Source organism: Mus caroli, unplaced genomic scaffold, assembly GCF_978045245.1.
Source record: "Mus caroli unplaced genomic scaffold, Mus_caroli_1 scaffold_9, whole genome shotgun sequence".
NCBI lineage: Eukaryota > Metazoa > Chordata > Mammalia > Rodentia > Muridae > Mus > Mus caroli.
The window spans coordinates 32,459,091-32,716,825 of NW_028227264.1; the positions used below are offsets into that span (position 1 = coordinate 32,459,091).

The 257,735-nt window shown below is 40.1% G+C and overlaps 4 protein-coding genes, 1 long non-coding RNA gene and 1 pseudogene across 9 annotated transcripts; 3 read left to right on the forward strand and 3 right to left on the reverse strand.

Annotated features, from left to right (window-relative positions):
- Nucleotides 1-6,001: 6,001 nt before the first annotated feature.
- LOC110303496 (cyclin-dependent kinase 4 pseudogene) lies at nucleotides 6,002-6,652 on the reverse strand (annotated as a pseudogene).
- Nucleotides 6,653-72,950: 66,298 nt separating this feature from the next.
- On the forward strand, nucleotides 72,951-75,642 carry Tspyl1 (TSPY like 1). Its single transcript, XM_021174067.3, has one exon. The coding sequence runs from the start codon at nucleotides 73,041-73,043 to the stop codon at nucleotides 74,178-74,180; it is 1,140 nt and encodes a 379-aa protein (XP_021029726.1). The 5' UTR covers nucleotides 72,951-73,040; the 3' UTR covers nucleotides 74,181-75,642.
- Nucleotides 75,643-78,469: 2,827 nt separating this feature from the next.
- LOC147002614 (uncharacterized) lies at nucleotides 78,470-87,115 on the reverse strand. The gene is made up of 3 exons (XR_015048390.1): nucleotides 87,062-87,115; nucleotides 80,437-80,528; nucleotides 78,470-79,325 (listed from the first exon to the last, which is right to left on the reverse strand). It is a non-coding gene; the product is annotated as an uncharacterized LOC147002614 (long non-coding RNA).
- Nucleotides 87,116-87,132: 17 nt separating this feature from the next.
- Tspyl4 (TSPY like 4) lies at nucleotides 87,133-91,050 on the forward strand. The gene has a single exon (XM_021173948.3). It carries the CDS (start codon nucleotides 87,235-87,237, stop codon nucleotides 88,459-88,461), a length of 1,227 nt encoding a protein of 408 aa, XP_021029607.1. The 5' UTR covers nucleotides 87,133-87,234; the 3' UTR covers nucleotides 88,462-91,050.
- A 2,529-nt stretch (nucleotides 91,051-93,579) lies between these two features.
- On the reverse strand, nucleotides 93,580-204,341 carry Nt5dc1 (5'-nucleotidase domain containing 1). Of its 5 annotated transcripts, none has more exons than XM_085842771.1 (12): nucleotides 204,154-204,341; nucleotides 198,766-198,857; nucleotides 194,826-194,897; nucleotides 190,968-191,104; nucleotides 187,041-187,120; nucleotides 185,700-185,781; nucleotides 113,994-114,168; nucleotides 112,210-112,307; nucleotides 104,320-104,438; nucleotides 103,179-103,331; nucleotides 99,930-100,098; nucleotides 93,580-94,959 (listed from the first exon to the last, which is right to left on the reverse strand). In XM_085842771.1, exons 1-12 carry the CDS (start codon nucleotides 204,244-204,246, stop codon nucleotides 94,829-94,831), a joined length of 1,401 nt encoding a protein of 466 aa, XP_085698897.1. In that variant the 5' UTR covers nucleotides 204,247-204,341; the 3' UTR covers nucleotides 93,580-94,828. The 5 variants fall into 5 exon arrangements, with proteins under 5 accessions (XP_085698897.1, XP_085698896.1, XP_085698899.1 ...); XM_085842770.1 differs by having other exon boundaries at nucleotides 185,700-185,784; XM_085842773.1 differs by lacking the exon at nucleotides 204,154-204,341 and adding an exon at nucleotides 203,910-204,124 and having other exon boundaries at nucleotides 185,700-185,784.
- Col10a1 (collagen type X alpha 1 chain) lies at nucleotides 178,626-184,064 on the forward strand. The gene is made up of 2 exons (XM_029482886.2): nucleotides 178,626-178,779; nucleotides 182,172-184,064. Exons 1-2 carry the CDS (start codon nucleotides 178,626-178,628, stop codon nucleotides 184,058-184,060), a joined length of 2,043 nt encoding a protein of 680 aa, XP_029338746.1. The 3' UTR covers nucleotides 184,061-184,064.
- Nucleotides 204,342-257,735: the final 53,394 nt, after the last annotated feature.

The following is a 257,735-nucleotide window of genomic DNA, read 5'->3' on the forward strand; positions in this document are numbered from 1 at the left end:
AAAGCGCTGGAAGAGGAAAGCCGAGAATTTAAAGAATCCCACTACCAACACTAGTGGCCAGCCCCCTCTCCAGGCTCCAAAATAGTTACACTCCCGACGCCTCCCTCCCTTCCCCCCTTTCCTGAATCAGTTTTACTCTCAAAGAAAAAGGGGAAAATCCACCTAATCCGAAGCAGTTGTCGCCTAGAATGGAGCTGCAAAATACAGGGAATCCTACCGCCAAGGATCCCTGTAAGATGAACTGATTTTAATCAGCAAAGATAAAGGATTGGGGGAAGATCCTTTAGAGTTTGCAGTTCACAAAGGAAACTTTATCTTATTTCCTGTGTGTGTGTGTGTGTGTGTGTGAGAGAGAGAGAGAGAGAGAGAGAGAGAGAGAGAGAGAGAGAGAGAGAGAGAGAGAGAGAGATGCACTCAACTTGTGTTTATTCTTTCAATGAAATGTAGCCATCCAGTACAAAACTCTAACCGGTCCAGGGTTGTATCTCCTTCCTCAGAGTTAAAGATAATTAACCTACTAGATTCTATGAAAAGGCAGCTTTTCGAGAGACACTTACCTGTTCGTCAGAATGGATGGTTTTACTCAACCCTGTTTGCTAACAAGTGCTCTGAGTTCTGACAGACTATGGAGACCCAAGGGCGCTTCCAGGCAACCACACTATTAGGAAAGGTTACAGATTTTGCAATCAAAAGTGGCTCCTCACCACAGATTTTAAAAAAGGGGGGGGGGGAGAAACGCTACTGTTAGGCTTTTAAATGCTAACTCAGATAAATTACTAATTTGCATTAACTTCCTGATATTTGGACAGGCCTGTGGTGAGAAAGTTCTAACCAGAGTAGTACTGGGAAGCAGTATTCAAATCCTTACTTTTCGGTTTACTGAGGGCCTTAGGAAGCTAAGCCACCTTCAGAGGCTGTGTCTCATCTATAGCATATAGTTACCATAATACTCCATGCAACAAAAGATACAAATGGCTAATCTTTATTAAAAGTTTACTGTATGCCAGGCACTGTGTTGAGGTATTTATTTTAGTAGAATGAATTGTATCAGTGCCTAGCTGCAGTATATAATTCTGAGTTAATTTCCACTTGTCTTCTCAAATCAGAAAGTGACTTTAGAGAAAGCAAGACGTTTACCTACTGAACTTCCCAATGAGTAATCTTGTAGTCATGGACTCTCCCAGCTAATATCTTAGAATCATAAAAGAGTTTTAATACAGTCTTTGGAATGGAACCCTACAGACTGGTGAGTCAGGTGGTTGATCATAATGTGCAGACAAGATTGAAGGTCTTTTTTTAAAGGTAGTAGTACCCACTGCCATGTGCTCACCAACCCCCATTTACCTTTGATTGATGTCACTGCTCTGGAAATCTAGCTGTAGCTGACACTGACTTGCAAAGAACCCCATGATATGATACCTCTCAACAGATTTACACATCTGCTTTCTGGACTCTATAGGCCATTTTTTAAAGATGTATGTGTATTTTTAATTACATGTACATGGATATCTTTCCACAGAAACCAGAAGGGGGACCTTAAATCACCTAGAATTGGATGGAGAGTGGGTGTGAGCTGCCCAACCAACATCGGTGCTAGGAGCCAAACTTGGGTCTTATCCAAGAGTGGTATGCCTTTTTGGCCATACTCTCCAGCCCCAACATGCCTATTCTTGACTCTGCAGGAGAATGCTTCAGTTTGTCTGAGTGCATATCCATCTCTGTTATCTTTTCCTTGCCCAGTGTCCTTCTTAAAATCCCTAGAACTGCAGCCAAAGTTTCATTTAAAAGTCACAGTGGAAAGCTGTGTACCTGCTTTGTTCAGAAGTATATCCTTGGAGCATTTTCTGTATTACAATTCACTAAAGCTTTGAGGTGTTTGTTTGTTGTTTCCATAGCAAATGTTTATCAGAGGCCTTCTTCAACCTACATTCACTACAATTTGTGTCCAACACTCCATCTTATTCTATTGAGTTCTGTTGTGTTAAATTTGGCTTAGTCTTTAAGCTTGTTGCATGTTCTGTATTACTAACATAATGGTTAATTCCACCACCCAATTGAATGGAAGATCTGTGTCCTTCATCATCATGTAAGTAGCTAATCATCTTCTGCTTCCAGCTGACACTGAATTTGGATGCTCCTGCTGAGGATTTTTTTTTCGGGCCCTGCCCCCCCTGCCCCACTCCTTCCCAGAGCAGAAGGTTTAAAATTCATTTATTTTATGTATGTGAGTACAATGTCACTCTCTTAAGACATACCAGAAGAAGACATCAGATCTCATTCTAGATGGTTGTGAGCCACCATGTGGTTGCTGGGAATTGAACTCAGGACCTCTGGAAGAACAGTCAGTGCTCTTAACTGCTGAGCCATCTCTCCAGCCCCTTGCTGGGGATTTTTGTCAGGGAGGACCCACATTATCTGTGCATGTTTACTTCTCTTGTCAAAAGACACCAAGCATGGGACATTGCATGGCTTCCTGATAGAGTTAGAAAATGACCCTCCCAGTTGAGAGATTCGCAAAAAGTAATCCAGTCCTCTCCCAGGCAGCTTCAAATTCATCATATAATTCCTCCATCAGAAGTCCACTCTGTTGATGTAGCAACATTGACAAAAAAGGAAGTGACTACTTAGTGAATTCTTGTTAATTCTACTAAATTGTTTCTTCCTTTTTTTAAGTGACCAGATGTGACTTTGGTAACAGATGTATTCGTCTTCGTCTTTCACTGCTTCTGTGAGGTTTCTGGTCTTGGGTTTAGAAACAAGCTTTTATTTACTTATTTTTGTTAATTTCACCTATGCATGTCCATCTTTAGCCTTTCTGCAATTCACTGCCCTTTTTGCTGGCTCAAACTAAATGTCCTTAGCATAAACTACTTGCTGAAGTGTAAATGCTTCCACAAGCCTTAGAGAAATAGGTAAGATTCTTACAAGCTCTTCATTACTCTCTGTTTGCAGTTAACTCCTGTCAGTGTGTGTGTGTGTGTGTGTGTGTGTGTGTGTGTGTTTAATCCATTCACTGTAGACAAGATACGAAAAGAGAATAGTTCTTCTCTTGATATCCATTTATATCAAGCAAAGGCACTCCTTTCTTGTTAGTGTTTGAATAAAATAATTTAAGATATATTCTTTCATTGTCCTTGTTTTATTCTTGTCTCTAGATGAATACATGCCTAACAAATATCTCATGAGCTACGGGTCCATGATTTCTACTCTTATCTTGAGTTTAATTCACTCAAGTAAATTAAAACCTGCTTTGAGGGTTTCACTGACCAATCTGGGTCAGAGCCTCTGCTTCAATTCTTGAACAGGTCTCCTCTTCAGGTCAAAATTACTCCATTTGTAATTGTAAATTGTGTTATCATAATAAATCTGTGTATTACCTCATTCTTGGGTCATTTGCAAGACAGCATCACTTTTGACTGTTGGAGCCATACTCACCTGTATGTCTATGAGTTTACCCTCTCTATTTCTAAGCATCTGGTCCCAGCCAGACAATCCTCCCTGTCCCCCTGACCCCGACCCCACACACACATACTGTGGCTTTTCCAGCCTTTTTCACTTGGACCTGACTTTGCCACTCCTGATCTGTTGTTCTCCTATCAGCCTGCTCTGAGGCTGCTAATTCAACCCACTCAAATTTTCCTGAGCTTTGTGTTCATTGTGACAAAACTGAGACAGCCACTTACATCCTCAATCATATCACTTCCACTCCATGCTGAGCCAACTTGGTACTTTGATGTACAGTTCTTCTCCCACTACACATTTCCCCAGGGTTCTGCTAAATACTTAAAGGTGTCAGGCAAGTCCATGCGTGTCTTACTTTGTCCTCACAAGCACAGGTGTCAACATTATGCCATCAAACTGGTGAATTATAACAGTAAGAAAATAGTAACCATGTATCTGTAATAGCCCTACCGTGCTAGGGGCTGTTGGACCAGAAACAGAAACAAGAAAGCAAAGAAACAGAGATTCAGAAAATGGAAGTGAATTTTCTGAAAATATAAAAAGCTTAAAACAACAATTGTTAGTGTATAGGCAATTCCACTGGCCCACTCTCAGCAACCTAACAATTGCTTACGTCACCACATGCCAATGCTAGATGCTCCAACTGCTCTATCCCTTTCTCAGGTCCTCCCTCCTCTCCCCTCTTCCAATAAACCTCTTACACCAGATCTGTTGAATGTCGTAATTTCTCAGGAGTACACCTTGGCATGGGCCCACCAAAGATACACCCACCCACCCATTCACCCATGCCACATTATATTTCATAACACCAGTGTTTCACTTTGCTGATTTCAAATCCAGCCTCTAACCATTAAGTCACTTGGCACCTAGCAACTTCTAATATGCATAAAACTCTGTCTGCAAGTTAGTGTTCAATTCAGGGGAAACTGATTCTCCAATCACTCACAATTAACTCTTCCAGTGGATGATTTTCTATCACCTGTGGTTTATTCTAAGCCACTGAACATGTTCCAACCTACAGTAAAAAAAAAAAAAAAAAAAATCCTCATTGATATTTGCTAAGAAAAGGAGCAAAACTAGGTGTATCATTTTCCTTGGAATTATTGGTACCAAAAGAACTAAAAATATTTCATCTTTTTCTTGAACATGGTTTTTGGGAACTATAAAGAGTTATGGACACCAGTAAGGAATTTAGAGAATGAATATTCATTGAAGCCAAGTTTTCTGTTAGCAATTATTTATAAGGCCACTTGGAAATTATTGAGTATCCATTATAACATCTACCGACTTCCTCAATGAAGTGCACTTAAGGAAGCCTTACTTTCAGAAGGCTCTCAGGACAGGTACATACTTGGCTGCTGACTGCCCAAAGTCCATGCACTGTTAGGGACTATTTACAAAAAACAGTCCAACTTCTGTCTTCATTACCTGATTCTATCACCTACTAAATTTACTATCAGGTTTGTATGAATTATCGTTTTGTTTCCATTCCATAATCAGGGAATGAAATGTGCTTCTGCCTCTGCCTCCCGAGTGCCGCGATTAATGGTTTGCACCACCACTGCATTTACTAAATAAGTACTAGAATGCTGAATGTGCAAGGCGAGAAGAGACTTATTTATTAGTAATTAAAGTACATGTGCCTCCAAGACAAAGTGACAAGACATCTAAACCTGCTCGTCAGGCTGCAAGTTCAACTGTAATATCCCAGGTGAACTGTACTTTATATCTCTTTGTGTTCTGAACTTGTTGCATTATTGAATTATAAACACCTTCATACTGGAGACTATTTTCCTTATTCTGTGCCATTTCCCATATTTCCTAACATGATGCCTGTTTATTAAGTTAGAATTTGTCAGTGCAATTAATCTAAGTCTCTTTACCTTAACATCAGGCAGACTTTTTGGACCTGGGCAAAAAGCAGCTACATTTGTTACCAAAATAGCACAAGAATGATCTCTAGGCCATGTACAAAAGTTCTTCTCTTCTGAAACCTCTTGAGAGAGACACACAGAGTTCAAATCACTCTCAGCTCTAGTGTCTTCCATATTCCTACTAGGATAACCCATTACATCATCCCATTGCTTTCCAAAATCAAAGCCACAAAATCCAAATTCTTCTGAACAAAAACATGGTCAGGCCTATCATAGCAATACCCCAGTCCCTGGTACCAAGTTTTGGATTTTATTTCTGTGAAAAGACACCATGACCAAAGCATATCCCTCTCCCTCCTTTGTCTTATTTTGTTTTCTTGTATATATATTTTAAAAAGCCAATATAAATCAGAGAGAAGAGAATACAAGATATGCCCATCACAATGTAAAGAAATGGAAGGGCAAAAGGGTTAGGTGGTTTGATATTTAAGGCTTAAACTATTCTCTGTTTTTAAAAAAAAAAAAACCAACAACAACAACAACAAAACCTGGGGGAGTCTCCACAGTCTCAGGAGAAGACAGAGACTGCCATTCAACTGCCATTTCGATGAGATTCTCTCCAGAAGATTCTGTCCAGAAGCAGGGAAAGACAGTCACTGTTTTTACTACAGAGAACCTTTTTCCTTGTGTAGATAAAAGTGCTGCAGGGCTTGGAAGGCAGAGACTCACTTATGTAGGATCAAAATCAGCCATTTCCAACAGCAGCTCATGGACAGCACCTTCTGGGGGCAAAGGCTCCTGGAGTACAGGTATTTCTCGAGGCCAGTCATTGTCTGGAGGCAATCCAAAGAAATCAAAGATTTTGCCCAACTGGTCAGCTTCAGAGTTTCCACAGAAGAAAGGCTTTTGATGAAACATCTCTGCAAAGATATAGTCAACACTCCACATGCCCATAGGTGTTGCATATATAGACTGAAAAGCAACTTCAGGAGCCTAGTACCAGAATGTAACAGCCACAGGTATGAGGGCCATCTGGTAGCTATGGATTCTGGTTAGGTCAAAGTCAGACAGCTTGACTGTCCCATTACTTGTCACTAGAATGTTCGCTGACTTCAGGTCTCAGTGAGCAATGCAATTTGCCTGAAGAAAATCTAGGCTGCTTAGAACCTGACACATCAGTTCTTTGATGGTTTCAACTGGCAAGCCTGGTGGGGCTGCTTTGTCCAGGTTTGTCCTTAGATCTTGGTCTTCGTGCTCAAACACTCTGGTGATCTTGATGTCTGGATCAATAGGGAGGTAGCACAGACATCAATCAGTCAGATACTATTGATCAAGCCAGCTCAGTCAGTCAACAGGTTCTCCAGGGCAGGAGAGAAGATTAAAAAGAAAAAAAGACAATTAGACAACACTGTGGCATGACACAGCCAGTTCTGAGGCTGAGGCAGGTTTATTTTTTTTTTCTAAATCTGCTTTTATATCATTTTAATTACATGTAAGTAATAAATCAGTTCTAGGTGAAGGAACAAGCAAGACAATAAATACAAATAGTCAAGGAACAAGCAAAGCAATAAACAAAGTCCTGTTTCTAAGGCTTATCAGAATGGGTCCTTCTGGGTTCTAGGCCAAATTCACATTCTTGCCTGAAGCCTACTTCTTTGTTCTAGCCTAAAATTAGATTCTGCTGCTGAACCCAGGTAGTGGGAGTGGGTTGATCTTTCTGAAGGACGAAGGAGAAAGAGGAGAAGGAACATTGCTCTTTGGTTGCCAGAGCAAACGGTGTGACAGTAAACAGGAAGGAATTAGTGAATTTCCTAAGTTCACGATGTTCAATTAGGTAGAATTAATTTTGAGTCTTGCTTTGGAAAGGCATTCCTTGTGGAGTCAAAACTAGTAATTAATGTGAGGTAGTAAAAAGAGAGGCATCTGCTGAAGCACTTGAATATGGCTGTTTGATGAAGAACCTGAAACCTCTAGCTAACTCTGCAATCAGAATCTGTCGAGCATAGACTGCAGAGGGGCTATCATCAATGAGTCTTTCATGCCCAGGGTTGTGGGAAGCCTGAACACTCTGTGTGGTTACTACAGCCAACTCTGGGCTTCATGGAAGGGAGAAGCTGGGTCAGGGTAACAATCCAAGGCTACAGAATTCAGTGACATCCTTGTTCTACAATCAACTCAGATGTCTTGAGTTAAGTCATTTCACCCACATGTAATTTGCAATTATTTTAGCGCTATGTTAAAATATTGCTTCAAACAAAAGCAGACACCTTTAAGTTTTCTGCCATACTTTTAGTTAATCTAGTATGTCCAAAATGCTATTTCAACATGTTTTTGAAAACTAAACTAGCTGTATATTCAAGCGTTTGACAGTCACAAGTCACTAGTGGATACTGGCTAGTGGTTGACATATTGGATTGTGCAGAGCCAGACAGATTTATATTCTCCACAGTATGAGAACAGGAGTGACATTTGTCTTTGATCCTTAGAACAACTGTTCCAAAGACTAACTAATCATCAAAACCACTATAGAAACTTTAAAATAATATTGTGAGCCCTCATTTCTTGTGTACTAGTTATGTCCTAGAAAAAAAAATCTCCCTAAGAAAATAGATGTCTAGCCTGCCCATGCCCTGGAGATGTTGCACTGGGAAGGCAGGCAAATTTCTGTGAACTTGAAGATAGCCTGGTCTACGTAGTGAGTTCTTAGCTAGAGCTATATAGAGAAACCCTGTCTCAAACAAACAAACAACAAAAACAAAACCAACCAAACAAACAAACAAACAAAAAAACTCTTTGCTGAGATGTCCACATGTTCAGGTCACTGGAGGTAGGAAGGGAAGAAGGAGTGTGGGTGAGTTCTGTGGTTGGTAACTTTTCCTTTCCAGGCTTCTGTGGTTAGCAACCTTTCCTTTTTAGGGCTCCGCAGATGGTTAGCAGGAGACAGTTCTGACTGTGTGACGGGAACTTTTGCTGCTGTGTCCATGATGTCATAGAATACCAGTCACTGAAGACAAACTTTTTCAAGTTAACCTTTTTGTTTTGTTTTGTTTTGTTTTGTTTGCTTGTTTTTTGACACAGGGTTTCTCTATGTAGCCTAGCTATCCTGGAACTCCAGTATGTAGACCAGGCTGGCCTTGAACTCAGAGATCTGCCTTCCTCTGCTTCCTAAGTGTTGGAATAAAAGTCATATGCCACGTGCCACCGTCACCCAGCTCAACTTAACAGAGTAACAGCTAACATGAAAGAAATTGAATTTCTCCTTACTGATTCATCTACCTTGTGACCCGAGGAGCTGCAGCTGGTGTTATGCATCTATTTTTGAACCTGTTTAATGATTGCATGTAGGTTGGCTGCCCTCTTTTTTTCCTATAGCTGATTCTCGCACACACCATTTTTAGTTTAACTGCCAACTCAGATTATGGGTTATCAAAGTGAGGAGTCTTAAATACATTTATTTTGTGGACATGAAGACATGTGTATATTATGTGTATTAAAAATCTCCTTTCTAGATTATAATAACCATTTAGATTTTTAACACAAAGGATAGCAGGAGCATATAAGAAAAGAGGTAAACTGAATTGAGTTGTTATAATGAGTTCTCTCCAAAATGATTCCAAAGGAAATGAGTCTCAAATGCAGTGAAGGGGATCTGTGACCTAAATGGATCAGAAAACTAAAAGGGCCAGTTAAGTGGGAATGAATATATAAGCAATTGGTAAACTAAGTCTACACTCAAGCAATTCTTGGAGTTCTCAGGTTAGAAAACTGTAGGCATTCTATGAGAGTAAGGGGAAGTACTTATTCTCACAAAATGTAGGTAGAAAATATACTTTGGTAATCTAGTGAGAAAGCAAATATGTAGCAAACCTGTGAAATTGCATGTAGCAATTCTACTCAATGGAATATGTGTACAATAAAACAAAAGTTTCAAACTATGTTGTACCAGCCATTCAAGTTCCCACACAGCCCTCAATTGCTACAGACATGATCTTATCAAAAGAGAACAGTTACAAAACAAACCTAATACCCAGGTTCCTTCATGTCACAACGACGAGTGTCCATTGGTGGGAGCCTGCCTGAGTTACTTTTCTATTTCTGTGCTAAGCCACCATGACCAAGGCAATTTATAGAATAAAGAGTTTATCTGAGCTTACGGTTTCAAAGGATGAGTCAGTGACCATCATGGCAGACAGTATAGCAGTAGGCTGGCAGGTAAGGCACTGCAGCAGTTGCTCAGAGCTTATATCCTGATCCACAGCCACCAGGCAGAGAGAGAAAGTTAGTTGGGAATGGCATGAGCTTTTGAAACCTCAAAGCACCCCCAGCCCCACCCCCTGCCCCCATGACACATCTCCTTCAACAAGGCCACATCTAATCTTTTCCAAACACTTCCACCAACTGGGAACCAAGCATTCACATATGTGAGTCTATAGGGCCATTCTTATTCAAACCACCATAGAACCACTTAGGTTTATGTTCAAAATCTTTGTGTAGCATATTATAACTCTGGGCAAGGTATTCGGCCTCTTTCGTTTTAGCTTTCTGAAGATCCCATCTTTTGGGATTATGTGGATGACAGACACAGAAGGTAAGATACCAGGCACAACGCCAACAGACTAAATGCCCAACTGTAGCTGTTATAATTAGAATGAAGTTTATCTAAATACCTTAACAAGAGACATTTATAAAATTTTCTGAAAGTCAAGTGTATCCTCATGAAGATGTTTATTCCAGGGAATTTTCTGTGACACAAACAGATTTATTTGGAAGACTACAAAGGAAAAATCCCTGAATTTTCCACCCACTGTTACCTAACACTCCACCACCACCCTTAGTAGTCTTCTCATTTCTCCAGAGAAAAAGCAGAACACAAAGTTCCTTCTGAACCACAGTTAGAGATCAACATCAGTTCATTTGAGAAAAAAGAGTCCCATCATTATTTATATACAAAGACCTCCATATATGTACAGGACTACATACACATTTACATACAAAGCACAAGGACACACACATACAGATGTATTTGAAATATACATTAGTAACAACTTTAATGTTAGCATTTACATAACACAAATGAATGATGTAATGGAGAAACAAAATGAGAACCTTAAGACTCCTTCTTCCTGTTATGTTTAACTTCAATTCCTGATACACTTGTCGGACAAACATATTTCATACTGTATAGAATTCATATTCTCTCTCTCTCTCTCTCTCTCAGACACACACACACACACTTAGGAGGAGATTCAAAGTTAGGGGACATGAATGATGTGTACTCGTGATGTGGGCTAGCAAGCTGAGTCAGTTTGGTGAAGCCAGTTTTTGTCTGCCCAGCATTCATCCAGACTTCCCTAAGGGTAATTATTTCTCTGCCAGGCGTATTATTGGAGACACTGGAGTCCCAGGCCTGACTAATATTTTCTTCTTGGCCCTTTTACTTCTTTAGCACAAACATCTGAGGTTATGGTGGTTTTGAAAGAGCTTCTCAAAGCATCTTAAGCATTTTTGTTCTTTAAAAGAAATTATTTCTCAATTTCTTGATGTTCACTACCAAGCTCAGGGCTACTGCCCTCTGCCCTATTTATCGTTAAAGGTGAATTTTGAATCACTGTTTAAGCTTTGATAACTTCATGCAGAGCATGGAAATTGGGGCCAATAGCCCATACAAATTGAGAAACACATTGAGAGATTCTTCAGAGTTTTTATCGCTGCAGACAGCCTTGGGTTTGAGTGACACCTGTGCTCAGGAGATCATTTCGGATGAACTAGCCCTTTGTAGCAGGACAAATTAAAGCATGACAGGTTGTACTACATGTAGATAGATCATAGCTGACTAGCAGGAAGTATTATTTGGTAAGACCCCACATATTATGGGTCCTGACGACATGGATGTATAAACAAATAAAATCAGGAAATGTTTTATTTCCAGGTATAGGTATACCACTGTAATCTCAGGACTCAGAATACTGAGGCAGAGGAAATTGCAGGTCAAAGGAAGCCTAAGATATATAGTGAGAGCCTTGTCTCAGGAAGATGTGAGGGAGGAAAAGAGAATAAGAGAGGAGGGGAGGGGAGGAGAGGGAGAAAGAGAGAAAGAGGAAGAGAGGATAGGGATAAGGATGTGGAAAGGACACAGAGGCTGTGATGGTTTGGATAAAAATGGCCCCCATAGGCCCATAGTGACATTATTAGGAGGTATTCATTATAGGAGTAGGTATAGCCTTCTTGGAAGAATTGTGTCACTGTGGGTGGGCTTTGAGGTCTCAAATGATCAAGCCATGAGCAATGTGGCATTTACTTCTTGCCATCTGTGCATAATGTAGAACTATATCAATTCCTTCTCCCACACTGTCTGCCTAGATGCTGCCATGCTTCCCACCACGATGACAATGAACTAAATCTCTGAACCTGTAAGCCAGCTCCAATTACATGTTTCTCTGTTTTAGTTAGCGTTTCTATTGCTACAACAAAATCACCAAAAACCAAGTTAGGGAGGAAAGGGTTTATTTGGCTTATACTTCCAGATCATAGCCTATCACTATAGTAAATCAGGACAGGAACTCAAGCAGGGATGGAACCTGGGGAGGTAGGAGCTGAAGCAGAGGCCATGGAAAGATGCTATTTACTGGCTTGTTTCACGTGACTTGCTTAGCCTGCTTTCTATAGAACCTGGGACCATCAGTTTAGGGATAGGACTACCCACAATGGGCTGGGCCCACCCCTGTTGATAACTAATTGAGATAATGTCTTACAACCAGATCTCATAGAGGCATTTCCTCAACTGAGCCCCTTTCTCTTTGACTCTAGCTTGTGTCAAGTTGACACACAAAACCAGCCAGCACATTTTCTTTATAAGAGTCGTTGTGGGACTGGTGAGATGGCTTAGCAGGTAAGAGCAATGACTGCTCTTCCAAAGGTCCTGAGTTCAAATCCCAGCAACCACATGGTGACTCACAACCATCCATAATGAGATCTGACAACCTCTTCTGGTGTGTCTAAAGACAACAATAGTGTACTTACATATAATAATAAATAAATCTTAGGAAAAAAGGGTTTTTGTGATCATGGTGTCTCTTCACAGCAATAAAACCCTATGAAGGGAAAAGAGACAGAAAGGGAGAGGGGAGAGGAGAGAGGGAAGGGACCAGAGAGAGAGAGAGTAGTATTGAGCATGGAGATTTTATCTTTTTAAACGTGATCTATAGAGATTGAAATGAACCCTGAAGGCCAATAGAAACTTGGAATAATGAGATTATATGTATTGATAAATATCCGATGATGGGACTTAATGTTTCCATAACTACAGACTGCCAGTGTGAGCAGGAAACCTAGAAAAGTGTGATGTAATGCAACGATGACTCCCAGGTTCAAGCAGCATTGAGATTAACATTCCACAAGTCCTCTCCATTCACAGCTGATGAAAAAAGCATTGTGGTTACAAAATCAAGTTCCTAAATGCACACAAAACTGAGTGTCTAAACTTCTTTGTAAGGACTTTGGGCTTATTAAGAATAATCTAAACCAGGTGGTAGTGTCACATGTCTTTAATCCCAATAGTTAGGAGGCAGAAGCAGGTGGATCTCTGTGGTTCGAGGACATAGTGAGTTCTAGGACAAACAGACAGCTACATAGTGAGACCCTGTTTCAAAAACAAACAAATTTAAATTTAGCATCATTTTGACAACTCCATATATTTCTACAATATAGTGTTTGCACTACTACTCATTATCTCCACTTACCCGCCTCCCACTCCTGATGACTCTCCTTTCTTCCTGAATAACTCTCTTTCTACTTTCATACCTGTTTCATACTGAATTTAATTAGCGTTTCTTGTATAATCATGGATGGGGTCATTCTACTGGAATATGAGGTTACACCACTCTAGACGATGGAACCCCTTCCCCTGGCAGCCATTAGCTTCTGTAAGCTCCTGGAGAAAGGGTTTGGCTCCATAACCTCTCACTCCAGACCCATGATGGAATGCTAAAGAGCCCACATTTGATGGGTCTTATGTAGTTATCCAGAACTGCTAGAGTGTTCAAATTCAGAAACTAGTATTTCATAACACACACACACACACACACACACACACACACACACACACCATCCACTGGCTCTTAAATTCTCTCCAATGCCTTTTCTACAAGATTCCCTGGGCCTTGGGAGTGTGTTATAGATGCCCCATTTAGGACTGGGCACTCAATAGTCATTTATTCTCCCTCCACTTTCCACAAGGTGAGAGTCTCTGAATTAGTCATCACTGGTAGAGAAAGAGGCTCTCTGATCAGGGCTGAGAGCAGCGGCAGTCTACCAACATGGGTTACTTAGAAGGCAGTTTACCTATATGTCCATTTAGCAAAAGACCAGTAGATTTCTGCCCCTGGCTGACAGGCTTTTCTCCCTCTTGTATGTTTTCCTCCCTTGTTAAGCACTACTAAATATTTCGGAAAGCATGCTACCATTCTATGAGGTAAAAATAATGAAGTTTTTAATTAATTAGAAATTAACATAATGCAGCACAATGCCATTGTGATATATTTAGAGGCTAAAACACGTGACAGTCAGCTACAAAAATAGCCCTTAAGAATTTAAATGCGGCTGAAGAAATGGCTCAGAGGTTAAGAGCACTGGCTGAACTCTTCTAAGGGTTCTGAGTTCAATTCCCAGCAACCACATGGTGGCTCACAACCATTTGTAATGGGATCTGAAGCCACCTTCTAGTGTATCTGAAGAGAGTATACTTACATACATAAAATGAATAACTAAATCTTCTTAAAAAGAAATTAAAATGCAAGTTTACTGGATTGTTACCATGTTTCTTAAGTAAAGAAGGAGAGTTTGACAATCTGAGGATGGCACAGCAGGCTCATTTTCACTTCCATCACACTGCAAACAGACCCCTTCCTTCTCTGCTCTCAGGTATAGTAAGGGTTAATCTACTGCTGCCAGGATAGCTGGGTATGGGCCAGCATCATCATCATGACTTCCTGAAGGGCTCTGGGCTTCAGACAGAGAGAAGCATTTCACATTCCTGTTATAGGAAGTTCTTAGTGGTGCTGACCATGTGGAAGGAAGGAGGGACAAAAACAACAACAACAACAACAACAACAACAACAACAATAACAAAAAACCCCACAAGCCCTGATAAATCCAAGTGTCCTACTAACCACTATGTAGACACAGTATTGACTTAAACCCATGAAGGTAGCTGTTTATGGTTGGACATGAGTCTGCACATTCTACATAAAATAGCACAATTTAGAACAGAGACTAGAATGTTTTCTAAAGCAGGATTCAGCTTCCCACCACCACCAAAACAAACAAACAAACAAAACAACAACCCAGATGATATGCCAGGAAAATCTTTACATAATTAATCTATGTTGGTCATGTCTAAAGTCATGGGAAAGATTTAAGAGCTATTTTTAATAGTTTTGTGAGGTGGGTTTCACCATGTGCTCCTGGGTGCCCAGGAAATCACTCTGTCAACCAAGGTGGTTGGTTGTGTTGTTCTGCCTCCTGAGTGGCTCAAGCCACCATGACACACTTTTTGTTTGTTTTTGGAAGCAAAGTTGTAGTGTTTACATTAACAACCATATGTATGCAAAGCATAGCTTATTTGGAGAATAATTAATGAAGGTCTGAGATGTGGAGTCTTATCCTCTGCTGTTTAAGGAACTGTACTGAATGTCAGCCAGCTTTTGACTCCTAGGTTCTTAGTTCATTCCGTGAGTAGACACTAAATTGAACACAGGACCTCTGGAAGAGCAGTCAGTACTCTTAACTGCTGAGCCATCTCTCCAACCCAGGTTTTTGAATTATTAATAGGTGAATAATTCCCACTCATTGCCTTTTTTTTTTTTTTTTGAGAATAATTTGGTAGAATTTCATGAACCTGCAAAGTTAAATTTTGATTTTCATGTTGATTTATACAGAGTTTGCTCAAGTCAGCATTTATAATATAAAAAGAATGACTTTTCTCATGGTGCTTGTTAGGATTTTGTCTAGGCTCCACCCCACAGTTACCTGGCAACAGCCAAGTGTGCCTGACTCACTATAAAAGGAGCTTCTTGCTCCCCCCCCCTTTTTTTTTTTTTGGTTTTTCGAGACAGGGTTTCTCTGTGTAGCCTTGGCTGTCCTGGAACTCACTTTGTAGACCAGGCTGGCCTCAAACTCAGAAATCCGCCTGCCTCTGCCTCCCGAGTGCTGGGATTACAGGCGTGTGCCACCACGCCCGGCGCTTTTTTTTTTTTTTTTAACTCTTTCTTTTTTCATTTGTTTGTTTTGTCATTTGTTTGTTTTGTCCTATTTGTTCATTTTTAATTTTATTATTGCCTCCTCCTTCCTTTTTTTCTTGTTTTTGTTTTTTTTTTTTTTTCTTTTTTATTCCTTTTAGATGCCTGTTTGTTGTCTAATGAGAGAGAACAAGGATGCGGATTTGGGTGGATGAGAGACAGGTAGAATCCGGGAGGAGGTAGGGGAAAGGGGGAGAGGAAACCAAAACCAGAATATATTATTTGGCTGGGGGTACAAATATATTTTCAATTTAAAAAAAGAGTAATTAATTAACTCAGATTGAAAATTAATTTTCAATTTTTATAAAGTGATTTCTGTTTTAAGAGAATAGAATAGTAAGACGATTAGAAACTGATGCGGCACTAATATTCTTTTGTTTTTTTGTTGTTGTTTGTTTGTTTGTTTGTTGCTTTTTTTTTTTTTTTTTTGAGACAGGGTTTCTCTGTATAGCCCTGGGTGTCCTGGAACTCACTTTATAGACCAGGCTGGCATCAAACTCAGAAATCCACCTGCCTCTGCCTCCCAAGTGCTGGGATTAAAGGCGTTTAAAAATAAGATGTGGTGAAGAACTATGTAAAGGCCATTGCAATATGGTGTGCATTTTCTGAGGGGACCTGCATATGTCTTTGCATGTAAGCTCCTTATAAATAAGCACTGCTGTAGAGGAGGAATGTGTTTGTGGATGTACAGTCAGGAGTGGGAGAAGGGTGCCTCTGCAGGCCCATGCCAAGGCATCCCTTACCACTGAGGGACCAGCCACATGATGGTATAGTGTAGAATAGAGTTTATTCAGGTCATGGGGAGGAGAGTTGAGAGGATAGTAGAGACAGAGAAAAGCAGAGAGACAGAGAGAGAGAGTAGAGGTTGGTCATGAGCATGTGGAGAGAGCATGGAGGGGAATGGGAAGAGAGGTGCAGCAGGAGGAAGAGCAAGAAAGAGAGAGGGGGTTGAGAGAGGGGGTTGAGAGAGAGAGAGAGAGAGAGAGAGAGAGCAAGTAGAGGAGTAGAGGCTGGCCATGGGAATGGGGAGAAAGGGGGAGGGTGAGCAGAGAAAGAGCAAGAGAGCAAAAGAGGAGCAAGAGTGCAAAGAGGGGGCAAGCAGCCCCTTTTATAGTGGGTCAGGCCTACCTGTTGCCAGGTAACTGTGGGGTGGAGCTTAGACAGAATGCTAACACCCAGCACCCACAGAAAAGATGTATGGTCACTGTCTTAGTCAGGGTTTCTATTCCTGCACAAACATCATGACCAAGAAGCAAGTTGAAGAGGAAAAGGTTTATTCAGCTTACACTTCCACTTTGCTGTTGATCACCAAAAGAAGTCAGAACTGGAACTCAAGCAGGTCAGGAAGCAGGAGCTGATGCAGAGGCCATGGAGGGATGTTACTTACTGGCTTGCTTCCCCTGGCTTGCTCAGCTTGCTTTGTTATAGAACCCAAGACCACCAGCCCAGGGATGGCACCACCCACAAGGGGCCCTCCCACCCTTGATCACTAATTGAGAAAATGCTTTAGAGCTGAATCTCATGGAGACATTTCCTCAAGGGAAGCTCCTTTCTCTGTGACAACTTCAGCCTTTGTCAAGTTGACACACAAAACCCCTTGTCAACTTGGCACACAAAACATCACTATTAAGCCTCAACTCTTACTTTCTTATTCATCCCCAAGATCTTAATAACTTTAAGAGTCCCAGTCTTTACAAATTCTTACATACTAAAGTGGATGGGTTGGGGAGCAGGGTATAGGGGATTTTTGGAGAGGAAACTAGGAAAGGGGATAGCATTTGAAATGTAAATGAAGAAAACATCTAAGAAAAAAAAAGAAAAAAAATTCAACCCCTTTAAAATATCCTACCTCTTTTAAAATCCAAAATCTTTTTATAGTTTAAAATCTCCTGACTGTGGGCTCCACTAAGATACTTTCTTCCTTCAAGAGGGAAAAATAGCAGGGCACAGTCACAATTGAAAGCAAAATCAAACTCTAATCATCCAATGTCTGGGATCCACTCATGATCTTCTGGGCTCTTCTAAGGGCTTGGTCACTTCTCCATCCCTGCCCTTTGTAGCACACACCTGCCTTCTATGCTCCAGCGGCCTGTACTTTACTGCTACTGCTGTTCTTGGTGGTCATCTTATGGTACTGACATCTCCAAAACACTGCTGTCTTCTGCTGCAACTAGGCTTCACCTATAGCCTCTCATAGGCTCTCTTCATGGTGCCAATCCTCAACTCCTTTGCATGACCTCTTCAGTTCTGGGCCATCAATTGCAACTAAGGCTGTGCCTTCACCAATGGCCTTCCATGGCCTCTCACAGTGCCGAGCCTCAGCTTCTCTGCATGACCCCTTCATGTCTTCAAAACCAGGATGACCTGGGTAACTCTTACACATTACCAAGTCCAGCTGCAACTCAAGGGACAACCTTGGCTATCTCTGGTACAGCCTCTTTGTGCTCTCAGAAAATATTTCCCTGAAGATTTCACCTCAGTAATGCTGGTCTCTTCTTCATCACCACTAATTTCTTAGTTCCAGCTAACCAGCATCAATAGTCCCAGTAATGCAAAGGTTTCACTTTAGTATTTCTGGTATCTTGTTAATCACAGCTGATTCTTCAGCCCCAGCTAACCAAAGCCACAGAATCTTCAAAATCAAAATAGCAACATCCCTGATAAGAGTCTTCAATCTCCCCTCTGAAATTTTACAAGCCAGGCCTCCATCATTTGCACTGTTCTCAACATTATCTTCCAAGTTCCTACAGAACACCCCCACAGAGCTCTTAACATTCCAATGGCTCTTCTAGCTCAAAGTCCAAAGTCCTTCCACAGTTCTCCCTCCAAACATGGTCAGGTTGTCACAGGATTACCCCACTATGCTGGTACCAATTTCTGTATTGGTCTGGGTTCTCTAGAGTCACAGAGTTTATGGGTAGCCTCTATCTAGTAAGGGAATTTGTTGTTGACAGTCTGTTGTCCAACTTTCCAACAATGGTCAGCAGCAGCTATGAATGGAAGTCCAAGGATCTAGCAGTTGCTCAGTCCCACAAGGCAAGCAGGCAAAGAAGAGAGGTCTTCCTTCTTCCAATGTCCTTATGTAGGTCTCCAGAATAAGGTGTGACCCAGATTAAACTTGAATACCAACATGTATGGATCTGGGACTTGCTTTGTCCCAAGTGATTTTGAACTCAGAGATCTCCTTGCCTTAGTGTTCTGGTATTAAAAGCATGTACTACCTTGCCTGGGCCTAAGCTTTTCATAGCCACCATGCCTCAAGATCAGGATCACAGGTGAGCCTTCCAATTCTGGATTGTAATTCATTCCAGAGATAGTCAAGTTGACAACCAGGAACACCCACCACAGTCACAGTGCCTATAACATCAGTGCTCGGAAGTATGGGGTGGAGATAGGCAGGTGCTAGGGGCTCACAGGCCAACCAGTCTAGTTGATATGGTGAGCCCCAGGTTCAATAACACCTCTGCCCCCCCCCAAATAAAGGAAAGACTTGTAGTGATAGAGCTTAACCTCTAGTTTCCACATTCCCACACATAGGCAACTGTACCCTCTAATATGAGTGCATGCATGTATTTACATTATGTCTTACACACACACACACACAAATCTTTATATGATGCATAAAATCATGAAACATATTTAGTGTACAATTCATTCTGTGCTGTAGATGGACCTCAGTCAGGTCCTCCATCTGCAGGAAAACTCAGGGTTCTGGTTACAGGCAAGCAAGGAGTCGGCGTGGATGACAAACAGACACAAAGCCAGAGAGAGTGTGTATATGAATGAAATTTTTCCAAGCAAGCATCAGACTTTTAATACAGAAGAAAAACAAAGCTAGGCGAATACATTCGCCAAGGTACATTGACACAAAACAAAGAAAATGCATACATAAAAATCCAGGGGGAGCCAGGCAGTGTTTACAACTGAGAATAGGAACAACCGTTAATTAAGATCAGCTAAACACAGGAGCCAGGTGAGTGGTCTGAAGCAATGCTAGTCTATTTTTAAACCCACCACCAGAGGTCCTTTAGTAAATACCTGATTATGCTATTCCTCTGGGTGGTGCTGAACACATGTAGCCTTGGAACAGCGAATCAGTGCTCACTGGCCATCCAGTCTAGCCAATCAGTCATGTCATGTTCAGTGAGAGACTCTTCCTCCTAAGCATAGTGCTGATCATTCTACTGGTAAAATAATAATGGAAAAATATTTCATAGCTTTGTATGGCTGAATTTCATAGGAAAAGATTTCTTTCCCACTGTATTTACCACTTTACTTCACAAGCACAAATATCAGTTGTGAAAGACATCTAAAGACTTTTTTTTTCACTCTAAACTGAACCTCCACACACACAAGGTATAGAAAAGAAAGATACTGACAAAAAGAAAGAAGAGAAAGAAAGAAAGAAAAGGAAGGAAGAGGAAGAAAGAAAGACATAGAAAAAAGAAAGGTCAAGGATTTTTTTATGTGGGTGGATACATGTCCCCTAACAACTTGTAAATGTTCTAAGAATTAACATTATGTAAGGTTTTGGAAGCCTAGAGTGGCCACATCAGCTTCAGGGGAGGAGAAGTTCAGGACACGTGGCCACTGGAATATGGTGAGCAGATGAACAGGCCTGGGGTGGGGCAGCTGCCACCCTGGACTGCTCCAGCCTGTGAAAGACTAGAAGAGAAGCTGATGGATCTACTGAACAGGAGAGTGCTACTCAAATGGATATAGATGAGCAGGGCTTTTTATGAACGTGCAGGAGGCAAGCAGAGATTGAAGCAGGAGCACAGGTGTACTTGGTTTAGGTGTTTGAACCCCTGGAAGAGCTTCGCAGTTCCTGGGCAAGGAAGTCTGGACAAGCCCTCTGAGTTCCAGAGACCCCTGCCAACAGGAATCTGGAGAATCCTGACAAACCCACAGGTGGTTTCTTCGTTTGTATAAACATGTCATTGCCTGTACAGAGCTTTGCTAGAGAATGGAAAGCACTCTCTAGCATTATACTATATCTATCATAGCTTTGTTAATGGAATAAGCAATGTGGATTTTGCAAATTAGGGGACAAGAATTCTGCAGCTGGTTGGGTGTGGGTCAAATCGTGTAGCTTAACCTTCCTCCCTGAGTGTGGGTGCTCAGTCTGTGAACTGTCATGAATTTTGAGTACATAAGGCTCAAGTTAATGAAGGAAGGATGTACAGTAACTAATGATAAAGAGAGAGAGAGAGAACATGAACTGATCAGAACAGGAAAGAGAGATGAGAAAACAAAAAACTCTAGTTACAGCAAAGAATTTAACAAGTTTCTCTCTTGTGGGGCAAGTGAGGACAGGGTAGGAACCTGGAGCAAGAGTGGAGAAGTGTCCAAGCTCCGAAAATCTCACCTTGAGAGACGTGCAGGAGTAAGGATTGCTCTCTCATTGTTCTGGGCCTGCATGCATGGGCACATAGCCTTGTGACACACACAACCCCCTCCATCACCATTGAGGTAGTCACATAGCCTAGTGGCCAAATTACAGCATTAACTTCTTCTCTCCCTATAAGGACATATGCAGCAAACACCTGGAATTCCTCTCTATGTAAATGAAGCATTCCCACCACCTTCATGTCAACCAGTAATGTACACTTATCCTGAACCCCACCACCACCACCACCTATTCCCCAAGGTTTATATAGCCCTTTTTAACCCAAGAATGAAGATAGCTGTTTTACTGAAAACCTCTTGGAGAAGGCTATTTCTCCATTGCACTCAAGCTGGCCAAGTTCCTGCAAAGCCACCCTGCAGGGACAAACTCTGTTTCTGTATGTGTGCTATAGTGCTTTGACATTCCTAGGGCAGAAGCAGAGCCGCTGGCATTCTGACTATTGTCATTTTCTGTGTCAAGAATCAAAGTAACTGAAATTTATGTCTGTAGCTGCCAGCAGCTACATGAACTGAGTTCCTGAGAGGGATGCTGGGAGCGGTGACGAGAGAAGAACGAGATCAAGACAAGATACTGGATCAAGGGCCAAAGTTTACTTTTGAGTCTGAACTTAAATAGGGGAAAGCCCATCCCCCACCACACCAGGCTCTCGTTGGTCGCTTTGTCTTCACTCTGTCCAGGCTGTTGCTTAGTCAGGATCCCCTCAGGAAGACAGGTTCGGCTTCTCAGCAGGTTGTGGAGCCTTGGAGAAAACTGCAGAACAATAGACCTTATCTAAATTGGAAGACTCCACCCTAGGTGGGCTAGCTGGCAAAGGCAGAGCAGGTCTGAGCCAACCTGCTCAAGGCTGGGGGAGGGTACATATGTCCTACTTCAAAAAATACAATGTATTTAATTATACCAAATTTCATATTGCTTTCCCCTCCCCCAGACCTGAGAAGAGCATTATTACATGCAAAAAATGAAAAGCCTGGGTAAATCACAGCAAATCCTTAATTTATCCTTAATGTCCTTAAAGCCATCAAAAAAAAAATCTCATGGAGCATTTTTCATAAGTATTTAAAATCATTTTATTTACTATATCTAAAAGCATTTTTTCACCACAAGTTTTCCATATCGTTAGCATTTAGTTTATCTGAAGACTCTGTACTTAGCAGTAAGTACAGACTTTACATTTATATCTCTGCAGTCATCAGCTAAGGCACTGAGCAAATATTACTATCCGGGCCGCAGCGTTTTCATCCGCAGAATAGAGACATGTCGTACTCGCAGTTCATAGGGATGTTGCATTTAAAAAGATGGAAACACAGTTCTTGTCTGAGAGTCTCAGCGTTCTGCCGCCCTCAGTCTCCCTGTTTTCATGCTCTGTGTGCTTGATCATGAAGGATGATCTCACCTACACTGCTAACTTAATAACAATCACTGCTTAATACGACTGTTGAAAATAGGATATGCCAAGATTAGTATTTTTGTAAGAAAGAACATGAACGTAATCTAAAATAAGTCAGACATTTGAATATAGTGTACTTATATAGACTTAATTTGATTTATTTCTTTAAAATGTCAGAAAAGCACACACATATCTCAGGTGGTAATATAATAACACTAGTTTTAAAACAATGCTTATTTGTAGCACAACTTTTAGAAATTATGACTATTATATTTAGATAACTAAGACTTACTAAAATGAATTCCATCCTATTGTTTAATGGTGGTGGTTTGCATAGCATTTTCTCATTCCACTATAGACTGAGTGAGCAGAAGCCTGTTCAAGAGACATGTTTTCTGGTAACATACACACACACACACACACACACACACACATATATATATATTATAATATAAAATACATATTATATCATTTATATATACAAAATTATAAAAATATAACATATAATTATAAAGTATAATATATTACAAGATATATATTATATTATCATATATTATGTATAAGATATATATCCATATATTTGAACTTTCTAAAACAGAGTTTTATTTTACAGTATAATTAAGTATAAACATAACACAATTCTTCCCATATCCTAAAGCATTGATGTCTGATTCTATGTACACAATAAACACACTAAAATGGGAAGTGCAAGTCCAAAAGTGACACTTGTAACTAGTGATTTTTAAAGTTTACAGGAGGTGTTCATTTAGACTGGCCCTGTACTTAGTCCCAGCAGACCAGAATAAATAAAGTCAAATAACCACCCATGCTAAGTTGCTGAAGGATCACACTGGAAATTTAAGGAAGCAAGTAGATCCTTAAACAGATGGGGTTTACCCAAAACCAGATTCATAGCAACCAACCAGAAAGAGCTCAGTCTTCCTACTGGTATAGAGTAATGAGGTCCCCAGTGCTATGACCTTCATGACTTCAGGGAGCCTAATCCTCGCCTATTTGTTTCTTTTAAAATATAATTACAATGATTCATTGCTCCCACCTTACAAAAACCAAGCATTTAATCATGACCACTGAACAACATTCCATGTTAAAGAATGAGGTAGTACTCCTTTCTGGACTCACAAAAATACTGATTAAACTAAACTTGGTCAAAATAATGACTTCTGACAGTGCAAGCAAGCAGAAGCAAAGAATGCAATCACTTTCCCTAAGAGGGACATCTTCTTGTGATACCTGGGCAGTGTGTGCATGAAGGGAGCAAAGGGAATGACCTCAGAGAGAAAAATGAAGCCCAATTCTAGGGGTGCAGGAATGGTTGATTTTCTCTGCCAATTAATTAAATGGCAGGAAGGAAGTGTTACTAGAAATGTTGGGGTCTCCCAGGAGAGCCATTGTATGATACCTCAAACTCTGAGGTCCCTCATTAGAGTTCTTGGTCCCATTAATACAAGATTTTAAGAACAGACATAAACTGAAGCATGAGGGCAATTTATTAGAATTTAAAAGGAAAACCCCAAGATCGGCAAGCTATAAATGTCACAGCTGCCTGGAAGGGAGAGGGAGGAAGGGGAAGAGAAGGGACAAAAGCTCAGAGGAAAAGAGAATGCTACAGGAATGTCATCCCCCAGTGGCTCGAAGCCACTAAACAGAGAGGGGTTCGGAGTTCTAGAGAAAGAATAAGGATCCCGAACTCTAGCTAAACAATTTAAAGGCATACCTGCATTCTGTTCAGCTCCCAAAAGAAAAAGACAGAGGAGAGGGAAACATAACAATAACACCTCTGAAGGGTGGGTAGACAGAGCCGAACTCCAAGTTGGCTCTGAGGGGTTGCACTGGGAGGTGAGAGTTCTGAGACTGCAAAGTACCTACCTTCTAGGTGCTGCCTGAATGAAAAAGGGGGTGGGAGGTAGAATACAAAAGGAAGATATGTGAAGAACCAGCTGGTCTCCATCTTAGGCTAAAAAGCCACCTTATGGTAACAACAAACTAGGTTCATTCCTGTTCATGATTAAACCTCTGTTTCTTAAGCATTGGGCTATGCCTCACCTGTAACCCTAACTATAAATGGTTCTCTTCTGCCTGCTCTAGGAAGGGCAATCGTGTCAAAAAGTTAATAACTGTTTGCAATACTACCTTTGTTTCAAAAGGGTTGTTATGGCTACCATCTTACGACCCCCTGTTGCTGAGGCCTTGCGATCCTGTCTTTGGTTAAGGAGGTCATTATGACTAACTTGGTATGTTTACATTCTGCTCCTATAACCATATCTATTTTGCCCAACAAATCTCCTTGTCTTAGGAGAGTTCCCATTGCTGTGAAGAGATACCATGCCTGATCAAGGCAGCTCTTATAAGGACAGCATTTAGTCGGGGCTGGCTTACAGGTTCAGAGGTTCAGTCCATTATCATCATAGCCTGAAGCATGGCAGCATCCAGGCAGACTTGGGGCTGGAAGAGTTGAAAGTTCTGCATCTTGATTCAAAGGCAACCAGGAGAGACTGGCATCCTCAGGCAGCTAGGAGGGAGCTCTCTTCCGAAAAGGGTGGAGCACAGGAGGAGACCTCCACAGCCCACCCTCAGATGGTACACTTCTTACAACAAAGCCACACCTCCTAACAGTACCACTTCCTATAGACAATTTCCACACCCCCATTGGGAAAACCTCTATTCCTGAGCTATAAAAACTTTATCTTCCACACATGCTGACCTTGCAAACCCCACCTTATGGGGAGGCAGCCTGTGTACATGAATAAAACAGCTTTAATGGGTTGTTTAACTAATTTGGCCCTGATGATTTGTATTTCTCCTCTCATCTTTGGGATTAACATATAACTACTTCTAGTGTGGTGGAAGAGAAAGTTTATTTTAGATATGAGGGAGAGCATAGCCAGAAGCAGGGCCATCCCAGAGGCCAGAGTGAACATGAGCCTGGCTATGGGAGAAGAAGGGAGACAGGAAAGGGGAGATCAGGAGACCACGAGGCAAAGAGGTCAAAAAGTGAAAGGGTTAAAAGGGGTAAAGGAACCAGCATAGCAAAACTGGCTGAATTGCATAGGGAAGAGCCACTGGGGGAAGGGCTGCTCAGCCCCTCAGCTGGAATGTTCATGGTAGTGGGTGGGGTATTGCTGGCAAGGAGCACCCTGTACCACATAGGGACTGAGGGATTCTGGAAGAACCTGGGGGCCAGGGTTTGCTTTGATATGATAAATAGGCACCTCAGTCATTTGTTCCTGGTGCCTTAGTCAGGTCTCTGACATTACCATCATGGATTAACCCTAAGTGAAGAGACAAGGGCCTGTCTCCACCTAGAGGTAGCTGGCATTCTTAACAAATTGCCTTTAATTTACTGGAAAGTAGCGGTGAGAGATTTGTGTGTGTGTGTGTGTGTGTGTGTGTGTGTGTGTGTGTGTGTGTGTGAAACAGGGTTTCTCTGAATAGCTCTAGCTGTTCTGGAACTCCCTCTGTAGACCAGAGTGGTCTTGAACTCATAGAGATGCACAGGTCTCTGCCTCCCTGGTTCTGGGATTAAAGACGTTCTTTTCATCTGTTGATGAGACCACCTGCTACCTCCATGTCAAGGGAAGGTTGAAAAGCCTAGCTGCACATCCAGCAGACAACCAAGTGGTAGGATGAGAATACCACACCACTAAGATTGCCCTCAACAGTATTAGAATCTACTAGTGGTGGCAAATGTGCAAACAGATTACAAACATGATTACTAAATAAAAGAAGACACATAAATTTAAGGCAGCTGCAATACATTGTAAAGGGGAAGGAAGTATCTATAAATTGCATGATCTTACTTAAGAAGCAAAGAATAAAGTAATGTAGTCACAGTGATATGTGCAAATTTATAGAACGATATGTTTATAAACTAAAATAGCATGCATCTCTAAGAATACTGGTCTGGTCTCAGTGGGAGAGGATGCTCTTAGCCATGATTCAACTTAATGTGCCAGGGCCCATGGGGGCAGGGAAGAGAAGGCTGGAAAGAAAAGAGGGAAGAGGGCTGCAATCAGGATGTGAAGTGAATAAATAAATATATTAATGAAAGAAGAGAATACTTTTATAAATCGAATGAGAAAAGATACAGGGTTGAGAATGAAAAGAACATAGCTTAATTGGTTTTCTGCTTTAGTAGACACTGGAATTATTAAAGATTTTTAACATTCCGGGACCTCTCTCTCCTCATTTGTGAACTAGAGATTGTGTATATCATTAATCCAGATGCAACAGTTGCCAAAGGAAACAAACAAACAAACAAAATGATGATAACTAAAGGAAATCTCTGCAAAGCAAGGAGAAGCAAGAAGCAGCCTGCAAAGGTCTCCATGGCAACCCAGAACAGCCACTTTCTGATGTTTCCCTACTTCAAGCAGAAAGAGACCTGCAGACAGAACTGTGAATTTCTATCAACTTTTGGCAGGCATAGAGTTCTATTCCCTCCCCCCTGAGTCCACCCCTCTACTCGGTTTGGCAGCTCTTCCCTGATTGGTCTTGCCTTTCACTTTATTTGCAGTAACCACATTCATTGCGTAGCGTAGCACCACCATTTCCTCTGTATAGATTCAGAGTTTCCTTGGCTACTGAGCCAGGGCTGCTGCAGAGGCAATAGAGGCAGCAGAGGAAGAAGACTTCAAAGCCCACAGTTCAACCCCAGCAGCTCCCTGCTGCTGCTCTCCTTGGAGAAGCCTAAAGAGTCAGCACTCAGATGCCAGCTGGCTTGCTGATTAGAGGAGGAAGCCCAGTTGCCTTCAAGATTCACTAAGGACAGACATGACTGAGGCTCCCTCCACCTGAGCTGGCTGGAGCAGCCTCCAGGACTCACAAGCTGCTGTAAACTGAAGAACATGTTCCTGATTCCTCCAAGACTTCCACCTTGGTTGGGCTGAAGGGAATCCGAGCCTATGGCTGCTTTTAGCCTCTGACACCTACCACATCTGAGACTATTAGTTCAAGACCCATCAGCTTGTGCCCTGGTCATGACTCCATCCTTTGAGATCTACTGGACACAGGCGATCTACTATGCAAGCAGCTGTTCTTGTTACCACCCCAAAGTGCTCGAATAGCTTTTGCGCTGTATCCCTTCTCAGAGCAGATGTGGCAGCTCTCTCGCATCCTACTGTTGTTAAGAGTTCAAACTCGTTTTATCTGTGGGCAATGCATTTAAAGTTTCATCCAGAGGAAAGGAGGAAACCTGTCAGGGTTTCTACTCCTGCACAAAACATCATGACCAAGTAACAAATTGGGGAGGAAAAGGTTTATTCAGCTTACACTTCCACATTGCTGTTGATCACCAAAGGAAGTCAGAACTGGAACTCAAGCAGGGCAGGAAGCAGGAGCTGATGCAGAGGCCATGGAGGGATGTTACTTACTGGCTTGCTTCCCCTGGCTTGCTCAGCTTGCTTTGTTATAGAACCCAAGACCACCAGCGCAGGGATGGCACCACCCACAATGGGTCCTCCCACCCTTGATCACTAATTGAGAAAATGCTTTACAGCTGGATCTCATGGAGGCATTTCCTCAAGGGAGGCTCCTTTCTCTGTGATATCTCCATCTTTTGCCAAGTTGACACACAAAACCATTCAGTATATTTCCTGAGTTGGCACTTGCTGTCTGAATTCTCCCCTGTCTGAACTCTCCCATTCTTGGAGGAGGGTTAGAAACTGGTCAGCATCTCCACCAGCCACCTTACCTGGATTGAGAAACTCCAAAGCATGTTCCAAAGTCAAATTTAGACCAAAAAAGTCATAGCTGTTGGGACTGGTCTGCAGCTGGTCCGACCAACTACTGTTTGTATACTTGCAAAAACATTAACTCTAAATAGCTTGCTCAGCAAATGAATGGAATGCATTGAAATCTCAACCTTTGCAGGCAAGAAGTGGCCAACATAAAGGCCAGTAGTCTGAATGTCTAATTGTCTGCCGCACAGCCAATACTTAAAATGTTAAATTAACCAAGCTGTCAGGTTTTGTCTATCAGATTCATCTAACCCTTTACCAACCATCTCGGACTTCTTCAAACGTGTTGACAACTCTTTTCAGAGGGAAAACACTTCTACAAACAGCCGGATACAGAACATGCTTCTCATGGGTTCAGAAAACCTCAATGAATTGATTTCTACACTATTGTAATAAACAGGTTTCTCGGTGGCAAAAATGTATTGATTGCTTAATAAAGTTTCTCCTCATTATGATGATTTAAAATACACAATCCAAGCTGGAGAGATGGCTCAGTGGCTAAGAGCACTGACTGAAGGTCCTGAATTCAAGTCCGAACAACCACATGGTGGCTCACAACCATCCATAATGAGATCTGACACCCTCTTCTGGGGTGTCTGAAGACAGCTACAGTGTACTTACATATAATAATAATAAAAAATCTTTAAAAATAAGTAAATAAAATCCACAATCTAAAGCTGCAATTACACGCTTCTAATATTAAACTGTAGTTTAATTTGCATTTCCCTGATTATAGAAATAAAACAAGCACTTTCCTCATTTCTTTTTCAGTGAGTTGAGATAGCACTAGTACACATTGCATGCTTGTGACGTGTGTGTGTGTGTGTGTGTGTGTGTGTGTGTGCTTCCTTATGTCTCTTGTTTCTTGCCTATTTCTCACTGGGCTGTTTTGCATATTAATTAATTTGTGTACTAGATATAGTACCTATGTTATATGGTCTTTTATCTGATAGCTTAATTTATTTTGTTAATTGAAATTATTTTGATAAATAGAAGTTCTGAATTTTAACAACTGTGACTGCTAGTCATTGGCTCGGTTGCGTTCAGCTTAGTGTGGATATAATCTGTCTCTAAATCCATCTTCTTATGAATTTTTAATTGCATTGATCTTTTTCTCTATTCTCACACAAACACTACGGTATCTTCATGATTAAAGACACAGTGATTGACATCTAACATAGCACATTCTTTTTACTGTTCTCTTCCTATTAAAGGGTGTTGGGTCACGGGCTATCTCTGCTACCCCTTTGTGGGACTCCTGGGCCGAGGAGCCCGCCGGACTGGTGGGGAAATAATGGAGGTGGAAGACCCGAGTTTTGCCAGAGTTCCGGTGCTCTGGGCAGGCAGACTTGGGAGACTGTAGCAGAATCACCATGCTGCCCCAGGATGAGCATCGGGCCATGGGGTGGGTGGGGAACACGCAGTCTCTGGTCCAACTCGGGCACCACAGACCGCTGATTACTGCAGAAGGCGGGCTTTGGGGTCTCTGGGCCACATGGCCTCCAGATACGACTGGTTCTAGCTCTTGGGCATTGCAAGATGTCACTGGACCCTGTGGAAGAGCTGAGAACAGGTGGAGGCTCCAAGGGTGGCTCGGTCTGCCCCTGGGATGAAGGGGGAAGGGGCCAGGGGGAGAAAGGGCACTGGGTGGTTTCCACACAGGCGAGAGTCCTTGGTCTGGCCTGTTGGCTGGAAATGATGGGAGGCCTTTTCTCAGGAGGTTAGATAGGGCTCTTTAGGGGAAGGCCTATTCCATCATTTAAGCATAGCGGCGGGTCTTGGTAAGTAGAGAGGGTCCATGGTTTTAGAGCTTTAATGTAAAAAGGCAGAGAGAAAGAGATAAGGTAGGAAAAGAGAGGCTGGCCATGGCCACGAAGAGAGAAGGGGAAAAGGAAGGGAAGAAGGAGAGCTAGAGATAAGAATAAGAGAGGTAAGAGCTAAGATAGAGAGGAGAAGCCAAGCAGCCCCTTTAATAGTGGGCTGGGCTATCTTGCAGTTGCAGGGTAACTGTGAGGGTGGAGTCTAGCCAGAATGCCAGGAACTTGGGACATTGTCTGTGTGACTGATAGTCACAGGATTATGAAGTTGGGGCTCTGTGGCATCAGGTGCCTATGTCTGGGAATGTGGCTCGGCTCACTGTTCAGTCCCTTATAGAGTTTTCCACTGGGTCTCTGGAGTAAGCTTCGTTCAACCAAAACATAGGCTGCCTTTCAGGGTCCCACAAAAGGTCATATTGTTTATATCTGATTTACTAGCTTTTATTTACACATTTGCAATACTTTATAAGTACATCCTTTATCTCCTTCCCTCTCTTTACACATATACCCACGTAAACACACATACACACATATACACACAAACACACATGTATATAAGACAACTGCATTTGCATTTGATTTGAATTGTATTAATTCTTAAAGCTTACTTTCAGAAAAATAACATTTTTAAATTTTCAATTCTTTCAATATACAAACATAATACAGACTTTCATTTATTTGTGCTTTAAATATTTCTCCAACTGTTTTCTGTTTCTTTCACAGCTTGAATGCATATATTCCTCAGTTTTCAATCCTTTTTTGTCTACTGATTTTTTTTTCATTTTATTTTGTATCATCATAGAAATGAAGTTTTAAAATTCCATAGATAGTGGCCGAAGAGATGGCTTAGTGGTTCAGAGTGCTTGCTCGTCTTTCGAAGACCCAAGTTCAGTTCTCAGCAGCTACTTCAGTTGACTCACAACAGCCTGCAATTCCAGTTCTGGGGCATCTGATAACCATCCTGTCAAGGGCTTCTTCATACATGTGTCATACATTCATACGGAAATGCACACAAAGAAAATATAAGAAAAAAATCCACACATAGACATTAGAATCAAGTGAGTTAATAAGCAAGGTTATTGGAAATAGTCTTACTAAATCAATTCAAACACCTATGCATAGAACTGATATTTTCTATATGCATTGCCATATCTGGTTTATATTTGTCTCTTTTGCTTCTTTCTTTCTTTCTTCCTTCCTTCCTTCCTTCCTTCCTTCCTTCCTCCCTCACCCTGCCCCTCCCTCTTTTTCTTTCTTTCTTTCTTTCTTTCTTTCTTTCTTTCTTTCTTTCTTTCTTTCTTTCTTTCTTCCTTCCTTCCTTCCTTCCTTCCTTCCTTCCTTCCTTTCTTTCTTTCTTTCTTTCTTTCTTTCCTTACTACTCTAAGATATCAAAATAAGATACCCTAGAAGTATGTCTATAATGTTTCTCTTATTTCTGATTACAAAAACCTTTCACTATTCCTATTGCCTTATGTTGGTGTTTTGTACCTATCTTACATTAGATTAAAGAAGACGAGTCAGCCAGTGAGAATACTTGCTACCCAGCCTGATGAACTAAATTTCATCCCTGGAACACATATGATAAAAAGAGAAACTCCATTTCTGCAAATTGTCCTCTGAGCTCCCCATAAAACCATTAAATGTGCTAAATAATTAAATGCAAAAAATTAAAATGATGCTATGTTATATTCTTTGTCAAAATATAATATTTTAATCATATTGGAACATTCTGAACCAATTGCTTTTCTGCACTTAGTAACATAATAAGATGATTTTTTTTTCTCCTCCCCCTTCCCTTTCTGCCTCTTGCTCTGGCGCCCCTCTGGCTCTGGCCCAATGGTTGTGTGCCACCATGTGGTTGTTGTGATTTGAACTCATGACCTCTGGAAGGTCAATTGGTGCTCTTAACCACAGAGCCATCTCACCAGCCCCAATGTTTTTTCTTATTGTGTTAATGTGATAAGCAAATCAGCTTGCTTGTGGCATGCTATCATTTATGTGTATTGTTTGTCTTGACATTTGCTCATGATTTAAGCTGCCCAATGTGGTTTTCCCATACTTTACTGTTTATGTTTTGATATCCATGTTAGGCTGGCTATAAATAAGTTAGGGTGGACATTTTCCTAAATTATTCTTTTTCTAAAAACATATAAGATAAGGACATTTACAAAAATGGATAATGGTAAAAGAATATAAAACTAGATCAATGCTTTGATCCAGTGTCCAACATATGGTAATGTTTTTCCCAAAGCCAGGATTTATGGGCCCAGGAGTCAAGGGGTGAAAAGGGAAATTATTTCACTCACTGTCATTCTTAGTGGACCACTAGTAAAAATTTTTTGCTTCCTGTTCCCAGGACCTTAAGTTCTGCTGGTCTAGAAGTTTTGGTTCCAGAAGAGGCAGTGATCCTGCCAGGAGATACAATAAACATTTCACTGAACTAGAGATTCGGGACCCCCTTCTCAGAAATTCAGACTTCTACCCACCCCCACTTCTATTGGCTGTTAGCCAACTAGCTAAGGAAGGAATAACAATGATAGCAAGGAAAATGATTCAGACTAACAATGGGAAATTGAATTTCTTCTTCATAGTGGAGGTATGCAAGATTATATCTGGAGTACAGGAGATCTTTGTTGGTGATGCTTGGTCCACGGTATCTTCAGATTAAAGTCAATTGGAAAGTCAACCTAATCCAGGCAGGATGGCAAGGACACAGACTCTTCAGGCATGAAGGTATGGGTCACTTCTTAAAAAAATAACTAAGGTCAGCTGTGATGCTTGCTGAGGGTGAAGAAATAGAGTGGGTAGTAGAGGGTGGAAGTCATAAATACCAGCTAAGGCCACATGACCAGCTGTAGAAACAAGGATTATAATAATGTGTTTGTGTTCTTTTCTTGACTTCTTTATTATCAATTGAGATAATATCAGTGTTTATCATATTTAAGTTTTGAGATACTAAAATGCCCCTCAAAGTACACTGCCTCCTATTCTAAATTATATAATGTGCTTGTGGTTACACATGGAATATTTACATCATATTAGGTGTAATTATTACCTGGTTAAGGTTTTCATTTGGAAATTAGGCATGCCATAAGAAGATATGATTATGTGTGACCTTAACAGCACATAGGTTTGTGATGGCTGTTTTTAGTTGTCAACTTGACTACTTCTGGCACTAAATAAAAATACACTTGTCCAGGAAGATCTGTGAGAGGTTTTTTTTTTTTTTTTTTTTTTTTTTTTTTTTTTTTTTGTTCATTGGATTATCTGAGGTAAGAGGACCCATCTCAAATCTAGATCACTTGAGGTGGAAAGACCACCTTAAATCCAAATCTTTGGAAGTGGGAAGGTCCAGCCTATGTCTGGGCCACACCTTCTGCTGGCAGCCTATATAAAGGAAGGCAAGAAGGAAGCTTTTGCTTTTTGCCTGCCTGCCCTCACTCTGGTTGGCAAGTTCATTCCTTCACTGGTATTAGAACCTACTTCTTCAGGATTCTAGTATATACTAAAGGTCATCTGAGACATTGAGGCTCTCTGACTAAAGAAAAATTGGATGTTTGAACTTTCTGTTGGTAGTCATTGTTGAACTAACTGTGTGTGTGTGTGTGTGACCAATCAGAAACAGATATTAAACACTGTGAAGAAGGGAAAGAACCACAAGCCTACCAAAACTTGCTAAAAAGTCAAAATTAGGTCCACAGGTCTCTGCCTCTACAGTGATAAATATAGCCACTTAACTTGTTGAAGAGTACCATCTTTCTCTTCAGCAGGGCACTTGGTTTTTATTTAGGTAGGAGTTTTCTGTTCATTTTGGGGGCTTCTTTGCCCTCCAGTTTTGAGCCTATTGGCTGTCAGAAAGCTGTTTGGGGAAAGAAGTGACAACCTACCTCTAATTTAATTATTGAAATTTTTTGATTTACATTTTTATAGCCTTTGAAAAGGGGAGGAAAATACTTCTACCTTGGTAACACTGTGAACTATAATCTTGTTATGTTTCTGGCTTTATTAGGTTCTCTAGATTAGTTGGTGGATCTGTCCAGTTCAATCTCATATTCTCCTGGGTTAGCTGAATGGTGAACATAGTATCTCCACTCATAAATGAGTAAAGAATTTTTATTTGACTTGATTTCAAGAGATAGAAAACCTTTAAAATAAGCTTATCGAGCCGTATGCATGTGTGGTGATGCATGCCTTTGGAGGCAGAACAGATGGATGTCTGTGAGTTCCAGCAAGCCTGGCCTACAAATAGAGTTCAGAGCTACACAAAAAAAACCAAAACACAGAGCTGTCTTGAAAAACAAACACAAAAACAAAACAAGCAAAGAAACAAACAGAAAGTTTTCTGCAGAGTCACAGCACTCCCAGTTAACAACAAAGATCACAAATTGCCATGGTGTCCAGAGCTTTGTGACTTTAGGGTCTGCTCTAGCTGCTTTTAAGCATTTCTGCTGTTGAAAATTTTTATTGAAATAGTTTTATTCAATTTTATCACAAATTTCTCTTGTGTCTGGTAAAATTCTCTAGAGCTTTTGAACTGCCACGAATCATCTGAGTTCATTCCAGTTTTATTTCATATCTTCAATCCCTGTTCATCTAGATAGTCCTGTTTTTAAATCTAAACTCAGGATAAACAATTCTGGTATTGTGATGTCAGAATTAAATGACTTGTTTATTCTTGAAATAAACAAGTGTATCTGGGAGCAAGCTTTCTTTTCATATAGAATATAATATTTATTATAGAAGAGCACTAACTTCTAAAAACTGGTAGTACCCATACTGACTATACTTGCCAACTTTGAGTACTGGCCTCAGTTGTTTAGCACATATATTTACAAGAGTTTTGCTTTTGCTTCTTTTCCAACATGGAGTAGCACCATTGATGCTACAGAATGGTTGGTGTGTAGTGATATAAAAACCCAGACTGACAAATTAACTTTAATATTATATACTTTTGAGGGTGGGGGAGGTGGGGTGTCAGGGGTCAAACCCAGGCCTTTTTCATGCATGAGAAGTGCTCTGTCACTGAAAAGTCCCACTGCGGGGACTTTTCAGTTATTTTCATACAAAGCTCCGCTCTTGCTCTGCCTATTCCAGGGGTAGATGACTCTCACCATCCCCTCCTTGGCAGGCCATTTGCTGGGTGCAAGAGGAATTAAGCAAACTCCACTTCCTGCCAAGCAGTAGGCCCAGTTATCTTTTGAAACCAATAAAGTCCAAGTCATTTTAAACATGATAAGTGGCTTGTTGATTTGTTTCTAGAAGCATTCATAAAACAGACAAATTACAGTCCTTGCTGTTTTCCCAAGGCTTACTTGGATATATAAAAGAAGCCTGTTTTGGGGAGGGGGTTGTTTTGTTTTTTTGTGCATGTGGTTGGGGACAGTGGGGTGCTGTCTAACAGACCGGGATGGATGGTCAGCCAACAGGCTAAGTTTTAAGATCTTGGCTAGTTTTGCAGACCTCAGCATCAGCACTAGAAGTGCATCCAGGAGTCAGAACATCAGCTTACTCACTGTGTGTACATCCTCTTCAATCTAGAAAGGAAATGTCTGAGAAACTTAATTAAGGTTGAAGTGACTCAAAGCATTGTAGCACACATTAAATTTCTGCCTAGTCATTTTTTAAAGAGAAAAATATTCAATGGCTAATTATTTCAAAGTTCCAGCATTCTTATATAATCTGTAGCAAGAAAATTTACTAGGGAAATTATCTCATATCCCTCTAAGATCAGACTTTTCACTAGCTGAAATGACTGTACTCTGCATTTTTTTTTATGGCCATTGACAAATCTTGTTGAAAGAGATTATGCCTTTCTTAATAACCATAGAATAAATAGCAGAAATGGCCATTTGCTGCTTCCTGTTTGGTTTTTGGTTTTGTTGATGGACTGATGTTCCCTCCTGCGCCACCAAATGAGGATGTTTGTATTCTTGACCCTCTGTAGGGAAGCAGGAAAGACTCTGAACTCTAAAGACTTGCTGTGCTTTGATGTGCTCTAGCTTCCATGGCAAGAGTTCAATGTCCAGAGGAACAGATCTGAAATTACACCAAACGCAGCAAAAACGGGAGTGGAAACACAGATATTCAGCACTTGTTGTGTGCAAGCTTGTTTGATATATAAGAACAAATCCTGTACTCACATCCAAGACAGCCTCAACTTGCTCTTAAAATGAGAGAATTAAGTATGTTGCAACAGAATTTCGGAAACTAAATGGGAGGACCAAGGAGGTGGGCAGTGCTAATGTGCACATTGATAAGAAGCAGTGCATTTTGGAGTCAAGTTATTATGAGAACACTTTGAAGTCCGGTAATCCAGAGCATCCCCAGAATCCAGGGTTGCCTCTTCTAGCATGCCACTTACTCAGTCCTGACAATGCACCATCTTGCACCATCTTGTAAACCCAACTTTTCTTAAAGGTAGAAAGATTGTTTAGGGCTAAAGTTAGGGTCTCCCAGGTCACAGCTGGGGGCTCTGAAGTTTAATCTGATGGTGTCTTTAGCTTAACCTTCCTTTCCCTTATAGGTCGCATGGTGAGAGCAAAGAGAGAAGAATCCATTAAAAATGTTTTAAATTTTCTACGAGGACATACTCTGGTTAAACCTTGGCTTGCTGTTGTTTGTGCCTCAAGGATCAACAGCTTACTCTTTGTGATGTGCAATTTACTAAGTGATCGTGATAAACCAGACTACACTGGTGAAAGACAAAGCTTCAGGAGGAAGGTGAAGGATGAAGGATAGCTGCAGGGACCTGTCCACAACGTTTCTGTTCCTTGTTTGTCTGTTTCCCTAGTGTTTACTACATGTACCATAAAGTTCAATCACAGTTTTCTTTATGGACCCCACCAATCTTTCTTATGGTTGAAAGGCCTATGCAGGAGGTCACTTATATATAGATGACTTCTAGAATGAGCTTTGTGAACATCGTGAGAGTCTAACTGTACAACTAACCATCTTTTTGAATAGTCTACTTAGGGCTATGTTTTAGTTTGGATTCTTTCCTCTTTGGCTTCTTCAGCGCCCCCCCCCTCTCTCTCACACACACACACGCACACACACACTTTCCTCATTTAGACTCTGACACATTTTACTTTCCTTTCCATTAAGTCTTCACCTAAATTCATGCTCTAAAACTCAGTCCTGTTTCAGGGACTGCCTAATAGGCTTGTGTTTGACAAATGAAGAGAGAACCTTACAGTTTCTTGGCCAAATGAAAGAGGCACAGAGTCTGATTAAAGTGAGTCAGGACTTGGCTGCCTCAGCATTCACCCTGAGGACATAGGGTGCTAGGACACTAAATGACAGCCCAGGCAGGACACTGTAACACTCTTGGTACAAGCAGCCTGTAAGACACTTCGTGTGTGTGTATGTGTGTGTGTGTGTGTCCCAAAGGAGAAACTATGTGGTGGAAACACTTACGTCATATTTTCTTCTCTCTTTTCCACAGCCTCTTACTCCTCAGGCTTCCTGCCTTCCTCTTCTCAAATCTCTAGGGTGAGCCCTGTCTCCCAGTTACAACAGTGATAGCCCCAGAAAATGACTTAAATGTTTGCCTTAAATGATAAAAATATAAATATATAATGGACTGTATATTTAGGTAGTAGAGCTATGAAATAGAGTTGTTGTCCTTAAGTAGAAGACAATTCCACAACACAAAATCAGAGTGTGATGAAGAGAAGTGTGCAAGAGACCATCTTTACACATCCTAGTTGCTATGCAAAGTATTAAGTTTTGTGCAAAAAACCAAAAAACAAACAAACAAACAGCAGATTAAAAGTACAAGGATAGAAAGCGCATTGCTTTGTGTAGTTGTTCTAATCTAAAAGAGAGAGGGGCTATGTCTTTCATGGAAGCGTGCCCATGAGTGAAAGAGATGAGATCTTTCAGGTCACTGCTTGAAGAAGCGCTGAGTATGCAAGGCACAACTTGTGGTGAACATTATTTGAAATCATCTGGAACACACCCCATATTAGCAGTAAAACAATATTGGAAAGTGAGGCCTTGAAAACCTCAAAGCTCAAGCAACTTGAAGACTTACATAGACTTGTTCTTTGTAGAAAACTCACCTCTTTACAGGGAGGACTCTGGCGTCTGGGGGACTCCTCTGGTGCTACCAAACATAACCCTGGGCTAGTGGACACCTGGTCTTAGTCTCTCCCCTGGGCAGGTTTCTTCCTTTAAATTCTACTTCTAAAATCCCACACAGCCTTATAACAGGTGGTGTGCATCTCTATTTGCTCTCCAACTGTCATGCAAAGGAGTCAGAACTACTCTTCATTAGTGTCCTAAAGTACAAATATAAAAAGGGATCAGCTGGTAGGAGGCAGCGTGTACATCCATATACAACCAACGGAGGAGCCTGCACTATACACAATTTTGGCAAAATGAATGGACAGCAAGGGACTGCTAGAAGAGTAACTTAACATCTATAAGAAAAAGAGAAGGACAAGGCTATCAGTGAAATGGGACAAAGGGTTGAGTCTCAGCTTGTTTGCTTCAGACTTGTTGAATATGAATGAGAGGGGACAATGGGTGGTAGGGCCTACATGGTGTTGGCCTGCTACTGGCCTTTGCCCAAGCCAGGTTCTCTTTGTGTTTTATACACATCATTGCTCACACACAACCCTCAGGACCTCATACAGGCCAGACCTATGTAACCTCTTTCCACCCTGTTCTTCAAAGGCAGCTATGTTTACCCTGACTTTAGGGTAACAGCTCAGAAAATTCACAGATTCAATTTGAAAAGCTATAAAAGGGGGGTGGCATGGAGTGAGGGTTTCATGTGAGGCTATTTGACCTTGCTGTAACTGGTCTAAACTGCCAGCTTTCATTCACTATTACAACAGAAAAGGGAAAATAAGCAAAATGTCTTTGTCTCTAGATCCTGCAATTTGTTGCATATGTCTTGGCTTCGAGCCCAAAGTTAAAGAAAAATCTGTCTACTTGCCAATGGCAGGATGACAACATAATATATTAAAGTCACATCAAAGTGGTCACAGAGTTAGCAGGAAAGGGTGCCAGCAGACAGCTCTGAGACTTTGGTTTCCTGTATAGGTGGGAAGAAACTCCTTGAGTTCCTGGGAAGACAGACAGGAGGGTTCTTGAAGCTGCTGAATTGCTTCTCGAAAGTAGAGCCTTTTCTCTTTTGCTTCATGATTTGCTTCTGAGGATTATTAATTAGATATAGCTTTGCTGCGTAGGGCATGGAAACAACAAGGGACACAGAAAGGAGGAATAAGTCAACAAACCAACCACTAAAAATAGCTACTCATTTAAAATGCCCCTGTAAGTAAAATTGGGACATTAGACTGGAATGTGAGAGACAGAAAGACCAAAAACCCAGTAACAATGAAAAAGACATTATAAAAACATGCACTGACTGAGACAGGATGGTGTGCATCTCCCCTCATAGGAGTCCCACACAAAATTAACTACAACTCAGAACCAACTTACATCTCTCTTGAACTATGAATTATATCAACTGGTACACTGTGCTTTTTTTTTTATAAGTTTCTCATTATTTTTAAGTAGACTTAAATTATCTTCAGAATCTCTTAATTTGTTGGTGCTGTTCACTACACATGAAATGCTGTGGAATTCTATTATGTTAGAACCAAAATGAATGAAATACGTTATAGTAACATGAAGTTTTGAAAACATGATAAAAATAAGTACATTTTGTAAAACTTGCAGAAGTCAGTTCTTTCCTTCTGTTATGTGGGTCCTGGGGATTGAACTCAGGTGGTCATGATTAGCAGCAATCACCTTACCTACTGAGCCATCTCACTTGCCACTTGTTTCTTATTTTTTTTTAAAATTTATTTATTTATTTATTTTGTGAGTATGTATTGTGTGAATGCACGTGACACAGTACATGTGTGCAGGTCTGAGCACATTCTGTGGAAATTGGTTCTCATTATCTACAATGGATAAAGAGACTGAATTCAGATCAGGTTTGGTGGCAGGAGCCTTAACCTGCTGAGCTATATATATAACTCCCCATCTTTTTTTTTTTTTTTGGAGCACTCTCCCTGGCCTGAAACACACCAAGTAAGCCAGGCTGGACAGTGAACCCCAGGCTTCTGTCTGTTGCCACCTTTCCAGGAGTTTTCAGGTGTGTACACTATGCTTTGCCTGAATGTATATTTGTGCACCATGTTTGATGCCTGTGGAGGCCAAAATAATGCACCAGATCTCCAGGAGCCAGAGTTACAGATGATGTTGAGTTACCGTATAAGTGTGGGAAATCAAGCTTGGGTCCTCCAGAAGAGAAGCCAGTTATCATACCACTCATCAGTTTCTCCAGACCCATGTCTGGAATTTTTGTTTTAAAAATATGAATTCTAAAGATTAGACTCATTCCTCATCCTTGCACAACAAGCATTACTCTTATTATCTATACAGCTTGAATAAGAACATTTAAAAACAAGTCTATGCATAATTAAAGCATACAATAATAGTACTATAATTTCTTGGCTACATTTCTTTTTTTTTTAATTAGGTATTTCCTCAATTACATTTCCAATGCTATCCAAAAAGTCCCCAATACACCCCCCCCGTCACCTACCCACCCACTTCCACTTTTTGGCCCTGGCATTCCCCTGTACTGGGGCATATAAAGTTGGCAAGTCCAATGGGCCTCTCTTTCCAGTGATGGCTGACTAGGCCATCTTTTGATACAAATGCAGCTAGAGTCAAGAGCTCTGGGGTACTGGTTAGTTCATAATAATGTTCCACCTATGGGGTTGCAGTTCCCTTTAGCTCCTTGGGTACTTTCTCTAGCTCCTCCATTGGGGGCCCTGTGATCCGTCCAATAGCTGACTGTGAGCATCCACTTCTGTGTTTGCTAGGCCCCGGCATTGTCTCACAAGAGACAGCTATATCTGGGTCCTTTCAGCAAAATCTTGCTAGTGTATGCAATGGTGTCAGCGTTTGGAAGCTGATTATGGGATGGATCCCTGGATATGGCAGTCTTTAGATCCTTCACAGCTACGAACTTTATCTCTGTAACTCTTTCCATGGGTGTTTTGTTCCCAATTCCAAGAAGGGGCACAGTATCCACACTTTGGTCTTCATTCTTCTTGAGTTTCATGCGTTTAACAAATTGTATCTTATATCTTGGGTATCCTAAGTTTTTAGGCTAATATCCACTTATCAGTGAGTACATATTGTGTGAGTTCCTTTGTGAATATGTTACCTCACTCAGGATGATGCCCTCCAGATCCATCCATTTGCCTAGGAATTTCATAAATTCATTCCTTTTAATAGCTGAGAAGTACTCCATTGTGTAAATGTACCACATTTTCTGTATCCATTCCTCTGTTGAGGGGCATCTGGGTTCTTTCCAGCTTCTGGCTATTATAAATAAGGCTGCTATGAACATAGTGGAGCATGTGTCCTTCTTACCGGTTGGAACATCTTCTGGATATATGCCCAGGAGAGGTATTGCTGGATCCTCTGTAGTATTATGTCCAATTTTCTGAGGAACCGCCAAACTGATTTCCAGAGTGGTTGTACCAGCTTGCAATCCCACCAACAATGAAGGGGTGTTCCTCTTTCTCCACATCCTCGCCAGCATCTGCTGTCACCTGAATTTTTGATCTTAGCCATTCTGACTAGTGTGAGGTGGAATCTCAGGGTTGTTTTGAGTTACATTTCCCTGATGATTAAGGATGTTGAACATTTTTTCAGGTGCTTCTCTGCCATTCGGTATTCCTCAGGTGAGAATTCTTTGTTCAGTTCTGAGCCCCATTTTTAACGGGGTTATTTGATTTTCTGGAGTCCACCCTCTTGAGTCCTTTATATATATTGGATATTAGTCCCCTATCTGATTTAGGATAGGTAAAGATCCTTTCCCAGTCTGTTGGTGGTCTTTTTGTCTTATTGACGGTGTCTTTTGCCTTGCAGAAGCTTTGCAACTTTATGAGGTCCCATTTATCGATTCTCTATCTTACAGCACAAGCCTTTGCTGTTCTATTCAGGAATTTTTCCCCTGTACCCATATCTTCGAGGCTTTTCCCTACTTTCTCCTCTATAAGTTTCAGTGTCTCTGGTTTTATTTGGAGTTCCTTAATCCACTTAAATTTGACCTTAGTACAAGGAGATAGGAATGGATCAATTCGCATTCTTCTACATGATAACTGCCAGTTGTGCCAGCACCATTTGTTGAAAAGGCTGTCTTTTTTCCACTGGATGGTTTTTGCTCCCTTGTCAAAGATCAAGTGACCATAGGTATGTGGGTTGATCTCAGGGTCTTCAATTCTGTTCCATTGGTCTACTTTTCTGTCGTTATACCAGTACCATGCAGTTTTTATCACAATTGCTCTGTAGTACAGCTTTAGGTCAGGCATGGTGATTCCACCAGAGGTTCTTTTATCCTTGAGAAGAGTTTTTGCTATCCTAGGTTTTTTGTTGTTCCAGATGAATTTGCAGATTGCCCTTTCTAATTCGTTGAAGAATTGAGTTGGAATTTTGATGGGGATTGCATTGAATCTGTAGATTCCTTTTGGTAAGATAGCCATTTTTACAATGTTGATCCTGCCATTTCATGAGCATGGGAGGTCTTTCCATCTTCTGAGATCTTCTTTAATTTCTTTCTTCAGGGACTTGAAATTCTTGTCATACAGATCTTTCACTTCCTTAGTTAGAGTCACGCCAAGGTATTTTATATTGTTTGTGACTATTGAGAAGGGTGTTGTTTCCCTAATTTCCTTCTCTGCCTGTTTATCCTTTGTGTACAGAAAGGCCATTGACTTGCTTGAGTTAATTTTATATCCAGCTACTACACCGAAGCTATTTATCAGGCTTAGGAGTTCTCTGGTGGAATTTTTAGGGTCACTTATGTATACTATCATATCATCTGCAAAAAGTGATATTTTGACTTCTTCTTTTCAAATTTGTATCCCCTTGATCTCCTTTTGTTGTCTAATTGCTCTGCCTAGGACTTCAAGTACAATGTTGAATAGGTAGGGAGAAAGTGGACAGACTTGTCTAGTCCCTGATTTTAGTGGGATTGCTTCCAGCTTCTCACCATTTACTTTGATGTTGGCTACTGGTTTGCTGTATATTGCTTTTATCATGGTTAGGTATGGGCCTTGAATTCCTGATCTTTCCAAGACTTTTATCATCAATGGGTGTTGGATTTTGTCAAATGCTTTTTCAGCATCTAACGAGATGATCATGTGGTTTTTGTCTTTGAGTTTGTTTATATAATGGATTACATTGATGGATTTTCGTATATTGAACCATCCTTGCATCCCTGGGATGAAACCTACTTGGTCAGGATGGATGATTGTTTTGATGTGTTCTTGAATTCGGTTAGCGAGAACTTTATTGAGGATTTTTGCATCAATATTCATAAGGGAGATTGGTCTGAAGTTCTCTATCTTTGTTGGGTCTTTATGTAGTTTAGGTATCAGAGTAATTGTGGCTTCATAGAATGAGTTGGGTAGAGTACTTTCTGTTTCTATTTTGTGGAATAGTTTGTGAAGAATTGGGATTAGATCTTCTTTGAAGGTTTGATAGAACTCTGCACTAAACCCATCTGGTCCTGGGCTTTTTTTGGTTGGGAGACTATTAATGACTGCTTCTATTTCTTTAGGGGATATGGGACTGTTTAGATCATGATTTAACCTGATCTTGATTTAACTTTGGTACCTGGTATCTGTCTAGAAACTTGTCCATTTCATCCAGGTTCTCCAGTTTTGTTGAGTATAGCCTTTTGTAGAAGGATCTGATGGTGTTTTGGATTTCTTCAGGGTCTGTTGTTATGTCTCCCTTTTCATTTCTGATTTTGTTAATTAGAATACTTTCCCTATGCCCTCTAGTGAGTCTGGCTAAGGGTTTATCTATCTTGTTGATTTTCTCAAAGAACCAGCTCCTCGATTGGTTGATTCTTTGAACTGTTCTTCTTGTTTCCACTTGGTTGATTTCACCCCTGAGTTTGATTATTTCTTGCCGTCTACTCCTCTTGGGTGAATTTGCTTCCTTTCGTTCTAGAGCTTTTAGGTGTGTTGTCAAGCTGCTAATGTGTGCTCTCTCTAGTTTCTTTTTGGAGGCACTCAGAGCTATGAGTTTTCCTCTTAGAAATGCTTTCATTGTGTCCCATAAGTTTGGGTATGTTGTGGCTTCATTTTCATTAAACCCCAGAAAGTCCTTAATTTCTTTCTTTATTCCTTCCTTGACCAAGGTATCATTGAGAAGAGTGTTGTTTAGTTTCCACGTGTGTGTTGGCTTTCTATTATTTATTTTGTTATTGAAGATCAGTCTTAGTCCATGGTGATCTGATAGGATGCATGGGAAAATTTCAATATTTTTGTATATGTTGAGGCTTGTTTTGTGACCAATTATGTGGTCAATTTTGGAGAAGGTACCGTGAGGTGCTGAGAAGAAGGTATATCCTTTTGTTTTAGGATAAAATGTTCTGTAGATATCTGTCAGATCCATTTGTTTCATAACCTTTGTTAGTTTCACTGTGTCCCTGTTTAGTTTCTGCTTCCATGATCTGTCCATTGGTGAAAGTGGTGTGTTGAAGTCTCCCACTATTATTGTGTGACGTGCAATGTGTGCTTTGAGCTTTACTAAAGTATCTTTAATGAATGTGGCTGCCCTTGTATTTGGAGCATAGATATTCAGAATTGATAGTTCCTCTTGGAGGATTTTACCTTTGATGAGAATGAAGTGCCCTTCCTTGTCTTTTTTTGATGACTTTGGGTTGGAAGTCAATCTTATCAGATATTATAATGGCTACTCCAGCTTGTTTCTTCCTACCATTTGCTTGGAAAATTGTTTTCCAGCCTTTCATTCTGAGGTAGTGTCTATCTTTTTCTCTGAGATGAGTTTCCTGTAAGCAGCAAAATGTTGGGTCCTGTTTCTGTAGCCAGTCTGTTAGTCTATGTCTTTTTATTGGGGAGTTGAGTCCATTGATATTAAGAGATATTAGGGAGAAGTAATTGTTGCTTCCTTTTATTTTTGTTGTTAGAGTTGGTGTTCTGTTTTTGTGGCTGTCTTCTTTTAGGTTTGTTGAGGGATTACCTTCTTGCTTTTTCTAGGACGTGGTTTCCATCCTTGTATTGTTTTTTTTCTGTTATTATCCTTTGAAGGGCTGGATTCGTGGAAAGATAATGTGTGAATTTGGTTTTGTCGTGGAATATTTTGGTTTCTCCATCTATGGTAATTGAGAGTTTGGCTGGGTATAGTAGCCTGGGCTGGAAATTGTGTTCTCTTAGTTTCTGTATAACATCTGTACAGACCCTTCTGGCTTTCATAGTCTCTGGTGAAAAATCCGGTGTAATTCTGATAGGCTTGCCTTTATATGTTACTTGACCTTTTTCCCTTACTGCTTTTAGTATTCTATCTTTATTTAGTGCATTTGTTGTTCTGATTATTATGTGTCGGAAGGAATTTCTTTTCTGGTCCAGTCTATTTGGAGTTCTGTAAGCTTCTTGTATGTTCATGGGCATCTCTTTCTTTAGGTTTGGGAAGTTTTCTTCTATAATTTTGTTGAAGATGTTTGCTGGTCCTTTGAGTTGAAAAATCTTCATTCTCATCCACTCCTATTATCCGTAGGTTTGGTCTTCTCATTGTGTCCTGTATTTCCTGGATGTTTTGAGTTAGGATCTTATTGCCTTTTCCATTTTCCTTGATTGTTGTGCCGATGTTCTCTATGGAATCTTCTGCACCTGAGATTCTCTCTTCCATCTCTTGTATTCTGTTGCTGATGCTCGCATCTATGGTTCCAGGTTTCTTTCCTAGGGTTTCTATCTCCAGCGTTGCCTCAATTTGGGTTTTCTTCATTGTCTCTACTTCCCTTTTTAGGTCTTGGATGGTTTTATTCAATTCCATCACCTGTTTGGTCTGGTTTTCCTGCAATTCTTTAAGGGATTTTTGTGCTTCCTCTTTAATGTCTTCTACCTGTTTAGCAGTGTTCTCCTGTATTTCTTTAAGTGTGTTATTAAAGTCCTTCTTGATGTCCTCTACCATCATCATGAGATATGCTTTTAGATCCGGGTCTAGCTTCTCTGGTGTGTTGGGGTGCTCTGGACTGGGCGAAGTTGGAGTGCTGGGTTCTGATGATGGTGAGTGGTCTTGGTTTCTGTTAGTAAGATTATTACGTTTACCTTTCGCCATCTGGTAATCTCTGGGGTTAGTTGTTATCGTTGTCTCTGTTTAAAGATTGGAGCAGAAGCTGTGTTCCACTCACCAGAAGTCTTAAGATCCTGAGGCGGGTGTTGTGGGGAGCTGGCGAGTGTCAGCCGACCCTGTGCCCTAGCTACTCCTGTGCTGGTCCGACCAAGTGTGGCATAGCCGAGTTTTGTGGTAGGTTTAATTTTAGCTTTTTGAGGAAGTTCCACATTGATTTTCATAGTGGCAGCACTGCTTTGCCCTTCTCCCACCACTGAAGAATTGTTCCTCTTTACATTCACAGCCACATCTCCCCTCCACCCCACCCCCATCTTAATCATCTGACTCAAGTAAGATGAAGTACCATAGTAGCTACAATTTGAATTTCCCTATTGGCTCAGAATGTTGAACAATTTTTAAAAAAATGTTTCTTGGACATTTGTGTTCTATCTTTTGAGATTTCTCTCTTTAGTTCCATATCTATTTTTTAAAAATTGAGTTGTTTGTTTTTTTGATGTTTAGTTTTTTTTTAATTCTTTGTATATTTTAGATACTAACCCTGTGTTACATGTAGAGCTGGTAAAGAATGTTTTTTTGTTTTTTTGTTTTTTGTTTTTTGTTTTTTTTCATTTTGTAGGCTGTATCTTCACTCGAGTAATGGTGTCCTTTGCTGTACAAAAGCTTTTTAGTTTCTGGAAGTTCCACTTATTAGTTGATTTTTTTTAAAAGATTTATTTATTTATTATATGTAAGTACACTGTAGCTGTCTTCAGACACTCCAGAAGAAGAGGGCACCAGATCTCATTGCGGATGGTTGTGAGCCACCATATGGTTGCTGGGATTTGATCTCTGGACCTTCAGAAGAGCAGTCGGGTGCTCTTAACCACTGAGCCATCTCACCAGCCCTTATTAGTTGATCTTAATGCCTGTGCTATCAGGGTCCTATTCAGAAAGCCCACCTGAGACAATGAATCCAAGTGTGTACTCACTACTTTCTCCTCTAACAGATTCAGGGTATCAAATGTTATGTTGAGGTACTTGATCCAGGGAAGGTAGAGGAGGGAATATGGTGATGGATAAATAACACTAAAGTCATATGGGAATCTACTATTGTAGAAGTTTCTAAACACACACACACACACACACACACACACACACACAAATAGTTAAAATGTATTTACCCTACAATTGGGCAACCAATGTCCCACTAGACACCCCAGGCTAATGAATAAAAATCTTTGTGCTAGGTATGGGTTATCTCCTCTGGAGTCCTTTGTCAGTGAGGTCCCCTTACCCTCCAAATATTACAGGCTATTGTCAGTGCTCTTGGTTACTTGCCAGAACTTGATAATAATACCCTCTTGCTGAAGATACCACATATTTGAACCATAGAATAGGGAGAAATCAAGCTTGTTCTGACCTGGAAGCTTTCTCTCTACTGGCTAGCTTCCATAGTGCTGGAAGGTGCTCTGCATGGGACTAGAGGAGAAAAATAATCATCACTCTTGTAGCGTTCCAACTGTGAATCCTACAAGCTGCAATAATGGCTTTTCTGGCAAGAATAGCCACTGGTGCAATAATGGCGTGAGCATCATGGAAGTAACCACTTTTGGGTTGACCTAAACTATATGAATACCTATTATTGTAGAAATTGCCTAATTCATGGCATACACACACACACACACACACACACACACACACACACACACACACACACCACATACATGCACAAAGTGGACCATCATTAGTGGACCATGATCCTGTGGTTAGATAGGTTATAGGCCACAGAAGAGAACATACTATTACTATACAGCTAAATTGACATAGTATTAAAAACAACCAATGACTTGTTGCTATACCCACAGATTAATGCACCCTTCAACATTCATAAGAGAAGTTTCTGTTTTCAGTAGATGGTAATTAACTGAGAACCCCATAACTGTTCACCATTCAGAGATTGAGACTACAGAATGCTCAGCCCTAAATGAAATGTAGATAGCATGTTTTGTCCTCCTAAAACTTGGGAATCATTGCTGAAGAGACTATGAAAAGAAGGTAAGAGCCAGAGGTAGTGAATGGAAGCACTATTTTCTGGACACAGCTTGGTAGTTGTAGGTATGAACTCAGCAGTTGTGACAGCATGCACAAGAACTTTGGAAGCTCAAGCTAGATAAAATCCCAACCTGGAGAGAAGTCAGTTTTCTTTAAGAATATAATCCCTGGTCTGCCAACCACCCTCCCATGGAAAGTCACACATGCAAGAATATATGGGCAGTATAACTTGAACTTGATGGGTTAAAAATAAAATTCTAAAAAGACATAAAGTTGGATCAGCGGAGAAAGGAAGTAGATGTGAAAGGAGGCGAGAGAGATGCTAAAGTAATTAAAACACATTGTCTGAAATCCTCAAAGAACCAGTTAAAAATGAGATCAAGTATTTTCATTATATGGATTGCTCTTATTGGATTCTTTATTTTTCTAGATAATTGAGTATGAATTTTACTGCCAAATTAGAAAAAAAAAAGAGGCATCTAAATCAGTTACCCACACAATGGTGCAATGACCTAATATGATTGGCTATATCCCTTCAGGAACAGGATTTCCGACTGTATCAATGACATGTTCTTACTAGCAAGTGGGGAAAGAATTTACTGTGTTTAAAAGCTGGCTGGCACTTGACAAGTGATTTTCACTTTACAAGAGGAATGGAAAGAAAAATTTCCACTGACTTTTTAGAAAACACTAAGATATGGAGAGTGCATGCAAGTATTAAAACTATGAATCAGATATTCGAATTTCAGTAAGGTACTAGACTCCTATGAAACATTCTCTTAAGCACTACTGTGTTTTTCCTGGATGACTACCTTTCCTCAAGGATCCTTCCCTTCCTTCAGGAAAGGACTCACAACATCCAGAAAGCAGAAAGTGCCTTTCTCTCTCTCTCAACCCTCCAAAGCATACTGCACAAATTTTTAGAAGTTAGCTTTCCATAACTTCTTCCTGTAGTCCCAAATTTCTATTCCTTTAGGAAGATCATGGGCATCTCTAAATATGTGGATATAAGCCATTAGCATATAGTTCTAGTTACCAGCTACATATAGCAGAGCTGCCTTAAAGCCCCAGCTGTTGACCTCTGAAATCTCTAGAGCATGTTTTCAACAGGCATGCTCAGATGGCTGTGCAGAGACATTAAGGCAGGTTTGCTCCTATGATCCAATGGGTTCTTCTGACCAGAGACTGGCTTCTGGACTACTCAGTAACTTTACCAAACTCATAGAGACAAGCAGCATCTTCAAACACTTCACCACTCTTCTCTTTTTTTAAAGATTTATTTATTTATTATATATAAGTACACTGTAGCTGTCTTCAGACACACCAGAAGAGGGCATCAGATCTCACTACAGATGGTTGTGACCCACCATGTGATTGCTGGAATTTTGAACTCAGGACCTTCGAAAGAGCAGTCAGTGCTCTTAACCGCTAAGCCATCTCTCCAGCCCCCTTCACCACTCTTCCTTATTGCTGTCATTGTCTTCTTAGGCTATCACAGCAGTGGTGTCACTTCTTTTTGGTTGTATAGTTATATTCTTTGCAGACAGGACATATGATATAGGTAACAGAGAATTCAGACAGAGGCTCAAAGCTACAAAATGGTTGTGATGATTTGAATATGTTTGGCCTATTAGGAGGTATTTGTTGGAATAGGTGTAGCCTTATTGGAGGAAGTACTTCATTGTGGGGGTGGGCCACTATGAATTTAAGATTCTATGCTCAAGTTCTGCTCAGGGCAGAAGAGAACCTCCTCCTGGCTACTTGCCTAGGATACAGTCTCTTCCTGCCTGCCTGGGGAAGACAGTCTTCTGCCTTTGGATCAAGATGTAGAACTCTTGGTTCTTCCAGCACTATGTCTCCCTGGACACTGCCATACTTTTTGCCATGATGATAATGAATGGAACCCCTGAAACTGTAAGCTAGCCCCAGTTTAAATTTCATTTTTTAAAATAAGAGTTGCCTTTGTCATGGTGTCTCTTCACAACATTAAAACCCTAAACAATACAATGATCAAACCACTGATTTTAAGTCATGTATATAGCTTGTTGTCATTTTGCAGTGAGGTTTCTAGATAAGAGACCAGCCATCTCTATTTACTGTTTTTTTTTTAAGATTTATTTATTTCATATATGTGGTTACATTGTCACTGTCTTCAGACACAGCAGAAGACAGCATTGGATAATCATTACAGATAGTTGTGAGCCACCATGTGGTTGCTGGGAATTGAACTCAGGACCTCTGGAAGAGCAGTCAGTACTCTTAACTGCTGAGCTGTCTCTCCAGACCTCTATTTACACTTTAGGATCAGCTGACTACATCTTTGTAAAAAGATCTATGGACCCATCTATAAGCCTAAGTCAAAACAAACCATGTTTCATTTTCTGCTTTCCCTCTGGCTTCCAAGTATAACCTGAGCTCTTTTCAGAGTAAATTTCAAAAACTTATAAAGTGAAGTGAGTTATTGAGCTAGATAAGCTTTACATATAAATTTCTACCTATAAATTCTGCACTTTGCATGTAAATTCAGTTCAGTTGGGAGTTTTAGGGCACAATGTAGGGACTTTGGATTCACAAAATATAAGAGAGCAGCAGACACCTTCATATTTTTAAAGCACCTCCTACAATCCTTCATCAAAGTAACCATAGATCATGGCTTGGAAAGGCAGCAGTATGAGATGATGCTTTAGATCTTGCCAGGCAGTGGTGGCACACACCTTTAATCCCAGTACTTGAGAGGCAGAGGTGGGAGGATATCCGTGAGTTCAAGATCATCCTGGTCTACAGAAAGAGTTACAGGTCAGCTAGAACTACACAGAGAAAACATGTCTCAGAAAAACAAAAATCAAACAAACAAATAAACAAACAAATTGGGGTCTGGAAAACAATAACCTTTAGCCAGTTCCCAGCTGAATTCCTTCACAAGTATCTGCTCATTGATCTCAGCTTCATTTGTTCAATGTCAACATCCGATCTAGCTGCTTAGCACCAGGTTCTTTCCTAGAGGTACAACACTGAACAAAACTAATGGGGATGCTTGTCTTCAGGTAGTTAAATTCTACAACACAGACACAGACAAAATTTTAAAATGTATAATAAATAAGAAAAGGTATATCATAAGGTCATAGGCAGAGATCAGAGTATGAGGGACTTGACAGAATGAAGGGTGTTGGATGTGCCTCTTTTGCAGAAATGAGAAGATTCAACAAATTTTACATGTAGGTTGTTTGGAATGGTATTTAGCATTTAAAGCTCAGAGAACATTGTTACTTTTCCCACACTGTGTAGAGGAGGCTGCTGTAGCTACAAAAATGGGAGAATCAGCTCCAGTCACCCAAGAGTAAGGGGGTATGCCACATACAGGACTTTCATTACATCTCCATTTATTCACAGAAGAATTTCCATGTGAGCCCAGAAGGCAGATAGCACAGTGATCCCATCCCTTATCTCTGGGACGCATGTTCCTGTACCTGAATGTACCACACATCAGAAACAAAAACAAACATATTTTTAAAAAGATTTATTGCCTTCCAGTTGGCGCCAGCTCCGGGACTCCTTGGGCTCAAACTCTGAGGACAGTCCTAAGGCCCCCAGAGGACTTGCCACGTGATCTTAGGATAACTGGTTAGTGGAACACAACATTGGTTCCAATACAATTGTGACAGGCTTGTGACAGCAGGAACAAGGACACAGGAGCCCTGCCTGACTAACGGCTCAAGTTCCTCCTGATGATACTGGTATACCTTGATTTCAAACACACCAGACAGTCCCTGGTCCTCAGAGGAGACACCACTTCCAGGCTGTGTAACACGCCCAGGATCTTAGGATTCCAGGATCCCAGGATAACAGGAGATTGGTCACACCAGGATCTCAGGGTCTCACAGGAACCTTGACTGCCAAGAACTCTGACATACCCAGAATCTCAGGTTCACAGGAGCCTGGAATCACAGGATCACAGAGAAAGCTGGACTCTGAGGAGTCCTGAATCAACTGGGATTATAAGAAGGACAGGCTAGATCCAGATATATTGAGGGCAGCCAAGCACTTGAGATAATCAGGTGGAAAGAGGCAAGCATAAGAACAGAAGCAATAGAAACCAAGGTTATTTGGCATCATCAGAACCAAACTCTTCCACCATAGCAAGTCCTGGATACACCATCACACCAGAAAAGCAAGACATGTATCTAAAGTCACTTCGCATGATGATGATGGAGGAAAACACAGGTAAACAGCTTGAAGCCCTTAAAGAGGAAACACAAAAATCCCTTAGAGAGTTATAGGAAAACACTACCAAACAGGTGAAAGAATTGAACAAAACCATCCAGGATCTAAAAATGGAAGTAGAAACAATAAAAAAATCACAGAGGGAGACAACTATGGAGATAGAAATCCTAGGAAAGAAATCAGGAACCATAGATGTGAGCATCAGCAACAGAATATAAGAGATGGAAGAGAGAATCTCAGGTGCAAAAGATTCCATAGAAAACGTGGACACAACAATCAAAGAAAATGCAAAATGCAAAAAGATCCTAACTCAAAACATCCAGGAAATCCAGGACACAATGAGAAGACCAAACCTAAGGATAATAGGTATAGATGAGAATGAAGATTTTCAACTTAAAGGGCCAGTAAATATCTTCAACAAAATTATATAAAAACAAAAAACAAAAAACTTCCCTAACCTAAAGAAAGAGATGCCCGTGATCATACAAGAAGCCTACAGAACTCCAAATAGACTGGACCAAAAAAGAAATTCCTTCCAACACATAATAATCAGAACAACAAATGCACTAAATAATGATAGAATATTAAAAGCAGTAAGGGAAAAAGGTCAAGTAACATATAAAGGCAGACCTATTATAGTTACACCAGACTTCTCACCAAAGACTATGAAAGCCAGAAGATGCTGGATAAAAGACAAAAACCACATGATCATCTCATTAGATGCTAAGAAAGCATTTGACAAAATCCAACAGCCCTTCATGATAAAAGTCTTGGAAAGATCAGGAATTCAAGGCCCATACCTAAACATGATAAAAGCAATCTACAGCAAACCAGTAGCCAACATCAAACTAAATGGAGAGAAACTTGAAGCAATTCCACTAAAATCAGGGACTAGACAAGGCTGCCCACTTTCTCCCTACATATTCAATATATTACTTGAAGTCCTAGCCAGAGCAATTAGACAACAAAAGGAGATCAAGGGGATGCAAACTGGAAAGGAAAAAGTCAAAATATTACTATTTGCAAATGATATGATAGTGCATATAAGCGACCCTAAGAATTCCATCAGAGAACTCCTAAACCTGATAAACAGCTTCAGTTCAGTCACTGGATATAAAATTAACTCAAATAAATCAGTAGCCTTTCTCTACATAAAGGATAAACAGCCTGAGATAGAAATTAGCAAACAACACCCTTCACAATAGTCACAAATAACATAAAATACCTTGGTGTGACTCTAACTTAGGAAATGAAAGATCTGTATGATAAGAACTTCAGGTCTCTTTAAAAACAAATCGAAGAAGATCTCAGAAGATGAAAAGATTTCCCATGCTCATGGATTGGCAGGATTAATATAATAAAAATGGCTATCCTGCCGAAAGCAATCTACAGATTCAATGCAATCCCCATCAAAATTCCAACTCAATTTTTCACAGAGTTAGAAAGGGCAATTTGCAAATTCATCTGGAATAGCAAAAAACCTAGGATTGCAAAAACTATTCTCAACAATAAAAGAACCTCTGTTGGAATCACCATTCCTGATCTCAAGCTGTACTACAGGGCAATTGTGATAAAAACTGCATGGTACTGGTACAGCAACAGACAGGCAGGAGCCTGATATAGCTGTCTCCTGCGAGGCTATGCCAGTGCCTGGCAAATACAGAAGTGCATGCTCACAGTCATCCATTGGATGGAGCACAAGGTCCACAGTGAACGAGCCAGAGAAATCCCAGGGAGCTGAATGGGCTGAAGCCCCATAGAAGGAACATCAATATGAACTAACCAGTACCCTCAGAGCTCCTTAGAACTATACCACTAGTCAAAGAAAACACATGGTGGAACTTGTGGCTCTAGCTATATTTGTAGCAGAGGATGGCCTAGTCTGTCATCAATGACAGGAGAGTCCATTGGTCCTGTGAAGGCTATATGCCCCAGTATGGGGAATGCCAGAACTAGGAATGGGAGTGGGTGGGTTGGGGAGCAGGGGGAGGGGGAGAAGATAGGGGATTTTTGGAGGGGAAACTAGGAAAGGGGATAACATTTGAAATGTAAATAAAGACAATATCTAATAAAAAATTTAAAAAGATATATTTATTTATTATTTATATGTATATATGAGTACACTGTAGCTATACAGATGGTTGTGAGCCATCATGTGGTTGCTGGGAATTGAACTCAGGACCTCTGCTTTCCCTGGCCCTGCTAGCTCCAGCCCAAAGATTTATTTATTATTATATATAAGTACACTGTAGCTGTCTTTAGACATACCAGAAGAGGGCATCAGTTCTCAATATGGATGGTTGTGAGCCACTAAGTGGTTGTTGGAATATGAACTCAGGACCTTCAGAAGAGCAGTCAGAGCTCTTAACCACTGAGCCATCTCACCAACCCAGAAACAAATATTTTAAATAAATTATTACTTAACATTCCTGAGGGGATAGATCAGATAAAGCAATACACAAACTGATCTTGCCTGTAGTTTCAGTGTACTTTGTAATCATTTTTATATAATAGCCTTCATATAATAACTGGTCTCTATTTACATAATAGTAGATAAGCAATGGCCTAGAAAGTATGAAATAATTCTGTAAGTTTTATGCAGTTTGATAAAATATATAATCACTACATATGGTGTCTTAACTCTGTGTTCTTAGCTATTTGGGAAGTCGAGTGGGATGTTCATCTGAGCCCAGAAGTTTGAGGACAGCCTGGGAAGCACAGGAAGATACTGTCAGAAGTAATTGTTACATTTTCGCACAATGGCCTGATTGATTAGCTTGATTAGCCCAAGTGCTTGATTAGCCCAAGCAAGGCCCTAATAAGGGGACCACTCATATTTTTTCCTTAAGCAAAATAACACTATCTTATAAAAATTAAAAGCCAATCATCCTTAGGTCAGAGATGGATTTTAAAGTCTTTTAAGAGTATGATGGTGGTCTAGTTGGCCATCGTTGGGAAGGGAGGCCCCTTGGTCTTGCAGACTTTATATGCCCAAGTACAGGGGAACGCCAGGGCCAAGAAGTGGGAGTGGGTGGGTAGGGGAATAGGGCGGGGGGAGGGTACAGGGAACTTTCGGGATAGCATTTGAAATGTAAATAAAGAAAATATCTAATAAAAAAGAGTATGATGGATCTTATAAAACTTATCAAAAGTCAAGAGAGTAATAGCTGAAGAGAGTTCAGCCAAAGTCCTAAAGATGTCCACATTATTCTTCTAGACCTTTATCAGAATGGCTAATTGTTTGTGTTATAAGCAACCATAAGGTTAAAACACATATAATCTGACCAAGTTCAAATTTGTTCCCATGACCTCCTAGTTTACAAATCCCCAATTAATTAAGAGGAAAATTTGAGGATTAGGAATTAGGATTTAGCTCAGTGGGAGAATTCTTGGGCAAAGGGGCTTCGGAGGGCCGGGGGGTGGGAGAAAGACAAATAGGAAAGAAAACGGAAGAGAAATCAAAGCAATGCCAAGATTCTTAAACAAACAAACAAAACAAAACAGAGGACACCGCAAACAAGCAAGTTTGATGAGTTTTCTCTGTGATTCAGGAACTATTAGCATCATAACTAGGATGGTTCCTAGGTCCCTTGTTACGTTATAGTAGATGCAATAACTAATTGTAATAACGTGCATGATCATGAGCTGAAAGCAACAAATTAATCTTTTGATTATGTATAAACCAGGAAATGATGTTTCCAGGAAAAGATAGCCCATCAAAGATAGATTTTTTCCATGAAAAATGTAAACAAAGGATCTATATCAGATCCTGTTTAGTTTCTCCATCTCATCTTGAAGGGACTTACATTCAAAGCATTTAGAGCTGCTTAAATATATGGGGGCTTTATAATCATTCAATATATCTAATCAATAACATCATATACAAAATTCACCTTACATTTACCCAATTTTCTGTAAACCCAGTTAGAGTATACTTTAATGGCCTATGTCTGTTTGTTTTCATTTCCCTGAAGCTAGGTTGTAAAAGTCCTGGGTTGTGTATTAGGTTCTTATTGCTTCTCAGGTCTGTAGGATAGAAGTTATGAATCAAGGAGCTGGCAAGCTCATCCTTTCTAATGCCTCCAGGAATGATCCCTCAACTACTCCACGTTCTGGGAAGGCAAGGCTTCCCTGACCTCGGGCAGTGTAACTCAGAAATCTGCCTCCATATTCACATGGTTCTTGTAGAGACATAGATCATATAAATTATTATCTACTAGGGACTTCCCGAGTTTCAGTGTCATGTCATCTTAACTAGTTATATCTTTAACAACTCCACCTCCAAACACCTAAGGCACTAAATTTTAGTACTTCAAAAAATCTTTTTAAAAGAAAGATAGAAAAAACTTGTGATTGAATCTAGAACCATCCACAATACCTGCTTGATTTACATCATTCTTCTTTGAAAAGAGGTTAATACCTTGTAAAGTTTGTGTGTGTATGTGTGTGTACATGCCTATATGTGTGCAGTTGTGTGTATGTGTGAAGGGTAAAAATTGACAGAATATCTTGTATTGTTTTTTACCTTATTATTTAAGACAAAGTCTCTTACCAAACTTGGAACTTACCAACTAGTTACACTGGTTGCCCAACTAAGATTTCTTTTTAGATAAAACACTAAAGTGCTTATATAAAGTTTTAGTTTTTAGTGTTATTAATAAATTAGGAATAATACCTTTTTATTAGTAGTATAAAGTTTAGCTAGAGTGGGAATCTTGATCTCTGTTAATTTTACTCCAGCTTATCTTCTACTGAAAATAATTTTCTTACCCAACCCACATCCCTCCTTGCTTAATTAGGCCCAGTGTTTCTGCAGACATTTTACTGATGACAAGGCATACTGTGATACTTTCACATTTCTGAATGTGAAAGAACCTTGTTTGGAAACCCAGAAGCACACTTTGATTCTCCTTCCTTATTTTCTGTGTATTCTAGACACTGTTGTGTGCCCTACCCTTGTGGTCCCATTCTTATAAGAGATACAGAACTTAATCTATGTGACTATATGAGGATATAATTTTGGATGATTATAATGAAAGTATGAAGCCAGGCAATAGATTGGGAAGTGAAGGGATGGAGAAGACACGTTAAAGGGTATGTTGAGGAGACTGTGAACATGTGAGTTCTGAGGGAAGAACATTGCAAGCAGAGGAGATGCTTGTACACAGGTGCTGAGACACCAATACAGATGGTCAGAGCACGTGCTGCTCTGCAATATCTTTCTTTCAGTTTCTTGTGGAGACAGTGCAATATGATCTCTGCTGTTTTTATAGCTACATCTTATTCTGATATTCATGTTCAGTGTTATATTTATGAGTCTTCCATTGATAAGACATATAGGTTATTGCTAACCCTTTGTTGTTGCATGCAACAAGTAAAAGACAACGGAGACTCAGCACAGCCTGGTGAATTCAAGCAATCAGAACCAGAAACAACTCATTTTCTTTGTTCCTTGAATCTTGACCATCTCTGTCTCATTGATTATTGAAACCCTAGAGACAAAGTAGAAAATAGCAAGGTCAAAGTGGTGTTTTGCAATAACCATAACTTCTAACTTTATGTTTCAGGGCCTAGCCAAAATGAAATAAAAAGAAAACAAACAAAACTATTTCACTTCACAGAAATTCCTAATAAATAGCTGAGAATTCACCAACGTCTTTTCCTAATACCTTTTAGTTGTGTTTGTTCTTGAAAAACAACTTGTATGCATACAGCAGTTCTCCAATTTTCAATGGGAATCTGTATTTTCTTTTCCTCTGATTTCATATACACAACATCTACTATAGAGTAAAGGTTACATAGTCTTGCCTTTGGTAAAATATCCCCTGAGATATGGCACCAAAGCAAGAAGGGACATAGGTTACGTAGAAAAGTATTTTCAATAAAACATAAGCTGAAATAAAACTAACAAGCAGAGATCAAGATTCCCACTCAAATTAAACTATCCTTACAATTTTACTGTTAGTTTATTAACATGTTGCTATACATTTGCTTTAATGGTGTCAGCATGCATTGCTTTCTAGTTCATGTCCACATACAATGTACAGATAAATGTATATTTCTTTTCAGAGTAAGTTTTTATTAACTAACACCTTTAGCATCTTTTCTAAGAAAGTCTTGAAGCATAGAAACCCACCCCTGAAGATACAGAACAGGCAGGTAAGACAAAAAGTAATATTTTCTTTGGTTCATTCTGTGTCAAGTGCTAGAACAAGTCCATCATACACAAACATTCATTAGAATCAGTGAGTGAATGAGATGGATACAGATTCTGCAACCGCATTTATTTAGCAAACTTGGATTGACAGTCCACTGGTCAGTCAGCATGTTGGGGAGAGGAAGACAAAGCATGTAGATGATGACTTTAGCCCCCATTGTGTAGCAGAAACGATGGAGCCATTAGCAAAGCATAGAAGACCTGTAACATTTTGCTTTGTGCTATGGATTAGTCTGAATAGCTGTCCACATCCAAAGCCATAAACTGGGCAACTTAAAAATAGAATGTATTTTTTTTATAGTTCTGGGGTATTGAAAGCCCAATCAAGATGTCAGTAGTTTTGTTTCTACTGAATTTTCTTTCTTGCACATGGTCACTGTTAGGCTGAAGGTTTGGGGACAAAGACAAGATGATCTGGGTCAAGAGGTTCCCCACCCTTCTCTGTTGGCTAGAAGCCCACAATTGCAAAAGTCCATGCAGAACACTGGACAAAGCCAGTTCCTACTTCCAGATTTTAAAGTGACCCTTGAACCTAAGACCTACCTACAGAGCCCTAAACTCACCGAATAAGGCTATAACCCCAAAACCTCACCACCACATCACAATATGCTTTAAGAGGCCCCTAACCCAACCCAGCCTTGTGACTTCAGTGACCCTCCACCTCCTGTGAAGTCTGTGAACCTGCTTGAAAGCTACCCCAATAAATCTGCCTTTTTACTACAAATTTGACTCAATTTGATTTATTATGTCAGTGGAGAAGTCATTCAGTCACCTTTTTACCATTTTCATATGTGGCAAAGAGAGTGCTAGTATAGGGCATTAACTTCATTATGAGACCAGGACCTAATTAACCTAACTCTACTTCATTCCATAGATCTCACTCTTAAATATTGTCACAATGAAGATGATGGTATCAGCATATGAATTTTGAGTGATACCAATACATTCAATCACAAGAGGAAAGAATTGAATGCTCACAATCATAGAGAATGTTACAGAAGAGGTGAGATGAGTTTGATCTCAGAGTAAGCATGGGGGTGACTAGTGAAGAAATAAAGAGGACTTGATATGTAGAACTTGGTATGTAGAGAGTACAACACAAAAGCAATCACATAAGAAAAGATGACCATCGCAACTTATAAAAAGTAAAAAGTGTCACAGTATAGAAACTCCCATGATGTCCATAACCTTAAAGATATTCTCTCTCTCTCTTGCTATAGAGCAAATGAACTTACATAACTTATAAAACAGATATTCCTGTATGGTTTGTTTACAAATGATTACAGTGAAGGCCAAATTGTCAAGGTTTATGGAGATAGTCATCTAGGAAGCTAGACTGTGGGGAGGGTCAGGGTCACTCTAGAGTCTACTTGTTACCCAGGACACTTTCATGTATTTTTATTGGAAGTAGATTTTCTTTACATACCACATATTCTGATTACTGTTCCTCTCCCCAGATCCTCCCAGATATCCCCACCAACCCAAGTTATACCCTTTCCTTCTCCCTCTTATTAGAAAAACATCAGTTGTCTAAAAAGAAAAAAGAAAAAGAAAAAGAAAAAAGAAAAGAAAACCAAACTTGAATAGGACAAAACAAGCAAAACCTAACTGAAACAACAACAACAACAACAACAACAAAACAGCACAGAAACCATTAATAGATACAGACACACACAGTTGCACACAGAGAGCTCCCATAAAGACACAACATTGAAAAACAAAATATACTAGGAAGAGACCTGTAGGGTAAAAACAGAAAGAAAAAGAAAGAAAGAAAGAAAGAAAGAAAGAAAGAAAGAAAGAAAGGAAGGAAGGAAGGAAGGAAGGAAGGAAGGAAGGAAGGAAGGAAGGAAGAAAGAAAGAAAGGAAGGAAGGAAGGAAGGAAGGAAGAAAGAAGAAAGAGAGAAAGGAAGAAAGAAAGAGAGAGAGAGAGAGAGAGAGAGAGAGAGAGAGAGAGAGAGAGAGAGAGAGAGAGAGAACAAAGTATTACGCACACAAAATACTTCCAAACTCACCATTGAATTCATTTGTGTTGGCCACTACTACTGGGTATGAGGCCTGCCTGTCCTTAAGTGGTTTCAATAGCCAGTGAGACTGCAGTGAAGACAAGTGTTTTTCTTTGCAAGTGGTTATCGATTAGAGATAACCTCTGGGTGAAGGATGGGGCTTATGTGATGACACGGGAACACACCAAGTGTGAGATACCATGAGTGGGGTTTGTTCTCCCTACTTACTAGACAGTAAGTTACACAGTCTGGATTCATAGGAGAAAAGTCAAGGCTTCCAGAAAGGTCTAGTCATGTCCAAGGGGAGGAACAAGACTTTCCAGGTGAATCGTCAGGGTTATCTTTCACCTCTGAGAACAATGCTTGGGGAGTCGAGACTGCCCAGCTCCACATTTCCCCATCTTCTCTGTTGTCCTACTATGCACCCACTCCAAAGCCTTCCATATGAGTCTTCAGGAATTCACTACCACTCTGCTACCAAGAGTCCTCTGTCTCAGGACATGCCTTTATGCTTAATATCTGACTAGTATCCAATTAAAATCATATCTGGGATGATTTCACCTATAAAATTGTTGCCTATAAATCCTATCATTTAAACTGGAGGGAAAAATGGTTGTGGAATTGAATGAGAACTGTAATCATATGTTATCGTACATAAATGACTTCACTCGTGCCCAGCAGAATTTATCTTGGCTTCCTTCCATACTCCAAGGCTTCTCTGCTGCCTGCTGGCACCACGAACACTGCTGGGATTCATTCTTGAGCAGAATGTTTTTCCTGACTGAAATTTTATGCTAAAAGCAGTAAAGGAAACTTGTGTCCATTCATTTATTTTGGACTTAGATGCCCAGACTGGGAGGAAGGAAGAGAACAATAGTCCTTTACACTTGTATCAGCAAGCTGGTTAAGGGCTAAAATACCCTCCACTCGGCTTCATTGTCTGAGCTAGAATAGTTAGGAAAATAATTACGCAAAGCAGATCTTCAGCAGGAGGGTCAGTTGACAGTGTCATGGGGCACACGAAGGCACTGACAAATATGATGCATGATATTCCAAATTCTAAAAATTCTCAGCTGCTCATCATTGTTGGGTGCTATCAATAAAGGCAATAAAATTATATATTCAGAAGTTAAAGTAAATTGTACAGTTGGCACAGCCTTTTTTCTTTAATTTTAGCATTTATATGAATACCCAAATATGATGGGAAATGAGTATTACACTTCTAAGGATTATTTAATATTCCAAAAATAGTAACAGCCATGTAAACTGTGCAATTTGAAACACACTGTTCCAATATGACTCTCTTTTTCCTCCTATTGTGACTTTGGATAGCACAGTGCTACAGTACCTTCTAAAAATATATGCTTGATGCTTTGAGCTAAATACTAAGAGAAGAAAAGTCTCTTGTATAAGACCAGGAAGTCTGTCTTCTTTTGCTCTCTTCTATGACAGGTAACTTTTCCTAAATATTTGTACACCTTTGTCTGGAAAGTTTTATGCATAATTCCTAAATTAAAGATTACTTCAATGATAGTAAATTATTAGTGGATCATTAGTTCATTAAAATATGTAATATCCATTTAATATTGTAAATTATCTTCAGTCAAAATACCAGTTTTAGAAAACAGGGTAATGTTTTAGACTAAATTGATTTTATTTTCCCAAGTTTAATTCACACTATAGCATTAGCCATTTTGATATATATATATATATTTTTTTTTAATTTGGGGAACTAAAGAGATGGCTTAGCAGTTAAGAGAATTTCTTGTTCTTGTAAAGAACCTGGGTTCAGTTCTCAGTACCTTTATGGTGGCTCACAATCATTTATATCTCTAGTTCTAGGGGATCTAATGCTTCTAACATAGGCTCTGGGCATGCATGTCTCACACACACACATACACACACACACACACACACACACACAAACACACACACACACATATACATGCAGGCAGGTGAAACACTCACACACATAAAAGAAAATACATTTTTAAAGCTTTGGAATTTTTTATTTTAGTGCTTTGGTGTGTGAATGTGGCATGCATGTGCCACGGTCTGCATGTGAAGCTCATGAAGACAGCTTTGGCCTTGGTTTTCTCCATCCACCTCCACATAGATTTCAGGGACTCAACAAGTCACCAGGCTTGAGGGGCAACCCTCTAGGCTATCATACCACCTTTAACCATAGCAACTTTTAACAGTATACACTCCAAGATTATTTTGGCCCTCTAGCATAAGAAACAAAAAGGTGCTATAGTTTCTTTGAAATTTTGGAGTTGTTATTATTGGGCAATGTTGAATGCACAAGTAATTCCCTGCTCACTTTATCACTACCCAAACCCTCTCTTGATATCCATCACCATCTATAGCTTCATGTTTATCTTGACCTGACTTGTATTTCTTTTTTTTTTTTTTTAAAGATTTATTTATTTATTATATGTAAGTACACTGTAGCTGTCTTCAGACACTCCAGAAGAGGGAGTCAGATCTTGTTACGGATGGTTGTGAGCCACCATGTGGTTACTGGGATTTGAACTCCTGACCTTTGGAAGAGCAGTCGGGTGCTCTTACCCACTGAGCCATCTCACCAGCCCTGACTTGTATTTCTACCTGTATCTAACATGTATCTAATCATTCCATGCACATACATGTTTGGATTGTGCTTTCTACTAATGCTGCCTTACGGGATGGTTTGAGATAAAAGAAGCCACCCATATTCTTTACTAATGTGGACACATACTGTTTGTAATGGCTGAGTCAGATCAGACAATAGAACAGAGAGAAGCTCATCTGTAATGATTGCAGTAGGCTAAGGTTTCTAGAAATAGCTCTGTAGACCAGGCTGGCCTCAAACTCACAGAGATCCACTTGCCTCTGCCTCCCAAGTGCTGGGATTAAAAGCTTGAACCACCATCCCTGGCTGATAGGTTAGGGTTTCTGTTTATATCCTTCTCATAAAATTTCCAGTATGCATCAACAAGTACCTTTAAAACTTGATAGGTTAGGGTTTCTGTTCATATCCTTCTCATAAAATTTCCAGTATGCATCAACAAGTACCTTTAAAACTTGAGCACAGCCAGGCAGTGGTGGCACATGCCTTTAATCCGAGCAGAGGGAGGCAGAGGCAGGCGAATCTCTGAGTTCAAGGCCAGCCTGGTCTACAGAGTGAGTTACAGGACAACCAGGGTTGCACAGAGAAATCCTGTCTCGAAACCAACCAACCAACCAACCAACCAACCAACCAACCAACCAACCAACCAAAAAACTTGAGCACATATGGATGACACTGTATTCGGGAGGCAGAGGCAGGGGTATTTCTGAGTTCAGGCCAGCTTGGTCTACACATTGAGTTCCCAGACATCTAGAGAAACCATGTCTTGAAAAAAACAAAACATTATCAAACACATTTAACTATGCTTAGAACTCTGCTCATTTGCCAGCCCATTTCCATGTTTGGCAAGCATGGCATAAATTTCTTTTGCCTTTTTTATTCTTACTTTAGTCTCTATTAGAACCAATCAGAAGGGAAGGCTATGATACTGCTCCAGCTTGCTTTATAGTGTTAAAATTCCTGGGCCATAAGAATCAAGAACTTTCTGGTTATAATAGTCTTAAAGACTTAAGAAGTGAAATTCTATAAAAACCCAAAATCAAGATTTTTTTTTCTCTCAACCCTAGAAGCTTCTCAGGGTAAGGCCTGACTTACATTTCCAGTTGAACATACCTTTGGGCACTTTATGCTCACAATTTCTAAAGATATAATTATAGAGAATTGGCTCATTTTATTGTCAAAACCAGAAGAAGGAGTAACTTCTCTGTTCCTAAATACTCAGACCTCGCTTTCCTCAAGAGTTTGAACAGTCACAATGACATTAAAGAGGACTAATTTCTCTGTCTCTCTTACAAAAGAAGTTTTGCCCCTGGTATGACAGTAGGCATGCTCTTACACTTACTATGGTTCTCTCTGACTTCTACACTTATTATTTCCCATGTGCTGCCTACCTCATGAAAATTGATGCTATCCTGGGAAGAGTAAACCTCCAGACAATCTTCCTCACATTCAATCAGTTTCCAAACTGTGAAGGGTAATTCAAATAACAAATAAGTTGAGACAAGACAAAAATAATATAAATATCATGACTGATATATAAGCAATGCCCAGGGCTCATAAAGAGAGAATATAATTGGACCAGGTTTGTTTTTTTAAGTTGGGGTTCAATGAATGGATAGAGGGAGAAAGGACTATTTATTTTTCTCTGGACCATTAGGCAAATGCAGAGAAGTCAAAGGCTTTATGTGACAAATTTCATGAGACAAAAGTATTGTATGAATATTATAAACGTAAAAATTTATTAAATGTTCCACATATTTTGTTATCTGCAGTTGCTATAGAAGCCAACACAAATTTAGTAACTTAGAACAGCACAAATGTATCATTATACAGTTGTGAGAACAGAAGTCCAAAAGGGTTTCATGGGACTAAACTGCAGGCATTAATCATCAGGGCTTCAGTCTTTCCAGGGCCTCTAGAGATATAGCCATTCCTCTGATCTTTCCAGCTCCTGTAAGCTAATGGCATTCTTTGACTAATGGTGCCTTCCTTTCTCTTCAAAGGCAGCAATGGAAGGTTGAATTCTTCACCTATTGGGTCACTCTGATTGTGCACCTAAGTTCCATCTGCAACTTTAGTTCCCTGTGAAGGTGTCATATTTACACCCTACAAGGAGTAGGTTATAGATGTCTTTGGGAGTTGTGACAGGGACACTGTTACATTCTGTCTACTTTCCGTGGGATGTAATGACTACCTTCCAGATTAACCTCTGCATGTGCTGTGGGTCTGCTAAGGGCAGGGGCACCTTCTTTTAGGTTGTAGTTTGCAACACTTACACTCATCCAGGACTTGCTGAAAACTGCTGCTGCTTTTCAAATCTCCTGAGCGGAGAATGGAGGAGGAATTTGTTATTCAAGACTTTCTGGTTTGAGGATGCTGAGGTGCTGAGATTTGGACTCAGCCTCTGAGTTTAGGGCTTTCCTGACATAATTTCATATCTGTTTACAAATATACCTACCGCCTACTTTCTGTTCCAAGAGATCCTATGTCCTAAATCTTTACAAGTACTGTACAAAGGGGTTTTGGCTCCCTTTTGGTACTGTCATTAATATGCTTAAACCCCATGTAGGTTACTCAAGCTATTTATACTATCCTACTACTATAGGGACATTTCTATGTTAAAAGGAATCTGTTGACACCAATAAAAATGTAGTCCACAGATTATTTTTAACACCTACATCTTCTATAAAAAGTAGATCTTCTATATGCTAAATTTACATAACAAACAGAAATTTTATTGACTGTGGGAAAATTATTAGTTGGCTTATTTTAAAATATACTTTAGATAAAAGAAATACTATCAACTATATCCTCAAGGCAGTTTCTAGCTCATTTATTAAATCGACTAACACACTCCATAACATAGAGTTCTACTGGTATAAATTAAGATTTTTGACTGAATTTCAATTGCTTTAAATCACTGTTCAAACTAATACTGATGTTTTAATCGGTTATTTAATTTCCTACTGTCATTTGTTATAACCATATCCCCAAAGTTACCCTGATTGTTGCTGCTTAATTTTTTTTCTTTTTTTTTGATTTTTAATATTTTTATTACATATTTTCCTCAATTACATTTCCAATGCTATCCCAAAAGTCCCCCATAGAGCCCCCCACTTCCATACCCACCCATTCCCATTCTTTTGGCCCTGGCATTCCCCTATATTGGGGCATATAAAGTTTGCAAGTCCAATGGGCCTCTCTTTCCATTGATGGCCGACTAGGCCATCTTTCGATACATATGCAGCTAGAGACAAGAGCTCCGGGGTTCTGGTTAGTACATCATGTTGTTCCAACAATAGGGTTGCAGATCCCTTTAGCTCCTTGGGTACTTTCTCTAGCTTCTCCATTGGGAGCCCTGTGATACATCCAATAGCTGACTGTGAACATCCACTCCTGTGTTTGCTAGGCCCCGGCATCGTCTCACAAGAGACAGCTATATTTGGGTCCTTTCAGCAAAATCTTGCTAGTGTATGCAATGGTGTCAGCGTTTAGAAGCTGATTATGGGACGGATCCCTGGATACAGCAGTCTCTAAATGGTCCATCCTTTCATCACAGCTACGAACTTTGTCTCTGTAACTCCTTCCCTGGGTGTTTTGTTCCCAATTCTAAGAAGGTGCACAGTGTCCACACTTTGGTCTTCATTCTTCTTGAGTTTCATGCGTTTATCAAATTGTATCTTATATCTTGGGTATCCTAAGTTTTGGGCTAATATCCACTTATCAATGAATACATATTGTGTGAGTTCTTTTGTGATTGTGTTACTTCACTCAAGATGATGCCCTCCAGGTCCATCCATTTGGCTAGGAATTTCATAAATTCATTCTTTTTAATAGCGCTGCTTAATTTTTAAAAGAACATTTCACAGTTGTTATTCCAACTTTTAATGGTACAATCTTCCATATGGTGCTAAGTTTTATTTCCTGATCTGATTCTTGTAACTTCCATTTAACCCTCACCCCAAATACTCTAACACCCATAGGACTAACAAAGACACATATAATCATTACATTTAACCTACTATCATTTATTATACACATATAGCAGCACAGTGGAAGGTTCTTAACTGTCATATTCCATTTTATGGAAGCACTGAGCCTAAGGATCATCCTGTCTTTCCCTCTCAGGCTGGCTCAACTCCTGCCTGTGTTTTTGTCAGCCTAGAACTTGTCTGACATCCTTTTCTTGTAATACTCTTATTTTTCTTATTAGAATTTTTCTCAGAATTATCTCCTCTATGAATCCTGACTCAGTTCTATTATCAATTGCAATCATAGAAACTCCTCCTTTGCCTACCCAGAGTCCTTTGCTCTAGATCTCTTGGTGCATTTTTCATCTGATGTTTTGATTATTTCTCTATCTTTTCCACAGTGCCATACATCCTCGGTGAACACAGACCATGTTCAGAGTCTCTGAATTCTCAATATTCTGTGTGCAGTAAAAATATGTTTTAAGTTTATTGTGTCTGAAAAGAACAAGTGGCAAGTGCCTCTAGTCTTGGGTATTACAGATTACAAATAACAATAGCATGTAACCGGCATTCAAGTTCTCACAGCTGTTTACGTTAGCCTTCAGGATTATATTGGCTAGTTTTATGTCATGACACAAGGTAGAAGAGTCATTGGAGAGAATGGGGGCCTGAATTGAGGGGAAAAACAAAACAAACAAACAAACAAACAAACAAACAAACAAACACTCCAGAAGATAGGGTGGTAGGGAAGCCTGTAAGTCATTTTCTTAATTGGTGATGGATGGGGAGGGCCCAGCCAATTGTGGGTGGTACTGGTAGGCTGCTGTTCCTAGCTTCTATAAGCAAGCCATGAAGATCAAACCAGTAAGCAGCACCCCTCCATGGCCTCTGAATCAACTCCTGCCTCCAGGCTCCTGCCCTGTTTGAGTTCCTGCCCTGACTTCCTTCAGTGATGGACTATGATGTGGAAGTGTAAGCTAAGCAAATCCTTTCCTCACCAACTTGCTTTTGGTCATGGTGTTTTCATCTCAGCAACAGAAACTCTTAACTCTGACAAAGTAGAATCATTCATTCACTCAATGCAAACAACACTGCTTAGGAATCCTTTGGGTGCTATCATTCAAGATACAGATCCTGGAAAAAATGTCAGTAAAAAAAGGCAGCAGTCACTTTTAGGTTTCCATATGTTGATAAAGATTTCAAGATGTCAGAAAAGCAACATGGTATATGGCAGGAAGAACTCTGAAGTCAAGCAAATGGCGGAGATATCCATGCTTCACTACAGATTAGTTAGTATAACTTTACAGAGGTATCTTGATCTTCATAATACAGTGAATTTACTTCTATGTCATGGGCACATTTAGCACAGCACATGTTATTTGGCAAAAGTTCAATGTCTATGACCTGTTCCACTGATAATTGAAGGACCGAATAGTCTCTTTTGAAATCAGCCTTTACATTTTCAAAATAGACATGCATAGAATGTTACAGTATAATCTTAGAGCCAAATATTTCACAAGGCAAAGTTTCGTCTGAAAGATGAAGAATTATGACAACTAGGACATTAAATTAGATATCAAAACATTAGCTTTTCACATTGAATTAATTTTTACTTGAAAAATGAGTGACCTTGATGAACTTTCCTTTAAGACAAGTGGGCTCATTGTATTTATTTATTTATTCATTCATTCATTCATTCATCCATTCATTTATTGTGGTTTTAATCATGAAGGTCTGGTTGTTCTAAAAAGGGTCTTTGACTCTGAGTCTGTACTCATATATTTGAAAGCATTTTTGTAAGATTATAAACAAGGTCTGGAGTTTTAATGATTTGTGACTAACACAAATTCATGGGAAAAATCTTTAAAGGACTGGCTACAGATCTATGCCCCACACTTAGAAGATACCCAGAAATATTTTGCCTTGTATGAAATTTCTGAGCCTTATAAGTTTGAAATGTTTCAGATGAAGTGGCTAAATTTAGGTATTATACTAGCTAAATTTCTATGGTTCATATGAATGACACTAAAACACCTATATAACATACAAATATCTTTATATTATTTTACATTATTACTTTATGAAAATATAGTGGGCATTTGTCAATAGTAATTTATTTTTCTGACTTTTAAAATAATTTAATTTTCAAATTTTGCAAGTGAGACTTCTAGTACCTGCTGCATTTTATTTTGTTCTTTTCTCCAGAGGGTGATGGCTTAGTCAGTTTTGGTTTTATAGTGAAGGAGCAAAACATCTGGATCATCTATTTGATAAGGCAGTAAGTACTTCTAATGTTACTATTTCTTCTCAATGTACTTATATATTATATGTGTAATTACATATTAATATTATATTATATATAATATACAAACTATGTATATTATATATACATATAATTATACTATACATATATTTTTATATTTATATTATACATTATTATATAATATATATTACACACATATTTATACATTCTTTTAATAATGTGAGCTAAAGAATGGATTCTATTGTTTTTTCTGCATAAAGCATTTATAAGTGGTGTCTCTACGATCTCTTTGTAGGCCATTTTAGTTCCAGCATTCCTTCTTTCTCCTACCATAATGCTGTGTCTAGAAAATTTTCCAACTGAACTGTCTCACGTGGGATGTTGTGTGGTCTTCAGTTTAGCAGCCATTTCTCATATATTACCATTCAGCACATTAAATGAGTGAATGTGACTGATATAGTAGCCACATGGACATGGTAATTCCATTAGACAAGTGTAGAGTGCACAGTGCAGTATCTGGGCTACTGGGCAAACATGCTTCCTATGTCCCCAGGCTTCACCTCTTTCTCAAGCTGGTCAACTGTGGACAGCTTCTGGGGACGCTTGGCAGGAATCTGACATTGGGCCATGACAAGGAAGTAAGTTCAGGCTGGAATCTAATTTTAGGCTAGAACAAAGAAGTAGGCTTCAGGCAAGCATGTGAATTTGGCCTAGGACCCAGAAGTAGGCTCAGATATCTTGTTCATCCTGATAAGCCTTAGAAACAGGACTTTGTTTATTGCTTTGCTTGTTCCTTGACTATTTGTATTTATCGTCTTGCTTGTTCCTTCACCTAGAACTGACTTATTACTTACATGTAATTAAAATGATATAAAAGCAGATTTGGAAAAAATTAAACCTGCCTCAGCCTCAGAACTGGCTGGGGTCATGCTACAATGTTGTCTAATTGTCTTTTTTCTCTTTATCCTCTATCCTGCCCTGGAGAACCTGTTGACTGACTGAGCTGGCTTGGTCAGTCAGTCCTTATCCAAAGCAGGAACCAAGTCAAGCTCATTTCCTCCATAACACATACACTTAATATCCTTATCTGAATGAGTGCATTAATGCTCTACTTGAAATCATTAAAATAGTACACAAAAACTTAATTAAAATACATGTAAGCTTCAGCATAAAATGTAAATAGTATTACTATGTTCTGCTAATTGAAAGCTTGCAATGCTAACTACTTTATATATCATTTTATACTTTATACATCTTGTGTCATCTTCATATTAGAGTTCTAAAATATAAACGATAGTTTCCATTTTAAGTATTAACAATTATTTGAAATAGTGGGGCAGTGGTGGCACATGCCTTTAATCCCAGCACTCTGGAGGCAGAAGCACCAGATAGAGTTCCAGGACAGCCAAGGCTCCACATAGAAACCGTCTTGAAAAACAAAGACAAAAATCAAAACAAATCAAGTTAATTCATTGATTGGTTTTTGTGTGTGTGTGTGTTTGTGTGCCACGGGGGTCTTTGTGGTGAACAAAGGGAAACTTGCAGGAGTCATTTTTTCTTTCTTCCACATTGGTCCTGTCTTGGGGAATTAAACTTATCTTTAGGCTAGGCAGCAAGCACCTTTACCTGCCTAGAGAGGTGACTTGTCCAGGTCAAATAAACCAGAGCTAGAACTTGAATCAAGTCGAAGACAAGTGGAAACCTTGTCAGACTAAACAAAACCAAGTGGAAAACTTCTGTATGATAGTTAGTGGAAAATCATAATAAAATGAATTATGCTTAAGATGCATCGTCTAACAATCATAGTTTAGTCTCTGTAAAAGACTGTGGCTCAATTTCATTTACAAGAATCCATTCTGTCATGGGTGCAGCATCAGTTTCTAAAGGACAAGTTGCTCCCTCTAGTGACAGTCGTTGGAAATAACACGCCTAGCAAGTATTTAACAGTGGAACTTACTTTCTCTGTGTGGAAGAAACAGTGCAAGGGAGAGAGGAGACATTATTTACCCAGAACTTCACCAAAATTGGATTACAGTTTCAGAAGACCTGACACAGGCATCTGTGTCACTCTCCATTCGCAGTTACTTTTATGAGGTGTGTAATTTTCTAACCACGCCATTCTTTTTTTTTTTTTTTTTTTGGTTTTTTTTCGAGACAGGGTTTTTCTGTATAGTCCTGGCTGTCCAGGAACTCACTTTGTAGACCAGGCTGGCCTCGAACTCAGAAATCCGCCTGCCTCTGCCTCCCGAGTGCTGGGATTAAAGGCGTGCACCACCACGCCCGGCCACCACGCCATTCTTATTGGTGCGTTTACCACTGTGTGATAAGTGCCACGTCATATAGTTCTTATAATAACCTAAGTCGGTGACCCCTTTGCTATACTAAAATCGCCACCACTACAATAAGCTTTATAGTAAAATTGTTAAATTTTCTATTTATGTGTGTAGCTGGGTTATATTGTCTATGAACTTTATCGAAAAAAGTTAAATGCTGTTTTGGAAATATTTGTTATACAGAAGGTGACATTTTTCTGGTAAATTTGAATTTGAGGACTACGAATAACTACCTTCTTTATCTCAAAACAGAAAGGAAATGAATGTGTTCTTAAATATTAATTTATTTATGGATGAGGAAAGGAGGTGGGAGAAAATATGTATCAACTTGACATAGACTATGCATTTATGCCTATATCCTAAAGTGACATCACATCCCGTTCAGAGAACCCGGGAATCAACTGTCCAGGGCTCAAATCATCGCTCTGTCATTTTCTATGTTATTCTGGTAAGAGACCCAGTTTCTCCTTGTCTCAATAAAATGGGTATCTTAATACATCAGAGGATTGTTATGCGAACTATACGATGCCACCGTGCCAGACACACCAGTAAAAACAATCATTAATGATGACCACAAAATCTTTTCCAAAAAGAATAATTCCCAAAGCAAACCCACAGGTCTTTGTTCCCCAGTAACGTCAGAGCTTAGAATAGAACTGCGTTTTTATTATTATTTTGAGCCAACGTGTATGCAGCCCAGGTTAGCATCCAAGTTCACGATCCTCCTCAGCAACAGAGCACTGAGGCGACAGACAAGGGCCATCACACCAGGCTAGACTTCATATTTTTTCAGTTCTGTGGTGGTGGAACGTGGCATTCACCTTGGTTAAATACAAACATTTGGCTCCTAGCTTTGTCTAACACCAGGAGGTGTTTTTACCGTTCCACATAAGTGGAAAGGGGATGAACTTGTTTGCAGACAGACACACACACCGCTGCAGCCCGGATGCGGGCGAAGTGTCCAGAAGCCAGGTCCAGAAGCCCCGCCACTGCCTTCAGTCTCCTAGGATGACTGACATTGCTTTACGGAAACAAACGTGACAACCGCAACCCGCTACGTTTACAGAAGCCAAACAAATACGGAAGTCACGAGCTGAAGAACCAATCAGGTGCGCTTCAGATTCTCGCGAGACTTGCGGGCTGAGGCTCTGGCGTCACTGCGCGAGAGACAGCGAGGGGCGGAGCTGGGGTTGCGGTGGACAGTGAGGGTTGTTTGTAAGCGGAGGTCTGCGCGTCTAGACCCGACATGAGCAGCCCGGAGCGGGACGAGGGGACCCCTGTCCCCGACAGCCGCGGCCTCTGCGATGCTGACACTGTCTCGGGGACCCCAGACCGGCGACCGCTGCTCGGCGAGGAGAAGGCGGTGACAGGTGAGGGCCGCGCTGGGATCGTGGGGAGCCCAGCGCCCCGAGATGTCGAGGGCCTTGTCCCCCAGATGCGGGTGGCCGCAGCTAGGCAGGGAGAGACACCTCCTTCCGTTCGGGGCCCCGCGGCAGCGGCGTTCGTGACACCGAAATATGTGGAGAAGGCCCACGAAACTCGGGGAGCGGAGTCCCAGGCCCGTGACGTGAAGACGGAACGGGGCACGGTCGCGGCTGCAGCGGAAAAGTCAGAAGTGGCGACGCCAGGGATCGAGGAGGTGATGGAGGTGGAGCAGAAGCCCGCGGGCGAAGAAATGGAGATGCTGGAGGCGAGTGGAGGAGTGAGGGAGGAGCAGGAGGAGGCAGGGCCCTGGCACCTGGGCATAGATCTTCGCAGGAACCCGCTGGAGGCCATCCAGCTGGAACTGGACACTGTGAATGCTCAGGCCGACAGGGCCTTCCAACATCTGGAGCAGAAGTTTGGGCGAATGCGACGACACTATCTGGAACGGAGGAACTACATCATTCAGAATATCCCAGGCTTCTGGATGACTGCCTTCCGGAACCACCCTCAGTTGTCCGCCATGATTAGGGGTCGGGATGCAGAGATGTTAAGGTATGTAACCAGTCTGGAGGTGAAGGAACTGAGACACCCTAAGACTGGCTGCAAATTCAAGTTCTTTTTTCGAAGAAACCCCTACTTCAGAAACAAGCTGATTGTCAAGGAATATGAAGTGAGATCATCTGGTCGAGTGGTGTCTCTTTCCACTCCAATCATATGGCGGAGAGGGCATGAGCCCCAGTCCTTCATTCGCAGAAACCAAGATCTCATTTGCAGCTTCTTCACCTGGTTCTCGGACCACAGCCTTCCAGAATCTGACAGAATCGCTGAGATTATCAAAGAGGATCTGTGGCCAAACCCACTGCAATACTACCTGTGTCGTGAAGGAATCCGTAGACCCCGACGTCGCCCAATAAGGGAGCCAGTGGAGATTCCCAGGCCTTTTGGCTTCCAGTCAGGTTAATCTTTGCATTTGAAAATGCGGCTGGAACTGGTCCCTTCTCACCTGTGCTTGAGCAAATGCAACGGGTATGCAGTGTTTTGATTTCTCTCCTCCTGACTTTTCTGCATCTTCTATCTGGATAGTCTCCACCTCGAGATTAAGACTGGACATGCTTCTGCTTTCACATGGCCTTCATGCTGTTCTGAATTAGTATCTGCTGGTTCATGGCCCTGGCTTATACCCTTTCTAAGCTTAACAATGAAACTGTATGTTACACGGCCTTTACACTGTTTGGACCCTATTGTTTTCAGTCTTACCTGTTTACTGCCACCTAGATGTCTTGCTTTAACTGGGGGCCTTTCTATTTATCTGTTCATCATGTGGCAACGTGGACACAGTTTTTGGACAGTTGCTGAGCCTAAACACTGAAGGAGTGGGCCACCGTCTGTGTGATTTTTTTTTTTTGGCACCACTTTCTAGGTTATATCACACTCCATTGTGTTTGCCAGTGCTCCTTACCCGCACTCCCACCTTTCTCCTGCTATTTTAAAAAAAGTAGTTCAGAAACACCTGTAAGGCCAGGAGTTGTGATTCATTTATACTTAGCATTTCCTGAGAAGATACTCTATAAAAGAGGAAACAACTCTGCCTTGTCTCCTCTCTTACACACCCCCCAGCCTGGTTAGCAAGCTCTAAAAAGCTTCCAGGGAGACAGCTAGATGGAAACAGCTGAGCTCTTCCTAATATATGGAAGAACTAAAGAAGTTTTGATAGGTACTCTAAGCAGGAAAAGTGAGCTGAAAAGGCTTAGAATCAAAAGAAGTCAGATAAAAAAATGGGCTGAGAATGAAGACAGGACACAGCTTTCACATCTTGGTCAGTCAGTGGTGATGGGAAGAGAACTAATTTCTCAGGAAAAAATATTTTCTCTGAGTGTTGAATGTTGCCTAGATAGTGCTTCTTTAAAGAAGCAGTGCAAGTTTGAGTTATTTTCCTCTCTTTATATGTGATCTGATATAAGTGAAAGTATAATATTGTGCCCATATTTTACCAATATTTAGTAAAATGCTACTTGTTTCAACTTCCTGAAAAAATTTAAACACTTTTGTTTGCATTCATTTGAAACCATTTGGAATATTGTAAGACAACTCACTCTGTAGACCAGACTGGTCTTGAACTCAGAAATCCGCCTGCCTTTGCCTTCCAAGTGCTGGAATCAAAGGCGTGCGCCACCACTGCCTGGCTAACAATAGTCTTTATAATACTGAGACTGAATATTCGTAACAGTTTTCGATATTAATCCAAATTCTTAGAAACGGTTTGGATAATTTGGTCTTAATCAAATGTGTCAAATTACTGTTTTCCTGGAAAAGTAAATATGTGACTTGATTGTCTTGATATAGTTATAAAAGTACTTTGTCAGCTGTATATTTGTTGCCATTTTTATGCATGATGGTAAATAAAAGCATGGCATCCTGTTGGATGGCTTTTTTTTTTTTTTAAATCCCCACCTTGTCCATAAACCTACCTTAATGGGTTTGTATAATTGACAAGATTGTTGAATTATTCAATTCCTTAAACGTACACAATTGACATCCCAGAGGTACCAAGAGTAGTTGTTTCGCCTGCTTGAAGAGTGGTTGTTACTGTCATTGTTTTGTTGCTTTAGAAGGTCGACAGTTACAACTGCTTACTGAGATTGCAGATCTTCCCACACAACTTGTGCAGTACCACCATACCTTCACTTCTTCAGGTTCACAATTTCTGTCTCCACAGATGATATTTTTTCATGTGTTATTCAACTATACTTTTCATAAGCAGTCACTTATAAAGTATTTACCATGTAATACTATTTTTATACCTTTTCAGCTGAAAATATTTTCTTAACTTTATCATTAACTTCCATTTGTCGAATAATTCAAGGCCTATTAGGGTAACTTCTCTGCCTTGTATTATTTATGTTCCCCAGTGTGAGATAACCTTTTTAGGGACCCCTGTTGCTGGAAAACATAATTGCTCATTGTGGTGAATTACACAAGTTTTTATTAAGACGTTCTGCTAAGTCTTGAGAAGGAAAATGGATACATTCCATTCCTTTCAGTGATTAAAAAATCAGACCTGATATGCAAACAATACCATAATACAGTAAGTAGAGAAAGATATTTCACATTTTCACTTTTACTTCCTTCAGAGTTTAGAAACTTGGTGAAAATAGAGATAAGGGTATTTTAGTTCTTTAGTGCAGCTACTATATTTTGTACATAGTTGTCATCAAACTATAGAATGACAAAATGAACCACTTAGATGACAGAAGAAAATGCCCAGAAAGACTTGGAAGTAATGAGAAGAATTATCTTGGTATCTTGCCTTAAAAACCATGATGACAGTTCTTAAAGCATTAGTAAAATTGACATCAGAAGAATTTACAAAGCTATTTGATAAATAGTAAAATTCTCTTTTTAATAATTAGACAGGTTTTTTTTTTTTTAAATTGAAGACGAATTTATTTATGTGAATTCACTGTTGCTCTCCTCAGACACACCAAAAGAGGGCATCAGATCCCATTACAGATGGTTGTGATCCATCATGTGGTTGCTGGGAATTAAACTCAGGACCTCTAGAAGAAGAGTCTGGTGCTTTTAACCACTGAGCCATCTTATAGAGAACCTGAGTTCAATTCCCAACAACCACATGGTGGCTCACAAACATCTGTAATGGAATCCAACACCTCTTCTGGTGTGTCTGAAGACAGCAACAGCGTACTCATAAATAAAATAAATCTTAAAAAAACAGAACAAAACAAAACACTGAGATGCCAAATCTTTAAAAAAACAAAACAAAACAAATAAAAAAACCAAAGTTAAATGGTATTACTTTTTTCCCCATGAACTGCATGTGTTTTCGTGTAAATAAAGGGTTATCTGGCTAAAATGAAAATTAGTAAAGAATAGTGGTTTAAAAGAGGGTGAGATATATTTACTAACTTGAATACCTAAGATACAATGAGTTGTTAATAAAATGTACTGTGCAACTCAGTCTATTTCTGGATATATGTAGACTAGATTGAGTACTAGATGACACTTTGATTTATATTCTCTAAATTCTAAATAATTCTAAAGATTATTGTAGGTAGATTCATATATTTTCTAGAATAAAATGGCTCTGTATCATCTAGTTTAGATATTTGCAGTATATTCAGAAATTATTTCCAACATTGTAATAACTGAAAATTAACCCTGAAAATAGGATATTACACTCTAGGCATGTGCTGTATAATACAGTGGCATTGTATGTGTTACATGGGCTTTGTATTTTAACAATTGTTTAGCAACAACAAATCTGGGCTTGGCATTGCATCAAGTCATTTTCATGAGTGGTCACCACACAAAGGAACATACTTTGCTTTTGAAAAGTAGTGCAGTCTTACAATTTTAGCAATCTTAATTACGATTTTTGGATGTAATAAGGATTAAATGAGATGATACAGTATAGGCTGTCTATTGAGGAACTCACTCAGTGAAGGGAGGATCATTTGTTTGGTGTTTTCCCCCTTAAAACTCAATATTGCTCATCCCTAAAAAATATACAGGAACAAATTTAGAGGGAACCAAACTGTCAAAGAAGAAGCATAAAGATGGTGACAAATTCTCATTTTTTTTTTTTTTTACTATTGAGTCCTAGACTATAAAAGTCACAGTTGTTTAGCATCTGTTTTTTGTTTGCTTGTTTGTTTTTGTTTTATTCAGAGTTCAGGATCCAACCTAGGATCTTGTGCTTTCTAGGCAAGCGCTCTACCACTAAGCTAAGTCCCCAAGCCACTGTATGAGCATTTTATGAATAAATGAATAACTTGGGAGCAGTACTTTCTTCGTGGCTAAGTGCTGCTTTGATCCACTGGACTGCCTTCATCCATTATCCCTGACTTCGGAGACTCTGAAGACCTACAAGAAAAGTTTCCACCTACCCTAACATGCCATAGTCAGCTATAGTTGTCAACTTGACACAAACCTGGAGTGAGCTGGGAAGAAGGAACTTCACTTGAAAAATTGTTCAGATCACATTGCCTTGTGCCCATGTCTATGGGTCATTTTCAAAACTGATAATTGGCATGGTCCACTCTGGGCAGTGCCACTCTAGACAGGTGAGGCCTGGCCATATAAGAAAGATGGCTGAGCAAGCTAGAGGAGAGCAAGCCAATAAGTTGTATTCTTACATGGTTTCTGCTTCAGTTCCTGCCTCCGGGTTTCTGCCTTTGATGATGTACCTATAAGCTGAAATAAGCCTTTTCCTTACTGTCTTAGTTAGGGTTTCATTGCTGTGAAGAGACACCATAACTAATGCAACTCTTATAAAAGAAAACAGAGCTGGCTTACAATTTCAGAGGTTCAGTCCATTATCATTATGGCAGGAAGCACGGCATCCATATACAGGCAGATATAGTTCTGGAGGAGCCAAGAGCTCTACATCTTGATCTAAGGCAGCTAGGAGGGGGCTGTCTTCTGCACATGGCCAGGAAGAGACACTTGGCAGACTTGAGTAGACTTGGAGACTGGGCAGAGCTTGGTCATAGGCGGCCTCAAAGCCTGCCTACATAGTGACACACTTCCTCCAACAAGGCCACACCTCCTAATAGTGCCACTTCCCATGGCTAAGCATTGAAACACATGAATCTATGGGGGGTAGGGGGCAAACTTGTTCAAACTACCACACTTACCAAGTTGCTTTTGGTTATACCATGTGTTTATCACCGCAACAGGAAAGGAAACTAGAATGTTACACTATGAAGCCTGTATGTTTACCTTTCTAGCCCCCATTTTTATTTAAAGAAATTGCCTTGTAAATGCATGGGAGGACTTGGGTCAATTAAAAATGAAATGGATTACTTAGACAAGTTACTAATTTTTACGAATACTTAGATGACTTAGCAATCACATGATGGATCAGTTAGTTACTTGCTTCACATTGGACTTAAGTAGCTTTAAAAAGAATTATCATACAGAGTATTAACCAAAGTAATCTACTTCTTTGAGGGTCAATTTTGTTACCCATAATGTAGAGAACTCCATTGTAAGCTGACATTCCAAGATGCTTTGGCTGACACATCATGAGGTTGCTGAGATGGTAACAATAACACACATTCATGAGCTGCTGTTGTGTCTGACACTGCTAAAAGATTTCAAATATTAACAAGTTATAGTGGAGACCTTTGGCTGAGCATATCAACACTAGACTTGATGCAATATGTAACAAATAGTCCCACCCCTTCATCCTCTTAATGTTAATTTCTCATGTAATCTAAACATGCTTTGAGATTTAATATCTGGAATTTCACCCAAATTAATTAGACCCTAAGATGCAGGCAGGTTTACTGCTTTGAATTCAAGTAAGTGAATAACTGTTTCCTTCCATTTTGTCAAACTGACTCAGAGGTTTGGCCTTTTAGAACTTTTCAGTGAACATTACTCACCAGCAAAACAGAATAACATGGGTATATCTCAAAGACAGGTAAGGGGAGCTGGGCAGTGGTGGTGCATGCCTTTAATTCCAGCACTTGGAAGGCAGAGGCAGGCAGATCTCTGTGAGTTTGAAGCCAGCCTGAGCTACCCAGCGAGTTCTATGACAGCTGGGTCTACACAAACCGTGTTCCCCAACAAAAACCAAAAACCAAACAAAAAACACCACCACCACCACCACCACCAACAACAACAACAACAACAAAACAGGAACAAAAACATGAGGATGGTGTAAAGAGTTCTTGCAGAAGATCTGGGTTTCATTTCCAGCACCCACACAGCAGTTTACAACCTTCTCTAATTCAGGCCATCTGATGCTGTCGTATTATGTACATACGTGCAGGTGACATACTCATAAGATTAAAAACAAATCAATATTAAATAAAAAGATAAAAGAACCAGGCAATCATACCTGTTTAAGCCTTTAAAGTTTCATTGGTTAGTATCAGGCCAAAACTGATCTTACTGAAGAGTCCAACTTACAAAGGAAGAGATACACGGTCACCTGCTCACTGTCATGAGATCTGCTCCGGGTGCACTCTCTTGTAAATAGTATTGATAAACTCAAATGTACTTTCCATAGGGTACCGCTAGAACACGAACCTTCTTTTTCATTTCTGGAGGTGATAATATTCACAAGACCATTCCTGACAGCTTCAGCTCCAATGTATACCTCCCCATCACCCTAAGCAGTGAATTTTTAAAGGTAGCTAGCTCTCTAGTCTAGCACTATGAACACTATGGATCTTACTAGAAATGCTCACCTGGCAGCGGAGAGAGAAACACTGGAAGTAGGGTTCACCAACCATATTTACTCATGTTCTAGGGTTGGAGATGTTCAAACTTTTTGGCTTCTCTGAGTCGTATTAGACAAAAGAATCACTATTAGAAAGAATCTTTATGTGTTTCATTTGACAATTACCAAGTAACATATTTATGTTTATTGAAAACAGAATTGTATTTTACCAAAATATGTTTTTCCCAGAAATCTTGAAATCTGTTTTCAAACTATCAAACTGAAAAGCAAGGTTACATCCTTTTTTGTTCCCCTGTGTACAGAACTGCTCAGCCCGTGTGTTGAAATATATAAAGTTGTTTGTCTTAATCTGAGCTTGCCATAATGTCAGTTTCATTTGTATTTCTATTTGGATTGGAAACATTTTATTGATGAGTTAGTTTTCATCTTGAATATATGTTTAACCCACTTAAACGACAGGCTAAATATAAAAATACTAAATCTATAAGCCAGTTTTTATTGTTAAGTTCTGGCACAAATTTAGTTTTTAATTCCATAAACAACTTGATAACATGTCCTAAGCCATAAATATTTTCGACATTTGGTCTCAACTTAGTCATCTTACTTTAAAAAAGTAAATGATCTCTCCATAGTCAAAATTAATTCCCGAATTGTCAATATTAACACTTTAAAGGAATTCCGAAATTGTCTGTGATTAATTCCTTGACTCTTGCAAAATTCACAGATTGATGGCAATTTCCATGATATTACCGATTTTAAATGATTTCATGCAAACGTTTTTGTTGTTTTTGGCAATGATACTCCCTTAAACATTTGGGACAGTGGTTACATTGCCTTCTGTTACATTACAAACCCTTACCCACCTCCTTTGTCATCTGTCTCCAAGGTACCACCAGTCACTATATTAGATATGTTGACAATCAACAAAGAATCCTATTAGCTGGGGTGTTTTGTTGTTTTGTTTCTTTGTTTTTGAGACAGGGTTTCTCCATGTAGCCTTAACTGTCCTGGAGTTCACTCTGTGGACCAGGCTGGCCTGGAACTCAAAGTGATCCACCTGCCTCCACCTCCCAAGTGCTGGGGCTAAATGTGTCTATCAACACCACCGGGTGCCTAGGCTGATTTTTTACGGTTTGGTATAAATCTTTTGATCTAGTTGTCTCCTAATAGCAGTAAAGAAGCTGGGTTTGTTTGTTTGTTGGTTGATTTTTTTTGTTTGCTTGCTTTTTTCAGGAACACAATGGCATAAATACCCCAAAGAACATTGGTAAGTTGAGCTGTGTTTGTAGCATCAGTGTGGCATTGCATCATGAAAATGTAATATCTATTCTATTCCTCATAGTTCTTTCTACCCAGTTTCTTCAAATTGCCTTAGTATAGCCTGGTGAGATAAGACTGATTTTAGAAATACCCCTCTTAGAGGGAATGTCAAACCACATTCTATGCATTGTTTAATAAACTCACCACCAGTAAATGGCTTCTAATATTTTTGCCATTAAATATGTTAACACAAAACCAGATTTAGTAATAGAATCCATCTGAGCTGTAACTTAAATTTCTGTTGAAAAGACAAGTTTTTTTTTTTTTTTTCAATTCAGTTATTCCCTCCTTATGGCACAGGCCATGGAACACACTGGATTTGGCAGCTTGTTTTTTCATACAATGTTTGTCATTTCAAATTAAGTCTTTGAAATCTTGTTCAAATTCTCTGCAAATTAAGCAAGTACCTTATTTGCCTCAAAATCATCTGTTTAGTTCCTGTAACAATCTTCCTTCATCCATAATTTTTCTTTTGATATTGTAGGGGGATGGGCCTGGAGAGATGGCTCAACAGTTAAGAGCACTGGCTGCTTTTCCAGAAGTTCTGAGTTCAATTCCCAGCAAACACATGGAATCTCATGATATTATAGGGACCATGTTGGAATAGAAAAATAACTGACAAGGGATTATTTTTACTTATATTATGGAAAGTAATTAACAGGAAAATATTATGGTTTGGGCAGTTTCACATCTTACTTGTGGATGTGACTCAAAGCAGTAGGCTGATTTTAGAACATGACCATTAATGTGTGTAGTTCAGAGAGGTAGCAAGTACCTCCAATAAACATTTGAGAATATTTTCTTGTTTTCTAAACAGCATTAAATGCCTGTGCTTTGTAATAGTAGGCTGCAACATTACTGGAAATCACTATGTTTCACTCACCAAGTGACTGTGAACATACATACCACCTGATATTGCTACTTCAACTGTCTGCACTCAGTAGATAACATACGGGGTATGTGCACCACCATAAAACTGAAACCAATCACCAGGTGGTGGAGGCACACGCCTTTAATCCCAGCACTTGGGAGGCAGAGGCAGGCAGATTTCTGAGTTCAAGGCCAGTCTGGTCTACAAAGTGAGTTCCAGGATAGCCAGTCAAGTTTTTCCTTGATTTCTTTTAACATTACATAAAGTGAGTGCTTTTCTTTGTTTTTAATGAAAAATATTGCAGGAAACCATCATAACTAAACATGCCTATGAAAACATTTTCATTTTTTCATACTTATAGGCTAAGTAGGATAAAGACTATATAATTCAGCCCTCATGGTAGAGTACTGAATTTATGCTGAAAAAACTCTGCCACAGTTATTTCAGTGAACTTACAATCTAAAATTGCCAGAAATATTTTCTTCAGTATAGAGAAAACTATACATCAAATGCTGACACAGTTTTTAATATTACCTTAGAGGCTGCTTCCTCTCTCCTAGGGACCAGGAATGGATATACTTTATGTATACATTTTAAACAAACTAGATGGGCCCTGCTGGTACACCTTTAATCCCAGCATGCAGAAGGCAGAATTCAAGGACAGCCTGGTCTACAGAGTGAGTTCCAGGATAGCCAGGGCTCCATAGAGAAACCCTGTCTGGAAAAACAAAACAAAAACACAAAACACATAAACAAACCTACCAACCAAACAAAAAAACAACAAAACAATACCAACAAACAGAAAACCAAAATCAGTGTATGTATGCACTATTTCTTAGTTGTGAGACTAATTATGGCTATTACAGTAAGTGTGTGTGGGCATTTATAGGAGCCCAAGGGATGGTTGTCATTGGGACAGTTACTTCTATAAAATAATTGTCCAGCGCTAAGCCTTTACATTGATGAAACATTTTTAGACACAGCACTCACCACTGTTTCACAGTGAAGACATTGAGAAGGTAATTTTCTGTTTTGTCTGTCCTAACACCATCGGTGGTGAAACTGGTGAAACCCCACCAGTTTATACCATGAAAGCTATTGAGCCTACGTGCAAAACTTTCTCACTCTGACTCCTAGAATTTTAATTTTATAGTTGACTGATTTTTAGGTTTTAAAGGTTTTTTTTTTTTTTTTTTAGTTGGCTGGCCATGGTGAGCACTCTTGGGAGGCAGATCAAGAAGATCATGTTTATATTCAGCTACACAGCAAGTTTAAGACCAATCTAAAGAAAATGACACAGTGCCTGTTTCAAAGGAAAAATGTATGTGACTTATGTATTTCCCATGGACATGTATGAAAGCCATAAGTAAAATAAAAGTAGTTTTATTATTCCAATTAATTCCCAATTAGAATAACCATAATCGTAGTTAGAATGATAATTCTAAGTATGTTTCCTCAAACAGTATTGTTCTCTCTTTGTATCTTGAATAATTTTTGAAATATTTCCTTTCTTTCTTTCTTTCTTTCTTTCTTTCTTTCTTTCTTTCTTTCTTTCTTTCTTTCTTTCTTTCTTTCTTCTTTCTTTCTTTCTTTCTTTCTTTCTTTCTTTCTTTCTTTCTTTCTTTCTTTCTTTCTCTTTCTTCCTTCCTTTCTTTCTTTCTTTCTTTCTTTCTTTCTTTCTTTCTTTCTTTCTTCCTTCCTTCCTTCCTTCCTTCCTTCCTTCCTTCCTTCCTTCCTTTCTTTTTTATATTTGAGATAGGGCCTTACTGTGTTGCTCTGATGGGTTTAGAAATCACTATGTAGACTGGGCTGGTTTCAAACCTGTAGCAATCCTGCCTCCACCTCTGCCTCTCAAGTTCAGGTATGCATGACTATCCGATAATAAAAAAATGTTTTTTTTTTTTTAAAGAGTCTAAACGTTGTCATTCTTAAAAGATGTCCGAATGTTTGATGAAAGTATTGTTCTAAAATATCATGTTTCCCAAATTACTACACTCCTGCAAGGTTGATTCTGGCGCTCTCTTGCTCTAGCCAGATGTCAGCAGAAAGCATCCAGAGGTCACATAATACCCACTCTCCTACCTCACATAGTTTTTAAGAGTTTGGTGATTGAAATGTCAAGAGGCTGCATCTATCTAATTATGATACTGAGACTAATAACCAAATTCACAATATGCCCACACAATGACAACTACATTGTGAGTGCTAGTCTTATGACTAAAATAAAACTAAATGTGCCTTAGAATTGAGGAATATGGACTATGTAAATTGTTAAAATCTAATATATCCACAGAATTTTACTGTAACATTGCTCTTTGTTTTAGTAAACCCCACTAATGTCTCTAGTATCATACATGTGATTCAGGTGGTAACAATAACTCCATACATTGCTGATTCCATATGTATAACCATCTAACTATCGATGCATGCCACAGCATCTATATATTGAAAGAGATTTAAAATTATTCTTTCATTTATCTTTAAACTACAACAATGATCTTACATTGATGAAAAATTACACTTAAAAAAAAAAAAGACATGGGTGTGGAGGTGTACACCTTTAGCATTTTGGAGACAGAGGCAGGTAGATCTGAGCTTGAGGTCAGCTTGTTCTGCATCGTGAGTTCCAGGACAGCCAGAGCTACAAAGAGAGTTGTAGCCTCCCCACCTTTCTCCCCCAACTCCTTTCTGTCTCCCCTCTCTACCCCACCTCTACATTATAATATACTGAATTTCAAGAAAGAAAAATAGTCACAATATAAATTATTATATAATAAAATAAATGTAATGTAGGCAGAGGTGTTTCCAGCAGTAGAAAACAAATCTTTAAACACTGATATATACAAGAGAAAGAAGTCCACATGTGATTTTCTCATTTTTTATGAAGAGATGTAATAGCAAACTGTTTTCTTTCTCCTGCATTGCCCGGTATCTTGGTTCAGCATTTGATGATTCTCTGCATCTTGGTTTAGGCTAAATTCAAGAGTGTTTGCTACTCTTTCAACAGTGTGAAGAGTAAAGAAGTCGTGTAATGTTAAAGAATAACTCAAAAGTCACAGAGCTTATTATAGCAGTGTTTATGTGTTTACATAGGAAGTTAGCGATACATTTATTTAACCTCAGTAAGGCAAAAAGAATATTTGTTAAGAGAAAAAGGAAAGGGGGACAGAAAAAGAATTGGTATTTGTGTGTACATTTTAATTTTATTTAGATAATTAATCAATTGATTTTCCTTCTTTTTTTCTATCCTTTTTTGGGAGATAGGGCTAGGAAGAGGCCAGTCTGGAAAACTGTCTTTGAGTGAGAACACTCACCTTTGGCATAGAAAGAAAGAAAAAAATCAAGCTGCATGATATGCCATGTGTTGTTCTCATCACTTCAGTCTTAGGTGAACCAGGAGTCATTATTTCCTTCATTAGAGTTCTTAGGGTAATGTTTTTTGTTTTTGTTTTTTTCTTTAAACCCCTATTCAAAGACTCTTATTGTAGTGTAACGATATTCTGGGAGGAATCAATTTCCCAGGGCAAAGAACTCTAAAGCTTTGTTCTAATAGAAATTCAAACATTAAATATGCAAAATTTAAGTTTCTGTTTTTTTCAATCCCTAAGGATTAACATCCGCATTCTCAGACTTTAGCAAACTGAGAGACCGTGATGATTAAATACATAAATAGCTTTTATTTATTTAAATAAATGATTGAGTAAATAAATAAAACATTTTCTAAATTGACTTGAATGAATGACCCTTCTTTTTTTAAAGTAGATTATTTTAAAGACACAGTTGCTTAAGTGTCTGAAAAACCCTGATTGATTCTACCTTCACAAAGGCAAATATGGGCAAATGTTAGTTGGCTCCATACCCACAGGCATGAAGCAGAACCTAAGATCATAAACCAAGGCAAAGGAGGATCACTAATTCTCAAGGGCTAACTGTCTATATGGCATGCATTGTGGCCACCTGTAAATAAGGAGCAATTCACTGTTTAAAAGTGAAGATATATCCAATTGCTTTGTAGATGTCGGCCAATGTATACAAACATCAAAATCTCTGCAGAAACCGAAATTAACCTTAGGAATGTCTTGTTTGCTTGAAAATAAAAACAGCGACGACACTTTTTGCCCCCCAAATCTGATTCTGCGCAACTCCTCAGTAGCCGCTATGAATCGAATCTGTGTCCGAAATAAGGAAGGCCTGTGAACCGGTGAATTCGCTTCTCTATTTCTGGGAAGCATGAATAAAATCTGACTTTATTAGACAATAGGCTCTATTTTAAAATTTATTTTGAGACATGGTTTAGATACTGTCGAAATTAATTTAGAGACTTACGAATAGACGTAAAATATAATTCGACGTCCATTTATGTACTCAATTTCCCAGATGAGATTAAATTTACAGCATCATTTAAAAAGACAAAAAGAACACACTTGGTTGACAAAATTACCTGGATTGCCAGTTCTCGCGCTACGGTTAGTTGCAGCTGGTATCCTGACGTCACAGGTTGCCATGGTAGCACCAGCCCAGAAGGAAAAGGGGTGGAGCTAAGCACTCACTGCGGTTTTGCGCTGCTCTGCAGAGGACAAGGAAAGCTCCTCTGCAGGCCTGTCAGCTGCCAAAATGAACGGCGTGGAAGAGGCCAACGAGCTACCTCTCGCTAACACCACGACCCCCTCCCATGCCTCCGAAGATCTGGATCTGAAGCAGGACCAGGGGCTCCAAGAGGAAACCGACACAGTGCGGGAGATGGAGGCTGCAGGTGAGGCCGGTGCGGATGGAGGCGCGTCCCCGGATTCCGAGCACTGCGGCCCTGAGCTCTGCTTCCGAGTGGCTGAGAATAGTTGTGCTGCGGCAGCGAGAGGTCTGGAGGATGCTCAGTCTCCATCAAAGGGCGGGGACGCACGCTCAGCCCCTGTGGCAGCCGACGACAGCAGTAAAAATGGCTGTCAGCTTGAAGGGCCGCACAGCCCTGCTAAACCGAAAGCTCTGGAAGCCTGTGGGGCGGTGGGCCTGGGGTCTCAGCAGATGCCGGGGCCGGGGCCGAAGAAGACCAAGGAAATGACGACTACCAAGTGCGCCATCTCTGTGGCCACCGGCAAGGAGGGAGAAGCAGGAGCGGCAATGCAGGAAAAGAAGGGGGTACAGAAGGAAAAAAAGGTAGCTGGAGGAGGGAAAGAGGAGTCTCGTCCCAGAGCTCCGAAGATCAATTGCATGGACTCGCTGGAGGCCATCGATCAAGAGCTGTCAAATGTAAATGCGCAGGCTGACAGGGCCTTCCTCCAGCTGGAACGCAAATTTGGACGGATGAGAAGGCTCCACATGCAGCGCAGAAGTTTCATCATCCAAAACATCCCAGGTTTCTGGGTCACCGCTTTTCGGAACCACCCCCAGCTGTCACCAATGATAAGTGGCCAAGATGAAGACATGATGAGGTACATGATCAATTTAGAGGTGGAGGAGCTTAAGCAGCCAAGAGTAGGGTGCAAATTTAAGTTCATCTTCCAAAGCAACCCCTACTTTCGAAATGAGGGGCTGGTCAAAGAATATGAGCGCAGATCCTCAGGTCGAGTGGTGTCTCTCTCTACGCCAATCCGCTGGCACCGGGGTCAGGAACCCCAGGCCCACATCCACAGGAATAGGGAGGGGAACACGATTCCCAGTTTCTTCAACTGGTTCTCAGACCACAGTCTCCTAGAATTCGACAGAATAGCTGAAATTATCAAAGGGGAGCTGTGGTCCAATCCCCTACAATACTATCTGATGGGCGATGGGCCACGCCGTGGAGTTCGAGTCCCACCAAGGCAGCCAGTGGAGAGTCCCAGGTCCTTCAGGTTCCAGTCTGGCTAAGCTCTGCCCTCGTGAGAAGCTCTTGCAGAGGAGTCCTTACCACCTCCTCAGCTTGGCCAGCAGCATGCAGCCTTCTGTCTGCTTTCTCTTCCTGTTGGATTGTGTTCATTGGTTCTTCTAAGTCTCCAGTAGTTTCAAGATTGTGGCTTTCAAGTCTTTGCTCTTCTTTCTCTCTGGGCCATCACGATGTTCTGCATATACATATATATAATGGTGTTCCAAGTGCATGGCCTTCAAACTGCTTCTATGCCAAGTCACGTGCTGTAGTTTGTACTGCGTTCTTTGCATGGCTTGGTTCCTGTCTGTGACATGATCTTTTTTCATTTTTTTTTTTTTAAAGTGGTTCTCTGCCACAAGAAAGCTTGACACATTCTTACCAAGAACTAGCCAGGCTTCATACTTTCTGCTGTGTTCCCGATATCTATGTACTGTGAAGAACTGTGAGTTTCACCACTGCAAGATGGAACTGTACCCCAACCCAGCCATTAGCCCAAACAGGACATTCCAGGCGATTGCCAACTGATCCTAGCTGTCTTCCTGGGCCTTCGCTATTTACCCTGCTTGTTATTTCTACAACAAGCAGGTGGCTGTTGGGTATGAGTGAAGTAACAGGTGAGGAGTGTTTTCTGTCACCACATTGGTCTTGTACCGTTGGTTGCTGTGCATTGTGATCAGCTACTGGTGAGTATGGAAGCTTGTGCAATTGCCAACCAGTTCTCTCCTGGTTGAGCTTTGCACAGGCCCAAGTGGTTCCTTAGGAACTATCTAAGGACCCAAGTTCCTAGGCAGCACACAGGTACCCCCTGCTGTACCAGTTCCCTTGGCTCAGCTGCTAGGCAGGATCTGTAGTCACATGTAGCAGTGCCCAAAGCAAAGCTGAAGTGGCTCCCTTCCAGTGGTTAGTTCTTCTGAGCCCTAACCAACAAATTATTCCTTATCCAGGCACCTTTGATAGGTAACTACTCCTCTTCCTGTGTTCACACCTACTCTGGTTAAGTCAAAGTTGCCTAGGTTTGGGTAGTTAGAAATTGTGGCCCACAGGCCTTGCTATACCTTTTTCTCTTTGGCTCTTCTCTTTTCACCCCCGCCCCCTCTTTCTCTTTAAGGCAGTTACAGTCCAGAGACAGAAAAACAAAAGATATTTGCTCTCCCCTTGGTTGTGTGCAGGCTGGGAAAGGTACTGTAGACTCCAAAACTCTCACTGCCCTGACTATTCCACCCTTCTCATAGCAATGTCTGAAAATTTCAAGGGAGACCACCTTCACTATTCCCTCCATTCTACTAGGTGCTGTGTTTTTAAGCTCTAGTTTGGGAATCTGGGAGAAGAGAAAGAAGAGTCTCAATGACAGACCCTGTGCCTGCCCTGAGCAGTCTGTGAATGAATGCACCTAGCCCACATTTCTAAAGGACAGCAGTTCTTTTGTGGGCCTCAGCCTGTAGAAATGACCAGAGAGCAACAATGTGCGACATCTTTGTTGTTTGCCTGACCTTGACCCTTACCTGTCAGCTTTTGAATGTCCTTCCATGTTTCCATCCTAACAAAGAAGGAAACAGGCTGTAGAGTGCATTGTGGGAGGGAGACCCCAAGCCTCTTCTCAGGGATGTGGGGATGTGAGGGGTCTGGATTTGCAGGACATGCTCCATTGAATTTGCAACAGTGCTGTTGTGGCTTCTGCCACTGCAGCCCTCAGGCATTCCCTTTCTGATTGAAAGACTTTGTTGAAAGCTTCTCCAAAGCTCGTAGGTCTGGATACCTTCGGTGGAGGCTGAGAATTTTAAGAGGAGGACTAGAGGGAAGAGCCTGTTGCAGAGTGAGTTTTTCTAGGTCTGCTGTGATGATTGACATATGGAGGGAGCAGGGTTGGGGGCAGGGGTCCCTGAGGCACATTCCAGTGCAAGGAAGTGGGGGAAGGGGTCGATCAAGTGGGTTGTGATTTAAAAAGAGATGCTTGGAGGATATTCCTTAGTTTGTTCTAATTTTCAACTCCACCAGTAGATCTTAGTAAACAGATGTAAGCCTGGGTGAGCCTTGTCTGGGGGAGGTCAATGGTGTGCACTCCTCATTCCACTGTGCTTGATCCTATTACTCCCTGTCAGTTCACTGGCAGGATTGATGTTTACAAGCCTGCCTTTTACTTATCATTGAGAACAAGTGCAAACATTTGAATTTCTGTCAGTTGCAGTATGAAGACTCCTGTGAATATTCATTACTAGATTAACTTGTTCTGGTGTCTCTTCATGTATAGCTGTATTCTTAGAAGTTCAATCCGCACAATGTGATCTCTGAAGTCTGAAGATTTTTTGAAAACTGTTGCTGTGTCTTGTAAAAGTGGTTTCCAAAAGACAAATGTAACTGTCTTACTGATATTTCTTGCTGTAGTAATACTTGGCATTATGTTCTTAACCCGTGTGAGGACTAGAACTGCTATCAACTAAATGAGGATCTTAGTCCTTTGTCTTCTCCTGTGTGCTCAAAGGAAAGATAATGTTACTGTTATATTTCTCGTCTGCACCAAAAATAAATAAATAAATAAATAAATAAATAAATAAATAAATAAATAAAGGTGAATAAAAAGCTCTATGCTGTCTGGGTGAATGCACAGTTGGGCAATGATGAAGCATTTCACTTTTATTCACAGAACAACATGAACTGAGCAGACCAAAAATGATTCTTTTTTCCTTTTTAGCCAGCAGATGAGAGACTATCTGAACTGGTTTTGAGGCTGTACAGAGAATAACTAGGGGAGTTGGGTGTGGTGGTACAATCTGTGACTGCAGCTCTTGGGGGCCCGAGGGAGGAGGAGCTGGAGTTCAAAGCCAGCCTGGGCTCTAAAGCAATGCACAGGCAGCTGAGCTATATACAAGCCATACAATAAATATGTACATATATAGCATAAATCTTGTACTAAGACTGTATCAAAGGTAGGAAGGAAATTAGGATCTAAAATGGAGGAAGAAAAACAAATGCAAGGGAATGGAGCAGGCCCAGGGCTGTAGGAACGAACCAGCTGTTCTAACAAGTGACACCAGGGTCTAATTTCCAAAGATAAAGCAGAACAGAAGCCATGTTAACCTGCAGCAAGTGAGTGGCGCTGTCTCCTCAGAATGACAATACCTTTGTCAGATGACAGCTGAAAATAAAGGGAATGGTGGCACATTCCGACTACCTCTAGGACAGGAAAAAGGCAGAGATCACCAGAGATGGTCGCAAAAGAAAGCAGGGTTTCTCTCACATCTCTGAGACCAGAAGTAATTATAGTCAGCAAGACCTGCCTCAGACTACCCAGTTACTTAACAGAAATTTTTGACTTAACAGAAAATTTGGTACATTTGCTCAAGTTTTGCTTTGTTGACTAAAAATATTTGGTTCTTCATTTTCCTGAACACTATAGCATCCATACCTTAATACCGATAATGTATTAAGGTATGGGTGAGAAAACTCTTTCTTGAAACTCAAGTTGTGCAGTATTTTAGGTGTTTAGATATGATTTCAGTCACAGACTTGTATTTTGGGTATTCCTGTCAACTATTTGGTCTTTCAAGACAGGGTGTCACCAGGTGTGTAGCCCAGGCAGCTCTCCAACGCTTGATCCTCCTGCTTCTACACCAGTATTACAGGTATGTACAACTGACTACTCCTTTCAAAGCACCACACTATTGCAGGGACATAAAGCAGCACTCACAGATTCCACGATGTTTGTTTCAGAAGGCTATTTTAAGCCCCTTAAGAAAAAGACTTACACCAGTGGTGATACTGTTAGCATAACTGGAAACGATGATTCACAGGTATTTTTCCACTGACAACAGTATAAACAGTGATAAACATTGGTACAGGTCCTTAGGATATGACCCCTACACCCTCAACTAGTGCTCGTGTCATTAAGTTCTATGCTTTTTTAGTGCATGTAACAATGAAAGAAGGAACACGAGCTAGAAAGAAAGCTCAGTAGTTAGAAGCACTCGTTGCATTTGCAGAGGACTCCAGTTTGGTTCCAGGCAGCCATTTCTAGTGGCTCACAATCATTTATAATCCAACTTCACAGGCTGTCTTCTGGCCGACATGGGCAGTTACATGCATGCGTACAAACAGAGAAGCAGGCACACACATAAATAAAAATGATATAGTACAAAGAATAGACAGCTTTTCATTAATGTTGTTTTTAATCAGAAATGCTTTATTCATTTTATATAAGGATACCTGGTCCCTATAGATTCCTTGGAACTAGTCATAAGGAGTTGTGAGCTGCCCACGTCTTCTGCAAGAGCAGCAAGAACTCTTATTAAATGCTGAGCCATCTATCTTTCCAGTTCCATCTTTTTTATTTTTATGATGCTACTTTTTTAACATTTAATATTTTTTATTGTGTGTATTTGAAGACAAATGTGCCACAGCTTGTGTGTAGAGGTAAGAGACGACGTCTGTGGCATCAGTTTGTTCTTCCCACCTTACATGGGTTTCAGAGGTTAACCTCAGGTCACCAGTCTTGTGCAGCAAGCACTTTTATCCACAAAGCCATCTTGCCAGCCCCACGTTCACCTCTCCTACCTAGTTAGAAACACTGACAATTTTTATGAACCATGAGATAAAATTTAACCGTAGCTTAATATTAATACAGAAGCAGTCACTAGAGGCAGCAGTGACAAGTCAGCCGTGAGACATGGGGCAAGGCACTCTAAACTCCAGCTCTCTTTGTAAGATGGAAAAGACAAGGTTGGATGAGGCAGCATCGTGCCTCGTAGTCTTTAGATGGGAACTGGGGAAGGACTTTTTACTTTAAGTTACTTTCCCCCTGCTCTTTAGTGGGCAAAGGAAGTACAATTAACTTTTAAATTTGGGCTTCTAAATTCTTAAACCAACCATTTATAAGTGCATTCTTGGGTCTCTGTGGGTAAAGGCACTTGCCCCAAGTGTGACTGACCTAAGCTTAATCACTGGGACACATATAGTAGAGGAAAAGAATACAAACACACACACATAGAGGAACACAGGTACTCACACATAGGCACACACACAGAGATACACATACTTGTAGGCACACACACAGGTAGGCACAGGGACACATAAAAACACAGACAAATATAAATGAAAAAATATTCTTATTCAATAATACAAACATCTATAAGGAAAAATAGCTTTATTTTAAAGCAAAGTGAATTCTCTACTTAAAGCATACAATAGATAGATAAGAGTGTTTATTTGGCCCTAAGCTTGATTGCATGTGCTCATTATAATACTCTAATGACATTTTGGATATCAAATATATGTCTGTATATGTATTCTTATTGATCAACATCAAATATACTGATAGTAAAGAAATAAGTTCTGTTTCCTTTTTAATTACCCTGAGAAACACATCTTCATAGTACAGTTAGGATTTATCTGAATATTTGGAAATTTTAAGAAAATAATTTTTCAGTGCACACCTTAATATGCTAAATTCCAAGACAAAAATAATGATAATATTTTCTAATCCCATCCATTTATGTACAGTGAAGTTAACAGGCAAAAGAGGACCCAGGAACTTACAAAACATCAACTGAATCTGAATATCTTGTGTATACATGATCTGATGCACATGTTAACTTATCAAAACCACACAGAGCACAGCATATCCTAACCTGAAGTGTACCTAAACAACGGTGTCTTCCAGCTCCCTTTCCAAGGACAAAGCTGAATTTAATAGGTATAAATTTAACTTCCTCCTAATGTGAGAAATTAATACTAAGGAATGAAGTAATATTATCTTAACAAATCATGTCTCTTTATGTATTTTGGGGAAAAAAATAAATAGCAAAAAGCCTAATAGCCTGGAACAATAACCTAGTTTCACTAGACTTTGGTGTTATCAATTCAGATTACACTTTCAATTAAAAGTATGAATACTCAGAACAGGGTTTACCTACTAGGTCTCAAATCATAATAGAGCATCCGATTTATTGGAAGCTTGCTTAAAAGCCATTGCTGGCCCCACTCCCAAAGTTTCTGATTTCGTAGGTTTGGGAGGAAGCACTCAGATTTGCATTTTCAAGTTCTATGCTGCTGTGCTATTAGACTGTGGACAGGAGTGGAAACTGCTGGACCAGGTAGATGCATGTGTTTGTCTATTGCCTTGGGAGAATCCTCAAAATTGCCAGCATAGAAAATATCAGTCATGTTCTCTTTTAGTCTAGGGTACTAAAAATATTAATATAATAAGAACTGTTAAACATTAAAATGATTTATATAAAATTACTTATATTTTAAAAAGACAGACTGACAAGTATCCATTTGGTCAATTTTCATTGAAAAATTGTTCTTATAAAACATTTGCATTGTTGTGGAAAACTAACATTTTTTAAACAGTATGTCTACTGAACATAGGTTGGTTCATTTTTCAGTAGATATTATTTTGCTGTCTGTGTCTTGAGAACCCAAGGTATAATGGACCGAGGGATAGTAACCAGCCATTTTTGAATTGTTTGTAGAAAATCTTGTAAATTTGTAGTCCAGGGGTAAGTCTGTGAGGACAGGAAGGAAAAAAAATGATTTGTTTTATAAGCCCTCAAACTTCTTTCATAAATACAAATAGATTAAAATCCAGTGTTTGATAAGCTGAACAAGGACAGCAATAACAGTCACATTAAAGTTTGATGATGAAATGGCCATGAAGTTCCCACAACACACAAAGAACTAGAGATAACTAAAGCATGCTGGAAGTGGGAGGCATGGGGAAGAGCACACCACTGGTTATCCAGGACCAAACGGTCAGCCTTGAAAACATGTATATAACAAGTAGCATTATACAGATAGAATGGTTTGTATTTATGTATTTTGGGATACACACACACACACACACACACACACACACACACACACACACACATTATATATACATGTAATGGCAATTAATGAAAACAGAGGCCATGAATTTGAATGAGCAACGAGGGACGTTTGGGAGGGTTTAGAGGAAGGAAAAGGGGGAATTGGTGTAATTATAATGTTAAAAACAAAACAAAAGAATAAAATAATCCAGTGTTTCTATTTTTCAGAGTTTCATAATTGTGATACTTGTACTATAGATAGGTTGGCACCAAGGATGCAGAGTGTAAAGTATATAAAATTTGCAGTAAGTATGTATGCCAAGACACATTTAGACATACTACATGAAGTGCCCAGAACTCTGGCCTAAATTCTATTAGGTGCCACTGAGAAGCTTTGAGGCTCAAGCAGTTAACCATTACCAGAAACAACTGCTCCTGAGTAGAAAGAGGGAACATTGCTTTCCCAGTGTCAGAGAAAGCTAGGTTTACTGTGAAGAGGAAATCAGTTAGCATTAGGAAACATCATGCATCCTGGCCCCTGGGTATTTAGTTATGATCGACATAACTATGAAACATGCAACAGCAATGCTGCTTATGGTAACTGCAACAATTTCTTATTAAGAAATATGAGGGCCTGGTAAGTTGGCTCCACAGTTAAAAATCACTTGCTGTTCTTCCTGAGGCTCTAAATTTGGTTCCCAGCATCCACATCAAGTGGTCCATAACCACATATGACTCCAGATTCAGGGATCTGTTGACCTCTTCTTGCACCCTCCCCCCCCACCCCCCAATGCCTTACAAAGCAGGGGTGGTTAGAGAGATAGCTCAGTGGTTAAGAAAATGTACTGCTCTTACAGAGGGCCCAAGTTTGGTTCCTAGAACACACACACATCAAGTGGCTCACAAGTGCTTTTCATTGTAAGGGGGATCTGATACCTCTGTGGACACATGCATTCATGTGCACATACCAACAGAGACACATATATATACAGATATACATAATTTAATAATAAAAATACATTTAAAAAAGGAAAGAAACAGAAAAGAAAAGCAGGGAGCAGAAGAGATGGCTCAGTGCTTAAGAACACTTGCTGTTTCATCAAGAGAACCAGAGTTTGAATCCCAGCACAAATATTAGGTAGCTCACAAACTCCCATGCCTCCAGTCGAGGGAATCTGAAGCCCCTTTCTGGCCTCTACACACACACACACACACACACACACACACAGAGTCACACACAGTCACACACACACACAGAGTCACACACACAGTCACACAGACCTCACATATACATACATTAAAAAAAAGCAATCTGAAGCTGGAGAGATTGCTCAGTTGGTAAAGTACTTGTTACATCCAGCAGGACCTGCGTTGTATCCCAGAACCCACATTAAAGACCTGTGTGAAGTGGTGCACACTTGTAATCCCCTGTTGGGGAAGTGGACATAGGCAGCTCTCTAGTTTGCTGACCAGCTAGCTAGCCTACCTTACCTTGGTTACTTGGTAAGTTCCAGACCCATGAAAGATTCCATCTCAAGGGAAAGGTGGATGACTGCCTGAAGAAACACACACACACCACACAAGAGCACGCACATGCAAACTCAGAAAACAAAAATCACAAGCCTAGTGATTCATGAGATGATGAGTCATCAAGAAAAAGACAGTGCATCTCTGCAGTAGGGAAGTCACTGATGACAGTTAACTACTTCGAACAAGAGAAACAAGAACTCCCTCCTCCTAATTTCTACTGATTGTAGCAGTTTTCTCTTAAATTCTGTCATGAATACACTTTATCAGTCATATTACCCCAACTGTGGGACACTTACATGAAGTGTTCAAAACGGAATAGATTCCCACATGGTAAAAAGACACAGAGAAACAGAGTGACTCTTGGAACTTCAACTGCAGGATCTAAGTCACACAAGATTGTATCGTTCGTATGTGTAAAGCCGTGACCATCACACCTTTGCCTAGAGCTACCTTTCTTGTTCTGAAGTAAGCGACACAGCAGTGCCAACCACTGAGTCTGACTGATATAATCAAGCTACAGTTCTGTAGGAGAGGCAACATAGTCAAACAGTGTGATTATTGTGTTACAGTTTGAAGAGGCGACTCCAGCATCAGAACTAATACTCTCCACATTTCCCAGGGAGGGAAGGGTTTGCTTCAGTTTTGTTTGACCTGCTCATTAGCTCCTTTGAGCGAAGCTGGCCTCGTCATTTGCTCTCCTAGGGTTCAGGGAGAGAGCTTTGAGAATATGAGAGTGAGAGGCTGGAGGTGCCTCTTGATTATGAGCATTCACTGCTCTTCCAGAGCACCCTTGCTCAGTTCAAGCATCTACATTGGGTGGCTGTCACAGGTGCCTGCATGCATGTGACAGACACAAATACAATTAAATACATATTTACAAAATGAAGAAAAAGAAAGGTGCATGGATGTGACAACTGAGGGCTCATTTTCTAAATATTTTAGAAGTAGGTTTTAGAATGGAAACTCATTTTTCTTTGACTTTCTTACTATTCACAACCACACTTGATAATTTTTTATATCCATCTGGGTATCTTAGAACTATCCAGTGGCTTCGATTACTATATCACCTCAATAAAATTCTTAATTATTTTGAAAGAAACTGGTTTTGTTAACAGTTTTTCAGATTTTTTTTTCTTTTGGTAAGAAAGATTATTTTAAGGCTGTCTTTAGTTTTATGTGTAAGCATTGAACAACAACAAAAAGAAACACCTGAGAACAAAATACCATTTCAGAACAAGGTTATTTTAGAAGATCAAGCCTAACTTAGAGCCACCACCACCATCCTACTGATAATTCCGGTAGGTATCTTGCTTTTTTCTCTAGTATGCATTCTGTAAGGAAGAAAATGTACTCTGATACCATTGGCTCCAACCTAGGAATGTGAAGTTTAAACACATATCCAGGGTTCTGACTTGGAGGGGAACTAGATAAACACCAGGGTGACACTCAGGAACACAGGATTCCAAGGAAGATCAATGAATGAAGAGGGAAGCCACTTTCTGCCACTGATTTTCCTTCATGTGTGTGTGTTCAGGCTGAAGGCTAGGCTAGCTACTGGCAGCAGAAAACCCAGGGACTTTAGGCAATCTTCTAGGACAGCAGAGACAGAAACAGAAGTGATTAGCTAGGAACCCAGTGCAAAGGAAGGGCAGAAAACTGGTTTCTGCTCTTTTCTCCTCAAGTCCTTTGCCAAATTCAGAAGCAATCTGGACCCTAGGACTCCACACCGAAAGCACCTCTATATAGCAGGGTGGGCTTCTCAAATAAACGAGGACAGATTGTTTCCATCTGAAGAATGAAGGCATCCCAGTGAGTGTTTCAGACTTTAAGTTCCTATGTATGTTCCAGAGAACGTATCATTAAGTCACTTTCATGTTAATAACAAATGTTTACCAAAGCATCTGGTTTGTTCCACATGACTATAGTTACTCTTGGACCCCAATTACAAAAATCTCCATACTTTTATGCCTCCTTCAGCCTGCTTTCAGAGTCTCCTGTGGTTTTACCTGGTGGAGCTCCATTCTGCACCCACCTTCCTTTCTGTTGGCTCTCTCCCACAGTGTTGGGGAGTGAACCCAGGCTTTGCACATGCCAGGCAGGCCCTATGATATGGGGCTGCAACTGCTGGCCTCCTTTGAGCTCTTTCCCAGTACAGCAATTCACTTCCACTGTGTCTAATCAACTCATTACTACCTCCATTTTGATCTTGAAAGATTTAATTAAAAATTTCCATCATCTTAGTGTTTACATCTCTACAAAATGTCCCATGCCTTTGTTTTTTGTAGTTGGGTGTTTTGTTATTTTTGTGGTCTCCTAGACTCATATTCCTGGCAATTTTTCATTCTGGGTTGTACATTATATGAATTACTTTTAAGAAGTGTTTGTTTCCTGGAATAATATATTTCTCAAAAGAAAATGGACTTTCATTTTCATCAAGTATATGGAGGCTTTAGCCACTGTTGGGGGGAACTAATAATTTTTGCTATTCAGCTGTTTGAAGCCGAGTTTCAGCCCCTGTGAAAATGTGGACTCTGCCTTAACTCTCCCTTACAACAGAGACTTGAAGGAGCTCACCAGGCTCATGTTTTTCTGTTCCCATCCTAGAGGTTACATGAAGTTACTGAAAGGTTCACTCAAACCTCTGTGGGGAAAGCAGCCCCAAAGCCAGGTTCATCGTCCTGGTACTTCTTCCAACCTGTATCCTAATTCTTCAAATAGATTTTTAAAATGTCCAGCTTTTGTAGTTGACTCCAGAAAGGTGCATGTCTCGGGGTGGGATAGGATAGGAAGTGGGGGGTGGGGGAGATCCTGACCCAGGCTACGATATCTAGAAGCTCTTTCCCTTAAAGAGCAACTCATATATACCGAGCAAGATATATTTAGGAATACACACACACACACACACACACACACACGTAACAATCAGTGACGAGAGAGGTCATGAATTTGAATGAGAATAGGAGGGGTATATGAGAGGTGTTTAAAAGGAAGTGAAGAATGATGTAATTAAATCATAACCTCTAAAATAAAGGAAAAAATTAACTCAATGTCTTAAGAAGACGGCTCCTTTTGAAGACAACAGCTCTAATGGTTACTATTGTGGACAGGGAGAGGCGTCACAGCTATTTTCCCCTTACCTGCAATAGATTCAATGCTTGGAATTGCAATTGTACTGTAGGTGCTGATTCTCTTAGAGGACCATGTATAAACCAAGGAGTCTTCTGCCCTCCCCCGTCCAGAGACTGAGTCAATAAAGTATGAGCCCCATTTATTAGACAAGGAGTTTAGAGGCTTTACCTTTGGTGCCTGGAAGAGGAAGGAACAACTGTAATTAGAACGGTATCATAGTGAAATGTTCCTGCAAGTGTTTTCTACTCATTAAATAAACAGGAGGAAAAGCTACAGGGACCTATGGGCAGGGTTTGGAAACCTGTTACATGTTTGGAAAGAAAATAATATTTCCTTATTATGAGTGCACTTTAACGTGACCCAGGATTGGCTCCTTAAAAAGTCAGTTTTCATAATCTAAAAACTATATATTCTCTATGATTAAAATAATTCTAATTTACCTACTATCATCATCATTAGTCTTATTATATTGTAGGATAATTAAAAACCCACTCCATTGGAATTTTTTGTTAATTTTTGTCTTTTAGAAGAGTGTGAGAATATAAAAACTTATTTATTCTTTCAGTGTATCTGAAACATGAAGCCAATACATCAATAAAGGTTTAAAATGACTGGTTTCTATTTTGTTTATTTATTTAATTTATTGACAGCTATAGAGAAATGGCGTGAGGTCACTGCTCCTAGCTTGCTAGTTGCGCGGCAACATGGGATCTTTGTGACTCTCAGCATACTGAGACACCAAGAAGACATACTCTCTCAAGCAGAGAATCCTGGTCTTCTGCCATGTGAGCTGCATGTCTGAGGAAGTGGCCTTCATGATCCTTTTCTCATGAGAAAGTAACTTTGTTTTTAATTATAAGAAGGAACTAAGAGTTGGACTGCTGAAAGATTTCTCAGTGTGCAAAGAGGCTTGGGTCACCTTGAACCAAGATAAGCTATTGCTAGGGAAACAGCAGTTAGTAAGAATTAGAAGCTAGGGGAAATCTTTATTCTGCCTTCTGTATAAAAGATGCTGGAACTTTGAATAAACTGTGCATCATCTAGCTTTTGTGTTGCATCCATGTGTCCTGATTAATGCGACTCTCATTTGGGATCCCTCAACACATTGGATGTTGACAGACAGGGTCTCATTGTAAATCATTGACTGGTCTGGAACTTGCTATGTAGACAAGGCTGGCCTTGAACTTGTAGAGATCTGCCTGCCTCTGTCTCCCAAGTGCTGAGATGAAGTGCACCACCATACCTGGGTTACTGGTTGTTGTTTTTCCTATGAATATTTTCTAGGTCTTCATTGAGAGAACTGAAAAATAAGTATGTTCATTTCTAGGTCTAGCCACAAACTCTTCATTATTGATTTTCCAAAGGGTAGGTATACTCCAGGTACTTATTTACTTCTATGTGTGCATGTGTGTGCATATATGTGCATGCACAGGGCAGAGGTGGATAGTGAGTGTTTTTCTCTCTCAATCTTATGTTTTTGAGACAGGCTCTCCCATTGAACCTGGTGCTCACTGCTTTGGTTAAAGTGACAGGCCAGCAAGACCTTTCGCCCACCCCTATCTCTCGAAGCCATTACAAACATGTGTCATCAGGGAATGTTAAGAAAACGTGTGTTCTTGGGACTGAACTCAGGTCCTTATGATTTCAAGGCAAGCACTTTACTGACTGAGCCATCTCCCTAGCTGTATTCCTACTTTTTACTGTCCTTCAAGTTATAACTTGGGAAATCATTCCTTACAATGAGATCACTGTCTCAGCTACTTTTCTACTGCTGTGAAGAGACACCTTGATTATGATAACTTACAGAAGAGTGTATTGAGGGCTCATAGGGTCAGAGTCCAGGATCAACATCGTGGGGAATATGGCAGCAGGCAGGCAGGCATGGTGCTGCAGCACTAGCTAAGAGATTATATTCTTGCCTATAACTAAGATGTAGAGAGTAGTTATTTACTTAGTGAGAAGGTCACACTTCCTAATCCCTCCTAAACAGTTCCAACAACTGGAGATGGGTAATCAAATAGATGAGCCTATGGGGGCCATTCACATTCAAATCACCACAGTTACAACATTTTCAAACTTAATAACCATTACAGGCATGGCTTTATTTCCAGGTCTATAATGCCCCTTCAGAGTTCATTTTTAGGTGAAGGATGAGGAAGGGGACCATCATATTTCTCTCCTTTCATTCTTGACTAGAATGCTCTTCTATAGGCAGTTTTGAACTTTTTGAACTGAAAGACAGACTCTTTATATATTACATGCTTAACATTTGGAAAATCTGCATTTTTCTTAATCACAAGGGACTCCCCAGCTCTTAGTTTTCTCTAGAGAGTGTTTGCTTTCTGCTGGGATTAAAGACGTCTGAGTTCTGTCCCCTCCACAGGGAGGCAGCGACGGGTCTAAACTCTCAGCAGTGCTGCTCAAAGACACAGGATGGAGCTCTATATTGTTCCATCTGGACTTCATTAGTCGGAGTCTCAGGTTTATGGCAAAAGATATTGCTGAAACAAATACAATTGCTTCATTTACTTTTAAACCTAAGCTGAGAGATACATGACAGATAACATTTATTTATTTATTTATTTTTGGTATTTCCCCTTGATTTCACACATGTATATTATGGATTTGGATTATATTCATTTCCTTACCTTCTTGTTCCCCTCCTCTGAACTATTTCTTCTCGTGAGTCTCCCTTCTACTTTCATGTCCTTTCAAAAATGACCCACTGAGTTTAATTAGGGGTGTTTGTATGAACAAAGGTGTGGGCTTATTTATTGGATCATGGGCCACTTATTATTGGCTACATGATTGAAACAAATGACTACCCTTCCCTTGCAGTCATTAACTGCCATGCCAATAGCTCCCCAGTTAGAGGGGGAACCGCATACAGTTCTCGCCATCCATGACAGAATGATGATGACACATACCAGGCTCTTAAAACTAGGTTGACTAGAGTCATCTGCTTAGGTGGAAGTCATTAAATAATAGTAATCTGGACACAGAGTATAGAAACATGAAGGTATCCAGGCAGACCAGAATAATTTGCTAATTTGAGACAGGATCACATAAAGCCCAGACTGGTGTAAAACTTGCTCCTGAGATTCTGATCCTCTTGTTCTGTTTACCATGGAGGGACTACAGGCATCTAACACAATCCCCAGCTGATTCTAAAGTCAGGTAGCATAAGGAGACTTTAGCTTTCAAACACTGCCACCCCCCATATCTCCTGCCTCAAAAACGGCAGAAAGGATCCTTACCTCATATTTTCCTCTTTTCTCCAGAGGCTCTGCTTCCTCAGGCTTTTCCGTTTCTTGTCCCTGAAGCTCCTCAAGAATAAGGACTGTCTCCCAGTTAGTATAGTGATGGGCTGGGAAAATGTCTGAATGCATGCTGTCACCAAAGTAAACGACCTGTGATCAGACAGAATTCTGAATGAGGCATGGAGGTGAGAGTGGTGGCCACAGCACAGAAAACAGAAGGAAGGCCCTCCACAGGCAGCAGCCACCCCAAGGGTCTTAAAGTCCCACAAATAATTTCACACACATATTATTGGTCCTATATGATTCTCAGGTTTGTTGAAGAAGGCAGGAAGGTAGAATATGAGAAACAATTTTACTTGATATTCCTCATGAAGAAGTGAGCCTGTGTGTTTTCACATGTTAATAATACAATCTATTATAGGGATTACTTGTTACTAAGAACATGCATCCTAACCACTGTTTAAGAGTTTATACACTCTGTGGACTTGCCCCGGATCTGCTGAAACAGAACTCATGAATGTATGGTTCCGGCATGCACAATTTGGAAAGGCCCTCAGATATCCTGAGGCAAAGCCCTACTGATCCAGACCACACCCCTCCATTCACAGAAGAGGGCCTGAGATTAAGGGCTAAGAACCAAGGTCCTGGATCTACTGATCCCTTGAGTAGTTCTCAGGAGGCCAAGGAAGTAGGTACCAATGAACCATGGCCAGCTAGCTACCCAATGATTCTTCCTGATCACCAGGCTTATGGTATGCATCATGTAGAGTCAATGTCCAACAATGACAATGTGACCAAGGGATCAGAAACAAACAACTCTTTGAGGAAAAGCTGGTCAGTGTTGTTAGTCACCCCTCGTTTTATTTATAAAATATTCTTTGTTTGGTGTTATCAGAATGTCATTTCTCAGGCACTGCATGTATGAACTGTGTACTTTCTAGACCTGTGGCCTCTCTGGAATCCTTGTTTTTCCTGTCACAAATAAAGACTGAGTGCATCTAGTCAAAGAGGCAGAAGGAGAGATGTAGCAGGTGCTCAGAGGCAGAATACAACTGCTAACCATTTGCACCCATGACTCTGTTCACACCATTTGTATCCACACATGGACATAAAGAACTCTGCCTCAATCAGAAATTACCTTGGGTTCAGGCTTGCTGGTCATTTTCTTCAGAAGCTCATAAAGGTGGGCAGCATTCCCTTGGGAGTACCAGCCGGGTTTATCCAGAGATGGCAGCTCATCCTTCTCTTCATCATTCTCTGCAAGTATGGTTGACAACAATCTTTTAGATGGGCTGCACATTGGGCCATGAACCGTGTATAGAAGGAAAGCATATGGGAAGGACGTGCGCATTCAGTAAGCACCTGTTATAAGCATTGTGTGTGCTTACAGTTATTTATTAGATCTAGCTTTCATCCATCTGTCTATCTGTCTGTCTGTCTATCTATCTATCTATCTATCTATCTATCTATCTATCTGTCTATGCATGGGTGTGTGCACGCCGTGGCACATCTATCTATCTATCTATCTATCTATCTATCTATCTATCTATCTATCTATCTATCTGTCTGTCTATTTATGCATGGGTGTGTGCACGCCGTGGCACACAGAGACCAGTCTTAGGAGTTGGTTCTGTGGATTAAACAGATTGTTAGGTATTCTGTCTTGGTAGCAAGTGCCATTACTGCCTCTGCTTTATAAATGGTTTACTAAGTGAACACCATAACGTTTCTTGCCATGGGTAGAAAGCAAAATTTCAAACAAAATATCTATTAAATGCTAATTCATGTTGGGGTTGTAATAGAACAATTATCCTACTAATGGCTTTTCTTTCCCCAGGGTGACATGGTTATTGCCTTTTGAATCCTTAGCAACTGTGGTAATCAGTAAGAGACAGGAGACTTGCACAACGTTTGGGCTTATTGACTGTCTCTTTTTCTGGGGGAAGGGCTCCTTACTCCTCCCTGAGGACATACAGGTAATCAACCATTTAACAGCTGGAAGAGATTTTTTTCTTTAGTGGTTTAGCTGCCTACAAGTAATCCATGCTCCTGAATGTAACCCCATTTAACCTCACTTGCCCACTAAATCACTGGTGCAATTGTTTCTGTGTTTCTGCTGGTGTTCTGACTAGGGTAAGTAGATTTTTATTTGTGTGTTCTCAGGAAATGTACACAAAACAGGGGCTATGACAGGAAGATTTACTACTAAAGATAAACAACTTGCTAGTAAGGTGGAGCAAATTCAATAGAACAGAAACAGGAACAGAGGTGCTGTGGAGATGGCATAGTGGAAAAAGTAATTCCCGACAGACCTGCGTTTGGATCCCCAGAGCCCACATAAGGCTCATGGCAAGCACACACCTGTAACCCCAGTGTGCCTCAGGAATTGTAACTGGTACAATGAAAGATTCTGCCACATTCATTTAGTAATGTTTTACACGTTATTGGCACAGTGCTAAGGACAGCTTTCTATACATGGCTGCTACCCATGGGAGGCACACCTGAACAGGAGAGAAATCTCAGCAGCCAACTTCACTGTGATACTTTGGAGAGAACCAGAGCCCTTGAGAAGGAACAGATAGGTGCTACTACCTGTGAATGCCATGGGGCAAGGACAAGGGTCTCCAGACAGAGGAGGGGGATACTTTCCATCTACTTCATTGCCCCTTAAAGTGTCATCTTCTGAGCTTAAAAATGCAGAAGCTAAGGTTTTCCCAGGCTGGCTAAATCAGTCTCCATTTTAACAAAGTGATTCTGTATATACATTACAATCCCAGAAGCAACGACAGAGAGAGCAGCCAGGACAAAGACCTGGATGAGGAATAAAAGGTCATGTTTTCAGCAGAGATACTGTAACCAGTACACAATAGGGAAGAGAAGAGAACTTACCGGCTATAGGATGCTTATATGGAGTAAGAACTGACATGATTGTGTGGATGTGATTAAATATATACTATACCTGCCAATGAGTAACTGGAAAGATACTGAACTGCTTAAAAGCAAATAATGGATTGACGTCAGCGTGAATGGAGCACGAGGAGAGAGAAGAATTGGGGAGAGAGTCACAGAAGTGAGGGATTACATAAGGTCTGCAGAGCAGGCTGAAGATGTAAGGATTTCCAGCTCTGGCACCTTCATGGTTAAGTTGTCTCCTTATTCACACAAGCTTGGTGTGAATCAGCATGTTTGGTTGTCTTTGTTTTCTAGATGGAAGGAAAATAAATGTTTAAAACACCGAGTGCTATGCAGAGAAAAAAAATCTCCCGAGATTCATTCAGGAAAGGAGGCTAGGCTGGGGAAAGATGAGGCAAGGTGGGGCTGGGGTGGGGGCTGGGAAGGATGTTCACATGTTGACAACAGCTGAGGCCAATGGGGTGGGGAGTGAGTTGGCAGTGAAGTAGCCAGATAGTAGGTAGGTCCCTCTGAATCTTGTATCTTAATATTGGTAAGGGCTGAGTTCTCCCTTTGCATAGCATAGAAAGGAAGTGGGGGAGGGGTCAGACTCTGCCTATGTGATGCTTCTCTCACCCCACACTTTTCTTAGGGTCAGCAGGGGTCAGGCTGACCGAGTTACAGGGCCCTCATTGGCTGCAGCACCATCTGCTCTTCTCTAGTTACCATGGCAACAACTGATGTCAGGCACATGCCCTCATCAAGGACACACTGAACACAGAGATTGGCTCCTGAGATTTTCTATTCTAGCACGGTTACTATCTTAATTTTATTTCTCTGCCTTTGACTGTTTGGAACACAGACTGAATTTACTTCTGGCAGTTATAGCAGAGACCTGATTTGACAAGCATCCTACTTGTTAATATGGAGGATGGCTTGAGGATTACCAGGCTGATGTGGGCTGAAGCTCAGAGACCCAAGCATACTGCAGTGCTGCATCAAGTTACCTGAGAGAAGATGAGGGTAGAGGTAGGAAGACAGGGGTGAGCCTAAGGACAGATGTTAGACACAGAGGATGACTGGGTTTTCATCATTTCATTGAGATCTGTGGCTGGCAAAATTTCTAAGGGAGTTATGGATTGTGGTAAGGAGACAGCAGGCTAGGTGGCAAGGGCTGATGAGCTCCTAGGAGCACTCCAAGTTTTCAGACCTATCCCTGGGGTATGGAGAATATAGAAGACAAACTATGTCTCTGTGGGTCACAGAATGAGCAATTGGAACCTATCAATGTACAAGTGAGAGTAAAACCATCAATAGGAAGCAGAAAGCTGGGATCATTAGCAAGAAAAAGGCAATTGGGGGGGGGTAGGCACAGACTGATGATAGGCAGGCACACGCTGGTGAGCTGCATAGAACAGAGCTACAGGAAATATCCACAGGAAAAGGACAGGAGCCACAGGCTTTCCAGGAAGGACCATGTCACCCTCCGCTGACCACAGCTCTGGCTCTCTTGTCTTGCACTCCCAAAGTCATCTATTTGCATTCAGTCCAAAAATTACAGGGTTCTTTGTATTTCCCATTTAAACGTGGTTTAAATACCAGAAAAATCAAGGCACCAAAGAACCTTAGAAATTGAGTTAATCACACTCAGACTCTGAGGCTTTCTAAACATCTGTACCATGAGCATGAAGACACATATATTTGAGGTTTCTAGGCATCTTAAAGAAGTCACAACAGGGCAATGATCTACATCAATCTAGACTTTCATCTTTGAAATAACAGAGTTAAGATTTATAAGACGTTTTGGGATTCCAAAGCAGGGGTAATAGAGTAAAAATGGACAGATGGGCTGCATCATTCTACAGCACTGCCATCTGCACAGCAAAAGAGATAGTCGATGGAGTGTGAAGATGTCACATGAAGGGAGAATGTATCTGAGAGCCCCAAATAAGGGGCCAAGATCAAAATGTATAAATGTTGGGACACAGTGAGTGAGGAGAATTCTGAGTGTTCGTGTGAAAGCTCCAAAAAAAAAAAAAAAAAAAAAAAAGACAAGAGTCCTATGATGTCAGTTTCTTCCAAACATGGAATTCTCCTTGGAATGTGTTTTTGAGGTTCCCCCAGGTGTGGTAGATAGGAGTAAGTTTACTTCAGATTAATCATTATTGCTTGCTGCTGTTATTCAATTACATGTTTAAGCTATCCATTATATGCCTCTATGGAAAAACACAGAGGCATAAGTGTTTTTTGCCATGTGCGGCCTGTCCTTGTGATCATATGCAGCTTGAACGCATGAAAACTTTACTCATGTTATTCTTTGTAATCCCAATAGCTGTCGGAGGTTGGATATTACATGAGACTTTAGTCCACCTCATTTTTAGACTGTTCTCCCAGGTCCCACTGCCAAAGTGGTAAACACATAAGGAACTCAACTCAATAGAAAAGTAACAACATCCATGAGACAAAGAACTCAAGGGAGCAATTCTTTAAAGATATACAAATGCCCAGTGAATGTATGAAAAACTCCATCATCATTAATCAAGAGAGAAGGTAAATTAAAGGCTCAAGGATATATCACCTCACTCCTTTTAGAATGTTTTCTTATTTAAAAAAACCCAATCAACAGTACATAGTAAGGACATGAAGAAAAAAATTCTTGCATACTATTGAGTAAAATGAAATTAGTATAGTATAGAGATTCCTCCAAAAATTGAATAGGGCTGGGACAACCAGTGAGCTTAGCATGCATGAAGGCTGGTGTCTTACCCTTGGCACTGCAAACACAGAACTACCATAGAATCCAGCACTCATGCATCTGAGTACATCAACAGAATAGGGAGTCAGCATATAGAAGAGATATCCACACCCCCATGTTCATTGCAGCATTTTTCCAATGGTCAAGATACAAAGCCACACCACATCAATTAAGGAATTAAGGAAAACGTCTACGTATATAATTATCCTTTATCATTCACAGGAGGCTTGTTTCAGAGCCACCCCTAGGGTCCCTAGCACAAAACAGCATTGCATCTGCAAACTTATCAATCTACGCTCCTATCACCTTTCCAGTTACTTACATTATCTACTCTAATATAAAAGCTACAAGAAGAGTTGTTATAATGTGTTACTTAGGGAATGACAAGGAAAAAAAAACTACACACATGTTGTGTTCAGTGCCTGTGAAATTTCTTTGAATAGTTTAGTCCTGAGGTTGGTTGAATCTGCAGGTGTGGATAACCAATAAAATATACACAGTAAAGTATTGTTCAGCCTTAGGAAGAGAGTGCTAGTATTTGTAAGAGTATCAGTGAGCCTGGTGGATAAAGGTTCAGTGAGATAAACCAGACACAGACAGACAAGTACTATATGAACTCATTCACATGCAGAATGTAAAACATCTGATCTGTAGTCAGACTAAAGTCATGGGTCAGTGAGGCTGGGGGAGGGGGAGAGTGGAGAGATGTCAGCAAAGATGAACTGTAGGAGGGATGAGTGCAGGAGATCTACTACAGTTTCTGGAGACCAGACTTAGCAGGAACGGAATGTACACTGGATTTTAAGTGGGTTTACGTGGGATAATACATGTGTTAAACTGCTTGAGTTATCCGTTACACAGTGCACACATATGCTATAGTATCATGGTATACATCATAAATATATAATTTCAGCTGTAAATAAAACAACTACAGTTAGGGAAAGTATGATTTTTTAAAAAAGGTTTTCTAGGTCTATAAATATGATAATTTTAAAAAAGGTTATGTTTAGGCAGGAAGATCGTTATAAGGTTAGAGACTATCCTGGTCTTCTGTATGAGTTCAGGATCAACCAGAGTTACACAGTGAGTCTCTACTTTAAAAGACAAAATAAAACAATATATGGTATATTTATTTTTTATAATATATATGTATATATATGTAGAGAGAGTTATGGTTTATTTATTTATTTATGTAAGTGTATGTATGTGTACCACCTATATGTTGTACTCACAGAAGCTAGAAGAGGGTGCTTGATTCCTTGGAACTAGACTTAACAGCAGCTGGGAGCCTGGGAACTGAACCTAAGTCTTCATCAAAAGCAGCAAGTACTCTTAACCACTGAGCTATCTCTCTAGCTCCAATGTGTGTATATTTTAAGATCTGTAATTCTTTCATAACATATGTTTAATGAACTCTGAAGTTCTTTGATAACCATAACTGGAAGGACAGTTTGCATCACATTGTTTATCACACTACGCTGCAAATCCAATGTGGTAACATACATCTAGAAAAAACTCTGCAGAGAAGTACAAGGGGAACTTGTATAGCAATAGGCTTAGACAGTCCCATGTTTATCTCTGGATACTCAACAATTAAATAGAGCAATACCAAAAGCCTCTTGAAAGTTAGTATGGCACTGAATTTTGTGGTCTTGATCTTAAATGCTGCCAACAGTTCTCGTTGAAGGTTCAGTCATAGGTAGTCAATGCTACTGGGAAGGGAGGAGGCTTTTAGAGGTGGGGCTTGAAGGAATCAGGTCCTTGAAAGTTATATTAGGAAATTCCACTCCCCTTTTCCTGGCAGCCACTAAAGGAACAGATTTGTTCTGCCACATGCCATTTGTAGTGGTTTGGCTCTCATAGACTTATGTGTTTGAATGCTTGGTCCACAGGGAACGGCACTATTTGGAGGTGTGCGTTTGTTGGAGGAAGTGTGTCACTGTGAAGGTGGACTTTGAGGTCTCAGATACTTAAGCTAGGCCTAGTGTGGCATTTACTTCTGCTGCCTGTGGATCAAGATGTAGAACTCTCAGCTACTTCCCCAGCACCATGTCTGCCTGCATGCCAGCAAGCGTCCTGTAATGATGACAACAGACGGAACCTTGGAAATTGTAAACCAGCCCCAATTAAAACCAATTAAATGTTTTCCTAGAGCTGTGTCTCTAGTTGCATATGTGGCAGAGGATGGCCTAGTTGGCCATCAAGGGGAGGAGAGGCCCTTGTTCTTGCGAAGATCATACGCCCCAGTAAAGGGGAATGCCAGGGCCAGGAAGTGGGAGTGAGTGGGTTAGGGAGCAGGGTGGGGGTAGGGTATAGAGGGCTTTGGGTATTGCATTTGAAATGTAAATGAAGAAAATATCTAATTATAAAAAAAGAGTAGAGGGGAAAAAAGAAGATATGGCATGGTCATGGTATTTCTTCACAGCAAAAGAAACCCTAACTTAGACTTCCTTCCACAATGGTCTATTTTTTTCTTTTTCTTTTTTCTTTTTTTTCCATACCCTTTCATGCTGGTCTACTTGCCATAAGCCCAAAATAATATGGCCAAGTAACATGGGCTGCAATCTTTAAAACCACCAACAACAAAAAATGATATTTTCTCCTTTTAAGATTCTTCCCAGAGATGGAAATCTCTACAACATATCCTGCTGACTCAAGATCTAGTCACACACAGAGATGACAATTAAACTTTTTGACATTCACCTTGCTCCGTCTTGCCACTCATCTATCCTGATGGCCTGCCTCTTTCAAATGCTCTTCCAGGAAGCTCTAAGAGCACCTGTGAGGAGCAGCTTGCTTCTGATCATTCTTTCTCAACTGCAAAGGGCCTGGTCTTTTCCTGCAACCTCGTTTCTCCATCAGTCTCTTGACAAGTGTCACAATTCTTCCTGGTCTTCTTTGAATGCCTGGATTGTTGCAGAGGAAGCACATGTTGTGTGTGTGTGTGTGTGTGTGCATGTGCACATGGCATGTGCATGCATATGTATGTGTGTATGCACTCATGTTTGTATGTGAGCATGTACACATGTACCTGTGTTGTTTTGCTTTTCTGTTGTTTTGATCTTTGTGGATTCTGTAGAAACTTCTGCTCCCAAAATGGTTGACTCTGACTTATTCATTCCCTCAAGCACATACAGTGCATTACTTAGACCTTAATTATCAGGTGAGATCCATGCCCTTCATCATTGAAAACAGAGAGAGGCTGACACTTAAACAATATAACATGAGATACAGAGTAAAGTTTAAGGTAAACAAAGGTTTACATTTTCCTTCTCTTCTTAAGGGGAAGTGATGTCCCCATTACAAAGTGTTTTGCACTTGGGGTTAGTCAAAGATAGAAATAACAAAACACAACTATAGAAATAACTAAACACAACTTACCGAGCTTGTGGAAAGGCCTCTGGATTGGGAAATGTGAGAAGAATCCAGGCTTTAATGCGTTTGTAATCACAATGTCAAAAAGGTCTGCAAAATCCTTCCTAAAATGCAAAGTGAGTTTACCTTAAGGAATTAGAAAAGTTGCAGAACTTACTCCCTGCCTAAGCAGTGTATCAGGGTATAACCCTTCAACCCCAGATTAGCTTTCATGTGCTCTATGGTCATCTTACACACTTTAAATTGGAAGCTACACTAGAAAGAGAACGTGGATGGGTGCTAGCCAGGTTTTCTGAAAATATGAAAATTACTTAAAGCACAAATATAACAAAAGAAAATCAAGTGAAGAAAAAGGGAAAGGAGAGAGAAACAGAAACAGAGAGTGAAAGAGTAAGAGAGAAAGAGACAGACAAAGAGGGAGAGAGCGGGAGAGACAGGGAGGGGGAGAGCAGGAGGAGGGAGGGAGAGAGAGAGAAGAGAGAAGAGAGAAGAGAGAAGAGAGAAGAGAGAAGAGAGAAGAGAGAGAGAGAGAGAGAGAGAGAGAGAGAGAGAGAGAGAGAGAGAGGGAGAGAGAGAGAGAGAGAACACAGAAGCTGTACTGACCTAGACTCGGAACTCACTCTCTCCTGAAAACACCATGGTGAGCAAGAATCTCTAATAGCTGGAAATAGCCCATGGTTTCAAATTTGAGGGATTACATGTAAGTCTGAAGACTCAATAGATTTGATACTATACAGGTCCTACAGAGAGCAGCACTGTATTCATCCAAGTGACAATTGTCAGTGTTCAAAATATGAGGAAGGTACTTTATTTTGAAAATTAGTATAGTCCTGTAACTATTTTTAGATGACAATATCAGTGTGTACTATGTGCTAAGGACTATCTGATGAAAGTCTCCCTAGGCCTCATCATGACCCCAGAGGAACAGTGGTCCAGAATGTGTTAGTAAATGAAAAGCTCAAAGACTAGAACTCAAGAGTAGAAGCAGGATTTTGGTTATCCTGGTGGGAACTGAAAGCCCTGTATGTTCCGATGCAAAGTTCTACACCAGGAGTGCAAATGTCTCAGGAGAGGTGCTCTCCCCAGGTGGCTGGACACTGGACTGGCCTTCATTCACTTTAAGGATAACTGCCTATGTATATTTTAGAAAGCAGAAAATCCATTCCCAGGTAAGTATGCTACAGAACAAACTAAACCAGCACACATGCTAAAGAACATAGAGATCCTAGGGCTAAAGATTGTTAATGGAGGTAAGCTGAGGAGCTACAGCCAGGTGCACACTCAGGCAATTGTGTCTGCTGAGATTTGAAATTTTAGAAGAAATCTAAGAACCCTCTTTGGACTCCTGCTTTGACTATGGGCCTTCCCTGGTATTTCCAAGAATGACATAAGTTTAACAATCATTAAAGCTCACACTATTCTGCACACTATGTATAACTACCATGTACTCTGCACTATTTATTTAAACATTCCCTCATTGTCACAAGGAATTGTTGTCCTAGTTCTAAGAGAATGAAAGTAAGGCTTTAAAGAAGTTATAAACTATAGCCCAGGGCACACAGGAAGTTGTAAAGAAGGGCCTGAAGATGTCTATCTCCTTTCAAAATCTACTGCCTTGATTTTATATTAATCCCACCTCTGGGTTTGCTAAATGGCACAGGGCACACATTTGCATTGAAATGGATACAGGGCTGCACCCTACAATCTGTCAGGGACTATATTCTCCGTTAGTCCTCAGTGATTACCTAACACCGAACAGTGACATCCATGAAGAATGGCTCCTCACTTACCCAAGGATGTAACTGCCAAGAAGTTTACAGTAATCACTGTGAGAACTAGTTATCAACATAGTAATTTTCCCAGCATCCTTCAGCTGTCGAAGCCACTTTCTTACAGACTCAGGACAACGGTGCACATATTTGCCTAGATTTCTTTTTATTTCCGGGAAGAAGAATCCACAATTTTCTGAAAAATTAAAAACATAAAAAGGCAATATCTTTAATAAAAATGTTTTAAAACTGAGTTTAATCTCAGACAAGTACATGTCTTCAAAGCTAAACTTTGAAAGCAAAGCTTTCAAAGAAAAACAAAAGGCGTAAAGATTAGGTTCAAACAATCTAGCACGTCTTTAATCCCAGCACTCGGGAGGCAGAGGCAGGCGGATTTCTGAGTTCGAGGCCAGCCTGGTCTACAGAGTGAGTTCCAGGACAGCCAGGGCTACACAGAGAAACCCTGTCTCGAAAAAAAAAAAAAAAAAAAAAAGGCAGGGTCCTAGCTGTTATGGAACTCACTATATAAACCAGACTGGCTAGAACTGCTTGTCTCTCTGCCTTTCAGTGCTGGGATTAAAGGCATGAACCACCACACCTGGTCTAAACACTTTAAACATACTTTTAACATTTTTATAAACCTTATTTTGAAAACAGTATTTCTAGGACTACAGAGCTGTTCAGAGTAGTATTGTTCTCATGGAAGACGCGTGTTCCCCTTAGGCAGCTTGGAAACTGCCTGCAATTCCAGCCCAGAGGCCCAGCGTCGTCTGCTCTTAGCACTGTCACTAAGGGGCAGCTACCCCACACAGACACACTGCACACGCATAATGGAAAATAAATATAAGTCTCTAGCAAATATTATTTGTTGTTTACTTTTAAAATGTCATGACAATTGATCATACTTTTCACAAGAATTGATATGCTATTAAAATAATATAGTGTACTATCATCAGCATGTCAAAAACAGAGGAAACATTATTTGAAGTAAGCTGATTAATAAATACCTAACAAATACTTACTGACAACAGATAAGAATCAAACATTCAGATATGCAACAGTAGCCCATCTTTGTCATGAAGCAGCTAATCAGCCAACTGTGTCCTTCAGAGGCACAGTAGTGAACGTCAGATGAAATACAGACCTATATAGCTAGGTGACAGCTACTGAGAGGTGCCAGAGCAAAGCTACCAGAGAAGACGAAGGCACTCAGGGAGGGCTACTGGACCTGGCTCTCACAGCATCAGGCAACTGCAGATCTTGTTGAAAGGCTACCGGTTTTGCAGCACATTTTAGAAAGACTGTTCTCTAAGCACAGTGGTACTGATAATCACAGAAGGAACGCTAAATTCTTAGCTTCTTTAATGCCAGGAGAAGAACAGTGCAAAGACAAATTAAGAGGTTTTGTAGATACGGGCTATCCCTGAAACTCTGTCCAATGATGCACATGAAACAGCAGGGAAAAAAAAAGTTTCATTTTAAGACTATGAAGGCTGGGGCTAGAGAGATGGCTCAGTGGGGAAGAGCAGTGACTGCTCTTCGGAAGGTCCGGAGTTCAAATATCGGCAACCACATGGTGGCTCATAACGACCTGTGATGAGATCTGATGCCCTCTTCTGACGTGTCTGAAGGCAGCAACAGTGTACTTATTTATAATAATAAATAAATCTTTGAAAAAGACTATGAAGGCTACATTTTAAAGACTATCAGGGTAATATGTCAGAAGAGTCTCTATGTGACGCAAATAAAAACGAAGCCTGAAACAGTAGCAAATACTGCTTCCTGCCTGCCCATGTCCATTTGCTTCTTCTTCTTTGCTGGAGAATACTACAATACACGTCAAGTTTCATTCTCCTTTCAGGGACCTTGGATACCCAGTAGAATCCTGGTCTCTCTGTCCACACACTGATAATTTCCTCCATTTATCAGACAGATGCAGAGAACTACATGTGGCCCCTAAGGGCTGAAGAAAGCAGGGTATGAGACAGGGACCCTGGAAACCACTGAAAACAGGGTTAAGTTGCTCTGTTCAACTTTGCCATGACAACAAACTTTACTTATATTTGTAGCTGGTACCTTCCGCACAAAGAACAAATCAAGGGTTGAGAAGAGAAATATGAGGGACACCTGGACTCCTGATAACATCAGTGGGTCTCAGGACAATCCATTTAGTTAATAAACCTCTAGATGAAATTTTCTTGTGAAATAAATTCATTTTAGTAGTAGACTATACAGTAAGAATACCTATTATGAGCAGCATTAAGCATCTTGATACAGAAAACAATACACCACAAGAACATTGCAACCACACTAGAACACTGCACAAGACAGAATATGCTGTATTGAGAAACCAATTAGATATCGGAACATCAAGTGTGAAGGCAAAGGTTTTGTTTTGTTTTGTTTTGTTTTTTAGCATAGTTCTCTTTGTATTTGGTCCCTCAATGACATGTGTGCAGTCTTCTGGGTCACTAATATTTCAGAAGCTACTCAATGAACTTTAAAATTAAAATATATTTTCTGTTCTTCAATGAAGAGAAGATTCTGTAAATAATACAAGGTTGTTAAGAGAAAACGTCAAATGCAAATGGCCAAGAGCAAGTATTGGCCTCAAGTACTGAAGTAATTTCAGAGAAGCTTTTACATGCAAGAGTGGCATGAACTTTTGTAACAAATAAACGTTACAGCTGGAAAACAAAGATTTATTATGCATCATGCCAAAAACATTTACAATATTCTCTGTGTTCAGAAAATATTTTTCCTGGGCTATGTGTGCCTACTGCCCTCTAGCGATCAACACGCAGATTGCTACTAAAATTAGTGTTAACATTTACAAGGGATAGAAAAAGCATATACATTTAAATAGCACAATTTAAATTCATCATCTAGGGAAACTTTATTACTAACTTTTAGTAGGTCTAACCCAAGAAGGCAAGTTAATCAGGGAAGATCATCAGTATTGGAGTTACCCTTTCAAACGCCATTGAATGGGACAAACTAAAAAAAGAACACTGTTTAAACATGTGTCAATGGTAAATTCCAAGTTGTATGTGCAACAAAAGATCATGGACTGACACACCTTGCAACCTTAACTGGTGTGTGTGTGTGTGCACGCCTATGTGGATATGGAAGCCAGAAGATATATTTTTCAGCAACATTCACTGGCCTGGAGACTTATAAGTAGACTAAACTGGTGGCCAGTGAGTCCCTGGGACCCACTTGTCTCTACCTTTTCAGTACCACGGTGTGTAGGGTTTAAGCTGTGGGGTGTGGGGGCTGAACCCAGTTCATAATGTTTGCAAGACTAGGATTTACCAAGCTATCTTCCTAGACCCCTTAAACTACATTATTCAGATTTAAAATTTTTTTTTTTTTTTTTTTTTTTTGGTTTTTTCGAGACAGGGTTTCTCTGTGTAGCCCTGGCTGTCCTGGCACTCACTTTGCAGACCAGGCTGGCCTCGAACTCAGAAATCCGCCTGCCTCTGCCTCCCGAGTGCTGGGATTAAAGGCGTGCGCCACCACGCCCGGCCAGATTTAAAAATTTTTACACTAGTTTATTTTGTGTGTATGTGTGTGTGTGTGTGTGTGTCTTCACCCTTATCATGGCACACAAGTGGAGGTCAGAGGACCACACAGGGGAGCACTCTCCTTCTATAGCTGTGAGTCCCAGGGATGAACTCAGATTGTTAGCATCAGTGACAGAAGCCTGTATTTGCCTAACCCTCTCTACTGTCCTCCAAACATATTCTTACTAAAGGACAATTACAGAATTGTAAGTTTTCTGTTCGATTATTTCCCCCAAGAGACTAAACTTTGAAGGCATGAAACATATATATATATTTAGTATAGAAGAAAATACAAGAACATTATGTCTTTATATTCAAAGTAATAACATGACTTGTAGCATGCTGCCGAACTGTGCATAACAGACAATGTCTATATTTGCTATGTGCTGTCAATGTCATTTGTATCTAAACTTCTGGCCTGTACTCATCCTTATAAAATTACACTTAATATGACACCAACAGGCTAACAGTAACTGGATAAGACAGGAAATTCAGATCTGAGGTAGAAAACAACAATCTTGTTTGCTCTGACCTTGCAGAGAAATCTGTATTTTCACTTCCATGCTGAAGGAATTCTACTTTACTGCCATTTTATGGAATTCATTTCCCAGACTTCCCCACCACCCCTCTTAGCTGGTCTTTTCTGTGTGCAAATGGAATGAAAGGTAAAATTTCAAAAAGCTGACTTGAAAGAATAAAAGTTTAGCTCTCTTATGTTAAAAACCTGGTTGCTATAGCATTCTGGAAAAAACTGCCAGGGTGGAATGCTGGAACAGTCTGCTGTGGAGAAGTGGCCTGCTGGGATTGGAAGGGTTGGGAGACCTCTCGTGGTCAGAGAAAAGTGGTACAACTTAATACTGAAACTGCTTGGTCTGCTTTCTTGTTCATGTCATTAAACATGGCTCCTGTAGAGGTAAAACTTCAAAAAAAAAAAAAAAAAAAAAAAAAAAAGAAACTGCTTTAGCTCAAGAGACACGTGTGCCACATCAGTAATGCTAACAGCCCTGGTCAACAAACACCACTCAGCTATCACCATTGTTCCTGTGAAGGGGGAAGAGCTGGCAAAGCTGTGAAGGGGCCTGGGGATGCTGGGATGCCAACACCTCCACCACCAGTCTCCAACTAAGGTCTGTTGCTGCTGCCATTGCAGAACAAAACTGAGGACATTAAAGTTACCAACTCTACCAGTATGTTGGTAAAACGCTAAATACTTTACCTGTGGGTTGTTAAAATATATACGCTGTGGAGATGATCCAAGGAATTATTTTCTGGAAAAAAAACCCACTTGACTATGAAAGACAGAGATATTTACTGGAGAATGAAAGAGGCAAATTTCTTTTGTGTATTTTATATAGAGCAAAGGATATTATACAGTCTCTCTGTAGTTTGGGCTGCTCTAATGACTCATTGTTCAGTAAACACATATAGATGAATGAGAAAAATTAGTATGCTACATAAAATAAAAAAGGACCCCAAAAGTGAAGTAAACAATATAATGAAAAACATGAAATATACTTTTTTTGTTGTTTTGTTTTTTTGTTTTTTCAGGGTTTCTCTGTTGTAGCCCTGACTGTCATGGAACTCACTCTGTAGACCAAGCTGGCCTCAAACTCAGAAATCCGCCTGCCTCTGCCTCCCAAGTGCTGGGATTAAAGGTGTGCACCACTACTGCCCAGCCTGAAATATACTTTTAACAATACTTTATTTATATCTCTGTAATATAATTCACATACTTATGCCTCACCCTGAAGATCTGACACAGCTAGGCTGGGCCACAATATGGGTATGTTTTGAAGATCTTCAAGTATTTATAAGTTGACATTAGGTTAAGAAAAACTGCTCTAAATATTCACATTCAAAATTTTTTTCTGCAATTGAGGGCATCTTAGTTTTAAAGTATCTTTACTGGCTAAAGTATACCTCTGTTCACGATAAAGGAAACTTGCACATATTAACTGCTGTTTTGTCTTAGTTAGGGTTTTATTTCTGTGAACAGACACCATGACCAAGGCAAGTCTTATAAAAACAACATTTAATTGGGGCTGGCTTACAGGTTCAGAGGTTCAGTCCATTATCATCAAGGTAGGAGTATGGCAGCATCCAGGCAGGCATGGCACAGGCAGAGCTGAGAGTTCTAAGTCTTCATCCAAAGGCTGGGAGTGGAAGACTGACTTCCAGGCAACTAGGGTGAGGGTCTTAAGCCCACATCCACAGTGACACACCTACTCCAACCAGGTCACACCTCCAAATGGTGCCACTCCCTGGCCCAAGAATATACAAACTGTCACATGTTTATTATGCTTTGTATATTTCAGTGAATGTGCACACGCAGTACTATGCACAGTACTGTAGGAGAAAGGTAAACACTAGCCCAGCTTCAAACTCTGCAGTCTATAATGCTGACCTGCCTGCAAGATATGCTAGTGCAATGGTGGCACAAAAGTTATGGGAGTAGCCAACTACTATCTGACTGGACTTTACCTACTCCTCTTGAGCATCTTCAATGGCTTCTCAAATGTATTTTCTTATTAATAAGTTAACTGGTCTCAGTATTTATAACCTGATATAATGACATTGTTTTATGATAAACTGCTTTTCTACAGGTAGTATATATGCCTTCATGTATAGAAGGCATGTATACATGCCTTCATGTATAGAATGTCTTCATGTATAGAATATTGGGTACAATTGTCTCTGCCCTCACCTTTTTAATGCTGTATTCTATGGTTCAGAAGTAGTCATGTCACTCTGCCACTTTCTCAAACATCTATGGAATTTAGAAAAGATAATTCTAATTCTGCTTTTGCTGCTGCCTTTAGAATTCTGATACACTTTATTTTCTTCTGTTGGTGACATATTTACAGGTTCACTTAGTGTTTTTGGTAATAAAGGAATAGCAAGAGCTACAGTAAGACAATGTAAGCTCAGGAGTTAAGAAAAAAGAAAAACAAACAAACAACAAACACCCTTGGACCTGAACTCAGTGGGCAGTCCCATGGTCTCCAGAGGACTACTCACTCCACAGGCACCCCAGCATACCCAGGACCTTAGGATCACTGGTGACTGGAACACAACATCTGTTCCAACAGAACCAGGGTGCCTGGGAACAGCTGGAGCACAGACACAGGAACCCCACCTGATCAGTGGCTCGGGTTACTTCCAGTCAGCACTAGTCTACCTTGGTTTAGAACTCAGCGGATAGCCCCAAGGTCCCCAGAGGAGGTACCACTTCCAGGCATTCTAAAACGCCCAGGATCTTAGGATCCCAGGATCCCAGGAGCTTGGTCACACCAGGATCTCAGGGACTCAGAGGAAGCTTGACTGCCAAGAACGCTGACACATCCAGAATATTAGAATCACAGGATCCGAGAATCACAGAATCACAAAGAAAGCTGGACTCTGAGAAGTTCTGACTAAACTGGGATTACAGGAATGACACACTCAATCAGATATATAGAGGGCAGGGAGCACTTAAGATAATCAGATGGCGGGAGGCAAGCATAAAACCAAAAGCAACAGAAAGCAAGGTTACTTGGCATTATCAGAACCCAACTCTCCCTACATAGCAAGAATACACCATCACACCAGAAGCAAGATATGGATCTAAAGTCACTTCTCATGATGATGATGGAAGACTATAAGTAGGACATAAATAACTCCCTCAAAAAATACAGAAGAACACATCCAAACAGGTGAAAGAATTGAACAAAACCATCCAGGATGTAAAAATGGAAGTAGAAACAATAAAGAAATCACAAAGGGAGACAACTTTGAAAATAGAAAACCTAGGAAAGAAGTCAGGACTCATAGATGCAAGCATAACAAACAGAGCACAAGAGATAGAAGAGAGAATCTCGCAAACCAGTAGCCAACATCAAAGTAAATGGTGAGAAGCTTGAAGCAATCCCTCTAAAATCAGGGACTAGACAAGGCTGTCCACTTTCTCCATACCTATTCAACATTGTACTTGAAGTCTTAGCCAGAGCAATTCGACAACAAAAGGAGATCAAAGGGATACAAATTGGAAAAGATGAAGTCAAAATATCACTTTTTGCAGATGATATGATAGTATATATAAGTGACCCTAAAAATTCCACCAGAGAACTCCTAAGCCTGATAAACAGCTTCAGTGAAGTAGCTGGATATAAAATTAACTCAAACAAATCAATGGCCTTTCTCTACACAAAGAATAAACAGGCTGAGAAAGAAATTAGGGAAACAACACCCTTCTCAATAGTCACAAATAATATAAAATATCTTGGCGTGACTCTAACTAAGGAAGTGAAAGATCTGTATAATAAAAACTTCAAGTCTCTGAAGAAAGAAATTATAGAAGATCTCAGAAGATGGAAAGATCTCCCATGCTCATGGATTGGCAGGATCAACATTGTAAAAATGGCTATCTTGCCAGAAGCAAGCTACAGATTCAATGCAATCCCCATCAAAATTCCAACTCAATTCTTCAACGAATTAGAAAGTGCAATCTGCAAATTCATCTGGAATAACAAAAAACCTAGGATAGCAAAAACTCTTCTCAAGGATAAAAGAACCTCTGGTGGAATCACCATGCCGGACCTAAAGCTTTACTACAGAGCAATTGTGATAAAAACTGCATGGTACTGGTATAGTGACAGACAAATAGACCAATGGAATAGAATTGAAGACCCAGAAATGAACCCACACACTTACGGTCACTTGATCTTCGACAAGGGAGCTAAAACCATCCAGTGGAAGAAAGACAGCATTTTCAACAAATGGTGCTGGCACAACTGGTTGTTAACATGTAGAAGAATGCGAATCGATCCATTCCTATCTCCTTGTACTAAGGTCAAGTCTAAGTGGATCAAGGAACTTCATATAAAACCAGAGACACTGAAACTTATAGAGGAGAAAGTGGGGAAAAGCCTTGAAGATATGGGCACAGGGGAAAAATTCTTGAATAGAACAGTAATGGCTTGTGCTGTAAGATCGAGAATTGACAAGTGGGACCTCATGAAACTACAAAGCTTCTGCAAGGCTAAAGACACCATCAATAAGACAAAAAAACCACCAACAGATTGGGAAAGGATCTTCACCTATCCTAAATCAGATAAGGGACTAATATCCAATATATATAAAGAACTCAAGAAGGTGGACTCCAGAAAGTCAAATAACCCCATTAAAAAATGGGGCTCAGAACTGAACAAAGAATTCTCACCTGAGGAATACCGAATGGCAGAGAAGCACCTGAAAAAATGTTCAACATCCTTAATCATCAGGGAAATGCAACTCAAAACAACCCTGAGATTCCACCTCACACCAGTCAGAATGGCTAAGATCAAAAATTCAGGTGACAGCAGATGCTGGCGAGGATGTGGAGAAAGAGGAACACTCCTCCATTGTTGGTGGGATTGCAAGCTTGTACAACCACTCTGGAAATCAGTCTGGCGGTTCCTCAGAAAATTGGACATAGTACTACCGGAGGATCCAGCAATACCTCTCCTGGGCATATATCCAGAAGATGTCCCAACCGGTAAAAAGGACACATGCTCCACTATGTTCATAGCAGCCCTATTTATAATAGCCAGAAGCTGGAAAGAACCCAGATGTCCCTCAACAGAGGAATGGATACAGAAATTATGGTACATTTACACAATGGAGTACTACTCAGCTATTAAAAAGAATGAATTTATGAAATTCATAGCCAAATGGATGGACCTGGAGGGCATCATCTTGAGTGAAGTAACACAATCACAAAAGAACTCACACAATATGTATTCACTGATAAGTGGATATTAGCCCCAAACTTAGGATACCCAAGATATAAGATACAATTTACTAAACGCATGAAACTCAAGAAGAATGAAGACCAAAGTGTGGACACTGTGCCCCTTCTTAGAATTGGGAACAAAACACCCAGGGAAGGAGTTACAGAGACAAAGTTCGTAGCTGTGATGAAAGGATGGACCATTTAGAGACTGCCGTATCCAGGGATCCTTCCCATAAGCAGCTTCTAAACGCTGACACCATTGCATACACTAGCAAGATTTTGCTGAAAGGACCCAAATATAGCTGTCTCTTGTGAGACGATGCCGGGGCCTAGCAAACACAGGAGTGGATGTTCACAGTCAGCTATTGGATGTATCACAGGGCTCCTTATGCAGAAGCTAGAGAAAGTACCCAAGGAGCTAAAGGGATCTGCAACCCTATTGTCAGAACAACATGATGTACTAACCACAACCCCAGAGCTCTTGTCTCTAGCTGCATATGTATCGAAAGATGGCCTAGTCGGCCATCATTGGAAAGAGAGGGCCATTGGACTTGCAAACTTTATACGCCCCAATATAGGGGAATGCCAGGGCCAAAAGAATGGGAATGGGTGGGTAGGGAAGTGGGGGGCACTATGGGGGACTTTTGGGATAGCATTGGAAATGTAACTGAGGAAAATATGTAATAAAAATATTAAAAATTAAAAAAAAAGAGAGAATCTCAGGTGCAGAAGATACCATAGAAAACATTGACACAACAATCTTGACAATGTTTCTTGAAACAACAAGAAAATGTGGAATACAAAAAGATCCTAACCCAAAATATCCAGGAAATCTAGGGCACAATGAGAAGGATAATAGGTATAGATGAAAGGAATATTTCCAACTTAAAGGGTCAGTAAATATCTTCAACAAAATTATAGAAGAAATCTTCCCCAACCTAAAGAAATAGATGCCAATGAACATACAAGAAGCCTACAGAACTCAAAATAGTTTGGATCAGAAAAGAAATTCCTCCTGTCACATAATAATCAAAATAGCAAATGCACAAAACAAAGAAAGAATATTAAAAGCAGTAAGGGAAAAAGATCAAGTAACATATAAAGGCAGACTTATCAGAATTACACCTGGCTTCACCCCAGAGACTATGAAAGCCCGAAGATCCTGGGCAGAGGTCATATAGACCCCAAGAGAGCACAAATGCAAGCCCAGACTACTATACCCAGCAAAACTCTCAAGTACCATAGATGGAGAAACCAAGGTATTCTATGACAAAACCAAATTTACACATATCTTTCCACAAATTCAGTCCTTCAAAGGATAATAAAGGGAAAACTCCAACACAAGAAAGGAAAGTATGCTCTAGAAAAAGCAAGAAAGTAATGTTTCAACAAACCTAAAAGAAGATAGCCACATGAACACAATTCCAACTCTCACAACAAAATAACAGGAAACAACAAAGTATTTTCCTTAATATCTCTTAATATCAATGGACTCAATTCCGCAATAAAAAGACATAGACTAAGAGACTGATCACAAAAACAGGTCCCAACATTTTGCTGCATATAGGAAACCCACCTCAGTGACAAAGACAGACACTAACTCAGAGTAAAGGCAGGAAAACAATTTCCAAGCAAATGGTCCCAAGAAACAAGCTGGAGTAGCCATTCTAATATAAAATAAAATCGAATTTCAAACTAAAGTTATCAAAAAAGATAAGGAGGGGCACTTCATACTCATTAAAGGAAAAATCTATCAAGATGAACTCTCAATTCTGAATATATATGCTCCTAAAGCAAGAGCATCCACATTCATAAAAGAAACTTTACTAAAGCTTGAAGCACACAAAGCACTGCACACAATAATATTGGGAGACTTTAACACCATGCTCTCATCAATGCACAGATCCTGGAAACAGAAACTAAACAGAGACTGAATGAAACTAACAAGTTATAAAAGAAATGGATTTAAATGATATCTATAAAACATTTTATTCTAAAACAAAAGGATATATCTTTTTCTCAGCACCTCATGGTACCTTCTCCAAAATTGACCATATAAATGGTTACAAAACAGGCCTCAACAGATATAAAAATATTGAAATAATCCCATGCATCCTATCAGATCACCATTGACTAAGGCTGATCTTCAATAACAACATAAATGACAGAAAACCCACATACGTGTGGAAGCTGAACAACACTCTACTCAATGATAACCTGGTCAAGGATGAAATAAAGAAAGAAATTAGAGACTTTTTAGAGTTTAGTGAAAATGAAGCCACAACATATACAAGCTTATGGAACAAAATGAAAGCAGTCATAAGAGGAAAACTCATATCTTTGAGTGCCTCCAAATAGAATCTGGAGAGAGCATACACGAGTAGCTTGAAAACACACCTAAAAGCTCTAGAACAACAACAACAACAACAACAAACCCAAATACACCCAAGAGGAGAAGATGGCGGGAAATAATCAAAGTCAGGGTTGAAATCAACCAAATAGAAACAAAAAGAATTACACAAAGAATCAACTAAACCAAGAACTGGTTCAATCAACAAGATAGATAAACACTTAACCAGACTAACTAGAGGGCACAGGGACAGTATCCTAACTAAGAAAATCAGAAATGAAAAAGGAGACATAACAACAGAACCTGAGGAAATCCAAGGCATCATTAGATCCTACTACAAAAGCCTATACTCAACACAACTGGAAAACCTGGATGTAATGGACAATTTTCTAGATAGATACCAGGTACCAAAGTTAAATCAGGATCAGATTAATGATCTAAATAGTCCCATATCCCCTAGAGAAATAGAAAGAGTCATTAATAGTCTCCCAAACAAAAAAAAGCCCAGGACCTGATGGGTTTAGTGCAGAGTTCTATCAGACCTTCAAAGAAGACCTAATTCCAATACTCCTCAAACTATTCCACAGAATAGAAACAGAAGGTACTCTACCCAATTAATTCTATGAAACCACAATTACTGTGATACCTAAACCACACAAAGACCCAACAAAGAAAGACAACTACAGACCAATTTCCCTTGTGAATATTGATGTAAAAATACTTAATAAAATTCTGGCAAACCAAATCCAAGAACACATCAAAACAATCATCCATCATGATCAAGTAGGCTTCATCCTAGGGATGCAGGGATGGTTCAAGACATGAAAATCCATCAGTGTAATCCACTATATAAACAAACTCAAAGACAAAAACCACATTATCATCTCGTTAAATGCTGAGAAAGCATTTGACAAAATCCAACATCCATTCATTAAAAAAGTCTTCGAAAGATCAGGAATTCGAGGCCCATATCTAAACATAATAAAAGCAATATCCAGCAAACCAGTAGCCAACATCAAACTAAATGAAGAGAAACTTGAAGCAATCCCACGAAAATCAGGGACTAGACAAGACTGCCCACTCTCCCTACCTAATATAGTACTTGAAGTCCTAGCGAGAGCAATTAGACAACAAAAGGAGATCAAGGAGATGCAAATTGGAAAGGAAGAAGTCAAAATATCACTATTTGCAGATGATATGATAGTATACTTAAGTGACCCAAACGTTCCACCAGAGAACTCCTAAACTCGATAAACAACTTCAGTGAAGTAGCTGGATACAAAATTAGCTCAAACAAATCAGTGGCCTTTCTCTATACAAAGGATAAACAGGGGGAGAAAGAAATTAGAGAAACAACATCCTTCAAAATAGTCACAAATAATATAAAATACCTTGGTGTGACTCTAACTAAGGAAGTGAAATATCTGTATGGTAAGAACTTCAAGTCTCTGAAGAAAGAAATCGAAGTTTCTCAGAGGATGGAAAGATCATCCATGCTCATGGATTGGCAGAATTAATATAGTGAAAATGGCTATCTTGCCGAAAGCAATCTACAGATTCAATGCAATCCCCATCAAAATTCCAACTCAATTCTTCACTGAGTTAGAAAGGGCAATTTGCAAATTCATCTGGAATAACAAAAAACCTAGGATAGCAAAAACCATTCTGAACAATCAAAGAACCTCTGGTGGAATCACCATACCTAACCTCTAGCTATACTACAGAGCAATTGTGTTAAAACTTCATGGTATTGGTACAGCGACAGACAAGCAGATCAATGGAATAGAATCGAAGACCCAGAAATGAACCCACACACCTATGGTCACTTGATCTTTGACAAGGGAGCTAAAACCATCCAATGGAAAAAAGACAGCATTTTCAACAAATGGTGCTGGCTCAATTGGCAGTTAGCATGTAGAAGAATTCTAATCTTATCTCCTTGTACAAAGCTCAAGTCTAAGTGTATCAAGGAACTCCACATAAAACAAGAGACACTGAAACTTATAGAGGAGAAAGTGGGGAAGAGTCTAGAAGATATGGGCACAGGGGAAAAATTCCTGAACAGAATAGCACTGGCCTGTGCTGTAAGATCAAGAATGGACAAATGGGACATCATAAAATTGCAAAGCTTTTGTAAGGCAAAGGACACTATCAATAAGACAAACAGCAACCAACAGATTGGGAAAAGATCTTTACCAATCCTAAATCTGGTAAGGGGCTAATATCCAATATGTATAAAAAACTCAAGAAGTTGGACTCCAGAAAACCAATTAATCCTATTAAAAATGGGGTACAGAGCTAAATAAAAAAAAGAATTCTCAACTGAGGAATACTGAATGGCTGAGAAGCACCTTAAAAAATTTTCAACATCCTTAATCATCAGGGGAATGCAAATCAAAACAACCCTGAGATTCCACCTCACACCAGTTAGAATGACTAAGATTAAAAACTCAGTTGACAGCAGATGCTGGCGAGGATGTGGAGAAAGAGTATCACTCCTCTATTGCTGGTGGGATTACAAGGTGGTACAACCACTCTGGAGTCAGAAAATTTGACATAGTATTGCAGGAAGATCCAGCAATACCACTCCTGGGCATATACCCAGAAGATGCTCCAACTTGTAATAAGGACACATGCTCCACTATGTTCATAGCAGCCTTATTTATAATAGCAAGAAGCTGGAAAGAACCGAGATGTCCCTCAACAGAGGAATGGATACAGAAAATGTGGTACATTTACACAATGGAGTACTATGCAGCTATTAAAAACAATGAATTCATGAAATTCTTAGACAAATGGATGGATCTGGAAGATCTTATCCTAATCGAGGTAATCCAATCACAAAAGAACACACATGGTATGCACTTACTGATAAGTGGATATTAGCCCACAAGCTCAATTAGCCAAACACATGAAAGTCAAGAAGAAGGAAGACCAAAGTGTGGACACTTTGATCCTTCTAAGAAGGGGGAACAAAATACACATGGAAGGAGTTACAAAGTTCAGATCAGAGACTGAAGGACCATCTAGAGACTGCCCCACCTGGGGATTCATCCCATAAATAACCACCAAACCCAGATACTATTGCAGATGCCAACAAGAGCTTGCTGACAGGACCCTGATTTAGCTGTCTTCTGAGAGGCTCTGCCAGTGCCTGGCAAGTGGATGCTTACAGTCATCCATTAGATGGAGCACAGGATCCCCAATGAAGGAGCTAGAGAAAGTACCCAAGGAGCTGAAGGTGTTTGTCGCCCCCTAGGATGAACAACAATATGAACTAACCCTGGGACCAAACCACCAATCAAAGAAAACACATGGAGAGACTCATGGCTCTTGTTGCATTTGAAGCTGTGGATGGCCTAGTTGGTCATCAACGGGAGGAGAGGCCCTTGGTCCTGTGAAGGTTCTATGCACTAATGTAGGGGAATGCCTGGGCTAGGAAGTGGTAATATGTGGGTTGGGGAGAAGGGGGATGGGGGTGAGGATAGGGGATTTATGGAGGGAAAACTAGGAAAGGGGATAACATTTGAAATTAAATAAAGAAAATATCTAATAAAAATACAATAACAACAACAAAAAGAAAACCAAACAGCTGGCAATATATTTTCCCTTGTTAATGTCAGAGGAAGCAGAAAGCTATATACAGCCTATGTTGGGGTCATTAGAAGAATCTAGAAAACTTGAATGCTACGAATAAAGTCTATCCTGCTTAAACACCACCATAAATAGTACCTGTGTAAGAATTGGGATCTCCACACCATGCCCCCCCCCCCCCCCGAACAATGGTCTAAGGATGACTATAGATAAAAATTGGGTTAGGTTTTAGGGCTGGCTTCAGGAGCTCTATGGGTTTCATGTTAAACAGTTTTGTTTTCTATGTGCCAGACACATAAATTAGCCTGGAGGGTGCTGTTTTCAACAGAAGCTAGTCACTGAATGACTATCCTAGTTTGAAACCTACCAGGTCAGAAGAAAGGATCTGGAAGAAAACAGGTGAACTATACCAGAGTGCCTCCCAGCACAGTTAATTTGAAGGTGCTCATTCTATTCCCTAAAAAAAGTTCAAGTTGATTTCTTTGAGCTCCGAGGCACAAAGAAATCAGAAACACCACAGTCTAGATATTATAGTTCACTTAGTATACATTTTAAAGGAAATTTGCCTCTCACTGGGGACTCAAGTGCTCAGTTATTTAACCAGTGAATGTCCTGGAACAGTGTGGTCATTGTGGATTTTATAACCTGATTTTTCTTTTGTAGTCTGTGGCCTGCCAGGATGGCATAATAGTCTCTTAGTCTCCACATTCGGAGAACTGAAGCTCTCAGAGGACATACATAACAAAGATGGACACATGAGGGGCAACTAGTCTCCAGTCTCCACCGACCACATGTGAAGCACAGCATAGAGAACAGTGGGGCATGGGGTGAGCACTTCTCTCCTTTACAAACCCAGGAGTTTTCTTTGCCTTACCATTTACCACAGCTTGGAGTGTCTGTCAGGCTTCAGATAGAAACATTGGAACCTGGAGAGAAGGGCTCACAGGAGAACAGTGGCTGAGTAGGGCCAGCTTCCTAAGAACATCCTGCCCTAGGCAGGGCTTCTGGTTTCAGCCTTTCTTCCCATCCTAGTCCTTTCTTTGATTCCCTGGACCAATTCCTTTTCCTTTTTCCTGTCCTACACTGACTCCTTCCAATTTCCCATCCAACAATACTCCAGGGTTTCTTCATTTAGTTTCCTGTACAATTCATAAACTGAACAATAGATTTTCACCTCTCATTCATGATCCATGAACACATACACACAGCACACGTGCACAAGTGAGCATGCATGCACACACACACACACACACACACACACACACACACACACACACACTATATGGTGCAGAAATTTCAGTTTTAGGTAGAGACTAGAATAACAGGGACAGTTACAGAACTACATGCAAATGATGGTCATGAAGTAGCTCAATTATTCTACTGGTCTACTGGGTGGGTGGACTGCTGTACAGAAAAAATAATGTTGAGGAAATCCCATGTAGACACAAAAACAGGTAAAATTAGCCTGTGGTGTCAGATGGCTCTCCTGGGAAAATCTCTGGAAGGAGCATGAAGGGACTTCGGGGGACAATGAAGATACCACTGTTAACAACAGAGTTTAACAAGTGCAGTAAGAGAGAGCTGACTCAATAGTTTCATGGTCAGTAAAGTGATTTGAGCATAAGACCAAAACCAATAAACCACTCATGAAAGGTTCAAAAGCACAGAATCAATATAAAATAAGCCAAATGAAATAATCCATGTGGCTGGAGAGATGGCTTAGCGGTTAAGAGCACTGACTGCTCTTCCAGAGGTTCTGAGTTCAATTCCCAGCAACCACATGGTGGCTCACAACCACCTGTAATGGGATCCAATGCACTCTTCTGGTGTGTGTCTGAAGACAGCTACAGTGTACTCATATATAAAAAAAAAATAAATATTGAAAAACAAAGAAATAATCCATGCAAGACTGCTAATTTGTTCATATAGATCCATGAACATTCCTGTTTTCAAACCTGAGAAGTATTTTTGAATTTTATAATTTATGTCAGAAAGTTGTATATTAAACAATGACAACCATGCATGTGTTAAGAGAGCACAAGCACAAGTCATGCTCAGAGAAACAGGTTCCTTAGCACACAGGTTCCCTTTCCTGTGCCATGTTATCCGGGTAGTACCTGTACCACTACACTGCCCTCAGTCCTGGAGGATGTTCTCAATAAAGGGAGTAAATCACTGAGAACTGCCACCCTTCTTGGCTTCTTCCGCAGAGTTCCTGAAACTATTAATCTAATTTAACAGTCATGGAAACAGCTGTCATTGTTTTAAGAGTTCAATGTTTACCTTTCAAGTGTTTATGAATTCATAAACCACACTTCCCCTTTCCCAGACCATAATCTCAGAATTCCATTCTTAGCCTAATGGAAATATCACGAGGCTGGATTTTTGTCTGGCTCTGTAAATAACTATCAACCTGGATTTAAAGTGTCGTTGAACTTTGCAGGCATTGGATAACAGATATTTATCTGTAAAAGAAAACAGTTCTTTGTGTTTAGAATTAAAGAAATAACCTTTTGCCAATAATAATTTTCTAAAGGTTCATACTCTTGAAGGTAGAATTAAGAACATATGGGCTCTCACCCCTTCCCCCCAAAAGAGTGTGAGAACTAAGTTCAGCCAACCACTTTTCAAAAACGCATTCTTTCCCAATTTCACATAAATTCATACACAGACACATATTCTAACCATATTCCCTCATTATCATCTTACAAATTCCATTGCTTAGCCATGAGCTCAAGACTTTTTAGCTTCAAATGGAAATGGATCAAGTTTAAACCAAACTCTGTTCCTCTAAGTGATAAACACACACACACACACACACAGACACACAGACACACACACACACACACACATATATATGAATTAACAATAGGGTCTCAAAAAAACCTAACCAACTTTTTTTTCTAAGAAGATGACTGGCGTGTATAGACTATGCAAAGAACTAACATACAGGAACCTGCATTATGATGGAAGAGTCCTAAGTCGTCTAGGCCTGGGTTCTAGCAGGCGATTCATCAAAGGTGTCTACTTAAAATTAGGTAAAAGAAAAGAAAATTGAAAGTCAGTTCCTGCAACAGCTTAGCCATAGTTCAAGTGCTTGAGAACCACATGTGGTTAATGGCTACCACACTGGGCAGCACAGATATGCACCATTTCATCACAGTAGGAAGTTGTGTGGCTAGCCCTCCCCTGGGTGTAAGTTAACTCCAGTTTATGGTCCCTAAAATGACCAGTTGTGGCTGCATGCAATGACAGTGTGGTATTTGGATCAAAAAATAAATCAACATAATTTGGTTCAGAAATAGAGCATTTTTAAAAAATAGACGGGATAATTATAACCCTGAAACTATTCCAATGTTTCAAGACAGCTTTGTCTTCACACTGGCACCTCAGGCAGCCACGTTTACCTTCCCAATCTCAACTCTGCACCTTTTCTAGGAGCAGCCATACTACCTTCTCCACACCAAGTAGAGAAGATTGGATTAGATCAAGGCTGGCTTTCTTATCTGTATACAAGATAACTGCAGGTTTGGTCTTCTAGGGAAAGAGCTTGTTAGTTATATTCCAGCAGTGCTTCTCAATTGTGGGTGGCGTTTGTCTTTCCAGCCCCTACTCCTCAAGGTACATTAGGTAATACCTGGGGACAGTTTTGTTGGGTAAGGTTACTGCTACTGACATCTGGAAGCCAGAAGCCAACCTACTGCTAAATGTCCTACAATATACAGAACATTGCTTACAACAGAGCTAAGCCTACAAAATGTAGACCATTTCTTACAAAGGATTATCTAGTTCCAAATGTTATGTGGTAAGTTAGCCAGAGGAATGACTGCTAGAAAAATTTCACCTATTTTATGCAACTTTTATTCTTGTCCCATTATTCTCCAGTTGTTGGTTAACCGAAAACAAATCAAGAAGACTGTCTCCGTGCTTGACTTCAGGAGTTAGTCTGTCAGAAAACAAGAAACCACTGTGGTTAAACTATGTGGTTCTTAGTTGATGAGGCTCTCTGAGGGCTCTTATGTACTAGACAGACAGAAGCAAGAATGCTCTTTAAAATGATCTGCCTGAGTCTAGCAGGTCGTGAGCAACATGATAACTTCCTTCAGGTGTGGACAGCTCCAGTGAATGGTCTTGCAAAGGGGAGGGACCTATACCTGTGCATTCGCCATCAGTGACTGAGCATGCTTGCCAGCTGTCATTTTGTGGTTTGAGAATGAGTAGGCACACAAGGTAGCTGGAAAATCTGCCAGTGAACGAGTGAATCTTACTAAAGAGATGGATGTTATCCAGAAACTGTTGTTCACTACTTGGTGACCTCAATTTGGAGAGGAAGTCAGTGACCAAATCCCTGTTTATTGATGTAGTCACTGGCCACCCAGAAGTCAGACAGGAGAAAGGGACCCTTCTGTTTACTGGGATCTCTCTTGGAAGCTTTAGAAAAAGCTTGTTCACTCCTGGTACTAGTAAGCTAATAAAGGCCATTCTCTGAGCAAAGCTGTAACTGTCATTGCCTTGTACCAAAAAGTTCAGGGACTGAAAGGCAGCAGTATTATCTGGGGTGAATCTATTTGTAGAGCTTCTGATGCAGTTGACTAGGGAATGCAGAGAACTCAATGAAGCACAATGTCCAGCACACAACTGTACATCAGTGTCAGTAATGCTAGACAAAGGCTGACTTAGTACTTCTATGTATTCAACTCTGCTAACTGCTTTACATGTTGTCTCATGGGATCTTCATAACTACGAGATAAATACCATTATCAGGTTAGTTTTCAAGGTGGATTCAGAATAATTGTGTCAAGGGTCAATAAGAAGCAATTTTTATTTTTTTCCTAAATTTTTTATTACTTAAATGCATCTTATACATTAAACATATTAATAATATTGAGTATTTTGAGAATCAAATAATATATAAGAAATTTGTTCAACTTTTATATTCATATCCTTTCAATCCTAAAAATATTATAATGAACATTTAACCCTATCCATAACTGAGGATCCTATATCTAGTGTTGCATAGTAAATTGTTTCAAAAAACATAAAATATTCTTTGGGAATTGAGCATAGTAAAAGAGCATAAAATATTAAAAATGAATCAATAAGAAATATATTCAAAAGTCCTTATATGATACCACCTGACATAGTGAGAGAGTATTTAAAATGCATTGTATATCTGTGTATATTGTCTAACTATAAGTTTACTTTAAAAAAGATTATCAGTACTTATAGGAAAGAAATTATTTTATCAGTAAGTATATTTTAAAAATTTCAAAATAGCAAAAACTCTTTGAAGTTAAAAATTAAGAAAATGCTAATTCCAAGCACAGTGGGAAAAATTATCAATAATACTTCCATGATGTTTGTAGAACATGATTTTAATATTTTCAAACAGAATAATTAATTTGAGATGCATTTTGTTCTTATGTCTGTCTTTTCATTTCTGATTTTATTAATTTGGATACTGTCTTTGTGCCCTCTGGTTAGTTTGGCTAAGAGTTTATCTATCTTGTTGATTCTTCAAAGAACCAGCACCTGCTTTTGTTAATTCTTTGTTTAGATCTTTTTGTTTCTATTTGGTTGATTTCAGCCCTGAGTTTGATTATTTCCTGCCGTCTTCTCCTCTTGAGAGCTATCAGATGTGCTGTCAAGCTGCTAGTGTATGCTCTCTCCAGTTTTTTGTTTTGTTTTGTTTTGGTTTGGTTTGTTTTGTGAGGCACTCAGAGCTCTGAGCTCTGAGTTTTCCTCTTATCACTGCTTTCATTGGGTCTCATAAGTTTAGCTATGTTGTGCCCTCATTTTCATTAAATTCTAAAAAGTATTTAATTTTTTATTTCTTCTTGGACCAAGTTATCATTGAGCAGAGCGTTGTTCAGCTTCCGTGTCTATGTGTGCTTTCCGTTGTTTTTGTTGGTATTTAAGACCATCCTTAGTCCATGGTGATCTGAAAGGGTGTGCATGGGATTATTTCAGTCTTCTTGTATCTGTTGAGGCCTGTTTTGTGACTGATTATAAGATCAGTGTTGGAGAAGGTATCATGAGGTGCTGAGAAGAAGGTAGATTCTTTTCCTTTAAGATGAAATGTTCTATAAATATCTGTTAGATCCATTTGGTTCATAAATTCTGTTAGTTTCACTGTGTCTTTGTTTAGTTTCTGTTTCCATGATCTGTCTGTTGCTGAGAGTGGAGTGTTGAAGTCTCTCAATATTATTGTATGGGGTGCGATGTGTGCTTTGAGCTTTAGTAAAGTTTCTTTTATGAATGTGGGTGCCCTTGCATTTGGAGCATAGATGTTCAGAATTGAGAGTTCATCATGGTAGATTTTTCCTTTGGCCAGTATGAAGTGTTCTTCCTTATCTTTTTTGATAACTTTTGGTTGAAAGTTGACTTTATTCAATATTAGAATGGCTACTCTAGCTTGTTTCTTGGGATCATTTGTTTGGAAAATTGTTTTCCAATGTGATAAAGTGCCTGTCTTTGTCACTGAGGTGCATTTCCTGTATGCAGCAATATGTTGGGTCCTGTTTATGTAGCCAGTCTGTTAGTCTATGTCTTTTTATTGGGGAATTGAGTCCATTGATATTAAGAGATATTAAGGAAAAGTGATTGTTACTTACTGTTATTTTTGTTGTTAGAGTTGGGATTCTGTTCTTGTGGCTATCTTCTTTTAGGTTTGTTGAAAGATTATTTCTGTTTTCTAGGGTGTAGTTTCCCTCCTTGGGTTGGTGTTTTCCATCTATTATCCTTTGTAGGGCTGAATTTATGGGAAGACATTGTGTAAATTTGGTTTTGTCATGGAATGTTTTGTTTTCTCCATCTATGGTAGTTGAGAATTTTGCTGGGTATAGTAGCCTGGGTTAGTATTTGTGTTCTCTTAGGGTCGGTATGACTTCTGCCCATGATCTTCTATTTTTCATAGTCTCTGGCAAGAAGTCTGGTGTAATTCTGATAGGTTTGCCTTTATATGTTACTTGACCTTTTTCTCTTTTTGCTTTTAATATTCCTTCTTTGTTTAGTACATCTGGTGTTTTGATTATCATGTGACAGGAGGAATTTCTTTTCTGGTACAGTTTATTTTGAGTTCTGTAGGCTTCTAGTATGTTCATGGGCATTTCTTTCTTTAGGTTAGGGAAGTTTTCCTCTATAATTTTGTTGAAGATATTTACTGGCCCTTTAAGTTGGGAATCTTCACTCCTATACCTATTAATCTTAGGTTTCATCTTATCATTTTGTCCTGGATTTCCTGGATGTTTCCAGTTAGGAGCTATTTGCATTTTGCATTCTCTTTGACTGCTGTGTCAATGTTTTCTATGGTAATATTCTGCACCTAAGATTCTCTCTTCTATCTCTTGTATTATGTTGGTGATGCTTGCATCTATGTCTCCTGATTTATTTTCTAGGTTTTCTAACTCCAGGTTGTCTCCCTTTGTGATTTCTTTATTGTTTCTATTTCCATTTTTAGATCTTGAATGTTTTGTTCATTTCCTTCACCTGTTTGATTGTCTTTTCCTGTAATTCTTTAAGTTCTGTAGGCTTCTAGTATGTTCATGGGCATGCAAAATGTGTGGGAGAATTGGGTTCTGATGATGCCAAGTAATCTTGGTTTGTGTTGCTTATGTTCTTACACTTGCCTTCACCATCTGATTATCATGAGTGCTACCTGCCCTCGCTATATCTGACTGGAGACTGTCCTTTCTGTGATCCTGGTTGTGTCTGAACTCCTCAGAGTTCAGCTGTCTATGTGATCCTATGATTCTAGAATCCTGTGATCCTGAGATCCTGGGTGTGTCAGAGCTCCTGAGAGTCAAGCTGCCCCTGGGACCCTGAGATCCTGGTGTGACCAATCTCCTAAACTCCTAAGCTCCTGTGATCCTGTGATCTTGGGCGTGTTAGAATACCTGGGAGTGGAGCTTCCTCTGGGCGTTGTGGGACTGGCTGTAGAGTTCGTGTCCAAGGTCTTCTCAGGGCACCAGCCTAGACTGGAAGGAACTTGTACCACTGGTCAGGAGGAGTTCCTGGGTACCTGGGTCCCGCTGGTCCCAGTTACTCCCTCAGAAGCAATCTTTAAAAGTAGCATTATCTACCAATTTCATTTAATGACTTGGATTATATTTATTACTGTATTAGACTCTTTTATGTCCCTACTAGAGCCTCTACAGATATTAACCACTAAGCTGAAGATATCTGGCTGTTAGTTCTTAAGCCTTGAGTGGTAGAAAGTAAGACACATAACTTAAAGGCTCTTTCACAATAGCACAACCCTGCAGCTTTTCAAGTCAGACAAGATAATAAGAGATCTAGAAGGAAAGCAAGACCTTGTTTCAATTGCTTCACATGGCTTCAAGAATGGATTAATACCAACAAGTTGTCACTAATGTCTGATTCAGAAGTCGGGTGACATCTATACTGTATCAGTAGCCCAAAGCCCATGAAGTCTGTGTCTACTCCAGCCCCAGTAAGGAAGTAAGAGACAATGGAGGTGAGGATGACAGCCCTCCATGACAACAATCTGGAGAGGACAAGACAGGTGTCTTAGTCAGGGTTTCTATTCCTGCACAAACATGACCAAGAAGCAGTTGAAGAGGAAAGGGTTTATTCAGCTTACACTTCCACATTGCTGTTGATCACCAAAGGATGTAGGACTGGAACTCAAGCAGGTCAGGAAGCAGGAGCTGATGCAGAGGCCATGGAAGGATGTTATTTACTGGCTTGCTTCCCCTGGCTTGCTCAGCCTGCTCTCTTATAGAACTCAAGACTACTAGCCCAGGGATGGTACCACCCACAAGGGGACCTCCCGCCTTGATCACTAATTGAGAAAATGCCTTACAGCTGGATCTCTTGGAGGTTCCTGACATGAGGCTGCAGCCCTCCCCACAGATTTGTGGCCATCAGTCATGTAAGGGCAATGCCCCAAGCCCCTACACTGGTAGAGGCCATGACAGATCTCCATTAGCTGAGGTACCAAAAGGCCTGTAAGTTTAGGCAATAAATTCCCCTTCCCCGACAGTCCTTCCTTCAAAAGGTATTTAACCTCAAGGCCCGCCCAGAGAACTGGGGTATGGTTTTACTTATCCACTTTCCACCATGGCAATAAATGCCTTAAAACCATGGACTGTCTCTTTTCACTGGGATCCACAGTGAGTTGCCATAGGGAAGGCCTTCACCTATAGAGCCATATCTAATCTCCTGTACAAGGCCTCGCTGTGCCTCCACCCACGACCACCAAGCCAAGTCAGCTACCCTCCAATAAGCCAAGGACTATCCCCATGGGACCCAGCTGGAGCTCCCCTTTTTTCCCCTTGGCCCCAGGCCAGATCCAGCCAGTGGGCCCACACTCCATTCTCAGCTCTTCCTCGGCTCCCAGTGGCGCCTGGGCGTCCAAGAGCCCGAGAACCAGGCGCCCTGGCCTCTCTGCCAGCCCAGGGACCCCCCAAGCCAGCTCCAGCTGTCACTGGGACCTCAGACTGTGCTCCTCAACCCCCCCGGAGTGGTGTCCAGCGGCTTCCCATACCAGACACCTGCCCAGCGCAGGCGTGGGGTAAGTGCAGTCAAAACTCCCGCGTCCTGCCTCCCCTGGAGTCCTGTGGCGGAGTGGTCTCGAGACCCCATCTAACCCTAGACACACACACACACACACACACACACACACACACACACACACACAACTTGTAATGATGTGCAAAATTACTAAGACTACTGTAACTGAGAATATGCAAAGCTACAACTTCCAGGATTTGCAGAATCTGTTCTAATTTTATTAATGTTGTTCTAATCTGTCAAAGAAGGTTTGTGTTTTATTTATCTACCACAACTATATACATAGACACTGTACTTTAAAACTCACAAATTTATACTCCTCTGTCACTTCAAAGGTTTCCTTTGCTCCATATACTCAACAGACAATGCACTGGGCTCTCTGAGGTGTTGTGAACAAATGCGATGTTAATGAACTGTTTCCTTACCTTTCAGGAGCATAAACACATGCAGACTTGCCTTTCATGCCTGTCTGACTGACTGACTTACAGATCTCCTTCCCTATCCTACAGTCAGTCAGTCAGTCAGTCAGTCAGTCAGTCAGTCAGTCAGCCAGTCTGCCTGCCTATCTATCTATCTATCTATCTATCTATCTATCTATCTATCTATCTATCTATCTATCTATCTATCATCTACTTATCTATCTAAATCTACCCTTCTAATATCTATATTTATCTACATCTATCTTTCTATCATCCATCTATTTTTTTTTCCAAATAGAGAAACTGAGTTTCACTGTTTCTCAATTTGTCCACTTTTCCTTAAAGATCAATACTCTTTGGCACTGAAGAAAAGAAAAAAAGTTTACTACCTTCAACTGTTACGTTCGCTTTTCTTCTTAGCTTTACTGAGTTGTCTTCATGCTCAAGCCTATAGTCTGAGGATGTAGAATAGAGATGAAGGTTTAAAGTTACTGTGTACATATTGAACTCTCCAGGCGCAGTTTACAAAGCTGCCTGCTCACTGATCTGTAATGTCACTCTGGCCTATGCCTCTAGCCCGAACCTCACAGGTTACAGCAAGCTTTCTCTGGGCCCCTTGCCTACCACTCTGTCAAATTCTCCTTGTCTTAATCCCTGTAACTAACAGAGTTCCTCACCTTGAAGAACAGGCTCTGTAACTTGCCTTCTCTTCAGAAGCATCTGGCTCTTCATGTGTCTCCATGTTTTGGCATCAGCTTTAGTGCTATAGAGAAATCTGTTAAACCTTTGAGTAAAGGTGTGCTGAACACAGGTAATTATTTTGAAGAGAAGATAGCACTAAACACTAAGCTTTGTAGTCTATAAAAATGATACACCTGCTCATTTATGTCTTTTTACAGTTTCTCTCGATATTTTGTACTTTCCCACACCCATATATATGTGTGTGTGTGTGTGTATATATATATATATATATATTTAAATTAAATGTCCTTAACTACTTGATATTTTGTGATTCCACTACAAATGGTACTTAAATTTTAGCTTCTACTTCAGCTCAAATTATTTATCACAGCTTTTATTTCTATAAATTTTTGAATAAACTTTAGCCAATACATTTAGGGGTATTGGGAAGCATAGGCTTCCTAAATGTGTACTGTTTCAAAAGTAGATGAAACTGGTCATGAAAGGAGAACTCAGGAGCCTCAGTAGCTTAGGCTCTGGGTTCTTTATGAAAGGTATGTCTGGACAGAGCACTGTGGGAGCTGCATGGGAGCATGTTTCACACACACACACGGACATACACATCGGGACATACACACACATACAGAGACACATAGACACACACATACATACACACACACACACACACACACACACAGACATACACATTATATACAAGATGCACAGACACTTACAGATATACACAGGGACAAACAAACACATACAGAGACCCTCAGACACACACAGAGAGAAACACACACACAGACACTGAGACACACAGACACTGAGACACACACACACACACACTGAGACACAGAAACACACACAGACACACACACACAGACACACACAGACACCAACACACAGACACTGAGACACAGACACACACACTGACACACACACACAGACACACACACTGAGACAGACACACATATACTGAGACAGACACACAGACCCCCACACACAGACATACACATTATATACAGAGATGCACAGACATTTATGGATATACACAGGGACATACACATACAGAGACCCTCAGAGACACAGAGAGAGAAACACAGACATAGACACACACACACACACACACACATACACATTGAGACACAGGTACATACATACTGAGGACAGACACACATACTGAGACAGACACACATACTGAGACAGACACACAGACACATATACTGAGACAGATACACACACACATACTGAGACAGACAGACACACACACATACAGGCAGACAGACACAACACACACACACACACACACACCCCTAAAAAATTTCAAACATTCTGACAGTTTAAAGATGCATCAGAGACAGTTTATGAGGCTAACCATGGATGACTGTGTCAGGACACACGTATTAGTTCAGGACTTCTGGAGATGAAGGTGGGAGAATCATGAGATTTAGGACATTAGTGGCTGCAGAATAACATGAAGAAACCAAAAACGATAAAGAAGCTAATTAACTCACAAATATACTTTATCACTGCCTCACACGCGTAATTCCAGCATTCAGGCTGAGGCAGGAGGATTACTGTGATCTGGAGGTCAGTTTGGGTAGTGTGTTGGTAGTGTGTTAGTGTCAGGATGGTAACATGTCTCACAACATGAGCTATTTATTTATGTTCACAGTATTTTAAATTTAGCTGTGGAGTTCACATTTGAGCAGAAAATTCACATGATTAAAAAGGAAACACTTATGACCACTGTCCGACCCACTCAAGAATGAAACAGATGGAAGCCATTTAAAACATTTAGGGCAGTGAACTCACACTCCAAAACCAATAAAGTCTAGATGTTACAGTAGCGCCTGTCTTTGCATGCATTTTATAATATGCATGAATGAAATCACAATTAATTGAGAAAGTATGCCAGGAATGTGACATACAGTCAAGAAAACTAGCAAAGGAAGACAACTGAGCTTCGTTATCTGCACTAAAAACTGGTTGACATGGGAAGTGGCCTTTAACGAAGGACTTATCTTGTTATAGTCTTAAGCGCGAACTCAATTCTGTGAGATAGAGCTGAGTGTTTGTACCTGTGCTGGTTTGGGGTTGTTTTCTTTTTCTTTTTTTTTGGCAGCTTGACACAAGCCAAGGTCATGTCCAACCATGACAATGACTCTATCAGATTTGCCTGTAGGCAAGTCTAGTCTCTGAGGCATTTTCTTGATTAAGGATAGATGTGTGAGGGTCCAGCCTATCTTGTGCCATGTCACTACTAGGTAGGTGGTCCTGGGTGTACAAGAAGCAAGCAGATTGAGCAAATCATGGATGCTCCTCCGAGGGTGAGTCTCTGCCCTGATTTCCTTCCATGATAGACTATTAACTGTAAGCTAGAATAAATCCTTTTCTTCTTAAGTTTCTTTGTTCTTTTTTTGTTTGTTTGTTTGTTTGTTTTTCGAGATAGGGTTTCTCTGTGTAGCCCTGGCTGTCCTGGAACTCACTTTGTAGACCAGGCTAGCCTCGAACTCAGAAATCCACCTGCCTCTGCCTCCCGAGTGCTGGGATAAAGGCGTGCACCACCATGCCCGGCTCACATATTTTTTTTTAATCACAGCAATAGAGGGCAAACTAAGGCAATGTCCAAACCAGTTCCCACACTGTAACAGAAGCTGCACTAAAAATAGAAGTTTCACATTTTATAGTCTGCATGTATGTACACCAGTCTCATTTCAATGAAATAGAGACACATCAATCAAACACACATACACACACACACACACACACACACACACACACACATACACACAATTCTTATAAGCTTTCTAAAATTAAATATGGCAAACAAACAAAACCAAGATTGTACTGTTAACTCTCCACTGAGGTTGCCTCTGGAAGGGAAGTGATCTCTGTTAGTAATTGTGGCTTTCACAATATCCTTTTATTAAACAACAACAACAAAACTTTGTTTACAAAAATGTCAGTATCCTGAAGTAAAGCTGGAAAAAAGATTATATTTTTGAGTTAACCTAAAAGGATTAGCTGAAAGTAATCTGCATACTGTATAATGAGAGTGTAACTATTCTGGGGTTATTGTTTGTTATTAGAGAGACCTCCACCCCACCAAACTAGCAAATTTACTAAATTCATAGATCCTACCATTTTGTGAGCTGACAGCAAGAAGACAAGTGTATTAGGACCACAGAAGCACACTAGAAGAGAGCCAATGAGACCACGAAGCTCACTTTCCCAAATAATATAAGTGGCTGCAGGCCTCAGTATGATGAGGATATAGCTACTGGTTTGGAAATGGATTTAATGGGTAGAATTTGTACATTCTCTTTTTATACTCCTTTCTGTGCCCTCTTGTACATCTTCAAACCATTTCTCTCACAGTGTCTTTTAAAAAAAATATTTATTTATTTGTGTATGTGAGTACACTGTAGCTGTCTTCAGACACATCAGAAGAGGGCATCAGATCCCATTACAGATGATTGTGAGCCTCCATGTGGTTGCTGGGAAGTGAACTCAGGACCTCTGAAAGAGCAGCTGTTGTTCTTAACTGCTGAGCCATCTCTCCAGCCCTCACAGTGTCTTTTAAAAAACCTAATATACAGACTACATTACACATGAGGTAATTAGTAAATTACTGTTTTCAGGAATCATTCTGGTGTTTCCCAAATTGGGGCAAATCACAGGTGACAGATAAGTGTGCAGAATGGCAGGTGTGTGCAAGTATGCAGAATGGCAGGGGTGTGAGAGTGTGCAGAATGGCAGGGGTGTGTGAGTGTGCAGAATGGTAGGTATGTGAAATGGAGTGAACACATCATGTGCTCTCAAAAGCAGGAATTTCTAAGATGAGCTGGTAAAAGGCAGCATCTGATATTCCAACTCCCAAACTTTCCATGGAAGGAAAAACATGTGCTTCATTGTGTCAAAATCTTTTTTTTATTTTATTTTGAAAGAATTTATTTATTTATTTAATTAATATGAGTGCATTGTAGCTGTCTTCAGACACACCAGAAGAGGGCATCGGATCCCATTACAGATAATTGTAAGCCACCATGTGGTTATTGGGAATTGAACTCAGGACCTCTAGAAGAGCAGTCAGTGCTCTTAACTGCTGAGCCATCTCTCCAGCCCCTGTCAAAATCTTTTCAATTCATTCTCTTGGTCATACTATTTCTTCTTTCCCAGAAATCTATATACACATGTGGATTTTCTTAGACTGTAAGCCAATGCTGCCTCTTTCATACTTTAAGCTCCTGAAGGTTGGACTGCCATACCGATGATTTTCTCCATGACAGTACTAGGTATTAATATTTCAAAGATGTATCAGAATATATTACTGATAATCAAGATCATGATTAAATCCTACTTCTAAAGCAAGCATGATCACCTCACTTTCTCACACTTCCTTCTACAGTTGAGTGTGACTTTAGGAGTAGGACACTTGACTAGCATGCATAAGACACTGATTCAATTCTCAGAGCTGCAAACACACACAGGCAGGCAGGCAGGCAGAGAGACAGCCAGCCAGCCAGCCATAAATGGCATGTATTGTAAAGAGATAAAGTTTAGCTTTTCCTAGCCCAAATTCACTGTGGTACTAATGAATTTCTCCAGCATTTAGTATTTTTTGTCTCTCAGTATTACTTGGGATTTCTTTTTTGAAAATACCTACATAGTTGCAAGCACAGAAAACCAATACCTTTTATAGAAATAACTTAGTTCAAGTTTCAGATAGACTATCTAAAGACCTTTTGGACAGGAGGGTTATGATTAACATATGCATTAATGCTAAGTACACTGTAGAGATTGTAGTTTTGAAATTATTTACATTAACAAGTAGAAATTAGCTGTCATGCATATTAAACTCGAAAGAAGCCAATTTCAAACCTTGGACTACATGTCAAGCCTGGAGGAATCAGACTATCATATGACAGTTAGAAAGGCACCAAGAAACAGGCTGACTTTCATGGATCTGTTCCTCTAGGGTAGAACACTAAGTCCACTAGCCCAGAAGGCTTCAAGAACGGTGACCTACTCTTATGGGAAGGTTGAGTAATAAAAGTTTCTGTGGGAGACAGGTACGAATGCCACCTACTTCCTCAAACTCTTCATGATGAAGTAAGACCATTAGTAAGTCTGGGGAAGGGCAGCAAGTATTCACAGACATGAGAAAGAACAAAGGACAAACTCTGATTGGGTGGAAGATGAAAGTTCTTTCCTGGGTACAAAACAGCTATGGTCCAAACATTATATGTAAATACCAAGTCTAGGTCACCTGCTGCTAGGAGGGGTCAGGAAGCCTCTGCCTATGTCAGCTACAGGCAAAAGGCCAAATTTGACTTTTCACATGGAGGAAAACCAGGAATGCTGAAGCAAATGGCCTTCCCACTGAGGCCTAGCTAGCCCAGAACCATATCATGCCTCCATTGCTAAAAGAAGGGAGATACATGGCTGCAGTGTTGATGGGGTAAGAACACAAGTGCAGAGAGACATAACTGTGTTACTCTTGTGCTGATACAGCATACCGCTTGCTACTGAGAGCAGAGTAGCAATGCTGATGGACAGCTATCAAGCACATCAGCATAAGGACCACAGTGACAGCACTGCACCAAGGCAATCTGAGTCCCATGGTCCACTGAAGGGATGAAAACCCCATGCCAGTCTACTCCCAGTGAGACTGACTGAAACCTACATTTCACTCAGCAATGGCCTAACAAGGTACTGGCTCACTTAACAGTACAAAGTGTTCACTGTAGTGTCTAATGCCCACACAAGGGCTGGCACTCAACTACAAGTCTTATGAGTGATGCACTAAGCAAACAGCTTCCTCAAGCCTCTCACTGTGAAGGGATGATGCATGCCTTAGATGTATCAGGAAGAGACTTAAATGTAATGAGGATTAAAGTGTCAAAGGAGCTAGTAAAAAGTAGGAACATGAATGAGATGGTTTATTTTAGTGTAGAGACAGGAACTATTAAAAAATAAAGACAAATATCAGAGATGAGGACATTTCCTTTAATAGGCTCAACAGCCTCTGATGGAACTAAGGGTTTATCAGCTACTATAAAGAAGAATCAATTAAAATTTCCTGAACTAAAGCACAAAGTGAAGAAAATACCACAGGGAGAATGAAGAGGTCATTATGATGGTATAGGGCTGTCTTAGGGTTTTATTGCTGTGATGAGACACCATTATGAAGACACTGCTAATAAAGAAAAACATGTAATTGGGCCTGGCTTACAGTTTCAGAGGTTTGGTATATTATCATCATGGTGGAAAGCATAAATATTAAGGAAAATAATACAACCCATTAGTAATACTTTTCAATGCAATCTTTAACAAAAACACGACCATTTTATTTAAGCTTAAAACCACTTGTAGAGTACAAAAACTACGGAAAATAATTTGCAAAATTTTTGTGAATCACTGAAATTTGTGGAACATGTCCACAACTAGTAAGTTAGAAAATGCTTCACGTCCATTCTGCTGTACAGACAGGAACAACAACAACAAAAACCAGGAGCTCAGATGGGTGGACTGAGGTGACAGTGTGAGGGCAGGCGTCAGTATACCTTCTCAGTATTAGAATACTAGACGGAGAAGTTCCATGTTCACACAATCACTGTCCAAGACGTCTCCCTGCCCAGCTGCCAACTAGGGCCCCTGCTCTCACCATGAGAGAAAGCCATAAGCATGCAAGATTTTACACTTATTTTCTAACTTGCATATGTACTAGCAACAGTGGAGTGAAGTAGAACAGTATGTGGGATGTGAGAGAAAATTCAGCAAAATCAAATATGTCCAAAGTAACCTCTGCCTTTCCTGTTGGGACCACCTCCCTGGGCGATTCCAGGCTACTCTCTCCCACCAGGGACCTCACTTGGTGATGCCAGAGTGCTCTCCAACTCCCTGGATTATGCCAGGCTACTGTGCCACCCCAGGGCCTCCTCTAAAGTCTACTTCTGAATTATTATCATCACAACAGGAACTACTTTTATTCGCACTAACACACAGCATGACTTGTTTTACAAAGTACACTCAAGTTTCTGGTAACTAGATTACAAATGACCTTTTGGAACAGTGTTCAATTCCTGAGCTCAGAGTCTTTGCATAACACAAAGCTCTTCAGAGTTTGAGCAAAAGCCACATATTTATTTGATCTCATATTTGTCTTCTTAAAATAATCTTGGTAAGTAACTTCCAAATAAGCCCAGTGATTACAACTTTAAAATATGCAAAGCTGTAACAGTTGTAACAATTATATAACAGGTAATTTACATTTAAATTAACTTTCATTTAATAATCTCTTAAACTCCTACTGCGGGTCTAGGACTGTGCTGGAGGATAAAAGAAATCCCCCAATCTAAGGCTATTCCAGATTAACGAAAGGAGACAGATACACTGTCTACACTTAGAGACAATGGCTTGGAAACTTCCAAAGCTACATACGTGCTGCACACACATTTGAGAAGTCCTGAGAATGCCAAGGAAGACAAAGATAATAAGTGATATTAATGTACAGCAGAGTAAAAACCTAAACTACATAAATAAGTAGTCTGAGAAAAACAGATCATGGTTATAAAAATCACAGGCTTTGTCAATAAGCACACAGAACTAGAAGACAGTTTAAAACAGAAATATATTTTTTAAACAAACATTTATCAAGGTGTGTGTGTGTGTGTAATAACAATTAAAAAAAAAGAGGCCATGAATTTGAAAGAAGGCAAGGATGGTGCATGGGAGGGAGGGTAGAAGGGAGGAAAGAAAAGAAGGAAATGATTATTTTATAATTACAAAATATAAAAATAAGTTAAAAAATAAGTAATCTACATTATAATTTTTCACATTTCAGCTGAGTTAAATCTCATCTCCATTTAACACATCTTGGTAGTTCTATGAGGTAATTAATCAACAATGGGCTAGCAGGTGTAGTGACACCGTCCTTCAATCCTAGCACTTGGGTGGCAGAGGCAAGTAGATCTCTGGAGTTAGAGGCAGCCTGGTTTACATAGCTATTTTTACCAAAGCCAGAATAACATAATAAATCACTGTAAGCCCTTGAATGTAAGTATGGTTTATATTCAAAAGAAAGACAATGATAGAGAGTTGGGGACTAGGAAAAAAAAGGAGAGATTATTCTAAAATATTTGAATTTCATCACATGAAATTCTACAATTCAATGAAGCTGACTTTATGTATTTTTAATTTTAAAAAGTTTTCAATGTGTGTTTCATGGTGCTGTTATATATGGGTATTTTTATATTAGTATATGGTATACATTAAGCTAATTTCCCACATATCCTTGATATTCCTTTCTCTCTATTCCTCTTCTATTATCCCTTTGTATTTCTATCTTCCCATCATCCATTCATGCATGCCAAGAGCCAGCCTCAGCTTGGAGAGGGTCCTGAGGAAGGGGTGTTCAGGTGTAGAGGAAGAACAAGCTGCCAGCCTCTGTTCTGCTCCAGAGAGCTTTCTCTGAAGATTTCCAGACAGCTCATCCAGATAGTTCAGCTCTAGAAAACCAAGGCTCAGTCTTTTATTTAAATATCAATTCAGTCATTTACTCCAATTTCCTTTTTGATTATCTCATGAATAAGTATTCCAGGGACCCAATTCCTGAATCTTAAAAACAAAAACCAGCAAGCCCATTTTTTTTAAAACAGTGCAAATGAATTCAGAGATTTGCCTGCCTTTGTAAGCATGGAAAATAGGTTTAGTAGGGTGGGATCCAGTCCTGAAATTACCCGGGCCTATAGTCACTCAGTTCCAGGCTGACCTTGAACTCAGGAATATGCCAGCCTTTGTAAGCACAAACAATAAACTTAGCTGGGAATGATAGTATCTTTCTGACAAATTGGCTCAAAGGGAACAATAGGATGAGGATTAAAAGATATGGACAGAGAATGCTTAACAGGTAAAAGGTGTAGTGGGACAGAAGCCACAACTTGTAACACACAGTAAGATGGTAAGTGCCTGATGTGATAGATATTACATCACATGTGATAGACATGTAATATGAAGAATTTACTTTGATCTTTACACAGTATATGTGTCTCTAAGTGCTGTGTATACACATAAATATGTACAATTCTATGAGTCAATTAAAATGTCAATTATGTTACGCTTATTGCTTTTGGAGGACAGAAATATTCAAGCTAATTTTACAAATGCTTTGGACACCAAGTTTCTCATTTCTGATGTATGAAAGTCATGGGTCCCAGTAGCAGTTTGTCTTTATCAAGTAATGGTTAAATAAGAAAGCAGATCATTTACTAGCAACATGTTTCTTCTGGAGTAGAAGAGAAGTTGGTGTAGGTGATTGCAATGGAAGGAAGCAAGCATTGGTGCAGCTGAGCAGGACTATGAGGAAACAGCTGTCTGAACGTCTGCTCCTCTCAAGATGTTCCCTTTACAGTACTTGAGTATCTGTTTTGGAATCATTGTCTCCCAGTAACAAGAGTTCCATGTACCACCTGCAGTAGAGTAATCTGAATATGTTATAAGTATTGAGGCAAAAAGAGTTCTTGCATGTTTAGAATTGCTTCCTTCTGAGTATCAGGTTGTCATTGAGATGTATTTTTCTTAAAAAAAAAAAAGGTAGGATATGTCAAGAAAAGAGTGGAAATGAAAATCCAAAACTACCCATAGAAACATATACCTTATATTTTTCTGAACCTTCTTGTATCTTGCTGGGGACAGCATACAATGACAGGAACTGCCTGCAGTAGGCCAAGATGGAGACATCTCAGAAGCCCACGGGAGCTCCTTGTAGAAAAGGATGGTGTCTGGGACCCTGAGAAGCAGGAGACATATTTCTCAAGGGGACCCACCATCTGAAGTAAGGGACTGCCTGCAGTAGGCAGGGATGAAGACATCCCAGTAGTCCGTGGCAGCTAGCTCTTTGTAAAAAAATAGTTGTTCCCATTTCTCCTAACCTTAGCCCCAGACAACAGCTATATAGATTTCATTTGTGTGTGACTGCTTTTCAGTTGGCCTTGGTGCACATAATTATTCTATTCTATCTGACTTTCTTACTTCTTTCTCTTTCTGCTCTGGTGAATTCTGTGAAACTAGATGTTCCTTGATTCTTAATTAAAAAATTGAGTCACTGGCCACAGCACAGCACAGTCCTAATGGCCCAGGTGCATGCCATGTGCTCTCATCTTGGAAACAATGCAATAACTGCACAATGGTAGTTCCAGATTAATGCTTGATTTGCAAATAACGTTTGAAGAAATTATTAGAAAATAAAATAGAGCCAACATTGAGATACCAAGAAAGAAACATTGAAACTAATGAAGTTATGAAACGAGTTTTTCATATTTGAGAGTGGTTCCTGGATAAACAAGTATAGAATGTATAAAATCTTATATTAGTAAAACTAAGTCAAAACACTGGGACTTTTAGGAGAGTCATTGTGTGCAATGTGCATAAGCAGAAAGCTAGTGGAACTACTGAGTTAAGGCTTAACCTGATTCTGGCTACTGCCTGGCAGCTTTGCCCATGCCATTTGTCATTAGAGCATCACAAGAAAATGCAAGTAGCTGGCCTCAGAGTTCTGAGCTCTGAAGTATAAGTTTAAATAATGATAAGTTTGCAATTATTATTATTTTGGCTGTAGGCCTGGGAATAGCGAGAAGCTTGAAACTTTGGGGAACAATTATAATTCTTGATTCTTTGTGGGACCTGGTAATTCTTTTGAATTTGACTTGGCAATGATTGTACAATGTCTTTTTTTTTTTTTAACCTGCTTTTGGAGTAATAATAAAAGATGGGCAAGAAAAAGGCAAGTGAGCATAAGAAGAGCACGTGAAGAGTGAGAGAAGAGAGAATGTATGGAGATTGTGTGTGTGAGTGAAAGAAGAATGCATGTGGTGTCTGGGTGAGATGTATATGAAGTGTGTGTGTGTGTGAGTGAAAGAGGAACACACAGAGGTGTGTGTGAGGGTGAGAGTTCAAGAAAAGAAAAGTGCACAGGAGAATGCAGTGTGTGCAGCCTCAAGCTGCGAGCAAATGAGCGAGCGAGCGAGAGAGAGAGCAGAGAGTGAGAGAAAAGAGAAAAAAACCTTAAGCCTTGAAAAATTGCCTGTCAGCTGATACCCCAAAAGTTGTTTGTGTATATTTATTATGCCTTCCAGATATCCCTGCTTCCAGTTGAACTCTGTGTAGAGGCTGGACCCCGACAGTAACTGATGATGCATTTCGGTTCTGCACTATAATGCTCTTAGTAATCTAAAAGATGTGAGAGTCATGGATGAACCGCCTTTTGGACAGAGCTTCAGTGGCTGGATCAGGATAGCTGGCCTCTCCTAGCCCTGTATGATTTAGTTCCTGAGACTGATGTGACGTCTACCTTTCCATCTCTATAACTGCAACACTCTTTTTACACCAGATATTCTGTCTTCTTTATTGACTTGTTTATTTGGTTGAAAGAAAGAATTCCAAATTCTGGGAGGGTAGGAGATGCTCTCCCTTTGTGTGCTTTCTCCTTAGTCTCCTGAAAACGAATAACTTTTTTTAAAAAAAGCAAGTTCACACACACTTGATCCCCCCCTGGACCCCAATTCTTTCAAAAATGCATACTTTTGAATTTAAAAGCTATTTGGTTTTAATACTTCAATATTAGATTTTGGCAGACATCCCTCTCAACGGTTTCCACTCTTTGAACTTGTTGCCACACTTTTATTTTCCTACTGACTGAGCTTCCAAGCCAGCAGCAGCTGAGCAACGGGCTCCATGATACACGTTACTTTCACAAAGGATTGTTCTGACAGAGCTGGACATTTTAAAAACTGGTTGTTGGGTAACAGTTAGTTCAAAAGAAACTTGAATTTGTTCCTAAACAAATTATTCAAGAAAGCAGGTGAAGAGAATGGGGTGGGGTTGGGAGCTGAGAATAGGGGCAAGGCAAAAGCTATGGGGCCTATAGATTAGTCAAAGGTTAGTTAGCTTTGTTTTTGTCTTCCACAGTCTCCCAAACAAACTAGGTAACTGAGTGCAAGACTAGTCTACCTCGTCCCCACACACAGACCCCACAATTTCCCTGTTTAGTGGTAGGCAGGTGGTACTGTACCATGAGTATACCAGGGACAAAAAGAAACAAAGTAAAACCCAGAATGAGGTTTGTGACAAGGAAGACACAGCAGGCCTTCCTGCTGCAGAGGCAGTGGCTCAGCCCTGCTCTTGCTTTACATACAAACTATAGTCTGGGAAGGGTGCCAGGGTCTCTGCAGAGGTGTGCTGGGAGGGGCCCCTCACAGGGTACAGGGAAGACCGAAAGCCCAGCTTTACTGCATTTGATCTACACCGTCTTCTATTTATAGGTAGGTTTGATATCATTCTGAAATGAAATTCTTATTTAGGGTACAATGATTTTTAAAAGCAAACTGAGGAAGCAAAAGGTGATCTTTAGTGTCATCCCATCTGAGTTATCTCCTGTCTCTTTCACGATCATATCCATCTTTCTGGGCATTGCTAAATCCCAATTATCTTCATGAAGACCTGCTCCACCTATGATCAGTTAACACTGCAGTTTCCCATCTCTGGAGTACTCATACCTCGTTTAAAGCACACCCCTTTCTACTTTGTACTAAACACACCATACAATTCTATAATAAGTATACTATAGAGAATAAGGTAATCGCAAAAGGATGGATCATATAATATAGCACCAAATCTTAAAATATCAATGTTGTATTTTTAAAAACAAGCAAATAAAAACTAACCAACCAACCAACCAACCAACCAACCAAAAAACACCCTAGCCAGTTAAATGAGAAAGTTTTGACAGAACATCAGATAGAGTAAAAAGGAAAAAACAAACAAACAACCCCAAACAAGCAAACAAACAAACCAAAAAGCTACATGAATTGGAGAGCTAAACGAGAAAATACTCCATTATTTTCCTGAACAAGAAACGACAATGAGCAGGCTATCAATGATCCTATACTTTTCCAAATATAGAAACACTGATCTTCAAACCAGTTCAGGAACTTTAAGCAACTCTGAAATAAGTAGATTGGTTACTATGAATTATATTTCATTCCAGGAGGTAAAAGCTACTCTTGAACTTCATTGGAATGAATGAAATTTCTTTCTAGCACATTCTTATCCCTGAGACCTTTCAATTTCTTGTATGTGCTTCCAACACTTCTTTGTATATTTACCCATCCGTACTCCATTTTTATAAAAGAGCATCAGTGCATATATTTGTAAAACCCTAAGGCTTTAAAACTTACATATCCGGGAAATCCTTAAATTCTAGTACATATAGAAAAAGCTGCTTTTATATTGCATTTGAGAACCATAGATTCCCTTTGCATAGGCACAGGTGGTTTATTTACCTAGCACTTCCTAGAAGAGCATGTATCTTGCTTTAACGCAATGGACCCATGTAGTAATAAATAATAATTCATATATTATTCCTTTGATGAATTAGATTATTGATAGGCAAATAAATGCATGTGGGGTTTTTTATTGATTCAAAATTATTTTAAATGGTTTCTAATGCTACTTTATTTTTTTAGGAACATTTTGAGTTTCTAAAATTGGCTTTGGAATAGCGTTTATTTTTAGGAGATGCTTTTGCACAGGTGATCATTCAGCCTGGCCATTCAGAGGATCTTCTAAAAGCGCCTGGTGTTAGCGAGTGAGGAGAAGTACCCATGGGAAGCGCTAAAGGAGCTCATCATGCAGAGTAAGAGAGATATGCCTCTCACATTAGCCTAGGTTTGGAGCAGTTCAAAAAATTAAGGAAATTGTACAATATATGCTTGTCCTTTAAGCTCTAAAGCAGTGATTCTCAACCTGAGGGTCACAACACTTTTGGCAAACCTCTATCTCCAAAAATATTTATACTATAATTCATAACAGTAGCAACAAAAATAAATTGTGGTTGGGAGGGTCACCATAACATGAGGAAACATATATTAAAGAGTCACAACATTAGGAAGGTTGAGAACCACTGTTTTAAAGATAAAAAAATTCTGTGCACCCCCAAAAAGACTCTCCAGTGCCACATCACAGAGAGCTGCCAACACAGGGAATTTGTACATACCTGGTCAAGGATGAAACTAAAGTCTATTCTGTAAGCCCTACTCAGGGAGTAAAAGAAAAACAAATGAACAATATAGTTGCTAAAGATTGCTTTCAGGCTTGAAAAATTCTGACTGTTGTTTTGTGTTTATATTGCTTACTCAAGAAAAACCATTTTATTTTCTAAATCATTATTTCCTCATCTCCAATGTATTACCACTAAGCTAAGGAACACAATATGGTATCTCTGGTAAGAGAAGAATGTTTTAAGAAATATTCCTGAGGCATAAACAAGTCAAATGTGGCTTTATTTTTAGACTGATGGATAAAATAAAACTGAGCAAATAATGAATTATTTCTCAGGGAGAACCTCTCCCTTCCATAATTAAATCAACCTGTAAATTTACCAAACAAACACATGAATGGTCAACTTTCAAACCAGTTAACACTGCCTCACTCTGTTAGCATCTTTTAAGCAAATACAAAGTTCTGTGTATTTTTCTAATTAGCATTTTGCTAGGAGACTTAAGGTTACATGAGCACTCCAAACTACGAACAGGATCACCTGTAGCAGACAGACTAGGTGTTAGGTGAATCTGCTGTCAGAGTTCAAGGAAGGAAACAAGCCAAGGCCCTGTCTGCTCTGGAGAAGAAAGTGGGTCACTTGGGCAGTGCTAGGGATGGAATGGAAGGAGATCAAGGCTCAATGATCACACTTTAGTGTAGTCAAAAATATCACTTGTTTTTTTTCAATATTAAACTTGTTTACCACACATGTAATTTCAAAATCTTACGTATTTTCATTAAATATCAACACTATCAGCACATAGTCAAATATAACAGCTGAGCTTAGGAGATGAAGTAGCTAGTAAAGTGCTTACTACACAAGCGGGGATGTGAATTTTAATTCCCAAACCTACAGAAGGCCCCAGCGCAGTGCCACATCCCTGTGACTGGCTCCCCACCGAGCCCCGCTGAACCAGTGAACTCCCACACAGAGACCCTATCTCAAAATACATGGGAGAGAATAATTAAGGAACATATCTGAGGTTAACTTCTGACTCCTACACACGCATGTAGACAGGTATGCGAGCACACACACACACATGCACACACACACACAAACATAATGTGGATGTGGATGTAAACACACACGCAGATGTGTATTCACATCACATGGACATAAATATAAGAAAGATATTAAACAAAAATGCTAGCCTGGAAAAAGACACGACATATTATCATGCTGAATTGGAAGCTATGCTTTAATATCGCCTTGCTCTATTATTTCAAAGTAAGTCTAGAAATAACCCCTGTAGATATAAACATATTATGTCCAGTGATGCATCCTGTATTTCCAAAACTCTGTGTGTGTGTGTGTGTGTGTGTGTGTGTCACTTTTCATAAAAAGGTAGCTGAAAAATTCTGGTATATCTTATGGCCTAACCTCATTCCCAAATTTATTTTTCTAAATTATATTTCTGTGTTTATATCACCCACAAAATTCCACAGAGAAGACAGAGGAACAAGTCTCACTGTCAAGTCAAAAGGCTTCTCCATGGCACTTCCGAAGAGAATGCAGAAATGACAATCACTGGTAATATGGAAATCTTGACACCGAGTCACAGAAAACTGCTCTTGTTTGGGTGTTTCTGACACCTGGAGGGTAAATGGTGATTCTACATGGGGTAACCCAACAAGAACCTGAACAAAAGTGAGTCACTTCTTTAGATCTGACGATTTGCCTAGAGGAGACTTTTAAAAGATGATTAAAGTGAATAGTCTCATCTGACAACTGAAGTTAGGTCTGCAATAGGCCTACATTCACTCAAGCTGTTGGTGAAAATTTTACAGCTTAAGGTTATGGATACCCTGCAAGGACATGTTTTAAAATGCACTGGGGCTGGCGAGATGGCTCAGCTGGCAAGAGCACTGACTGCTCTTCCTAAGGTCCTGAGTAATTTGAACTCAGCAACCACATGGTGGCTCACAACCACCTGTAATGAGATCTAATGCCCTCTTCTGGTGTGTTTGAAGTCAGCTACAGTGTACTTATGTATAATAATAAATCTTTGGGCCGGAGCAAGCAGGGACTGAGCGAGCAGGGCCGACCGGAGCGAACGGGGGTTGACTGGAGCGAGCAGAGGTTCTAAAAATTCAATTCCCAACAACTACATGAAGGTGCATAACCATCTATACAGTTACAGTGTACTCATATACATAAAATAAATAAATAAATCTCTTATAAAATGTACTAACCTTTGTATATGATATATCTCATAAATGAAGCTGAAAGCATGCCAGGTCATAATTTGGATGAATTTTTAAGAAATGATTCTTAATTTTATAACTCTGCTACTCAAAACTACACACACATGTTTTTATGGATGTGTGCATGCACAAGCATGTAAGTTTATGTGTATACAAAGATGTTTGCAAGTGAAACATATATTGCTAGATGCTGTGCATAAAATTACTTCAAGTGATCAGCTTTCCTTTTCCAAAGTGATGCAGCTCAGCCCCCTAGTGGTAAAGCGCAAGGCAACACAAACGTTTGCTACTTTTCATTCCTTGATAAAGATGAGTAGTACAGAGTGGTACAATTGGCTTTAAACTACTATTTTTTCCCTTTGCTGAACTCACACAATACAACAACAATCCTGATGGATTTTCTTAGCAGACATTTTAAAAATCATGTTTAATATGAAGTACTAGGTTCAAACTAATTTTCCATTACACTTTAGTGAGCTGTGTGTTTATAAAGCAACTCACCAAAATTCCAATTACCTTGACAAGGAAGTAGATAGATTTGACACCAAACTTGCCAGCACAAGCTCTACGTCTGCAGGGAATACTGCCTACAGGGAATGGGGCTAGACATACAAAAGTCAGGGAACTAAATGGTGCCATGGAGATCTGGAAAACCCAGAAAGACTGGGAAATACGTCAGTAACCTGAGGAGGAGCGATCTAAGCCCTTCTTGCCTGTCATGCTATGTGTTTGCATGCCTATCTCCATGGTGTTCCTTTCAAGTCCATTATGTCCATGCAAGCCCTCTCTGGATTTCATACATGCAAATCAATACCTAAAGACCAACAGACACTTCCAACTCGGCACATTCAAAGATATAACTGATATCTCTGAAAGGTCTACTCATTGTTCTCATTCTCTACATTAGCAATCGTCAAATGATCCAACTGCAAATCTCCACGTCACTCCCTCAGTCTCCCCCATCAATCAGAACACAGTACAGTCTACTTTCCTTACTCTATTCTGGAAAGGCCTACCATCTCTCGCCTCTCCCTGACTCTGGAGTGTAGCTATAGAGTATCTTTCATGGGGCTAACTGCAATAGTGTTCTGACTGCCAACTCCCTGCATCAACTGAGTTTCAAACAGTAAACTTGGAAAGAAGGCTCAGAAACAGAGGTAAGAGCTCCTAGGAATGGGCTAAAGGAGAAGAAAGCAAGAAAGTATGTGGTGAAAGAACTTAAGCAAGGATGGGAAGGAAGAACTGTAGATGTATGACTTTTCGGAATCCCAACACTCGTGAAATGAACAAATTAGAAGTCAGGATACCAGAGGAAGAGGAAGTTCAAGGCTGACAGGAAGCAGAGAAGAAAGGGATTGGTGACAGGAGGATTCATAAAGTTAATTGTTTTTTTTTTTTAAATGTCAGCATAACCGAAGGAAATGGAGGAGCACAAGCCAATCTGTGCAGAACGGCTATAAAGGGAGGGAGGCCAGAAGGAAGAGAAGGAACTGTGGGACTGTAGGCATTCAAAGCTCAAATAAAGATCTAGTAAAGAAAAGACAAGAGACTGAAGAAGGTCTCAAGTGAGTTTCAGGGGGATGAACCTAGGCACAGGCACCAATCTAGCTGATGTTTCTTTCCTTCCCTGGATTTTGAAACAAAGAGGCAAAGAGATGCATATCAGGAAGTGGAGGACAGTGTAAAAGTGATGGAGGTTAAATGGTAAAGGAAACTGAACACTGGGGGGGGGGGGGGAGGATAGCTCAGCTGGGAGAGTGTTGCCAGGAAAGCAAGAGGACCGGTGTTCAAACCCGGAATGAACAAGCCAAGTATGGAGGTGCGCACTTACAATTCCAGTGCTGGGGAATCAGAGATACTGCTTGTCTCAACAACCAAGATGAATGACTCTTGACTAATGATGCCTGCCACTGACCTCTAGCCTCCAATCCTGTATACACACACACACACACACACACACACACACACACACAGCAAAAAAAATCAAGTAACCACTACTATCACCCAAACACCCAAACTAACAAATTACTATGTCCACATTTAATGTACTAAGACCCTACCTACTCAGGGGGCTGAGGAGATGGCTCACTGGATAGACTGTTTCCTCTGCAGGCCTGAGGAGGACCCACGTTCCAAACCCCATTATCCACATAAAAATACCATCGATGATGTTGCTGCACATGCATGCAAATCCAACATAGGAAGTGGAAAAAGGTGGATCAGCTAGCCAGCCAGCCTAGCAGAAATGTCAAGCATCCAGCTCAGTGAGAGACCCTATCTCAAGGCATTAAGTCAGGCACTGACAGAAGAAGACATCTTGCTGTGGCCTCCAATTGAACATGCATGCACACAGGTTTTCATGCGCATACACCGCCTCATTTACACAAAGATCTTAATTGTTATTAAATAAAGAAAACACAAGCAGCTCCTATAATTCTCAACCCTCTATCTTTACTGCCAATACTGAAGCTTCCATTACTTAACACCTGCATTTCTGGTGTCAACGGCAAAGTAAAATACGAAGGAAGACAGTATGTCTTTTGAAAGCAGACTCTGAAATACAAAGAGTTCTACCATCTCAAAAATTTCCATGTCTCTCCTTTGGAAGGAGAAGTGTACCAAAATCAAGCAGGTCACTGTAACCCTGCACCTTAGTCAAGGGAAGTGCCTTAGCAAAATAAAGTAGCTGTTTTTAATAAAGTTGGCACCAACTAGTCGCCTAATAACACGTCTTTATAAAGGTTTACAAGCCAAAATAAGCACTGTGGTGTTCCAGAAACAAAAGAATTTTTGATGATACAAAACTATCAGTTCATGAACCTCCTAACAATTGAGAAAAGAGTTGCTGTTCTTCACCCACTATGGAGAATTGTTTCATTGCTGCTTGTTTTTATATTTAAAGTGTATTTGTTGTGGGAATGCAAGTTGGTATTTTGATATGGATGAATTAAAATGAACGCATAACCTATAATATAATTGGGAAGTTAAGAACATAAAGTAAGTTTTCAATCATACTGCCTATAAACCTAACTCTAAAGTTAGTGAAAAATAATTGCATTTTTACATATTGCATGTTCTTCCTTTACAAAACAACATAGAATTTTAAAAGCATACAACAGATAACATACAGATTACTAACATTGAATAACATTATGTTAATGAACTTAAATAAGGAATGTATGTAAATGCCCAATGAACTTGAATAAATAATGAAATAAATGGAATAAAATTTTTGTCTACAAATGCTTTTAACCATATGATCACTTAATGCAGTGATTCTCAACCTCTTAATGCTGTGACCCTTTAATACAGTTCCTCATGTCACAGTGCCCCCAACCATAAATTTCTCTTTGCTACTTTATAACTGTAATTTTGCTACTGTTATGCACAGTAATGCAAATATTTGTGTTTTCTGATGATCTTATGCAACCTAGATGAAAAAGTCACTTGACCCCCCTATGGTCATGACCCACAGGTTAAGAACTTCAGACTAAGTGTGCATCAATCAAAACCAGTGTTAAAAAAAAAAGATTTACTTCCTCTGTAATTTATTTTGAAAAGAAATTACCTAAGAAAAGCATGGACTGCACTTGCATATCCATATGTGGTCCAGGATGAATGCCAAGCTCATGAGAAAGCCACAGAGTTTTTGAAGATGAGGCACAGGTGGAGGAATGGGCCATACAGGTGATGATGCAGACACCAAAACTGGGATGCCCATCTATGTTTGAGGCTAATAGGGGGCTAATAAGGGTGAAAATATTGTAATTAGGAACTGTAAATTTCAATCCCTGAGCAAATTCAGAAAGTTATATGAACGTGGAGATGTTAAGAATTCAACCTTAACACTTTCAGACACTAAAAAGTCTACAAATGCCATTTTATCATTCTCTCATTTATTAAGCCATAACACCACATAGTATGAAATATTTCTGATTATAAATCTACACACACACCTAAATCAATGTAGGTAATGTTCAAAATGAATATTGTAAATATTACACAGAAATTTAAGTATCATTCCCAAGCAGAACTTGCCAATGGCTAGACATACAATATACCGAGTCTCTCCAGATTCACAACAGATAATCTGTTAAAGATATAATGTCAGACAGCAACAAGAGCAAACAACATGAAATCAAAATACCCTTACCCGATACTGTTCTATTAATGCTTCAATCTGTGAAGACAAGGAAAGGACCTAAGAGCAACCCCTCTCCTTTTGGCCTCATCTTCCAGCCTTTTCCACTGCACACATCTCTTCTAGGATACCATCTTCCTCTCAACTCAGGGATTCCCTTAGTATGTTCTCCATATTGTAGCCAGGAGATTTAAAAAAAACAAAAACAAAAACAAAAAACAAAAAACAACCTAGACCCATTTAATTGGGTCACTCATGTGAATAACTCATTAAAGTTCAGCCTGATAGTGTTTTTAAAAAGAGCAGTCTCTTTACCAGGCCTCTTTACAGTCTCATTACAAAACTGTGCCTTGTAGCTTGTACTGTCTGGGTTTCAATGCACAAGACCCACAAGCTTTCTTTCCAAGTTCTCTACAACAGCTTAGAGACAATCACTGAGAAGAGCTATCAGAGGGAATAAAGGAATAACAATGTTCCAATTCCTTCAGCTATACCTGGGAGTGGAACAGGAAAGGGACAAGGGACACTAGGTAAAAGCCAGGAGTCTAAATCCTGAATCTCTGTGCAAGTCAAACACCATCGGAGTTTTCATCTTTATAAAAAAAAAAAAAGGCCTCTGTTTGACCCTTCGGTCTGATTGCAAGGCTCTTTCATGGATAATTTTACACGCAGACGTCACACCCGCAACTCTTCCTCAGTCTCTGTTCTGATTTGGCAAATCAACAGTTTCAACTTGTTCCTTTTCAATTCTGCTTCAGCACCAAGCAGTTAGACTCTTGTGGAAAATAACTCATTCTCCAAAGTCTAGAATCCTATGACAGCTGTCCTTTGGGTCACCTTGGTTAAAACCAGCAGCGATATGCTCCCCACTCTTCAGACACCATAGTGGTTTTGAAAGCTCCATCTCAGACTCCACTTATTTATCCTATTAAAGGAGCCTTGACAAGGTCAGTGTTCTGTTAACACTGGCATGGAAATAATTTAGAAGACTCTAATCCGAAAAATGCATAGTCAACCCAGTGTCTACTTGACTTCCTGTCCCACACAGTGGGAAGAAGCATAAGTTAGTGCATTAAAATAGCTGGAAAACTGCAATGATGAAAAGATACTTGCTCTATTAATTACAGAAAAGCTCTTCATTTAAAATCTAAAATTCTCTTGAATTCGCTAATAATATCATCTACACCTTCAACCAAATGTATAATTACCCTGAATGTCCTGCCAGGTAAAATATACTTCTGAGAACCTTCTTTACTTAACGTCCACAGTGTTTGTCTATGGATTACACACCTGCCTAAAGAAAGAAAAAAAATCTGAGAAACGTGAAAGGTGAGTTAAGAATCCAAAGGTCAAGTAAAGTCTGAGAAGTACAGCTGCTGCCTAGCCCTGAGATAGATGTTCAGTGTCTTCAGGAGCAGAAACTATGAATTGGCTACTTAAGTGGAAGCTGTAACCGAAACACCCGGCTCACATACTACGTGTTTACTGACTGTTTTACTGGATGTATTTCTTTGACTACAGTCTTATTTTTTTCCCGTCCTTTTGATTTACTTAGGTGAATAAATGTTAATGAAGCAAATCACTCAAGATATAGTTTTAAAACAGTCAGTGGTCTTAAGTAAATTTCATTCTTAAGCAAATATTAAACATCACTGTGCTCAACTCCTTTCCCACAGGTCAAAAAGGAAACCAAACCATCTTTTAAAAAATCAATTTAGGCTGGGCGTTGGTCGTGCACAAGGCCAGTCTGGTCTACATAGTGAGTTCTAGGGCAGCCAAGGCTACAAAAAGCCAATAAAATAAAATAAAGTAAAAATTAAAAAAATAAAGTACTTAAAATTGATTTAGTTACTGATCAGTTTAATACATGGACAACTTAATTTTCAGTTATTTCTTCCCTACCAAAAGTCAATGCACTGAAAACAGATGCATCATAAACTGTTGTATTAATACTTGTTAATATGGCCACACAGAGAGGAAAATGAAAGCAAGGATTCATAACAATAGTCCAAGACAATGCAAAATGGAGCTGGATTAGTGTGAAAATACATAGTAAACAGAATTATAGGAACACTGTCTATTATTGTATTCAAATGACATAAGAGAAGGTAATATTTGAATGTCATGTATGTTAAATGCCAATAAAAACATTATTTTCTTTACTTTTTTGGTTTATTTTCAAAGAATTTTTAAAAATATGTTTGTGGGCATAGATTATATTTGTACTTAATATAATATTTACATGATAAAGACTGGTATATGACAAAGAATATGAACCCCTCCCTTTGCCTGCCTCAATTCACCCAAGTGCCCTTCTAAAAGGAAGGGTTAAAAGAAGATGCTACAACTTAACATAGTCCTTAAATTTTAGTATGACAGCTTGTCCAGAAATGATGATGTGACAATCTCTTTTCTTAATGTAGCAACAGAGAAAGTTCTGCAATTTGAGGGTCATTTCTTTTTCCACCAACAATTTAATGTTACTAATTTTATTTTTAGAATTTCACAGTGAAGACTACTACACTCTGATTGGGTGATGCTGAAAAGCCAACTCCTTTATCATAGCCACACCTTCACATTGTGAACCAAATGTATTCAAATTGTGAACCCTAAATGTCCTGCCAGGTAAAATATATTTTTGAGAACCTTCTTTACTTAACGTCACCTTTCTGAACAAATGCATTTGGCAGCATTAGTGGTCAGCAGTTATTTGTCCTCTAGAATATAATATTTGCAGAGGATGAAATTTTAAATAATAAGAGGGATAGTTTTTATGTATTATAGTATTTATAATCTAGTGTAATGTTTCAAGCCTGTATATTGCATAATTTCCCTATTGTATTAAACTCAAAGGGCACTCACTGTATGTCCTCCTTGTCAATCAAACCTCTACTTGGCATATTCACTGACCCTAAAAAGATTTCAGCAGCACATCCTGGATGAGTTCTTTTCATCTGCACCTCTCCACTGGCAATGAACATATTTAAAAACAAATACAGTGATGGTAACAAGAAGTGGCATGCAGTACAGTCAAAAACCATTTTGAGGTTTCACACCCCTGTCACATGTTTTTAACTGAGACAAGGAGAAAGAGCTGTTAAGTTATCAATGGACGATGACACTGGATCACCATTCCTGGCATGCAGTCTTAAAAATACTTGCTCCAAGGTCTGGCTGTAGACTACAAATAAAATTCTAACAACCTAGTTAATACTTTATTGGAAGTCTAAGTTAATATAAATACACACAAATATTTGAGTTCTAAACTTGGTGTCTTATTTTGGTACTATAGAAAACCAGAACAAACAAGCTCAATAAACAAATCAATATATTTAGCAGCTTGGTATATATGAAGAAAAGTTGATGTCCTCCTTAAAGTTCACATGCTAATAGTACAAGAATCTACTTGTTTATGTATTTTATATTATGAAAAGGATTGAAGTTACATAAGGCCAAGTATTTATAGGAAAATGTCTGACTGAATTAATACACAAGTATTATGTATTACTGACATAACAAATGACCATATGCACCTAGCAATGAATGTAGAAAGTCATGATAAAACGTATCCTAATGATAATTAATAATAATAATGATAATAATAATAAAAATAATAAAGATTCCAATCTCTGTTTATATTTTTGATCAAACTGTAAAAAGACTTGAGACATCCCATACAGACTTCCATTTTTACAGGTTACAAGCAGTCAATTAACAATAGCAGGTTAAATTGTTAGAGAAAAAATGTCAACTGGCACCACTGGCTGCTGCAATTAATAACACTTAGGATTCACCTCTTTTATGATTATATAATGGCAAAATTTCTGTAATGAATTTTATTAAGTAACTGATTTTCTAAACTTATCCCTAAAGTGATCAGTTGTTTTATATTATATTATATTATAATATTATATTATATTATATATAATATTATATTATAATATTATATACCCAACACCAAAATATGCAGCTTCTCAAGATGCTGAATTGCCAGCAAGAAAAACTGATGATAGTTCAATTCAAGTTCTTTCAAGTCCATGATGGTGAGAAGGCAAAGGCATCGAGTAGAAAATGCAACTTGAACTCTTTACCTAGGCTAGGGATATACGATACGGGGCTGTCAGGAGATGCTGGGCAATGGTAGAGAGCATCAGTGTACGGTCAGGAGATCCAAAGGGGAACTACTATGCAACCTGTAAAAACTACCATTTTTGGTGACACTACACTGTCTAGGAGACTAGGAATACTAAATGCATTTGGATGCTGAAAGATGGCTCAGTGGGTAAAAATATTTCCCAGGAAAGCCTGGACTTGATGCTCCAAATCCACATGAAAATGCAAACTACAGTGGTGCACATTGGTCATCCAGGAACTTGAGGATTGCTGCTCTGAAAGCTTGCAGGCCAGCTTAGACAGAATCTACCTAAAAACAAGGTGGAAAGAAAGAAACAACTCAGGAAAGTAGTGTTCTAATGTTCACCCATGTGTCATGGTGTGCACGCATGCACACACACACACACACACACACACACACACACATGCACATGCACGCGCGCACACACACACACATAAATAATAATAATAATGATAATTATAATAATAATAATAATAATAATATTGTAAAGCATACTTGAGGCTTATTATCTTTTCAACTTTTGCTAAGTTTATTGGGTTGAGTTGTAATCCTTTTGTAAGTTGAAAAGCATCTATGTATTCAATAGAATATTCTTGACTTTCTTAAAAAGGAAGAAAAATCATCTTTGTTAACATAGTCAAACCTGAAGGACAGTATGTTGAGTAACATAAACCAAGGCACATAAAGATAGAGACTGCATAATGTCACTTAGAGACGGAATTTAAGGAAGTCAACCTCAAGATGTCAAACAAGAGAAAGAGACTGCAGTGGAGGTTTGTGCCTCCACTTCCATGTGCAAGGTCCTGGGTTCAGTCCTAGCACTGAAGAAAGAAAACACAAGAACAGGTCTTTGTCCATATGCTCTGCTCGTTAAACATTTTTTTTAAGCTAGAATTATACGGACCTATGGGGAAAGTCATTCATGTTTCAAAAAAATATTTAAAGGAACATTAAAGCCAGAGCTTAATTTGTATAAAGTTTGATTTTTAAAAAAATATCTGAATTACTGCCTGCCCTGGCTAGTTTTATGTCAACTTGATACAAGCTAGAGTCATTTGGGAAGAGGGACTCTGAATTGAGAAAATCCCTCCATCAGATTGGCTTATGGGCAAACCTGTAGTACATTTCTCTTAATTCATGATTGATGTGGGAGGCTTCAGCTCATTGTGGATGGTGTCACCTTTAAGGAGGTGATCCTGGGTTCAGTAAGAAAGACTGAGCAAGCCATGTGCCTCTGTGGCCTCTGCATTAGCTTCTGCCCTGATTTCTCTCAGTGACGAACTGTGATCTTCAACTGTAAGCTGAAATAAACCCTCTTCCTCAACCCCCACTAAAAAAAAAAAAAAAAAAGAACTATAGAGATGACTAAACAGCACTACGAGAAAGAGAAGTGGCTCCGTAGTAGAATGGGTGCTTGGAATACATGAGGCCCTGGCTTTGATATCTAGCAATAGCCTCCACTCCTATATATGGACACACATATATACTCCCTGGAAGTACATGGAAGGGCACTCACACATCATAATCTAAGAGACCCAAGCATCTGCAGATTTTGGCATGGGGGAAGTGGCTACTAAGAGAAGAGTATATATTTTAAAATACAGTGAAACATTTTAAAATATACTAACAAAGTCAACTTGATGTGTTCTCACCACATTCCCAGACATAACAGTAACTATATAATATATATATATATATATATACATATACATATATATATATATATATATATATATATATAGGTTTGATGTCTCAAATGTGCTAGATTTTTTAAAAAATCATACTGCAAGTATGATCAGGTGTAGGTATACTGATCGACTGACTAAATGCTCTAATGCATTTCAATAGAAGACTTTTTTTCCCAGGTGAAATAAAGTATAGGAAAGTTAAGAATCTGCCAGGCATGGTGGTACCTGTGGTTCATCTCAGCACTTGGGAGGCAGAGTCTAGAGGAGCTCTGAATTTGAGACCCGGGTAGTCTACAGAGTGAGTTCCAGGGCACCTACGGCTTCATAGAAAAACCCTGTCTCAAAAAACAAAACTAATCAACGAACCAAATAATTCCTCCAAGAAAGACAAAAATCATATCTGAGTCATAAAATGGGTGCTCTCAGGGGGTTCATGAATAATGTTAGAGCTGTTACATCAGTGTTGCCATCAAAAGCATTCCTACATACTGAGCACTCAAAGCGACAGCTTCACTACTTGATACACAAACAGCATTAACTGAAGATCTTTGGTTCTCAGGATTTGCACTTTAATATTTATTTTTTTCAGTGACTCTTAAGTTTTTCATTTTAAAAAGACTTTTTCTAAACCATCTACTGGATACTTACTTCTCAACTAATACCTTCTGCTTTTAAAGGTCATGCACTTCCCACAGATAAGGAGCTCTGAGGCCAGAAGTTTCAAATGCTGCTGGGAATCTTAGCTTACTGCACCAAGACACTGAATGGCTCAGTGCCCCAAGTAAATGAGATTAAGGTTAGATGAAAAAAAAAAGGGGGGGGTGGGGAGAGAGAATGAAATTTAGCCACAACTAAAAAGTTATTTGTTAATCTTTATTGGTAGCTAGGTTTCTGAGACATTTAAAGAAATTTCTTTAAGCACCAAAGACTTGGGTTTCATACTTCGTGTGCACACGTGTGTGTACATGCACATGTGGAAGCCAGAGGTCCACATTGCTTTTTTTTCCCTTTAATCACCTTCCACCTTAGTTCTTTGAGATACCATCTTTGACTGGCCAGCCAGATTAGTCAACATGGCAAAGGCTAGCAAAATGGCATCAGGTCCACGAAGACCACTGCAGGCTTTTACGTGAGTGCTGGGAGTCAGATTTCATCAGGTCTTGTCTGAGCCTCTGAGTTCCTTCCTTTCCTTGTCTTTATTCTTGTCTTGATTCTATTTTAGCTCCCAACTCCCAACAACCCTCTTACATCTAAGTCCCCATCATGATTAGCTGATCGTGAACTACCATCAGAAAATTGAACTCTGAGACTATAACCTAGTAGCTAACAGAGGAATCGGAGGGGCAGTCACTTGAACAGCTATAACTTATTTGTGAAAATGGCTCTCCAAGCTGTTGTTGACACTTATAATCCTACTATTTTAAGGTTGGACATCATTGAATAGACTCTAATACAAAACAGCACTGTGCAAATGACTCCACCTTTGAATGCCCACAAGTGTGAGAGAAACTGCCTACACCCAGTAAATACTGAAGTCTGGTCTAAATCTCTTAGTTTCTCTCTTGGAGCATCATGCCAGCATCACTCACTCCTCAGCTGAGAACTTGTGGAGAAGACTGTTCCATAAATGGTCAATCTTCCTTGAGTCACATTCAGCAGAGGATATGTGTGATGAGGAAGCATTATCTCATGGTCTGGAAAGTGGGTTCTCATGGGCAAGGTCTGTGCAGAGTCCATAGAGGTCCTATTGGGTGTGACCTCTGGGAGACTACTGTGGATAGCTGGAGGCATTCTGGAGCTATCTCAGGAGTTGAATGTAGCAGAAAGTCGAAGATCAACTGACAAACATTCGAGAAAACTGATCCTACCATTTATTCATATTTCACTTCACATTTCTAGGTATCTTATCAGTAAAAGTATGAGAAGGCATGATTAGGTCACACCCTGTCCACTTGTCTCAGTCTTGTTATCAAAGGTGGTGTGCTATTTCACCTTTCAAGGGATTAGAGATAATTGATAGAATGTCTAAAGAGCTCATCAGGGTAAAGTCACAATTATCTCTGTGGCAGAAGAATTTTATTTTCTTGGCTCTTTTCTCTAAGTAGGGATTACCTTTAAAATGTGAATTAAAGCAAGCAGGTGTTTATGGATTTTCCAGTGAGGAAACCAGATGCAACAAGACTAGGTGATCTCAGAGTTAACAATGGGGCAGAGACTGCAGGAAAGGTTTTCAGCTGAAGCAATGGTTGTTACCCTTCCTGATGCTAAGACCCTTTAACACAGTTTAAGTTGTGGTGACCCAAAAGCATAAAATTATTTTCATTGCTACTTCATGAGTGCAATTTTGTTACTGTCATGAATCACCATGTAAATATCTGATGTGCAGGAGGGTCTGAGACTCACAGGTGAAGAACCACTGGCCTTCAGTTGCTCACATTCAGGAATAGAGGTGTGTTACCCAGGCAACAAAGTTGTTTGGCCAATAGCCAAACAGAGAAGGTCCCAGCATTAATGAAGCAGAGATTTCTGAGAAGACTTTGCACTCAGGAGTAAGTTGAGGAATTACACCTGAGTGTCCAGGCAGTATTTCTTGGTGGTGTGTTGTCATGCAAAGCCTAGGGGTATCAGGGAACCAACAGATACTTTGTGACCTACCAGTCATGCATTTTGTCCCCTATAGTCTGTGACTACAGATTGGTTCTAAAGCATAACAAACACAGGGCACGGAGAGTCTATTAAGTGCCACCCCATGACCCTATAACAATGCAAGTTGGTAGACACTGTGTGAGGAGAGTCTGGGTGGCTGTGAAGCCACTGGGTAGCCTGAGGATTTGAGGTGAGGGGCCAGTAAGCTCTGTATTTTTAACTCAATCAAATCACCATGGAAAGAAACTGATGTCACTAAGTGGCAGGTACAAAACCATGAGGGGCTTACCACAAATAACGGAGCTATTTAAGTGTAACAGGAAATAAAATAAAACATAAAGCCTTTGTCCAAACTTCTAAGATGATGCTCAGTGCCTTTTGACCTGACCTGAAGTTCCAGGAGGTTTTCATAAACACCTGTCTTTATGTATGAGTGTCTCTTTCCAAGCCCTCAGCAGCTATCTAACCACAAAACCACATCGGACTATTTACACAAATAGATCATTCCAAGCTTCTGACTCCATCATAGCACCAACAAGTGTCCCTTCACATTTTTTTTTTTAAAGAGGAATGTGGCATAGCTTGGCGACAGTGAAAGCTGTCGGTCGCACAGGTCCCTAACTGAACTTCTGGGTGCATCTACCATTTCCACTGGGAAAAAAGATGATGTAAGAGGGAACAGAACACCAGCATCCTGTTGAGTAAGGGAGTGAGGCACAGGCTGTCACCAACACTGTTCCCTTCAGACACTAAACCCATACAAGAGAAACAGGCAAGCTAGTCTCTCCACCTAGTGAAGGGAAATACCTGTTCCCCATGACCTTCACTCCTCACGTCCTTCACAGCTTATAGTCTGTAAGGGAATCATAATGTTTGGAATCAAGATGTTATACGCCTTAAAAGAAAGCTCTGAACTTCAAAGGAACGTCCTAAATATGCATTACAGAGGAGCAAAAACATGTAAGCTCTCATCACTGAACAGGTGTTGCCATTTCTAAGCACAGGGAAACTGACCCAGAGACATGGCCCAAACCATATGCTCTGCTTGTGAGATGTATAAAGCTACATAGATCAAATTGTAGTTTTTAGCCCTAAGTGCTTCAAAACCCAAATAGTCAATAATAAATAGCACATTGGGTTTGTAAGGCCCTGAGTAAGCAGAAATAGCACTTGAGGGAATATGCATAATGGTGTACTATTGATGGAGGGGAACTTGATGCTGTCTGAGAAGGCTGTGTACCTGTGTTTACTTTCTGACACATGAATCCAAATTTTAAGAGTCTCTTCCAAAGATATCCAGACAAAACGTATTTACATACACAAACTTGTTCACTGTAGAAATAGTTGTTTTAACAAGAAAAATGTAAATGACAAGAGATAACAAGCTAGACAATGGTAAAAAGCACACTGGTACATCTACACAGTGGAGTACTATAAAACTGTAAAAAGAGTCAAGATCATCACTGTATGTAATGGGTTTCATGATAAACAATTACATAAAAGCATAAAGTATAAGAAAGAGAGGATAAAGGAATGAATTGTTTACCAGAGGATACATTTGTTTTGGAAAGGGCCTGGAGAGGGTTCAGCTGATAAAATTTCTGCCTCTCAAGCCTGAGGACCTGAGTTTGGGTTCCCCCACACCCTTATAAAAATTCAATTGGAAGAGACGTGTCTGTAAACTCTAGAGCCTGAGTGTGTGGGGGTGGTGGGGTGGGAGGTTGGACAGACATAGGCAGGTCATTTAGGCTTGATCACCAGGGAGCTGCAGGCTCAGTGGAAGACCTTTGCTCAAAAAATAAGATGGAGTAGCAGAAGAAGACACCTGATGTGTACTTCTGGCCTCTGCATGTACACTTGGGTGAGACACCACCACCACACACACACACACACACACACACACACACACACACACACAGAGAGAGAGAGAGAGAGAGAGAGAGCGCTACCTACAAAAGCAAAGTGAGAAACACTAAGTGGTTAGGTTGGCCACTGGGGTTAGAATGTGATATAGCAATCTTTGTTTTACAGATCTGGGCTGGGAAATTAGCAATAAGTGCCTGAGCTGAGCTCATTCTGGCTCCTGAAAGACAAGTCAGGGGGTCTGTGCGTCATCTGTCTTTACCTTGGTTGCTAGAAAATGGTGATGGTTGGCAGTGTTGGGGCTGACGTTAGAGTCAGCCAACACAGAACTGCTGCCCTCATGCTGGATTTTCACAGCATTCCACAAGCAATGGAGAGATTGTAGGAAAGTTCAAAGGAAAGGTAAAACAGGGCTAACCCAAAACAAACCTAACAGTGAACTGAGAGGGCAGACTGCTTGCTCTAAATGAACTACTGCAAGAGAAGTTTTAACATAGTCAGTTGGCTTTACAGTTCTTTTGGAAAATGTAAAAAGAGTTGAAAAATTAATCAGTTTATCAGCTTAACTGTTTTCAGTATCACAGTGTGAGTACTGGCACTCTCTTATGAGGAAGCTATCAGTATTGCAGATATAAATCAAATGAATCACTGCATGGCTGCAGAAGAGCTAGGGTGCTCAGGGTGTGATTAAAGAGTTAGAGATGCGGTGTGATTAAAGAGTTAGAGATGCGCGCTTGAGTTCATTCAACAAACATACCGAGGTCCTGATTGTGAATGGCATAAGTATTATAAAGTTATGATATTGCTCATATTAAGCTGACAGTGCATGTATGAAGCTTTTAGCTTTGTTCACTGAAAAAGCTGGAAATAACAAAATAATGACCAATCTAGGAAAAGTGGGCATCTATAGCACCCAGACATCTGTACCCAAACTTCTATTTCTAATTTCTACTTCTCAATAAGACGACAACTTTATACGAACTGTCCTATTCCAGATCTGGGTCAAGGAAAGCATAGAATGTTGGAAGGGAAAGAGTATGAAAGGGAACTGAGATGATGCCAAAGGGATTCGGAAGCCTATTTGAGGATGTTCTCATTGTTCAAAGACAGGAAAATCGTGAGCAATAATAAAACTGTCATGATTGCATGAAATGCATTTAAATCCCCGAGTTTATGATGAAGCTTGCATCCACACAGACACTGGCCAGGCCCTTAGCACTGGAGGATGCTAAGAAGAAAACCTGCTGCTGTACACACTGCTGAATGCACGCCCATTTTTCTTTCTCCTCTCTTTACAGACTGTATCCCAGGATAACCAAACGTTGGCCCAGGCATTTTTTTCCTTTCATACAAATATTTTAGCTGATTAAATAAAAGAAGAATGAAGAAAGTTACACACAGACCAGCATTTTACAACCTGTAATGAAATAATGAACCAGGGCAATCATCCGAGTATAATAACCCCAGAGACAAACAGCAACTGAAGGCCTCCCGACAGACACCACACCCTCTTTCCAGTTAGCTGAGTGTTCCTGACAGAGGAGTGTTTTGTTTGTATGTGAATGCACATATCTCAAATCTGTGTCACATCTACACTCTAGATCTAATGACCAACCAGCAAAGGCAGCACTATGGTAGGTGCACAAGGATAGATGACTCAGTATTTCAACAAATGAACTGCTGGTAGTGGGAAAGAAGAGATGGGGCTAAGCAAGCTATTAGTTGGTAGCAATTTATGAATACTACCTGATTGCCACTTAAAATTATATGAGATTATGTGATTTATACATGTCTATAATACACATGCATGCAATCTCTGCTTGTTTATATATGTGAGCGTGTGTGTGTGTGTGTGTGTGTGTGTATATATATACACACACACACATGCACACACACATATACATACACACACACACACACACACACACACACACACAATCAATGTCTCTACATGTATGCATTGTACCTAAGAGGTAAATAGGGAATTTTTAAAAAAGAATTTGTGCTATATACCTTTAAACCTGGTACTCAGGAGGCAAAGGCAGGTGGATCTCTGTGAGTTTGAGGTCAGTCTGATCTGCACAGCAAGTTCCAGGACAGCCAGCCAGAGCTACATGGAGAAACGTTGTCTTGAAAAACCAAAAAAGAAAAAAAAAAAAGAAAAAAAAAGAAAAAGAAAAAAATTGTTTTCTATAGTAATCTATTATGATACGAATAGATGTACTGGCACTATGCATATGATTTGTTTCAAAATCTGGAGAGATTGGGGGAGGTAGAAGGAATTTATGGCTGACTGTGAGTTAAAACTAGATGATGGGCACCTAAGTATTTACTGTAGCCATCTCCTGGTTATAGATAAGTTCAAATTTTTCTATAATAAAGTTTGAAGTATAAGCACAAATATAACAAAAAATAGGTAGCTAATATTAGAAAATTATTGAAAACACTATCAGACCACACTTTCCATCTCAGAGTCTATTATGGCCAATGCTAGGCTTTTGGCACCTTAATAAACTCCAAACACTAAGCAAACTGTGTCATATCCCGCAGGACTGCAGCAGTGGGCAGAGGCTGAGGACCACTGTGCAAACACCGAAAGGACAGGAAGGTGCATTATTCACAAGGTGTTTACCCAGTGTCTAAAATTTAAGAGGAATTCAAGAAATCTTTGGGAAATGAATGAATGAATGACCCAGGGTACGTAATGGCACCTAATTGCTACATGTGCAAAACCAGCAATTCATATTTGATATTGAAAGCTCATTGGGCTTACTGGCTTGAGAGGGATGGGCCTTCTGTTTCACGTAGAATAAGCTCCTTCATAAAGTCACAGACCAGTCAGTCTGAACAGCTCCAAGTAAACACCCAGAATAAAAATAGTTTTATACACACAATTAGGTGTGGGTGTGGCCAGCAAATACTCTGATTCTACAATCTGTTTTGGACAGGGCAGTGCTTCGTAGGTGACTAACAAAGCAAACGGTAAACAGAGCCTGTATGCTGAAGTAAGGAGTTATTTGCCAAAAGGGCTGAATATCCAGTCTGCCAGTAAGACACCATGCTTCCCAAAGCTCGAGAATATTGACTGAGATATGAACATATATTTAATCATATCCTCCAAAGAAGGCACACAACTCCTAAGCAGGGACCTCACTTTTCCTTTTCTCTAGAGTATGAAATGAACTCTGAGAATGGGGCAGTAAGGTATCTCAAAAAAACAAAAAAAACAGAGTGAATTAGAAATCTCCTAGTCCAAATGTTCTGTCCTGTTGATGCAAAGCCAGAAGGGTAGGAATTCTAAGGAGGAAGTTCTGAAGATAGGAGGAGTGGTTATAGCTGGAGAAACTGCACTGGGTCCCACTGCTGAGTCTACAGAACTGAGAACTAGTCCCCTGAGCATCCACAGGAATAACACCTAACTGGATAGCAGCACCAGTATCAAGTGTAGGCACAGGTGTGGATGTAGCTATATACTGAATTACTCAAGATGTATTTCTACAAAGCCTTCATTCTAGCACTGAGGAGCAGCCATGTTACCTCCTGCTTCAGAATGGTCTCCAAGGAGCCAGGTGTAAAAGAAGGCAGCTTCTCTCACCTTCTGTGGTTTCTCAGATGCAGTGCACTTTACAGTGCTATAAAAAATGATTTTCAAAATATGATTTATAAAAGATAAAATACAGACTAGACTATCAGCTCTCTGGTTCTCCTTATAGTCTAAACTGATATAAAAGTTATATTTAAAACCATGAAACTCAAGAAGAACGAAGACCAAAGTGTGGACACTGTGCCCCTTCTTGGAATTGGGAACAAAACACCCATGGAAAGAGTTACAGAGATAAAGTTTGGAGCTGTGAAGAAAGGATGGACCATCTAAAGACTGCCATATCCAGGGATCCATCCCATAATCAGCTTCCAAACGCTGACACCATTGCATACACTAGCAAGATTTTGCTGAAAGGACCCAGATATAGCTGTCTCTTGTGTGACAATGCCGGGGCCTAGCAAACACAGAAGTGGATGCTCACAGTCACCTATTGGATGGATCACAGGGCCCCCAATGGAGGAGCTAGAGAAAGTACCCAAGGAGCTAAAGGGAACTGCAACCCCATAGGTGGATCATTATTATGAACTAACCAGTACCCCAGAGCTCTTGACTCTAGCTGCATTTGTATCAAAAGATGGCCTAGTCGGCCATCACTGGAAAGAGAGGCCCATTGGACTTGCCAACTTTATATGCCCCAGTACAGGGGAATGCCAGGGCCAAGGGGTGGGGGTGGGTGGGTGGGGGACTGGAGGGGGAGTGTATTGGGGATTTTTTGGATAGCATTGGAAATGTAATTGAGGAAAATACCTAATTAAAAAAAATGCTTTTTCCGCAAAAAAAAAACCCAGGTATGATGGTACACTTCTGTAGTCTCAGTATTTGTGAGACTGAGGCAGGAGGACTGCTGTGAGTTGAGAGGCACTTGGACTACATGGAAGCATCAGGCTAGCTAGGTAGCGAGGGTTATATACTAAGACCTTGACAAGCAAAAGCAAAACTTCTTTTAAAAAGCTGTATATTATGTGTGTTCTTTTGTGATTGGGTTAACTCACTCAGGATGATATCCTCCAGATCCATTCATTTGTCTAAGAATTTCATAAATTCATTGTTTTTAATAGCTGAGTAGTACTCCATTATGTAAATGTACCACATTTTCTGTATCCATTCCTCTGTTGAGGGACATCTGGGTTCTTTCCAGCTTCTGTCTATTATAAATATCGCTGCTATGAACATAATGCACTTACTGATAAGTGGATAGTAGCCCAGAAACTAGGAATAATCAAGATACAATTTGCAAAACACATGAAACTCAATAAGAAGGAAGACCAAAGTGTGGATACCTCCATCCTTCTTAGAAGGGGGAACAAAATACACATGGAAGGAGTTACAAAGACAAAGTTCAGAACTGAGACTGAAGGAAGGACCATCCAGAGACTGCCCCACCTGGGGATCCATCACATAAACAACCACCAAACCCAGACACTATTGCAGATCCCAACAAGAGTTTGCTGACAGGACCCTGATATAGCTGTCTCTTGTGAGGCTATGCCAGTGCTTGGCAAATACAGAAGTGGATGTTCACAGTCATCTATTGGATGGAGCACAGGGTCCCCAATGAAGGAGCTAGAGAAAGTACCCAAGGAGCTGAAGGAGTCTGCAACCCTATAGGAGGAGCAACAATATGAACTAGCAGTACCCCCCAGAGCTCCCTGGGACTAGACCACCACTCAAAGAAAATACATGGTGGGACTCATGTCTCTAGCTACATATGTAGCAGAGGATGGTCTAGTTGGTCATCAATGGGAGGAGAGGCCCTTGGTCTTGCGAAGATTCTATGCCCCAGTATAGGGGAATGCCAGGGCCAGGAAGCAGGAGTGGGTGGGTTTGGGAGCAGGGGGAGGAGGAAGGGGATAGGGGATTTTCGGAAAGGAAACTAGGAAAGGGGATAGCATCTTAAATATAAATGAAGAAAATATCTAATAAAAAACTATTTAAAAAGCTGTATATTACACGTATCTGAACATTAAATAGAAACATACGTGATAATATAGTTTTAAAAGTATTTATTTATGTGTAAGTGTGCATTCTGGAGTGCATGTATGTGTGCCTCATGCACACAATGCCAAAAACAGTCAGAAAAAGGGGTCAGAACCCTGAGAACTGGCTGTGAGCCACCATGGACCCACTGAGAGTCAAACCTAGGTCTTCTGGAAGAGCAGCCAGAGTTCTTAACTGCTAAGCTATCTGTCCAGTATCATGGTAATGTAGATTGCTAAATATGGCAGTCAGCAAAACATTTAAAAGAAGGGAAAGGGCCGGGTGTGGTGGCGTATGCCTTTAATCCCAGCATTTGGGAGGCAGCCGGAGTTCAAGGCCAGCCTGGTCTACATAGTGAGTTCCAGGACAGCTGGGGCTTTACAGAGAAACCCTGTCTCGAAAAAGCAAAACAACAACAACAACAACAAAAAAACAAAAAACAACAACAAAAAAAAAAACAAAAGGGAAAGGAAGAATAAATTATGCATATATATTTCAACAAAGTGCTGTACAAGGCTCTGTTCAAACATACACAAGAAAAAACCTGTAACAGGGACAGGAAGATGAAAAAGACAAACTTTTTTGTCCTCTATTCAAGAGTCAATATTCTACTCTAATTCTAAATTGATTCAAAAAAAAAAAAAAAAAAAAGATGTATTTGTACTGTGCACTGAGTTTGCTCCAAGCACGGCCACCTGCACAGCTGATACGACTCAGATCCAGAAAGGTGGCATTGACAGGGATACAGAACTTGGTCTCTCGGGTCCTCGCTACTGCATTTCCTAGGATCCTAAAACACTGATGGTAGTTCTGTAAGGCTGTGAAAGAGAAAACCAACCACTTACACAGATGCAGACCATGTTTATTTCTTTGAGAAAAAAGCCTAATTGGGACGCTTCGAGATCCCTGTAGGAAATTGCACCATTAGTCAACTGGATTTTTAAAAGGCAAAGCCTGAGGACTTTTTTTCCCTTTGAAATGAATGTAGCAAACTTATGTAAGCATAGAATAGGATTATTAGGTTAACAGTCTTTTCAGTTATATGGGAAAATGAAAACTAGAGGAGAGTCTAAGGCCACTTGCTGATCTTTGTGCAGCTGTTAAGTAAAGAACTTAAATCCTCTAGGGATACTGAACAGCCAACTATCATAAGTCCAGGATGTCTTGCACTTGCTGTAAAGTTTTAAAATATTTAATATGACTATACCTGAAATATTTAATGCTATCTTTTTCATGCACCAGCTTCTAAGAGCTTTCCCTAAAATCCTGATATGCAAAAGAATATACCTACATTCCCCCCCTTTCCCCTGGAGCTTAAGTCTCCCAAATTAGCAAACACTTAGGTAAGTGATTTTTACAAAACTTTTTTCCCTAATAACTGAAGGATTAACATGATGATTTAAATCTATATTCACCCCAAAAGATGTCTCATATTTTTGTATATTACCAAATATTTTCAGTCAAATAACACAAGAATGTATTTTAAAAATAAAAAGGGCGAATCATCATTCCATCATGAACCAACATTGGAGTCAGAACTCCTAAAAGGAAAACAGAAAAAAAAAAATCCTGCACAGCCGAAGCTATTAATATATAATGGAGACAAAGAGTTTATTTTTCAATGAGAATAACAAGGAAAAAAGCCTGATTTTGTACGACTGCCCATTAGGACTTCCCACCATAATTAGTGCTTCTTGCCCCTGAGAGGAGGAGCTTAGGCTCAGGGTAACTTCATGCAATAAGGGAAAAAAACAGTATAAATACTTCAGGGCAGTCGTGGGGAAGGCATTATCCACTGCTCCTGGGCAGAGGAAGCCAGGAAAGCTGCCCCACACATCTCCCAGCACCAGGTAAGCCTCAACTGAGGGTCAATGGGAGACATTCCTGCCAGCAGGCTTGGAAACAGGCTTCATTTAGTCATTATATATCTTTGTGTATGTGTGCATGATTTTTAAAATTGGCTTTCTACCAAAAGGTACCCAGACAGGTTCATTTGTATTGATCTATTTAAGACATTCTTAACAAAAATGACTGTACAAACTTGCCTTAATGTAAATTTCAATTTATCCTGAAAGTTCTAGCTATTTCAAGTCATGTCAAAGACTCTGGATTATTTAATATAGTCATCTAGTAATGAGGCTATTTGGTGGGGGTCATTTTATTTTTAGAGCATTATTTCAAGGCAGTTTCCAAACACTAGTAAGACATATATATTCATGCAACAAAAACTTTCCTCCTATAATTTTATAGCATATATACTAAGTATAAAAGGCCAGTCATTTAAAAAACCATGAGATAACTACATAAATAATCAGTCTGTAGAACATCGCAGAAATGAAACAGATCAGTGATGGGCTATGTGTAATTATTCTCTTCTGTTTTTCAGAATCTATCTGAAAATATGCTACCACAAATACCCTTTCTGCTGCTAATGTTCTTGACCCTGGTTCATGGAATGTTTTATGCTGAACGGTACCAAACGCCCACAGGCATAAAGGGCCCACTTGCTAGCCCCAAGACACAATACTTCATCCCATATGCCATAAAGAGTAAAGGTAAGCTCAACTGTACATTTTGCTCTATTTCCCAGACAGCTGGCGTTTTTAATAATGTTAATAATGAGCCCCTTAACAAAATAATTTCCAGTCTGTTCTTATTTTACGTTTAAGTTTGATTGGCTTGAGCTAGTACAGCGGAATGATGCATGGAAATGACAGGTCAGTATAGGAACATAATACCCTGGAGAAGCTGGTATAAGAGACTTTTATGTATAGGGCCACATTTTTTCCCTCTCAAATGATGGTTTCATACAATTAATTAATCACCCAGACTCTAGATTATTAATTCAATAAAATTAAGTTAATTTAAACTAAAAACAATTGCATAGACTAGAAATTTTATGTATCTAATTACTTAAACATTTGCTTTAAAAACCCTAGTCTTTAGATATTAAAGAAAACTGGTATCAAATAAAAGCACCCCTCAATAAACCTGAAGGGCAAGGGAAGCAGCACTTCTCATAATTACTTACACATTCATATATAGTGCAGAGGGTCAATGCACAAACGTACCTGCTAAGAGCTAGCTGTGTGGGCTCAGAGTTCCAAGGGCTGCTGTGAAGTTTAAATGTGTTTACATTTGCAGAGTGTGTATGTCTACCTATTGCTGTATTCATGCATGGTTGCTTCCCCCGCTTCTCTCTCAGGGATAGCTTGAGACATTTTATCTTTCTCTGGAATTTATCGCTCACCTTTCTGGCTTTGTTACTATAAAGGATGTCATGAAGGAGACAGTATAGGTGCAATAACAAGAGACTGTCAAAGAGGGCAACAATCATGCCTTATCTTTGCTAATTCCATCTAAAACACCATGCATGATAACTACTGATAATATAAAATAAACCATCTTCAGATTTTCTTGTCCACAGTATTTTTCAATTTGGCCATACACTTTGTCCTGCATTGAGCGAAGGCTTCAAATGGCAGGGTTTTGGAAACAAGCATTTTGAAAAAAAAAAAAAAGCAAATGTTTAAGTATGCCTTTTTTAGAAGAAAATTTAGTGTTGCACAAAAGGCAGCTTAATATTTAAAAAGTATGGGAGATACTCTTGACTGCCTCATAATATAGATAAGCTGAAGGAAAGATGAAAGGTAGAAGGAATGAATAGAAGACACATTTAACCCACCTTAGAGCAGTGAGTGTGGGTGGAAATGCCAACAGGGAGCAATGGGTTCAGCACTCTGACCAAATCTAGACTTTTTTAGTACCTTACACATTTAGTATCACAAAAACTGTTGAGTTAAATAAAACCCAAGTGCACCACTGTTAGAAGGTTAAAAGTATTTCTGTCTTCCCACCCAAAACATAGTGCTTATCATCCTACTGTTCCTACAGAACAAATGGAAATATCTTCTTAACAGACACAAAGCCAAAAAACTCTATTTTAACTATTAAATCTACCTTGGTCTCATTCTCATAATGAACAGAAATTGCATGCACTGCTTCTCCACTGCCAGGCACCAGTGCCCTGAACAAACATACATGCTCACATTGAGGTGACAGTGGGAACCCAGAAAGTTCCTATGCAATCCCTGGGGAAATCTGCTCAGCACATGCTAACATACACACACACACACACACACACACACACACACAGAGAGAGAGAGAGAGAGAGAGAGAGAGAGAGAGAGAGAGAGAGAGAGAGAGAGAGAGAGAGATTGATTCAATTGTAGGGAAGCTACCTGGCCATGTGCACAGTTGGACATGTGAGAACCTTAAGAGAAGGTAGCTTCTAATCCTGAGGGTGGCTGCTGTCCCGGTCTTACTTTTCTAGACGACAAGCAACAAGCTGATGGCTCTCCCCACAAACACTCACAGAAGCCATTCTTACTTGAACTAGGAGGTTTAGGATCCCAAGGCAACAACAGTTCAGGCTACAGCTCACCCTGTCACGTGCTAGTGGTGCTAGCCTTTCCTGTAACATGTGTTTCCCCTTTGTTTTAACAAACAAACAAACAAAAATATCTTCACAATTACATGACAATTATTTTTGTATAACTATAATCCTTATAATTTGTTGCTGAAGCAAATTCTGCATTTGAAAACTATGCCATTTTACTCCAAGCCATTAAAAATCCCTTATTTACTGATCACTTTTAAGTGTGTCAATATTACACATACTTAGCATGAAAATTAATCTCAGGAGTCATCTTTGAGAATTTTAGTAACTATTGTTGTCTGACTACTCTTAAGTGCCAGCTATTTAACTTAATAGGAGAGAGTTAAAAAGAATAATGTTCTTGCATATCAACAGCTAACAGCTAAAGCAAATGATATTCTTAAAAGCATTATCAAAGATAATTTAGAATTGTTAATAACTATTCTTTAGTCTTCAGTTTGACGTTTTTTAAGTCATTAAAGTCTTAAGAGTTTATCATATTAAAAGAGTTTAGCTAAAAGTGATAGGTCTATTAAGTGTTCGGCTCAGTGGTAAAGTGCTCACGTAGCATTTATAAGGACCTGGTTTTGAGGTCTAGAACACACACACAAACACACACAAACGCATACACCATAAGATATAATAAATAAGCAGATCATAGTTATACATCATTTTTACAGTTTTGAGCTATCTACTGTCCCATCTGATAAATCAGCATGACTTTGTACTTTGTACTGCTTTCCAACAGTACAAAAATAATCTAAATGTTTCTGAAAACTTACTAAATCAGATAGTTTAAATAAAGATTGTATGAGAAAATGTTAAAAATCACCTGCAACTTTACTGTCAATGTTACTAGTTAAATGTGATTTCTATGAGAAATAAACAGTTTGTGTGGTGTTTACAATGACTACAGCCAATAGACAGAAACAAGCATCATCATCATCACAGTATATGGTAATGCCTAGTAGACTGTAGGCTACTTCCCACCACTGAGGTGCATTTTAAAGTAAGCATTGCATGTTACATCTGAGGCTTCTACGTCACATTCTGTGCTTTTCTCATCTCAGTGGTTAGTGTGTTCTGTCACAGGCACTCAATAAGGGGTACTACAGTTAGGTTAAGCACACCGGGACAGTGCTTTGGTTAAATGAATCCACAGCTTTATAAGATTAAGTACTTCCTGCGTTTTGATCATCAGTTTGAAACTATTCTATGTGCCTCATTAATGCATTATGTATAAAATCCTGTCTTCCTTTGACTCCGTAGTAAGTCAATAAAGGAGAACAAAAGCCCAAGTAAATATCAAGGGTGAACAATAACAAGTCTAAATCTAAGCTGTTCAATAGGTGAACAAATACACCCCCCAGAGCACCCCGCCCCACGCAGGACTGTTGTGTGAATGGAAGTTACCTGGAACACAGGGCACTACCACACTCTGTCCTCATCGTGCTTTGAGAATCCCTAGTTTAATGTTGCTGACGCTAGGTGGCATGGTGTGTCTTACAGGGATTCCAGTAAGAGGAGAACAAGGCATTCCTGGTCCACCAGGCCCAACCGGACCTCGAGGACACCCAGGTCCCTCAGGACCGCCAGGCAAGCCAGGCTATGGAAGTCCTGGACTCCAAGGAGAGCCAGGGTTGCCAGGACCACCAGGAATATCAGCCATGGGGAAGCCAGGCCTGCCAGGCCCGCCAGGCAAACCAGGGGAGAGAGGACCATATGGACACAAAGGAGATATTGGCCCAGCTGGCTTACCCGGACCTCGGGGCCCTCCAGGGCCCCCTGGAATTCCTGGCCCAGCTGGAATTTCTGTGCCAGGAAAACCTGGACAGCAGGGACTTACAGGTGCCCCAGGACCTAGGGGCTTTCCTGGAGAAAAGGGTGCACCAGGAGCCCCTGGTATGAATGGGCGGAAAGGGGAAACAGGATATGGCTCTCCTGGCCGTCCAGGTGAGAGGGGTCTTCCAGGCCCTCAAGGTCCCATAGGACCCCCTGGCCCCCCTGGAGTGGGAAGAAGAGGTGAAAACGGCTTTCCAGGACAGCCGGGCATCAAAGGTGACCGGGGTTTCCCAGGAGAAACGGGACCATCAGGTCCACCAGGTCCCCAAGGTCCTCCCGGGAAGCAAGGACGAGAAGGTATTGGGAAGCCAGGAGCCATTGGATCCCCTGGTCAGCCAGGTATCCCAGGAGAAAAAGGCCACCCAGGGGCTCCAGGAATAGCTGGGCCTCCAGGAGCTCCTGGCTTTGGAAAACAAGGCTTGCCAGGTTTGAGGGGACAAAGGGGACCTGCTGGTCTTCCTGGGGCTCCAGGTGCCAAAGGGGAACAAGGGCCAGCAGGTCATCCTGGAGAACCGGGTCTGCCTGGATCCCCTGGGAATATGGGACCCCAAGGACCTAAAGGAATCCCAGGGAACCATGGCATTCCAGGCGCTAAAGGTGAGATAGGTCTGGTTGGGCCTGCAGGCCCCCCCGGGGCTAGAGGAGCAAGGGGTCCACCTGGGTTAGATGGAAAAACAGGGTATCCTGGGGAGCCAGGTCTCAATGGTCCTAAGGGTAACCCAGGGTTACCAGGACAAAAAGGTGATCCTGGAGTGGGAGGAGCCCCTGGTCTTCGAGGTCCTGTTGGCCCTGTAGGAGCTAAAGGAGTGCCTGGACACAATGGTGAGGCAGGTCCAAGAGGTGAACCTGGAATACCAGGTACCAGGGGCCCCACTGGGCCACCAGGTGTCCCAGGAGTTCCTGGATCTAAGGGTGACCCTGGAAACCCAGGTGCTCCAGGCCCAGCTGGCATAGCAACTAAGGGCCTCAATGGGCCAACTGGTCCTCCAGGCCCTCCTGGTCCAAGAGGCCACAGTGGAGAACCTGGTATCCCAGGTCCCCCGGGTCCCCCAGGACCCCCCGGCCAAGCAGTCATGCCTGATGGCTTCATAAAGGCAGGCCAGAGGCCCAGGCTTTCTGGGATGCCGCTTGTCAGTGCTAACCATGGGGTAACAGGTATGCCCGTGTCTGCTTTTACTGTCATTCTCTCTAAAGCTTACCCAGCAGTAGGCGCCCCCATCCCATTTGATGAGATTCTGTACAATAGGCAGCAGCATTATGACCCAAGATCTGGAATCTTTACCTGTAAGATCCCAGGCATATACTATTTCTCCTACCACGTGCATGTGAAAGGGACTCACGTTTGGGTAGGCCTGTATAAGAACGGCACGCCTACAATGTATACGTATGATGAGTACAGCAAAGGCTACCTGGATCAGGCTTCAGGGAGTGCAATCATGGAGCTCACAGAAAATGACCAGGTATGGCTCCAATTGCCCAATGCAGAATCAAACGGCCTCTACTCCTCTGAGTACGTCCACTCATCCTTCTCAGGATTCCTAGTGGCTCCCATGTGAGCACTTCCTGTCAAGCTCATCCTGTTCTCCGCTTAGAAAGGCTTTCCACCCAATTCCATCGCGCCCTCCCTGGAGATGCATTTGGAGGTAGGCTAAAAGTAATGTGAACAACTTAAACTTTGTAAAGTGAACTCTGGGACCAAGTTTCCTCACTTCTAAAGTGAGCAGTAACAGTGGGTATGTGAGGATCCTCCGGAACACTCAGCAATCCTAAAGCTCTGGGCGCGGGGAGGGGGTGTGTGTTCTGTCATTCCATCAATATTTACATTTTTTTAACAGAAGCTTTAAAAAAAGCCTCACAAAAACAGAAATAAGACTCTAACTCACCATAAATCTAATTTCAAAAACTCAACATTCCCCTTTCAAAAAAGTCCATTTGTAATAATATGAAAACATCTAGGAAACATGCAGGAATTATCACGCAACTTTATATTCTTTAAATACTTGAATATTCAAATTTAAATGACACTGTATACCCTAGGATATTTCTGATGGTGCATCACTCAATGGCTCATACAACCCCTTTCATCAAGATAAATTCAAATGCACAGGTACACACATGGTTTTTTGAAGTGCGCATAAGAAACCAAAATACTGTATTAAAATTAATTTCAATTATAAGGTGCTTTGTCACAGCTGTTTCAAGCTTTTCTGCAATTGCAGAAAGTCCACATACCTGGTGTAACTTGGATACAAGTGTCTGACTTATGTCAGTAACACAGTGTGATTACTCTGATTTAATTCCTTGCATCTTTGTAAAATGATTTTATGGACTTATACAATATTAGAATAGACACTTTGTGTGCCTTCCAATTGAGTGAAAGTATAAACATTAAGAGTTTGAACTTCAGACTAGAAACAAAAAGACGTTATTTATTTATGCTCTGTACTGTATTTTTACATTATTGTTTAAAACTGGTAGGCTGTACCTCACTTATTAAAGCCCGGAGTATTTAATCTACTTGGTATTACAAAGCAATAAAATGACATGAATAGACTTTTATTCTGTGCTGAGTTCTTTCATAGCGACAACGGGCTGTTCACAGCTTTACAGCTTCGCACTGGCTGAAGCTAATAAGAAAAGCAGTGAAGCGGGGGTGACTCTACAGTTGTCATGGGCTTGTCTCTGTGTCATGGTGGGAAGGGCACATGCCAGGTTCTGCAAGGATGTAAAAAACAGCCTCTATGAGCCTGGACCAAAGCTGATGAGTAGACACAGGGAAATAAAAATATATAAATATCATTTCAAAACTCTGGTTTGTCTTAGAGGGAGGGAAGACGGTGTCACACAAATATCAAATTGGAACAAATATCCTGCAATTATTATTTATTGCCTCAGCACATTTTAGTCATAATATTTAAAATTATTTTGGTGGCTTGATTTACTGAAAAGGAGGGATGGGTTTTGTGTGTGTGTGTGTGTGTCAATCAAAAGGCAACATATTTCAAAACTTCAAATCCTGCTGACTAGCATCGATCAGCCCACTTGTTAATCAAGCCTGTCTGACTCAATCACTAGGGCAGCGTAAGTACCAGGTTAAATACCAAGTAAGAGACAAAAGAGGAAGACTCTACCTAATTCAGTAGACACGGGCAGTTAACAAACCTCTACCAGGAGGCCTCTCTTCATGTTACTCACCCTTAAAGGCTGACATTTTAAAATTGTGTTGTATACCAGCAACTACATCCTTCCAAAAATCAAATGTTTTTTGACCTCTGTTCTGCTAAAAAAAGAAATTTCCAAATGTAACAAGTGCAGTAATTCTGCTTCTAAACATAGTGGTAAGCTACAGCAAATCGTTACATGCATCTACTTTAAGGTAGGAATTCCGGTTTTAGAAAACATGACAGATTAATACAGAAATATTCCTCACAATTCACTGCTATAAGTCAACACACAGATAAACATCACTAAATATTCCCGCAGTTCACATAGCCCAACTAAGGGAAAATGAAAGCTAAAAAATATCTAACTATACAAGAAATTTACACAGTTGTATAGTTTCTGAAATAACAGCACACACTTCTTACGGCACGACGGTAATACAGGGCCCAAAGCAACTTAGTTCAGAATTCAGGGTCCACTTACCCTGCATTTCTACATAAAAATCAGTGTTACAGCAGTGCGATGACTGAACTGCTAAATCCAAAATGGAAATCATTTTATGAAACATTTTTTCCAAGCTAGCCAAAAAAAAAAAAAAAAAAAAGAAAGAAAATATTTATACCCAACTACACAACTCTACAGCTCTTTGCTTCATAGAAACATTAACAGTGTTTTTCTCTTTATAAAAAAAGAGCACTACACATTTATATATAATTATGCACATCACAAAATACAAAAGACTGATGATCTGGGCTGAAGTTCAGCAGTAGAGCCCTTGCCTGGAAGCTGAAGAACTTGGGCTTGATCCCCAGGCTTGGAGGGGAGAGGAAGACTTGATACTCCCCTAACCCTCATTCGTGTCAGATAAGGAACAGTCTCCATTTTATGCTAATAAAAACTACAATGCTGAGAATATACCTCAGTGGAGATATGCACAAATGCTCTAGGCCCCTGAGGAAAATCCCCAGCATCAAACTGGTTTGAATTTTACAATACATAAGACATATGAAATTCTTAATTAACTGTACTGCTTTTTTTTAATCTGCTAATGAAAGCAAGAAAATATTTGTTTAGAGCATATTTTGTTGCCTTTTTTCTAGAGTTTTATGCCCCCTACTGGAGAAGAGGGTGTTCTTTTCTTGACCAAACTTCTTTTTTTAAAAGGGTACCATTATTTAATTTTACAAAAATATTTTCGACCAGTTTCACCATGTTTTGCTTGCTTGGTCACCTCTGAAACCACCCAAAGAAAACAGAGTGAAATCACAACCCAAGAGTTACACATAATTAACTCTTCTTACTGATGACTAAATACAGGGGTTTTTGTTGTTGTTGTTGTTGTTAAAAAAAAAAAAAACCTGAGCGCCCACTCACCTCTGTTAAAGAGTCCACCACTCTGGCACACAGAAGAGCCCCTGGCAGGTCAAAGTAGTTATCATAGAAATAACACTTTCCTAAAACAAACAAACAAACAAACAAACAAACAAACAAACAAACAAAATCAGTGCCCCTTGCTTGTGGAAAACAGAGAAACTCATCTCAGCAGAGTCTGGATGCTCATTTAGTTATCTGCAAAGCCTCCACTTTATGCCATTCTGTGTGGGAGGCAGGGGAAGAGGTGCGAGTATATAGTGTGCATCTGCAAGTGGAGGCCAGATGACAACGGGTGCTGGCATCCAACATTCCTCAGGCACCATGAACCATTTGTTTTTAAGGACATGGGGTTTCCATGCGTTCCCACTTCCAAGCACGGGGATCACACGTGCATGTGGCACCACGCCAGGGTTTCTGAAGGTGATTTCTGGAGACTGAACTCAGATCCTCCCTAGCATTTTCAATTCAAATTGATATTGCTACAGTCTATCCTTTTTTTTTCATATTTTAAACATTTATTGTTTTTAATGGAGTGTGTTTGAGTACTGTCTCTGCATGTATGTATGCACCACATGAGTGTCTGGTACCTGTGGAGGGCAAAAGAGGGTGTAAGAGTCCCTGAACTAGAGTTATAGACAACTGTGACCTGAGACCTGAACCCAGGTCCTTGGCTAGAATGAGTGCTCTTAACCACTGAGCCATTTCCCCAGTCCCCATCCGCATCTTTTAAGAAAGTTCCAATTGCACTAAAAGAAAGCTGAAACATGACATCTGTAAGTTAAACATTTTATTAAAACACATTTCAGTGGCAAAATAGATCTCAGAAAAAGTATATTATCACTATAAAATGCAGTATGAAGAAGCCATAATATATTACTAGTCATCAAATTTCACAACAGTCAAATCTTACATTAGAGTCCCATGAAATGTTCTCCACAAACTGCCCTAATACCCGAGTTGATTAGCCCATGCAAACACTGCATTCAACTTTCATGCTATTTCAGACAGATCGGAAAACCTGAGAACATCCACGGTAATGACAGGGGAAAAAGTCATGCCACATGAGTAGACTGTATCAGAAAAACTCAAGAACATGGAACACGCCAGGGTCTCTCCTGAGAAGAGGTATAAGTTTATTCTGTGTGGCCTTGGAGTAAATCAAACCCAAGGCCTTCCTTGGCACATCTGGCACCTTAGGATTTCCATATCCCAGGCAATTCTTCTGATGGTCCACATTGCATCCCTGTGACCCAACATCTGACTGCAGCTGTGCTGCTGAGCAAAATCACACAACAGATACAACAGAGTCCAGTCACATGCTTTCCCCTAAAGGCCCTGGAACCGCATGGCCCAGATGGCCAACTCAACTAACTCACCTCAACCTCCCTGAAATCTCAGTGAAATTTAGAACCAATCGTTCCCTATTTCTATAAGACTATAAGACTATGTAAGCATCGTCTAACTGCATTGTGCAACCATTAGACCTTTTTTCTTCATACTTCTCTACACTTATAAAATTTTATTTGTGGGATGGGAGAAGGCTCAGTGGTTAAGAGCATGCACTATTCTTCAAGAACCTGAGTTTAGATCCCAGTCCTCATGACTCCAAACACCTGCAACCCAGTTCCCGGGTGTCGTGACATTCTCTTCTGGCCATTAAACTGAAAAAGTTTTAGTTTTAAAAGAGGCAGCGCTTTACTGTGTATCACAGTCTGATACCCATGTGGGGCACCAGAGAGAAGAACTGGTGAGGTTGTTGCAAAATCTCAAAATTGAGAATGGCAGGCATTCGAACTAGCTCCCACCAGGTTTCTGTCCTGGGCCACATGACCACAGCACCCCCCCCCCACCCCCCAACCCCCTCTACTAACAAGACCATGACAACAGGTCACATAGTACAGAACTTAGAGTTCTCTATGCTAATGAGGTATCTAGATGGCCCCCAAATGTTTAGCCAATGAGCTTCCCTTCCTGGGCATCCCTTCCTGCAAAAAAGTATTTATCAAGCAGTGGTGGCACATGCCTTTAATCCCAGCACTTGGGAGGCAGAGGCAGGCAGATTACTGAGTTCAAGGTCAGCCTGGTCTACAGAGTGAGTTCCAGGACAGCCAGGGCTACACAGAGAAACCCTGCTTGGGAAAAAAAAAAAAAAAAGGATTTATCTCTGGTTCACCCTGAGTAAGACATATATATCTGCCATGAATAAAAAAACAGTTTAGACAAGCAAAGACAGTCTCCTTCAAGAACTGCTGCAGGGGTTGGGGGAGCCCTTCCTTATACAGAATGGCATCCAAGTCTCCTTCCAAACTCCTCTTACTCACTTGGAGCCAAGCTGGCCATACCCCCCATTACACCCATGCCTCACAGTCCCCAGCAGTGTATATGCTCACAGGAATGTGAGAAACACAGCATGTGTCCCAGCCCCTCTCGTTTCTCACCCAGAGAAACATAAGTTGGGACCCCATCTTAGACTGCATTTCCCCTCCCCTGAGTGGCATGTTGGTAGCCACCCCTCCAGCCAAGTTAGAAATACAACCTAATGCCCCTGCCCCTGCAGTTCCCCTCCGCTGAGCGGCAGGCACATCCATGGTGTTCAGACACCCCAGTGGTGAGGCAGAAACACAGAATGACAATCCTAGGCTCTGCACACCTGGGTGACAATTCTGCCTAACAAACCAAATAATATTTGACTAATTCAAAATCACCAAGATGAGCATGGGGAAATGAAGCAGAAGGGGTTGTCAATTCAGAGAGAGAGCGTCCTTGGGTGGGCACACAGTGAGCAAATGAGCCTGTCATAACTGGGTACTTGCTGTTTCATAGCTGTGGAATCTTTTGCTTAAAAAAATATTCAAGATTTTGAATAGCTTCTGAAGCAAAACACTTAGTTATGTGCTTAGCTTTCCTTGGAAATGGGAAGAAATTACTTACCAAGGCTTTCTGCTCTTGGGAATTGAACATACAACTCCACACATAGGCATACTCTACTAGTGGGGCTTGTTCCCAGCCAAAGCCAACAATTCACTATCAGTCCTTGGGAAGGAAATTTGACTGAGATGTGCAAAAGCATCCAATACGGAACTGTAAGGCAAAATCTCATTTCCTCACCCACTGGTTTTGTCAAACCCATCCATACCGCCTAATACTTTCAACCCACCAGAAAGACTTAAACAAAAATCTCAAAAGAAGGCAAACCTAAGAGGCCACACAACAGTAACAAACAAATGTTAGCTATTCTCAGGTTATCACAGGTCTGAAAGGGAAAGGGTGAGCTTTAACACTCTAGAGTGGCAGGAAGAACAGAAGGTTACGGCAGAGAGAACAGAGAAACAGCCTAATTTTAATGAGGACTCCCTGTCCATAAAAAGATCTTAACCACTTCAAATTAATCCATGCATACCAACGTCAGTAAATAATTTCTAAAATATTGCTTGTTTAGCTTTGGTAAAGCTCTTCACAGACTTGAGAAGAACACGTGGAGTCATTTTAGAATAAAAATCAGAGGCAGGAGATAGGGCTGTATGAAAGGAATCTAAGGGGCAGGAGTACCAGGCAGTGGAGCTATGAAGACATGGGAGACAGGGAAACTGAGGACAGAGCATGTTACTAACTGCTGCATAAAGAACCCAGTCCAGCTAAGGGATGCACCATCTTCAGGATGGTCCTTTTACTTCAGAACCAACATGAGTAAAAGGAGATTCAAGGAAAGCTCCATCACACCAGTGGAAATGTGGCTTGAACTAATGCTGAACTAATGCCAAAAAGAAACCAGACACACCTGAAAAATAATATATCCTAGTGCTAGAAAGTTAAATCCATTCCTTTGGACATCTTGCTTGGCCAGAGGGGACAGAGGTGTTTCTTTGTGTCCTCATACTGCAGTAACAGGCTAAAAGTGAAGCAGCATGAGTGAGGGATGAGCCCTACCTGAGCAGCAAGGAATGTCGGACACACCAGGCTTGTCTGATGTACAGCGTTTGTCTGACACACAGTGCCTCCACTCCTTCTTGCCAAAGGCTTCAGTCAGTGCCTCGGGAGTCATCATCTTGGTGCCGTGGCTTGCCCTGTTGACGAGAGAAGACTGCAGAGTGCTACAGTTCTCTTGATTACATCTGTGATGACACTGAAACTACTGAACCTTAATCCCACTAGACTTAACATGTGATCCTCCTGCCTCAGCTTCCTGAGTGTTACCCATGGGCCACCATGTTCAACTATTGTTTTTGTTTTTATGTATCTGGTTTTCAGCTGGGTTGATCTCAACCAGTCTGGGATTCTATAAGCCCTTTACTGGTCATAGCATAAAAACCAACAGAATATACACTTAAGGCAGAAAACACTTGCCTAAGTAACACAAGTGAAAGTAGATCAGTTCAAAGCTCACTGTCCAGATGCTCTGGGATTTCTACCACAGTCCTGACTCTTCTACTTTTAGCCTATCCACTAGCAAATGAGGAGGAGATTCCCTATGCAAGGGTACTGCTGCAGAAGGTCCCGTCATTTTGTAGAGACACTCATCCAAAGATGAGACAAAGTCAGTGTGGCAGCATATGCTTTGAATCCAAGCTCCTCTAGAGGGTAAGGTCAGAGGCCCACAGCTTTAAAGCCCTTTTGGAAACCTTAAGAGAGACCTTGTCTCAGACATAAAAGGAAAAAGAAAGCATTGGAAATGTATACTAGTGGTAGGAAACTAGTCTAGGGTATGTATGGTCCTGGATTCTAACCCCAGTAACATGCACATGTGCGTGTACACACACACACACACACACACACACACACACACAGCAAAAGCAAAACACATATCCAACTGGAACAATCAGAAGACAACAAAGTAGACTGGGTGGAAAGGGTGACTTTGGTAGCAGGTTGGAATATGATGCACATCTGCTCCACAGGATGGTAAGCACCTAGCACCAAGGGCCAGTGGAAACAAGAGTGGACAATCTATACACACAAGGACACATACATAAGATCAACAAACACACTGGAATCACACTGGCAAGCAGCAGCCAGAGGAATGCACCAAACAGAACAGGATGCAGAAAGAGCTAGGTTCTATGCTCAGAATATTGCTTCTGCTTCACTAGGGCCATGTTAGGGGACTCTCCCTTTTCACCATGTGAAAGTTGATACTTTATATAGTTCTTTATGAGAACATATAGTGTATTTAATTTTGGTTGGAAAATAATATGGAGGGGAAAATGAATAAATGAAGCAGACCAAAGGAGGATGAAAACACAGAGTTCTCCTCTGTGTTTTTAGAGGCTGACACTTCAGAAGACTGGGTCAAGATGGAGGAAGTCTACAGGCAAACACAACCAGACAAATATCTACAGTATAGGATCAAAGACATCATCAAGGAGATAAAGTGTGCTAGAGAATCTTCAGGTTATTCAGAAGTTAAATTGGGAGAGACATAGACTGGGCAGACAGACAGATAGAAATGAACAACTAGAGAATGACTGAAGATTCCCAGAAAACGACCAACTTGACTACAGACTTAAAGGGCATGGGCACTGTATTTGCATACAGATAGACACATCCCCTAACTGGCTGAAAAAAAATTGGCAAATAAAAAACAAAATAATCAGAGATAAGACCACACATGTTTCTTTTAGACACACCTCAGGGGAGAGTCTGGGGGAAATATGAAAGCAACTTGACTATAAAATAAATGATCTTTCAAAAGTATACAAAAAGGGAGAAGTGCTTGCAGGGGCTCCATATTGAGTCTTCTCTGACACTGAACAAATGCATATCAACAACAACAGAGCACTGTATGGTGTTGGCATGACAACAATGTGAGTACCTGCTGGGGAATAGGTCCTCACTCCATGGTGCTCTCCCTAAGACTCAGTAGTGATGGCAGCTTCTAATTAGCTGCTTTTCATACCCTGATCAACCTGAGAGGTCTGCATGCACTCAGAGAAGAGGGAACCAGAGCATGGGGTTGATTTGGTCCATAAGGAACCCTGCATGATGGAAGCAAGTATGGCCTAAAGTGGTATACACAGACCACCAACCCCTACCCAGTACCCATCAGCATCTTCTTTAATCAAAGGATCCCTGATGGTATTCTAAGCACCCAGTGAAAACCAAAAGCATGATATCCATGATCTTTTAAAGATGTGGATCAAGCAGAACACTCCTATACTGTACATCGGAGTCAAACGTGTACAGCCATTCTGGAAATCAATTTGGTGGCTTTTCAGAAAATGGGAATAGATCTACCTCAGGAACAAGCTACACCACTCCTGGGCATATACCCAAAAGATGCTCCACCATCCCACAAGGAATCTTGTTCATTTATGTTCATAGTAGCCTCATTTGCAATAGCCAGAAACTGGAAACAACCTAGATGTTCCTCAACTGAAGAATGGATAAAGAAAATGTGGCTTATTTACACAATGGAATACTACTACTACTCAGCTATCAAAAAACAAGGACATAAGGAATTTTGCAGGTAACCCAAACTCCAAATACATGGATGGTATGTACTCACTTATAAGTGGATAATAGCCATTAAGTACAGGAAGACCATTTTATAATCCACAGACCCAAACAAGCCAAATAACAAGGAGGGGCTGAGGGAGAATGGTTGAATCTTTCTCAGAAGGCAAAATAAGTAGATATCAGAGATGGATGGAGGGAGGGAATTGAGTGGGAAAAAGGAGAGGGAGGGGAGGGCATCAGGTGTAGGGAGACTAGAGATGAGAGAAAGGAAATTGGCTGGGGGGGGGCATGTCTAGGATGTGCCAGAGACCTGGGAAAGAGGTGAGGGCAGAGAGGCCCCTGGGTGTCTTACATGGGAGGCTCTAGCTGAGAATCCTGTAAGTGTGGATGTGGATCCTAAAGTGGCCACTTCCTGTAGCCAGGCAGGGCTCCCAGTGGAAGGATAAGGACAGCAACTGATCCATAAAACCTTTGACCCAACATGTGTCCTGCCTATAAGATATGCAGTGGCAAAGATAGAGCAGAGATGGAGGGAATGGCTGCCCCCCAACCAATGACGGCCCCAAACTGAGACCCATCCCATGGGCAAGAACCAATCCCTGACAATATTAATGATAACTCTGGCAGGAGGCTAGCATAACTGTCTCTGAGAGGCTCCACCCAACAGATACAGAGACCCAGATCAAAACATTAGATGGAGCTCCAGGAATGAGTTACGGGAATGATTGAGGAACCAGAAGAGAATAGGGATTCCACAGAAAGACAAACAGAGTAAACTAACCTGAACGCTTGGGGGCTTCCAGAGTCTGAACCACCAACCAAAGAGCATATAAGGGCTATACCTACTATGTCTCCCAACATGTATGTAATAAATGTGCAGCTTGGTCTTCATGTGAGTCCTCCAACAACTGGAGTGGGGGATGTCCCTGACTCTGTTGCCTGCCCATAGATTCTGTTCCCCTAACCTGGTCACCTTGTCTGGCCACTGTAGGAGAGGATGTGCCTAGTCCTGCAGTGACTTGATGTGCCTGGGGTGGTGGTGGAATGGTGGTGGGGTGGTAATATGGGGGGAGGGTCCCTCTTATTAGAGGGAGGGGGAGTGGGGGTACTGGAATATAAGGTGAATAAATCAATTTTTTAAAAAAGGGTAGGCGATGACCAAAGCATGTTATTTTCTACTATATTTCCTGCAAATATTTCTAAGAAGTTAAAAGGAATATGGTGCTATTTGTCATATGATTGACTAAAATAATAACCCCATTTTGTAGCTTAAGGACTGTACACTAGTAATAAGGTATCTTGGAGACTCTGATCACAATAATATTGCATTACCTGAGCACAGTGCCATCAGCTGCAAGTTTAATGAAGGTCCCATCTTCCAGATCCAATGCCAAACCCTTGCAACTAAAATGGAAACATTTGATTATCAATCAGCTCATACACTGAATTCACCTCCGAGGAAAAAAAAATCTGCATTATTAAATGTTACAATGTTAAAGAGATTTTCTCACCTGAACAAAGGATATGTTAATCAATGAGGGTAAGCATCCAGGAACAGTAAGTCTCAAAAACAGGAAGTCTTTAGACTTTTGTAAAAAAATAAATAAAAAGACATAACTCAAAAGAAAAATAGTAAATGAAGATTATCCTGTATCTTGTTAAAATATATTAATGTTTTAATGTATTTTAATTAATAATGTAATGATTAATAATAATTAATTAATAATATAATAATTAATAATATTAATGTAATTCTATAATATTAATGTTATACATGGGCAGGTGAGATGGTTCAGTGAGTAAAAGTGATTGTTGAGCAAAGCTGACAACCAAAGCTCAGGCCCCAGATATATGGCAGAAGAGAAAACAGACTCCTAAAGTTGACCCCTGACCTTCACACGTGTACTGTAGCACATGTATGCCTGTACCTGCACACACACACACAAGCAAGCATGTGCATACATATGCACACACAAATCAAATTAAAACATATATTAACAGAAAGATGCTCATGAATATACACAATGCACAAGCTAACTCCTTTGCCAGGGTGTTTTCTTTTCTACATTGTTTCTAATGTACTTCCATATAGTTTTACTTTAACTTATCCTCTGGTCAAGGAGTACTATTGAAAACTAGTAAAAAAAAAAAGTCAAATACTAAGTTCTAGGTTCTTTATTATAAAAGACTTGTGGGATCTGGAGAAAACTGGATAGATTCACTATTGTGAATAATAACAGCAAAGCAGCACATGGCCGGCAAAGAGCAAGGTCAAATACACACGGAAGTGTACTTGGGGGTCATTACTTACTTTCCTTCACAATAAAATTTCTAGGAACAATAGTCTGACACGGTAAGAGCTTTGTGTTACCTCTTAGGACAGGAAGGATGTACCAAAAGACAAACAAATCCCAGAGGGATGCTCAATGCATGATCATTCTGCATGCATTTTTTATGATTATTAGTTATAACCTAACAAGTATTTTCTTATTTTTAATTAATTTGTGTGTTTTTATGTGTGTTCACATGTGTACACACATGTGTATGTGTGAGCCAGAAGCTGACATCAGGTACCCTCCCTACTTTTTTTTTTAGTTTTTTTTTTTTATTATTATTAGATATTTTCTTCATTTATATTTCAAATGCTATCCCGAAAGTCCCCTATACCCTCGCCCCTCCCCCTGCTCCCCAACCCACCCACTCCTGCTTCCTGGCCCTGGTATTCCTCTGTATTGGGGCATGCAATCTTTGCAAGACCAAGGGCCTCTCCTACCAATGATGGCAGACTAGGCCATCTTCTGCTACAAATGCAACTAGAGACTTGAGCTCTGTGGGTACTGGCTAGTTCATATTGTTGTTTCTACTATAGGGTTGCAGACCCCTTTAGCTCCTTGGGTACTTTCTCTAGTCCCTCCATTGGGGGCCCTGTGTTCCATCCAACAGATGACTGTGAGCATCTACTTCTGTATTTGCCAGGCACTGGTATAGCCTCGCCTTATTTTTTAACACAGCATCTCTCACTGAATCTGGAGCACACCAGTTGCCTAAGCTGACCAGACTTCAAGGCCCTGTGATCCTGCTGCCTCTGCCTCCCTAAGGCTGGGATGGGGGAGCAGTTACTGCACTCATGCACTCTCCATCCATCCTCCCCACTTTCTTACCTTTGAGAATTCTGTGCACATATTCAGTGTGCTTTAATCCCACTCTCCTGTCCATGCTCCAAGTCTTCCCATCTTCCCTACTACCTCTTCCTAGTTCTCTCCTTCTCTCTCTCTCTCTCTCTCTCTCTCTCTCTCTCTCTCTCTCTGTGTGTGTGTTAAAACCAGAGTCCACTTGGGCCACTGGTTTTACCAAGTAAAATGTGAAATTAGTTAAAAGACAAAGTAACTTTTATTCTGAAAGTTTTGTGCTTACTGTACTTTGAACATGTTTAGACTTTATTTAGTATGAAAACAAACTTTCAACTTGTGACCACTTGTACATGGGTAGCCTCTCAGAAGCCCCATCCTTGAAGAAAACTAATGTTTCCTCTTCTTAGAAGCCCTTGACTGTCAATAGCTCATCAGCTAAGGGTGGGTTTTGGGCCCATCTTCCTGCTCCAAGCTTGGGTTTTATCTGGCTGAGCTTACTTACCCAGGGCTGGTGCATGTTGTTGTTCCTCTGCTAGCTCCTATGTGCAACTACCCTGCTGCTTCCTGAGAATGGCCCCTTTGCTGTCACTCACCACCTTTACCTTTTATGATCTTTCCACTCTCTCTTTCTGCAATGATCCTTGGGCTTTGGGAGGCACTCAGCTCCTTTTGTTTCGATGGTCTCTGGAAGTCTGAACAAACCTCTTGCTTGGAGATTGCTAACTGAGCTATCTTTCCAACCTTAACTGAAGAGACAGGGACTTTCTATGCTGCTCAGCTAACGTGAACAGCATCCTTCAACCTCAGGCCTTGGGTAGATGGAATTACATTCATAGTTGCCTGTATGTGCTACCATACCTATCTAAACTGAACAATTTAAATTAACTTGCTTTTTGTCTGTTTATTTGTTTGTTTAAATGAGAGCGAAAGACCAAGAATGCCCTTTGTGAAATTGAAAATCATAAATCAGGGAGGAATTGAACAGTAAGAATCATAAATGAATATTTATTTAAATGCCGTAAAGTAGTCACTTATTTAAAAGGGATGATTGCTCTTCCAGGGTTCTTAACAACAAAACAAACCTGTCCACGAAGATGTAAATTACAGTTCTTAGTAACCTGTCAACCTTCTGACTACGACTGACTGAAACTATATAAAAATATCCTCCAATTGTTGTGCCGATGTTCTCTATGGAAAAGAACTCCCATGATATGTACTCACTGATAAGTGGATATTAGCCCAGAAACTTAGAATACCCAAGATACAAGATAAAATCTGCAAAACACATGAAATTCAAGAAGAACAAAGACCAAAATGAAGACACTTTGCCCCTTCTTAGAATTGGGAACGAAACACCCATGGAAGGAGTTACAGAGACAAAGTTTGGAGCTGAGACGAAAGGATGCCATCTAGAAACTGCCATATCTGGGGATCCATCCCATAATCAGCTTCCAAACACTGACACCATTGCATATACTAGCAAGATTTTGCTGAAAGGACTCAGATATAGCTATCTCTTGTGAGGCTATGCCGGGGCCTAGCAAACACAGAGGTGGATGCTCACAGTCAGCTATTGGATGGATCACAGGGCCCCCAATGGAGGAGCTAGAGAAAGTACCCAAGGAGCTAAAGGGGTCTGCAACCCTATAGGTGGAACAACAATATGAACTAACCAGTATCCCCCAGAGCTCATGTTTCTAGCTGCATATGTATCAGAAGATGGCCTAGTCAGCCAACATTGGAAAGAGAGCCCCCTTGGTCTTGCATACTTTATATGCCTCAGTACAGGAGAACACCAGGGCCAAGAAGCGGGAGTGGGTGGGTAGGGAAGTGGGGGGGGAGGGTATGGGGGACTTTTGGAATAGCATTGGAAATGCAAATAAAGAAAATACCTAATTAAAAAAAAATCTTCCAAGTAGTCACAAGCCGAAAGTTCAATTTCATATTAAATAAAGTCTAAACATGCTCAAAGTACAGTATTTCAATTCACTGAACACAAAACTTTTAGAATAGAGGTTATTTTGTTTTTGACTAACTTCACATTTCACTGTTCACATTCACAGAAGAGTATGAAGTAAGATTTTATCAGTAGCCATTAGGAGCCACAGGGGATGCAGATGAAAAAGGGGTTGGAGACTTACCAGAAATCCCAGTCCTCTGGAGTCAGAGTGAGCAGCCCCTCATCATATCCTTTCTCCTTGACTAAGAACTGAGCAAAGCTGTTATAAATGAGCTGCAAATAAAGGAAGCAAAAGAGAGATTAACCAGAAAGTTCACTGTTCATTCTTAATTTCATAGACCTAAAATCCTAACAGAATCACTAATGGAGTTAGGTGGGAGGAGAATATCCATAACTGAAGTTCTGCAGTTATCCCCCTTCCCAGGTGAATGGTCAGCCCAAAAATTGTCTCACCAGCACACAACTACACAACTAAGACAGGTATTAATTTTACACCCAGGTCCTTGTTACACCTTGGAAAGCCTTGTTAAGACCTGACTACAGCTACCAGAGGAGTGATAGTCAACCTGTGTGGGTCATGGCCCCTTTCGCAAACCTCTATTTCCAAATGTACTTACTTTACATTCATAACAGTAGCAAAAAGAAGCAGCAACAAAAATGATTTTATGGTTGGTAGTCACCACAACATAAGGAACTGTATTAAAGGTTGTAGCATTAGGAAGGTTGAGGACCACTGTACTAGGACTGTCACCAGGACAGTAAGCATTGCTGACCACTCTGCCGTTATATCTATCTATGGTCCGTCAGTGCTGGAAAGGCCCGGGCTGAGAGGAAACTCAGTGAGATACACCTGACCAGGCAGATGAGTTAGGAGGAAACATGAGGTGTCTATCAGACACAAGACATTTCTTATTCCTCTACACAAAGAGAACAATTAAGCACAAAGGAGGGACAGAGTCTTCGGATGCAAGCAGAGGATGAACCAAAGCTCTGACTATTGACAGACCTTACTTCTCCACAGTTTTTATTTTTTAATTAAAATACCCATTTTTTAATAAGTAGAGTGACAGTGGAGAGCTGACTTAGTGAGTAAAGTGGCTACAAGTATGAGAACTTGGGGTCAGATCCCCAGCACCCATGCAAACTCTGGGCTTGACACCCATCTGTAACCCTAGCACTGAGAATCAGAGAAAGAGTGGCTCTCCAGAGCTTGCTGGTCAGCTAGTCTGACTGAATCTGTGAGCCAAGTTCTGTGAGACACCAACCATGGGACACCTGGCAGAGCTGGGTGAACCCAGGGGCATGGAGACCAGCCAGGTGTAGACTCCAAGGGCCTGCACGCTGCTGTACTTGGGTAGTGGGAGCTGAGTGCCGGGAAATGAGAATGGAGAAAACAAAGACTCCCATCAAACAGAGCTGCTCTCTGCTCAAGAGCCAACGAAAAACACTAAGTATGACTCGTGTCTAGTGCAGTATAACCCTCACCCGGACCAACAGAGCCATTTATCAATAGTTCAAAACCATGATTCAGAACAGGTGCAGCTTCTTAAAGGCACCTGAATTTAAGGGACGAGAGTGGCCTGGTGGACTCCTATAAGATTTTTTTTCTCTCTGTTAAGACAGGACCTTCTTATGTGCCCTAGCTAACCCGGAACACAGAGAGATCCATCTGCTTCCGCCTCTGTCTCTCTAGTGCTGGGATTACAGCTCCTATGGGATTCCTTTACCTCAGGAACCAGAGACCCACATGTTGAAAAAAAAGTTTTAAGTACTGTGAACAGTTAAAAAAAAAAAAAATCTGTCAGGATCCTACCTGCAAGGCCTGTTGCCAGAATGGGGTTAGCAGATGTAAAGCTCAGAGAGGTACCTGGCATGTTGGCAAATCCAACCCAAGCATTTGCTTTTATCACCAGTCCTGTGCTAGTCATAAACCAAAACAGAACTGACTGCAACACCTGCCCGTTGCCACTCTATAAATATTCCCAACTGGCCAGGCCACAACACAGGTTTGGTTTCTACTGGAATTTGCCAAATAAAGAATGATGAGGTAAAAATAAATGTTAGACTAATAGCAAGTATTTTGTTTTGTTTTGTTTTGTTTTGTTTTTTTTCCGATAAGCATGTTCCATTTAATAGTTTGGGTGTTCACAAAAACTTGAATTTGAAATTCAAGTTGAACTATGTACATGCCCTGTGTTTTAATTTGCTGAGTCTAGCAACCCTATAATCCTGCTGTGTTGGAAAATGAAGTGATGCCCCAATGGAAAGGTTTCAAGTTACTTTAGATTTCCAGCTTACAAAACTGAATTACAAGACCCGGCAGGGCCTTCGTTAAGGTTGGAAAGACTGGTGGGTGGCTCCTCCTTCAGATGGTACACATATTCTCAGTGTCAGATGCCCCATTCTCCCAACCAGAGATAAGAGGTGAGTGGGTGTTTTCTGACCTTTCAGTCTGCAAGCCCAGGGAACACAAGTGTCAAGTCCTCTGAGATGCTGCCACCCCTGAGGCCCTGGGGGAAGGGACACACAGGGGTCCATGTTTTCATGACACCATGCACTTGTTAAATCCCCTCACTGAAAACATCCTTGATTTCTCCACAAGCGTCTGCAGTTCCCAGCACCTGAACATCTACCTCTGCTGTGCTGTTCCTTCCCATCCATCACCTTCCAACTGCAGTGCCACGTGGACACTCTGCTGTGGGGATGAGAGCCTGGGTGTGAGAAATGGGAACTCAGGCCCCAGCACCATACAGGTTGTTCCAAAGATATCAGGATCTACTAAGGACTTAACTTTCCCACCCCCCACCCCCAGCCCCGTGGTTAGCATCTCTTATGATTAACAATGACCTCTAGAAATCCCCCAGAGGTCTTGTAAAGCTGCTTATCAACTTGGCTGGAGATGGAACTACCTAGGAAACACACCTTTAGGTCGGTCTTTGAGGGTGTTTCCAGAGAGATTTAACTGGGGAGGTAGGACCTACCTTGAAAGAATGAGTACCACCCCAAGGGCTGAGGGCCCAGACTGAATGAAAGTGAAATTAAAAGTCATTAGAAGGGGCTGGAGAGATGGCTCACTGGTTAAGAGCACAGACTGCTCTTCTGGAGGTCCTGAGTTCAAATCCCAACAACCACATGATGGCTCACAACCATTTGTATAGCTACAGTGTACTCATATACATAAAATAAACAAATAAATCTTTAAAAATTTTTTTTTTAAAAAAGCCAGTAGAAGAATCAGGAAGATGGTTCAGTGGATACAATACTTGGAAAACTGTAACCTTATCATAGGGAGGCAGAGACAGCATTCCCCAAAGTTTGCTAGCCAGCCAGCATAGCTGAAACAATGAGTTAGAGCTGGCCAGGTTCAGTGAAGAAACTCACTTATAAAAAAATAAACTGGAGGGGTTGAAGGGAAGGCTCAGTGGGTACAGGTGCTTGCAACAACCTGAGTTCAATTCCCAGAAACCACACGATGGAAGGAGATAACCAACTCCTATAAACTGTCCTCTGACTCCACATGTGCACTCATCATGTGTGCACACACATTCACAGTCAGCAGAGCACCAACATTTATCTCTCTCCTTCCTGACTGTTGATCTGATGTGACCATCTGCCTCATGTCCCTGCTGTTAAGTCTGTTAGCATTTTGTCTAAGCTCTGCCCCACAGTTACCTGGCAACAGCCAGGTATGCCTGACTCACTATAAAAGGGGCTGCTTACCCCTCCTCTCTCTTGCTCTACATACATACACCATACCAAAAAGGAAAAAAAAAAAGTGACTGTGTCATCATATTCAGTTAATTCCAACCACATTGTAAATTACTAAGCCCAGTATGCTCAAGACATAGAAAACACTGTTTTCTGTAACTCAGAAGACAGAGGCTCTTGGGGGTTGGGGGTGGGGGAGTCCAAAGAGTAACTAGAATATATAAAGCTTCTGGTGAGCATTTGGAGAAGTCAGGTTTAAAGAAATTGTAAGTGGTGACACAAAAAGCTTCCTAGGAGGGAAGAGAAGGACGGGGGTGGGAGGGTGATTTCATAATTTAAGTTCTTAAGATGAGACCCCACATGATGAAGAGACACTGAATGGAAGGGAAGAGACCCTCCCTCCGGGACAGGCAATAGCAAGCCTTGGCAAATACTCCTCTCCCCCATAAGAATGGAAAAGAACTTTACATCGTCTTTCTGGTAACAGGTTGCTAACCACAGAGAGGCTCCTACTTGTGTGTGGTTGAGCTGTGTCCCTAACTATGTCCTGGTGTTCAGCACTCGGTGAGACTTAGGATTTCCATACCAAGCATAACCAAGATTCACCAGGGTATTGTTTTCAGACTTTAATCAGCACTGCGATTCAAAACTTGCAGTAGAGTATCTTGTGAATCTTATATCCTAAAATGTTTATGCTCACACATGCACAAAATTGGCTTTTTACATGACAGAGGTTAAACAACATTCTCCACGAACGACAGTGAACACGGATGAGTGCATAAGATGAACCAGACTGGAATTTGAATGCCGTGGAAGGAAAGATATTAACACTCTGAAAGAGTAGCCAAAGGACCAACACTTAAATATCTTTAAACTGTCTCTATGAGAAAGGAAACGAGATCTGTGTAACTGCAAAACAGAGCCCCAGCAGGGGACACACACCTTTTTTTTTTTTTAAAAAAAAAAAAAAAAGCATCTGTATGCAGAAAACACACCGGAGTGATTCAGGAGCCTCACTTTTGATTTTGGAGAATCTGACCAGTTGGGGCACTGACAGGACTCCACTGACTGTGGTCTGTACTAGTGATGTAGTGGGTGCTAACCATAATAGCAAACAATCGGCTGCACACTTAATCCTCGAAGGGTTAATTGAGAAGGAACCCAGTGTCACAGAGCTAGGCACTTGGTGCCAGGGTCCCGAACCAGAGACTTTGACTGCAGAGTCCTGCTTAGACTTCTCACTGTGATATTCTTAATTCTTTAGTTTCTTGTGAACCCAAAGGGTCAGAGAAAGCAAGGCAATTAAGATGAGGATATAAGCCTACAAATAAAGCAATCTACTCCCCTCATATTCTGGGTAGATTCTGTTGAGATTACAACTTTATTTAAAACGCACAAATCAAGTAGTACGTTCGCAATAAATGCTTGTTTTCTTCTCTTGGTAAAGACAAAAGGAGGTCTAAGATGTTAATGACTTCGCCCAGTGTTTCTCACAGTACTATTATACAGTCTCTCCCTGTATGAAATACCTAAACTCAGACAGGTGATTCTTTGGACCTGCAAATGGAAAGATGCAGCCATATTTTCTTTAAGTTCAAAACAAGTGGCTGTACTCACTCAGCTGGTGCCCCGAGGAGTTGGAAAAAATAATAGGGCCTGGGATCAACAAATGACACCCAAAGCCCCTGGCCCCGCTTTTTCAGGGTTCTACAAGCCGGTTTCCCGGCTTGGTCTTGCGCTATCTTCTGCCCCTGGCTTCCTCCTCAAGACCGCAGAACCCCTGAAAGTACACTTCCGCCCAGCGGCCCGGGACTTACGACACTCTGCACAGCCGCCTTTAGAGGCTGTCCGTGCCACTCACCCGGGCGCTCTCGGGCAGGTTGTAGCGGCACAGCGTGTGGTCGAGATCGAAGCCGACCACGTCGCAGGCGGCCAGGGAGAAGTGCTGAGCCATGGCAGCGCAGCGGCGGGTACCGGAAGGCTGGTAAAGCGTGAGAGAAGAAGTTGCCCGGACTCCACAAGCGTAACTCGCAGGCAGGACGCGGAGTGGGGCGGGGCCTGACAGGGCGGGGCTTGACGGGGCGGAGGCTTATATAAGACAGACGGGCAGGACGTGGTCTGGTCGGGCGGGGCTAGTCAAGTGGGGCGGGTTCTGAGCACAGGACTTGCCCCTCCCGCGGCCTGTCCGCCTCCTGGAACGCCCCAGTTTTGCAGGCAGGTACAGGCCAGCTCCGCAGCTTGCTTCCAGCCAGTACAGTGCAGCAGGTACTGCTGGAGCTGAAGTGCTCAACTAGGACCCTGCTAGCCAATGCCCTTAATGTAGCTTAAGGTTTCACAGAATTAGTGGGAATTCTCGTTCATTTTTCAGGCGCCACACAACTAAATGATACCAGTGAAACCTCATCCCTTGAGGCTTGAGTGTGGGAGCAGTGTGTGAGAAAATGATAAGCACAAATAACTGTTGGACCCTATGATGGTTTGTATATTCTTGGACCAGGGAGTGACACCATTTGGAGGTGTGGCCTTGTTGGAATAGGTGTGACCTGGTTGGAGTAGGTGTGTCACTGTGGGTGTGGGCATCAGATCCTCACCCTAGTTGCCTGGAAGTCAGTCTTTCACTAGCAGCCTTTGGATGAAGATGTAGAACTCTCAGCTCTGCCTGTGCCATGCCTGCCTGGATGCTGCCATGCTCCCACCTTGAAGCCAGCCCCAATTAAATTTTGTTTTTTATAAGACTTGCCTTGGTCATGGTGTCTGTTCATAGCAGTAAAACTCTGACTAATACAGACCCCTTTAGCATACAGTTTGGTAAGTGGACTTTGAAAGTTGAATCAACAGCTTTATTACTCTATAGTTTGGTAATAAGACATGAAAGATATTCCTTGCATCATTTCATCCATTGGAATGCATTATAAAATATATTACGTATTATGGAAGACCACCTTACCAAAAGACACCAAGGCTGGTTGTATTAGTCCGGGTTCTCTAAAGTCACAGAGCTTATGGAATGAGTTCTCTATATATTAAAGGAATGTATTGTGATGACTTATAGTCTGTAGTCCAACTCACCCAGCATTGGTCAACTGTTAATAGGAAGTTGAAGAGTTTAGTAGTTGCTCTGTCCCGTGAGACTAGTTGTTTGAGCTGGTCTTCTGTAGAAGTAGGTAAATGCAAGCAGTTGAAAAAGAGTGAATCTTCCTTCTTCCAATGTCCCTGTGTAGGCCTCCATGAGAAAGTGTGGCTCAGATTAAAGGTTCGTACCACCACACCTGGATCTAGGACTTGCTTTGTCCCAGGCTGACCTTGAACTCAGATATCACCTTGCCTCAGTCTCCTGGGACAAAAGGCCTGTGCTATCTTACCTGAGCCTAAGCTTTTCATGGTCATCATGTCTCAAGATCTCCATGACAAGAGCTAGATCAGAAACTTGTGTCTTCCAGCCTCAAAATCTGGATCACAGGTGAGCCCTCCATTTCTGGATTGTAGTTCATTCCAGATATAGTCAAGCTGACAACTGGGAAATAGCCCATTACACTGGTGCTTATTTGATTATCCTGCTTTTAATTGGGGTTTTTCTATGAAGACATCAAAAATGTCATTGATGAATGGAATTCATCAAAAAAAAAAGTTTTCTACCCAGAACTTTTGTGAGCAGGCAGTACAGAGTGGTACAAATGATGATTTGCCTGATTCAGGATTACACTATTTTATATCCAGAAAACTCAATACAGTTGGGACAAAGGATGTCAGAACCATTTAACTTCCAGCCTCTGCATGTGAAAAAATAAGTATATTAAGTTTTTTTTTTGTCTCATACTTCTCCATTTAAAGGAGAAAATACAAAATCTATTATCTTCATACTGTTACTCTAAATTAAAAAAAAAACATTTTGTCTAGTGAGAAAGAACAATTGAAATGGCATAATGATATAAATAGTTGAGAATTTCACTTAACCCTTACATATACTAACTCTTAGAAGGTAAATAGACCAAACTAGTCCTGTTAATTATAGTTCAATGGATAGTGCAATTAGTTAGGGTGCTTGCTTATAATACCTAATGGTCTCATTTGAAATCACATTGACAACTTTTCTGTTATAATGAGCCTCAAACAAATCTGGAATAGGAACAGGAGAAAGTCCTCTAGAAAATTGAGCATGTCACTAATCAGAGATTAAAGACCACTGAGATGCTCCATTCTTTACTGTCTGTGAAGAGAAAGGCCAGGCTTTTTTGTAGCTCACACTGATGTAGGAAACTGTGGGGTCCATGAGTGTAAAAGTAGGGTCCTTGAAGAGGCCAGGGCATCCTAGCTTCAGAAGGGCTTGAACTCAAGAATTATGGTGCCACAAAGTCACCGGTAAACAAAACTTTCACAGAATTAGTAGCTCTGGGTTCTTGACTCTCAAATTCAGAGAAAGAAGATAGGAGGGTGAGTTGAGAAGGGAGTTTTAGTCCAGAAATGTAGATGGTAGCTTAAAATAGAAGAAGGAGAAGGAGAAGGAGAAAGAAGGAGAAGGGGAAGGGGAAGGGGAAGGGGAAGGGGAAGGGGAAGGGGAAGGGGAAGGGGAAGGGGAAGGGGAAGGGGGAGGGGGAGGGGGAGGGGGAGGGGGAGGGGAAGGTGGAGGGGGAGGGGGGGAGGGGGGGAGGGGGGGAGGGAGAGGGAGAAGGAGAAGGAGAAGGAAGGAGAAGGGGAAGGGGGAGGGGGAGGGGGAGGGGGAGGGGACGAGGGAGAGGGAGAGGGAGAGGGAGAGGGAGAGGGAGAGGGAGAGGGAGAGGGAGAGGGAGAGGGAGAGGGAGAGGGAGAGGGAGAGGGAGAGGGAGAGGGAGAGGGAGAGGGAGAGGGAGAGGGAGAGGGAGAAGGAGAAGGAGAAGGAGAAGGAGAAGGAGAAGGAGAAGGAGAAGGAGAAGAAGAAGAAGAAGAAGAAGAAGAAGAAGAAGAAGAAGAAGAAGAAGAAGAAGAAGAAGAAGAAGAAGAAGAAGAAGACAGAGTCCCTGTGTAACTGGAGCAAGTCCCAGGATGGAGAATCAACAAGGGAATTCCTACAGGTCTGATGGCAGAAGCTGGATCTGGCCTGGGAAGGCCATTGCTTGGACCATTTGCCTCGCCCCCTTGACCTATCCAGGAGTTGCTCAGTTCGAGCTACACCATCATTTACAGTGTCCAGGCAGTGGGGCTCATCCACATAGTACAGAGACGTGACAGAAAAGGAACCAGAGGTCCCTTGTGCATTCCTAGCCTCTGTGTGAAGAGAATCAAAGACATTTTTACACCTGGCTAGGGACAAAAGTCTTTTGAGGTCCTTGCTTGACTAGCTTTTGTCCCTTGTTCTTGTCAACGAACATTCCCTTATTAGTTTTAGTGGAAGCACTGACCTCCAAAATGCTTTTGTGAATCTAAAGTAAAAGGCCTTCCAAATCTGACTTCCATTTTAGTTTAAACTTGAAGGTCACAGGTCTCCCTAGAAGAGACTGTGTGTGTGAGTCTCTCTCTCTCTCTCTCTCTCTCTCTCTCTCTCTCTCTCTCTCTCTCTCTCTCTGTGTGTGTGTGTGTGTGTGTGTGTGTGTGATGGGGATATTTGTGTTAATAGAGACTTTAGGGATTCTCTTACTGTGGTCAGTAATCATAGACAGGAGTATTAGAAGGTTTGTTTCTTGATTATGTAGCAGAAACTTCCCTTTACAAACCTCTCTGGGTGTTCTGAACCAGGGCTAAAAAGTTTTCAGGGGAGGAGGGAAAATAAGTCATTGTTCTCAAAAAGGGGGTGAGGGTCAGCCCCATCTGTAAACAGATGGCTTTTGAGGTCTGGAGTTGGCCATTAGACCTCTTCAACAATAGTCCCATTCTTAATGATCAACCAGCATTTTATTTATTATTGTCCAGAGAGCCTTTATGCTCTTGTGTACAGCATTTCACTGGGGAGTTATTTTCCAGTTATTCAGTTTCTTGAGCCCCACCCACCTTTTGCAGTCCATTGTCTCAAATCTCATCCCAGCTCTTCTCTAGGAACTTGTCTCCTCTCTTTTGTTCCATTCCCTGCAGAACACTGGGATTAAATACAATTGCTCTGCTTCATAAAGCATATTGTTTTAAAATAAAGATGTTTCCTCTTCTTACACATCAAGTTTCTATACAAATAACACAGACACCCTGTTAACAACTAAAAGTTAAATCCCTTGCTTAAGCTGCACCAGGAGTTGATCCTGTGCAACAGCTCTCCATACCCAAATACCTCCAGGAGAGAGCTGGTCTCCCAGGAGTGCTAGCACAATTGTGAGCACAGGTAAGACCACTACTTCTGTTTCGAGGGAGCTGCCCAGAGCCCTCAGGACACAGGAATCAAGAAACAGCCAGGGGCAGGATCCTTTTGGTTTTGGTCTGTGCCCTGGAATTGGCCCTTTGCCACAGCTCTCTATTCCCAAGTTCCTCTGGGAGAGAACTGGTCTCTGAGGAGTATTGACACACAGGCTTGCAGGAGGGAAGAGCCATAGTCAGAGATAACAAGACCAGCTAACACCAGAGATAACCAGGTGGCAAGAGGCAAGGGCAAGAACATAAGCAACAGAAACCAAGGCTACATGATGTCATCAGAACCCAGTTCTGCCACCACAGCAAGCTCTGAATACCCCCAGCACACCAGAAAAACAAGACTCTGATTTAAAATCATATCTCATGATGATAGGGGACGGTAAGAAGGACATAAATACATAAATAAATAAATTTCTCCCTTAAAGAAATACAGGAGAACATCTTAGAATTAGGAACAAAATACCCATGGAAGGAGTTACAGAGACAAAGTTTGGAGCTGAGATGAAGGGATGGACCATTTAGAGACTGCCATACCCGGGGATCCATCCCATAATCAGCCTCCAAACACTGGCACCATTGCATACACCAGCAAGATTTTGCTGAAAGGACCCTGATATAGCTGTCTCTTGTGAGGTTATCGGGGCCTGGCAAACACAGAAGTGGATGTTAACAGTCAGCTATTGGATGGAACACAGGGCCCCCCAATGGAGGATGTAGAGAAAGTACCCAAGGAGCTAAAGGGGTCAGCAACCCTATAGGTGGAACAACAATATGAACTAACCAGTACTCCCAGAGCTCGTGTCTCTAGCTGCATGAGTATCAGAAGATGGCCTAGTCGACCATCATTGGGAAGAGAGGCCCCTTGGTCTTGCAAACTTTACATGCCTCAGTACGGGGGGAATGCCAGGGCCAAGAAGTGGGAGTGTGGTGGGGAGAGGAGTCGGGGAGAGGGTCTGGGGGACTTTTGGGATAGCATTTGAAATGTAAATGAAGAAAATACCTAATTAAAAAAATAAATTAAAAAAAGAAAGAAATACAGGAGAACAAAGGTAAACACTCTGAAGCCCTTAAAGAGGACACACAAAAAAACCTTAAAGAATTACAGGAAAAGACAAACAGGTAAAAGAATTGAACAAAACCACCTAGGATCTAAAATTGGAAATAGAAAGAATAAAGAAATCAAAAGGGAGACAATCCTGGAGCTGGAAAACCTAGGGAAGAGATCAGAAATCATAGATCTAAGCATCACCAACAGAATATAAGAGACATAAGCAAGAATCTCAGGTGCAGAAGATACGATAGAAAACATTGATACAAAGAAAAGGCAAAAGGCAAAAAAGCTCCTAACCCAAAATATCCAGGAAATCCAGAAAAATGAGAAAACCAAACCTAAGGATAATAGGTATAGAAGAGAGTGAAGATTCCCAACTTAAAGGGCCAGTAAATATCTTCAACAAAATTATAGAAGAAATTTTCCATAACCTAAAGAAAGAGATGCCCATAAACATACAAGAAGCCTACAGAACTCCAAATAGATTGGACCATAAAAGAAATTCCTCCCATCCCATAATAGTCAAAACACCAAATGCACAAAACAAAGAAAGAATATTAAAAGCAGTTAGGGAAAAATGTCAAGTAACATAAAAAAGCAGACCTATCAGAATTACACCAGACTTCCCACCAAAAGACTGAAAGCTAGAAGATTCTGGACAGATGTCATACAGACCCTAAGAGAACACTAATGACAACCCAGGCTACTCTACCCAGCAAAACTCTCAATTACCATAGATAGAGAAACCAAGATATTTCATGACAAACCAAATCTACACAATATCTTTCCACAAATACAGCCCTACAAAGGATAATAGATAGAAAATGCCAACACAAGGAGGGAAACTACACCCTAGAAAAAGCAAGAAAATAATCTTTCAACAAACCCAAGAGAAGATAGCCACACAAATATAAAAATAACATCAAAAATAACAAGAAGTAACAATCACTGTCCCTTAATATCTCTTAACATCAATGGACTCAACTCCCCAATAAACAGACATAGACTAACAGACTGGATATATAAACAGGACCTAGCATATTGCTACGTACAAGAAATAGACCTCAGTGTCAAATACAGACACTACCTCAGAGTAAAGGGCTAGAAAATAATTTTTCAAACAAATACCAAATAAAATCAACATTCAACCAAAGTTATCAAGAAAGATAATGAAGGACACTTCATACTCATCAAAGGAAAAATCTTCCAAGCAAATCTCTCAATTCTGGACATCTATGCTCCAAATGCACTGTCACCCACATTCATAAAAGAAACTTTACTAAACCTCAAAGCACACATTGCAACTCATGCAATAATAGTGGGGACTTCAACACTGCACTCTTATCAATGGAAAGATCATGGAAACAGAAATTAAACAGAGACACATTGAAATTAACAGATGTTATGGACCTGCTCTGGACCGGTCCCAGTCAGCCTCTCTCAATCCGTGGAAAAAATTTCAGGGTTCCCGTTACAGGCGGGTATAGAGTCGATGAAAAAGGTGACAAACGGACACAGACACAAGAGAGTGCTGTATTTGGATGTAATGTTTTCCAAGCAAACACCAGGCTTTTAATACAGAAGAAAACCAAGAAGGCTAGGCTAATACATCCATCAAGGTACACTGGTTCTTAAGACAAAACAAAGAAAATGTATACATAAAAAGATGGCAGGAGGCAGGCCTTGTTTACAACTGAGAATAGGAACAACTCTAATTAAGATCAGCTAAACACAGGAGCCAGTTGAATGCTCTGATACAATGCTAGTCTATTGGTAAACCCAACACCAGGGGTTCTTTAGTAAATACCTGATTATGCTATTCCTCTGGGCCTAGTGAAAAAACCTGCACAAGGGGAATTCCATTCTACTAACCCTTTCATGAATAATATTACAACCCACCTATTGCCTAGGCCATTGTGTATTGCTGTGTCTGGGTGTGACTCGGGTAATGTGCTAAGTAATTTCTATGTAGACTAGCCCTGAGCTTTCTAGCTCTATTCAACTAAATTGTATTCCCTTATTATTTTTACTGTCCCTACTAGAAGTAAATTTGAGTGTTACTGAATAGGTAGTATTCTTACTGAATTCCAAGCTCAGGGTCAGCTTCAAGGACTTTCTAGGAACCATTGGAATACTGGTGGAGGCTTAGCTATATGTCAAAATCAATTCTTAAAGACACTTATAATGAAACGATACTGAAAAAGAGCACATGGATCTATCTATACACCAGACTAATGCAGGGGCAGGTTTTGAGTATACGAGCTATGGGAATGCCAAGGTTCTAAGAGGCTAACTTTCCGTGAAACTCTGCCTCAGGACTGCTTCCAGGTTTTTAAACCTGTAATGTGAGTCACTACTATAGTGGATGTAGCATGGAACAAATGGATTTAACAGATATCTATAGAACATTTCGTCCTAAAACAAAAGAATATAGCTTCTTCTCAGCACCTCATGGTACCTTCTCCAGAATTGACCATATAATCGGTCACAAAACAGGCCTCAACGCATACAGGAAAACTGAACTAACCCCATGAATCCTATCAGATCACCACAGACTAAGGCTTATATTCAATACCAACAAAAACAACAGAAAGCCCACCTACATATGGAAGCTAAGCAATGCCTTACTCGGTGATAACTTGGTCAAGGAAGAAATAAAGAGATTAAAGACTTTTTAGAATTTAATGAAAATGAAGGTGCAACATAGCCAAACTTATGGTACACAATGAAAGCAGTACTAAAAAGAAATTTCATAGCTTTGAGTGGCTCCAAAAAGAAACTGGAGAGAACATTCACTAGCAGCTTATAGCGTACCTGAAAACTCTAGTACAAAAAGAAGCAAATTCACCCAAGAGGAGTACACAATAAGAAATAATCAAACTAAGGGCTAAAATCAACCAAGTAGGAACAAAAAGAACTATACAAAGAATCAACAAAACTAGGAACTGGTTCTTTTAGAAAATCAACAAGATAGATAAACCCTTAGCCAGACCAACCAGAGGGCACAGAGACAGTATACAAATGAACAAAATCAGAAATGAAAAGGGAGATATAACAACAGAAACTGAGGAAATTAAAAAGAATCATCAGAACCTACTACAAAAACCTATACTCAACAAAATTGGAAAATCTGGATGAAATGGACAATTTTCTAGACAGATACCAAATACAAAAGTTAAATCAGGATCAGATAAATCATCTAAACAGTCCCATAATCCCTAAAGAAATAGAAGCAGTCATTAAGTCTCCCAACCAAAAAAAGCCCAGGGCCAGATGAGTTTAGGGTAAAATTCTATCAGACCTTCAAAGAAGACCTAATACCAATACTCTTCAAACTACTCCACAAAACATAAAAAGAAGGAACACTACCCAATTTGTTCTGTGAAGCCACAGTCATGCTGATACAAAGCCACACAAACCCCCAACAAAGAAAGAGAACTTGAGATCAGTTTCCCTTATGAATATTGATGCAAAAATACTCAATAAAATTTTCATAAAATTTCCAAGACCACATCAAAATTATTATTCACCATGATCAAGTAGGATTCATTCTGGGGATATAAGAATGGTTTAATATTTGGAAATCTATCAATGTAATTCACTACATAAAGAAACTCAAAGAAGAAAGCCACATGATCATTTCATTAGATGCTGAAAAAGCATGTGACAAAATTCAACATACTTCATATTAAAAGTCTTGGAAGGATCAGGAATTCAAGGCCCATACCTAAACATAGTAAAAGCAATATACAGCATACCACTAGCCAACATCAAACTAAATGGAGAGAAACTTGAATTAATACCACTAAATTCTGCCAGAGATCTCCTAAACCCAATTAACAACTTCAGTAAAGTGGCTGGATATAAAATTAACGCAAACAAATCAGTAGCCTTCCTACACTCAAAGGACTGAGAAAGAAATTAGAAATGACACCCTTCACAACAGTCACAAATAATATAAAATACCTTGATTTTAGTGAATGAATCCTACTTGATCATGGTGAATAATAATAAAATACCTTGGTGTGTGTCTAACTAAACAAGCGAAAGAACTTCAAGTCTCTGAAGAAAGAAATTGAAGAAGACCTCAGAAAATGGAAAGCTCTCCTATGCTCATCGATTGGCAGGGTTAATATAGTAAAAATGACCATTTTATCAAAAGCAATCTACAGATTCAATGCAATCCTCATCAAAATTCCATCTCAATTCTTCATAGAGTTAGAAAGAGCAATTCTTAAATTCATCTGGAATAAGAAAAATACCCAACCTAGTGAAAACTATTGTCAATAAAAATGATCAGCCCTGATCTCAAGATGTACTACAGAGCAATAATGATAAAGACTGTATGGTATTCGTACAGTGACAGGCAGGTAGATCAATGGAATAGAATTGAAGACCCGGAAATGATCCCTCACACCTATGGTCACTTGATCTTTGACAAAGGAGCTAAAACCATCCAGTGGAAAAAAAGACAGCATTTTCAACAAATGGTGCTGGTTCAAGTGGCTGTCAACATGTAGAAGAATACAAATTAATCCATGCTTATCTCCCTGTATGAAGCTCAAGTCCAAGTGGATCAAGCACCTCCACATGAAACTACTCAGGTACACTGAAACTAATAGAAGAGAACATGGGAAAGAGCCTTGAGCAGGTGGGCACAGGGGAAATTTCTTGAACAGAACACCAACGGTTTATGTGCTAAGATCAAGAATTGACAAATGGGGCCTCATAAAATTAAAAAGCTTCTGTAAGGCAAAGGGCACGGTCAATAGAACAAAATGGCAACCAACTGATTGGGAAAATATTTTTTACCAATCCTACATCTGATAGAGGGCTAATATGCAATATCTGTAGGATGAACTCAAGAAGTTAGACTCCAGAAACCAAGTAACCCTATTTAAAAAATTCAGACAGAGCTAAACAGAGAATTCTCAACTGAGGAAGCGCAAATGGCCGAGAAGCACCTAAAGAAATGTTCAACATCCTTAATCATCAGGGTAATGTAAATCAAAACAACTCTGAGATTCTACCTCACACAGTCAGAATGGCTAAGATCAAGAACTCCAGTGACAGCAGATGCTGGCAAGGATGTGGAAGAAGAGGAACATTCCTCCATTGATGGTGGGACTGCAAGCTGGTACAATCACTCTGGAAATCAGTCTGGCAGTTCTTCAGAAAATTGGACATAGTCCTACCTGAGGACCCAGGTATACCACTCCTGGAAATATACCCAAAAGATGCTCCAACATGTAATAAGGACACATGCTCCACTCTGTGTTCATAACAGCCTTATGTTCATAACATAGCCAGAAGCTGGAAACAACCTAGCTGTCCCTCACCAGAGGAATGGATACAGAAAATGTGATACATTTACACAATGGAATACTACTCAGCTATTAAAAACAAGACTTCATGAAATTCTCAGACAAATGGGGTGGAACTTGAAAAATATCATCTTGAGTGAGGTAACCCAATTACAGAAGAACACACACGGTAAGTGGATATTATCCCAAAGTTCGGAATACCCAAGATACAATCCACCATATGATGCTCAAGAAGAAGGAAGACCAAAGTGTGGGTGCTTCAGTACTTCTGATAAAGGTGTTCACAGTACAGGAGAAAATACAGAGACAAAGTGTGGAGCAGTGACTGAAGGAAAGGCCATCCAGAGACTGCCCCACATGGGGATCTATCCCATATATAGTTGCCAAACCAGGATACTATTGTGGATGTGGGGAAGTGCTTGCTGACAGGTGCCTGATATGGCTGTCTCCTGAGAAGCTCTGCCAGAGCCTGACAAACACAGAGGTGGATGCTCGCTGTCAACCATTGGACTGAGCTTGAGGTCCCAGTTGGAGGAGTTGGAGAAGGGACTGAAGTAGCTGAGGGGGTTTGCAGCCCCATGGGGGTGGTGGGCAACAGTGTCAATTGGCCAGACCTCTTGGAGCTCCTTGGGGACTAGACCACCAACCAAAGAGTACACATAGAGGAACCCATGGCTCCAGCTGCATATGTGGCAGAGGATATCCTGTTGGACACCAGTGTGAGGAATGGCCCTTTGTCCTGAGGGGGTTTGATACCCCAGTGTAGGGGAATGCCAGGGTGGGAAGGCAGGAGTGGGTGAGTCGAGGAGTACCCTCATATAGGTAGTGGATGGGGGGAATTTATAGGGGGTTTCCAGAGTGGAGACCTGGAAAGGGGATAACACCTGAAATGTAAATAAATAAAATATCTAGTAAAAGGGGGAAAAAAGGGGGAAAATCCCTTGCTTAAATATTGTAATAGTTACTTCTCCCCATTGCTGTAATAAAAGCAAGTTATTACCAAAGCTCACAGTTTGAGTATACAGTATATCACAGGGGTGGTTGCATAGTGGCAGAGCAGATAGATACAGCCTGGATGGCAGAAGTAGCTGGTCACATTGCATCTACAGTGTGGAAGCAGTAAGAGCTGATTGCTGGTGTGCAGCTCTTCTTTTCCTTCTCTTGAGGACCATAGCTGATAACATGTATGTTCAGGGAGGAGCTTTCTATCCCATTGAAACCTCTCTGGAAACACCCTGAAGACAAGCTCAGAGGTTTGTTTCCTATGAAACACCTGGTCCTACCACAGTGACAATCAAGATTAACTATCACATATATGAAGTGTTGCCCTGAATAACATGTTGAATACCAGTGTTATAGAGTGAATTCTGTCTCTTCCAAGTCATATGTTGGAGCCCTGTCATGTAACATGACTGCATTTAAAAACTGCCTTATGGGGAGGTGATTTTGTTTAATAAGGTCATAAGGTCGTGAGAGTCGGTTCCTTGTCAGATAGGTTTATTGTCCTTCAAGAATATGAAGTGGCACCAGAGATCTCAAGCACAGAATAAAGGCCATGTTAGAATCCGATCAAAGCCAGCCTACAATCGAAGGGGATAGGTTCCCATGGGAACCAACTCTGACGGCTCCTTGGTCTTAAAGGTCTCCTATAGAACTACGAAAACATACTCTGTTGTTAGGAGTGGCCTAGCCTGTGGGTTTCTGAAGACAGCCTAACTAGACTAAGACAGTCAATAATCAGATTAGTCTCTAATCAATATTGGTGTTTTAAGTATACATTATACTAAATGGCATTGTTTGCCATTTCCAAGACCCGCAAAGAAAGGGAACCTGGTCATTTATCAATTTTTACAAATCTAGATATTTTAAAGAATATTCTATTTACTGAGTTTTGTTACTACAGTTACATAATAATGTAGAAATTGTTAGAAATAGGTTATAATATTGCTGATACTCTAGAGTTGAATTTTATCATTAAAACACGTTCCTCTCCTCTCTCCTTCCGACACTGTCTTGCTATGTAGCAAATGGATATTTTCCTACCTGGTTCTTAGTGCTGGAATTATGGGCCTAGAATTAAAGCCCCACGCCCCACCTAGCCTTTTAGAAAGATTATTACTTGGGCACTGTGAAATATGGCTTTTACTTATTCGTTATTTTCCTAAATACTAGCTCTGATTAACTAGCTTGTTTGGGGTTATGAAGCAACTCATTAAATGACCATTTATGACTTTACAACTTTCTCTTAGCATATAAATTGCAAACATAATTTGTCTAAGTATGATTTTATGCAGAGAGGTACATGGTCTTTCTTTTATTAGTTTAAAATGTACTTTTTCTTGGTATTCCATGGGAACATTCAGCATTTTATACACCCTAAGCTAGTCCACATATTCTCTGGCACACATATCTTGATTAAACTGTAATAACAATCTTTATTTAGAAAGAATGATAAAATTTACAATTACTTCTGAATATAACATCTAAATACTAGCTATTCAGCTTAAAAAAAAAGCTCTCTTGTAATACTGTACAAAGCCATTAGGTGGCACTAGCTCTGCATGGGACTGTTTTTCATTTATTTTCTTTTGTGAGCTTTAGATCTTTACATTTCTTAATTAAAAAACATTTCATCCTGGGGACTCTGGTTCCGATATTGCAACAGAAAGAGGAACTTAGAAATTTCACTGAGGTTTTCATGTTTGTACTTACTTTTGATGATGGTTTAAAATATGAAATGAGCCTATTTTGAAGAGAGAGATAAGACATTAAAAGACAGAACTGTGGTTCAAAAGGATTCCAAAGAATGTGCCAATCGGTCAAAAGGTAAATATTAAGTTTTACTTGTAGGTTCAAGTGACCAACTTACACAGCGTTGTGCAGAATCTTGATTCACTAGCAGTAATGTTCAAAAAGACATGTCAATAAAACTCATGTCGAATTTCATTCAGTTCAAACCCCTTTGAAATGACAGCAATTTCACAATACTTTACTTCTGGCTTGGTTGTCAGATATGAAGCTTCTGGATTGCATGAGAGCTAATGAGATTTCCTCATCGAATCTGGACATCTGATGGCATCCATGCACATGGCTTTTACTGAACAATACATGTCCTGGGTATATTTCGTTGCTGTTGGTCAGGCTGACCATCAGTAGCAATTCCTGCTGTGTAAACTGCAAACCACCTCTTGTTATGGTATTATCAGAAAAGAAGAAAAGAAAAGAAAAGAAAAGAAAAGAAAAGAAAAGAAAAGGAAAGAAAAGAAAAGAAAAGAAAAGAAAAGAAAAGAAAAGACAAGACTCTCTCAGTTTGCTCTCAAGAGAACACGTTAGGCATGCCACGCTATCCTCAGCCAACCTCTGAACAGAGCTCTTTATTGCATAGTTAAAGCAAACTATCAGCTTTGAAAACTTGGAGGTAGAGAAAAATAAAGGAAAGGCTATGGTAGAGTGGCCACAGCAGGCAACCTCATTCTCAGACCCTGGGTTCATATTCTAGTCACGTTCCTCATTGTCACAGGACTCTGTGGAAGGCCACCTCCTCTTAGATTTCCCAAGCTAATAACGATCAAATTCTTCCTGCTCTGGGCTCCCCAACTCACATGTAAGGCACAGTAGTTTCTCATGTGGGGGAAGCATTGCATGGGTAGGGTGTAGCACTTACCAGAAAGCTCACTAAGGGTCTCTCTCTCTAGCCTGTTTCCCTGAGACTATACTACTAGATAAAATATATCATGCCTAATTATATTTGTCTTAATCAAACATTCCATAGGGTATATTAATACTAAAAAAAACCCTATTGTATTCTTTAAGTTTCAATTAAAATAATTATTTTGAGCTATTATTTATAGAATTTGGCAGCTCTAGTCCATTTTATGATCAAGTTTTGGTCTGAAAAGTTGTGTTTTTTAAATTTCTTTTTAAGATTTATTTTTTAATTACGTGTCTGTGTATATATCTGCATGTGAGTATGTATATGTAAGTACAGGCACCCTTGAAGATTAGAAAAGGACATCAGATCCCTGGAGCTGGAGTTATATAGATGTTTGTGAGCTGTTAAATACAGGTGCTAAGAACTGAACTTGCGTTCTCTGGAAGAGTTCTTAACCTGTCCTCCCATGAACCATCTCTCCAGACCCTATGTTTTTTGATTTGGTGTGTGTGTGTGTGTGTGTGTGTGTGTGTGTGAGATGCATGTGGAGGTTTGGGGACAACTTCATAACGTGGTTCTCTTCTACCTTTGCTAAGGAATGGAGGCTTGAACTCAATTCACTAGGCTCTAATGGTAAGTGATGGGCCATCTTATCAGTCCAAAAAAAGTTTTTAAAATTTAGTTTCTTTTAGAAAGTGTAGAATTTAAAGTCAGATGGGCTTTAGTGTTGGCTAGGAGCTAAATAGTTTTGCGTATTGAAACCCTAACTTTTATGGATTCATCCATGTAACTATAGTTGGCGATAAAGCCATTGAGGAGGTGGCTAGGCTAAAATGAGGGTTTAGGGTAGTTTCAAATCTACACTGGCTAGTATCCTTATAAGATGAAATTTAGACCTATAAACACACGCTGAGCATGCACAGGGAAAGATCACATGAAGACACAGAAGGAAAGGAAGACAAAGTTAGATCAGGAGACATAGGTAAATGACATTTGTCAGTTAGGTGTACCTCAGAAGAAACAGAACAGATGGACACTTTGACTCCCCATCTCTAGAAGCATTAGACATGTGTTTTGTTTTTAAACACATTTTTAAATGTTGCCTCATCTGTGGTATTTTGTCATTAAAGCCTAGATAACCAATACAGCCTTTGAGACTCTTTGTCTACTGTGAGTTGAACCCATTCTCTCCACTTATCAAAAATCATCGCTCTTTTTGTTACAGGAAATCTCCCTATGAGAACCAGGCTGAGAAGATACTATTGCTGTTTGCTGTGTGGTATGTTGTAGCCTGTGAGGGGCAGAACCAGCTCTGTACAGCCCTTGGGAAGCAACATGGTTTTAGACAGTGATCCAGACCAGGGATGTCTGCCACAGACATCCACACAGGCTCCTTCTGCTACATGGTCACAGACCCAGACATGGTCTTCAGTTGGAGCACAAGATGGGACTTCACCATTGCCTCAGGTGGCAGAACAGGCTTCTCACATTAGGCTATTCCTCTCCACCCTTGAGTCTTCAGTTCCACCTCTCTTCATAATACTCAAACTGCTTTGCTTCTCCTTCTGTCCTGTCTGACCACCACATGCATGTGGTGACAGGTAGGCTTCTCTTCTTTATAAGAACTAGCAAATTCCTGAGTTATAACTTTTTAACTCAAATAAGCAAATATTTACTGTATCCCCATTATGTGCTAGCCACATGGGAACTACTAGAATATAACAGCAGGCAACATGGCAACTTCCATAGAAGAGCCTGTAGTTCAAGGAGAAAATGATACACGATTTGACAGACCTATCAAAATATTGCACAGAAAATATGGAGAAAAAGAGGCTATGAAGCTGGCTCAATGGATGAAATGTCAGCCAATCAAACATGAGAACCCAAGCACTCACATAAAAAGCCAAGTGTGCTGCCTGCAATCCAAACACTAGGGAGACAAAGACAGGGAGGTCCCTGACACTTACTAGCTAGCTAGTCTGGTCAGTCAGTGAACTCCAAGTTCAGTGAATGATAGAGCCAGAGGAAGACACTAGACATTGACCTTTGGCCTCCACAGACAGGTTTACACATGTGAACATGAACAAATGGATTCTTATATTCAAATTAATAAAATAGAAGAACCAACCAGCCTGGCCAGTCATCTATGCTTAATGTTATGTGGTCTTCACAGCCGATCCCATCTTGTTTTTATTCCTTTATTTTCATCTCTCTTGTCATTCTTAGACTTAAGAGTCAGGTCTAGCTGTGAGAACCTGGAGATGTCATTACTTCTACGTTGTTACATTAGCATATACTTTTATGATAGCTTTCTCTATCAACTGTAAGTTATTTTGAACTAGGTAGTTTGCATCACTCATCTTTGTACTTCAGTGACTAGCTGTACAGCCTGGTTCATGCTGCTTATTGGATGAAATAATGGCCATTTCTTCATTTCTGTCTTATCCATTGTGAGTCTAGAATGGCTGCAGAAAAAGCTATTACTTAGGGTAAGAGAAACCATATTTTGCAGAAGCTCCAAGATATATCTTTCTAGTAATCAATTGAGGATTACCTGTCACAAACAACAAGGGTTTTAATTGCTTAGAGCCATAAAGCAGGCAGTGTCTTGACAACCATTAGTTTTTCATTCTGTTAAGTACTAGTATAAGTGCAGCAGCTACTAACTATTCATTTAACTTCAAGAACTCACATAGATAATATTAAAATGGCTGGTGTTAACATATTTGGAACACAATAATTCTTTAATTTAAAAATTGTACCTATCATAGGAAAATATTTTATGAACTTAGGTTTATGTATTTAATCATGTCTCATAGTATTCCATTAGTTTCTTTGAATGCATTTGCCCCTGTGTGGATGATACAACCTGGTTAAACTGGCTTTACTGCTACAAAGACTCTTCCTAATAGGTTCTTTTGTACTTCAGTAATTTATTCTTGTTGTTAAGAACATACGAAAAAAAGAGATCTTCATTTGGTCGTCAGCTAGTTCTTGAAGAGAATGGTTGAATAAAAACTGTTTATAGCTGGCATCAACACATGCAGAATTTCTAGTCATGTTCTAGAAATTCGACAGGCAAATACAAATATGTTCATTTTCTTCCTTTCTCATCAAATTTGAGATCACTCTAAGGAGCACATCTACGAGCTACAGAATTCTTGTGTTCATTTTTTTTTTTGTCTGTTTGTCTCTCTGTGACACACACATTCCCACAAACACACTGAAATGAATGGAGGTGGGGTACTAGGGTGATCTTTGTGCACTGTGTAAAGATTGTCTTTACAATCTTCCAAATGCTAATTTCTGTGCAGGATGGAATGGGAGCAGAGAGTAGAATGCAGACTAGGACTTTGGTATTGTTATTCCAAGTATTCAGCACCTGCCTCATATTTTGTAAACTCACCTCCTGATTGTTTTAATACAAAGCTAAGGGCCTATAGCAAAGGAGGAGAGACTAGGCAGGACTTCCAGCAGAGGTAGGAACTCTGTGCAAGGGTCAGATGTGAAAGAATGTGCCAGCCAGATGCAGTAGAAGAAGCAGGCCTGGACTGAAGGAGAAGTAACTAGTGAGTCACATGACAGAACTTAGAATAGTACGAATGGGTTAATTAAGTTGTAAGAAAGTTGGGAACAAGCTTAAGTTATAAGTCCAAGCATTCATAGTTAAAGATAAATCTCTGTGTCTTTATTTAATGCTGGCAAAGAAAGTCCCAATGGTTATAGTGGGGCTCATCAATGAGTGGAGTAATAGTAAATATTATTGAGCTCTATTTAGAAGAAATCATATTTAGAACATTAGAAGAAGCTGGAGAGATGGCTTAGCAGTTAAGAGCATTGGCTGCTCTTCAAAAGAACCTTGGTTCAATTCCCAGCACCCACATGGGGGCTCACAGCCATCTGAAACCCTAGTCCAGGGGATCCAATGGCCTTTCCTGCCTGGCCTGGGTACTACACATACCTGGTGCACAGGCATACATGCAGGCAATACACTTGTACACATAAATACAATCAATTAATTTAGTAAAGAACATTAGACAATGACTTCATTACTATATTACTAAAACATGGAAAATATGCAAAATATACTGAGTTCTACTCTGAGCCTAACGTCCGACACTTTCTGCAAAGCTTTTCTACTTTTTAATTGGAGTTTAAAAAAAAACTTGTTTGTGCATAGTAGGCATTTCAGGAGATACAAAAAGAGAAAAGAAAATGAATACGAAAATCCTCTTTCACTATTTTATACATTTATCATTTTTGCTTTCAGTGGTAACTGTTGCTGACAATTGGATGAATGCTCTATAGACTTTCCTAATACAAAAGAGACAAATACGTACACATTTAAAAAAAATTGAACATGCAAATACTTATTTTTCTTTTGGTGTGGGTGTGTACCTGTGGGAAATTGTTTACAGTATAGTTTCATGTAAAAAGATCCACTGTGGGCAGCACCATTCCCTAGACAGTAGACCTGATATAAGACAAGAAAAGCCAGATGATAGCTAGAAGCATTTGGCAAACATGCAGCATGTGCGTTTCATTTCTTTCTGCTCTTGACTGTGGATATGCGTGTGCTCATGTGTTCATGTGTGTGTGCATGTGCATGTGAATATGTGCACATGCATTGTGTTTGTGTGTGAGTGTGTGGCATATTCATCAGTTTACCTCAGTCTCCTTCAGGTCTTCAAATATCCCTTTCAATGAAGATTTTTGCTTCTTTTCATTATAATTTTTAAAATCTGTTCTAGTTTCATTTCTGTTGCTATGACAAACCACCCCATCAAAACCAACTTAGACAGTAATTAAATTCAGCTTGTAATTGGTCTATCATTGAGGGAAAGTCAAGGCATGAACATCCACAGTCAAGAGCAGTGAAAAATTAAACATACCTGTGCTACCTGTTTGTCACTTGCTTCTAGCTTTTTCCTGTCTTATATATAAAATCTACTGCCTAGGGAATATGTGCTGTCCACAATGGATCCTCCTGCATTAACCTATACTGAAATCTATTTCCCATAGACATACCCACAAACTATGATCTAGACAAACCCTTAATTTAGGCTCTCTTCTCAGTTGATTCTAAGTCCTCGTAAGTTGATATTTAAAACTAACCATCATGCTACTTCACATATTTCATTTTGATGATTCCAATATCCTTACCTCTCAGTTCCTTTAATTCTTTACCTGTAATGATCTTGCTGTCCACACTACCTCAGTTACCCACTGGAAGTTATCCAGATAAGCCATGTAAGCATCAGCATCCCTCTTTCTACTTTCTCCATAATATCAAAAACAATTTATTTTAATATTCTTTTGTTTTTCCATATTTTCAAATATTCAACAATATTTTGAAGCCAGTGATGTCTGTAATATCATGATTCTTACCTCAAAAAAATCATTTTTCACTGCTTTATGTTCTCACTTTTAAAATATTCATGGAAATCATTATAATGACTTCATTGACAGATCCTTAATTTCTATATTTTTTTCCTAACATCTAAAAAACAAAACAAAACAAAAATAAAAGTAAAAGCAAAAACAAAACATACTACTGGTAATGGTAGATTTTCAAAAATTAGCCATTACTCTTTCTTCCTGTTTCCATGTCCACTATAACTCTGCCACCCTTCTTATTGAAAGATATCTTGTTTTTCTAGTTTAAAAAATTGGATCTAGCCTTATGATTTGGCTGACAGTAGACTACAGAAAGTGATATTTTAACAGTTCTGAGAATAAGTCACAAGACATCTGGGATTCTACTTTTTTCTCTGGGCACTCACAACTGTCATGTAAATGAGGCTGGGCTCTGCTTCTTCTAGAAGTTAAGGAGTATATGTATGAAAATAAAGATCAGGAAAGAGATAAAGGGCTAATTATAATTAAACAAATCAAAGGAGTGTTTACTAGCATTAGAGGTCTTAATTTAGAAAAAGACCATCCCACATCAGCTTTTTTTTTTTTTTTCAGTTTTGCCAATTCACTACTTTCTTTTTTAAAAATTAGATATTTTCTTCATTTACATTTCAAATGCTATTCTGAAAGTCCCCTATACCCTCCACCCGCCCTGCTCTCCAACCTACCCACTGGCCCTGGCATTCCCCTGTACTGGGGCATATAATCTTCGCAAGACCAAGGGCCTCTTCTCCCATTGATAGCCTACTAGGCCAACCTCTGCTACATATGCAACTAGAGACACATGCTCTGGGGGGGGGGGGTACTGGTTAGTTCATATTGTTGTTCCTCCTATAGGGTTGCAGACCCCTTTAACTCCTTGGGTACTTTCTCTAGCTCTTTCATTGGGGGCCCTGTGTTCCATCCAATAGATGACTGTGAGCATCCACTTCTGTATTTGCCACGCACTGGCATAGCCACACAGGAGACAGCTATATCAGGGTCCTTAGGATGGCTGAGTGGTCTAAGGAGCCACACTCAAGCGTTTGCTTCCACATCAGCTTTTAGGAGAGTGACTTGGCTGGTAATCTACAGGGTTGAACTGCCATGTTCCGTAGGGTGTATGATGAAGGAAGAGGTAGTGTTCACAAAGGGAAAAGCAACCCTGGGTATCCAAGGAGCTCTGAAATCTAAGGGATCTAAGAGTGCTCCAGGGGAAATACTTTCACCAACAGTAGCATGGAGACTTAAAACTTTTTTCTGCATGAGGCACCTTGGAATATCCCTTACCTTGAATCCTGGATCCTGGATTAATCAAAGCCCGAGCATTGGTCTTATGATAAGGAGAGTCACAGTACTTCACACTAAAACACATAAAATGGGATGTTAAGTTGCCTTTTGTACCTTAATTTAAATGTGGAAATCTCCGAAAATTCTTGTTTTTATTCCTTTTTTTGATAGAAAATGGGAACATATGGATGGTTTGGAATTATCCTTGAGCGACTGGAAAATATACTAATTGGGAGATAAGTTTTTTAAAGTGCAGATGCAACATATTAAAATTAATTTACATTATTAGCATGACCCTCCTTTTCTTGATCCTCCCAACATTTTTTTAATGAGAAGTTCAGATGAAAATAGCCAGAAAAGTAAAAGACTTTTATGGTTATTATTATTAGTAGTAGTAACAGTAGTATTGGTAGCAGTAGTATTTTAATTTATAGAAAACCCACAGGGCAACAAAAGTATAAACACTGTCTTTTCTGGCACCATTTTTGCAGCCAGATCACAGTACTACGGTAGACAGAGAAAAACAGATGAAAGTTGATTTAAAATCTGGGAAGATGGCTCACTTGTTACCATGCTTGCTATGGAAGCATGAGACCCTGACATTGGATTCTCTGAACCCACGGAAGAAACTGGGCATGGTGTTCTATGCCTGTAATCCCCAAAGTAAAAGGAGTATTTGCATGCTTATATCTAAAATTACATATGCACATATATGCTTGAGCATTTATCTTCCTTTTACATATTGGAAAAGGACAGTAGAGCATTCACCGAATCGATTTGGGAAAGTAGAGACAGGGGTCTCTGGGGTGCATTGACCGTCTAGTCTTGCTGGAGTTCCGTAAGAGACCCTGCTCCAAAACAAACAAACAAAGAAACAAACAACAAACAAATCATCATCATCAACTACAAAACTGGTAAAGAGTGATAAAGACACCCGTGGTAGTCTAAATGAGAAATGTCTGCCAAAGTCTCAGGGATCTATGAACACTCAGTCTCCAGCTGTTGCTGTTTGTAGAGGCTTAGGAGGTGTGGCCTCATTAAAGCGGGCAGCTTTGAAACTTTAAGGACACCTATGTTTCTCTCTCTGCTTTGTGCTTGTTGCTTAAGATGTGAGCTCCCAGCTTGCTGTTCCTGATAACATGCCTGCTTCTTGCTCCATACTGTCCTTGGCATCATCACCATGGACTGCCTGAAATGACTAACATAACATCATCTCGTTCCGACTTCATTTTGTGTTTGCTTAGACAGTTTTCAGGACTAGCGTCCCCCGCTTCTCTCGTCCCCCCATTGTCATGGTTGTCTTGGCAACACATTTGAGATTTCCATGGCCTTGACCCTGATCCAGATGTACTAACCAAAGTAATTAATCTAAAGTAAATAGAAAATTTATGTCAAAAATAATTGGCATGTCATATAATGTCTAAAATAATTACTCTTCCAGGAATGAACATTTCAAGGTTACTTTGACCCTCATCTAACTTTGACGTAAATTATGGTCTTTGTGGGTTTTGCCTTTAAAAACTGAGCTTGAGACTTTTCAGAGACACAAGCCCATTCTGTGTATGGCCATTAATAAAAAGGACTTAAAACTTGTAGTTAGCTTGATCAGCATGGCTGTCAATAATTATCTTGTGTTTATCATTTCAATCTCCCTATGTAACTGTAAACCCAAATTAACTCATTCTTCCACAGGTTACTTTGGTCACAGTGTTTTGTCATAGCGATAGAAAAATAGCTAGTGCAATGTATTTGCTTAAAATATTTGGGATTGTTGAGACTGGAAAGATGGCTCAGTAATTAATTGTATTTGTTATTCTTGTACAGGACCTGGGCTCAATTTCTAGCACCTGGGTTCCTAGAGTCCAGTTCCTAGAGTCCTAGAGTCCAGTTCCTAGAACCTGGACTCAATTCTTAACACCCACATGGCAGCTTACAACTGTCTGTGACTCCAGTGCCAAGGGACTCTGACACCCTCTTTCAGCTTCTACAGCCACGAGGCACATGCGTAATGCACACACGCAATGCACACACATAGATACAGGCAAACACATATGTACACAAGAATAAATATTTTAAAATATTTGAGATTATTGTTCCTATGTCATAAGTGAGTCTTCCTGAGACTCAGAAGTAAAGTCACTTGCTAATGGTAGAGAACAGCAAACAATACTAATATTGTTGTTTTTTTTTGTTTGTTTGTTTCTCATTATCTGAAGGTGGAGACACTTCTCTAATTGTCAAAGGTAGAGCAAAAGATTAATATCTAGGTCCCCAAGAAAAGAAGTTCCCAAAGAATCCCCAAATGTTCAAAGAAGATGAAAATAAAAACATCAATTTTGTGTCATCCTGTTAAAAGCATTGTACTTAATTGTAACAACAATCTTTAAGGCATAGATTCTTTTCTTTTCCTTATTTTGGCAGAAGAGAAATTGAAGATAATAGGATCAAGAGGAGACACCTCAAACACCTTGATGATAGGAAGCAGATATGGGGAATGTAACATCTAGAGGACCCAGCCCAGAGCTGACTCCTTGCTTCACAGTGGAGAAACCAGCTGCTGCTGGTATGTTAGAGACAGACAGTCTCTCTTAGTGAAGTAGAAAAGGATTCAGAGACAGGAATAATAGAATCAGATGATATTGGTACTTGGTTGGATTTTTTTTTAAAAGAACTCATGGAAGTGGAGTGATGAAGGACAACCCTAACTCGTGGAAGTTTTAATATTATACAGGAAGTTTTTGTATATGAAACCAACTAATATACATAAATATACATATATATGTATATACACACATATATTACTTCAAGTATTTAGCTCAAAGTTAATTTTGATTCATGTGTATCTAAATACTCGAGAAAACACAATTGGTTGATTTCATGTCACCAGTTACATAAAGTTACATTTCTCATGTCCCAGAGCTATGTACAGTAGCCAGCCATTTGCATTTGCCCGGAATTTACCCAGTTTTAACATTGAAAGCCTCTGTTCTCTCGTAAGTAAGCTCTTTGCCATGACACATACACATTGTAAGCCTGCTAGCATGTAAATAAAGTTACCTGTCTTCAAGAGTTCATTTAGGTCAACCTCAATCTTCTCAATTTTGCTTTTCCAGAATGTAACAATATTATTTTTTTAAAGTCCATTTTAATTTGTCATAGGCAAATCTAGAGAAGGACCTTGTACATTAAATCTCTGTATAGTTGGTTTGAAATGCTGCTGATCTTCCTTAAGGAGACGCTGGATGCCTAGCTACAAATCCTCCACAAAAGCTCTATTGACCAGGTAGGTCTAGTGTACAGCCAGTGCTCTGCTCCTGGCTCCTTGTGTGTTGGTGTGGAGGAAAGAGACAGAGACAGAAGACAGAGAGAAGATTCTCAGACAGCTTCACCCCAGTGGTGGCAGGCAGGAGCCCAGACTTTGGTTTCTGTTGTTAGCATTCTTGGTAATTTCCTCATGTCCTTGACATCTTAGCCAAATGTAATTTTAAGCGTTCAGTCTGTCAACTCTGAATAATTCTTAGCTATGTCATACCGTTGTGGAGGGAATTGATTAATATTTATAAACACATTATGTGGGAAAGTGCAGTATAAATATTACTGCATGCATTGAAAGATTGTTTGCTACATAGTATTATATACAAAGAAAATAAGCTTGAAACAATTTTTAAGTGGTGATCAGTTATCTTTGCTCCCCTTCTCATCTTTTATTTGTTTAGTGCTTTTGTGATTTAATGTTTTCAATGATGATTTCTGTTAACTTTATTTTTTTTATTATTGTCATGCATTGATGTATTTTGGTTCCTGTTACAGTCAATACATCTTTCTATTTCCAGTTACAATTTGTGAATAATTGGCTGTGATTTCTGTTTTGAAATTTGTCCAGCATACTCAGGATATGTCATCACTTAAGAATGGGCACCGAGACGCACTGCTGAAGAGAACAGATATTCTTCTACTTAGCTTTACTGTATGTAAAATTCCTGTGACAGAAATTCTTGCTTCATTCTTGAATTTGTACACATAAAATTAGAAGTAGATTTGATTAAAAAAATAGAATTTTGAGTATAATACAATCACACCTAAGTGTTGGGTTAAGTTTGCAATTCATATAAGGCAGAAATAATATATTTCTCATAAACCATGAAATATAGTAGTAATAAGTCTAAATATGTTTACAATAGCATTTTTTATTATAATGCTAAATGTTAAAGTAGCACTGGTCAATATCATTTTTTCTCTGTTTGGAAGACGGGTTCTCATTGAGATCATATTAGCCTGAACTCTATGTCCCCAAGGAAGACCTGCAACTATGGATTCATCTGTCTTCAGCTATCCAGTGTTGTGAGTACAGGCATTCACTGCCATGCCTGGCTAGAAATATTATTTCCTTCCCATGCTATTATAGTGACAAGAAATTGTTGCTTTTAGTATTTAATAATTTCTTTTTTCTCTTCTTCTTCTTTTTTTTTTTTTTTTTTCAAGACAGGGTTTCTCTGTATAGCCCTGGCTGTCCTGGAACTCACTTTGTAGACCAGGCTGGCCTCGAACTCAGAAATCCACCTGCCTCTGCCTCCTGAGTTCTGGGATTAAAGGCGTGCGCCACCATGCCTGGCAATATTTAATAGTTTCTATACCATGTCTAAGTAAAAACTACTATTGTACATGTTTTTCCATAACTAAACTGGTTCCGCATTTTGGCTGAATTAGTAGGGACAGTTATGTGTTCTTATATGGTGTGTTTCCCCACAAAACGTCATGCCACATAAGGCTGATAACTCTTTCAAACCTAGTGTCTGACAGTGTTCGTGCTTTAGTAGAATCAGTCCTGATGCAGGAACTAATCCTCAGTCATACACAGTTAGAATTTGGTGAAAGTTAGATTGGCCAGAAATTATGATGTTTACAAAATATATCCCAGAGAATAAAATTCACAAGTTAATGTCTAACACTACTTTAAAGTATTAATTGCTATAACAAGTACATACTAGGCAGTACTCATAGATCTTTCAGAAATCTAACACAGAGAACAAAAGTTGCTTAATGAAAAGAAACTCTGAAAAGGAAAATTAGATGTTACCAGTGGCTCATAATTCTCATCCTAATAATGCTGGAATATGTCCTGTTCTCATTTTTACCAAAGTTCTACAGAAATATCTGGTAATTAATATCAGAATGAATTAAAGACAGATATGCTATTTTTATGCAATCTTTTCTTTTTTCAGTATTTGTTAATCATATGAGATTCTCCTGTAATTCCTAATGAACTTCCTCATGACAAATAGATTCCATTTTAGGCCCAACTCTATAGGGGTACTTCATTTTGCAGAGGTGCCTTTTGCCTTTTGCAGAGATCTAGGAAACACTAGCTTTACCAGAATCATCAGTTTATTTAAAATACAAAACTATTTTCCCCCTTATTTATGACAGATATCTAACCTTATCTATGTCATCGGCAGTGTTAGGTTCAACTCCTTCAAAATTAACCCATAAATCTATAAGGATAAAAACAGGTTATAACTTGATTAGGTCACTGATCTATTAGATGGGCCTCTCAGGCTCTGTTTAATCATGGATGCAGATGAATAAATCACTCTTTCCTGGGACACTGTCGTCATTCGTCATTCACGGAAGGAAAAGGAAACACATTCAAGTGCACATTGCCTTCCTCTGCAAGTGATAGGCATCTGTTCTGATTACATTTCATTGGCCAAAGCAAATCACATGGCCACGCTTCCTTTCACAAACAGAAATGATAATTCTGCCTTGAAAGGGGGGAAGCTGGAAATACTCTGAACAATGATAATATATATCACACCTAGTAAGTCAGCCGAATCTTTTAATATTTTCACTTATATAATCACAATCTGAATGGGGCAAAAATGTGACAATCCAGGACACTTATATGACCACACCAGAGTATCAACTCCTGAGCGTCAACACACTTTCAGTGCCTCTATGTAGACAACCTAATTCCTTCAGCTTTTTTGGGAAACATGCAATAATAAATTGCTGTGATCACAGTCGGCTCTCCATGCTGTGCATTAACACTCACTTTCCCTCCTCCTGCTTAGCCACACCTGGTATCCATTTTTCAACCTCCCTTCCCCCTACTCTAATTTCCTCTGATGATCTCTCTCACACTATTTCTATACAAGTCTACCTTTTAAGCTTCTGTGTTTGAACAAAAAGATGTGGCATTGCCTTTCAGGGATCTACCTGTTTTTATGGTATTTAACATAAAGTCTTTCAGTCACACTGCTGTTTATTTCATTATTATTATTATTATTTTTTGTGCCTGAAGAATAGTCTGTTTTTATATACATATGGTTTCTTGACCCTTGATAAGCACTGTGTTGGTCCCAAATCGTGGCTGTTGTGAATAACTCTGGAATAAGTGTAGGGTGTATGGATCTCTGTGATTTGTTCATAGTATACTTTTGAGCAATGAGAGTAGGCAAGCTAACTCTAAATTTAGTCTTTGTGGAGCACCCACACTGCTGTCTACACTGGCTCTTCCAGTGTATAACCCATCACAATCTTTTCAACACAATATATATCCCATCAATCATTATCAACACAATATATACTCCACCACATCCTTTTTGACACAATGCATACCCCACCACATTCATTTGGTACATTTGTGGCATTTATTTTATTTTTTTATTTTCTGGCTTACTGACTCAACCATGTACCCTCAGTGAGATGATGTTGCCCTGGAATTTTGGTTTATGTTTTCCTGATCATTACTGGTGTTGAACATTTTTCATACTTCTTGATTTGTGTATATCTTTTTTTGAGAACTATCTATTCATATTATTTCCTTATTTTTCCTAGAAAGGGCTCTATAAAAATTCAAGTAACTTCTCATTTTTAAATTGGATTATTCAGTGTTTATTGTTGATTTATTCATGTGTTTTTTTTTTTTCTGGTGCATTCTGGAAGTAATGACCTATCAAGTGAACAGTTAGAAATATTTTCTTCCATTCTGTAGGCTTCATCTTTACTATGTTGGTAATCTGCTTTAAGATTTTTCTTGGTTTAATACAATTCCATGTGTCTAGTTTTGCTTTTGTTGTCAATGATTTAGGAATCTTGTTCAAAGATGCATTGGTGATAGTGATGTCATGAAAATATTCTCTGTTTATATTTCTGGTGGATTTATAGTTTCTAATGATTTTCTTCTAGCAGTTTTAGGCCTTTGATCCATTAGTACATATATATATATTATATTATATGTTGTATTTATTTTCACTTATTCTTATGCTTTTGTTGAAGGTATTAAAGGAGAGTTGGCTATAATAGAGGTATTTTTCTGGGCTCTCTATTATGCTTCATTGATTTACACCAATGCCATACTGCTTTGCTTACTATAGTTTTATTATGTGGTCTAAAGTTAGATGTGATATTTCTAGTTTTGTTCTTTCTGATTAAGATTGTTTTGGCTACTTGGGATATTTTGTTTTTCCATGTAAGCTTTCTAATTGTTTCCCTATCTATGTGACGAATTCCTCTGGCAATTTACTATAACCAAATGACAATTAGTGACATTGGCAAAATGACTATACATCTCTTAGGTAATGTGAAAATTTAATAATACTGGTTATTTCAATGTATGAATCTTATATCGTTTCTAGTTTTTTCTTCAACATTTTCATCGTGTTTTGTGATTTTTATTGTACAGATCCTTTACTGTTTTGTAAAAACTTATTGCTAGACAAAGACTTTTTTATTTATTTTGTAGCTCTTGTGAACTAGATTGCCTTTTTGATTTCCTTATCAGCAAGGTCACCACTGCTGTAAAATTGTATAAAATGATGCTAATGTTGTATTTTGAGTTTGTGTCTTGCAATGTTACTGAATATTGACTTTATAGTTTATTTCTGGCAGGTTTCTCCAGAACCTTTGGGGTTTTCAATGTATAAAAATAGCACAGTGTTACAATTTTACTTTCTTTCTCATTTAGATGCTTTAAATGTTTTTCTCTTGTCCCTCTGCTTTGTCTATAACTTCTAATTCCGTGTTAAGTAAGAGTGGTGAATGTGGCCACCGTGTTCTTGTTTCTGTCCCTTTGAGGATCTATTTCAGCTCTTCCCTATTCACCATTCATTATAACTAGGAAGTTTGTCATATGTTATTTGTTCCTTGAATACCCATTGTGTTGATTTTAATTATGAAAGTGTATTGAAATTCATTGAACGAGGGTTTTGTGCCTATGGAGGTAATGTTGATTTCGTCCTCCATTGTGTTAATGTATGTTTATATGTTTGTTGATTGGTGTGTTACATCCCTGAGGTGAATCCTGCTAGACTATTTTGTGTAATCTCTTTGATGTACAACATGCTGTGATTGGTTTGCCTTTATTCTAGCTAAGATTACTGCATCATCGTAAATCAGGGATTGTTCTTAGTCTCTCTCTCTCTCTCTCTCTCTCTCTCTCTCTCTCTCTCTCTCTCTCTCTCTTTCTCTCTCTCTCCCCAACAAAGGACTGACCCCAGATTCTTATATATATATATATATATATATATATATATATATATAATTACGTATTTTCCTCAATTACATTTCCAATGCTATCCCAAAAGTCCCCCATACCCTCCCCCCTCTCCCCCACTTCCCTACCCTCCCATTCCCATTTTTTTTTTTTTTTTTTTGGCCCTGGCGTTCCCCTGTACTGGGGCATATAAAGTTTGTGTGTCCAATGGGCTTCTCTTTCCAGTGATGGCCTACTAGGCCATCTTTTGATACATATGCAGCTAGAGTCAAGAGCTCCGGGGTACTGGTTAGTTCATAATGTTGTACCACCTATAGGGTTGCAGACCCCTTTAGCTCCTTGGATACTTTCTCCAGCTCCTCCATTGGGAGCCCTATGATCCATCCAATAGCTGACTGTGAACATCCACTCCTGTGTTTGCTAGGTCCCGGCATCGTCTCACAAGAGACAGCTATATTTGGGTCCTTTCAGCAAAATCATGCTAGTGTATGCAATGGTGTCAGCGTTTAGAAGCTGATTATGGGATGGATCCCTGGATACGGCAGTCTCTAAATGGTCCATCCTTTCATCACAGCTCCAAACTTTGTTTCTGTAACTCCTTCCATGGTTGTTTTGTTCCCAATTCTAAGAAGGGGTACAGTGACCCCACTTTGGTCTTCATTCTTCTTGAGTTTCATGTGCTTAGCAGATTGTATTATATATCTTGGGTATCCTAAGTTTTGGGATAATATCCACTTATCAGTGAGTACATATTGTGTGAGTTCCTTTGTGATTGTGTTACCTCACTCAGGATGATGCCCTCCAGGTCCATCCATTTGCCTAGGAATTTCATAAATTCATTCTTTTTAATAGCTGAGTAGTACTCCATTGTGTAAATGTGCCACATTTTCTGTATCCATTCCTCTGTTGAGGGGCATCTGGGTTCTTTCCAGCTTCTGGCTATTATAAATAAGGCTGCTATGAACATAGTGGAGCATGTGTCCTTCTTACCGGTTGGAACATCTTCTGGATATATGCCCAGGAGAAGTATTGCTGGATACTCCGGTAGTTCTATGTCCAATTTTCTAAGGAACTGCCAGACTGATTTCCAGAGTGGTTGTACAAACTTGCAATCCCACCAACAATGGAGGAGTGTTCCTCTTTCTCCACATCCTCGCCAGCATCTGCTGTCACCTGAATTTTTGATCTTAGCCATTCTGACTGGTGTGAGGTGGAATCTCAGGGTTGTTTTGATTTGCATTTCCCTAATGATTAAGGATGTTGAACATTTTTTCAGGTGCTTCTCTGCCATTCGGTATTCCTTAGGTGAGAATTCTTTGTTCAGTTCTGAGCCCCATTTTTTTTTTTTTTTTTTTTTTGTTTTTCCAGACAGTGTTTCTCTGTGTAGCCCTGGCTGTCCTGGAACTCACTCTGTAGACCAGGCTGGCCTTGAACTCAGAAATCCACCTGCCTCTGCCTCCCCAGTGCTGGGATTAAAGGCGTGTGCCACCAACACCCGGCTGAGCCCCATTTTTTAATGGGGTTATTTGATTTTCTGGAGTCCACCTTCTTGAGTTCTTTATATATATTGGATATTAGTCCCCTATCTGATTTAGGATAGGTAAAGATCCTTTCCCAATCTGTTGGTGGTCTTTTTGTCTTATTGACGATGTCTTTTGCCTTGCAGAAGTTTTGCAGTTTCATGAGGTCCCATTTGTCAATTCTTGATCTTACAGTGCAAGCCATTGCTGTTCTGTTCAGGAATTTTTCCCCTGTGCCCATATCTTCAAGGCTTTTCCCCACTTTCTCCTCTATAAGTTTCAGTGTCTCTGGTTTTATGTGAAGTTTTTTGATCCACTTAGATTTGACCTTAGTACAAGGAGATAGGAATGGATCGATTCACATTCTTCTACATGATAACAACCAGTTGTGCCAGCACCATTTGTTGAAAATGCTGTCTTTCTTCCACTGGATGGTTTTAGCTCCCTTGTCGAAGATCAAGTGACCATAGCTGTGTGGCTTCATTTCTGGGTCTTCAATTCTATTCCATTGGTCTACTCATCTGTCACTGTACCAGTACCATGCAGTTTTTATCACAATTGCTCTGTAGTAAAGCTTTAGGTCAGGCATGGTGATTCCACCAGAGGTTCTTTTATCCTTGAGAAGAGTTTTTGCTATCCTAGGTTTTTTGTTATTCCAGATGAATTTGCAGATTGCTCTTTCTAATTCGTTGAAGAATTGAGTTGGAATTTTGATGGGGATTGCATTGAATCTGTAGATTGCTTTTGGCAAGATAGCCATCTTTACAATGTTGATCTTGCCAATCCATGAGCATGGGAGATCTTTCCATCTTCTGAGATCTTCTATAATTTCTTTCTTCAGAGACTTGAAGTTTTTATTATACAGATCTTTCACTTCCTTAGTTAGAGTCACGCCAAGATATTTTATATTATTTGTGACTATTGAGAAGGGTGTTGTTTCCCTAATTTCTTTCTCAGCCTGTTTATTCTTTGTGTAGAGAAAGGCCATTGACTTGTCTGAGTTAATTTTATATCCAGCTACTTCACCGAAGCTGTTTATCAGGTTTAGGAGTTCTCTGGTGGAATTTTTAGGGTCACTGATATATACTATCATATCATCTGCAAAAAGTGATATTTTGACTTCATCTTTTCCAATTTGTATGACCTTGATCTCCTTTTGTTGTCGAATTGCTCTGGCTAGGACTTCAAGTACAATGTTGAATAGGTATGGAGAAAGTGGACAGCCTTGTCTAGTCCCTGATTTTAGAGGGATTGCTTCAAGCTTCTCACCATTTACTTTGATGTTGGCTACTGGTTTGTTGTAGATTGCTTTTATCATGTTTAGGTATGGGCCTTGGATTCCTGATCTTTCCAAGACTTTTATCATGAATGGGTGTTGGATCTTGTCAAATGCTTTTTCCGCATCTAACGAGATGATCATGTGGTTTTTGTCTTTGAGTTTGTTTATATAATGGATTACATTGATGGATTTCCGTATATTAAACCATCCCTGCATCCCTGGAATAAAACCTACTTGGTCAGGATGGATAATTGCTTTAATGTGTTCTTGGATTCGGTTAGCAAGAATTTTATTGAGGATTTTTACATCTATATTCATAAGGGAAATTGGTCTGAAGTTCTCTATCTTTGTTGGATCTTTCTGTGGTTTAGGTATCAGAGTAATTGTGGCTTCATAGAATGAGTTTGGTAGAGTACCTTCCGTTTCTATTTTGTGGAATAGTTTGTGAAGAACTGGAATTAGGTCTTCTTTGAAGGTCTGATAGAAGTCTGCACTAAACCCATCTGGTCCTGGGCTTTTTTTGACTGGGAGACTATTAATGACTGCTTCTATTTCTTTAGGGGATATTGACCCCAGATTCTTATCCATGCTATAAACCTAGTCTCATAGCTTCCTTGTTTTGTTATGTTCTTAACTTGTTTTCGTATTAGATTAATACTAGCCTCAGAAAGAATTTGGAAATATTAACTTCCTATAACGCTTTTGAAATATTCTGAGATAAGTTGGTTATTTCTTTAGGCTTTTGTTTTGCTTTCATTGTGGTGAACATTGAACCCATGGCCTCCTGCACAAAGGACAAGTGCTGTGTCACTGGAGAATAATTCTAACCTAGTATAGGTTCTTAAATTGATTCCTAGAACTCAGAGCTGAAGTCATATGGACCTAGGATCTTCTTTGGAAAGACTTTTTTTTTTTTATCAATTTAATTCCATTCCTCATTTTTGCTTTGTTCAGGTTTTTGAAGATTCCATGGTTCAGTTTCGGTAGATTACATTTGTTCACAAATGTATTTCTTCTAAATTTTACAATTTATTGTTATAATATTTTAATTTTAAATATTTATGATTCTCAGTTCCATCCTCATATTCAGAGTTTAATAACTCAACAGATATTCATTTTAGAATAATTTTTTCCAGTACTTTATTCCAAGTTCTGGAGATGATAAAAGCTGAGTTAGGCCCCAATATGAAGATTGTTGTATAAAATAGAGTTTTATAACTTTTTAATAGGACTTGATAGTTTTGTTTCAAAGCTCTTAAAAAGATGGGTGTTATTTCAGAAATAATTTATTCTTTTACTGGTCTGTAACTTCTATGTTTACATAATGAACTGTGAGTTCCATCTAGTAGGCAATATTTCATAGCCATGCATTGAATAAATGCTACTTCTAAATGGATTTATTCCTTACCTCTATCATGATCACCCCTGTATTAATTTGGTGACACTTTTGGTTTGTGATGGTGTCCCTTATATACAGGATATTTTGGTCATTTTATTTAATTTTGTGCTTCCAACAGCAGCCCAGTGTCTAATATATTGCAGAAGCTCAGTTGGTATTTGTGAGGGAGTGAAGCAAAGGAGATAAACATCAAGAACCAGGGAAATAGATGCAGGTAAAAAGGCCAGCACTTTATAGTGGTGACCAGAGTGCATTTCCTTCAACTGTTCCATTAGATGACTTAATCTTCTAAGGTAGATGTATTATGCACAAGTGCTTTTGATAGACTACTAGATAAGTGTTTCTGTCATGGGGAAAATTCTAATTGGCTCTGACACTAACTAAGCAATGAAATTTCAGCAAATGACCTCCAGAAGCTGACAATGGACCCTCTGCAGGAGAACAAAGTGGAGAACTGGAAAAAAAAATAGAGGGAGCATATTCCTAAGGCTTTAAATCCTCCCTTTTTAAAGTGTGCATTGGTGTTTTGTCTGTATGTATGCCTGTGTGAGGGTGTCAGATCCCTTGGAACTGGAGTTACAGACAGTTATGAGCTGCCATGTGGGTGCTGGGAAGTGAACCCAGGTCCTCTGGAAGAGCAACCAGTGCTCTTCACCACTGAGTCATCTCTGTAGACCCCCCTAATGCTTTATATTCTGAAACATCTCTTAATCATGCATATGCACAGCCAACCTTGTAACATTCTCACAAAGAAGCGCACATATCACATGGTTTTTATGCTTACAAACACACATGTGCAACCGAGGAGAAGCAAACCACCGTTAGCAAGCTTTTATTACACATAAGCACATTTACTTTGCTTATTGTCCATGGCACATTAAGCCCTGGAGATGTTGTTCCTTTCCCAAAATGAGCAGCTTCAACTTTCAAGGCCCAACACAACTGGCAGGCTTTGAATTGCTGTGCCTCACACAGGAAGCTGCACAACACAGCTTAACAGACTGTTCAATTTTCAAAATAAACCTTGCTTATTTAAAAAAAAAAACGTAAAAAAACTTAGCTAATAAAATTCCCGGCACGTAGCAGACACCTAAGAATCCAGAAAGCCTTTCATTAGGTTTGAAGTATTAAAAGTATTTACTGTTCAACATTTCTTTAACCTTGCCTTTCTGTGATAGAAATTTATAAGAAAAGTGGAACTCTTAAAAATCAAGGATCTAGTGAAAAGAAGTGCTTGAGGACATGCTAGCATTCAAACAATAATGCAAGCAGTAGAAATCTGAATGTGGCCACTTAGAGATAGTCCATCCTCAAAAGAAAAAAATGCCTAGTATATTGCTAGTTCATCAAGCATCCAAGGAAAGGCTTCAGCCGGGGAGTTCTTGGAGCCTTGCCAATGGCTTGGCATGGGCACTGGAAAATTCTAACTCTGGGAAGTTAAGTATAGGTTTTCCCCCCTTTGTTTCCATATAAAACCATGTATGTATAAATAAAGAACCCGTTTTTGTTGCTGATATCATTGCTAATGACTAGACTCTTGGAAGTTTGTGCATTAGAGATAAGCCTCTTATATATCTTCTACTGACTAGCTTTATAGCAAGCTTCTGTTTTTCTCTTTAGGTTAAGATTATTTTAATTTTATGGGGGTCTTGCAGAAGTCCCATGACAGGATAGGAAAGTCTGTGCTTCAAGTTGTATGATTGGTGGCAAATCTTAGAAGAATGTGAAGTAAATTGCTATTACTGCAATAAAAGCCTTAACCAGGAAAGAGAAGTAAGGGGTTCTAGTCTTGGCCTCTTGGATATTGATTTCAACAACTTCCTCCCTTCTCCCCTTAGACATATCATCCACTTTGAAATTCTATCCCAAGTCCTGTGTGCTGGAAATACAGACACCCGCGTGCTCACCCGGGATCTCCGGAATCAGCATTTATTTTTACAAGATGTTCAGGTGGTTCATATGCTCACTCAAATTAGAGAAGAACGGAGGCTGGATCAAGCTTCTGCATGTTGATGCTCACCATGGATTCTTTCAAAGGTGAGGAACTTAGACCCCTACTAAAATTTCCATTCTATCTTTAAGTCTCACCAGGCTGAACCCTTTCCTATATATCTATGAAACTGTGCAGAGTTTAGCAAGTTTTATATCTGGATGAAATTGACCCTAATCATTAAAACATACTAGGTTTCTTTGTTGTTTTTTGATTTATTCTTGTTTCCATTCTCTCTGGGACACTAAATCTTATATTGTTTGTTTTCTTTAGCTTGAGTACTTTGTAACGATTCTTTAGACATTGTTCCTCCCACCCTTTAGCTACTTTTTTGTTGCCAGGTGCCTTTCCTGGGAAGCCTTTCTTCTGTATGTTCCAAGGTATATAAATACAATTTCATTAATAAATTTTGAATTTTACACAAATTTGTACATAGTCTATTTGGTAATAATACTACCAAACTCTGTGGCTCACACAGACTTGCTTTCAGACATCCGAAGTCTCTGACCTGTGAAAACCGGAAGAGGAAATCTCTTCTCCTTCCTTCTGCCTTGCGTCCAGTACATATCTACTACTTCAAAGTCAGAGTTCTGGGGAGAGAGAAACGTGCCTAATATTTTTGGTATCAGAATTTCTAACACTCTTGAAAGGCAAGTCCAGAGTTTTTGTTTTCAAAAGCTCTTTCCTATCATTAAAGTGTTTCATTGCACAGCAGGCTGTAGAGCAACCCAAGCTCTGGGTGCAGATGGCGGACTGGAATCACCAAACCTGGACACTTTTGTGGATGCCAACAAGTGTTTACTGACAGAATCCTGTTATAGCTGTCTCTGGAGAGGCTCCACCAGTGCCTGACAAATACAGAGGTGGATCCTTGAAGACCACCATTAGACTGAGCACAAGGTCCCCAATGAAGGAGCTAGAGAAAGTACCCAAGGAGCTGGAGGGGTTTGCAGCCCCATAAGGAATGACAATATGAACTAACCAGTACCCCCCCCCCCGAGTTCCCAGGGACTAAATCACTAACCAAAGAGAACACATGGTGGGACTCATGGCTCCAGCTGCATATACAGCAGAGGATGGCCTAGTTGGTCATCAAATGGGAGGAGAGGCCCTTGGTTCTGTGACAGCTCTATGTCCCAGTATAGGGGAATGTCAGGGTCTGGAAGCAGGTGTGGGTAGGTTGGGGAGCAGGGGGAGGTAGAGGGGATAGGGGGTTTTCAGAGGGGAAACCAGGAAAGGGGACAACATTTGAAATGTAAATAAAGTAAATATCTAATTTTTAAAAAAAGTGTTTCATTGTCTTGGCTTAGAGTGGTAACCTTGAGTAATTGACCTCCCCCCTCCCCCAGAGGACAATTGGTGACCAACAGCTGTTGTGGTCGCTATGTTGACTTTCTATTAGATTCATTAGGCACTCTCAGACATGGATAAATGTATCTTAGTGTTAACAAAAACCATTCTGGCCTTTTTAAGATTTTGGTAATGCACTTCAGAATCTCTCCACTAAAGCACATTACTAAATAAAAATAAAATAGAATCAAAAGTTTTACTCAGTTTATGTAAGCTTTGTTATTTTGCTGAGATGAATATACAAATGAAGAGATAACGAGAAATGGAGAGAGAAATAGAGCTGGAGAGTTTAAGAATTGAGAATTGATGGAAAATTTATTCATGTATAAATAAATTCTGGGGGAAAGCAGAGAGGTTTAAAGTATGTCTGTGAAGGATGTTTTCCCTCTACAAACTAGGGTCCTTCACATGATCACAGAACAATAGGATATCAATATTGACAATGTTTTAGGAATTGGAGGCCTTGTGTGGACTTTTCTATTATGTGTGTAGAGGGAGATAATACTGTATTATGTGACAGATATTTCCTGAGGAGAACACACACACACACACACACACACACACCAAAGTCAAACTTGGCAAATATCGGTTCACTTGCTCTTTGTTGTTGCTGTTTTGTTTTGTTTAGGTTTTTGTTGTTGTTGGTTTTTCAAGACAGGGTTTCTCTGTATAGCCCTGGCTGTCCTGGAACTCAGTTTGTAGACCAAGCTGGCCTTGAACTCAGAAATCCACCTGCCTCTGCCTCCTGAGTGCTGGGATTAAAGGTGTGGCCCTGCTTTGTTTAGTTTTTAATACCAACTAATTAAATATGGGTGAGAGGTTACTTACAGGGGCAGACAAAGATGACTCAAAAGCATCATCTGCATTACTCAACAGTCCACTCCACCAATGGTGATGACTCATGAACACTACAGCCCTGGAGCTCTCTGCAGATGGCTTTAGGGTCAGGAAATCTCTGTAGCCCAGCTGCTCAGGTTCTTCTCCTAGCCGCTGGTTATTACTCTTAAAGTGGGAAGGGCCCTTGAGAATGGTTCTACTGTCCTAGACATTGGACGGACATTATCTTTACTCCCGAGTCTCTAGAATATCTCTTCCCTCTTAGAGAAAATGTTTCAATTTAGAAGAATATTTTCTATAGCGTATGAGAATAAAATAATTCTGCATGGCACCTTTGGTGGTACATAAAGTGCCCCGTGTCTCTTAGTTGCCTGATTTTATTTTATTTTTCTAGAAATAATAATGATTGCTAATATATATCTGACACTGACTATGTCTTTGAAGAGGATATGTATTTTGGGGGATACATATTTTTTTAAAGGTGCATTAAATATAAATTGTATTCTTCTCTCCCAATTCCTTCCAGATCCTCAGATCCTCCCCACTTCCTTATCCATACACCTATGTGTTCTCTCTCTCTCTCTCTCTCTCTCTCTCTCTAACACACACACACACACACACACACACACACACACACACACACACACACACCATACAAAGAGAAGATCCCCCAAACTAATGAGACAGAAAATAACAAAATAGAACATAAAGAAACAAAAATCCCCAGAGAGACCCTGTTCTGTGCTGGCCAACTGCTTTTGTATTTTTGTCTCGTCTTGTCTATTTCTGTTCCATGTACCTCTTATACTATGATAGGCATTTCTTTCTTTAGATGAGGGACAACTCTCCCTTCCTTCCTTCCTTCCTTCCTTCCTTCCTTCCTTCCTTCCTTCCTTCCTTCCTTCCTTCCTTCCTTCCTTTCTTCCTTCCTTCCTTTCTCCCTCTCTCCCTCTCTTCTTTCTTTCTTTCTTTCTTTCTTTCTTTCTTTCTTTCTTTCTTTCTCTCTCTCTCTCTCTCTCTCTCTCTCTCTCTCTCTCTCTCTCTTTCCTTTATTTCTTCCTTCCTTTCCTTCCTTTCTTTTCTTTCCTTTCTTTTGTCTTTGACCTGGGTTATTTTCTCCTTCCTTTATCACCATTATTCATAGGTTTGATCTTTTCATAGTGTACCACCTTTCCAGGTTGTTTCATTGTACCTAGATTTTAAAAACAATTAACATTTTTTTGACTGAGCTATCCATGTCTGCTACCTTATCTTCAAGACCTGAAAATCTCTTCTTGGTGCCTTTTAATCTGTTTGTGAGGCTTACCTTTGAGGTTTCTGTTGTCATCTTGAGTTTTTCATTTCTAGTTTAATTGTACTTTGAGTTTTCTCTAGTAATTTTGTTTCTTTGTTAAAGTCTCCTTTCATGTCTCGAATAGTTTTCATTATTCTAATTCAGCTTTTTGTTTTCATTGTCTTTATGAAAGCATTTATTTACATTCACTTTAAGGTCTCTGAACATATTCATGATTGGCATTTTGAAGTCCTTGTTTTATGTGTCAGCTAAATTGCTTTTCTCAGTGCCTAACACAATAGGGTTACTCACTTCTGGAGGAGGCATGTTGTCTGTGTTGTTTATATTTATGTTTTGCAATGGGATCTAGGAATCTGGAGTAATGATGCTTTAAGTGTTTCTTGGTGTGGGTATCTGGTCTTGTCTTTGTTAGGTATGTGTTTTGTTCTTTGGTCGCTGTCACCCACTCTGGGTCCTAACCAAATGTGGTGGCTGTGATTGAGACCTGTTCTTGCAGGTGGCAGGGAGTCACAAAGGAATGGAGATAGGCTAGAAAGGAATGGCTGAAACTAGGGGACCATGGGTGTTAGCATTCCTTCTAGGCTCTGCCACACAGTGACCTGGTAACAGCCAGGTATGCTTGGCTTACTATAAAAGGGGCTGTTTGCGCCCCCCCCCTGCCACCTCATTCTCTTACTCCCTTATTCTCTGTAACTTTCTTCTGTCCCTGACCCATTTCTCCCACTCTTCCCTTCCCCCTCCCCCTCCTAGTCACATGTTCCTGTGTCCCTGGCCAGCCTCTCCTCTCTTTCTCTATTCCCTTCCCAACTCCCTTTCCCATGCCCCAAATAAACTTTATTCCATACTATACCTGTTGTATGGCTGGTACCTTGGTGGTGGGGTGGAGAGAGATGCCTCAGCATGGGCCCTCGGAGGCACCCCTCTCGCCTCACCATACCTGATTCTACAAAGCATATCCTTGGTTCTCTCTCTCTCTCTCTCTTAAATAAAACACAACAATTGGGCTTCAATAGGGAATCCCTAAGAATGGAGTTGCACTGGGAGCTGAAAAATATATCTTAATGCATTTTTCTTATTCTTACAATGGCTTAATGAAGTATATATTTTGCAAAGAAATTGACAGCATTTTATAGCTAAAGTAACTGAGGACAAGCAGCCATTCTCCTTATCCAAAACCACATAAGCAAAGGAGGACAGGTCCTTATATTCACAAGCCATTCTACCTTCCTTTGGCAGTATATAACCATTCCTCATTTCATTCAGAGAAACCAAATAATATGAGGGTCCTTTTATTAGCTAGTTGGGATTTCATTTTATTTTACTAGAATCTAATTCATGTTTAAAAGTCTTTTCTGTAGTAGACAGTTAAAACTTAATCTTACAGGAGTTCAACGACAACAGAGACATAGTTCTTCTGCTCTTATTTTGAACAGAGTTCAGAATACCCAGTGTTTTAGTCAGGGTTTCTATTCCTGCACAAACATCATGACCAAGAAGCAGTTGGAGAGGAAAAGGTTTATTCAGCTTACATTTCCACATTGCTGTTCATCACTGAAAGAAGTCAGGACTGGAACTCAAGCAGGTCAGGAAGCAGGAGCTGATGCAGAGGCCATGGAGTTATGCTCTTTACTGGCTTGCTTCCCCTAGCTTGCTCAGCCTGCTCTCTTATAGAACGAAGACTACCAGCCCAGAGATGGTCCCACCCACAAAGGGCCTTTCCCCCTAGATCACTAATTGAGAAAATTCCTTACGTTTGGATCTCATGGAGGCATTTCCTCAACTGAAGCTCCTTTCTCTGTGATAACTCCAGCTGTGTCAAGTTGACACAAAACTAGCCAGTACACCCAGGAAAGTTGAGACTTTGATGGTAAGGATCTCACCGTAGTCCTACATATGCTCATGTAAAGTTTGCCATTATATAAACATGGAAACATCAAAGAGAAAGGCAGAGACAGAGAGAGAGAGAGAGAGAGAGAGAGAGAGAGAGAGAGAGAGAGAGAGAGAGAGAGAGAGAGAGAGAGAGAGCACAGAACTTTCCATGTGCTTTAGTTTCATAACTTTTGGGGAAAGTGTACCTTAGAGAAATGTGAATCCTGATAGAGGAAGTGTCTGTTTAACGGATAAGAAAGGATCATACTAGAGTGGACCATAGATACCCATCTCTATTCAATTTCTCATATACCAAGGCTGACCTTTATCTGAAAATGACCTTGGAATTCTCATCATCCCGCCTCTGTCTCTTCTGTGCGGGCATGGTAGGCACATGTCTCTCTGTCTAAATTTTCTTTTTAAATTTTTATTTGTTTTTGTCCATGCTAGGTGTAGAGAGTCCAGGCAGCCTCACAGAGGCTCATCGTGTGCTATACAGCTGAACTACACGGCAGACCAGTCTTTATTTTGGAAGTGCAACCAGCTGTTTCTGGAAGGCTCTATATAGAAGATTTTTCACTTATTGTATTGGAAAGTAATCTCTCCACTCACTCTTCTGCAAAAATATCTATAGAATATTGTTTTTCAAAATTTTTACAACACTAGATACTCTATGTTTACTCTATTTTTTTTCACAGTGTCAAAACAAACAAACAAAAAACAAAGACTCTATAAGAGTATTTTCTTTCTCTCTCTTTCTTTTTCCTTCTTTCTTTCTTTCTTCTTTTCTTTTTTTTCTCCTCCTCCTTTTCCTCCTCTTTTTCCTCTTTCTTCCCCTTCTCCTCCCCTGTTCCCTCCTCTTCCTTTTAAACAAAAGCTGAATTGATTTACTGGCAATTAAGTAAAGTCCTATTTGTAAAGAAATTCAGTGAGTAGTTATTATGGGGAAATTCATGAGCCCTCAAGTGGTAAAGATGAGATTTCGTGGTTAGGCTCATTAAGTATCAGAGCACAGACTATATCTATGCTGAGTATTGCCTCAGTAGTGATTGTCCGTTGTGGTCCCTGGGCAGGGAAGATAAGGAGGGCTCTGGCATGCTAAGCTGCCTCAAAGTTTATCCTCTTCACCATTTAGCTGGCTAGATAGAACCAGTTATGATAAAAACAGCATTTGATTTTTGTATCTCCTGTAGTTAGTTAAACATTCTCTTTATAATAGAATTTCCACATGGAAAAACAGTTATGTTTAAATTTGTATTCTTCTTTATATTTTTAGTCCATGTTTGTCCCTAGTAATCATTTTTTTTCCTTATTTCTAGTTTGGGCATTATACTCTATGACCAAGAAAACTAAGACAAAGTTTGAAATAAGTTGTCATCTGTTTTGAATCCTAAGGCTATTCTTTCTCATTTCCATCATCATTTTGCTCTGAATACAATTTGACCTTTCCATAATAAATTTCACACTCTTCAGTTTATTCTAACAGATTCTGGTGTCAGGTTGATGTCCAGAACAACAGAGGGCAATTAAGCAAGAAACCGGTGAAAGATAAGAGGAAACAGATGGAAAACTCCCAGGTACTCTGTTAGCCAACAATCAAAGGTATTACCTAAAAAAGGCATCATCTCAGGTATTGTCTAGAAACAATTTGGAAGATTAAACTGCTGAGTAATGCCAAGTCTCAAGTCTTGTCATCTTCACTGAGGATGCTTCTTACAGCTGAAATGTAGGATACTTCCTCAAGGCAGAACACATGATAATGAAAAATTTGAAAGAATCATAACCAATGTGTTTCCTTGAATATGCCAAACACAACTGGAGGTCCCTGTGATATGTTCTAGAACAGTGAGTGATTTTCAACCTTTCTAATGATATGGCCTTTAATACAGTTCCTCATGTTGTGGCGACCCCCACCCATAAAATTACTTTTATTGTTACTTTATAACTGTAATCTGGCTACTGTTATGAGTTGTAATATAAATATCTGATATGCAGGATATCTGATGTCTGATCCTAAAGGGGCCATGACCCACAGGTTGAGGACCACTGTTCTAGAAGGTTATGTCTGACCACACAGGCTGTGTGTGGGTTTGAACCCACAGCAGGTCAGTAGATGGAAATATATCTGGGGGGAAATATCAGCATTAGAAGTGAAAATGCAAAGGGCATAGTTGTCCTTTGTGTGTCAGAGGAAAAAAAGCCTCAGCAAAGCACTTTAACAGAAGGACACAGGGAGGCAACAAATACCTGCATAGCAGGTAATATATATAGTAAACAAAGACAGCTCAAAGCCTTCATCAGACAGGGAGGCTCAGGTGCAGGAAGAAGACTGGAAACAGCTGATTTTGGCAAGTGGCATGCTATTTCTCATACTATGTGGGCTAGCCTCAGTGCTTTGGTCTTCTTTCTTCTTGAGCGTCATATGGTCTGTGGATTGTATCTTGGGTATTCTGAACTTAGGGATAATAGCCACTTATCACTGAGTGCATACCGTGTATGTTCTTTTGTGATTCGGTTACCTCACTCAAGATGATATTTTCAAGTTCCACCCATTTGTCTGAGAATTTCATGAAGTCCTGTTTTTAATAGCTGAGTAGTATTCCATTGTGTAACTGCACATTTTCTGTATCCATTCCTCTGTTGAGGGACATCTAGGTTGTTTCAAACTTCTGGCTATTATGAATAAGTCTGTTATGAACATAGAGTGGAGCATGTGTCCTTATTACATATTGGAGCATCTTCTGGGTGTATGCCCAAGAGTGGTATAGCTGGGTCCTCAGGTAGTACTATGTCCAATTTTCTGAAGAACTGCCAGACTGATTTCTAGAGTGGTTGTGCCAGCTTGCAATCCCACCATCAATGGAGGAGTGTTCCTCTTCTTCCACATCCTTCCCAGCATCTCCTGTGACCTAACGTTTTCATCTTAGCCATTCTGACTGTGTGAGGTAGAATCTCAGGGTTATTTTGATTTGCATTACCCTGATGATTAAGGATGTTGAAGTTTCTTTAGGTGCTTCTCGGCCATCTGAGTTTCCTCAGTTGAGAATTCTGTTTAGCACTGTCCCCATTTTTTAATAGGGTTACTTGGCTTCCTGGAGTCTAACTTCTTGAGTTCTTCCTACATATATTGGATATTAGCCCTCTATCAGATGTAGGATTAGTAAACATCTTTTTCCAATCTTGTTGCCGTTTTGTCCTATTGACAGTGTCCTTTGTCTTATAGAAGTTTTGCAATTTTATGAGGTCCCATTTGTCGATTCTTGATATTACAGCACAAGCCATTGTTGTTCTGTTCAGGAATTTTTCCCTTGTGTCCATGTGTTTGAGGATCTCCCCCACTTTTTCTTCTATTAGTTTCAGTGAATATGGATTAAGATGGAGGTCCTTGGTCCACTTGGACTTGAGCTTTGTACAGGGAGATAAGAATGGATCAACTTGCATTCTTCTACATGTTGACAGCTACTTGAACCAGCTTTATTTGTTGAAAATGCAGTCTTTTATCCACTGGATGGTTTTAGCTCCTTTGTCAAAGAACAAGTGACCATAGGAGTGAGGGTTCATTTTTGGGTCTTCAATTCTATTCCATTGATCTACCTGCCTGTCACTGTACGAATCCCACACAGGGTTGTTTGTTTGTTTGTTTGTTTGTTTTTTTATCACTATTGCTCTGTAGAACATCTTGAGGCCAAGGATGGTGATTCCCCCAGAAGTTCTTTTATTATTGAGAATAGTTTTTGCTATCCTGGTTTTTTGTTATTCTAAATGAATTTTAGAATTACTCTTTCTAACTGCATGAAGAATTGAGTTGGAATTTTCATGGGGATTGCATTAAATCTGTAGATTGCTTTCAGCAAGGTGGCCATTTTTACTATATTAATCCTTCCAATCCATGTGCATGGGAGATCTTTTCATCTTCTGAGATCTTCTTTGATTTCTTTCTTCACAGACTTGAAGTTCCTGTCTTATAGACCTTTCACTTGTTGGTTAGAGTCACACCAAGATATTTTATATTGTTTGTGACTATTGTAAATGGTGTGGTTTACCTAATTTCTTTCTCATCCCATATATCCTTTAAGTATAGAAAGGCCACTGAATTGTTTGAGTTAATTTTATATCTGGTCACTTTGTTTAAGGTTTTTAGCTGTAGGAGTTCTCTTGTGAAGTTTTTGTGGTCACTTAACTATACTATCATATCATCTGCAAATAGTAATAATTTGGTTTCTTCCTTTTCAATTTGTATCCCTTTGACCTCCTTTTGTTGTCTAATTGCACTAGCTAGCACTTCAGGTACTATGTTGAATAGATATGGAGAGAGAGATGGCAGTCTTGTTTAGTCACTAATTTTAGTGGGACTGCTTCAAGTTTCTCTCCATTTAGTTTGAATATGGACACTGGTTTGCTATAAATTGCTTTTACTATGTTTAGGCATGGGCCTTGACTTCTTGATCTTTCCAGGACTTTTAACATGAAGGGATGTTGAATTAGATTTTTTTTCAACATCTCATGAAATGATCATGTGGTTTTTTCTTTGAGTTTGCTTATATAGTGGATTACATTGATGAATTTCTGAATATTGAACCATTCCTGTATCCCTGGGATGGAGCCTACTTGATCCTGGTGAATGATAGTTTTGATGTGCTCTTGGATTCGGTTTGTGAGAATTTTATTGAGTATTTTTGCATCAATGTTCACCAGGAAATTGGTCTGATATTCTCTTTAATTGTTGGGTCTCTGTGTGGTTTTGGTATCAGCATAACTGTGGCTTCTAGTATGAATTGGGTAGCATTCCTTATGTTTCTATTTTGTAGAATAGTTTGAAGAGTATTGGTATTAGGTCTTCTTTGAAGGTCTGATAGAATTCTGCACTAAACTCACCTGGTCTTGGGCTTTTTTATTTTTGGTTGGGAGACTTTTAATGACTGGTTCTATTTCTTTAGGGGTTATAGGGTTGTTTAGATAATTTATCTGATTCTGATTTAACTTCGGTGTTTAATATCTGTCTTGAAAATTGTCCATTTCATCCATATTTTCCAGTTTTGTTGAGTATGGACTCTTGTAGTAGGATCTGATGATTTTTTTTGAATATCTGTTGTTATATTTCCCTCTTCATTTCTGATTTTGTTAGTTTGTATACTGTCTTTGTGCCCTCTGGTTAGTCTGGCTAAAGGTTTATCTATCTTGTTGATTTTCTCAAAGAACTAGCTGCTGGTTATCATTTCTTTGTTTAGTTCTTTTTGTTTCTACTTGGTTAATTTCAGCCCTGAGTTTGATTATGTCCTGTGGTCTACTGCTCTTGGGTAAATTTGCTTCTTATTGTTCTAGAGCTTTCAGGTGTGCTGTTAAGCTGCTAGTCTATGCTCTCTCCAGTTTCTTTTTGGGGGCATTCAGAGTTATGTAGTTTCCTCTTAGCATTGCTTTCATTGTGTTCCATAAGTTTGGATATATTGTGCCTTCATTTTCATTAAATTCTAAAAAGTCTTTAATTTTTTTTCTTATTTCTTCCTTGACCAAGTTATCATTGAGTAGAGTGTTATTCAGCTTTCATGTGTATGTGGGCTTTCTGTTGTTTTTGTTGTTAGTTCGTGATGATCTGATAGAATGCATGGAATTATTTCAATCTTCTTCTATCTGTTGAGGCCTGTTTTGTGACCGATTATATGGTCAATTTTTGGAGAAGGTACCATTAGGTGCTTAGAAGAAGGTATAGTCTTTTGTTTTGGGATGAAATATTCTATAGATATCTGTTTAATCCATTTGGTTCATAACTTATGTTAGTTTTACTGTGTCTCTGTTTAATTTCTGTTTCTATGATCTTTCCATTGATTAGAGTTGGTTGTTGAAGTCTGCCACTATCATTGTGTGTGGTGCAATTAGTGCTTTGTGCTGAAGTAAAGTTCCTTTTATGAATGTGGGTGCCAGTGCATTTGGAGTATAGATGTTCAGAATTGAGAGTTCTTCTTGGTTGATTTTTCATTTCATGAGCATGAAGTGTCCTTCCTTATGTTTTTTGATAAGTTTTGGTTGAAAGTCTACTTTATTCAATATTAGAATGTCTACTCCAGCTTATTTCTCGAGACCGTTTACTTGGAAAATTATTTTCCAGCCCTTTCTCTGACATTGTGTCTTACTTTGACTTGAGGTGCATTTCTTGTGTGCAGCAAAATGCTGGGTCCTGTTTATGTATCCAGTCTGTTAGCCTATGTCTTTTTATTGTGGAATTGAGTTCATTGATATTAAGAGATATTAAAGAATAGTGATTGTTGCTTCCTGTTAGTTTTGATGCTAGAGGTGGAATTATGTTGGTGTGGCTATCTTCTTTTGGGTTTGTTTAAAGAAGATTACTTTCTTTCTTTTTCTAAGGTGTAGTTTTCCTCCTTGTGTTGATGTTTTCCATCTATTATCCTTTGTGGGACTGAATTTGTGGAAAGATATTGTGTAAATTTGTTTTTGTCATGGAATATCTTGGTTTCTCCATCTATGGTAAGTGAGAGTTTTGCTGGGTATAGTAGCCTGAGTTGGCTTTTGCATTCTCTTAGGGTCTGTATGACATCTGCCCAGGATCTTCTAGCTTTCATCATCTCTGGTGAGATGTCAAGTGTAATTCTGATAGGTCTGCCTTTATATGTTATTTGACCTTTTTCTCTTACTGCTTTTAATATTCTTTCTTTGTTTTGTGCATTTGGTATTTTGACTACTATGTGACAGGAGGAATTTTTTTTCTGGTCTAGTCCATTTGGTATTCTGTAGGCTTCTTTATGTTTATAGGCATCTCTTTCTTTAGGTTACTGACGTTTTATTCTGTAATTTGTTGAAGATATTTACTGGCCTTTTAAGTTGGGAATGTTTATTCTCTTGTATACTTATTATCCTTAGGTTTGTTTTTCTCATTGTGTCCTGGATTTCCTGGATGTTTTGGCTTAAGAACCTATTGCATTTTATTTGCCTATTGTATCATTATTTTCTATGGTATCTTGTGTTCTGTTGGTGATGCTTGAGTCTTTGACTCTTGTTCTCTTTCCTAGGTTCTCTATCTCCATTATTGTTTCTCTTTGTGATTTCTTTATTGTTTCTATTTCCATTTTCAGATCCTGAATTGTTTTGTTCAATTCCTTCACCTGTTTGGTTGTGTTTTCCTGTAATTCTTTAAGAAAGTTTTGTGTGAGAGCTGGGCGTGGTGGCGCACGCCTTTAATCCTAGCACTGGGGAGGCAGAGGCAGGCGGATTTCTGAGTTCGAGGCCAGCCTGGTCTACAGAGTGAGTTCCAGGACAGCCAGGGCTACACAGAGAAACACTGTCTCGAAAAACCAAAAAAAAAAAAAAAAAAAAAAAAAAAAAAAAAGAAAGTTTTGTGTGTCCTCTTCAAGGGCTTCTACCTGTTTACCTGTGTTCTCCTTTATTTCTTTAAGGGAGTTATTTATGTTCTCTTTATAGTCCTCCATCATCATCATCATGAGATGATAAAGGGTTAGTCCTGCTTTTCTGGTGTGTTGGGATATCCAGAGCTCGCTGTGGTGAGAGAACTTGGTTCTGATGATGCCAAGTAGCCTTGATTTCTGTTGCTTATGTTCTTGCCTTTGCCTCTAGCCATCAGAATATCTTTGGTGTTGGTCTTGCTGTTTCTGACTGTGGCTTGTCCCTCTTGAAAGCCTGTGTGTCAATACACCTGGGATACCAGTTCTCTCCTAGAGGAATTTGGGTATAGAGAGCTGTGGCACTAGGTCAGCTCTGGGGCCAGGTGGAAACCGGAAGGATCCTGTCCCAGGGTGTTCTTTGGTTCCTGTGTGCTGATGACTCTGGTCTGGTCCTTCTTAGGCCAGGAATTTGATCAGAAGTGGTGGTCTAATCTATGCTTACAGGTGTGCCAGCACTCCTCGGAGACCAGCTCTCTCCCAGTAGCATTTGGGTATGGATAGTTGTGTCATAAGATCTGCTCTGGGTGCTGTGGATTCTAAGTTCATCATCTTTATTACCTAGTCATGGTCCCTCTCATTATTTGTCTATCAAGGATTCTGTCTAACTCCGACTCCCTTGCTAGGGGCAGGGATTCTGTGGAAGAAACATACAGTATGTCATTAAAGAACTAGTTATTCTTTAGCCATTTAACTATTTCTTTAACATTGCTTAAAGTGAGACTCTCTTCCTAAGGGTGGCCCCTCAGCCAAAGATATTGACTCAGACCACCTGTAATATTTGGTCTCTACATGGCTCAGAAATTCTATTGTCTTTACAGGAGGGTTTTTCTTTGTTTGTTTGTTTTTGTTTTTTCTATAATTTTTTTAAAAAAGATTTATTCATTTTATGTGAGTACACTCATACCAGAAGAGGGCATCAGATTCAATTACAGATGGTTGTAAGCTACTCAGGACCTCTGGAAGAACACTTAGTGCTCTTAACCACTGAGTCATCTCTCCAGCCCCTGCTTTTTTCCCTATTCTAACCCATATTAAGTGAGTTCTTCACAAAAGGGAAGAGATCATAGAGGAAGAAAATAGTTTGTCCAGGGCCCACACCCATTAGTATTTTTTCATCTAAGGAGTTCTACCTACTTTTCTTTTGGTCACTTATGACTTAGAAGACTTTTAAATAAAATGCCTTTGCTTTTTTCAAAATGTATCATTATCAGTAAAGAAAGGAAAGAAAGAAAATGGGTATTGGGTAAGCAGTGGAAATAATTGTTCCTAGAGGAAAGATGATGTGTATGTTAACCAGGTGATATTTCACTGTTGTCTTTAAAGCAAGCAAGGAAATTACATCAATCAGATTTGGCATTTCAGTGAATTTCTGTGGCAAAGTCAGCAGAGGTGTTGTGTTTTTATAAAAAGATAAGGAGAGAAGGAACATGTTTGGTGAAGGTGCAGTCAGGTATGGGGAAAGGGGGTACCTTGGGAGGGTACAGACAAGTAGAGAAAAAGAAAGGCAGAGAGAGAGAGAGAGAGAGAGAGAGAGAGAGAGAGAGAGAGAGAGAGAGAGAGAGAGAGAAGAGAAGAGGAGTAGAAGCTGGCCATGAGCTCATGAAGAGAAAAGGGGGAGGGTAATGGGGAGAGAGGGGGAAGGAACAGGAGGACAGAATGGGAAGCAAGAAGGCAAGAGAGCAAGAGAGAGAGGAGGGGGCAAAAGCCCCTTTTATATTGAGTCAGGCATACTTGGCTGTTGCCAGGCAACTGTGGGCAGAACTTAGACAAAATTCTAGCAGGTGGAGTCCACTGAGCCCTGCAGACTGGTGAGTGACCTAACAGTAGTGTGGAGATTGAAGGACCTGACAAGCCATGAACTGGCGCAGAAATGCTACCAAACAGCAATGGGAATTCATGTCACAACACTCTGAAAACCAGACACAGGAGGAGTGTTAAATTTACTTAAGGCAGTGGCTACTAGGAGCAGGGCATTCAGAGCCAGAAAAGTCTCAGAGGAAGGGAAGTTGGTTTTGGATGGGATGCCCAGAGGAAGGCCTTTAAGGAAGTAATAGGAATTTATTCAGACTTTGAAATGCAGGCCAGCATCTTCTGGGAGGAGAAGGAATGCTGAGCAAAAGAATGTCAGAGGAGACAGAACCAGATATAGCAACAGATAAGGCTTACTGGGAGCCTCAATAAAGCAATTTGGTTGAGCTGGAGGACTAATGCAGGCATGTAATGGAGCGGGATGATGTCAAAAGGCAGTGTCTGATAAAGTCCAGATAAAGTGTACATTCCTCAGCTTTGATTCCAAACCGTATTTTTTTTTTCAGGCTGTGAGGATCTGCTGAAAGTTACTGTGCAAGAGACAGACTTTACTAATGTTCTTTGGAAGTGTGGTATAGGGATTAGAGGGGACAGTTGCCAGAGGAAGGAAAGCTGGTCTGGACAGCTGGTTCAGTAAGGGTCTAAAATAAGAGAGACACCTTCAAAAAGCCTTATGTTGAGGCCATTTTCACCCTCCTCACTCTCTTTCACTTTGTTCAGGTATTTCAAAAATGTGGCTTCACCTTAAACCCATTAAACCTATTTCCCACCTCCTACACTTCTCCTCCTTTCCTTTTTGTCCTCACCCTCTCTGCCCTTTCCCCCTCTCTGTACGCATCTCTCACTTTCCATCCTTGTGAACTAAGTCATTCACAAATATTCTACTACTTACATTGGAGACATTCGGAGAATCATCAAAGGTTCAGAAAACAGGGTTCTAGTCTGAGAAAGCAAATAATAAGGGAACCAAGAGGGGCTCACTGAGAAGCCGAGTAAAAGTTGGTGTCAGACATCAGCAGGGCACAAAGTACTAATCTATTATGTTAGAGAAGATGCCACTCAAGCCAACGTGGATAAATGACAAGGAAATAAGTCATCAGGGGGGGTGAGAGGAGGAAGGCTGTGTGAATGTGGAATAGGGAATGTGGGCTCTGTTTTCAGGAGCAATTGGTAGCAAGCAGTTTTGGGAATTGAGTAACAGGAGTGAAAGACCATGACACTGGGGGAGTTATAGGGCTTTGTTTGTTTTGAGTTTAGTTTTCATTCCAAATATGCTGAAGGCTGCTGGAGAGTTTAGCCTTCACGATGTATTAGATGGATCTATCTATCTATCTATCTATCTATCTATCTATCTATCTATCTATCTATCTGTTTATTGAGTTGAATAAACCAAGGATTTATATTTTCTGGGTCTGCAGGGTACTTGCTACTCATGGTTCAACTGACTGGTGGCTCTGGCTGCTTGGGCAAGCCACCTAACCTCTCTAAGCCTCAGTTTTTTCTCAAAACAAAACAGAATTACATAGTTCTTTCATAGACCTTGTTCTTTAAATACTGAATCATTTACAACATTCCTAGTGTGGTTCTGGGAACACAGAAAACCCTTGAACGCTGATACATATGGCTGCTGTGCTCTTGCCAGTCACTGGCCATTCACCTCAGGGTTCAGGCAAGCTGGAGATGAATGACCGGGAGTAAGAGAGGCCAGTGAAGACTGTGGAACTTTCTATTTTCTGTTCAGTGACCAGTTGTCATTCAGATGGAGTTTGTTTGTTTGTTTCTTTGTTTTGTTTTTGTGTGGAGTAAATGAAAAGAAGGCTGAACAGACATAGGTGACTGACTAGCTGAAAGCAGTCAGAGAATGTGTCAAAGACACCTGTCAGGCTTCAAGCTTGGGTGCACAGGAGAGTTCCAGTGTCACTGACATGAGAAAATCATTTCACACTGGGTCAGGTTCCCAGGCTACTGCTCTCCTGACATCCTTGGGTGGTTGGTGCTATTTAAGTTTCTTCACCTGCTCAGGGGATGAGATGGGCTGTTTGTCACTGACATTTCCCACAATGTTTTGACCTAGTCACAGTGAAGGCATATTTAAATTTAGGGTAGCAAGGCTGGGAGTGGTGGTACACACCTTTAATCCCAGCACTCGGGAGGCAGAGGCAGGCGCATTTTGAGTTCGAGGCCAGGCTGGTCTACAAAGTGAGTTCCAGGACAGTCAGGGCTATACAGAGAAACCCTGTCTCGAAAAAACCAAAAACCAAAACCAAAACCAACCAACCAAACAAACAAAATTTAGCATAGCAAAGGGTTTGGAGTCTTAAATTCACTTAAAGTTGAGTTTGGGTTCACCTGTGCCTAGTAGACCTTCCAATTCTTTCTGTTTCTAGATCATGTAGATGTCCCAGGAAAGACCACAGCATCTGTAGCCATGTTTAAAGGAATCAAGAAGATAACACATTTTCACAGTTCATGGTGTTTGGCACAGAATATTTGTTATGATTCACTGGTATCATGATCACTATTTTAATTTCTGTATAAAATAACGAATCACATGTGCAGTCTGTTTTAGGTCTCAAGGTATTAAAATAAAACAAAATATGTCTCAGAATTTGGCTTTATATGTGTGTGTGTGTGTGTGTGTGTGTGTGTGCGTACGTGTGACATGTGTGATGGATATGTGTCTATGTATGGGTGTACATGGATGTGGAAGACAAAGGACATTGGGGCCTGCTTTGTCATTTGCAACCTTATTTCCCTTAAGAAATGGTCCCCTCCGGAGGTTGCCTGTTTCCATTTTTTTCTGCTGGCCCTCAGTGCTGCAGTCCCAAAATGGCTATCCTAACCTGAGCCTTAGTTGTTCTAAGTACCACCATGTACCATAACCACATGGAGTCAGCATGACTATGAACCTGAGGTCCAACTTGAACAGACAGCATCTCTACAAATGCTCTCCTGTGTGTGCTTGGGTACATGTGCTTCAGAAATAGCGATGTATGGGATCAAGAATGAGATGTCTCTGTGGGAAAAAGCAGCCTTTCGGGTTCTCAGCATTTTTCCCAGCTGCTTTGCTACTTTTTTTTCCCCCAGAAACTTCTGAGGCTATTAAAATCTATTCCTAGTGATTAAAAAAAAATGGTAGGGACTCAATGGCCCCATGTCTGGCAGAACAT

Excerpts from the sequence above, each read along its gene's own strand:
- Col10a1 (XM_029482886.2), top strand. The coding sequence starts at position 178,626 with ATGCTACCACAAATACCCTTTCTGCTGCTAATGTTCTTGACCCTGGTT. Across the intron at positions 178,780-182,171 it reads ATATGCCATAAAGAGTAAAG|GGATTCCAGTAAGAGGAGAA; the intron begins GTAAGCTCAACT and ends TGTGTCTTACAG.
- Tspyl1 (XM_021174067.3), top strand. The coding sequence starts at position 73,041 with ATGAGCAGCCCGGAGCGGGACGAGGGGACCCCTGTCCCCGACAGCCGC.
- Nt5dc1 (XM_085842770.1), bottom strand. The coding sequence starts at position 204,246 with ATGGCTCAGCACTTCTCCCTGGCCGCCTGCGACGTGGTCGGCTTCGAT. Across the intron at positions 194,898-198,765 it reads CCAGAGGACTGGGATTTCTG|TTGCAAGGGTTTGGCATTGG; the intron begins GTAAGTCTCCAA and ends TTTCCATTTTAG. Across the intron at positions 187,121-190,967 it reads CGACATTCCTTGCTGCTCAG|GAAAGTGTTATTTCTATGAT; the intron begins GTAGGGCTCATC and ends TGTTTGTTTTAG.
- Tspyl4 (XM_021173948.3), top strand. The coding sequence starts at position 87,235 with ATGAACGGCGTGGAAGAGGCCAACGAGCTACCTCTCGCTAACACCACG.